The sequence below is a fragment of the Erythrolamprus reginae genome, chromosome 1 (genome assembly GCF_031021105.1).
Source record: "Erythrolamprus reginae isolate rEryReg1 chromosome 1, rEryReg1.hap1, whole genome shotgun sequence".
NCBI lineage: Eukaryota > Metazoa > Chordata > Lepidosauria > Squamata > Dipsadidae > Erythrolamprus > Erythrolamprus reginae.
In genome coordinates, this window is record NC_091950.1 from 66,330,709 (window position 1) to 66,594,570 (window position 263,862).

Consider the following 263,862-nt stretch of genomic DNA (forward strand, 5'->3'; position numbering starts at 1 on the left):
TATCTCGTTTGCAAATAAAACTCAATTAAAAATTAAAACCAAATAATTATCAGCACAATATAAACACAAATCTGGTTCAGCAAAATAAAGGTCAATATTTCAAATTGTCAAGGAGATGACCATCTGCTGTTATTCCAGTGCCGTAGTGGAGGATGTGTGTGTTTGCCATCCGACAAAACCCTGAAAATTCATTGGGTTTTTTGGGTTTTTTTTGCTACCATCAAGTAGTCAGTGGACCATAGGTCTCCTTTGGCTCTTTTCATGACCCCAATCAAATAATGGATCTTTTGCTTCCATGACAGTATATTTGGCTTCGAGGTCGCTGATATTTTAGTTTGAATATTCATCTTCAAGTTTCTGAAGTTGTCAGCAATTGGTTCATTAAGTTTCTGCTTGTCATTTCCCATTAAAGATAAATGGTCAAAGCAATGGAAACTGCAGTTTAATGTTTCCAAATGTAAAATAATGCACTTGGGGAAAAGGAATCCTCAATCTGAGTATTGTATTGGCAGTTCTGTGTTAGCAAAAACTTCAGAAGAGAAGGATTTAGGGGTAGTGATTTCTGACAGTCTCAAAATAGGTGAACAGTGCAGTCAGGCGGTAGGGAAAGCAAGTAGGATGCTTGGCTGCATAGCTAGAGGTATAACAAGCAGGAAGAGGGAGATTATGATCCCGCTATATAGAGTGCTGGTGAGACCACATTTGGAATACTGTGTTCAGTTCTGGAGACCTCACCTACAAAAAGATATGGACAAAATTGAACGGGTCCAAAGACGGGCTACAAGAATGGTGGAAGGTCTTAAGCATCAAACGTATCAGGAAAGACTTAATGAACTCAATCTGTATAGTCTGGAGGACAGAAGGAAAAGGGGGGACATGATCGAAACATTTAAATATGTTAAAGGGTTAAATAAGGTCCAGGAGGGAAGTGTTTTTAATAGGAAAGTGAACACAAGAACAAGGGGACACAATCTGAAGTTAGTTGGGGGAAAGATCAAAAGCAACATGAGAAAATATTATTTTACTGAAAGCGTAGTAGATCCTTGGAACAAACTTTCAGCAGACGTGGTAGATAAATCCACAGTAACTGAATTTACACATGCCTGGGATAAACATATATCCATCCTAAGATAAAATACAGAAAATAGTATAAGGGCAGACTAGATGGACCATGAGGTCTTTTTCTGCCATCATACTTCTATGTTTCTATGTTTCTATTATATTCCATTTCCCCCCCATTCTGCCGGATTAATTTCTGAAGTCATTACTCTTTTAATCTTCACTGAAACTTGCTTTTTTACTTTGTTTCACTTTAGGGTCTTCTGAGTTTTCTTCATCTTTCCTGTTTTTGATTTCACTGTTTTCTTCTCCAACATATAAAATAGTAATACAATAACAAGAGCATCGTATGACACAATGTGTTTAAAATACTGCAATAGATTTTGCTGTTATTTTTCTGGAACTTGATATGCAAGAAGAGAAACCTGAGAATGAGACACATAGAAGTCTAAGCTCAAGCTCAAAGCATCCAAGTTCGAAGTATATATCAAGGAGATCATTCTTGATGCACAGCTCCACTCATCCTTTTGTTGTCTTAGTGTTTAAATGGCAAGGATCACCTAGATGCTGCATTTTCTATCACTTATGCTTTCTCCTCTGTTGACAATGACCTTATGTTCGTCACATCAAAATTAGACCAGCTTGTAGACAAGAAGTCATTGTAATTTGTCTGAATGAGAAAAATAGCCTGAAGTAGGGTCTGGAAACTATTTAAATAATCTGCTTGGCTTACTATTCCGAAGGAGGTATTAATGATTTATTGCCTAAAATACAAATACTGGTTGCTAAGCAACTGATTATACAAAATACCCATGTCTGTATCCAGACATGATGGTTGTCTTACAATCCTTTTTGTGGATGTTACTCTTATTGCCTTTTAGATCATAACCATCTGCTGCTATGGCTTTTATCCTTTTTGGTAGCATTCCCTTTGGACAGGCATAGTTAGAAGGTTCTTCTGCATGGGCAAAAGATGGGTAACACTATATATTAACTAATTTTTGAGCTTTTCCAATTGCTTATGGATAAGTCTCAATCCTTTGCGAATCTCAGATTCAGGCAGTAACTCATGCCTTGTTGGGCCACATTTAAGGCTATGACCTTAAATGACTGTTTATCCCACTTTCAAAATCCAACCGGGGCAAAGCTGCAGTATTGCGATGCAGAAGGTGGCTGCTAATGCTACCTCTGTTAACCATTTAAAGTATTGCATAAGTACCGTTATGCTGATATAATATTGAAAATGACACCTCAACAATTTCTGGATGAAGCTTGAAGATGGTATAAGTGATTAAGTGAGAAAATGGCCTGAACTGTCTTAATTTACACTTTTGAGATAGATATAATTACAAATATGCAAATAATCTGCTGCAGGTTTTTTAAAAAAATAAATAGTTGAGCATTCATGAATAAGTCATGTAAAAGCAGATTCCAATGACAAATGGGATTTCTCTTTATTTTCACATATCCTGAAGATCTGCCGAGGCTTCCACAACCATATAAAATTGTGTGTGTGTGTGTACAGGAATAAGAGAAACAAATGGCAAAAGTTATGATGTGAATTTGTGTGAGGTTAGAGTAGTGTTAGAGCTGAGCTATATACCACTGCATCCAGATGCTTTCCGTCTGGAATTCTATCCTGATAGGCTCAAGGTTGACTCAGCCTTCCATCCTTCTGAGGCAGGAAAATTGAGGACCCAGATTGTTGGGGGCAATATATTGACTCTGCAAACCGCCCAGAGAGTGCTGTAAAGCACCATGGGGTGGTGTATATGTTTAAGTGTTATTGTTATATCCTTTAAAATATTAAGTTTCTTAGAAGCAAACTGAACATATTTCTTCTTTACAAATGCTGCATAAAAAGAACAAGTAGATAATCTGTGTGGTGGTTTCTTCATCCACTGCTCTTCTTCCACAACTTCTTTCCGTAACATGTAAGGCCTTTCCCCATTGCTGGGTTAGTGCCAGTGGTGGTTTGTCGGCCCGGATTGGTGAACCAGTAGCAGCAGCAGGAGGCTCCGCCCATCCATTTGCAGAAGCAAACTGGTAGTGACAGGATTTACACCCCACTAATGGTTAATGTCCTCTACCATCTCTGAGGCAGCAGAAATATAGCATAATAGGACTGATCTCCACCCTTCCTTGATTGATTGCCTCTTTTGAGTCAAAGTTATTGGTTGATTCCTTTGCTACCTCCTGCATGACTCAGCCTGCAGAAAGGCATCCCCTAATATAGAATAAGAGAGTTGGAAGTTGGAGAGTTTGAACCCCTGTTCAAACAGAAGAACCTATACCAGTGATGGCGAACCTTTTTTTCCTCAGGTGCTGAAAGAGTGTGGGCATGTGCTTTCGTGCATACACAAGTGCCCACACCCATAATTCAATGCCTGTGGAGGACAAAAAAAGCTTCCCCCGCTCCCCGGAGGCCCTCTGGAGGCCGGAAACGGCCTGTTTCCCAACTTCTGGAGGGCCCAGTAGGCTCGTGTTTTGCCCTCCCCAGGCTCCAAAGGCTTCCCTGGAGCTGTTGGAGGGTAAAAATGTTTTCCCCTATCCCCCCCGGAGGCTCTCTGGAAGCCAAAAACACCCTCACAGAGCCTCTGTCTGAGCCAAAAATCAAGTGGCCGGCACCATGTGCCAGCAGATATGACTCCGCATGCTACCTGTGGCACCCGTGCCATAGGTTTGCCATCAGTGGCCTATAACATTCTGCGCAAATGCCGGTCTTTTCTTTCAAACCTCTAGTGGTGGGCCATCCACAACTTCTGGAGGCAACTAATTATAGTACTACCGCAGGAAACATGGGCAGGGAAGAGGTGGGGCTGGCTAGAGGATTTCATCTATCAGCTGTGGACGTCTTCCCTTCCTCCTTTCACTGAGCTGAATAGAAAACATTAAAACCTAAGAATCGCAAGCAGCACTTTTCTTTAGGAATTCTTTACTTTTCAAACTTTTTTCCCCTAGGCAGCACATGCTTGTCTGCAGATTCTTCCATCCTCAACCCCTTTGGGGGTTGAGCGACCGTTTCACAGGGGTCGCCTAAGACCATGGGGAAAGACAAATTTCCCATGGTGTTAGGAACTAAATCTTTTAATCTGATGCCTTGGAACATATTTTTACAATCCGACCAATCAGGGAGAATTGGCATTAGACTTATGGTTGGGGGTCACCACAACATGAGGAACTGTATTAAGGGGGTTGCAGCATTAGAAAGGTTGAGAACCACTGCTCTACCCTAGGCAGAGCAGGGAAGAATTGATTATATGTACAATCTTATTTCAGGCTGTTCCCCAAGATATTTCACCATTGTCCTGTTTCGTGTTCATTAAGGAGTTTCCCCCCTTAATTTCTACTCACTGTTGTATCCAACTCTCTAGGGAAGTTGTAATAGAATAACAGGAGACAAGGCTGGCTAGAGAGGCAGTAGAGAGGCACGCTCCCCTCATCTCCAGCCTGGAATGGGCAATATTTGCTACTTGTTACCTGAATTCACACAATAGGTACAAAAAGTAAGATTTGACTCACTTTGCAATGGTCCCTGAATGCCTAAGAAGGGAGATGCCACTACTGCTTCGTCTAAGGACTATGTATTCATGCAACAAAAACAAGATAAAGAAATTGATAGGGTATATTGCAGTTGAAGCTCATGGTTAGGTGTTAGCCTATATTTAAACTACCGAATCCACTATGGGCTGATGGCTGTCAGGTTTCTGGAATATTAAAAGGGAATTCGATGAATCTAAAGAGTTTTAGGCTACCAGTAGAGTTTATGAGCTGTTTACTACATCCAGATGTAATACTTTAGGGTTGATCTGAACAAATGTAATTCTTCATACTTTTTTGGTGGTTCTTCCTTTCTTCTTGGTCAGAACCTTGTCCTTAGTTTTACTGTATTTTTTCCCAAGGAAGCTATGTACATCCTTTAAATTAATACACCCATTTGCTTGCTAAAACTCAGTATTCCATCCTGACATAAAGATCCATTACCAACAATGCTCATGTGTGAGTCACAGGTTGTCTGAGTGCAGGTCCAATGAGGAAATTCACAACTTGTTAACAAGGGTGGGGATCTCCGATCACAACTGACTGGAAGGAGTTGGGACTGTCTACTTCTAGTGTGTCCAATGTTGCTGGTATCAAAAGCACCTTACACTCTGGGGAAGCTTTACAATTTCATTTGGTCAAGAAAATGATAAGGGATGAAATTTATTTTTATACCAGGTAATTAAGATTCTGTGCATTTCTATTTAAGCAATTTTTAAAGTATTTGTATGTATATTGTTCCTTCATAATTTTATGGGTTATTTCAATATACTTTTTTGAATAAAGGTTTAATAGCATTTATGAGAAAATCTTTATCTGACTATAGATAAAAGCACTTTATTTCAAATTGCATGTGTTTGTGATCAACATTATTGGGTTGTTATGTTGCTCGTCATTCAGTTGGTTTTGAAAGAGACAATACATTGCCAAATGCTGCATCTTTAGGGAACTGAATCTTATTTACATGGGCATTAAGGATCCAGAATGTGCTACTGTTTGCTCTCCTGTCTGCATTTTAATTTCAATGAATCTCAAAGTAAAGGAGGCACTCCAGTGTTTGCTTTCAAAAATTAAAGCTTCTGTTTTAGCTTAGATAGGGATCAATCCTTTTTTCCTGAGCTTCTTAATACATTTTTTTCCATCTAATGGAGAAGTGAATGTTTTATATCAGGGGTCTCCAATCTTGGCAACTTTAAGCCTGGCAGATGTCAACTCCCAACTTTGCTGGCTGGGGAATTCTGGGAGTTGAAGTCTGCCAGGCTTAAAGTTGCCAAGATTGGATATAGTCTGTCAATGGCAGGATGAGAAATCAGTAGTCCTCAAGATCCTTCTGAATTACAATCATCCACAATCTCTGTTTACTGGATTAAAACCTCCATCTGAGTTGATGGGAGTCATAATCCCAAAACTATAGAATGGCATCTTGTTCTAATTCTCTACTCCAGTTCAGTAGAGTGAAAATTATGGGTCAGTCTGTTCCCAGATTTTCTCTTGTATTAGATTTATTGTTTGAAATACTTAATATCTTAAGGAATGGAGATATTCAGGACGCTAAATGGGACTTTGATCCCAGCGGATGTTACGTATGAAATGCCAAAAAGAAGCAAGATTTCAGGTTTTTCTGTTAGAAATAAACTCCATTGTTACATTCTGTATGTTTCTGCCTCATTATTCTGCACTTGAAAATTTATTTATTTATTTATTCGATTTTTATGCCGCCCTTTTCCTTAGACTCAGGGCGGCTTACAACATGTTAGCAATAGCACTTTTTAACAGAGCCAGCATATTGCCCCCACAAGAACGTTAATCAGTTTTAGACTGGAAACTGGAAATTCTCTGGCATAATTATGGACAGTCAGAAACAGCACTTTTTAAATACAGCGATCCCTCATTTTTTTATGGGGGAGGCATTGCAAGACCACCCGCGAAAAACGAATTTCCGCAAAGTAGAGGAAATATTTTCTTTAATGTATTTAACGAGTATTTGGACTTTTAAAATCCACCCTGTATTGTTAACCACCCACCGCTGCTGACTGCTGAGAGAGACCGGCTTCTCTCAGCGGTCAGCAGCGGTGCTAGCGGCTTTCCTGTAGTCGGGCGGCGGCAGACGATTTTCAGAGAGTTGAGAAACATCCACAAACTGGAGGACAAGACAAGCCGAACCTTCCCCCATGACATGCAGGCTGAAGGAAGCCACCGCTGCAGTTTCGCACACACACATATAGACACACACACAAACTGTCCCATCCCCGGTGTTCTAAGCCATAAGCCCCCTTTGAAAAAACCTGTGAAGTAGTGAATCCGTGAAAGATAAAACGCAAAGTACCGAGAGATTACTGTACTTTGGGGAGGGAAGAGATTAAAGGGTGGTGAAACTTGGACAAGCGTAAAATTCTCATTCCTTATAAGTGATGTTGGCGGGCCCAAGAATGATACATATGGTCTAGGACCCCCACCTCAGCTCTATCATTTATAGATGCGTCATGCACTGACCACGCCCAGTTTAGCGAAGGGGGGAAGTCTTGATACGTCATATGATGAATGAGTTTGACACACACACACTCCCCCTGATTATAGAGATTGTGATACTGTTATTATCAACTGCTATTCCCAGTCAGTCTACTGTTACATAGTTATGTTGGATACCAGCGACCCTCTGAATTATGTCTTTAAATATCCGTCATCAAAGATGGACACATATGGTCCCTTTTCTTAGCACATTTTATGGTTATGATATCCCAAGAAGCCAATAAAAAATATTGATGTCTCTGTGTATGTATGGAGCACTGCCAATGGCTTTTACAAGCTGGAAAGAGTTTGTAGTAGAAAAGTCTTTTATTTTGCTACAGAGATACAACTGGCCTTTTGCTAGAGGCTTGTGTGAAAGCCACACTCCACCAGTTTCTCTTTAAACAGGTTATACTCACAGCTGGACTGCAGCTGTGCACAGGGACAAGCATTTGAAGCCAAGCCAAGCTTAGTCTGTCAATGAGGGTCGGTCAGACCCACAGGGCGCCTTCAGCTAAGAATGCAAAGCACTCCCCGATTGGGACCAAGTACAGTGTGAGCCAGCATCTAAATGTAGCCAGCATCAGATTTCAAAGTTCTCTACAAGACTACAAAGCAAGATCCAGCTGCTTAGGAGATGGTGTGTATTTAAGCAACAAGGTGCTATTGAAAAGTTTGATGACAGACCCAAAAAGAAAGCCAAACCTTATCTATAAACCAGGCGTTTCTCAAGAGAGCATGGGCTAATGGCTTTCAGTTGATTTAATGCCTATTATGTAGCTCAAAGCCTTTCCAGAAAGGCTGTAACAGGACTTTTTCCTGGCTGTTAAGTTTCTTTCTAGCTGATGGTTTAAAAATCTCCAAATCTTATAGCTGTCCTCCATTCCCTACTGTTATATTTCTACAGCAGTCATTGGCACACAAAAAAAATCCAAAAGAAATGATTAGTCAACAGAACAGCCAAATCATATTGTGGTATCAATGTAAAGAAATGCAGTATTGCCATCTGTATTTCTATCTTAGGAATTTGATACGGCTCTACCATGTACACGACTGGAGATCAGAGAGACTGTGAATAAATGAAATTAAAAAGGCAGAAAAGGCAATGACAGAGTTTACACATTGCATGGGGGAACAAGCCATCATTACAGCCTTGCATAAAGACTGGTTGCTTTGAGGTGCACATTACAGATGCTGTTAACTTCGTTCTGGGTTAAGAAAACCTTGTTGATTCACCTACTCCAATTTTGCTGGCAAATTGTCTCAATGGCAGCTGCCTCCAAACATCTTTCTAGATTGAAGAGATTTGCAAGTTCTATTTTCCTTCCTCCTGCTCAGTCATCTTTAGAAAATCAGAATGAAAGACAGCACTGCTGTATTCAGAACAGGATTTATTTTCTGAGTTTGGAACTGGTTTCCTAGGAGAGACTTCAGATCGCCCCATCCCAACCTGTGAGCCACCATCTTCACCCTCATTTACTGGGAAAGCTGCCTGGAGAGAAGTCTTTCTTTGTAGTTTTTCCAATTCTGCATCTACAAACACAGCAGACAACATTTGCTTTATGATCCTACCGGGTGCCTCATTGGCTATACAGAAATAAAGTGGCTTAAAATATTCTCAAGTGACATGATGGGGTTCCTAGGATGTTCTATTTACCAAGTGCTCACAGGCTGTTAGATTTTCTATATTTTTCCAAGATCGACTTTTGTCTCCAACTTGAGCAAAACCTCTGCAGGGACAAACTTAACACGGGCTTCTCAAAACTCTGAGCAGCAGCTCCTCCCCAGTGGTTGCAAAATATTTTTCCCCCAAAAGATTTTTATTTTTCTCCACCGTTACAACCATATAACGTATCACATATACTTTCAGTATAAAATAATAAGCATATATTATCTCTTTCAAACAATAACCTAAATTGCAATTAAACTTATAATGCTCAGTTTGTCCTAGGTCAGTGATGGCGAACCTATGACACGCGTGTCAGCACTGACACACGTAGCCATTTTCGCTGACACGCGGCTGGAAAAACGGGGAGCTTTAGGGCAGCGGTCCCCAAACTACGGCCCGCTGAGGCCATTTACCCGGCCCCCGGCAACGTACGAGATTTTACCATAAGCTCCCGAATCTCCCCTCCACTCTGCTGCTGAGCGTCTGGCGGCAGCAAGGAAGAAAGCCAGGGGGCGGGGAGGAAAGCACCCTATGGCAGAGCAGCAGCAGTTCCTCTCCCTGAAGGCGAGAAAGAAATTGGCCAATTGCAGGCCCGCTTTCCTCCCCGCCCCCTGGCTTTCCTCCTCCTCCTCCTCCAGACGCTCAGCTGCAGACCGTCTTGGTCCCTCCAGTGCCGCTTTTTTGCTTCTTCGCCCCCCCGCGGGAAGCCTGGAAGCCCTGCAAGAGCGGCTGGAGGGGGCCGTAAGCAAGCCATCAGGACCCCCGCGCACTAACTTGTTGACGGCCATGCCATCCTGGATCGCGGGGAGGGGAGCTCTTCTCCCGCCAAGCGACGGCGAGGCCCTCCCAATGCTTGCCCGCCCAGGCCCCGCACTTGGAGCCGGGGCGACGGGCCTAGCCTCAGCTTACTTGGCCCCGGCGCGGCCGAAGCGTGGGGCGGAGTAGGCGGCGGCTGCTTCAGGCCCGCCCCCGAGCTGAGCTTCCTTTGGCTTCCTTCGAGGCAAAACTGCAAAGCTCACCTGCTGCCTCGAAGGAAGCCAAAGGAAACTCAGCTCAATGAGGATCGGCTGTTGGTCTCTTCAAGCTGCTGCTGCCCACTGCGGAGATCCCTTCGCCTGAACAGAGGCGGCGGCGGCGGGTTCAAGGGACCAACAGCCAGTCCTTTTCAGGGCTGCGTTGTTGCAGCATCTGAGGCCGCCGCCGCCTCCGCCTCCAGGCGAAGGGATCTCCGCAGTGGGCGACAGCAGCAGCTTTAAGGGACCAACAGCCGGTCCTTTTCGGGGCTGCGTTGTTGCAGCCTCTGAGGCCGCCCACCGAGGAGATCCCTTCGCCTGAAGGCGGAGGCAGCGGCGGCCCCAGACGCTGCAACAACGCCGCCCCGAAAAGGACCGGTTGTTGGTCCCTTGAACCCGCCGCCGCCGCCTCTGTTCGGGCGCCCCCCCCCCCGCCGAGGAAAGAGTTGCAGCAGGAAAGCAGCGCATTTGAAAAGCGCGTTGCTTTCCCGTAAGGCCGGCTTTCCTGGCTGGCACAGGGCTTTCCCGGGCAGCTGGCTTGAGCCTGGTGCCGGTTAGCAAAGCCGTCTGCCCGCCGGAGACGTGGAGAGAAAGAAGGGAAAAAGAGGGAGGGAAAGAGAGGAAAGAAGGAGGGAGGGAGGGAAGGGAGAGAAAAGTGAACGAGAGGGAGAGAGGAAGGGAGGAAGAGATAAAGGAGAAGAGGAAGAGGAAGAGGAAAAATGAGAGGAGGAGGAAGAGGAAGAAAAGGAGAGGAGGAGAAAGCGGAAGAGGAGAAGGAGAAGGAAGAGCAGGAGAAGGAGAACCAGAAGGAAATGGAGGAGATGAAGAGGAGGAGAAAAAGGAGAGGAGGAAGAGGAGGAAAAGGAGAGGAAGAGGAGGAGGAAAAGGAGAAAAGGAGGAAGAGAAGGAGGAGGAGAAAGAAAAGCAGGAGAGGAAGAGTAGGAGAAAAAGGAGAGGAGGATGAAGAGGAGGAAAAGGAGAGGAAGAGGAGGAGAAAAAGGAGAGGAGGAAGAGAAGGAGGAGTAAGAAAAGGAGAAGAGGAAGAGGAAAAACGAGAGGAGGAAGAGGAGGAAAAGGAGAGGAGGAGGAAGAGAAGGAGGAGGAGAAAGAAAAGCAGGAGAGGAAGAGTAGGAGAAAAAGGAGAGGAGGAGGAAGAGGAGAGGAAGAGGAGGAGAAAAAGGAGAGGAGGAGGAAGAGAAGGAGGAGGAGAAAGAAAAGCAGGAGAGGAAGAGTAGGAGAAGAGTAGGAGAGAGGGAGAGGGAGGGGAAGAGGGGAAGGAAGGAAAAGAGAGAAAGAGAAAAAAATGGAAGGAAGAGAGAAGGAAAGAAAGGAAGAGAGAGAGTGAGAGAGAGCAAGAAAGGAAGAGTGAGAGATGAGAGAGGAAGGAAGAGAGTGAGAGAGAGTGAGAGTGTTTTTTTCTCAAGGTGACACACCACCCGAGCTATGCTCGGTTTTTTGGCAAATTTTGACACACCAAGCTCAAAAGGTTGCCCATCACTGTCCTAGGTTTTTCTCTCCCCACTCCTGTTTCCAGGTCAGGTGGCTATTCCACCTTCATTTCCTACTTTCTTACTCCTTCCCTCTTCTCTCCTCTCCTTCCCCTTCCTTCTCCTCTTCTACCTCTCTCTTCCTTCTTTCTTCTCTAGCTCTCCTCCTCTCTCCCTTTCCTTCCTACTTCTTACACCCTCAAAATTTCTTTGTTTTTCATCTGTTCCTGTTATCGTGTCCAATTTCATTTTTCCAAATTTATTCCGTCTGCTTTAATGTCCTTTTCAAATCTTGCTTGCAGTTGCATCCTCAAATACCAATCAATTTTTATGCCTTGATTTTCTAGTTCTGTTGTGGATTTCAACTTGACTGTTTTTAGTAAAATGTCATTATATCTCGAAATATAGTTCCAATCTATTCTACTTGGGTGTGTCAAAGTCTCTATTACTGAAAGCCAATAAGGTATTTTTGAGTAGTGTTTAGCCTTCATTTTCCCCCAGCTAAGAATAAAGAGTTCCTTATAGAATGTCTCTGTAAGTAGCTTATCATCATCATCATCATCATTCTTTAATGAAGAAAAAAGAAAAAACCACCTCCCTTTTCCAACACTTCAAAACTACAGGACATGAAATTGATTTCGACAGTACCAAATTAATTTCCAAAACAGAACACTACAGCAAAAGAATAATCATGGAAGCCATCGAGATAGAAAAACACCCCCAAAATATGAACAAGCGGGATGATACCTCTCGCTTACCAGACATCTGGAAACCAGCCCTCAAACGTATCCCAGCCATAGAAACCAGACTCAGAACACACATTGTAAAACAATCAAGTAGCCTGCAAGTTCCAACTACTCAGGATATTACGCCTAATCTACAACCATTAACTAATCAGCATACCTCAGCTACATCAACAACCCCAATTGTTACCCCACTGACTCACCAGGAAGTTTCTACACAGCAGGCAATTGCTGAGCCATCAAATCACACCCAACCACCAGTATTTATAGAAGGAAGGCAGCTCAGGTCTTGCAGTGTTTGCCTGAGAACAAGGACAGAAACACCAGCCTGAAGATGACGAGTGAGACCTCGTCGAAACGTCGCCAGAAATTTCCAAATCCTACCTGTACCCGTGAAAATCTAAAACTCTCATTGTGTATTGGACAAATTCAGCCTTTTCCACTACTGTCCTCTATTTGAGTATAACACCAAACAGGTTACAATTCTCTCACCCTGCTTCGCTACCAGGGCTAATGGTGGCTGCCAGTCAGGAGACCTATTTCAGCTGCCTGCAGGGGTCTGCGGGTACGCCAGCGACATGCCCAAGCTGTCTCCTTTCTTCCCCAACTCTACAAATTGGTTTCAACCTGAAATCGGGTCCCTGGCTGCTGTGGTTGGTGCTTCCTCATGTTGCAAAACATTTTTAAACCTAATCAAGCAATGCAGGAAACAAAGCTTGAACAGAGAATTGCCTGCACTTTTACAATGCTTGGACAAGCACACAGCGGACTCATAAAGGCAAGGAGCTGCCCTAAGTGATTTTAGAGATGACTAAATCCACCTAGCATGCCTTTCCTTCCATCAAAATAATTCACCAATTCCAACACTGGGGTGGGCAGATTGTAGAGGTATATGAACTAGCATATCTAACAATACAAAATGAAAAGGATTTTGTTGGATGGGAAGAGGAAAACTGATAATGACTAACTGTACAATAACGTAGATAATAACTAAAGTATAATAAAATTTTTGTCTATTTTAATTTGTGGGTTATTTCTTGCCCAAACCTGACTACAAATTGTTTAACTGAGGTTTGTACAAACTCTTTCATCACTTTAGGAAATGATAAGGGTGATTGGAGACCCTCTTATCATCCTATATTAATACTTTAAATGTATGTACATTAATGAACAAGCCTTTCTCATTTTAAGCAAGTATTACCCTGTTTCCCCGATAGTAAGACACCCCCGATTGTAAGATGTATCGGGGGTTTCAGGGGGGTCAGCTAATATAAGCCGTACCCCGAAAGTAAGACATATGTCTTACTTTCGGGGAAACATGGGGCTATTGCCGCCTCCCTCTCATCTAGCTGCGCGCCGCCTCCTGCCCACTTCCGCGCCGCCCCCCCTCCATACGTCACCGCGTCTGCCGCCTCCGTCTGATCCAAATGATCGCCACCTCCTGCCCACGCCTGCGCCGTCCCCCTCTCCATACGTCGCCGTGTCTGCCACCTCCCTCTGATCTTAATGAGCGCCGCCTCCTGCCCACTTCCGCGCCGCCCCCCCTCCATACGTCACCGCGTCTAAATGTTAATTTTATGGTTAAAACAAAAAATTCGACAATTTTTTTCCAATATAAGACATACCCCGAAAGTAAGACATAGTGGGGCTTTTGGGAATAAAAAGAAAGTAAGACACTGTCTTACTTTCGGGGAAACACGGTAGAGATAGCATGTTTCTCCTTGGTATCCCTTACAAATTAACCCCAACTCCAAATAATTCATTCTTGTTCTGGGTGTATATTATCAAGTTAGATTATTTTTTTTCCAACCACAAAATTCTCAGCAACTACCAACCTTGTAACATAATTTTTCTGAGGTGTAAAATCCCCCATTCCAAAGCCTGGAACAGTAATTAAACCAGTATAATATAAATCTTAATACTCTGGAAAAATTATTTTCTGTATTAAACATATTTCAGAGAACTAGGTTTAGACATTGCAGTCTCAATAGTAAGACTTTAATTACAAGTGTCTTCATATGAATCCACTGCAGTAATTACGTACAGTATATCTCACAAAGCCGTCTGTCATATTATTCATATGTATTGGATTTACATCTGAGAAGTTGGTGACAACTGGCAGAAGTGCAGATGAGGTTTCTATCTAATGGCAGCAAATTAGTTTTCCAGCTAGTGATTTTGAACTTCTAAAACCCTGCGTTCTCCTTTTTTTAGACCATTGATTTGTTCTTCTAAAATATAAGAACATAATAAAAAAAAAAGTCTAGTATCCACTGTAGCTGTTTCAAGAAGCTGACAGCATTAAACACATCTTACTATAAACTCAAGCTCTGGTACATTAGGCCTTGCTGCCATCATGTGGTTGTCTGAAAACTCAAAACTGAGGCCAACTGCTGTTTTCTATCAGGACCAGTACTTTATAAAAATCAAACAATCATTTTCAAAATCAAAACAGAAAGATTAATAGAGAAATAATGAGGCACTTTGGAGTAACAAGACATGTTGCATGAAAATTCAAAAGCAACAGCTTACTTTTAAATGACACATACTTTGCTTATCAGTGTTTGGCTGTATTAATTTAAAAATCATGTATAAATTTCTTCTTAAATTTAGGATCAAATATGCCTCACAAGTAAACAAATTAGATTAAAAGAAAAGCTAAGTTTGCATTTTCTTGGGATATATCTAGCACAGAGTGAGTTAGCAATACAGTATTCCATCAATTTTCGCGGGGGATGCGTTCTGAGACCGCCCGCGAAAGTCGAATTTCCGTGAAGTAGAGATGTGGAAGTAAATACACTATTTTTGGCTATGAACAGTATCACAAGCCTTCCCTTAGCACTTTAAACCCCTAAATTGCAATTTCCCATTCCCTTAGCAACCATTTAGATTATTACTCACCCTGTTTATTTATTAAAGTTTATTAAAAAAAAATTTTTTTTAAAGGCAAACAAAAGTTTGGCAATTACATATGATGTCATCGGGCAGAAAAACATAGAATAGGGAAAAAACCCATGAAGTATTTTTTAATTAATATTTTTGAAAAACCGTGGTATAAACTTTTCGCGAAGTTTGAACTCGCGAAAATCGAGGGAACACTGTATTACCGTTTCCCTTTTTCCTTTCTAATCTCTCACCAAAAAAACATAAAGCAATCAACTTTTAAATACAAATTCTATATGTACAACTACTACTATCTCCACCTACAAGCAAGAACTCAATTTTCCTGAAGGAACTTCAGATCTATAGATGTAATTAATGTGCTATGATCTGTTTATTGGTCTCATTGTAATGTTGAAATATATATTGAACAAAGAAAGTGAAATTTGCTTCTGAAAATATCCTCTTAGAATACAATTGTACTCTCAAAGTTAATGATTTGAGGTGAATGCTGGTTTTAGACAGATGTGCTCTCTCTTCTGATTTACAGCCTTTGTTCCAAATTCCAACATACTTGAAATGCTATTATGCAGATGGTACACCTTCGTTCTACAGTACTGATTTTTGAAACTGATTTTTTTTGGGGGGGGGATCCACTCTCAGAGAATAGACCGATTGAAAGATAACATGGCTATGAGAGCAGATCAATTGCTAGGCATGAAATTTCAGCAACAGAGTTTAGAATACTTTTGCCGTTAACTGCTCTGCTAGTAGTAGAGCAGCAATTTTTGAAAAATAAAAACAGAAAGTTGTTCTTACATAAAGAAAGGACGGACATGATCAAAACATTTAAATATGTTAAAGGGTTAAATAAGGTTCAGCAGGGAAGTGTTTTTAATAGGAAAGTGAATACAAGAATAAGGGGGCACAATCTGAGGTTAGTTGGGGGAAAGATTAGAAGTAACGTGAGAAAATATTATTTTACTGAAAAAGTAATAGATGCTTGGAACAAATTTCCAGCAGACGTGGTTGGTAAATCCACAGTAATTGAATTTAAACATGTCTGGGATAAACATATATTTATTTATTTATTTATTTATTAGATTTGTATGCCGCCCCTCTCCGTAGATGTCCATCCTAAGATAACATACAGGAAATAGAATAAGGGCAGATTAGATGGACCATGAGGTCTTTTTCTGCCGCCAATCTTCTATGTTTTTAAGATGTGCCTTAAATATAACGATTATGTTCCCCTTAGTTAAATCCTCACAAGTTTCAGCTATCTTTTGAATTATGGTCTTTTCTATCCATGAAGAGTCGGAACTCTTCTGCCCTTTGCTTAAAAGCTCTTTTGATTTCTTTACTCAGATAAGAGAGCTGGTACCTCTTCTTTAAGTTATGTTTATTTAGCAATACAAGGTATATGTACATTTATGAGAATCCACCTTTGAAACCCATGAAATAGGAGACCTGCACAGGCAGGGAAGGGTCGGCATTGGTGCTGCTCAGAGGCCTTCGGGGCCATCCTGCTTGTCACAATAGTGAAACAGAGGACAAGAAAGAACAGACAAGAAGTGAATCAGTTCACAGGGCAGAATCTTTTAGGCAGACTCTGCAGTAGCCAGCATTAAAACAACCGGGATCCATAGCCGAACGTCTGTTTAATACCCTCAAAATAATAACGTTGCCAGCCCTCTTTTGTTCTCTCTTCTTCACTGGCTGGGATGCCCTTCCCTTCTAGGCAGACTTCTGTTTCATCGCCCTTGTCGACGAAGGTCAACATGATAGTTGCAGAGTGTCCTAAGGGAGTCAAATAAATCCCAGAATCAGTCATGTAGCATCATCGTGGGAAATACATGAAATTAACCACGCACTGATTTGGTGACACAGTTGTAGAAGTCTACCTCCCAAAAAATTCCTTTAAAAATGCAACTGGCCAGAGGTCTTCAAACTTGGCAACTTTAAGACTTGTGGACTTCACAAGTTGAAGTCCATAAGTCTTAAAGTTGCCAAGTTTGAAGACCTCTGGAATATGACATTTATCAAAGCCAAGCCCCATGAGGCTGGAAGGGGATTTTTTCTTTGCTATCTGCATTCAGAACAACTTTTATCTCCACTTAGACATCTTTTGCTTTGATATTTGCAGCCAAATAACTTACCCTCCGGCCAGGACTTAAATCTCCATTTCATAGCAATCTGCTTTGCAGAAACCTAAAAAAAAAGAAAAATAATTTATTTGCCAAGGAAATATTCATCTGGATATCCCAAAGGGGAGAGACTTCATTGGAAAGCCTAAATGTCACCTACATAAAAGTCAAATACAATAATACCTTGTCTTACGAACTTAATTGGTTCCGGAAGTAGGTTCGTAAGGCGAAAAGTTCGTAAGACGAAACATTGTTTCCCATAGGAAACAATGTAAATGCGATTTAAATACTCCGCCCATGGAATTCCCTATTGGGATTCCCCACCTCCTTTCCAGCCTCCAGATTGGCCAAAAACGCCGCCGCCGATCACAAAAACAGCGGTCCCCCGAGTGCCGCCGCCCGGCTGTAACCCTGGGTTCGTACCACGAGGGGTTCATATCACGAGGTACCACTGTATCTGGTCTTGCTATGAAGTGTCTCTGAAGTGTTGAATTGCTGGGCACATGCCGCACTAGAGCATTTTCCTTAGAAAAGGAAAAACATCACTCTCAGCAAAGTAAAGCCACACCTGAGTTGAAACCTCTTGCTTTGCACAGCTTAACAAAAGCCACAAGATGCTTTGTCTCTACTGAAATCAAGGACATCTCAATCTCACTGCAACCCACTGAATTTACCTGACAATGACTTCTCCCTTACTCAATCTGGAAAAACAAAATGTTCCCAAATGTTCTTGAGATTTGGAAGCCCAAGATAAAACTACCACAGTTTATTTTCCCAAAGGCACAGCCTGGTTCCAATGTAAGCATGGTTTATGTGATCAAAAGAAGCTGCTCCTTAATTGCTACCTTCTTCTATGAACTCTGTTCCTCCTTCCCTGACGCGCCAATGTCTACAGAGCCTCCCTACTCTACTCAAGAAATAAGGCCAAGCCATGGTTTGCAACAAGTCTTTCGCTTTTATAATAAACCTCATAGCAAGAGGCAGGTGGGTAAGTTTATGGGGCCAATAAAGAGCCCCAAGAGTTGGGGTGGCTCTAGAGAATCCCCATCTCAGATATAGTAGCATTAGGGAATAAAATTTTAAAGCAAGTGACAGCTACCTGAATCTAAAGGTGGGAAAAGATAGTTGGACCGCAACAAAGTCCTGAAAAAACTAAAGCAGAAAGATGTCTTTGAGCCATAAATTTTCACTGAATTGTTTCGGAGAAGCCAGAACTGGCAATTAACTTCTCTGCAACTCTTTATTCAGGCCAGAAAGAAAGCCATCTGGGCAAAACCTTTTCTCTGTTTTTTTCCTAATGTTCTCCTGTTAACCTCTACCACCTTCCCTTTCCCCATTTTATTTTTGCTTGTATTCCTTTTCTTACTCTCTTAATGGAGACTGACTTCTTCAGTTTTTCTCAGGCTTGTTCCTTTTCACTGAGCATAATGTCCCTTTCCAAACACTCCCTTTTTCACTTGGCATCCTGCATCTTCTTGTATAACTCCATATAGCAGCAACCAAAATGAAGGCCCAGCACTGCCCAGGAAGGTACTTCTCTTCACCTCAACTTGAAATCGCTTTACCCTTTTCTTTCCAAGAAAAAACACTCCTCTCTTTGCTTTCTGTCCCAAGATAAGTGTGCCCTTCAATGGATTCAAGTATTATTTCTAAAGCATTGATGAATTCTGTTTGTGAATGTACTGTTTCATCTTTTAAACCTCATTGCCATTTTTTGCTTTAACAATATTTTTTTCTTCTCTTTTGCCATGACCAGAAACTTTTATGCGACCTTCTATTTTTAATTTTTACTCCCCTCTGTAAAGTATATGCCCATTAATCTCTTCTGAAAATTACAGTGATGCCTCGTCTTACAAACGCCTTGTCATACAAACTTTTCGAGATACAAACCCGGTGTTTAAGATTTTTTTGCCTCTTCTTACAAACTATCTTACAAACCCACCGCCGCCGCTGGGATGCCCTGCCTCTGGACTTCCGTTGCCAGTAAAGCACCCATTTTTACGCTGCTGGGATTCCCGAGGCTCCCCTTGATGGGAAACCCCACCTCCGGACTTCCATGTTTTTGTGATGCTGCAGGGGAATACCAGCATGGGAATACCAGCAGCGCAAAAATGGGTGCTTCACTGGCAACAGAAGTCCGGAGGTGGGGTTTCCCTGGGAGGGGAGCCTCAGTGAAATCGCAGCATCGCAAAAACACAGAGGTCCGGAGGTGGGGTTTTGAGGACTTCTGTGTTTTTGTGATGCTGCAATTTCACTGATGCTCCCTTCGCTGGGAAACCCCACCTCCGGACTTCCATTGCCAGCGAAGCACTCATTTTTGCGATGCTGGGATTCCCCTGCAGCATCACAAAAACATGGAAGTCCGGAGGTGGGGATTCCCATGGAGGGGAGCCTCAGGGTAATCCCAGCAGCACAAAAATGGGCGCTTCGGCTGGCACAAGGGGTGAATTTTGGGCTTGCACGCATTCATCGCTTTTCTATTGATTCCTATGAGAAACATTGTTTTGTCGTACAAACTTTTCACCTTCAGAATCTCGTCCCGGAACCAATTAAGTTTGCAAGACAAGGTATCACTGTAGTTGCTTTCCTTATGTGTCTCTGAATTAACCTCTCCTTTTCTTAGTGAAGAGTGAATGGAATGTATTAAAATTCTCAGCGATTGTAAAATATTGTTGATTCTCCTTCCCACTTTCTCCACCTCGCTTCCAGTTTATTTTATTTATTTATTTATTTATTTAACAGGATTTATATGCCACCCAACTCCAGCGGACTCTGGGCAGCTAACAAAATTATTTAGCAGTCTTCTTCTTTGTAAGCTGTCAGATATAATATTTGCAATTATGATATACTAATTATTTAACAAGGGACACGGTCGCTCAGCGATTAAAAGCACCAAGCTTGTCAGCCTGGGTTCAAAATTCAAGTTCCATGCAAGTGTGACCTCCCATTACTTTGCCCAGCTCCTGCTGATCTAGCAGTTTGAAAGCAGGCAAATGCAAGTAGATTAATAGATACCACTTTGGTGGGAGACTATCAGCATTCCATGCTGGCCAAATGACCAAAGAACATATTTTTGGATAAGCTGCTCCCTCAGCCAAGAAACAGAGAATAACACCGTGCCCTAGAGTTAGACACAACTGGACAGGGAAATCTTTACCATTAAGGTGCCCTGAGTCCTATGGGGTTGGGCAGCGTAGAAATGAAATAAATTCAAATTCAATTCAAATCTAATTCATTTGACATAGGTGCATTAGCCTTTCTTCATACAATTTACACACTCGGCAGGATCATGTGGGTAGGGATATAATTGTCCAAAGGAAAGGCACTATCCAATTTCCTAATAACGTGCAAAGGACTTATTATTACTAGTGAACTTACAAGTTCAACGAACTCGCCAGTGACGTTCCCGTTTAACAGTTGGAATTTTCCTCCTTTATCAGCCTCCACAACAGCAGGTGAGTGAGTAAAAGCTTGCACCATCTACGGAAATAAAATCCAGTCTATTATTATATTTTCTAACTTCCAGGTAAGGACTCATCTACTGACTGTCACTGACTCTTTTAAACATTAGCGTAGCAGCTCCTCTCATTTCTCATGGTATTTTCAAATCAGGGAGGAGCTTGAAATCAGAACCTTTTCATTCTGAGACAATATAATGCTGACCCTTTTCTTTGGAATATTCTGGAGGCATTTCTGCTATAGCAAGTTGGTCATTTTTCTCTGACTGTAAGTAGGGGAAGGACATTGATGGCAAACCAAACTAAAAAGCCTATCTATTTGGGCAAGAAATGGCACAAAACATCTGCAGGAAATTCAGTATTAACCTACCTCCTGGGTAATGAATACTCTGTAGAGATCCTCTGGGGATGTCAGGAAAATATCCTTCAACTTTATCTTGCAGGTAGGGATCTTCACTCCAACTGATTTAGATGCAGAACCGTTGCCAGCAACTTGTTCATTTTTCTAAAATAGTATCACACATCACACAATTAAAATGCCTCTTAGTCGCTTCTGAGCTATGGCCATCCCAAAACTTTTCCAGATAAAAATAATTGCTGCGTTACTTGCAGCTAATGTTACTTCTGTCTAGAACACACCAGTTCCTGGTAGCAAGCTATATATGATAGAATACAAAACAGGCCACCTTTTGCATTGGCTACATAATTTGAATAATTCATAACACAGAATATACAGTATACAGTGGTACCTCGGTTCTCAAATGCTTTGGTTGTCGTATATTTTGGATACCGAACAAAATTTTCAGCACAAATTTCCTTCGGTATCCGAACAAAAATTCGGATACCGAACAGCCACAGAAAATTTTGTTCTTTATCCGAAATGTTACCGCCAGGGGCGGCTGCAATCCCGGCAGCTTCGGGGGGCTGAGGAGCTCTATAAGCGCTCCAAGCTGCAGGAAGGGTGGGGGCGGCTGCAATCCCGACAGCTTCGGGGGGCTGAGGAGTTCTATAAGCGCTCCAAGCTGCAGGAAGGGTGGGGACGGCTGCAATCCCGGCAGCTTCAGGAGGCTGAGGAGCTCTATAAGCGCTCCAAGCTGCAGGAAGGGTGGGGGCGGCTGCAATCCCGGCAGCTTCGGGGGACTCCTTTCCTCAGTGCTTTGACTTGTTACCTGTAGGCAGCTGCACCAACTTTCTCCTTCCCGGCGGCGGCAACGGCGGCGGCTTCCCTTCGAGCAGCAACAGCGCCGGGAACGTCACATGACGAAGGGAAGCCGCCGGAGCCATCTAAGCAGTTGCTGCCACTCCAGCAGCTTCCCTTCATTAAGTGACGTTCCTGGCGCGGTTGCTACTCGAAGGGAAGCCGCCGCTGTTGCCGCCGCTGGGAAGGAGAAAGTTGGTGCAGCTGCCTACAGGTAACAAGACAAAGCACTGAGGAAAGGACCCCCCGAAGCTGCTGGGATTGCAGCCACCCCCACCCTTCCTGCAGCTTGGAGCACTTATAGAGCTCCTCAGATTTTTTATCCCATAGGAAATAAAGAAAATAGGTTTAATTGGTTCCCAGCGAGTCAACAGGTGCTGGGAACCAATTAAATCCATTTCCATTATTTCCTATGGGATAAATTAATTCGGTACTCGACCAAATCGGTTCTCGACCACACTTCTGGAACGAATTGTGGTCAAGAACCGAGGTACCACTGTATATATATTCCAGAATGCAATCTATAAAGCTCAGGATAACTTTATACTATACTATTTAATAGGCAATGTAAAGACATCCTCTGTCTTTTGCATACCATTTAAGAAAAGGCACTAAGAAAGAATCCTTTAAAACAATTTTGCGTAGACTTTCTAAACACCTATGATTTGGGTAATCTAAAGCTTACCTTGCGCTTATCTGCTTTATGCACAGGATGTGTCTGTGACTCTAACTGTTCACCATTTACTGTAGGCAGAATCATGCCTTGGGTAAATTCTGAAAAATATTAAGAACCAGTGCTTAGAAAGCTACTGTACAAGACCTTTAAAAGAAATACACACAAACCCTATCTCCAGAAATCCAAGTCAGGAATATCTGCAGAGCCACTGGGAGTATTACATTGTGTCTAATTGGGATAGGAAACCTTTTGTATCCAGTGATCACAACTGCAATTATTTACTTTTCAGCTTCTGAAAGCTGTAAGGCAGTGATAGTGAACCTATGGCACGGGTGCCACAGGTGGCACGTAAAACCATATCTGCTGGCTCAGCTCCAATGGGCACCTGTGTGCCGGCTAGCTGATTTTTGGTTTGCCCACAGGCTCTGGGAGGGCCTTTTTGGCTTCCAGAGAGCCTCCAGGGGGTGTGTGGAAGGGCATTTTCACTCTCCCCAGGCTCTAGGGAAGCCTTTGGAGCCTGGGGAGGGTGAAACATGAGCCTACTGGGCCCACCAGAAGTTGGGAAAAAGGCTGTTTCCAGCCCCCAGAGGGCTTCCAGGAGCGTGGGAAGCTTTTTCGCCCTCCCCAGGCATTGAATAATAATAATAATAATAATAATAATAATAATAATTATTATTATTATTATTATTAATTACATTTGTATGCCGCCCCTCTCCGAAGACTCGGTATGAGCACTCGCACATGCGCAATAACGCACGCCCACGCTGTTTTGGCACTAGAGGGAAAAAAGGTTCGCCATCACTGCTGTAAGGGATGCTCTATGAACATAACCTCAAATTTTCTTATGAGTTCATATAAAAACCACTTTGTTCCTATATCCATTCTTCTTTTCTGCTTAAAAGCTAATAGATCAGCATAAAGCCCCTTTCGTCCCTTCTGAGACCATCCATACCTGTTTTAAGAGTGCTAATGTAAGTTTCCATAGCGTTGCTGATCTGCTTTGCACCTTCTAGCTTCATCAAGTATAGCAGGTTTGTATCTGGTTCATCTTTTGCAAGGCTAACACTGATCTAGTAGCAGAAAAAAAAAGATATATTGTCTCAATGGAATATGTCTGCTTTTACCATATATACTGTATCGTATTATACTGCTTCATAAAATAATTTCTTCAGAAAATATCAAAATAGTTTGTGCCTTTGTACAGTGGGGTAAAAAGGTATTTAGTCAAACACCAATTGTGCAAGTTCTCCCACTTAAAAAGATGAGAAGAGTCCTATAATTGACATCATAGGTAGATCTCAACTAAGAGAGGCAACATGAGAAAAAACATCCAGAAAATCACATTGTCTGATTTTTAATGAATTTAGTTGCAAATTATGGTGGAGAATAAGTATTTGGTCAACAACCAAAGTTCATCTCAATACTTTGTTATATATACTTCTTTGGCAATGACAGAGGTCAAATGTTTTATGTAAGTCTTCGCAAGGTTGGCACACACTGTTGCTGGTATGGTGGCCCATTCCTCCATGCAGATCTCCTCAAGAGCAGTGATCTTTTGGGGCTGTCGTTGGGCAACACGGACTTTCAACTCCCTCCAAAGGTTTTCTACAGGGTTAAGATCTGGAGACTGGCTAGGCCACTTCAGTACCTTGAAATGCTTCTTAAGAAGCCACTCCTTCGTTGCCCTGGCAGTGTGCTTGGGATCATTGTCATGCTGAAAGACCCAGCCATGTTTCATCTTCAGTGCCCTTGCTGATGGAAGGAGGTTTGCACTCAAAATCTCACGATACATGGCCCCAATCATTCTTTCAAGTACATGGATCAGTCGTCCTGGTCCTTTTAGAGAAACAGCTCCAAAGCATGATGTTGCCACCCCCATGCTTCACATAGTAGGCATGGTGTTCTTTGGATACAACTCAGTACAGTGATCCCCCGATTATCGCGAGGGTTCCGTTCCAAGACCCCTCGCGATAATCGATTTTTCGGGATGTAGTGGTGCGGAAGTAAAAACACCATCTGCGCATGCGCGCCCCTTTTTCCATGGCCGCGCATGCGCAGATGGTGTTTTTACTTCTGCACCTGGGAAGACCCAGCAGCTGAGGAGCCGCCTGCCTGCCCGCTTTTCCGCCGCTTTTCTGCTTGTCCGCCGCTTGTCCGCTTGTCCGGCCGCTGATTTTCTTGTCCGGCCGCCGCTTGTCCGGCCGCCGCTTGTCCGCCGCTCTGGGAGTTGAAGACCCAGGGAAGGTTCCTTCAGCCGCCCACCAGCTGATCTGCTCGGCAGCGCAGTAGCAGCGAGGAGCCGAAGATGGGGTTTCCCCGTTGCCCACGCAAAGGGGAAACCCCATCTTCGGCTCCTCGCTGCTACTGTGCTGCCGAGCAGATCAGCTGGTGGGCGGCCGAAGGAACCTTCCCTGGGTGCCGCCCGCTGCTCGAGAGCAAGAGGGGGAGAGATAGAGAAAGAGAGAGAAGGAAAGAAAGAGATGAGAGAGGGAGGAAGAGAGTGTGAGAGAGGAAGAAGCAAGATAGAGAAAGAGAGAGAGAAAGAAAGATGAGAAAGGGAGGGAGTGACGTCATCGGGTGGAAAAATCGCGATATAGCGTTTCGCAAAGATCGAGATCGCGAAACTCGGGGGATCACTGTATTCTTTCTCTTCTAAACACAACGAGTTGTGTTTCTACCAAACAGTTCTACTTTGGTTTCATCTGACATTCTCCCAATGTTCTTCTGGATCATCCAAATGCTCTCTAGCAAACTTCAGATTGGCCCAGATGTGTACTGGCCTAAGCAGGGGACACGTCTGGCACTGCAGGATGAGTCCCTGGCGGCGTAGAATGTTACTGATGGTAGCCTTTGTTACATTGGTCCCAGCTCTCTGCAGGTCATTCACTAGGTCCCCCATGTGGTTCTGGGATTTTTGCTCACGGTTCTTGTGATCATTTTGACCCTACAGGGTGAGATCTTGCGTGGAGCCCCAAATCAAGGGAGATTATGAATGGTCTTGTATATCTTCCATTTTCTGATTATTGCTCCTACAGTTGATTTCTTTACACCAAGCTGCTTGTCTATTGTAGAGTCATTCTTTCCAGCCTGGTGCAGGGCTACAATTTTGTTTCTGGTGTCCTTCGACAGCTCTTTGGTCTTCACCATAGTAGAGTTTGGAGTGTTACTGTTTGAGATTGTGGACAGGTGTCTTTAATACTGATAACAAGTTCAAACAGGTGCCATTACTACAGATAATGAGCGGAGGACAGAGGAGTCTCTTAAATAAGAAGTTACAAGTCTGTGAGAGCCAGAAATCTTGCTTGTTTGTAGGTGACCAAATACTTATTTTCCACCATAAATTCGTTCCAAATCAGACAATGTGATTTTCTGGATGTGTTTTCTCATGTTGTCTCTCATGGTTGAGGTCTAACTATGATGTTAATTACAAGCCTCTCTCATCTTTTTAGGTGGGAGAATTTGTACAATTGGTGTCTGATTAAATACTCCCCCCCACTGTATATCAGAAGCAATAAGAGTGTGTAAAATATTCCATACATGAACCACCTTGTGCAAATTATTGCTCCTTTAGGCAGTCTGGACCCAAACAGAGACTCTGTGTTTTCAAAGTTTCCTTCTGTGCATAGTATGAAATGTTTTTGTTCCAGGTATAGTTCTGTTTTTTGACAGAAGGCATTAAGAACAGAAAAAAAGCCAAGTATATTGATAGTGGTAGCTGAAGGAAAGAAAGAAAAGCAAAGGAAAGTTTGGGGAGGAGGGATAAACTATTCTGGGAATTGCTGAGGGGGACAAAGAAGGTGATCCATAGCTTTGCTGGCCCTGCCCTGTACAACCAGTTTGGAATCCTTCCAGGTATTGTTTTAGCTGAAACCTACAACAAAGCTAAACATTTCCAAGTTTTGTTTCTGTCAAATTGTGGGTCAATCCAAAATAGTGTGATAAAACCTCCAGAATGAAATGGGTTGTTCTGATTTTAGAACAAAATATATTTCCTATTTTAAGCCTACCTCTTTATGACAGAGAGAAAGAGAGGGAGGGACGGAGGGAGAGAGAAGGGGGGGGGGGGGAGAGAGAATATGAATATATTAGGCAGAGAAATAAAGGGGAACCATAATCCTCCAAAGACAGCAGTAATGAGATCTGCAATTCCTTTTCCAATGAAATAGCTTTGAGAACTATCAAGTTTACCTCAATGTCATCTATATCATTTTCATCTGAAAGATTGGGAATATCCACATGGCCTTTATATATTACACCTGTTTTTGAGGTACCTATAAAAACAGAAATATTTTAAATTAAAATTTGGTTCAATGTCATTTCCCCAAACATTTTGACAACTTTTGGCATTCTAGAAATGGAAATATAAATGTTTCAACCCCATTTGTATTTCTTTGAAAACACTTCAGAGGTTCTGATTTTCTATACAGAAGAAACTCGAAAAATTATAATATCGGTTTATGGGGTACAATTCACGAAAACCCAATATTATAATATACAATACAATATGGAGTTTTCATGATCTGTACTCCATAATCATTACAATTATGACAAATCATTGCTTGAACTATCTTGTCTTGCATGTTATGAGTATCTCTTATATTAAGTTTCACCTTTTAAATTGCATTACTGAAATAAATGAAAGTTTGCACGATATTCTAATTTTTTGAGTTTCACTTGTATATCAGATATCTGATATCATCTAGGATTCAACATTTGTTGTCTTGTATAAACATAAAATAGTAACTCACCTTGCCAAGACAATTTTATGTTCCATTCATAAAAGAAAATCAGTTTTCCTTTGCGATTGTTGATAGAGGCTTCCCCATCTAATTTGCTCACTTCTGTCACTTCACAAGTTCCGTCTGCATTCTCTACTCTAACAGCCAGAAAAAGTGTTTTCAATTTCTCTGATGACCAGTTAGATGCATCTCTTTCAGTCCTGAGAGGAAAAAAGAAAAAGCACATTAGCACACACTTTGCATTTATGTTCATATACAATAAAATCCTCCAAGTACAATTTGCTTAAATATGCAGTGTTGAGCATTTTGCACTGAATTGTACCAAGAGTTTGTAATTTATTCACCTCTGCAAATTTTGCTACTGATTCACTTGCATTGTCTTTCTTCCTCAATTTAATATCTGGGCAGGGAAAAATGAAAAAAAAACCAGCTAACAACTTCATTCTACACTTGTTTTCCTTGGGATTAAACTGGCAATTAGGTTCAAAAGATACAGGACTCCTTACTATTTCCTATGCTATAACTTTAACATAATTGTCTCGCTCTTTCTTCTTTAGAGATATTCCACAATATAATAACTACAATTCCATCATGATATACTAATAGAATTTATGTTTCTAGTTATCCAAAGATTGACTATAGTTTATAAGTTGCTAAGTTCGAAGACCTCTGTACTAAGTCAACAGGACTGAAGATCCTAGGGGCAAGAAGCAACCAGCATCTATAGCCATGCTTGCATGGAACCTACCATATTTTGATAACTATTGCTATCCCTAAATAGTGTAATAAGTTGTTTTACATTACAAAAGCATTTAACCCACGTGATGTAATTCTTGTTAACCCTTAAAAAACATTGCACGTTTTGTTTTTTTGCCAATAGTCAGACGATTATCTGAATCTGCCAACTTATTAAAATTCATTTTTCACTACGTTTGAAGTGCTGCAGGTCACAATAAGGGCTTTCTAAAAATTCTGCCTCTTAGTACGTTATGCTCAAACATGTGGCTCTGTTCTATTAGTAGGCACATTAAATAAACTGCAGAAACCTCTTTTAAAGTTTGTTTATTGCATGTTGGGAAACAGGAAACCAATTCCGTCTTCTCCAAACAGGAAGGGACTGAAAGCCAAGAAATATGACAGCTTTTGCCTCTTACTTGCTAAGATGGGAAAAAGCCAGAACTCTCGGTTTGCCTATTATTATAGGTAAACATTTTCAAGATTTAGCCTTTCCCACTAGTAAGAACTGAATGAACCAAATTTGCATAGTCATTATTTTGATTACAATGATGTGAGCAGCTAAGCATAAAGTCTCACTTTGGTTAAGCTTAACTTAGGGACTCCTGGACACCTCTGTTATTCTTTCCTTGGCAAAAATGAAGAGTTTGCCAATGACTTTTTCTAGGCTTTTGTCTATACATGTGAGATTTCTTTATGGTCTACGTTTCAAATATGGCCTAGCTTTTTCGAAGCTCAGACAGGTTTTGCTTGATGCTTCTAACTCTTGTAAGAAAGGATCAAAATCTGAACTTCTGACATTAAAAATCAATGTGCAAGGCCAACTGATTGTGAGTAACTGTTCTATATCTATAGAATTTTCAAGTAATTTTATTTTTGGCAATAAAAGAATATCCTTCCTAAACTAGATCAAAATTAATCCAAGATTCATGTAATTCAATATTCTGTCTCCAAAATTGGCTCTTGACAAAACTTACACAGTATGATGATAACAGTTGTTCTCTTTTGTTACTGGAACCTGGCACATAGACTATAATTGTACAAAGAGGTGCTGCGTAGTTATGGAGATTGTCCAATCAACAATGGATTAATCTGCAATAAAATTAATTTGATTTGTATAACCCAGCAATTTTTGGTCACAGAATATTGTACTAGATGAATATAATCTAGGAAGGAAATTCTTTTCTTACGGAAAAATCCATAAACGTCTTAAGGTCTTAAGATACAACGGTCTTAAGATACAAAGTGCCTATCTCCTAATGAACTGGTCGTCTGCTTTTGCCATAAGCAAAATTCTTCATTTTCTACATTTTGTAATTAATTTCGTAATAATATGTCAAATATGTTTTCCTCAAACTGCTTCCCTAGATAACATGAAACTCATAAGCTATAGAGAGCATAGTTTCTCTCCATTTAATACCATCTTTCTGGCTAGTAAGTGAACAAATCTGTCAAAATACAGGCTGTCCTTGACTTATGAACACACTTGAGGCCCAAATTCCTGTTGCTAAGCGAAACATTTTTAAAGTGAATTTTGCCCATTTTACGTTTCTTATCACACTAGTTAAGTAAATCACTGCACTTGTTAAAATAGTAACATGGTTGTTAAATGAATCTGGCTTTCCCATTGACTTTACTTGTCAGAATGTCACAAAAGTAGATCACATGATCATGCGGATGCTGTAACAGTATGAAAATTGGTCATGTCATTTTTTTCAGTGTGGTTGTAATTTTGAACGGTCGCTCAACAAATGGTTGTAAGTCAAGGACTACCTGTAATAACCCAATGTTTCAGAAAGGTCAGGCATAACAAACTACCGCATGACATGAAAACAAAACCCAAAGCATGCTGCATACATTTGCAGAACCTAAATTATTAAAATTTCTGCCACAACTTATCTTTGGCATTGCTGATATTTCATGCTGTAGGCAAGCCCCAGAGACAGGAAAAACAGCAATAGGAATTAGACTTATATACCGCTTCACAGTTTTACACCAAGACAACTAGACACAACAGTTTTCTTCCCGAACGCCATCACTCTACTAAACAAATAATTCCCTCAACACTGTCAGACTTTTTACTAAATCTGCACTTCTATTCTACTAGTTTTTCTCATCATTCCTATCATCCTTTTCCTCCCTCTTAAGACTGCATGACTGTAACTTGTTGCTTGTATCCTAAGATTTTTATTAATATTGTTTCTTCATTGCTTATTTGACCCCTATGACAATAATTAAGTGTTACACCACATGATTCTTGACAAATGTATCTTTTTCTTTTACATATGTTGAGAGCATATGTACCAAGACAAATTCCTTGTTTGTCCAATCTCACTTGGCCAATAAAATTCTATTCTATTCTATTTTACAACCCTCTCTAAGAGGTTTTATAGTCAGCATATTTGCCCCAACAATCTGAGTCCTCATTTTATCCACCTCAGAAGGAGGGAAGGCTGAGTCAACCTTGAGCCAGTGAGATCTCAACTATCCAAACTACAGCTAGCAGTCAGCTGAAGTAGCTTGCAGTACTGCACTCTAACCACTGCGCCACCTCCACTCTTAATGGACCTAATGCACACCTTCATTTGTATTATATTATATAATACACTGTATTATACCCAATACAGTGGCCGACACAAGATATATACTGTACATGCACGCTCTCCTTGATTGATATAGCAGCTTGAGATGTCTGAAAATAGCATTTCTTGTCAGAAAAAACCTACCGGCTTGTGCAGGTTAAATGCTATTAAAAGAGCTTTGGGCCTTTCTGAGAAACTAGCCTAATTTCTGTCTATGGAGATTCTCAGCCATCCAGGTTATGGTTGTTTTTTTCCCCAGGAGACCAACTGGCCTTTTCTTGTTTTATTCTCTGAAGACCTTTTGCTTCTCACCCAAGAAGCATCTCCAGCTCTCACCAGTTGGTGGGGAATGGAAGGATTTATATTCCTTGCAGCTGGCTGCTCTTTTGCATCCTTTCTTTTAGGGAAACTTTTGAGACCGCTTCACACACACACACACACACACACCCATCCAGAGCACCTTTGGAGCTAAGCTTATTTCTGGTTCCTGGAGGAGAAATACCGTAATTCAAGGCAGCAAAAAGAAACCACCATCATGTCTGCTTTCTGGCTTTCCTCGTTAACTGTCAAGCCCAGAGGTCTCCAACCTTGGCTACTTGAAGCCTGGCGGACTTCTGGGAGTTGAAAGCTGGCTGGGGAATTCTGGGAGTTGAAGTCCGCCAGGCTTCAAGTGGCCAAGGTTCAAAGCCCATGCAAATTCCGCGCGTCCTTGGGAAGAAGTCCCCGCGAATTCCGGCCGAGGTTCCTGCGGAGAAAAAAAAACCCGGGAGGATGCCGAGGAAGCCCGGGCGAAGTGGCCGGGCGAGCAGAACGGAACTCAAGGAGGCGGCGGCGGCAGCAGCCGAGACTGAAAGCAAGGCGTCCCTTTCGGGCTGCCTCGCAGCGTCCTCTCTGCCCGTTCCCCGCCACTCTCTCTCTCACCCACCAATGCCAGTTATTGACGTTCGTTGCATCGGCGCGCTGCTCCACGATCCAGCGCGGGTCCCCTTCTCCCCACTTGGCCATCGGCGCCCCGTACAAGCAGCTCCCGCCACAGCCGCGTCCCGCTCCAGTCCAAGCCGAGCGCTACCTCCGCCTCCTTCTCCGCCTCGTCCTCCTCGCCTCTCTGGAAGCTACTAGAAGCGCCGGTACCGCGCCGCCTCCCGACTTCCGTCACCGGCCGAGCTTCCTTCCGTCCCTCCTCCTCCTCTTCTCCTCTCTTCTCCGCTTCCCCCGCCTCCATATAGAAATGCCATAGAAATGGAAGGAGCGTGGAGGAGAGAACGGTCGCCGCCGTAGAATGGAACGAGACGCTGGGGGGGGGGGGTGGCAGAGGAGGGTAGTTTATTATTATTATTTATTATTTTTTGTTCTTGTTGTTATTATTATTATATTATTATTTAATTATAATTAAATTTACAATAATAATAGTTGTACTGTAATTGCATTATTATTAATAATAAATGTAATAAATAATATTGTTGCTGTTGCTGTTATACTTTATTTATTTTTATATTTATCATCATTATTATATTTATTATAATAAATATAGTCTTCGGAGACGGGCGGCATACAAATCTAATTAATAATAATAATAATAATAATATAATTATATTATATATACATATAATATTATTATAATAATAATTATATAATTGTTATTCTTATATAATAATTATTATTATTATTATATAATTATTATATTATAATATAATAATAATATAATAATATAATAATAATTATTATTATTATCATCATTATCAGTATTTTATTCACAAAATAACAATAATACACAGCAAACGAGATTTATATGGGGCGATTAGACCCTAGTCCCCTTGCCGATGAATGTTACTATGATTGTTGTTGAGTAGGTATGATTGGCTTTTTTTCTAATAATACAGTACTGGGTTTTATAGATTAGTACACTTAGTTTCAAATTAATTGGATTTAGACGATTATATTTTAGTGCTCTTCTTTTTATGTGTTGTAAGCCGCCCCGAGTCTTTGGGGAGGGGCAGCATATAAATCCAATGAAATAAGTACCGGTAAGTAAGTTGGATTTCGTATCACAATGTCACAAGTCGAACACTTCCCAAGCATTTAGGACTACTGTAATGCATTTTCCTAGGATGCAGGCAGATCCAAGTACAGTATGGTGGCCTTTTGCAACTGACAGGTTTTGTCAATGTTTATTGTTTTAAAATGTCAGCTGAGGTCTGTTGGCACAGACAGCACCCAGTGTGCCAATTACCACTGGGACCACCTGTACTGATTTTTATTATTATTTTTATAAGAATAAGAATAATATTGTATTTATTATTATATTTATTATTATTTTATTCACAAAAAACTAATACACAGCAAACAAGATTTATATGCTGGATTTTGTATCACAATATCACATTGAACACTTCCAAAATGTTTATTACAGTTTTACTATTATTATTATTATCATCATCATCATCATCATCATCATCACCATTATCATTATTTCTTGCGCGAAGTACACACGCTTCTGCTCTCTTTTGTCCTCTAAGTTCATATTTGGTTGTGGCTTTTCTGTGGTGCAAAAATTCTGCTCCATTGAAACAATAGATTGCGTGGAAACCATTTCTCACAGTTTTTTTGCGGGTTGCTCAGCTGAGCTGGGTGGCAGCATCTGCTCGACCTGAGCTGATTGTAGGGGAGGGGGACGGGGTGGGAGGAAGAAAAAGACAGCTAAGCTGAAAGTCTGATGTGTCTCTCCCATAGTCAGCTGCTGCGACCAAAATAATGGTTAATAGTTCCTCTGTTGTGGTGTCCCCCAACCATAAGTCTAGCGCCAATTCTCCCCAAAGAGCTTTAAGCTGATTGAAAGGAAGGTCTGAAGGACACCCCCACTGTAAACACCTGATTGGTCGGATTGTAAAAATATGTTCCAAGGTGCCAGAATAGAAGCTTTAGTTCCTAACACCATGGGAAATTTGTCTTTTCCCATGGTCTTAGACGACCCCTGTGAAACGGTTGTTCGACCCCCAAAGGGGTCCCGACCCCCAGGTTGAGAACCAATGTTCTAGACCACGGGTAGGCAAAGTTGGTTCTTCTATGACTTGTGGACTTCAACTCCCATAATTCCTGAGCTAGCATGATTGGGCTCAGGAATTCTAGGAGTTGAAGTCCACAAGTCATAGAAGAGCCAACTTTACCAACCCTTGTTCTAGATGATTTCACATGTATTATTCTTTGGCTAACAGGAATTTAAAGGTGATACTCATTATAGTAAACTCCTACTTTTTGGTGTATAAGGCTTTCATAAAAAGGATTCCTCTGATGGTCCATCCTAAAGTACGGTATACTGTACTTCTATGTATATTTTTGTGGCTATATTTCACCCATTTATTTATTAATTATGGGTTTTACTCAAGCAAATTAAAGTCATGCACATTCATTCATAAGCCCAAAGTTAATTTTTTTTTAAAAAAAAAATCAAAATCCTGTCCTTTGTGCACATCGGTTCATTATTTTCCATAGGTTTTTTCCATAGGTTTATTTTTCCATAGGTTGCGGTATCTCCACCCTCTCAGCTATGTATGGTTCCGCCAATCAGGAGATCGCTCGATTCTTGGCTCTTTAGTGAACTCCAAGCGCCGCTGCAGCGAAGAAATATTGACTCCTCTGTATTTCCGTAGTCATGAAAGCGAACTAAAGCAGGAAGCGGAAGAGGAAGTATGGCTTCATGGAAGTTATATTTCAACTTGTAGTTCGATTTTTAAGGCATATCATCCCGGGAATCCAAGATGTGAGGACGTGCTGGGATTTGTAGTTCCCTTAAGCAGCAATAACCTCTTGATCGAGCAAAGGCTACAGCTTGGAGAACATCACTCCCGTGATGCTTTTCGGAGGCAGCCTGCTCTCCCTGGCTACGGCGGTATCCGAGAGCCGGGGATCCAACCGAGTCGTTCCAGCCGGGGAAAGGGCGAATTCGCTATTGAACATGGACCGCCGCCCCGCATGATCGGAAACTTGGCCGGTTCGCTCGTTCTCGTTTCTCGTGGTCTCGCCTGCTTTTTCGAGGGTACCCGGGTCCGCTTATTCCTTTGGGGGCATAATTTCTTGCTAGGGTTGGAAGCGTACCGCTTCCTCCCATCAGCTGGATTCCGGGCGGGAGGTAGCAGCTCCATTGATCATCCCGTGTAATTCGCATAGGAAACACATACATCCCCATTTAAGCTTGGCACTGGCAGAGGAGAAAAAGGAGAAAAGGCCGGCAAATGCAATAATAATAATAATAATAATAATAATAATAATAATAATAATAATAATAATAATAATAATAATAATAATAATAATAGTAATAATGATAATAGTAATAATGATAATAGTAATGGTAATGATAATAATTTATTAGATTTGTATGCCGCCCTTCTCCGAGAACTTGGGGCGGCTTACAACAATAATAACAATGTACAAATCCAATATCTAAAAACACAATTTAAAAACCCTTATTAATAAAATAATCACACAACCCAATCAAACCATACATAAAACAATAGTTAGGGGAGGTGTCAGCTTCCCGATGCCTAGCGGCAAAGATGAGTTTTCAACAACTTACGAAAGGCAAGGCGGGTGGGGGTGGTTCTGATCTGGGGGGGAGTTGGTTCCAGAGGGTCGGGGCCGCCACAGAGAAGGCTCTTCCCCTAGGCCCCACCAGACGACATTGCTTAGTCGACGGGACCCAGAGAAGGCCCACTCTGTGGGACCTAATCGGTCGCTGGGATTCATGAGGCAGAAGACAGTCCTGGAGGTATTCTGGTCCGAATGTTGTCCCCCAGTGCTGTTAAAATATTATTTAAAATATAATTGCAGTTGAGGATGACTATGAAAGGAAACATGGGCCTTCCCTCCAAGATCCTAATAAGGAGAAGGGGGATGGATTAAAGGTCAGGAATAAATCCAGTGCAAATTTATTTTGCAGCTGTGTTTTGAGGATGCACCAGAATATTAGTTCTCCTTTTATTTAGAGCAGTGTCTCTCAACTTTCCTAATGCTGCAACCCTTTAATACAGTTCCCCATGTTAAGGGGACCCTCCCAACCCTAAAATAATATAATTATTGGGTTCTAACGTACCTCACTGTTCGCTTCTTCCTGTGCCGTGTGGCCACACCTCATGGGTGCGAGTGTGCTTTGCACATGCATGCGCAGCGCAGAATATTTTTTTAAATGCAAAAAACAAGATGCTGATGCATGCGCAGTGTCGGAAATTCAGCTTTGACGCATGTCACAGAATTTTTTTATTTTGCAATAGTCTATTTGCATGTGGGTGGATCTGCTTGGAGATGAATAGAGGAGCGGTGTCTCTGTTCCTAAGACCATCAGAAATAATAATAATAATAATAATAATAATAATAATTATTATTATTATTATTATTATTTAGATTTGTATGCTGCCCTTCTCCGAAGACTCATGTATGTGTGAAATATGTGTTTTCCGATGATCTTAGGCAATCCCTGTGAAAGAGTCATTTGACCCCCAAAGGGGTCATTGAGAATCGCTGATTTAGAGTGAAATATTCCTTAGAGGTGCCTTTTTTTGTCCAATTAATCACAGACCTAGACAAGTGTACCTGTGTGAAATCTATCATTGTTGAACTGCTGCAAAGGGTATAGATTTAAAGTATCTGAGAACAGTATATGTCAATTTTCCATATGAGGGCAATTGGCCCCAGATAAGTGACTAAATCTTCAATAAAACAACCCCTTTAAAATTGGACTGCTAATTTATTTTACACTTATTTATTCATTTACTTACTTAGTTAACACATGATATACAGAAAATGTATTTTTAGTAATAACTGCTATGCTAAAAATCCAGTGAATCTTTTAAAAATAATGAGGGATAGCATAATACCCTGTTTCCCTGAAAATAAGTCACCCCCAAAAGTAAGACATAGGAGAGATTTCGTAGAATTGCCTAATATAAGGCATCCCCCAAAAGTAAGACGTAGGAAATGTTTCGTTTCGCAGCATTCCCGAATGGAACATATATAACACTGCTGTCCATAAATTGCATCCCAAAACACTGCATCAATCAGATTTAAAACACATCCAACACCCATCCAACATGCGGCTGCGTGTTTGGATGCACTTTTGCTGCAGCAGGATACAGGATACAATTCATTGGGAAAAAATAAGACATCCCCTGAAAATAAGACGTAGCACATCTTTGTGAGCAAAAATTAATATAAGATGCTGTCTTATTTTCGGGGAAACACAGTAGCTACGTTCATTTCAGTTGATCTGTGATTCACTGAAAATTTATTAAGAAGGGAATATTAAAGTATTTTGAGCAATATAATTTTGATAGTTTTGACTTTGGTTTTTATCTTGGTACAGAGCTGATGTCTGGGGGGGAGATTCTATGGAGATATCTTTGGGAATTGGTATCACATTTTTGGGAATAGAAGTTCTGTAAATGTGTAGATGTGAATATGAAATAGTGTTCAGGATGTATTGATATATCAAAATAGCAATGTCAGTAGAAGGATATTCTGCTACTTTTTTTTTGATCTACCTCAAGGTGTTATTCATAGCTACTAGTGGTAGTTAGATTGATACTTTTGTTTCAGTGGCTATCCATTATAATTTTGAGAATATCCAGCATTCAAATCTTTCTCTAAAAATTTGGCTATAATAAAATAATAAATAATGCTCTTCTCTAGATATCTACATTGCAATGAAAATGATAATTTTTGTCATTTTGCAGATGAGCAAGATGAAGGTTGATGAAGAAGAGTATTGGAACAGTTCCAAATGTAAGGCCTTTACTTTTGACGATGAAGATGATGAACAGGTATAATTTTTAACATGACAAAATGGTGAAAAGAGTACATTTGCATGCCCTTGCCTGAATTTCTGCGGAAAATAGAAACTTGCATACAGAATTGTGTTTTGTATCTTATATTTGCTTTAAAGAAATTAGGGATAATATTGCAGATTTTGTTAGAAATTGGAAGCAGAGTTGTTAATCACATTGTTTGGGGGGGGGGTGTAATTTATGCCTATGGTACAGAACTGAATTTTCTTTTTTCATTAAAAATTAGTTTTTATTTCTTATGATTTCAGATGGACAGATAGGTAGGTAGGTAGGTAGGTAGATGAAAAAGAATATATGCATGAAAATGCATTTGTTTTCCCATAATTTTAAATTTCCATTCCACATAAAAGGATTTGTCTGTGAATATGTACACTACACCCACGATTTACTGGATCTCATTTGGGTGCAACAGACAAATCCATTTGCCATTTTGTACAAAGTGGACATTCAAGTCTACAGACGCATTTCTCCCCTATAATTTCATTGAACTGTTTGCAGGTGAGAATGTAAGAATGAATAAATCTTTAAAAAGATGTGATGCACACAGAATACATTCTAATTTGATGTCTCTGATGACTGATCTGTTTAACAAATCCCTGTTAACAGGAGATGTTCCTGAGGATTGGAGAATGGCCAGTGTTGTGCCTATCCACAAGAAGGGCAGTAGAGAAGAAGCTGGTAACTACAGGCCAGTTAGCTTGACATCAGTTGTAGTTAAAATGATGGAGACTCTACTCAAAAAGAGGATAAATCAGCATCTAAAAAACAATAACTTATTGGACCCAAATCAGCATGGCTTTACTGAAGGCAAATCGTGTCAGACTAATCTCATTGAGTTCTTTGACTATGTCACAAAGGTGTTGGATCAAGGTGGTGCCGTGGATATTGCCTATCTGGACTTCAGCAAAGCCTTTGATACGGTTCCACATAAAGAGCTGATAGATAAATTAGTGAAGGTTGGACTTAATCCCTGGATAGTTCAGTGGATTTCAAGCTGGCTGAAGCATAGACATCAGAGAGTTATTGTTAATGGCGAGTATTCTGAGCAGAGACAGGTTACAAGCGGTGTGCCACAAGGGTCTGTTCTGGGTCCTATTCTTTTTAATATGTTTGTGAGTGACATAGGGGAAGGTTTGGTAGGGAAGGTTTGCCTATTTGCCGATGACTCTAAAGTGTGCAATAGGGTTGATATTCCTGGAGGGGTCTGTAATATGGTAAATGATTTAGCGTTACTAGATAAATGGTCAAAGCAATGGAAACTGCAGTTTAATGTTTCCAAATGTAAAATAATGCACTTGGGGAAAAGGAATCCTAAATCTGAGTATTGCATTGGCAGTTCTGTGTTAGCAAAAACTTCAGAAGAGAAGGATTTAGGGGTAGTGATTTCTGACAGTCTCAAAATGAGTGAGCAGTGTGGTCGGGCGGTAGGAAAGGCAAGTAGGATGCTTGGCTGCATAGCTAGAGGTATAACAAGCAGGAAGAGGGAGATTGTGATCCCCTTATATAGAGCGCTGGTGAGACCACATTTGGAATACTGTGTTCAGTTCTGGAGACCTCACCTACAAAAAGATATTGACAAAATTGAACGGGTCCAAAGACGGGCTACAAGAATGGTGGAAGGTCTTAAGTATAAAACGTATCAGGAAAGACTGAATGAACTCAATCTGTATAGTCTGGAAGACAGAAGGAAAAGGGGGGACATGATCGAAACATTTAAATATGTTAAAGGGTTAAATAGGGTTCAGGAGGGAAGTGTTTTTAACAGGAAAGTGAACACAAGAACAAGGGGACACAATCTGAAGTTAGTTGGGGGAAAGATCAAAGGCAACTTGAGAAAATATTATTTTACTGAAAAAGTAGTAGATCCTTGGAACAAACGTCCAGCAGACGTGGTTGGGAAATCCACAGTAACTGAATTTAAACATGCCTGGGATAAACATATATCCATTGCAAGATAAAATACAGGAAATAGTAAAAGGGCAGACTAGATGGACCATGAGGTCTTTTTCTGCCGTCAGTCTTCTATGTTTCTATGTTTCTATGTCTCAACGGAGTGACAAAAGTTAGTGCTCCCGGGTGTGTAAAAGGCATGTTTAAAATCTGGTCTCCTACGGTAGAAACTATCTTTGCTAAGACGTTCTCCTTCAGAAAAGTGAGGAACCCTAGTTATAATGCCTAAACATACTGTTCTCACTGCCAATGATAGAGGAGGATCCTGGGTGAGAATCCTATAACAGGACGACCAGTTTAGAAATTTATCAATCCTGCAGCAAAATATACTGCTGTACCAGTTTTACCAATCCTAGCCTAACTTAGTAAGTCTTTGCAAGTTTTGAAAATGATTCAGAAGAAGTGCTTCAGAATGCATTGGCTGCACGACTACTTTAAAGCAGTCTGATGTAAGAAAAGGAAACGACTGGTTATTCTATAGAAGGAAAAAATTGTAACCTTTCTTCAATATAATCATAGGCAAATGAAAAAAATGCTCAGGTTTCTCAAGTTTAAATAAGAATTTGTAATACAGTGCACATTTCAAGAAATTTAGGAGTAGCTGATACAATCTATAGAGTTAATGGCAGAACTAATATTTGTTTTGTTGAGAAGAATGGTCGTACCCCAAGCCGATAGGGACTTTATACCTAAGAAAATCTGGGGTTTGTCTTAAGAGATGAATTACCTTACAGTGGTCCCAAACAATAAAAAATACAGCAGTCCCACTAAATGCTCCAACACTAATCAGAACAGAGGGTATAATAATCCAGATTTCATCCTGACATTGTTTTTATTCGTAGTTGAAGGAATCTAAGAGAGCAGTCAATAGCCTTCCAAATATAGGTGATGATGATGATGATGACGACGTTGAGACGTTCAGCTGGAGTGGGGAACCTGTGGGCAGTAAGTGCAATACTACTTTGTTTGATTTGAGTAAATTCCTTTAAAAGCATAAGTCTAATGTACTTTGATTAATGTCCCAGCCGTCAACCAGGATTGCCCTCTAAATGTACTTTGGAGAATATCCATGTTTAAAATTTGAATGCTGACAAAGTCGAATAGCTTCATTCGTTTATTTTCCTCTGCCCCAATTTCCTTTTTTAGTAGGAAAAAACTAATAAAGAAAAGCAATTGAAAATATGCAGTAGTCTCTGCAGTAACTTCAAAGAAAATCCCACAGAGTTGGCCTTCTCCGGGTCCCGTTGACTAAGTAATGTCGTCTGGCGGGACCCAGGGGAAGAGCCTTCTCTGTGGTGGCTCCGACCCTCTGGAACCAGTTCCCCCCAGAGATCAGGATTGCCCCCACCCTCCTTGCCTTTCGTAAACTTCTTAAAACCCATCTCTGCCGTCAGGCATGGGGGAATTGAAACATCTCGCCCATGTGTGTTGTTTTTTATATATTGGGGTTTCTTTTTGGACTTTTTAATCTAAAACTGTAATCTAGATTTTTAAATATTAGATTTGTTACTATGTACTGTTCTTCACCATTGCTGTGAGCCACCCCGAGTCTGCGGAGAGGGGCGACATATAAATCTAATATAATATAATCTTATCTATTATAAAATAAAGAAATGCAATATCTGATAATGTTAATCAATGTCTGTAAGTCTCTAAGAATGTCTTAAATTGGTAGAGACAGATTTGAAATTGATTTATCAAAAATGTATTTTGAGTTTATTATCCACAAATAATATGGTGGATATCAGCTTTTCATAGTTTGTGTGACAATATTGAGGGCTAATTGACTCATATGAGCTGATCTTAAAAATTACTGGCATCTTTTGGGAATAACATTTAAACATAAGTAGTTAATGGGAAAACCCATAAATGTCAATGATGTTAATATCATACCACATTGTAGCCCAACATTTTGCAATCTAGATTGTAAAAAGGATCATTGTAAAAATATTTATTTGTTAAATAAGTGTATATAGCCACCTAGCTGACACATAGGTGAATCTAGGTGACTTACAAAATTTAACAAATCTACCATATAATTTTTTTAAAAAAGCTATCCTCTATGGCAGCAACGACACAATCAAATCAGCCACTTGATCAGCTCTGTCTCCATCCATGGTCTCCATGCTCACTGATAAAACCATGTTTTAAAATACTAATCTACAATAAACCTAAACAAAGAGAAAAGAAGAAGAAGAAAATAGAAAAAAAGTAAAAAGTCCAAATGCCAAGTATCTAAAATTATATATTTAACATGTTGAAACCACTGGCTTATAAAAAATACCTTATAAAACTATGTTATCAAGCAGAAAATAATTAAAAACATCTAAAAATGTTATTCTACTGTTGTAAATTATCTTGATACCTATATTAAGCATTCTGTTTCACTTCCTGCTTAGTTGAAAAATTGCATTTCCAAAATAGATGCATCAATAATATTTTTCTTTACTAAAGAATGATGCCTTTTTCACAGATCTCTCTCTTTCTCCCTCCCTCTGTCCCTTTATAGGCATTGCATGGACAATCAAGGAGTCTGCCTCCAGCAGCAATACCCCTGAAGGAAAGGATCTGACTCAGCAGAAGGGCTCTTCCTACGCAGCTATACCCAAGCAATCTTCTTCTTATTCACTGAGTAGCTTTTTTAAAGGTAGAGTATTGATTACGGGGGCATTTGTTTAACAGAGCTATCCTCAGAAGTGTTCTGCCAGCGTGTTTCAATCGCCGGTAATTACAGGGTAATTAGTCCAGGAAGACACACACCACACGATAAAAGGAAAACCCAAAAGTTTTTATAAACAGAAAAACCAAAACAGCTCCCTTTTTAAATGTCAAAGGGATTTTCTGGTACACACAAGGCACAGGTTAAATGCAATCCAATTGCTCACCCAATAACTGGGAACTTGAGTCCAATTCTAAAGTCCAGAGAGTCCACACACAATCTTGAACAGCACAAAAACCACGATCTTGACAAAACAATGAATCAGATAAACTGCCATGAGGCTAAAACACCAGGCTGCACTTTTATCTATAGCACTAATTACAGCAGCCCCCACCCAACCACAGGTGGCCTCATTTTCTCTTGTAATAATCCTTCAGTTGTTGTCTCCTATGCATCACTCTACGCATGCGTGGATGTGTCATTAATTCTTGTTCAGAATCCAGGGATGATACAGATGATTGATCTCCTCCTGGGCTGTCTGCCAAACTCCCCTCTTCCCTGTCACTCACGCTTCCTTGGTCAGAGGAGGCTTCATCAGCAGATTCCATTGGGAGCAAAACAGGCCTGCAGCATGTGGATGTTTCCCCCACATCCACCTGCACATTCCTTGGGGCAGGAGCTGGGCTAGAGCTAACCACAACAAGAAGTATCAGGATTGCCTGATCAAAAGATTTCTTCATTTCTAGCTCTTCACTATCTTATGATTGGCAGAGTATTAGGGCAGTTGTTTGTCAATTTTGGTAGTGTGTGTGTGTAAGGTGGCATTTGTTATGGACTCTATATATTTATTACCTAGTATCTTCTAGTACCTGTGCAAAAGATCACTGTTTTTATGCTTTTAAAAATATTTTTTATGTTTTCTTTCTCATGAACAGGATAAATGCAGCATTCTCGTCCTTGAGAAAAATAGGGGCGGTGTTAAATCTGTCCAGGCTTCAGCAGTTGTTCAATATTGTTAAATAAGATGTTTATGGAAGTTGTGCAATTATGCATCTTAATGCAGTGTTTCCCAACCTTGGCAACTTGAAGATATTTGGACTTCAACTCCCAGAATTCCCCAGCCAGCGAATGCTGGCTGGGGAATTCTGGGAGTTGAAGTCCAGGTATCTTCAAGTTGCCAAGGTTGGGAAACACTGTCTTAATGCATGCTGTTAGGCTTTTTAAAAAAAAACAGAGATTGGCTCAATAGGTTTCTAGTTAGATCAGAGGTGGGTTCCTCCCAGTTCAGACTATAGAACTGATAGTAACTTGGCCTGGGTCACTAGAACCGGCAGTGACCCAAGCCTGCCACATCCCTGAGCTGGTTTTCCTGGCTGCACCACAGGCACTGCCATCTTGTTTTTTGCTTCTGTGCATGCGCAGAAGCGTTTGTAAAGTACTGTGTAGGTGCGCGCAATGCGCAGGTGCTCCCTTGGCGCATCCCTGAGCGAACCAGCAGCAAAAAAACCCCAGAACCCATCCCTGAGTCAGATGAAATACAATCTTCATTTCTGTCTTTCATATTTGTGCTTTCTTATAGGAAGAAATAAGCATGGGAGTTTTCCGTCACTTTCAGAAGGTAAGAAGATTGAATTTAAGTCTTAAGATTGCTGAAATTGTATTGTTTTTTATTGTTGTAAGCCGCCTTGAGTTCTATGGGATTGAGCGTCATAGAAGTCGAATACATTAAATTAAATAATTAAATTAAATTTAATTTAATTTAATTTAATTTAATAATTAAATTAAATTAAATAATTTAATTTAATTAAAAGGAAGGTTGATTCTCATATTACATTGGAGAAATTAGTTCCATCTTTTCTATGTGCCAAACCATGCAGATTGCATAGGAATATAAATACAGTAATACCTCGTCTTACGAACCTAATTGGTTCCGGTAGGAGGTTCGTAAGGCGAAATGTTCGTAACACGAAACAATGTTTCCCATAGGAAACAATGTAAAAGCGATTAATGTGTGCAAGGGGGGGGAAAATTGCAAAATGGTGCTCCGCTGGGTGCCGCCGCCCGGCTGTCACCTTTTAAAACAGCCGGGGGGGCTTCTCGGCGTTCTCCCGAACCCGAATCCGAACTTTTCAGGTTCGGGAGGCTGCTGAGAAGCGCTGCCGCCAGGCTGTCACCTTCTGAAATAGCCGGGGGGTTTCTTGGCGTTCTCCTGAATGCCGAACCCGGAAGTTCGGCAAAAGTTCGGGTTCGGATTCCGGAGACCACGGAGAAGCGCCCGGCTGTTTCAGAAGGTTACAGCCAGATGGCGCCGCCCAGCGGAGCGCCGTTTCTCCAATCGGCAGCAACGTTTTCGGCAGATCTGGAGGCTGAAACGGATGTGGGGAATCCCAATAGGCCAGGAAGGACGTCTTCGTGACATCAAAGCTCCACCCATGTAATTCCCTATTGGGATTCCCCACCTCCGTTTCAGCCTCCAGATCGGCCGAAAACGCCGCTGCTGATCGCAAAAATGGCGCTCTGCTGGGCGCCGCTGCTCAGCTGTAACCTTCTGAAACAGCCGGGCACTTCTCCGCGGCCTCTGGAACCCGAACCTGAAACTTTTGCCGAACTTCTGGGTTCGGCGTTCAGGAGAACGCTGAGAAGCCCCCCCGGCTGTTTCAGAAGGTGACAGCTGGGTGGCAACGCTTCTCGGCAGCCTCCTGAACCCGAAAAGTTCGGGTTCAGAAGAACGCCGAGAAGCCCCCCGGCTGTTTTAAAAGGTGACAGCCGGGTAGCGGCGCCCAGCAGAGCGCCTTTTTGCGATCTGCGGTGGCTTCATAAGTCAAAAAAAGTTCGTATAAAGAGGCAAAAAAATTCCAAACCCCCAGTTCGTATCTCAAAATGTTCGTATCACGGGGGATTCGTATCACAAGGTACCACTCTATATGCATAGAAATATAAATATATGAGCTTACATCTTATTTTCTAGATTTCTCTCCTCTCTAGGCCTTTCCTTGCAATCTTTCTCCTTTCACTTCATTCAGAGTTTACTCCCCAAAGAAAAGCTCTCAAGAAATTAGTGAAGGCAAGCTGCTCTCCATTGAATTCATAATTTAATAATAATAATTTATTAGATTTGTATGCTGTCCCTCTCCGAGGGCTCGGAGCAGGATGTATCCAGGCTGTAGTGTCAGGTCTCGCTCTGCCGTTAGGAAGAGAAAGAAAACCAGGATATACCAGCTAGAAGTTGCAGCCCTTGATCCCCGCTGAGACTAAAGAACAGGTGCAGGGCTGACTGTAAAGAGAGGAGTATATATCTCTTCCCATAGAGCAGGATTGCAGCTTACTCCTTGTAGTGTATCCAAATGAAACAACCAGGCGCTCCAGTGCTAACAAAAAGCAGATTCATGGGTTTCTCTGTGGAGTTTCTCAGTCATTTAGGTTCATGGTTGTCCCAAAGGTGCTGTTTTTTTTCCAAGAGGCAACTTGACTTGGTTTTTCTTCGAAGATTGTTCAGCTGAAGAAACTGAAGCGAAATGTCTTCAAAGAAAAACCGGTAAATCCAGTTGGCTCCCGGGACAGTCATGTGCTTGTTTAATGTATTAATTTATATTAATTAGTTTATATATTTTTTTTCTTGCCAGTTGCTTCTCTGGGTAGTTGACAGGTGATTAAAGACCGACAGAACAAGAAAATAATAAAAGAAAATTTAACCAAATCCATGTAACAAAAGTCATCCCCAAAAATCACATTGATGGCTCACCCAATCTGCAGACCCTATGCCTGAAGTTATTTATTTATTTACCAATAGTTATTTATTTATTTATTTAATTTATTTTTGTCCATCTCATTTGGAAGTGATTAAGGGTGGCTTATAACATAAATTCCAGGTCTTCAAAGATTTTTGAAACGTCAGTTGGGAAGAAAGACGAATTGGCATTTGAAAGTTTCAGTGAGATATTTTAAAGCATACATCCTAATAGTTAGACCAGTGTTTTTCAACCGGTGTGCCGCGAGACATCATCAGGTGTGCCGCGAAGCTCAGCTTCTGAGACCGGAAGCTGAGTTTTATTCTTCGCACCCCGCTGGAGCTTCCCAGTGGAGGCGGCAACAAGTGTCCTTTCGGGCCCGGCGGGAGGGCAATGGCAGCGGAAACAGGAGGCTGCCGGGTGCAGCGGCCCCGGGCACCGTTCCCTGTAGGCTGGGCACGCCTGCGCCAGTGCACCCCAAAATGCCCCCCTGCGCACCCTTTTCCAGGGGCACGCAGGGAGCTGCGGCCACCCGCCCGCCTGCCCGATTTCCCTCCACCCAGCTGGGGAGGTGGATTCGCTGCCCCCGCCAGCCCGATTTCCCTCCGCCCAGCTGGGGAGGTGGATTCGCTGTCCCCACCAGCCTGATTTCCCTCCAGTGGCCGGGGACGCAGATCTACCGCCCTCGCCAGCCTGATCTCCCTCCACCCGGCTGGGGAGGTGGATTCGCTGCCCCCGCCAGCCCGATTTACCTCCGCCCAGCTGGGGAGGTGGATTTGCTGTCCCCGCCAGCCCAATTTCCCTCCAGTGGCCGGGGACGCAGATCTACCGCCCTCGCCAGCCTGATCTCCCTCCGTGTGGGGGGGGGGCCATGAACCGACGACCAGGGGCTGTCCGTCCGTGTTGGGTGGTGCAGGGCAGGCAGAGGCAGGCACAGGGGAGAACAAGGGAGGGAGAGAAAGGAAAGAGAGAGAAAGGGAGGGAGAGAAAATTGAATGAAGGAGGGAGAGAAAGAAAGAGTAAGAGGTAGAAAGGATAGAGAAAAAGGAAGAGAAAGGGAGGGGGAGAAAGGAAAGAGGGAGGAAGGGGGGAGAGAAAGAAGATATGAAAGAGGGAGAAAAAGAAAGAGATAGAAAAGAAAGAGGGAGAGAAAGGAATGAGAGAGAAAGGGAGGGAGAGAAAGGGAATGAAAGAGGGAGAAGGGGTGAGAGATAGAAAGGATAGACAGAAAGGGAGAGAAAGGAAAGAGAGAAAGGGAGGGAGAGGAAGGAAAGAGAGATGAGAGAGGAAGGAGGAGACAGAAAGAGAGGAAGGAAGGAAGAGAGAAAGAAAGAGGGATGGAGAGAGAAAGGAAGGAAGAGAGAGAAAGAGGGAGGGTGAGAGAAATAGAGCGAAAGGCAGGAAGAGAGATTTTTTTTGTCCAAACTTTTTAGCCCCCCCCCCCCCCCCCCAATGTTCCCCAGGATTTTGAAAATATGAAAAATGTGCCGCGGCTCCAAAAAGGTTGGGAAACACTGAGTTAGACAACAATCAGGACAGCATTTGGACTCTTGACAGATAATAATCTTGAAATTGCCATTGTTTACTTTGCTTGGTTTTTAGAAACAGATAGACAGTTTGTGTGGTTAGACAATTCTTGTTTCTTGCTTTAACTGGCATTATTGTTACTTTGGTGCTGAATCAAAATTAGTGACTATGACTCATAGAAGGGGCAAAAAGCATAAAAAGATGAGAACTTAATTCAGAAAGTTTGCTCTTCCCTTTTCTATTCTTCTTTTTTTCAGCTCTTACAGACACAGGATTTAAAAATTATGCTCCAGAATTACGCAGACCAAAAGGAGACTATAAGGTTAGTATATTTATTGGAATCTGAAGGAAGGAGAGGGTTAAATAGTTTAGAATCAGATGACAAAACCTAATCCTAAACATAAAAGCTCACATCATCTCTTTTTGCCCAAACAACTAAATAGGCTTTTTGTGCATATGCACTGTGCATACAATTGGGCTATAAGTCTAGGCAAGTAAATCGGAAGCTTACAAAAGAGTAATGGTAGCACGGTTTACTAAAAGTCTTTTCCCAGACAAATATACAGTGATACCTCGTCTTACAAAAGCCTCGTCATACAAACTTTTCGAGATACAAACCCGGAGTTTAAGATTTTTTTGCCTCTTCTTACAAACTATTTTCACCTTACAAACCCACCACCACCGCTGGGATACCCTGCCTCTGGACTTCCGTTGCCAGCAAAGCACCCGTTTTTGCACTGCTGGGATTCCCCTGAGGCTCCCCTCCATGGGAAACCCCACCTCCGGACTTCTGTGTTTTTGTGATGTTGCAGGAGAATCCCAGAAGAGGAATCCCAGCAGCGCAAAAACGGGCGCTTCGCTGGCAACGGAAGTTTGGAGGTGGGGTTTCCCAGCGAGGGGAGCCTCAGTGAAATCGCAGCATCGCAAAAACACAGAGGTCCGGAGGTGGGGTTTCGAGGACTTCGGTGTTTTTGTGATGCTGCAATTTCACTGATACTCCCTTCGCTGGGAAACCTCACCTCCGGACTTCCGTTGCCAGCGAAGCGCTCGTTTTTGCGATGCTGGGATTCCCCTGCTGAGATTCCCCTGCAGCATCACAAAAACACAGAAGTACGGAGGTGGAGTTTCCCATGGAGGGGAGCCTCAGGGGAATCCCAGCAGCGCAAAAACGGGTGCTTCGGCTGACAAAAGGGATGAATTTTGGGCTTGTACGCATTAATTGCTTTTCCATTGATTCCTATGGGAAACATTGTTTCGTCTTAATGAATCAGCTAAAATCACTGGTTATACAATCTCTGTTTGAAGTCGTCCAAACTTCCTGAGACAACCTATTCAACTGGTTGACAGCTGCTATATAATATCCACCCTATTACCTTTCTAGAGTGGTTCTATGGTTCTAGTCCTGTCATCCAAAACGAAATGGAACAAATTCATCTCCTCCTTTATTTGCTGAAGATATTATCAAATCTCTCCTGTGGCTTCACTTTTGCAAGCAAAATATGCCCTAGCTCTTTCAGTGATTAAACTAGTGATGAATTTAAAACCCAAGATCCAACCCAAGATACCTGTTTTACCATTATGTTGTATTCTTTCACGTTTCCAAGCCCCCTGAGAGTTGCCCGGTAGGATGCCTGGAATGTTATTTGTCTCTCTCCCCCCATATATCTTAGTCACAATCATAACTGGGTCTTTCAAGGCATTATCGGTGGTTTTTATTTTCTTTTTACTCTTTCAGGATTACAATTCTGATTGGAGCCCTAACGATACAGTAAGACGGCTGCAGAGAGGCAAGGTAGGAAATGGAAACAGGATCAGCTTTCAGAAACCTCACCTTATGCTTCAGAAAATTTAGAAGCGACAGATAATTCCCAACCTACAGCCATCCATTCAGCAAACTATTCAGAATTACAATGGGACTCTTAAGTGGATGGTAGTTATGACGAGTTCCCAGACTTCTGTCTGTAATCCTGCAGTCATGTGATTATAATTTTAAAATGCTTGGCATTTGGCTTGTACATATAGCCGCTTGCAGAATGCCAACAATAACATGATAGTGATTTGCAAACTTTTTCCACTGGCATCTCCAGAAAGTCAATGGGGAAACAGGCAGGGAACATTTTTGCACCCCTCACCACCTTTGCCTGTTGTGCACCTCCTTGTATCCTCACACACCGCCCCAACCTTCACCATGCCTCCTTTTACACACCTTTCCAATCCTTGCCTCATTATGCATCCTGGTACATCTCTTATGAGCCTTGGTGCTCCTCCCTCAAGCTACTGTGTACTCTCTCTAACATTCACTATGCCTTTCCTGCACCATCATGCACTCCTGCAAAATCTTCTCAAGCCTTGCTGTGCTTTCTCTGCATCTCCACCCACCCACTCATGTCCTCCTCCACCTTGCCTGCCTACTGGCCTGCTTGAAAGCCACCTGGGACTTGCAAGTTCCTGCTTGCTTCCCCAATGACTTGGCTGTGGAAAGCCAGCAGAAGGTTGCATTATCAGCTATGGAATTAGTTGGGGGAAAGATCAAAAGCAACATGAGAAAATATTATTTTACTGAAAGAGTAGTAGATCCTTGGAACAAACTTCCAGAAGACGTGGTTGGTAAATCCACAGTAACTGAATTTAAACATGCCTGGGATAAACAGACCCATCCTAAGATAAAATACACGAAATAGTATAAGGGCAGACTAGATGGACCATGAGATCTTTTTCTGCCGTCAGTCTTCTATGTTTCTATGGAATTCAATTAACAACAGCAATCAGGACTGAAGGGATTGTTGTCGATTAGCAATGGAAGTTTTATTCCCATTTGCCGTTGTAACTCAAGAACAATCTGTATAAAAGAACATTTTTGTATTCCTATTTTGAACCTATTAATTTTTTTCTTTTTTAAAAAAAGTTTTATTGAAAAGGTATACATTTTAAAAAGATGGTACATAGTCTTTAGAATCTGTTTTATGCTTCTTTACATTAATCCCTTAATGTACATGGTCTTAAATCGGGTAAACATCTTACATAAACAGAAAATAGAGACAAAAAGAACAAATAAGAAAGAGAAGAAAAAAACAGAAATATATAACAAAACACACATACACCACTTGCTATCTATCTTGACAACTATTTCTTATATATTATTTTACGACGCTCGGTACCAGCTGTTTCATTCGGCTTTATGAAAAGCCTTTTTACTTTGTATGTATATTTTTATGTTTAGTTTCAACAATAGCCATTATGTCAATCCTTGAGACATGGCAATATGGTTATTAGTAGTTTCCTTTTTTGCTGGAAGGACATCTTACTAGAAAAAGAAAACAAAGTCCTCCGCTTGAAGACCAATGGGAAATGATGCTAGGATTAACAAGTTCTAATGCCACAATCTATTTTACATTATATAACTATATCTAATGTTCTGCCAACTTCAGAGCAAAAAAAAAAAATCTATCAACTTGATTTTAATTCTTGAGAACTCTCAATTGATGGCTAGAGGAAAACGAGCTATCTTTAGTAGGCATACAAATGATCTACAACTAGTTGCTTTAGAGCCACTAATCAGATATATCAGATGTATTTGTATAGCATTAATGCCTCTGAAGTACCTTAGAAGTTCTTAGGGAGCTGTTTAAAGTAAGATCCCCAAAGTGGAAGATGCTGCCCAGCTTTTCCTTTGCCATGGAGATTAGGAACTAAATGGAATTATTTGAGGAGGGATTAACAGGGAGACATAAGTGGGGCCTCCAATTTTTATAGATCATCAAGAGTTCTGACTGGGGTTTTGCCTATAGATTTTCTTGAAAATGCTAGAAAAAGGATTCCTACTACAATGGGTAGCACTTTATGATGTAAATCCAGAGGCATAGTACTAAATGAACAAACCCTTAGTGGCTGAGGTTTCTGGGGCTTGTAATTAGGCTCTATGAAAGCAATCACTTCCACTGGTTGTCTCTGGAATTGCTCACACAATCAGCTAGCTAGGTGTAGTTATAGATCTTTCCAATATTGTTTTTGTTTATGAATCTCACTCTTCCCTAGGTGTGTTCCTTGGAAAGGTTCCATTCCTTGCAGGACAAATTACTGCTGCTGGATGAAGCTGTTGCATTGCATGATGGGAATGTTATCACAGCTGTAAGTCCTGCTCCAAATATATAGTAGTAGGGAATGGGAAGGGCAGTTCAGTTTGACCCATTTAATTTCTATGTCTGTATATGAGATGTGGTTACTTTTATATTCCCCCCCCCCCCCCTAAATTGCTGGGATCTTCTTTGGTGGGTTTTTTTTTCTGCTATAAGGCATTGGTTCAGCTACTTTTGCCGCCAAGAAATAAAGAGTGAATTAAATCTTATAAGATCCCTTAAATATTTTTTAATTTTTAAAATGTCCAAAAATCCAAATGATCATACAGCAAATAGGAGTCCCCAATTCCCCCCCCCCCCCAAAGTAGTGAGCACTTTTGGAATTTAGGGAGGGTGTTACCCACACATTTACAAAATAGTTGCCAATGGACATATGGCCGGCTATAAACCATCAGTAAATCTATAAAGATTTGTATCAGTAGTAGAAATAAATACAAGATATCTGTCAATCAATTGTAGATGAACGGACAGTATAACGGAACCTGGTTCTGTCTGTTTTCCTGCAGATACTCATTTTCCTGAAAAGAACCTTAAGGAAAGGTATGTAATGTCTAGAGTTCCTAAATAGATTTATAAATGTATCTATATAAAGTATGTATAATCTACTTCTTCTCATTCAAGTCAAGCTGACAGATCCCCTGTGCTTTTCAAGACAGTCATTTTAGATAGTGATAAATTGATTTTATAATCTCATGAATTAAATTGAAATTTCTTGATATATAGTGGGGAAAACGTTGCTGCAGAGAGTGGTTATAACTAGATCTGCTGCGCATAGAAGCCAGTTCCCATTCATCAGCATTATAAGTCTAGGAACCTTAAGATGTGTGGACATCAAATCCCAGAATCCTCCAGCCTCCATGGTGGCTGAAGAATTCTGGGAGCTGGAGTCCAACATTTTAAATTTGTCTAGTTTGAAAAGTAAATACTATCATGCTACATATTACATTCTATAAAGAGCATTGTTTTGGTGGCAAATTCAAAGTTTTTGTAATGTAAAAGTTTGCCATTTTTGTAATCATATGTTGGTTAGCTGAAGTGTGTCAGATTTTCTTTCTTGTTAGAACTTTTGCAGTGCATAAATTACCTTTTCCATCACATATAAAATAAGGCTATCTCTCTCAGCTTTTCACCTGTTGAAATAATGCTTGATCTGTTTGGACAACACAGCTGAACAGGGAATTAATTTTGCCTTGAACTAGCAGACTGACCTAAAATTAATGTTAAATTCCAGTATTGAATCCCATGCTAACCCTCTTTTGACTCATCAACTATTACATTGCAGCCTTCCCTTTTAATGACAATAGTACTAGATAGATTTTACATATTTTAGCAGTAAGCCACAAACACAACAACAAAGCTAGAATTTCTAAATTAGAGATTCCCTTATTAGCTAACATTCTGTTATCGCCATCCCGTTAATTAGTTGACATACACTATACCACTATAACTTAGCCGATCCTTTCATTTCTTCTGGTTAGTCAACCATATAATAAGCTGACTTGTCCCAACCTTGGGCCCTCCAGATGTATAGGACTACCCTTCCCATCCTCTCTTTCCAGGATGGCCAACAGATGTGAAATACTTAAGCAAAAGAAAGAGTGAGGGGATTACTCAGGCCTGATCTTGTTAGACAAGCACTTCTTCTCTTTACAACTAGAGATCCTGTTCAGAGAGCTGGAGATGCGGCAAGTTGCTTTACGCCATTTAATACATTTTCTCAAGGAGACTGGAGACCAAAAACTTCTCCTAGACTTGTTGAGGTAAAAGCCCTGTTAGCAATACAAGTCAAAACTGATGTCCGAGCAGGAAGTTGAACAGGTCTGACACATGGTTTTTTTCCTTTCTAGATTCTTGGGCAGGACTGAGGAAGTTGCAGTGAGTATCCCATGTTGCCCAGATTTGTGGGGGGGGTTTTCTTAGTGGGGGGAAAATAATATGCTGAAAAATTGAAGATAAGCTACACAGTACTTACTCTCAGTTAAGAAAAATGGAAATTATATTCCTAATCCCTCTGGAAGGAATACATTTGAGTAGATGGGGCCAGGGTTCTCGAGCCTTGGTTGAATATTTAATCTGCTCTCCTCGTGAGCCTGTTTTGTCTTGTTTTCCACCATCTCCAGCTGACCCAATACCGTGAACATTTGACCATCTCGGATGCTGAGAAAAGAAAAGAGTTTCTGAAAAGTTGCATTGGGTAAGTTATGGAAAAGTAAAAGTTATGGAGAATAAAAGTTATGGAGAAATAAAAGGAGAAATAACCTTAGAGCAGGGATGTCAAACTCGCATTGTCATGGCGTTGTCACATGACGTATTGGGACTTTTCCCGCCTTCGCTACACGGGGCAGGGGCGGAGCCAGCACATGCTGTATCTTGGCCGTGAGTTTGACATCCCTGCCTTAGAGGTAAAGTAATTGCAGCATTAATGGAAAGGAAGCCTTATTATATCCCACAAAGTAAAACAATGGAAAGCTATAAGGAAGAAGCTTTTCTTTAGAATAGAAGAATACAATAGAATTTTATTGGCCAAGTATGATTGGACACACATATGCTCTCTTGGTGCATATGCTCTCAGCATACATAAAAGAAAAAGTTACATTTGTCAAGAATCATGTGGTACAACACTTAATGATTGTCATAGGGGTCAAATAAGCAATGAAGAAACAGCCAATATTAATAAAAATCTTAGGATACAAGCAACAAGTTAGGAAGAAGAAAGTAGAAATAAAAGAAGAAAGTCTCCAGAGAAGGAAATCAAGTCAAATCAAAACAAACAAACAAATAAATAAATAAATTAGATTTAGATTAGATTAGATAGTCATCTATATACCACTAAAATATTTTTCATGACTTTTAACTGTGTGAAATGGTGCAACACAAAGCCACAGCTTTTGAACGAAGGTACCTCAAATAGTTTAACCTACAGAATGTGTCCAAAATCTGGTATGATTGTGATGTGGTTTTGTGATCTTCATTTTTCATTTCTGTGACAATTTCCCAGCCTCTCTTGCAATCCTTCACACACACACCCTCTCCGACCTAACAGTAGCCATTAACCTGCCTGCTGAAAAAAAGAAGGGGGAGGGAAGAGAGAAAGAGAGGAGATTTCAGATGCTCCCAACCAATTTTCCACAAGGAAATTCAAGGAGAAAACTTTTCCTGTTCCCACTGATTTATTTTTTCCCCCCTTGATCATTCTGTTTCTCTGATTAGGTAGGGAAATATCTCTGAAACAAGATGGGATATGGGTTAGTCTAGTAGTTATGCATTGTGTAGAGATAGTTTGGGAAATGTTTTTTTCCCTACAGCAAGGGGCCATACCAGCAGGTTTAGGGCCAATAAAAGGACTGCTTTGGTTAGGAAACAATTCAAATTGCGGGAACAGAAATGACACTGCCTCAAATATTTTGCTAGTCAATGCATGAAAAGTTTTTAAACAAACTTAGACAAATTAATAAAGAATAATACTATCACTAGTTGCTTGTATCCTTAAGATTTGTATTAATTTTGATGGTTTCCTCATTGCTTATTTGACCCCTGGGACAATCATTAAGTATTGTACCTTGCTATTCTTGACAAATACATTTTTTCTTTTATGTACACTGAGAGCATATGCACCAAAGACAAATTCCTTGTTTGTCCAATCACACTTGGCCAATAAAGAATTCTATCTATCTACTTAAACATTACCAAGTTCAAATGCATTGTAACGTCTAATTATCAGTTGCCTGAGGGCCAGCTTGTATGAGCTTTTCATAAATGTCTAGCTCAGGGGTCCCCAAATATGGCAACTTTAAGACTTGTGGACTTCAACTCCTAGAATTCTCCAGCCAGCTATGCTGGCTAGAGAATTCTGGGAGTTGAAGTCCACAAGTCTTAAAGTTGCCAAGTTTGAAGACCCCTGGTCTAGCTGGCTATTTTGGCAAGTATAATGTGTGGCAAGTCTTTGTTTTGGATCCACATAGCTCTTTTTGCATTCAGTGAATAGCTTGTAAAGTTCATTAGGCCAGAATTATTCTTTGTTAACTGGACTTATGGGGTCCCCAGTTGGAGAAGACTGCCCCACTGAACATGCTTTTGAATAAATACGATTGAGTTTTATACAAAGGAAGAATGCAAAAGTGAACTCCCACCACTTCTCCAATATAGGTTGCCCTTTTCATCAGAGGATGCTGCTCATGTTCAGGATCATTATACACTCTTGGAAAGACAGATCATCATTGAGGTAAGGTCCCGCTCTGCCACTGGGTACATGGCAGTGACAATTATTCTAGATTTTTTGGCTTTCACTTGCTTGTTGTAACATCAAGCTTTTTAGCAGACTAAAAAGAAAAGCAGACAGGGCCAAATTATGAAATCCTTTTTTCCCGTCTCCCCTCCCTCCCCATTTCTGGATCAGAGGGTTAAGGAGAAAAACAGGTACCATAAACCTTGTAGACATGGAACACAAGACATTCATCCAGGGCTGGAAAAAGTTGCCCATGTCTTTCCTAATGAAGCCACCATGGCACATGGATGAATGTTTCAGAAGTCCTTAGAGAAGGCATATTTTTTCTTGGGCTTGCATGATAATTGTCATGCAATCTCAGAAAAATAAAGGATGTTTTTGAGATACAGCTATTACTAATGTGATTTTTATCCTATTCCTCCTTTGTGAAATTCAGTAGGGCTTTTGGAGTAAGTTAAGCAAACAGGTAATGACTAGGACAAATTCATGGAGATCACAATTCTGTGCAAACTTTCTTAGGAGAGAACACTTCTGAACATAGGGTAAATATAGAAAGGATTGCAGCCCACTTGTTGGGATTTAATCCTGATTGTCTTTGAAACTTTTAAAAAATTTAAAAAATCCTTTTGATTAAGAAACGTAAAAAACACACGCTAGATGTCTTTAACCCTATGCACCTCATTTTTTGTTCTGATTTTTTTCCAGGCAAATGATAAACATTTAGAGTCATCTGGGCAGACGGAAATCTTTCGAAAATACCCTAGAAAAGCTTCTATTCTAAACATGCCATTAGTCACGACGCTTTTCTATTCCTGCTTCTACCATTACACAGAAACTGAGGTTAGAGCTGCGGTAGCAACAGGAATCTCTATGTTAATCAGTGAAATTGGTGCCTTTTCAGAGTAAAGGGGGAGCCATATATCACCTTATACAGTGGGCATCTGAAATATTGTATATTAGACAATAGACTGTTCAAATACTTCAGAGTTTTTAAAAAATACTGAACGTAAAAATACTTTATCTTCAATTCATCTACTTTTGATAAGGCTTCATTGGATGTTAAATCTTGGAGTATTTTTAGCCTAATATGTAATGTATGTTTAAATAGTTTATATATAAAATGGTTTTATCTGAGAGGTATGTATGCATGTATGTATATTGTTGTGGGTTCGGTTTTTCCCCTATGTAATATATATAAATATACATAAATATGTATATTTATTTATTTATTTATTGCATTTATCTGCCACTCACTCCAAACAGACCCTGAGTGGCTATAGTATATATATACAGTGGTACCTCAAGATACAAACCCCTCGTCTTACGAACAACTCGAGATACGAACCCGGGGTTCAGAAAAAATTTGCCTCTTCTTACGAACTTTTTTCGTGTTACGAACGCCAAACCCGAAGTTCGGGGTTCGGGAGGCTGCTGGGAAGCCCCCCGGCTGTTTTAAAAGGTGACAGCCGGCGGCAGGGCTTCCCAGCAGCTTCAGAACGCTGAACCCAGAAGTTCGGGTTTGGCTTTCGGCTTCGGGAGGCTGCTGGGAAGCCGCCCAGCTGTTTTAAAAGGTGACAGCCGGGCTGGGGGGCTTCCCAGCAGCCTCCCGAAACCTGAACTTTTGCCGAACTTCCGGGTTCGGGGTTCGGGAGGCTGCTGGGAAGCCCCCCAGCCCGGCTGTCACCTTTTAAAACAACCGCGCAACTTCCCAGCAGCCTCCGAATGCCGAACGCGGAAGTTTGGGTTTGGCGTTCGGCTTCGGGAGGCTGCTGGGAAGCCGCGTGGCTGTTTTAAAAGGTCACAGCCGGGCTGGGGGGCTTCCCAGCAGCCTCCCAAACCCCAAACTTTTGCCGAACTTCCGGGTTTGGGAGGCTGCTGGGAAGCCCCCCAGCCCGGCTGTCACCTTTTAAAACAGCCGCGCGGCTTCCCAGCAGCCTCCGAACGCCGAAAGCGGACGTTCGGGTTTGGCGTTCGGCTTCGGGAGGCTGCTGGGAAGCCGCGCGGCTGTTTTAAAAGGTGACAGCCGGGCTGGGGGGCTTCCCAGCAGCCTCCCGAACCCGGAAGTTCGGCAAAAGTTTGGGGTTCGGGAGGCTGCTGGGAAGCCCCCCCAGCCCAGCTGTCACCTTTTAAAACAGCCGCGCGGCTTCCCAGCAGCCTCCCGAAGCCGAACGCCAAACCCGAACGTCCGCTTTCGGTGTTCTGAGGCTGCTGGGAAGCCGCACGGCTGTTTTAAAAGGTGACAGCCGGGCTGGGGGGCTCCCCAGCAGCCCCCCGAACCCGGAAGTTCGGCAAAAGTTCGGGGTTCGGGAGGATGCTGGGAAGCCCCCCAGCCTGGCTGTGACCTTTTAAAACAGCCGGGCGGCTTCCCAGCAGCCTCCCAAAGCCGAATGCCAAACCCGAACTTCCGCTTTCGGCATTCGGAGGCTGCTGGGAAGCCCCGCCGCCCGGCTGTCACCTTTTAAAACAGCCTGGGGGCTTCTCGGCGGCCTCCCGAACGCCGAACCCAGAAGTTCGGGTTTGGCGTTCGGCGTTCGGGAGGTCGCTGAGAAGCCCCCAGGCTGTTTTAAAAGGTGACAGCCAGGCGGCAGTATTTTTTTGCGGGGTTTTTTTTTAGGTTGCACGGATTAATTGACTTTACATTGTTTCCTATGGGAAACAATGTTTCGTCTTACGAACCTTTCGTCTTACGAACCTCCCCCTGGAACCAATTAGGTTCGTAAGACGAGGTATGACTGTACTGCTCAAAAAAATAAAGAGAACACTCAAATAACACATCCTAGATCTGAATGAATGAAATATTCTCATTGAATATTTTGCTCTGTACAAAGTTGAGTGTGCACAACAGCATGTGAAATTGATTGTCAATCAGTGTTGCTTCCTAAGACGACAGTTTGATTTCATAGAAGTTTGATTTACTTGGAGTTATATTGTGTTGTTTAAGTGTTCCCTATATTTTTTTGAGCACTGTGTGTGTGTGTGTGTGTGTGTGTATACATATATTTGTTTGGTGATAATGAAAATGAAGGGATACTAGTATAGATCTAGTATAGAGCTTATTATGTTGACTATTATTTTTTTATTTAAATATTTACCGTATTTACTCGAGTATAAGCCGACCCGAGTATAAGCCGAGGCACCAGTTTTTGCCACAAAACCTGGGAAAACTTATTGACCCGAGTATAAGCCGAGGTTAGAAAATGCAGTGGCTACTGGTAACTTATAAAAATGGAAACCAATAAAATTACATTAATTGAGACATCAGTAGATTAAATGTTTTAGAATATTTATTTTAAAGAAAACCAAAATTAGCCCTGTAAATTTAAAAGAGGGTAAACGAAAGCAATCTGGTAATAACAATAAATTAAAAAGTAAAAGTAGCTCAATCAGCAACCAAGCTAAAACCTATTTCTAACCCTAACCCAGGGCTCTTTAAACTTGACAGTTTTAAGACTAGTGGACTTCAACTCCCAGAATTCCTGCACCAGCCATGCTACTTCAGGAGTGGGAGTTGAAGTCCACAAGCCTTAATCTTTCCAGGTTTCAAGACTTTCATTTCTAACCCTAACCCATGGGTCTTTAAACTTGACAGTTTTAAGACTAGTGGACTTCAACTCCCAGAATTCCTGCACCAGCCATGCTACTTCAGGAGCGGGAGTTGAAGTCCACAAGCCTTAATCTTTCCAGGTTTGAAGACTTGCATTTCTAACCCTAACCTAGGGGTCTTTAAACTTGAGTTTTTAGAAGCTTGGAGAGAGTTCATGCTGTTCCCCCACCCCCCTCTTTAGCTTGCTGGCTGGCTCGTTGGCTTGATCTCCCACCCCTGATCCTCCCTCCTCCTAGTCTCCCTTTATTGCCCCATATGTTGTGCAGGGAAGCAGATTTGCTAAAGAGATCCACTTGGGACAGCAGCAGGGAAAGGAGGAGGTGGAGAGCCAGAATAGCCCACAGCCGCGGGGGAGGAGGAGGAAAGGAAAGAGCTGCCCTCCTCCTCCTCCTCCTCCTTCCCCTGCTGCCATACCAAGTGGATCTCTGTAACAAATCTGCTTCTCTCTCCGGCTGGAGGCTTCTAAAGCCTGGAGAGAGTTCATGCCGTCCCCGTCCTCCCCGTTTAGCTTACTGGCGGGGCGCCCTCTTGTGGTGATTCGGCGCCCTCTTGTGGTGACTTGAGTATAAGCCGAGGTCGGGTTTTTCAGCCCATTTTTGGGGCTGAAAAACTCGGCTTATACTCGAGTATATACGGTAATTGGATTTCTATGCCGCCCCTCTCCAAGGACTCGGGGCGGCTCACAACATATACAAAAAGACAATAGTAGGTCAATCCAATTAATATACATTAAAAAAACAATGCTTAAAATTCTAATGTTAAAAAAACCTTCCATTAACATTCAATCAACAATCATACTAAAAACATTTGTTGGTCGGGGGGGGGGGAGATCTAGTAACCCCAGACCTGGTGGCAAAGATGAGTTTTTAAACTCTTATGGAAGGCAAGGAGGGTGGGGGCAGTGCGAATCTCTGGAGGGAGCTGATTCCAGAGGCCTGGGGCCCCCACAGAGAAGGCTCTTCCCCTAGGTCCCGCCGGCCAACGTTGTTTGGTCGACGGAACCCTAAGGAGACCAACTGTGGGACCTCACTGGTCGCTGGGATTCGTGCGGCAGGAGGCTGTCTCGGAGGTAGTCTGGTCCTATGCCATGTAGGGCTTTATAGGTCATAACCAACACTTTGAATTGTGTCCGGAAACAGATTGGCAGCCCATGTAGTCCGCGGAGTGATGACGAGATATGGGCATGTCTTGGAAGGCCCAGAACCACTCGTGTGGCTGCATTTTGGATGATCTGTTGACTTAATAAATTATGACTACTTATTAGGTTGACTTATTTGTTGACTATAAAAAATTTATCTGCCTTGGACATGGCCCTGGGTGGAACTGAGAGGCAATGTGTTGTATGAGAGGTATGTGTTGTATGGTTTTAATTGTTGGAGTTTTATATAATAATATTAGATTTGTTTACTGTTATATTGTTTTTATTATTGTTGTGAGCCGCCCCGATTCTTCGGAGAGGAGCGGCATACAAATCTAATGAATTGAATTGAATTGAATTGAATTGAAAAAGGAAAGCAGTTGCTTCCTCCCATATTTGGGTATACCAGGGTGATTTGACAGAAAAACAAGCATAGGGCTCTTCCCTGATACAAGCTGATTCAAAGGTGAACCTGTGGTCTAGAGATTAATATCCTGCCTCGAAGGTAGAAGCCTACAGGTTGAGCAACTGTCTGTCTCTCTGTCAAGAGCATCAAAAATATGTCTCATATATATGTGTGCGCACACACAAACACACTTTTGATAAAGCTTGCAATGTCTCTCTTTTCCAGGGAACATTCAGTAGTCCAGCAAACTTGAAGAAAACTTTCAAGGTAAGGAAACTGATAGTTTGCAAGCATACATCTCTACTTTCTAGAAGAGACCAACAATCCTAGAAATGTATAAAAAAGGATATGTATCATTGAATGAAGACATTCAAAGGATTGTGTTGCTAAAACCATGAAGTGTGACAAGGTTTAGTTAACGTAGCTTAATTGGACAATGTTCATTGCTCTGACCTTCAGAGACTGAGTGCATAGTCATAATACTCTAATACAAGAAACAAGGTTAAATCTGTTCACTTGTTCCTCATCTTTTTTTTTGGTGCACTGCACAGGGTATCTATGAGTTTGGGATTACATTCAACTTGGTCTGAGGTTTGGTGGAATTTCCTTTTGCACTAATAGTTCAGGGATACGGATTGTACTTACAGATCCCCTTTCTGCAAGTCTTATTGAATGGCTGGTGTTGACTGGTGTGTGGTATGTTTTAATTTGGAGGGTAGGTAATTGCTTGCATCGTCTACAAATTTTTGTTAGTATAATTTTCACATGGCTTAATGTTAATAGGAAACAAATTTGAAAGCAATAAAAATAATTATGGAAAATCGTCCAGATAATGGGTTGTTGTATAAGGTATAAGAAAATCCTTGCTAGATCAGACCAAGGCCCATGCAATTGAGCTTTCTTTACAAGAATCTCAGCAACCAATGGATTTAATTGTCTTTATTTTCAATTTCAGTTTATACAGTGATCCCTCGAGTTTCGCGATCTCGATCTTCGCGAAACGCTATATCGCGATTTTTCAGAAAATATTAATTAAAAAATACTCCACTCTTCTCTCTCTCTCTTTCTTCCTCTCTCTCACTCTCTTCCTTCCTTTCTCATCTCTTTCTTTCCTTCTCTCTCTTTCTCTATCTCTCCCCCTCTTGCTTTCCCTCTTTTTCTCACTTTCCCTCTCTCGTGCACCGAGCGGCGGGCAGGCGGGCAGGCAGGCGGCGGACAAGCGGCGGGCAGGCAGGCGGCGGGCGGACAAGCAGCGGGCGCGGCAGCAGCGAGGAGCCGAAGATCGGGGTTTCCCCTTTGCGTGGGCGGCGGGGAAACCCCGATCTTCGGCTCCTCGCTGCTGCGGCGCTGCCAAGCAGATCAGCTGCTGGGCAGCGGAAGGAACCTTCCCTGGGTCTTCCCAGGTGTGGAAGTAAAAACACCATCTGCGCATGCGCGGCCATGGAAAAAAGGGCGCGCATGCGCAGATGGTGTTTTTACTTCCGCACCACTATATTGCGAAAAATCGAGTATCGCGAGGGGTCTTGGAACGTAACCCTCGCGATACTCGAGGGATCACTGTAATAGCACAGATGATATACACTTTGCTATGTATTTCTGTGCATGTGTGCCTGACCCATAGAAATAGCAAAGATTTGGAGAAATGCACATTATGGCAGTATATTAATGACAGAAAGTTTTTTTTTAATGTAATCACACTAACTCCTCCCAATTATTTAAATAGATCAACTCCAAACATGACTAAATCAGGATTTAACTCAGCTGCTCTATATTAATACTAAACAGGACACTGTTATATTTCAGACTATACTTGTACAGAACTGTTAAAATTTCTGGAAGTCTACATTATTTTCTATTATTTAAAAGAGGATACAATAGCACTGGGCCTCCACTTGTAACTACAGCAATCATTTATTTTAAAACGTTTCTTCATTTTTGTTGTCTAGAACAATAGAAACATAGAGGATTGACGGCAGAAAAAGACCTTGTGGTCCATCTAGTCTGCCCTTATACTATTTTCTGTATTTTATCTTAGGATGGATAGATGTTTATCCCAGGCATTTTAAATTCAGTGACTGTGGATTTACCAACCACGTCCACTGGAAGTTTGTTCCAAGCATCTAGTACTCTTTCAGTCAAATAATATTTTCTCACTCTTTCTAAGAGTTGCCAAGATTCAAGAAAAAACAAGCTAGAGTGTAATACAGATAGTGCCCAAAGTAGAACTACAACAGAGCCCCAAATTTCTGATGCTAAGCAAGAGCCTTGAGGGCCAGTTTTAAAATGAATTGCTGCAGTTGTTAAGTTAGTTACATAATTGTAAATTGAATCTGTGTGTGTCAAAAAAAAACCTCGCAAAAAGGAATCACATGACCACTGGGCTACTGCAACCGTCATAAAAACCAACCACTTCTTAATGATTAAAAGGAATGTAAAACCTTGACAGGCCACTTAGGCTGTGGAAATATGAGGGTCGCCCAGAAATTAATGCACTTTTTTCTTCTTCAACAATTATTTATTGAACACAATGAAACTTACACAAGAAAGAATGATGTTTCTTCTACACTCCCTATTTTTGCACGTAATCTCTATCCCGTTCTATGGCCTTCCTCCAGCGAGACACAAGGGCGTGTTATGCCCTGTTGGTGCCACTCCTTGCTCTGATCACGAAGCCATTTCTGCACTTTAATGGCCTCATCCTCTATGCCCAGCAACTAACCTTACTTCTGTCGACTGCAGATTCCCATAAGCTCTACACAAATCTTTGTGAATGTTCCCAACAGTTTCTTTCTCCGTAGTGAGAAATTCAATGACGACACACTGCTTGTAACGTACAATAAAGCAGTCTTTAAAAATAATATTTAAAAATAATTTGAGCATTCTTCAGACATTTATAGTTATTGATTTACCTTCTTGCATCAATTCAGCAGAAAATAAAAAGCTGTATGTCTCTCCCAGCAATTTGTCTCCTTGCAGCTAGTTTCACTTTGAAGCTGATAATGAGTTGCTTGGCTTAACAGGCTCTTCCCTGTTCGCTGCAAGAAGGTAAATTACTGGGAGGCAGAGGCCAAAAGGTGGATGGGTGGGGCTACATTTGGTGTATAAGACGCACCCAAGTTTTTATCTTCTTTTTTGTGGTGTGTGTAAAAAGGTGTGTCTTATACTCTGAAAATACAGTAATTCTTCCTCAGAAAAACTTTGGAAGCAGAGGTGGGTTCCTCCTGGTTTGGACCGGTTCTTTAGAACTAGAAGAGGGAATTTCCTCACACTTCCCGAACCAGGAGTGATGGCCGGTTGGCCGCGTCCAACAGGCATCTAGTTTTTCACTTTTGTGCACGTGTAGAAGCTGTTTTTTTGCTTCTGCGCATGCGCAAAAGCCGAGTTTTCAGCACTGTGCATGCAGGAGGAAGCAAACCAGCATTGAGGTTAGAACCCATCTCTTGATGGATGGTCTGACAGAGAATAATTAGTCTCAAATACTTTAGTCAGCTTCTGCAACTAAGAATGTATATGAGGCTAGATTGTCTGAAACCGAATCCATCACTTTATTAATTCACACTGGATCACAGTCTAGCTCTCCCAAGCCATTTCTAGCATTTCCATTTCTTTCCCTTACAGATTCCAGACAAGCAGTATGTGCTAACAGCTCTGGCGGCTCGTGCCAAACTCCGAGCTTGGCATGACGTGGATGTTTTGTTCACAACAAAGGTGAGACCCTGCTGATTTTCATTGATGAACCATGTGTGCCTGATTCATACTGCTTGGCAGAATGATTCTTTGTGCCAGTGATGTGCTTATCTATCTGCCCTTATACAATGCTTAATGGAAAAGACTTGTTCCAATTATTCTCTTTGAATTTTCTAATGTATCCTACAGGTAAGTTATGTCAGAAAAGGACAGCAGCTTTGTCCAATGCATGTTCCTTTAGGACATGTGCAAAAAAAATGGAGGAGATATCCAAGAATAAACCTTGCCCCTCCTAGGTGATGTTTAGCAGTGCATCCTCAGACAGTCACAAGGTCTGGTGCTATTTTCTTTTTCTCGATTTGTAATTTCAGAATTGGTTAGGCTACACCAAAAAAAGAGCTCCTATTGGTTTCCATCGAGTGGTGGAGATATTGCAGCGGAACAACGCTCCAGTGCAGGTATGTGAGCAAGCTGTCCAGTACAGTGATCCCTCGGGTTTCGCGAGGGTTCCGTTCCAAGACCCCTCGCGAAACTCGATTTGTTGCGATATAGCGGTGCGGAAGTAAAACACCATCTGTGCATGCGCGCCCTTTTTTTTCATGGCCGCACATGCGCAGGTGGTGGAGTTTGCGTGTGGGTGGCGGGGAAGACCCAGGGAAGGTTCCTTCGGCCGCCCAACAGCTGATCTGCTCCGCAGCGCGGCAGCAGCGAGGAGCCAAAGATGGGGTTTCCCCGTTGCAACGGGGAAACCCCATCTTCGGCTCCTCGCTGCTGCCGCGCTGCGGAGCAGATCAGCTGTTGCGCGGCCGAAGGAACCTTCCCTGGGTCTTCCCGCCGCCCAGGCAAAGGGGAAACCCCAAGATCGCTTGCCGCTTGCCCGTTCACCCGCCCGCCCGGCTGCTCGCTTGCCCGTTCACCCGGCCGCTCCGCTTGCCCGTTCGCCCGCCCGCCCGGCCGCTCCGCTTGCACGTCTGCCCGCCCGCCCGGCTGCTCGCTTGCCCGTTCGCCCGCCCGCCCGGCCGCTCCGCTTGCCCGTTCTCCCGCCCGCCCGGCCGCTCCGCTTGCCCGTTCGCCCGCCCGCCCGGCTGCTCCGCTTGCCCGTTCGCCCGCCCGCCCGGCTGCTCCGCTTGCCCGTTCACCTGCCCGCCCGGCCGCTCCGCTTGCCCGTTCGCCCGCCCGCCCAGCTGCTCGCTTGCCGCTCGAGAGCAAGAGGGGGAGAGATAGAGAAAGAGAGAGAAGGAAAGAAAGAGATGAGAGAGGGAGGAAGAGAGTGTGAGAGAGGAAGAAGCAAGATAGAGAAAGAGAGAGAGAAAGAAAGATGAGAAAGGGAGGGAGTGACGTCATCGGATGGAAAAATCGCGATATAGCGTTTCGCAAAGATCGAGATCGCGAAACTCGGGGGATCACTGTAGTCTGCTTCTGGTATAGTCCATAGGTCAACAGGCCGTTGCCTCCATAGTGAAAAATCTTCTTGTGCCCATTTCCCAAATAATTTTGTACACTGTTCATGAAAACTAGAAGAAATATTTCTGTAGTTTGATATGCACCGTTTGCGTTCATATACCTTGGATTATAGAGTGGTCTACCTACCTTTTGGAAAGTAGTTGGTGAAGAAATATAATTTGGGGAAAAATAAACTTACTCCAGGGTGAAACTGATGTGGAATTAAGTGAGGGGAGATAAGCAAGGGATCGTGAATATTCTGCTGATATTCCCTTGTCTTGTTCCTATAGGTCCTGCAGGAGTATGTGCGTCTAATAGAAGATGTGGAGACTAAGCTGAATCTTGCTGTAAAATACAAGTGTCATGATGTTGTTATAGATGTATGTCTTACTGCTGAAATTTATCTCTAAAAATTGTGGGAGATTGTGGAACAGGCAGAGACAGTTAATTCTTTAGTCAAAAATTCCTAAATTATTCTTGAAATACTTCAAGGAACTATCATTGGCAGTGTACTGTAGTTTGTATTTCAGAGCTGCTCAATCCCCTTGTGTTATTAAAATTGCTTCTAGGATGGATATTTTTAAAGAGATCCCAGAATAGCTGACTGCACCTCCGAGTACAGCTTTTGCATATCAATTATAATTATAATATATACAATCAGCATATTATGTTTGACCCCACTGAACAAGATGTGGCTTCTATTACAAGTTTGAGCTCACTTATCAATGAATCCATCGATCAACACTAGGTGATATGCAAAGTAGCTTTTCCCTTCATTTCTTCATACTTTCTTCCCAGTTTTTTTAATGCTGTGTTAATCAGTTTCCATAACTTAAAACACTAAAATTTCAGCACATTATAGAAGATTGCCAACATCTTGATGTATATTGTTTTCAGTAAAATGTAATAAATGTATAAAATCAACATATTCCATAGCATATGATTTAAGCAGTACTACGCATGCTAGATTGATTTCCTCTAAGTATAAAGCAGGAGATAAATCCATACAATGTTGGCAGATAATGAAAGAAGAAGGTCCTTTAAAATTCCTTCTAAGTCAAGAAAAGGGCATCTGTGGAAGATAGGAAAATTCTTTGGTGGCCTCGTTTTACTCTTCCTGCCTTTGACCGATGCTGTCCCTTTTTTAGCCATAATCACAGCCATGAAAACAAACCAGTTTGCTAGATGTGCTAGATAGGAAATCCACTGACTTTTGACAGACAGCAACAGTTGTCTAAATTTTTCCCATTTCCATTATCATTTTTGCCTAAAAAAAGAAATAAAGATTGACTTGAAAAGTATTACTAACCTTAGCCTTCTATTGTTAACCTTTCACTCCAGTTATCACACATTAACTTAAATGAATGGAAAAATGAATGTTACGTGAAAACTGAATGAACTAGGTAATAGAATGCGCTGACCATTTCTGCATCCAAAAAAAGTTGAGGAAAGTCCCAGATGTCTCTGTCTCATTTCTATGGAAGAAGCAGCAGGATTCCCAAATAGCTACTGAGAAGGAATGGGTGATCGGCTGTCTAGGTCACTCTGATTTTGAGAATGTTTTGCTTAAAAAAAGTTTAATTTTTTAAAGTTTAATTGGCCTTTCTTTTGCGTATTTGCCAGACATACAAAGACTTGAAGGACCGTCAGCAACTGATGGCATACAGAAGCAAAGTTGAACGGGGTTCTTCAGCAGAGGAGAAGATTGATATTATCCTCAGTAACCCAGTAAGAAAAAGCACATCAGGTTACATGTACTTGTTATGAACCAGTGAAAAAGAGAATAAAACCCCTCTCACTTCTAGAGGACAACGTATCCAGGATATCTATGCTTCAATGAGTTTGCTGTCTAATTAAGCAAAAATACACTTGCTTATGTGCTCCAAAGGAAGCTATATTGTGCCAGTGGTTCAAAACCCAGACAGCTCTGCTTTCAGCCAATCATGCTTAAGCACCTGCAAACATGGGGGATGGGAGAAGGGGAAGGACCTTCTTCAACATCAAAATGGATTGGTCTGTTGGAACCACGTGAGATTTTTCCATTAGAGATTTCTCATAGTGCTTTATATGGGTAGGCCAGTGGCAAAACAAGGACTATCCCAAAATTCTTGCAATTGAACTTTCATTGTTCATATGCTCAGTAGCTTTTGACTCTTCATGTCTCTGCACATAACTGTGCTAATTGTACAGGTATCTGATGTGATTCTACTTAGCTTCCTGTTACGAAGCTTATGATCCACTTACAAGTGTGTTCAGGTATCATTAGCTGGTTCAGCTTAGTTAGAAGAGTGTCTAGAATGATGGAATTGAATGCTGAACTGAAGTCTACAAAGAGGACCCTAGCATGGGTCTTTAGAGATTCAAGATGTTGTAGGATGTAGTGCAGAGTCATATTAACAGCATCATCTGTTGATCTGTTTGCTTAGTGTGCAAATTGCAGGGGGTCTAACAGTGATGTGTGATGGTTTTCAAGCGGGACAGCACTAGCCTTTCAAAGGTTTTCATAACTACAAATGTTAGAGCAACTGGTCTGTAGTCATTCAGTTCCTTTTACACTGTAGTCGTTCAGCTTCTTTGGCCCTGGAATATAAATGATCAAAGTGAGTGGGAAGATCAATTGCTATACTTTTCCAGAAGTCTTGCTATTATGCTTTGTCTTATTTTTATTTATCACAAGTAAAATAAACTTGTGGTTTATTTTAGCACAAGTAAGAAGTATCATCCACCTGCTTTGGGATTTTTGTATATAAAAAAACAACCTCAAAAGATCTATCAGCAGCTTAAATACTTATCTTGGGGAAATGGATCTAATTAAATCATTTCTAAGTCGTGTTTTAGGGAAATCATTTTACTTTGTCCAGCTGAAGAGAATGAAAAAAAGCTGGTCATTTTCTCCTTTTAAAAAGAAGGTATGTTTTTGGCTTTAAATCAATATTGCTGTGTTAATTTAGGCCATGTCAGTGGATCATTTAGTTTCGGTAACATTTTTCTTGTTTTGACCATAAATAAAATCTTATTTTATCTATTTTCTCATAAGTTGCTTATAGGTTCCTTTGCTTCTATTGGCTTTGATAACTAGAGGTTTACTAATTATTTTCTCAGCCTGGAGTTGTGGATACATTTGATATTGACCACATTTAATTCTGCTTTTCCTTCAGCAGATCCGGTGGAAGAATTGAGAGACACTCCATTCTTTTGAAAGCACTTCCTTTTGACCCAACAAAGTCAAAGAGAAAGATTGCCAAGCCAGTTCTGCACTGATTTCAATCCACTGTCAGCTTGCCTGTTGTCTCATGATGCTGCCTCTATGAAGCCTTCGCTGAAAGAGACTTCATGGGCACAGAGTTGGCCAAAAGAGACCTTTAGCCAATGAAGCACAAATCTGACAAGTTGAACTCCACAGTACAAACATATGAGGAATTATATAGAAAAGGGAAGCATATCTGAATCAAGAACTTAATGTTTCCACTTCCTGTTCACTGTCAAGTCATCTGAAATGATCAGGACAGCTTTCCATAGGATAATATGAATCCAAGGGGCAAAACTGTTGTCCTTAGTGGTACGAAAACTCTGCCCTGCACATTATTCTAGCCTCTATTACCAATTAACTAGGATAATTATTTGGGAAGTGCTACATAAGATTCTTAAGAATAAACCTACATAACATTCCCCATATTAAAAGTTTGAATGTATAACTGCATAGCCCTTCAGCCAGTGAGAATGCGAGTTCAGTTCTTCATGGGAGCTACCAATCTTCTTGTAAGATGTACTTACATTTGTAAGATGTACTTATATTTTCTCTCAAATTCCACTGGAAATAATTGGCCCTTGATAGTTATGCTTCAAAGTTTGTTAGCAAATTTACATCTTCTTTCTAGGCTTCATGTTGTCTTTCACCTTCCATGTTGTAAATAAAGCTTTACCTCCCTTATGTTTGGTTTCTCTGGTTGTTTGGCTGTAAAGATGGTGTTTTCCAAAAATGCAATATAGTGTTTCCTCGATTTCCGCAGGGGATGCGTTCTGAGACCGCCCGTGAAAGTTGAATTTCCGCGAAGTAGAGATGCGGAAGTAAATACACTATTTTTGGCTATGAACAGTATCACAAGCCTTCCCTTAACACTTTAAACCCCTAAATTACAATTTCCCATTCCCTTAGCAACCATTTAGATTATTACTCACCTTGTTTATTTATTAAAGTTTATTTTTAAAAATATTTATTAAAGGCGGACGAAAGTTTGGCGATGACATATGACATCATAGGGCGGGAAAAACCGTGGTGTAGGGAAAAAACCCGTGAAGTATTTTTTAATTAATATTTTTGAAAAACCGTGGTATAGACTTTTCGCGAAGTTCGAACCCACGAAAATCGAGGGAACACTGTATTTAGAAACCCAGACCACTCATATATTGTCTCAACCAAAGATTGGACACTCTGATATCTAAGTACATCTGACAATCTCACCATTAATAGTGAATTAAGTTATAATTAGCTGGATCCACAGAACACATTAAGCTATACATTGTGCTTATAGACAAGAAATGTTCTGAAATAATTTGGGGCAGATTTGTAGGTAGTAATGAACCTCTGGTCCTCAGCTAATATAACCAACATTGGAAAAAGTAATAAGTGGAAAGACAGTGGGTTAAACCTAGCCAACATTTGTTACCAATTTTTTAAACAATTTACAGTGCAGAGCAAATTATTTTGAAAGCGAATCCGGTGCACAAGGACTGCAATTGCATAGTAACCTCAAAAGAGAAGAAAATTTGTTTTGATTCTGTTAGGAAGCTGAAAATTATTTGCTGTCTCATTTAAAAGGCTGCAACTACAAAATCAGTAAAAAAAGTAAAACCATTCTAAAAACAGGTTCCGTAACCAAGCATTTGTCATGACGACAGCCTTATGTTTGGAGAATGACCTTAGCTGCAGGCCAAAAGAGTAATTGGGAAGAAGCAGGAAGATTAAACGAATTTGGTGCAATACAACTGGTGATTTCCGTACCTGGTAACTGGGAGATTTTTTTCCCATTTGTCTACATGCTGAGCAAAAGTCGTGTCTTATTGGTGAAAGTTTGGTCCTCCAGTTAGGAACCGGAAGCTACACCGTTTAACTGTTTTCATTTTGAACTAATTACAAACTGTCAGAGCTAGAACTCTAGTTCCATTTGATGCTTCACCCTCAGAAGCTATATATTGCAAGTATAAAGCAAAGATTACCAGAATTATTTCCTTTGTAGTCTGCACTTCATTTTAATGTACTTTCTTCTTAGGAAGAGTGGATTAGAGTACTTTGTAAGCTAAATAAATTGCCTTTGAGAGGTAGGCTGGTAACTCATGCTCCCATTTGTTTATCCTGCTGCATAGATTTTATTTGTGTTTCCAATTTTATATCTGGAGGACATCTAGATTATGCTTTCCTGGATTAGGGAAAGTGCTCCAGTGCTCTCCATTCACCGTATACTCTGTTGTGTACATAGCTGCAAATGATATGAGTACAATAGGCCAAATGGCTTATTTTGGCAGTAACCTTTTACTGCCTTGTTTGTAGGCAGAGCCTTGTGCTGCCTTCACAACTGGCTCGCCAACAACCGACGGGCACAAGCGAATCGGGACCATTTCACCCCTCCACTGTGCTCACTGTCACTCATTTCCTCATTCCCCAAAACATTATTTCTCACATATCAACAGTCAACTTTATTGCAGCCTCACTGCACGCAAATGCTTGAAGGAAGAGACAGCTCTTAAAGGTTTTCAAAGGTCAAGAGGGTAGGGAGATGGTCTTTGAGGGCAGCTCCATGTAGACTATACTGCAAGGTCTCCCAGTCCAGGAATGGATGCAGATGGAATAATAAGTAAATTTGTGCAAAGGACCCCAAGCTATGGCTGACACCTTGAACAGGAGCCACAAGTCCAGGAGAATCCCCCAAATGTATACCAGGCCCGTCCACAGGAGTGCAATCCCAGCAAGACCCAGAGATGATGTCTCATTAAATCTAGAAGAATCAAAGACCTAGAGTCACTCTATATCGGTTAGGGTTGAGTTGGAGTCAGTTTCTCACCATCCAAACTTTTATAGCTTCCAAGTATTGATCCAGCATTAAAACAATGGGTATATCAGCCAGGGATAGATGCTTACTAATGATAACATGTCCTGTGCCATCAGATGACTTCTCCCACCAATCTTATGCAGATGTGAGAGGAGAGGTGAAAGATTTGAGCCCTGAAGTATCCTGTGTTATAGGTGCCTAAAGTCTGCGAGTCTGCAGAGAGGGGCGGCATACAAATCTAATTAATAATAATAATAATAATAATAATAATAATAATAATAATAATAATGATGATGATGCAGGGGTGGGTTCTGAATCCTCTTGCTGCCAGTTTGCTCATGGTCGCATCATGCCTTTGAGTGTGCATACAGCAATTAAAAAATAGTTTCTGTGCATGCACAGAAGCAAAATCCAAGATGGCGGCCACCAGGAAGATACCAACAGAACCGTCTCTGTGACATCATCACTGTTCTGCCGGCTCTTGGCACGAGCCTCTAATTAAATGCAAAAGTAGCCAAACCAGGCCTCTGACATTGGGAGGATTCACCCACATCCACCCCCACAGTCCATCACCAAGTTACTAATAGTTTTAAAGAAGTGGTTAGAACTGGTAGGAACCCACCTCCGGCCTAGAGTTTAGCTTCTCTCCCCCCTCCAACATAAATAATGATAAATAATGAAGCCTCGAGTCAGTTATCTTTTGAGGTCTCTGTAGAGCTCTATGCCAATTCCTAGTTCTGAAGATGAGATAGCTTAGTGATGAGACTGTGTTACCCCGGGGCTGGATGGCTTCATTTATTAGCAATCTTTGTGTTGTGTGTCTTTGACCTTTTACCCCTTTCCTTGTCTCTCTCATCTTCTCTGTTCTAGAAAGAATATATGTATAGTATTTCTGTTCACCTTGTATAGTGGGCAAAATTATCCCATCAATTCCCAACCAAATATCCGCACTTATCAGACACATCCTTCTCTTTAATAATATCAAGTTTCAATTAAAAGGTATGCTAAGTCTTATATTTTTCATATTTTACATAATATCTATTTTATGAAGTATTTATTTATTTATTAAATATATTTATATGGTTGCCCAACACACTCTACTGTTATAGTACTATTAAAGCAATATTTATAAAATTATTTTCATGTAACAAATGCTTAGGGCTCAATAAATATTCTAAAAATTCATGGAAGGTTCAGGGTTGGAGACCCCTGATTTTCCAAGAGAATTGTTTATTAATAAATGTTCATTATAAAATAGATTAGAAACAAAAACTGTCATTACCCTTTCCAATTTCTAGGTGCTAGACATGTTTTACAGCATATGCCATAACCAAACTGTCTCTTGCTTTAATAACACTAATGCAATGGATGGCCACCATCAGGTTGTCAACAAGAGTTAATTTCTATTATAATTTCAGTTGCTCTCAGCAGACAGTTGAAATGGCCAATATTATGGCAAACCTAAAGACTTTCCAGCCAGAATATGGGATTGGGACGAATGAGCCACTTTTTTGTCTGAGGTCTTGTGCCAAAGGATTGATGGTGAATGCTTGTGCCCATGCACTTTTCTTCTGCAAATTACTCAATGCGACCAAGTAAGACCAAAACCAATCCCCCCTCTCTCTTTCTCTGTTTCTCTTTCCCATTGTGCCAACTCCTTCAATATGATCTGATACAATGGGCACTCTTCTGGTCCCATCTATTAAACTAATGTTTCATAAACTTAAAAAAAACTTTTTAGGACCTCTACTCGCTTTAAAAAGTTATAGAGAAAACCAAAAGGATCTTTGTTTTTATGGGGTATACCTATTAACACTTACCATATTAAAAATTTAAAATCAACAAAGACTGAAAATAATGTTGATTTTGCAGATACCTAAGAGGATCATGGGGGACCTTCCTCCAAGGGGCCTAAGACTACACCTTAAGAAACACTGTATTAAATAATGTCATCTTAGAAGGTCTCCAACTTCGGCAACTTTACGACTTGTGAACAAAGCTGGCTGAGGAATTCTGGGAGTTGAAGTCCACAAGTCTTAAAGTTTCCAAACTTGGGGAGCTCTGGTCTATGGAGATTCTTAGTCATCCAGGTCATGGTGGAAGCTGAAGAAAAACCAGAAAATACAGTTGGCCCTTAAGGCTGTCTGAGGAATTCTGGGAGTTGAAGTTAAAGTTGTCAAGGTTAGAGGATCTAAGAAGCAAGCCTTCTCTGTCACTGCTTTCTGGAACACTATTCTCTTCAGCCCCAACCGTAATGTCCTCCAAGAGAACCTTATAGACGTAGCTTATTCCATTCATTCTGCTTCAGGACATTCCATAAATCATGGAGATTGTCTGTAATGGATGTTTTCCTCTGGCTAATCTCTGCAAGACTCTCCCTTGCAATTATTTTATTTGTTTACATTATTTGCTTTTAAACTTTGGTCCCAAGCATATAAATGGTCAAATAAATTAAAATTAAAAATGGATATAAATTATATATTTAGAGTAAAAATAACATGATTGGACAGTGTCAGATATGTTAGGAATTGCTAATAGACATTTGAAGAATTTGTAGCAATATTAACAAAGATTTTGAATTTTCAACTATGAATAATAGCAATGTTTACGAATTCTCAAATTTGGGGGATCGAATAGGACGTCCTAGTTGTGAAAAACCCTCAAGGGGCATGCTTCCCAACTTCCATAAATTGGATCAAAAACAAAAGTGAAAATTACAATATTATCTAACCCATGGATATATAGTCTTTCCCCGAAAATAAGACCCTGTCTTATATTTTTTTTGAACCCTGAAATAAGCACTTAGCATTATTTCCATGCATCCAAAAGCCCATTGGGCTGATTATATCAGATGATGTCTTATTTTGGGAGAAACAGGGTAGTATTGGGAACAATAACCTCAAATCAAAAGCCTTTCTTCCACCAGAAGAAACAAGTGCACAACATTCCAACTACTGATGAAATTATCACATTTTAATAAAATGTATAAAAACCAAGAAGGAAAACATCCAGGGTATGCTACTCCATAGAGCAATGTTTCCCAACCCTGGCATCTTTTAAGACAAGTGGATTCCAACTTCCAGAATTCTCCAGCCAATTTATTGACTAGAAAATTCTGGGAGTTGAAGTCCACCCATTTTAAAGCTGCTAAGATGGAAAAAGACAGTGCCATAGAGAGTGTAGGCACTGAAAAGATTTGATTCTGTGGCTCCTGTGCCTGGCCATGAGTCCAGGAGGATACCAAGTCACTAAAAGCAACAGTCCTCCCTTTCCAAGTATAAAATTGGATAGTTCGTCTGCTCTAAACTGGGACTGCTATTTGCTGGAAAGAGCTATCTTAGGCTCATATGTAATAGACAAGCAGAGAGCCAAGTAAGACAACAGGGTACAGTGATGGCAAACCTTTTTTCCTCAGGTGCTGAAAGAGCGTTTATGTGCGCTATCACGCATGCATGAGTGCCCAACCCATAATTCAATGCCCGGAGAGGGCAAAAACAGCTTCCCCCACCCCACAGAAGCCCGGAAATAGCCTGCTACCCAACTTCTGGTGGGCCCAGTAGGCTCATGTTTCACCCTCCCCAGGTTCCAAAGGCTTTCCTGGAGCCAGGAGAGGGTAAAAACACCTTCCCCCAGAGGCTCTCCGGAAGCCAAAAACGCCCTCCCAGAGCCTCTGTGCAAGCCAAAAATCAGCTGGCTGGCACACATAGGCACATTGGAGCTGAGCTAGGGCAATGGCTCACGTGGTACCAGATATGGCTCCGTGTGCCACCTATGACACCCATGCCATAGGTTCACCATCCCTGAAATCTTATGACAATTTTTCAATCTTATCATTTCCAGGTTAAAATTGAAAAGTTACATCCATCTACACAACTTTATGTATGTGTAATAATAACCCTTTTGCGTTTCCCTCAGACAGAAAAAAGAGAATCAGAAAAGGGAAAGCATTGAGGGTGTACTTGCTGGTTCCCAGGCTCCTAAGGAAGATCAAAGACTGAAGATTGGGATTATAGGTGGAGGCCATCTTGGGAAACAACTAGCCAGAACATTGTTATATTTTGGTGCCATCTCAGGAAAGTACATCCAGATCTCCACAAGACGGCCAGAAACTCTATGTAAGAATCAGGTGCTTGAAAGAGAGAGAAGAAGCTTTATTATACATAAAACTCAAAAGTCCTTTCTATATAATAGTAGAATTCATGTTCTAATTGCATGCCCTTTGTATATCTTCCTCCACAACTACTCATCCTTAGTCTCAGTTTATATTTCATTATAACAACTTATTGATTATTTTTCTTACTTCAACTGTTGACTTTGAGCAGTTGCCAAACAATATTGTGAAAAGAATTCACAAAAAGTTGCCCATAACAGTTAAAAACAAGAGCTGGTGTGCTTTGTCAAATTAAATATTATAGCTACAGTATAATTTCTTGCTGCCAAATCATAGGAAACAAAATACAAAAAGTCTCAGAGTTTGTTTAAAAGGAATAATGTTTGGTTCCATCTTTGTCTTCGAAAAAGGGCACCTTTGTCTTTGAAAAAAGTGTTGCAGTTTATGCTAAGCAGGGAAACGACTATTTGCTAAAGATTGAACCAGTTAGCTGCCACTTTCCCATTGAAAAATCCAATTTATAAAAGCAGGGGTGCTTTCTTTCATCATCATCCTTACCATAGGAATTCTTGAGACGCAAAAGGAAAATGAAAGCTATAAAATCAAAGTAAAATATAATTTAGCAATAACTGTCACAGTATAGGCAGTCCTCAACTTATAACCTTTTGTTCAGCGACCTTTTTAAGTGACTTACAGCAAGTATTCACACTTTAAACTATTGCAGCATCCCCATGATCACGTGATCAAAGATCAGGCGTTTGCCAATTGGCATCTATTTATTTATTTAATTAATTTGACTTTTATGCTGCCCACTCCCGAAGGACTCAGGGTGGCTTACAAAAAAACAACAACAATAAAAAGAAGTCAAAAAATACAATCTAAGCTCTAAAAACCTAATTAAAACTCGTAATAGCTTGTAATAACTCAAGAGCATGCATACATACCATTTATACACTGGGCCAAGCTAGTTGTTGATTCAGGGTCCCCAGGCCTACTGGCATAGCCGGGTCTATGTGGCCTTACAGAAAGCCAGCAGGGTGGGAGCAGTACGGACATCGGGGTGGGGGGGTGTTGATTCCATAGAGTCAAGGCAACAGAGAAGGGCCCTCTCCCGCAGACCCTAACCCTAACCCAAACCCAAACCCTTGATGTGAGTGACGTCAAGTTGGCCACCTTTAAACCAGTCACATAACTTTTAAGCCGCCACGGTTACATGATCGTGAAGCTACTCCCATCTGGTCACATGACCGGCAAGCCACACCCACAAAATGACCCACGCCCACAGTATGGTAGTAAACATTTTTGCAGCCTTTCACTGAGCTGTGAGTCAAACAACCAGAGTTGGTAAGCTGTCTTATCAAGTTCAATATTGTAACAAATTAACATGCTTATCTTTCTGGAGATTTAGAAGGTAACTAAAGACTGCAGACCCTTCAGTGGTGGTATTCTACTGCAGTGTTTCCCAACCTTGGCAACCTGAAGATATCTGGACTTCAACTCCCAGAATTCCCCAGCCAGCTGGCTGGGGAATTCTGGGAGTTGAAGTCCAAATATCTTTAAGTTGCCAAGGTTGGGAAACACTGTTCTACTGGTTCACATCAGTTCAGGCAAACCGGCAACGGCGGCAGTGAGAGGCTCCATTCACCAGCCCGAAAATCATCATAGATGCTCTGCACATGCGCAGAAGGTTCTATGCATGTGCAGAAGTGCCACACACAAGCAAAGTGTGTACGGGAGCACACATGTGCTCCCATTTCTGAACTGGTAGTGAAGGTAAGTGAATACCACTACTGAGCCACTTCAGTTAAAGTTTTGTTCTATGGGAGCAGAAATTAACTATTCCTTTTCTTTATCTTTATTTTTAGTAGAATTCCAGAAGCTGGGAGTTGAGTGTTTCTATAACAACAAGCAGCTGGTAGGCTGGGCAGATGTTGCTTTTCTCTGCTGTCTTCCATGTCACATTCCACATATATGTTCCGAAATTCAAGATTGTCTCCAAAACTCTTGTACTATATACAGCCTGGTCACAGCAATTCCTTTGACCAGGTATGGTGCATTATTATATCCATGCTAATTTGAATTGGAAACCATAAACTATCGTGCTCCCTCTCACATGTTTGAATGACTCAATATATAGTGATACCTCTGTATAGAGCGCTAGTGAGACTACATTTGGAATACACTGTGTTCAGTTCTGGAGACCTCATCTACAAAAAGATATTGATAAAATTGAACGGGTCCAAAGACGGGCTACAAAAATGGTGGAAGGTTTTAAGCATAAATAAATAAATAAATAAAATGTATCAGGAAAGACTTAACGAACTCAAACTGTATAATCTGGAGGACAGAAGGAAAAGGGGGGGGGGTTTCATGATAGAAACATTTAAATATGTTAAAGGGTTAAATAAGGTTCAGGAGGGAAGTGTTTTTAATAGGAAAGCGAACACAAGAACAAGGTGGCGCAATCTGAGAAAATATTATTTTACTGAAAGAGTAGTAGATGCTTGGAACAAACTTCCAGCAGACGTGGTTGGTAAATCCACAGTAACTGAATTTAAACATGCCTGGGATAAACATATATCCATCCTAAAATAAAATACAGGAAATAGTATAAGGGCAGACTAGATGGACCATGAGGTCTTTTTCTGTTGTCAATCTTCTATGTTTCAATTTTTCACCATCCCCATGGTTCAAGGGGCTTTCCTGAAGCCTGGGGAGAGTGAAAACAGCCAAAAAAGAGGGCCAAATATCAGCTGAACAGCATGCACATATGCACTGGAACTGACATAGGGTAACACCTCGCGTGCTCTCAGATATGGCTCTATGTGCCACAGCTTCACCATCACTGTCTTAGGTCTTGCATATGAAGAATAAGAATGGCATTGTATAGTGAAAGCCAGGCTTGAGTATTAAGGCTACTTAATAGTCTTCAGAGAGGGGTGGCAAATCAATGAATGAATGAATGAATGAATGAATGAATGAATGAATGAATGAATGAATGAATGAATGAATAAATAAATAAATAAATAAATTTCTAGCTAATATCCATATATTTTGTGATTACATTTCAAAGGTATAAAAAGGGCTGTTGTGGTAACTGAGCATGTATCTTTTTTATTGTGTTCATGTACAGTAGAACAAGAAATCAATACATGCATAGCATACTCATGCATGTTATGTGCACTATGTAAGCAATAATTGGCTGAAGGAAGTAGCTGAGAAGTGGCATGATCCATAGATAAATACTATGTGGGTTAGACATAGCAACACCACCAACCAGATGGATTTGAAACTGGCTGGCCAACTACACTCAATGTGTAGTGCTCAACTGAACTGCATCTACAGCATCTACATGGAGGGAGGTATGCAGTGGGGTATCCCAAAGCTGTTTTAGGCCAAATACTCTCCAACATCTTCATCAATGACTTGGACAAGGGGATAAATGGGGAGCTCATCAAATTTGCAGATGACAGCAAACTGGCAAGAATAGCCAATTCTCCAGAAGATAGGCTCAAGATACAGAAGGATCTTGACAGACTTGAACGTTGGGTACTATCTAACAAAATGAAATTCAGTGGTGAAAAAAAGTAAGGGTCTACATTTAGGCAAGAAAAACAAAATGCACAGGTACAGCACTATAAGTGGTATCTTGCTCAACAGTAGTAACTAAGAGGGAACTTGGAGTCCTAGTGGACAAACATTTAAATATGAGCCAGCAGGGGGTTGGACTAGAAAACCTCCAAGGTCCCTTCTAACTCTGTTGTTGTTGTTGTTGCTGCTGCTGCTGCTGTTATTATTGTTGTTTGTTGTTATCATCATCATCATGGCACTTACTTTTTGATGTTTAATCCAATGGCATAATATAAGATCTTTCTTACTTTCAGACTGAAGCAACTGACTTCCTTCTGTAGAATCGTGAAGCCACAGTACAAGTGCTCTGGGAACAGCTCTTTTTGTATATGGGAGGCTAACAGGACAGTTTTGGAAGCCCTCAAAGATACAGCAGTTATCCAGGCGACATGTCCTTGTAACTCCAAGGGTAGGTGGACTTTTGCAAGCCTTGTGAAAAATAGAACTTTTCCTCTTGTCTTTTCTGGCTTATAGAACTGTTTCCTGTCCAGAAAATTAGTATCAGTGACAAGGATGCAATATGCTATGGGTACTACAGTGATGGGCTCCAACGGGAACAGTCAGGAACGCAGTCCCGGTAGCAAAATTTGGAGCTCCACCACAGAGCACCCAATTTGCACTGAAAGATGTTGAAACAAAATGCATAAGCCACGCCCACAGTATGGTAGTAAAAAAATTGGTAGCCCATCACTGGGGTACTATCAGCCTCTGGAATGTCTGACCTATTCACGCATCCAGGCAAAGATGGCTATAGAAAAAAAGGCCAATTGAGGAATGTTCAAAGCAGGAACAGTGCAAGCATGTTTCCTTTATTAGGTTTTATTTTACAGTTTAAGCTTTAAACAGTGTTCACCAACTTGGTGTTTTCAATTGGCCATTATGATTCAGACTGATGGGAGGGCAACAGGTCGAAGAAGAGGCATGGTGAACTAAACATGAAAGAAAATATTTCTTTATTTTTCAGGTGAAATAACTGTCAACATGAAGTGGCTGGTAGCTGTATTTTATTCAGCTATAAATAGCTACACCCAACAACAGTTATCCCATACTAGGGCTCTAGAATTGCTCAATCAAGTATGTTTTTGTGAAGGCAATGCCCCCACCTCATCTCCATTTCTAGTTTGTGAACATTTTGTCAACCCAGTCTTTGCTTCCACCTTGACTGCTAATGAGTAAGTAACATCCAGTAGAAAATTGTTCTGTTTAATCTTGTTTTATCCAACATTTTGATAATGCATTATTTATGGAATTTATGAGTAATATTTGGTGGCTTGGTTTTTTAAGACCAATAATATGAATAACGCTTCTAAAAAGTCACAAAGTGCAAGAGTTTCGGTCCTCAAAAGTTCATCCAAAAATCCCCCCCCCCCACCATCAAATCTCCAGTAACAAATCAGGATTTCAATGGTATAAGTGAATGGCACTATACATGCTGGGTCTTTCCTTCCTATACCTCAGCTTGAGACCTATTGGACAATGATTAATTCCCAATCTCTTGGGTATATATCAAGGTGGATTCTAACTTATCTCGCTGCCAGTTTGCTTCCTTCTGCGCTACGTGGTCACGCCTCGTGGGCGTGCAAGCACTTTGTACATGCACGCATGCACAGTGCAGAAAAATCTGGATTTTTTAAAAAAAGCCAAAGATAAAATGGCAACATATGCGCAGTGCTGGAAACAAGGTTTCCGCGCATGCGCAGAAGGAAAAAAAACCCAGGAGGGGGAAAATGGTGCCCACGGACTGGCACTGACCGAACCGTGGACACCGTGACATCACCAGCGGTTTGCTACTGGTTTGGGCAAACTGGCCTGAACCCACCTCTGGTATGTACAATTTGAGTCCTTGCATAATTCAGCCTGTATTTTTCATAATTTTCCCCATGTCCTGTTTTAGACTGGGCTGCTTCTAAAGTTAAACCATCATGTGGAGGCTACTGAAAACAGAATTTGCATTTATAGAAATATTGTCATAAATTGAAGGTGTTTCTCTAATGAGTAATTCTGAATGTAAACAAGATTTTATGTACATTTTGTGCTGTAAATATGTTCAGGCTAGCGCAGAGTTTCTATATACAGGTAGTCCTCGATTTATGACTGGTCGCATAGCAATTGTACCTACCTGGTAGAGGACAGTTACAATCCATTTTGAAGTTCTGATGATTACTCTCTATCTATGGCCACATAATCATCAAATTAAATAAATTGTTAAATATACTCCCATTTCCATTCTTTTACCTCTGCAGTGATAGAACAGTTATTGAATAATTTTAGGACACATACATAGCAGACTTTTCTCTTCTAGTTCCTTTCCCTGGTTCGATATAACAACTGTACAGCTCAAAGACTCGCCTCTTAGCCAGCTTCTTGAAACAAATACATCTCTACAGGAAATCATTTCATTCTGTTACTTTAACACGATAACAGCATTGGCCATGAAAAGTGAAGAGTTGGGGATACCTGTGACTAAAAAGGTACCTCTTTCAGCAGTGCTATTGAAACCCACTAAATCACTGATCTTTCACATGGATGAAATTTCTGCAAAGAGGATGGAAGACACATCTAGTTCTGATTCTGAAGACTTATAAATTATCCAAGCTGTTAGAAATGGAAATATATATATATTGCTTTCATTTTTAGCATTAAAAGAACTTTGGGAGCAGCATCTACAATGGCGTTACATGAATTCAAATGGTAAATATTAATGAAAGCCAATTGAAAATTAAATTTTTCAGTGAAAAATTAGGCATAAATGCAAAATAGAAGGAAAATTCTAAAAAAAAAAACCCAAATTGACATGATTTATACCATATGACCCGCTTTCTATCATACTTGCCAATGTAGCATTCCCATGAATACACTAATATGTTTCACTGTCATTTTGTGTAGAAATCCCATGCTACACCCTGTCGTTTATGGCACTTTAATTGAAGCTTGTATTTTATTGTATCTTTTAGATCTGAAATGCTTACCCCCTTTGCATTCATAAGTCTACTTTTCAGTCATAAATTATTCTAAATACTATATATATAAGTTTGGTTGTTTGATTTTTCATGTTGCTTCATTTTTATATTTATTTAAAATTTAAGAATATTAACAAAATATAACTGCCTAACTAAATATTGTTTCATTTTTTATCATTATAATGATAACTTGTCCAAGTTTAGAAGAAGAAGATTGGAGCCGTAGTGAAAGTGATACATGTTCTTTGAAAGAAATAAAAATTCTAAATCACAAGAATTAGCAAATTCCAGCAGTACATTTTTTAAAATTTTTATATGGTTCTGGAATATTTTAAGCAGTACTGCCTGATTTTAGGGTTTTTGTAAGGTTGTCAATTGATCCTAAATATTTAAAGCGATTCATTAATAGATGGCAGCTTACTTGAAGCCCTATATATTCTTATAATAGTCCTCACATAATAAATAATACGTCTTCATCATAAATATCAGTAAGAAAAACCCTCTGTTTTCACACATGACTTTATTTCGCATTACTGATGTGCAAAATTTTCTGTTTTGCATCCATCAGTAAGTACTTCCACCTTGATATCCTATGTATCAAGTTTAGGATTAGGGTATTGGTTAAACTGCATCCATATACTATTTTGTTCCTTGTAAAAACTGAAATAGAAATGCAGAAAAAGTTATAACGTAATATTTGAAATATGTGAACAATAAATACTTTCTCTTATTTTGAGAAAAATGAACTGGTTTGTTCTTCAAATGGCGAAGTTGAAGGCTGTAATTCTTCATATAGTGGAGTTGGAGGCTTTGGTTCATACTCTTGTAATTTTGCATCTTGAACAAACTGAGAATAACTAAGAACATCACTGCGCTTTCCAGTTCGAGACTTCTGTTCTAAGAACAACCCAATGTTATCTCGAGGTGGGAGAGAGATACTTCTTTCAAAACGGGGCTCCTCAATTTGCAGCAATTCTCGTATATGCTTTGAAATTTCCTGCAAAAAAAAGAGGAAAAATATCTGAAAACAATTTTCAATACTTCATTTTTTAAAACTTACACAATTGTCATTGTAGTATCCCACTAGGAGATGGCTGGCATATACCAGATAGTTCAAAATAATCCAGTGCCACATACCCTATCTTCTAAATGTACCACTGTTATGTATAGTTTTGGTTCTTAATTAAACCAAAAGGCTTAAAATGGGTTTTGCCACTGTAAAGAAACATGGTCACACAAATTCATTTCATTCTCAGTAAAGAAAGCTGGAATATATGTCTGTAACATATTTTTAGTAAAGTAAAGTTGGAAAATATGTCTGATATTTCTAAGGTTCTAATTTAAGCAACCAGTTTCTAAACAAATACTAAAATACTGTACTCTTAACATTTACCAATTAAACATCTACAGAGAAAGTCAGTACAAAAAGACAATATTAATAAAAAGTAAAATCATCAATAGTCAACAGCACCATGGTAACATCCTACCTGTGTGAACAAAAAATATAATTAATAGATTATCCTACAGAGGATTCTTTTAGTTTAAAATAACTATATGGGTTTTTTTTGTTTATTTGTTCAATCGCATGCAATTCTCAGAGACTGCCTGGGCAAATCCCAGGCAAGATTTTTCAGAAATGGTTTGCCATTGCCTCCTTCCAAGGGCTAAAAGAAAGGGAGTAGTCTGAGGTCACTCAGCTGGTGTTGTGCCTAGGTAAAGGACTAGAATGCATGGTCTCCTGGTTTTTAATCTGATGCCTTAAGCGCTGATCCACCTGTTTTCCCCTGTAACAACAACAACCCTGTGAGGAAGGCTGAGCTGAGAAAGAGTGTCTGGCCCAAAGCTTTCATGTCCAATGTGGAACTAGAACTACAAACTAGTTTGTAGGTTAATACATTAATCACTATACCATACTTATGTACCGTTATAACAAGGAGACATCTAACTTTGGCATTAAACTACATATTTTGTGTCTGATATATATATTCAGCCATCACTCATGTAAATATATATGTGCTCTCACCTTCATATGTTCAAAGTCAGTAATCCCAATCTGTGGCAGATTTGAACAGTTTACATATATGAGTTTCCGTCCTGAGATAAAATTTTCAGTAAAACACTCCTATTTAAAACAAAATAAGAAATATTATTATTAATATTAGCTTCAAATGTTCTATTCTTCCAATTAACTAGCTAGCAGCACTTACAAAAATATAAAAAACATGATGCATGAATATTATTATTATTTATTAGATTTGCATGCCGCCTCTCTCCGTAGACTCCAAAAGACAAAATATTGGGACCTCCTTTACATTTTTATAGCGTCACTGAACTTATCTTTATATTGCAGTAAATTGATAGACCTAAACAAAAGAAAAGGAACCACATTTTAGCTTACTAAGTACAGTGTTCCCTCGATTTTCGCGGGTTCGAACTTCGCGAATAGCCTATACCACGGTTTTTCAAAAAATATTAATTAAAAAATACTTCACGGTTTTTTTCCTATACCACGGTTTTTCCCACCCAATGACGTCATATGTCATTGCCAAACTAATAATTTTTGCAAATAAATAACGAAAAAAATAATTATTGTTAATAAATAATTATGTTTATAAATAGCAGGATCACTAAGTGTCTTATTCAATGGTGCATACCAGTAATAATGGTGACTAAATGGTTGTTAAGGGAATGGGAAATGGTAATTTAGGGGTTGAAAGTGTTAAAGGATGGCTTGTGATACTGTCCATAGCCAAAAATGGTGTATTTACTTCCGCATCTCTACTTCGTGGAAATTCAACTTTCGCGGGCGGTTTCGGAACGCATCCCCCGCGGAAATCGAGGGAACACTGTAGTTATACTGACTAATGACTTATTACTGAGTCTACGGAGAGGGGCGGCATACAAATCCAAATAATAATAATAATACTGATGTTTTATTTAGCAATTGATGGCACTCTTCAGTTATTTAGTAGCTCCAGATCAGCCATATTGGACTTAATTCTCACTAACAGAAATGAAATGATAGACATTGTTGAAGCTACAGGAACCCTGGGGGCAAGTGATCATGCAATATTGGAATTCAACATTATGCAAACACAAACAGTAGAACGAAGTCGAACTAGAGTCTTGGACTTTAAGAGAGCTAATTTCAATAAACTTAGAAAGAGCTTGAGAAGGATTCCATGGATGAGAATCCTCAAGGACAAAACAACTCAAGAAGCTTGGGAAATTTTGAAAAATGAGATTATAAAAGCCCAGTCTAGCACAATACCAATGAAGAAGAAAAATAATAATAGGTCTCAAAAGAAACCAGCATGGCTGCATAAAGATCTCTCTGACAAATTGAAAGACATAAAGGACAAGTATGTATATGCAAGAGAACCGAAGCTCGCACTATGCACTGCCGGTGCGCCGTCCTCTACCATACCAATAGCAACCCACTACTGGAACCTATGATCTATCATAAATTATGCATCTAATCTGGATTCACGAAACATGCTTAACTCTTCTGTTGTGTTTTCATTTACTATACATTTGTATTGTTTCGGGTGTAACGAAATATAACAATCAGCCTGTAGCAAAAAGTAAACAAAACAAAAAAAAACTCCACACTCATAGTATGAGGAAAAGTCAATTAATGACAAGTTTCAGATCCGCATGAAAAATAATCTACAGGGTCTCAAATTTCATTTCGGGTCATATAGACCCAAACATAGTAGCAGGGTTAAGTGGATTAAAAAGCTGCTTAAAATCCAGTTTGAATCCAGTCATGGCAAAGCAACATTTATGACACTGTCTCTCTCTGTGTATATCCTAAAATAAGCCAGTTGGGGATCTTCTCAGGAAACCATGGTTTGATATGACCTGTGTGTGAACTCATTCCAGAATATGCAAGGAAACCAGGTCTTAACTTGTACTGAGGAAAGCCCAAAGCTTAAGTGGTTCAAACAAGCTGCTTAAATCCGGTTTGAATCCAGTCATCATAAAGCAACATTTATGAGACTGTCTCTCTGTGTGTGTGTGTGTCCTAAAATAAGCCAGTTTGGGACCTTCTCAGGAAACCATGGCTTGATATGAGCTGTGTGTGAACTCATTCCAGAAAATGCCACCCCTTCTGCTTTGCAAGGAAACCCGGGCTTAACTTGTACTGAGGGAAGCCCAAATCGCCGATCCATTCAGCCACCTCCTCGGGGGTCCAGGATAAAAACAAAGGACCGACGACAGTGGGAACTTTGACTTCGTCTTCCACCTGCGACTCGCCTTCGGGCACAACGTCGGAGGAAGGCGAAGCCCGGCTGCCTTCTTTGAGCGAACTCTGAGACTTCAGGGGAACGGGGGTACGGCGGCGGCGGCGACGGCGACGGCGGTGCGGCGGCTCGCCCTCTTCCTCCTCCTCCTCCTCGTCTTCTTCCTCTTTGTCTTCGTCCTCCTCCTCATCTTCTTCGTCCTCCTCTTCTTCCTCTTCCACCAGCTCCTCGTCTTCCTCTTCCGCGCTCTCCACCCGCAAAGTCCACTTGCTCTCCATGACTCCGACCGCAGGGGGAGCAATGAAGGAAGAAGGGGGGGGGAACACTCTCCCGGTGCTATGGCAACGCGTCCTTCCTGGAGAGCGGTCTCCATGGCGACCGGGTCTTCCGGGAAGGGTCGCCCTCTTCCCTTCCCCTCGCTTCGTTCTCTCTTGTCATCGGGAGACGCTCCGTCGCAGCCTGACGAAGCCCGCTCTCGTTCGCGGCCGGGTTTTAGGCGGGAAGTCCGTAGGGTGGAGGAGGCCTGAGGAGGAGAAGCGGCGGCCACTGTCAAAGGGAAGCGGAGCGTTCGGCTTTTCTCGGCCGTTTCCGGATCGGTTCGCCTCTCCCCGCTTTGCGCTTCGGGGGGGCTTCTTGCGCTCTCGCTTTCCGATGTCGGGCGACGCGGCCGCTTCCGAGGAGAGCCGGTGCAAAGCCTCCGCGCTCGGAAGCCAGGAAAGCGGAGGCAGCGGGGACCGTTGCTGCCCTAGCGGGGCCGAAGAGCAAGAGAAGCGGGTGGCGTTGCCGCCGTTGCCGCCTCCTCCAGGTACTTTCGGGACGGCTGTTGCACAGAGGTGGGAGTGGGGGGGAATCGTGGTGCCTGTCAAGCCTTCAGGTCCCCCTTTGAGCCGAGGGTCTCGCAGAGGATTAAGGGGGGGGGGGGCTCGAGAAATGCGAGTTGTTTGAGGAGGGGGTTTCTTCCCCCCCCCCCAAGTTCCTTCCTTTGGACCTGTGGTTGGGGCCCTGCGAGGCAGAGAATTCAACAGGTCACTCCTTCCTCGGCAGCGAGGCCACGTGAGGTGCTGCTACCTCTACTCAGCTTCCTGCGTTTGGCGGAGCCGTTGCCTTGCCTGAGGAAAAGTAAATGAGAAGGGGCCTTGGGGACTGAGGCACGGTGTGCGTGTGAGAGAGAGGGAGGGGGGAAGGAACTGGGACAGGGAGAGGAAAAAGGAGGGAGAGGGAGGGAGGAAGTGGGAGAGGAAGAAGAAAGGAGAGGGAGAGGAAGAGGAAGAAGGAGGGAGAGGGAGGGAAGGAGGAAGTGGGAGAGGAAGAAGGAAGGAGAGGGAGAGGAAGGAGGGAGAGAGAGAGGGAGGGAGGAAGTGGGAGAGGAAGGAGGGAGAGAGAGGAAGAGGAAGGAGGGAGGGAGGAAGTGGGAGAGGAAGAAGGAAGGAGAGGAAGGAGGGAGAGGGTGGGAGAGGAAGAGGGAGAAGGAAGGAGAGGGAGGGAGGAAGTGGGAGAGGAAGGAGAGGGAGAGGAGGGAGGGAGAGGAAGAAGGAGGGAGAGGGAGGAAGTGGGAGAAGGAGAGAGGGGAAAGGAAAAGGGAGAGGGGGAGGAAGAAGAAGAGGGAGGAAGGAAATGGGAGAGGGAGAGAAAGGTAGAGAGAGACGGAGGAAGTGGGAGAGGAAGCGAGAGGGGGAGGGGGAGGAAGAGAGGGACTGAGAGGTAGAAGAAAAGGGAGGGAGGAAATGGGAGAGGGAGGTGGGAAGGAAGTGAGAAAAGGAGGAAGTAGGAGGGAGAGGGGGAGGGAGAGGAAGGGGGAGAGAAGAAGGAAGGGGGAGAGAGTGAGTGAATGAGTGAGAAGAGAATTGCCCCAGCCTTGCCCTTTTCCCTGACTATCAATTTGAACCTGTGACTTTTATGCAATGTTTAGCAAGCACATCTTAATAGGCCAGGGACTGTATCTGTAAATAACCCTTCTTATTAAAATAATGCTTTTAGCTAGGATGGAGCAGGTGTTTCCCTGGAAACTTTATCACCTGGTGGATCTTTTACTTCCAGGCCCACATAATTGTTGTTTTGCTCTGTGTTAATCTCTACAGAGAAGCCATATGCATGTGAGCCAGGTGATTTAGTAGGGATGCTTCTGGTATTTGATTTATGAAGTAGAAGAGCACCATTGAAGTGTCCTTGGACATGTTGTGTACAAATGATTGTCTATATTTTAATGAAGGGATCGGTGCTTCTTCTGTAGCCCCAGAACTCCCCCACCCTCTCTTTAGAGGTTCTTGCATTTTGGTAGCCTAATATTGAACCAAAAATAAATTTTCATTCTAATGATAAGGTCTTTGTGGGATCCTTGTAGTCAGCAAAGAGCAAAACCATACTCCACTAATAAACAAATTTGGGGGACAATACCATCATGTTGTACCATCATGTTGTATTTATGAACGGAATAATAATAAGACTGACATTTTTATTTCAGTAATGGTCTTATATTGTAACATTTATAATTTGGTTTGTGAGAGAATTCTCTCTTGTGGCATTGCATTGTTTATGTTTTCCCCTAACATACCAGCTATTTTATAATTAGACTAATGTAGCTTGGTGCAACTATTTCATCATGTAATAGTGATAAAACTATTAAAGTCATTTATTTCTTATTTTATATGCCCAGAAGCAGCGGTGGGCTATGAGCCAGAATGCTAAATTGCGCTCGCCGCGGCGGCTCATAAGTTCTTGCAGGGCCAGTGCGATTTTGCTGCTGCACCTGTGGAGGAAGCAAAATTGCGCACAGAGCCGCAGATGTGCCCATGTTTTGGCGAGGTTTATTTGCTCCCAAATAGCAAGTGTAATCAAATCCTCCACTCACTATGTTCTGGTCCAAGCGTAGGATTGCTTTTCACAGACAGTTAAAACTCCATGCAAATGGTAACATCATCCAGATTACATTTATTGTCCAGAATCCTCATAGATTTACATATTCAAGATGAGGTTCTTCAGAGTATATATTCATAATCTATCCCATTACATGTACATGAAAAGGGATTTATTTCTCCCCTTCTTCCAGCTGTTGCAAGGTCCTTTGTTAAAACATGAAATGCTCTGCATGGCACAATTACCCAGCAGAGGTATAGCTCAATGGCCAGTAAGAACACACAGATGCTGTCACATGTCATGGACTACATTACCTAAAGTGCAATCTGACTACATTCCCCATAATGTAATCTCTTAAAGAAACAGCTCTTAATCTGAGCTACATATCCCTCTGGTCTATCAGCACACTCCCCGCCTGGAATTATAAAATTCCACTATTAACTAACAAATTAACTAAAGTAAACAAAGGTATAGCATAAACAATGCCAACTTAACTATCTAATTGACTGAAATAAACAAAGCATAGCATCAAACAATGCAGACAATGAGGTAGATGCAAGGTAAGCAAAGCTTGAGGTTCAATCTTTGAGATTAGTCTTCCTTCTCAGCAGTACCAGGTCGGTGACTGGTCTGGTGTAGAGCTTCTTGGCGAAAGCCATGGCATGAATGTTGTGGCTTTGCGACTTGAATTTCAACTTGGCGAACTAGTCCATCAGAGCTAGGTAGAACTTGCTATACAAATCCCATGAGCCAAGAGTTTTGAGATGTGTACTTGTCCCTCAACAAGACAAAGTCTCCTTTTTGAGATTTGGCTCTGTAGTCTCCCATTTATGGCGAATCTTAAGGGTAGAAAGGTACTTTTGCTTCCAACCCTTTCAGAAAGTGTTGGCCAGCAACTGAACTTGTCTCCATGATTGCTTATATTTGTGCTTGGGAATGAAGTTCCCATATGGTGCTGGCCATTCACCTGTCTTCAGTGTTAACTATATGGCTAGTGTGAGGATAGCTGGATTCTCGGGATCCGAATGAAGTGGACTGGTTGAGCGTTGATGATAGCTGACATTTCTGCCATGAGTGTCAGACCGAAGCCATTGTTTTGGGTTGAATATTTTGGCCTGCCACAAATAAAATAGTACTGTGGGAATTGGGGAGGGGTGGTTGCATGAGAGGGAAAAATACTAGCCACAACAAATTCTTTTCAGAGATTCAAGATCATCTTTTGTTCGGCACTGTTCAGCCAGGCTCTATGGTATGAGCCTTCCGAAAATTCAAGGGTAAAAAATTCAGACACACACACACTTGAAAATTCAAAAACAATGTTTTTTATCACAAAATTCAAAAGAAACTTTTTGTATTACAAAGAGCACTCTTCCCAAAACAAACTTGTAGGCTGTAAAAACCCCTTAAACAGTCCTTAAGTACTTAGCTAGCAGCTGTGAAGAAAGGTCACAGCCCTCCTTCTTCTGTGAGTTTAAACATACACGCTTTGCTCTGCCTTGATTTCAAAGTCTTGAAAAATCAACAGAGTCCTGAAACAGGAAGTCATGGTCCAAACCAGTACGATCAGATAATCTCCACACTGTCAAGCCAGCATGCTGCCAATTTAACAGCAGCCCTAATTACTTAAACCCCACCCAACCATAGGTGGACTCAATTATCTCCTATAATACTTTTGAAGCTATTCACTCCTATGCATAGCTCTATGCATGCGTGGGTCTATCATTATTTCCTCATTCGAATCGAAGGAAGATAAGAATGATTGACTTCTTCCTGGGCTGTCATCCAACCCCCCCCCCCCTTCCATCTCACCGTCACTTCCTTCTGCAGAGGACAATTCACCGTCTGACTCTGTCGGCAGCAAAACATGCCTATGACATGTTGATGTTTCTCCCGCATCCACCTCCTCAGTCCTTGGGGCAGGAGCTGGGCCAGAGCTAACCACAACAGCCACCAGCCAGAAGTACATGGGAGGATCATGGACATTGAGAGAATCGTAGTAGTCCATGTGTTGAACTTGTGGGTGTGGGGACAAGGGATGAACCTTAACCTGGGTGGAGAACTGTAGGAAAAGTTAGTTTCAGCTTGCCTACGCTTTGTGGCCAACATGACTCTGTTAATAAATTGGAACTTGCAAGAAGGCCAAGGTTTGGACTCTGATTTATTTCTTGGATGTTAATTGGAATGCTGACAATGAGGATGATGAAGATCTCATACGTCAGTGTAGGTGCCTTTGTCAACCTGGAGTCAAAGATTTTGATCGGCTATGCGATCATTCTTTCCCATACTTCTCCCATATGGGATGCATGAGGAGGGCTAAATGTCCATACACAACTTTGGGCCTTCAAGTAGCTATCAATTGCCGGGTTTAAGTGAGTGCTCTCATCGACTCGTAGCTCTTTGCAGGCTCCTACAAACTTTGTTCTGCAGTGAAAGCTAAACACCTTGACTATGTCTCTGTGGGCTTGGAACCTTCTTAGAGCATTAATGAAGGAGGAGGAGGAGCTGTCCATGGATTCGATGACTTTGATGTGGACAGTTCAAATGCTAAGACACCTGAAAAGGATGGCCCGCCGTTTGCTGTGAGCTTGACCACCTCTGGTCTGATGGGCAGACACTAACCATGGGCCTTGAAGGGTAGGTGAAGGGCAGATCAGTACTGAGAGGCTCAGGTGGCAGGTCAGCCATTGTCCTACCTTGTTGTTTGCGGCAGCGAAGGCACTTGTGTAAGACCGTTGAGATGAGCTTCTTGGCTCCTATGATCCAGATTCCAACAGCTCCCTCTGTGAAGTGTTGGCCTTGATGGTGGACAGTCTCATGGTGGTGTTGGAGCCAAATATACTGTCCTAGAATAGAAACCTCTTTCACTGATGAATGTAAATATATTTGTTTGTCTCATATTTTTTTTGGAAATCGGAGGCTTTGAACCCTACCCAAAGGTAGTATATAGCATGATCCTGCTGGCTGATAAAAAAACATCAAGTGCCTATAAATGAATGGTAATTAGAAGTTCTAAAAGATGAACTATTACAATTATCTTTGCTCTCTCCTAGAAAATGAAGATTCAACTCAAAAATCAGTCCAAGAAGCTATTGCTTCAGAAAAGGATATATTACCATGCAGGTAAGATAACTATGAGTCTCTTGATATAAATTATTTGGGCTGTTATTTGTTTTCATTTTTACTTGCTAACATGCTGCTAGATAGAATCCAAAAGACTATTCCGTACTCGCAAGGCAAGTCATCTTCTTCCACTGACTATAAAGAGTAGCAATACCTTTTGAATGCTCACTTGAGAGGGTCTTCATGCATATGTCCTTGATGATCAAGGTATATGGATAAGCAATAGCAATGTTTTTACCTTTTAAATTTGTTTGGTGTTTTATTTATGATTCAAAACTTAACTGTATGCTTGCTACTAGAGTGTGAGCTATAAGGAGAAATTAAGTATATAACAATGAAGACAATCACAGCAAAAATGTTTGTAAACATTTTATTTGTTAGGTGTATTTATTGTTAGATTTATATTCCATCTTTCCTCCAGGAGTTCAAGGCAGCCATCATAGCATTCCTGCCTCCAATTTCATCCCCACCACAAGCGCCCTGTGAGGTAGGTGAGCTGAGAGAGTAATTGCCCAAATTCATCCAGGCAGCTTCTATGACAGAAGGTAGACTTGGTCATAGGTCTCCTCTGTCTTAGTTCAACATCTTAACCACTACTCATTAACTCATTACACGTGTTTAGTTCCAATAAAATCTAATCATACTAAAATAATAAATAGTATTAGCATTAATATGTTCCTAGGACTAAGAACAGTTTTATATTATTTTTGTAAAATTAATATTTGCAAAATAGTGTGATAGAGTCTAAAATAGTTCTTTAAAAATAGGGATGTCATTCTGCAGAAAATCATGGATTATAGAGGGGGATAATGGTGATGAAGCTTTAACCAGTTCCTGATTTCAGACATAATATAAAATATGCCTAAAATGGCACAGAGATAAAGGAACAAGAGGTTACCACTGAAATGCTTTGTAGGGAGTTTCTTGTGGAATACTATACAGATATGGCATAGGCAATATTCTACTTTGTTTCACTTTATATTAATAATAACAATTTATCGAGTGCATATGCACTCTAATATTAAAAAACATATAAAAACCTATCATTATTTTTTTAAAAACCAAACAGCACATTCATACCAAACATAAAACAAAGTATAAAAAAGCCTGGGGGAAAAGTTTACAAAAGACAGGGAGGGTTGGGGCAGTTCTAATGTATACACAGAGATGGGCTGCTGCCGGAATGGCTAATTCTGCGCAGCTCCGCAGCTCTGAAGTGCGAGTGCGATTTTGCTTCCCGAACCTGTGCAGGTAACAAAATCTCACACAGGGATACATGTGCGGACAAGTTTCAGGGAAGGTTTTTGCTTCCCTGCAATTGGGAGATCACTTAACCCCAATCAGAAGTGCCGGGATTGCAGTTGTTGAGTGAAGCAGTCACATGAGTGTCTTGCTTAATGACCACTGAAAGACTGAGATCCCAGGTCCAATTGTGGTTGTAAGTTGAGGACTACCTGTGTGCTTAGATAGTGTCAATAAAGGCAGAAATCACTAGTTTAGAAACAACTATAATGACAAATACGTACGGTAATATAAATACTTTCTTCTGAGGCAGTCTCTCTCTATTTTTTTCTGCAGTATTTGTGAGTGCATTATGTATCAATATGCAGATAAACTTTATAGCAATGGCACCTATACTTTTTGGGCTAGTAGAAATATTTTGAATTTTTGAATAAACTCTCTCAAATCTAATAAATAAATAAATTAAGTAAATAAAACGACATACATGCAATTTCACAAATGGGACGTCTGATGGCTATGAACCACTGATTTATAAAATAAATGCATTGCACAATGGCCAGCTACCAAAATATTAATTTACCAAGAAATAATTTGGTGGAAGAGGTCTACCTACTAGCCCGTTCTCCAGAATATTACTTCCTATGCTTGGCTTAAAGTAATCATTTTTTTCCTGGCAAGTTATTGTACTGTATCCCCCAGGGTCTACCCTACATCTACATTAGGGAATTCATGTGGAGAAGAGAACTGCTACTTATTCCTATGCTTTTATTCTTTTGTTCGTCTCTTATGTATATAAAGCACCTGCTCTCATAAACAACAATACATTTTGACTCCTCCCCTTTACAGTAACAGTCAATACATGACATGTTTTGCATGTACAGCTTCAATCTCCTGCATTTCCATTTGAAAACAACCTTCATAACAGACATGAGAAAATCCCTGCCTGCTGCTTTAAAGAGCTTCTTCTTGTTAAATCAGAATAGATGATACTTAATTAGATAGAGAGTGATATGGCAATGTATCAGACCACTTTAAATATTTGCCCTAAGCCCACATGAAATTATCATCCTGTGGAATATTTGGTAGGGATAAGAAGTTATTGCTATAGCTAACTGAACTGTTTTCTATAAAATATATTTTCGTACGCCGTACATTTTCTTTCTTTACGATGTTTTAAAACTGATTTTTATGGGTAAGTTGTTTGAACTAAACAGTCAAATTGTTGTGCTTTTGTATGGATGCGTGATCTATGATAGCTAATTGTTTCTTAGTGCTGGATGTAGTTCAAATCCAGTATTTATGAAAAGCTTCAGCAATAACTCATCCTGGAGAAAATCTACCTATGTGGTCACTTAAGAATCAACACTAACTTGATGGCACATAACATTCTTTCAGCTGCCTAAAGGAGTACAACAGAGCATTTCTCATTTGAATTTTGGCTTAGCTGAGACTCATCTGGATATAATATGTAAGCCAGAGGAATCCTATTTGACTCCAAGTCACCTTACAAGTCTCTATTTTTCAAGTTGATTGGCGTTTTACCTACCTGTTATATACAGTACCAGGTTCTTAAAACATCCTGCATTCTTGTGCTATCTTTCTCTGAGAGGCTGCAGAATGGATCACCTGTAAATTCAGATACTACAAATGATCCTGCAAGTTCTAACGGGAGTCCAGAGGAGCAAGATGTAATTGAAGAAGAGGAGATCCTTACTGATCAACTTCAGCATCAAAAGGAGGTAGGCAATTTGACTGTTGGCCTATTTCTACTTGCCAGACCATCCTTACAATCCTGTTTCCAAACATGTTTATTGGTGTTTTTTCATTATAGTGACTGTATGCTTTGAAATGTTTGTCTTGAGATAATAAGAAATTTGCATACAGTGCAGATGATAAGATTATTGAACTGTATTTTTTCTGGGATGCAATATATTTTAATTGATTAAATTTCTGTGCTGTCTAGAATTGAAGAAATGTGGAGTAGAAAAAAACTTCAGAAGATATTACATTGAAATATATTCTGAAGGTCTTTTTTCTAGTTAGGATGACATAGTTGCAAATAGGTAGTTAAAGAATTCAGATAAAAATATGTAGGAAAAAAAGCAATTTTTGTTAAAAACTAAGGCACCTTAACACCACTGTATTTTATATATATTATATACATTTGTCTGTATAGGAAGCTGTACTACAAGAGACAAAATTCTCTACACCAGAAGGACCAGGTGATGTAATCATGATACAATCTGAATATACAGGTGCAGTAGACATCCTGTCTGCAGACCTAGAAACTACAGATCTTCTAAGTGAACAGAAGAAAGGTAAGGAATATGCTTTCACTACTGTGTCTTCATATGGATCAGTGGCTAGCATTCTATTGAAGAAATCTGCAAGTTTTGAGCAGTTTTGTGGAAGAGTATACTAATACTTATAGTCAGTTTTGAAATGTTCATATTTAAGAAACCAGCAACAAAGATTTTGATTTTTTTTTACTGTTTAATTTAGCTTTTAGTTTTTCCATTTTGTGGTGTTGTATATAATTTCCACCCTTGGTTGGATTGTTTTTAAATTCTTTTTTATTTAGCTTTTAGATGATTTCAAATTTTGCTGAATATCCAGTTGTTAAAAATTCTATCAGCATCTACCCTGTTTTCCCTCAAATAAAACATCCCCTGATATTAAGGCCAATCAAGCTTTTGTGTGCATGGCAATAAGGCCAAGCACTTATTTCAGGCTTCAAAAAAATGTAAGGGTCTTATTTTTGAGGAAACAATGTATGTTATAAAAACATCCTTCTTTCTCCCAGCTCGGCCACCTCCATTGATTCCCCCCACGCTCTGGACAAATTCTAAGATAAGGGAGTTTAAAGCACAGATGGCAAAGGAGAAGAATGCCCGAATGCTAGTGAAACGGGGCGAGGTATTAACAGTCCGGGTGCCCACCCATCCTGATGGGAAGCGTGTCTGTTGGGAATTTGCTACGGAAGATTATGACATTGGGTTTGGAGTCTATTTTGATTGGACTCCTATTACAAGTACTGCCATTACAGTTCAGGTCAGTGAATCAAGTGATGAAGAAGATGAAGAAGAAGAATTTGAAGGTATGTCATGTCTTCAATAGTATGTATACATTTAATAAATAATTATGAAAAAATCTTATGCCCCAAATAGTCTCTTTAACTTGAGTTAAAGAACTCAACTTCTTAACTACTTTGAGTTCCTTTGAACTGTGCCATTAGTCTTCAAACTATTCCACAGACTGTTAAGCAGGAAAACCTAGTACATCCTGATAATAAAAGGTGGGTTTATTTATTCATAAATATGTCCACTCATTTATGGGCACAGTTGTGGCTTCAAACACTGCCAAATCTGAGCAGCCTGAATGTCAACCTCTGCAAATAAGGTTAAAGTGTACATAACAACAGAGTTTGGGCCATTCAGATTTTAAGAACCATGCTATTCTAAGAAGGGGTTAGTGACAAAAAGGCCTATGCCTGGATTTTTGGCTAAGGTGTTATGCGTGTATGTTTATAATTGTTTCCTTCTTTTACTCCTTTTGCTTCATTGTTATATAGCTTTATTATTTGGGTTTTTTTATTTTGTGAATTGCCTAGACTCACTGGGAATTGGGCAATGTCCCAAGTTTAAATATGGTAATAGTACAATTTCAGGATCTGCTGATGACATTCCTGAGTCATAGGATCTATAGGCACCTTCACAGTCCTCTGAAATTAATAAACTTTACACATCTTCCCATAAAACTAGCAAGAGTTCTTTCCCCGTAACTCAGGGAACAATTCTATAATTGTAGACTGACTGCAGAAATTGCCTTATTCTTTTCTTGCTTTTATTGCAGTATAAGATAGAAAATCCCTCACTTGCTAGAAGTTGGAATGTAAACATTGGAATAAATCAGTGCATGGAACATGGAAATCAAGTGTTCCTTATTGCTTCTTTTACACTGATGAGCATCACTGTTTTTTTATGGAACAAAATGGGCCACTTAGAAGGCCCATTGAATAAAATGACAAGGAGAGGAAAATCTTTCCCATTTTATTTTTTAATCAATCATGCAAATGTGCAAAATACATATAATTAATGATGCATATAATTAATAATACATATAAATAATGACAATATTTAGAGATTCAGTAAGTATTTTATGTTTTTTATTTATAAAACAGTTTAGGAATTTGATTGTAGTTTGTTTGTTTTTAAATGACATGATTGGAACTTTCTCAGGTTCCAGTATAAATATGAAAAGTCTTATCTCCAGATGAAACCTGTGATGATGTTCTCTGTGTGTAAGCTTCTTTAATTAGATCCACAATCCTGAATCTCTATGGCCTCCTCCTATTAGTTTTTATAGCTGATATATATGCTGTGTGTTTTCCTTCTCAGGTACTATTCCTGTTGGTGATGTGGAAAAAGGAGCCAAAGGCTATTTGCGGAACCGTTATGGGGAGATCATGCCAGTCTACCGTAGGGACAGCCACCAAGAAGTGCAAATAGGCAGCCATGATTATCCAGGGGAGGGCATCTACTTGCTGAAATTTGACAATTCTTACTCTCTCCTACGCAACAAGATTCTTTTTTTTCATGTTTATTATGCCACCTAAAAAATAGTTTTGTTGCCAAGACTAATATGTGTATCTTGTGATGGCCAAATTTTGTTATATGCCCTTCCTATTTGTCCCATTGTCCAAAATGGAGGAAATAATCATTAGCAGTTCCACTTTGTTGTATGCAGACACAGAGCTGAAATTTTAATACAGTAATAGCAAGCAAGTCACCAGACATACGATGTCTGTTTTTCTTTTGATTGCATTTACATGAACCAAAGTTAAAACATGCCTTCTCTTTGGAAATATATATATTATCTCGTCCTATTCTACTGGTTACAAATACTGACTGGAATCAGCTGCCAAAACAGCCTATAGAACTCTGCCCAGACCTACGTTGTTACTATGATATTGTACACTGCCATTTGCTTTGTAGTGAAAATGTTGTAGAATGGTATGTGTGTTGCCTACTCAGGCCACTGGCAGGCTGTCTTCTCCCATCTTCCTCCCATAAATGGTCATCTACTCAGTTGTTTGTATATGTTTTACAGCTTGGCTGGATGGAATCCAAACTGCATCATTCTCTTTCAATAAGAGAACAACATACCTTTAAGAAAAAATCATGCCTTCTCAGTTCTGCTTTTGATGAATTATCCGGGAAGCAGACATCAACAAAGGCTTCTCCAGTTCCAGAATTCATAGTTTTGGGGGCACAATATGCTGTTCTATGGGCAACATTTTGCAGCATTAAATTGTAGAAAAATTGGTAAAATTCAAAAAAAAAAAAATTTTAAATATTATGTTTGGAGCATAACTTAAAACTGAACCAAGCCAGGAGCTGTTATTTCAGAGGGTAGGAAATGTCTATTTCATTTATGTAGATGCTAAATGAAAGATATTTACCATAGTGCTTCCATATTCCTAGGAGCAAACATTTCCATGAGTAAGACTTTACATATTTTAAATATATTACACAAGCACCTAATAGTTACTGTACCAATAGGCAGACAGATACAAGATACCAATGACAAAAAGCAATTCTGAACTATATTACAATGGGCAGGCAGAAATTAGTCCTTTGGTCTATTACAAGTATTGTCTTTCAGCGATTATTTTATAATTTATATGGAAGAGTGGTCCACAAAAGCCCCCTCCCCATATAAAATATTGAGTCAGCAAGTATTTCTTTTACAACAGGGTTGTTAAACTCATGTGAGTTTGACAGCCCTTTGTTGTTTATTCAGACTTCAAAATCATTGCCAATATTTAATATAGCGTAAGCATAATATAGCAGAGCTACTTATTGCAGTTACCAGTTGGCAATCATATTATCTTCCATAGCTCAGGTTTTATAGAATGTATATGTACAGCTCATGTTGTCCCTGTAGCAGAAGACATATAATATACTTAAAATTTCAGGGGCATATTCGAGCAAGCCTTTTTAAAGCTGCTGTTTCTTGTGATGTTTGTCCAATATGCTTAACCCTTTGCATGATTATACCAAATATTTATTGTAAGTAGCAGACCTTGGGCAATGTTCCTAAGAGGTATTTTTGTTGAAGCTTGCTGATTTTCTATTTCTGCCATATTTTTAGTGAGAAACATACATAGAGGAAATGAACTTGACTCCTATCTCAAGCTTTTAAAAAAATAATTGGTAAATAAACTCAATGTTTTCAGATTTGAAATGGGAAATGGATAAATATGTACTACTAACTTTAAAGAGCAAATCAAATGTGGCTACTCCTTCCCATTTTTTAAATTCTTTAAGATGAGAGTGGAGAAATTATTACAGCATTTTAAAGTACAATAACTGCAAGGAACATCATTTTGTGGAAGAAAGAAAACTATAGTACAAATTGATTTTCTGATTCAGAGTTGCTGATTTTTTAAAACAGTCTTGAAGAACGCCCCCCCCCCCCAAGTAGGAGAAGCCACCAAATTGTTTATTGTGAAATATGAGCAACATTTAATGTTCTATCTCTTCCCCGTTTGTAAATTCATGTTATTGTTGAACTCATTTTCAATTAAGGCTTATCTCTAGATGTCCCACACTGTACAAAAAAATGTTTGTCCCTGTTTTCAATCCAAAGAGTTCGCTTTGTTTAGAGTTCAGAAAATGAAACAGATTTGTTTGCTTTGGCTAATGTTTTCTTGAAGAAATACAAAAAAAAAAGATATATATTTTAAATGTGCAAATTTGTGTTGACTTAAATTACAGAGCTCTATTTTTAACTCTTGAGTAACATGAACATCTTTCGCAGCAAAGCAGCTGCATTTGATCTTAAGTCCCAGAGTATCTTCTAAAGGTTTAATGTAGATAAGTTTTGAAATTACAGCATCTTTTCTATCTGCAAATAGAAAATAGAGGAATTAGTTTTTAGAAAAGAGAAAAAGATTGAAATGTGAAGCAAGTTAAAAGTGCAATAGATACCAGCTGAGCAAAAGCCTTTGTGCCTTCCTTTCCATTCTTTCTTTAACGACAGCACTTTCAGATTTGTTCCTACTGAACTAATCAGTTTAAAATTGACTGCCCTTCATATATACTTTGCTCATTTGATTAAGGAAATTAATTTGCTCAATAATGATGAAATGTTGTTTAAACAGAAGGATTAAGGTTCCAGATAGAGCACCTCTTAAAAGTTTATACTGTTTTGATGAATCAGGTAATATTTCTTCTCCATGTATGAGTTGTATATATACATGCATAAGCTTTACATTATCTGTACCTCTTAGCCAAAGACTAACTAATCTCAGGCCAAGTCAAAGTATTTCTGTGATTTGTTTCTCTTTCTACTGTGAAAAATTATAAAGCTATATGTGCTGCTTGGATTTCAGACCTAAAATTCTGTAATCACATGCTAACTAAATATGTGGAAAATTCTTAGAGTGAGCTGTTATCCTTGCCTGAAATAATTCTAGAAAATTTTCATGCATTGTTGTAGATGAAAATAGAAATATAATTTCACCTGAGATAAATTAGCTATTATTTTAGATTGAGAAGTTAAAGTGTAATAGAAATGTACTAAAATAAAATAATCGTATGATTGTCCAATAATGTATGAGAAATAAAAGACTTTGGCCATGTTCATATGGTAGCGTAAAGAAGTAGCACAAATGAATAATTAGTATATGCAGTATATGACAACTTAAAAGGGAGAATATGATCTAGTTAGTCCCAATATATAAATTAAGCATTTTTAATTTATTTTACTTCCACTTAAGTCACACTTTAAGCATATTAATATACTCAGCATGTATTGTTTTAAATAGGTAAAATTTGGTATATTTCCTCTAAATATGACAAGCAAGCTAAACAGACATTATTGGAACTAATCTTGGATGAGATTGGAGATAAGATATTATTGATAATTTTTCTTTGGCTCATTTTAACTACGAGATAATTGCCAAAATCCTGGTTCATAAATAATTGTGATATGAGATGATTGCTATACTCCCAAGTGCACTTAAATCCAATTAAAATTTGGGCCTGTTTCTAAGCAGACCTGCTGTACGGCATTGTCGTGTAAGTCTTCTTGCACCATGAGGACTTGTATTTTCAAGACATATTCCTCTTAATTGTCTTCATAAATCCAGTAGAATTCTATAGATAAAGAGCATGAAAGTCATATTGACGCAATTTGGGGACAGTTCAAAGTAGAGAATTCACTGACAATTTCATGGTAAATCTTACATTAAACAAAAACATTTTGTTTTATCCCTTAACCTTCATAATATAAGACCAAAATTCATGCAATCTGAACCTTAAATTGCTAATGAGAAATTAGGGAGATTATCTGATCTTAAAACATTTTATAATTGCTGTTGATTTATTCATCATAGGATTGCGATAACTTTTGTAGTAATAACTACTGCATGTGGACTATTTCTTTATAGGATACACAAAGGCTGAGTAAGCAAAATCAAGACTAAATTTTTGGACCAAAAGCATTTACAGTATAGTGACTAGTATTAATACAGTGAAATTGCTTATATTGATTTAAAAGAGTCTGTGAGATTTATTTGAATGTAGAATATAGCATTTTAAAATGGCTTAGTCTCAAAATAATAAGTCTAGAAATGCTTAAATGCAGGCCTAAATAAATTAATTTGGGAGCAGGTCTCTCAGTCTCTATAAGATTTATTTCTAAATAATTACGGTTAAAGGAGAGCTCTGTAAAGAGGTCAGACTGGTATGCTAGAAAGTAGTTACATTGTAATTTAATACCAATATATTAGTAAGCCTTTGGCTAATCCATGGATATTTGTGATAGTTTGGCATCAGAGGAAATATTTTAATATTTAGACTTCAATAACATTTTGATTAATTCAATTAATAAATGTATAACTTTTATTACTTTCCAGTACTTGCTTTCTGCTAGGCTTTATACTTAGGAGGTCTAAATTTTATCAAATATACAATATTGTCCCTAATAACAAGAATAAAGGATTATTATGTGCATTTTTATCAGTAACATTAACTCTTTGAAATAAAGCAGACTGGTTTATAGTTTTAAATTATTGGATTATAATTAAAATATACCCTTCAGATGAAATTCAATTCTATTTTGTTCCATAGTTTTTATTCTGTAGTGAACGTATTTATAATTTTCTTAACAATTTGGTTTACATTCTCTTACTCTCCCAAATATTTTTTTTAAATGGAGAAGGCATTTTACAAGTTATGGCACTGGGTTGATTATTCTAGTACAGTCTAACTAGTTGTATTGTTGTTTCTTTCAGAATTTGATTGATGTTTGTTATATTGTTTAGAACCATGGTTTTGTGACTGTATTTGACTTTTAAAAAGTTATTTCATTAAAGATTTTCATCCTTCTGCAAAGTTTTATGTTTTTCTCCTATTTAAATGATCGGCTTTGGATTACATTCACCACTAAAGTTTTTGAAACCTTATACAGTTGTTACATATCAGCTAAAAGCCTGCATCTTTTTGTATTGGAAGATACAGTGTTTAGAATATACTGTATTACAAATACACTTGAAAAATCGGCAGCAGATAGCTCTCCATTCAGCAGCGGTTAGTAGAATAACAGAAGACCCTTAAAGGTCTTCTAGTCCAAACCCTGCTAAAGCAGGAAACATTTCAGACAAGCAGTTGTCCAGTTTCTTCTTTAAAATATCCAGTGTTGGAGCATCCACAACTTCTGGAGGCAAGTTGTTCTACTGATTAATAGTTCTAACACTCAAGAAATTTTTCGTTAGTTCTTGATTGCATCTCTCCTATGGCATGACAAACAATGCCCTCTCTGAGCATACAAGCCATTACCCCAGTTCATGTATGGGTCTGCATACATGGGAATCACATGTGCATTGATTGTGAGGGTACATGCATGTGCGCATGCATTCACACATGCACTTGCGCTTTGGGCACTCGGTCCAGAAAAGGTTAGCCATCACTGACCTTTACCTGTGCACTTGGTTTTTCTTGCCTAAATGTAGAAGCTCACTTTCCTCAGCATTGGATTTCCTTTTGTTAGATAGGACCCAGTATTCAAGTCTGTTGAGATCCTTCTGTATCTTGAGCCTTTCTTCTGCAGTGTTGGCTATTCCTGCTGGTTTGATGTTGTCAAAAAAAATATTGAGGAGTTCCCTTTCCATCCCCTTGCCAAAATAATTGATGATGGAGATATTGAATTGTACTGGGGCTAAGACAGAGTCATAGAATACTTCATGTAAAATGCAGTTCCATTAAACATACTGAGTGTGGTTGGTCAGCCAATTATGAATCCATCTGGTGCTGGTGTTGCCTAACCCACATTTTTCTATCCTATCAAGTAGTAGGTTGATAAGATAAAGTAGTACTTTATCAAATGCCTTAATGAAGTCTAAGTAAATAATGTTTACAGGAATTGGCTGGTCCATCAATTTTGTCACTGTTAAAGAATGCAATAAGACATGTCTGGTTGCTACATTAGTAAACATCAAATTCATCAAATTGCTGTATGCCACACCCTCTAGGCCAGGGCTGTCAAACTTGGGGCCCAAGGCCGGATGTGTGCTCCCTACGCTTTCTTGTAGGACATTATTTATTATTTATTTCATTTATTTAGGAGATTTACGAGTATATTGCTGCCTATTTGCACATAGTGACTCAAGGCAGCTTATAAGAATATAAAATTATCATATAAGAACAATGAAATGATAATATAATAAAATAATAAACCCCAACCCCTGCTCTAGTGACAACATATCATACGAGCCATTTAACAGGTTCCATCCTGTTCCCCAGGCCTGCTGGCAAAAGCAGGTCTTCAGCACCTTCCAGAAAAGTGTCAGGGTGGAGGCCATTCTAATCTCTGAAGGGATTATGTTCCAGAGGAGCCACCACAGAGAAGGCCCTTCTGGTACCACCAAGTGTATTTCCCTAGGGCAGTGATAGCGAACCTTTTTTCCCTTAGGTGCCGAAAGCATGTGCGCACACACTATTGCAGCAGCGCGAGTGCCCACACCCATAATTCAATGCCTGGGGAGGGCAAAAATTGCTGAAGGCTCTCTGTAGGCCAGAAACAGCCCATTTCCCAACTTCTGGGGGCCCAATAGGCTCAAGTTTCACCTTCACCAGGGTCTAAAGGGTAAAAATGGCCTCCCCCATCCCCTGAAGGCCCTCCAGAAGCCAAAAATGCCCTCCCAGAACTTCCATGCAAGCTGAAAATCCGCTGGCCAGTGGGCACATGCATACTGAAGCTGAGCTAGGGCAATAACTCACGTGCCAGCAGATATGGCTTCGTGTGCCACCTGTGGCACCCATGCCATAGGTTTGCCATCACTGCCCTAGGGGATGGGACCCACAACATTACTTGCCTCCCTGCTCTAGTGGTTCGGGCAGATGTGACTGGCAAGAAACAGTCCCTCAGATAACCTGGTCCTGAGCCATGAAGTCTTTTAAGATAACAACCATTGTACCCGGAAGCAAATAGGCGGCCAATGTAGCTTCTGCAACTAAGGTCTGCACACATTATTAACCCTTCCTTATCTAGCCTTTTTGTTGCAGCTAATCATACTTCCAACCATTCATCATTTTCAATTTTTAAAGGAAGCTCATGCAGCCCCTTTAAACTGCAAAGTATTATTGGGAATAAAGATAGTACTGGAAATAGGTATTTCCAACATAGAGGTTGATTTTTAAATATATGATGGATCTTGACAGGTACAAAAGGGAGGATCGGTCTCCCCAAATGCAACTTTTCAGGAATCAATTATTATAGGCTAGACAGATCAATGGATCTATCATTTGTCATTCAAAGCAAGCACTTTTTTAAAGCAGTTAGAAAAAAACTTGAAATGACATTCTACCTTGAGTAGATTCCTTCCCAAATGTATAATAAAACTACATTTGTAAGGCTTGTATATGTACAGAAAGGATCTTTTTTCATCAATATTATTTTATGATGATGTTATAGTTTTACATCTCTAAATTCTTCAGATAGTTGGATGAAAATAGTCTTTAAATTATAAATATGGAGGTCATCAATCCAACAACCCTTCTCTGTTGCTTTGTAATAGATCAGAACATATATGATTTGATTTTATTATTATTATGTATTTAGCTAATTTATATAGCTACCCAGCTCACCAAAAGTGACTGAATATGTACAACAAAATTAAAAACAATTTGACAAATATGTAAAACTGCTATCATTATTAAAACATTAAAAATATAAAAAGCAAAACAAGAAGATAATAAACAGAAGCGTGCTTTGTCTATAACCACTTTATTTCACCCATCCTGTGTGGTTAATCATTTTTTATCTTGCAGAGGTTAGAGGGCTAAGCAGGATATCCTGTGTGGCAGTCATACTAAAGGTGAGGTAGTGAAGATGCAAAGTTTCAGTATCTTGCTAAAATTTTCCATTCTTAAAACTAGCAGAATAATTATTGAATTATGAAAAAATATTTATAGAACCGCATAGAACGGCATACAAATCTAATAAATAATAATAATAATAATAATAATAACAATCACATTACTAAACCCAACGTTATTACATAAATGATGTAAATTGTTACTGTCCTGTGTTCTCAATGCTATTCTGATGTATCAATAATCCAAATACAATTTCTCGATTTCCTTTGGTATTTCTGCTGCACATTATACTATCTCTCTAAAATCCTTGTTCCAGTAACCTTTAATTGGGCAAAATGATGCATCATAGGGCAACCATTTTTGAACCCTCATATCTCATTTAATATAAAGAATATGTCTGGAATTTGGGATCCACGACTCATGTGCAATTGAAATTTAATTTGATTAATTGAATTTATATGCCTCCCACTCCCTGAGGACTCACGGTGGCTTAAAAATAATATAAAACAGTTTATAGCACAAAATGTCATAAAACATGACATGATAGCAGTTTACAGGTATACGAGGGGTTGCCACAGAGAGGAGGGGATCACTTTATTCTCCAGGGCACTGGAGGGCCGGACGAGGAACAATGGCTGGAAGCTGACCAAGGAGAGATTCAACCTGGAAATAAGGAAGAACTTCCTGACGGTCAGAACAATCAACCAGTGGAACAACCTATCAGCGGACGTTGTGAACTCCAATACTATGGACATTTTAAAGAGGAAATTGAACTGCCATTTGGCTGGGATGCTATAGGGTTCCTGCTTAGGCAGGGGGTTGGACTTGATGACCCGCATGGTCCCTTCCAACTCTAACAATAAATAAATAAATAAATAATAATTAAATTTTCTATGCTAAAGGTTGACTGCGCTGTACATTTCAGCTTAGGTTATTTTCAAGGCACATGCATCTTTGAATTAATGGTGGAATTCAAATTTTCTTTACTACCGTTTTTGTGGCCATGGCTTGGTGGGCATGAAGTGGAGTGGCTTGGTGGGCGTGGCTTGGTGGGCATGGCAGGGGAAGATACTGCAAAATCACCATCCCCAACCCACTCCAAGGGAAGAATACTGCAAAATCCCCATTTCCTGCCAATCAGCTGGGACTCGAGAGGCAGAGAACAGGTGGGTGGTTGTTTGAGGCCAGTCAGTGGTGGTATTTATCAGTTCTCTGAACTACTCAAAATTTCTGCTACCGATTCTCCAGAACTGGCCAGAACCTGCTGAAACCCACCTCTACTTTGAATGTGTTCCAACTTTTCCAGTGAAGGCAGTACATTAGAACAATGGTCCTCAGCCTTTTGGGTACCAGGGACTGATTCCATGGAGAGAGGTTTTGCCATGGACGGGAAGGGGCATGGTTTTGCAAACTGCCTACATCCCATGGATGGGGTTTCACTTATTTCTGAGACCTGGTGGCTGGCATGCTGCCAACTAGTGCCGGTCCATGGACCAAAAATTGGGGACCTCTGTATTAGAATTTCTTTTGAGGCATTAAGGAATCTGGTAAGGAAGTATCTTTGAAAGGATGATTAAAAGCGTCATAGGTTGTCTCCTTGTTTTTTAATAATGCCAAACATTTTTATCTGCTTCTGACACAAATATCTCATAAGTGTTCAAGTAGTAGTAGCCGCCCCTAGTCTACGGAGAGGGGCAGCATACAAATCTAATTAATAATAATAATAATAATAATAATAATAATAATAATAATAATAATAATTGCTGATAGGTAATAAAATAGATTTGTTTCTTATATAAATGTGCAAATGTTTCTTATAAGACTCCTTGTCGCAAACGTGTGTGAGAATCTAGAAAATGTTGAGGAAAGAAAAAAATCCCAGACAAATATGTGTATGGCTTAATATGCATTCATAACAATATTTACAAATACAAAATGTACAATATGCAACAGAGACATCTTATTACAGCAATTGATGCACGTAAGTACCGTATTTCAAGTAACTCTACTGGATACAATACTCTGCTTTTGAGAAAACCAGTCATTGTGCATATTCTTTCCACCTATATAATGCAACAGCTCTGGATTTCAGATCAAAAACTGTGGCTACAGTAACCCTGCTGCACAGTGGACTAGGTGACCTTGAGATCATGGAGCTGTCCCTCCCAAAAGTGTTTCCAGTGGGACACTGCTGAACACTTTCAGTGCAATATTTGTTTCTTCTTTGGAGCCCTTTGAAACTTGGTTCTAGTGGTGTTCTATTTTTATTTTTGTTCAGCTAAGTAGCACTGAATATTGGGAGCAACATTTTAGACCAAAAAGTATATTTATTTATTTATTAGATTTGTATGCCGCCCCTCTCAATAGACTCGGGGCAGCTAACAACAATAATAAAAACACCATATAACAAATCTAATATTTAAAATAACTAAAAAAAACCTTATTAAAAACCAAACAAGCGCACACACAAACATACCATGTATAAATTGTATAGGCCTAGGGGGAAAGGATATCTCAGTTCCTCCATGCCTGACGACAGAGGTGGGTTTTAAGGAGCTTACGAAAGGCGAGGAGAGTGGGGGCAATTCTGATCTCTGGGGGGACCTGGTTCCAGAGGGCCGGGGGCCGCCACAGAGAAGGCTTTTCCCCTGGGTCCCGCCAATCAACATTGTTTTGTCGACGGGACCCGGAGAAGGCCAACTCTGTGGGACCTAACTGGTCGCTGGGATTCGTGCGGCAGAAGGGGGTCCCGGAGATATTCTGGTCCGATGCCATGAAGGGCTTTATAGGTCACAAACAACACTTTGAATTGTGACCGGAAAATGATCAGCAACCAATGCAGACTGCGGAGTGTTGATGTAACATGGGCATATTTAGGAATGCCCATGATTGCTCTCGCAGCTGCATTCTGCACAACCTGAAGTTTCCGAACACTTTTCAAAGGTAGCCCCATGTAGAGAGCATTACAGTAGTCGAGCCTCGAGGTGATGAGGGCATGAGTGACTGTGAGCAGTGACTCCCGGTCCAAATAGGGTCGCAATTGGTGCACCAGGCAAACGCCCCTCCCCCCGCCACAGCTGAAAGATGTGGATCATGGATCCCTTTTTCAGCTATTAAAAAAAATCCTAAATGGTTCAGTTACTCTTTTCAGCTTAACCTTTTAGAAGAACATCTTTTAACCCATTGCCCTCATTTGGCTTTTTAAATAAAAAATAAAAAAATAAACCCCAAGAAGCTCAGAAGCTGACATGATTCCACATAGCCAGCATTAGAATTGGTAGGAAGTGTGTCCATCTGGCTAGAAATGCACACATTCCAAATAGAATAGAACAGAACAGAATTCTTTATTGACCAATTATGATTTGACACACAAGGAATTTGTCTTTGGTGCATATGCTCTCAGTGTACATAAAAGAAAAGATACATTTGTCAAATCTCATGAGGTACAACACTTAATGATTGTCATAGGGGTCAAATAAGCAATCAGGAAACAATATTAATATAAATTGTAATGATACAAGCAACAGGTTACAGTCATAGAGTCATAAGTGGGAGGAGATGGGTGATAGGAATGATGAGAAGACTAATAGTAATAATAATGCAGCCTTAGTGAATAGTTTGACAGTGGTAAGAGAATTATAATAGAATTCATTCTCTAAATCAGTGTTGCTTAACCTTGGTAGCTTGAAGATGGGTGGACTGCCACAATTCTAGCATTTTTCCTTGCCATATTATTGCCACCTATTTCACTAGAAGCAATAACTGAGAATAGAACAGAACAGAATAGAATTCTTTATTGGGCAAGTGTGATTAGACAAACAAAGAACTTGTCTCAGGTGCATAATCTGTCAGTGTACTTCCAACAATAGTGATAGATCATTATCACAGTCACTGTAAAACACACCTTCATCAAAAAACATTAGATACAACATTTAGTGATAGTCATGGATACTAAATAAGCAATCAACATAAATCAAACCAGGATACTAAGTAAACAACATGTTCTTGGATCAATGTGGCACCACCTGGATTCGGCCACAAAAAGATATGAATGTTTTTTTATGGGTTTTAAACTGTCCTTTTATATTGTTTTTTTAGATTTAATTTAATTTATTCAACTCCTATGCCGCCCAATCCTGTAGGACTCAGATGTTGTGAGCTGCCCAGAGCCCGGAAGGAGTTGGGTGGCCTATAAATTAAATAAAATTAAATAATTAAATTAAACTAAATTAAAATATTAAATCAAATCAAATCAAATTACAAACAAACAGTCTGACAGTCTCAAAATGGGTGAACAGTGTGGTCAGGCAGTAGGGAAAGCAAATAGAATGCTTGGCTACATAGCTAGAGGTATAACAAGCAGGAAGAGGGAGATTGTGATCGCGCTGCATAGAGACCAGATTTGGAATACTGTGTTCAGTTCTAGAAACCTCACCTACAAAAAGCTATTGATAAAATTGAACAGGTCCAAAGAGGGGCTACAAAAATGGTGGAAGGTCTTAAGCATATCAGGAAAGACTTCATGAACTCAATCTGTATAGTCTGGGGAAAGAAGGGAAAGTGGGAACATGATCGAAACTTTTAAATATGTTAAAGGATTAAATAAGGTTCAGGAGGGGAGTGTTTTTAATAGGAAAGTGTACACAAGAACAAGGGCGCACAATCTGAGGTTAGTTGGGGGAAAGATCAGAAGCAACGTGAGAAAATATTATTTTACTGAAAGAGTAGTAGATCCTTGGAACAAACTTCCAGCAGAGGTGGTTGGTAAATCCACAGTAACTGAATTTAAACATGCCTGGGATAAAAATATCCTAAGATAAAATACAGGAAATAGTATAAGGGCAGACTAGATGGACTATGAGGTCTTTTTCTGTCGCCAATCTTCCATGTTTCTATGTTTCAAACAAACAAAGCTGAATGGTAAGATATAAGCAACAAAAGGTGAGGTTTCTCAAGCCAGGCGCTGGGCCATTTAATTATTGGGTTTTGCCTTGTTGCTACATAAGTCAACGCAGCCTCTTTAAGCAAAAGAACCAGAGCCGGCTGTGTTGACGCCTGCAGTTAATAAAGATGTCAGGACGCTGTGCGATTGTCGAGCTTATCCAGGAACGCGCGAGTTACACTCGGCAGCCCTTCTTTAACCGAATCGGCCCACTGCCGCTTCCCCGTTTCCCTGTCCAGACCTGAACCTCAGGCCATGTTTTCAGCCGCCTCCAATTTCCTGGCTTTCGATGGGTGGAAAACGCCTCTCCGTCGCTGGAGCTGGGCGGCAGGGGGCCTGTGGCATCGCGAGGCGGCCTCGGCCCCTCAGTCTCAAGGCGCCGACTTCGCCGCGGCGGCCAGCAAAGTCGATTTCTACGTTGTGTGGTCCTTGCGCGAGCCGCCCCGACAGCTGAGTAGGTGAGACCTCCGGCCTGCGAGCCTCGCCCAACCACCATCCCCACGCGCGCACCGAGAAGGTGAATTGGGAAGGTGACGTTGGGATGCTGCTATAACACCCCAAAGCAAACAAACCGAGTTTTATAGGAATCTAGACCGCAGGGCTCCCCAAACTTGGCAACTTTAAGACTCTGCTGGCTGGAGAATTCTGGGAGTTACAGTCCTCAAGTCTTATAGTTGCCATCTTTGAAGGCCTCTGTTAGTTAGAGTATCAACTTTGTCTGTCTGCCTGTCTACCTATCATTCATTCATTCATTCATTCATTCATTCATTCATTCATTCATTCATTCATTCATTCATTCATTCATTCATTCGGATATCTATGCCGCCCTTTTCCGAAGATTCAGGGCGGCTTAAAACAATATGAACAAAATACAGTACAATATAAAAGTGAAACCCAACCAACACCAAAACTAATACAGTTTTGTTCCCTTGACTTTCACGGGTCCGACATTCGCGAAAAGTCTATACCATGGTTTTTCAAAAAATATTAATTAAAAAATACTTCATGGGTTTTTTCTACACCACAGTTTTTCCCGCCCGTGATGTCATACGTTATCACCAAATTATTGTTAATAAATAACTACCTGCCTCCTTTTTGGTGCTATACAGAGGTGAAATTGAGTATCTGAATATCCGGAAGCTATTAGATATTCATAGCAGAAAAGTAGTTAAGACATTCTTCTAAAACTTGTCTTCCAACTATGGGATCAACTATGGGAAAACTTGTCTTCCAACTATGGGAACATAGTAAACTATGTTCAATTTACTCAGTTCAATTGCTTGTTTCAACTTTTTCTCAAATTTGAGAATGGGGAAAACAAGGGATCCTTACAAACAGAATCAATAGAAAAATTAGCTGTGTTACATTGGCTTTTTAAATATTATTAAATGCTTTTATTGACCTACTTAATTAAAAAAATAAGCTTCGCTTATGTCTTACCACTTCATTCTTCAGTTTGCCCAGCTCTCTGTCTCTTCCCAAGTAATTTTTATATTCTATCCCCCTAAGCAATTGTCATCGGAAATGCTACCAGACTCGCTTGCCACTTCCATTGCCAAAGCAGTTTGTGATCTTTGGATTGGGAGACTGGAGCCATTATTCTCAGAAAACCAGCATTACTGTGGATGTAGTAATAAATCCAGATATTAAGCCACAAAGAATTGGCAAGCTGGGACCTGAAACCAGGTAAATTCCAGTGAAGTACCTTCCACTTGGGTCCTAGGCCTATTGTTTTAATTTTGTGCATTGCCCAAAGTCACATGCATGAGATAATAGTTTATGGATTCAATAAATAAATCTTAGATCTATGTTTCTCCGGAACCGTCTTCTGCCGCACGAATCCCAGTGGCCGATAAGATCCCACAGAGTTGGCCTTCTCCGGATCCCGTCGACTAAACAATGTCTTCTGGCGGGCCCCAGGGGAAGAGCCTTCTTTGTGGCGGCCCCAGCCCTCTGGAATCAAATCCCCCCAAAGATCAGAACTGCCCCCACCCTCCTTGTCTTTCGCAAATTACTTAAGACCCACCTATATCGCCTGGCATGGGGGACTTGAGACATCTCCCCCAGGCTTTTATAGTTTTATGTATGGTATGCGTGTGTTGCATAGTTTTTAAATGATGGGTTTTTAGATGCTTTTTTAATATTAGATTTGTTTACATTGTCACACTGTTTTATTATTGTTGTGAGCCGCCCCAAGTCTTCGGAGAGGGGCGGCATACAAATCTAATAAATTATTATTATTATTATTATTATTATTATTATTATTATTATTATTATTAGATGTTTGGTTTGGAAAGGTGACTGGAGAGTTGATATTTTCATGGCTTCATTTAAACAGGCAGATAATGGTAATCCTATTAAACTTCTGCTGACTGTTAAGGAAGAGGTAAATAGATTTTATATTTTGATGTCTTGTTTATTTGTTGTCTAGTGACACTTGACCATTGTAAATTTATTTAAATTTTTTACCATGTTTACAAAAAAAGTACAAATGTCTTCCAGTTACATCATTTTCATCAGTGACATGATCATATTATCTGCTACCCTGAAAGCTTTATCTATTATGTGAAAGCTAGTAGATCTACTCTTTAAACCTCTTTTGATTCTGATGGGCTCATTTCTTGAATCCTAATCTATATTGGTATTGCTAAAGTGTGACTGTGCTGTAATCCAAATAGGTATTTCCTGGAATCGCCTTATGATGGCAATCATCCAGGCGTGATAGGACCAAGATAGAATGCCATTGACGGCAAGTTGAAGCACCACACTATAGTCAGTAGTATTAAAAGCCTTTAGAAAGTCCCGGCAAAGATCACAGCACAGCCAAAATTATTTTAGTGCTCAAACTCTTGTCCATGAAACCCCAAAACAGGCCTGTGTTCAGATCCATTCAAAGTTATCATTTTGAGAATTCTCAACATTAAAGTTGAGACCACTTTCATTATCTCCGAGACCGCCTTCTGCCGCACGAATCCCAGTGACCAGTGAGGTCCCACAAAGTTGGCTTACTTAGGGTCCCGTCGACTAAACAATGTCGGTTGGCGGGACCTGGGGGTAGAGCCTTCTCTGTGGGAGACCCGGCCCTCTGGAATCAACTCCCCCCAGGGATTTGCACTGCCCCCTCCCTCCTTGCCTTCCGAAAGAGCTTAAAAACTCATCTTTGCCGCCAGGCTTGGGCCTTTTAGATCTTCCCCTGACCACTGAATGCCTTAAGTATGATTGCTGAATGTTTGGTTAATAAGTTATTTTTTTGGTTAATCTTCTCTTTTATTTGTTTTTAAATTGTAGTATTAATTGGATCATATTATTGTTCTATTTTATATATGCTGTGAGCCGCCCCAGGTCCTCGGAGAGCGGCGGCATACAAATCCAAATCCAATTAAATAAATAAATAAATTTAGAAAGATAGTTTAGTCTAGTGGTTAGGGCACTGGAATAGAATAGAACAGAATAGAATTTTATTGGCCAAGTGTGACTGGAAACCAAGAGACCAGGAGTTCTAGCCTTGACTTAGCCATGAAACATGGCTGGGTGACTTTGAGCCAGAGGTGGGTTCCTCCGGGTTTGGACCGGTTCTATGGAACTGGTAGTAACTTGGCCTGGGCCGCTGGAACCGGCAGTGATCCAGGCCTACCACACCCCCAAACTAGCTCTCTAGGTGTGGCCATAGGTAGTGCCGATTAATTTTTTGTTTCTGTGCATGCGCAGAAGCTATTATTTTAGCACTGCCTACGTGCGCAATTCCCCATGCGTGGGGTGCACCACTGAGCGAACTGGTAGTGAAGGAAACCGGGACCAACCGCTGCCAGTCCAACTCACCTCATAGGGTTGTTGTGAGGAAAATACGATGAGGAAGGACTACTAAGTATGTTTACTGCCTTGAGGTATTTATAAACATAATATAGGCTGGATAAAATGATCTTTAAAAAGATAAAACATAGAGATGATTAATAATACATAACCAATTTCTACAAAGACATTTAAAACTGGTTCTGAGATGAAGAAGCTGAGAGAGAGAGGTCTTATAGGTGCCCAATGCCTGTTTTCTTAAATCCTCAGATCCATTTTAATGCTTATCTAGATAGTTTAGAGATAATATTTAGATGGAAACACCACCATGCCTCTATGTTAGTGTTTACAGAATTCACTGACCCAGCAGTGAAATCTACTTACCTTTCCTATTGGTTTGAAAGTGTGTGCATGTATATCTAACAGCTCAAAACATTCAACATGCTCCCTTCTAGAGTGGCTGGTTGTGTCTTTCTGGAATCTTCATAAATCTAAGTTTATGGAGCATTTTTTAAAAATAAGGCCATTTATAGGGCCTGGATAATTTACAATGTAATTCTACCTTGTTTTCCGAGAAGCAGGATGGAAATCAGAGTTCAGCAATGTGCCATAAAGAACCTGTGCTTGAAAAGAGCCACTCTCCACCAATGGAAAAGCTACTGATGCTTCCTGCCCCTACAGAGCGACAGGCTAAAAAGAAAACTTGTCTATCTAACCTTATTCAATTAAATAAAACCAGACGGACTCTATTTGAAGTCTCGGCAACCCAGAAACAAGATGAATCTGAAGGTAAGAGGTCTTCAGTTACCTATTTGCAAAGCTAAATAGCCTTATTACCATAACATTCAATTGTTCAATTTTGACTCACAATAATACCTTATGGAGTAAATTTGGCTGGACTACCATGATCTACCTTAGATTGCTCATTCATCTTTCATGGCTGAAATTGCATTACTATCTTCTCCAACACATTACATTGGGTATCATCATGGAAGGATTTATTTGTGCATCATTCTAGTTCATGGTACAGGTAGAGCAATGGTTCATGTGTTTAGTATAAATAATAATATTTCAGCACTCTGTAGCTTCGTTGCTTGTATCTTTACAATTTATATTGACTGATTCCTAATATGATTTGATTGCTTATTTGTACCCGGACTATAATTAAGTGTTGTATCTTATGATTCTTGACAAACGTGCATAGGCATCAAGACAAATTCCTTGTGTGTCTAATCACATTTGGCCAGTAAAAGGATTCTATTCTATTCTGTTCTGTTCTGTTCTATTCTATTCTATTCTATTCTATGTTGTCTGTGTCAAAAACTATGGATTTAATGCTATTAAATTTGTGCTAAATTATCCTGAATGTGCATTCTAAAACACAGGAATGGAATGGAATGGAATGGAATAGAACAGAATGGAATAGTAATTCTAAAGTTTCGTAATACTGGCATAAGAGACAGCTTGGTCCAGGTCATTATTTCTTGATTTTGACAACTTTAAGATGTATTGACTTCATCTCCTAAAATTCCCAGCCAGCAAGGAGAATTTTGGCGTTAAAGTCCACACATCTTAAAGTTCTCAAAGTTGAGAAACGCAAGTGTTAAAGTGCTGGGCCAGAAGCAAGGAGAACAAAATTCTAGTTTTGCCAGGACCAGTCATTCAGTCTCAGTCCAAATGAAGGAGGAAAGCAATGCAAATTATTTCTGAAAATGATGCCTAGAAAACTGCATGGATTTATCCATACAATCTCTAGGCATCAAGTCTGACTGGGGGTGCATGTGGTTGGAATCCTGCTATACAGTACTCAACTTCAGGAAAATGGAGATTTAGTATTACCATAATATTAAGATGTTTTTATAGTAAGAATTATTTCTATGTATTTTCTCTGCAGATTTGGAGGTTAAAGAGTTGCAAGGTAAAGATGCTTAAAAAATATTTTATTGAACTTTTCTTGGTGTATCTAATCAGCAATTCTTAGTTGTGTTTAATATCCATCTTGTGTGAATTATATGTGCAATTGTAATTAATATTCCATATTTCTGGATGAGAAAGTAAAGGTTTTCTGTTTGTCTATTTCATTATAATCTGTCAGGAGGAAAGAATAGTATAACAGTCGTTTAAAACATTAAACTTCTGATAGTTTACCCCTCGGGGCAATAAAGATGCAACACACAAGGACAGTCTTTTACATCAATAATTTAAAGTTGTGCTCATTTATTACAGGACCTTCAGAAAGTTTAAAAGAATTAGAAGGTGTGTTTTGCGACACCAAGGATTATCTATAGAAAGATATTAGATATACTTAGGAAATTGTTTTTCATTTTTTAGAATGTTAAATTTTAATATATAATTAAAAATATAAATAACAATATAATTAAACAGTAATAGTTACTATCACAAAATGTTAATAATGTATTCCTGGTTGGTAAATCCACAGTAACTGAATTTAAACATGCCTGGGATAAACATATATCCATTGTAAGATAAAATACAGGAAATAGTATAAGGGCAGACTAGATGGACCATGAGGTCTTTATCTGCCGTCAGTCTTCTATGTTTCTATGATAAAATCTAAAAATGAAACTTACATTGATAGCTCCAGGATGAATCCTGGAAAGCCCTCGGGAAAAGCCAGGTCTTTTCAACTTTTTGAAAGACATACATTTGGGATCACCACCGTTGTATGTGTTAAGAAATAGGGATGGAGCATCTACTCTTCCCCTGCAGTACTTCTCAAATAATGGGGTGGTCCCCCCTGGGGGGGGGATGCAGAGCGATGCCAAGGGGGGCTTGTGATCCTGGGAACATGCTTTCTTTGGCCACAGGGAATAGGGTTTTTTTGCACCGAACAATAGCACACAGCACAGAGCAGGAGATATGAAGTGCAGATAACAAACCCTTAAGAGACACCATGGAAAAATATTTAACAGGGATGAAAAGAAAGGAGGAGAGAGACAGAGATAATGAGACAAACAAATGTAAGTCTCCCGAAAGCTAAGACGAGGAAATATGACGAAGCGTATGTAGTGCTTGGCTTCAATGTGACTACGGCGAGAGATGAGGAAAAACTGGTATATTTACTATGTCTAAAAATGTTGGCAGCGGACAGCATGAAGCCAAATAAATTAAGGTGTCACTTAAACACATTGCACTCCATTCACGCTGATAAGCCTCTTGAGTTTATATAGCAAATATAGCAAACAATCATCGCGGTGGAGAGTTGGGGGGGGGCGGGTGTGAAATGTTTACTTCTTCCAGGGGGGAGGGTGGGGGCGTGTAACAGAAAATAATTGAGAAGCACTGTCACATTGCCTAATAAGTGGAGTCCCTGGTCAGGCATTTTCTGCCTGCCTGGATCAGGCCAGCACATTTGATCCAGAAAAAGTTCTCTCTTTCAAGGAAGAACAATGATTTTATACTGATATTTTAGTAAGAATGAATAAAGGATGGTCATTTCACACAGAATTAATTATGCTAGCATGCAAGTATCTTTCATGCACTAAGCTTATAGGAATAGACCAGTGATGGGCTCCTATGGATACGGTCAGGTACTCAGAACCAGTCGAAAAATTTTGGTAAGATACACAGAACTAGTAGAAATTTTTTATTTATTTAAAATAATGAAGTTCATATTCGTGATGCAAGTAAAACATAAAGACATTTGGACAGGGGATGGGAGGCACGCTGCTACACTTATGCGTGTCCCTTACTGACCTCTTAGGAATCTGGAGAGGTCCACAGTGGACAGTCTAAGGGTAACATTTTGGGGGATGACACTACAGAGTCAGGTAGTGAGTTCCATGCTTCAACCACTCTGTTACTAAAGTCGTACTTTTTGCAGTCGCGTTTGGAGTGGTTAACATTAAGTTTGAATCTGTTGTGTGTTCGTGTGTTGTTGTGGTTGAAGCTGAAGTAGTCATTGACAGGGAGGACATTGCAGCAAATGATTTTATGGACTATGCTTAGATTGTGTCTAAGGTGATATGTATGTACACATATGGCATATATACATAGAATTAAATAGTATATTTTGGATGTTTAGTAATAGTAAATAGATAGGGAAATTGTATCTCTTTGGGGTGAGGAAAGGCCAGGCACCCTAACCCTAATCCAAACCCTTGACGTGAGTGACGTCAAGTTGGCCACCTTTAAGACAGTCGTCTTTAAGCCACCCCGGTCACATGATCGTCAAGCCACTTCCACCTGGTCACATGGTTGACAAGCCACACCCACAAAACAAGCCATGCCCACAGTGTGATAGCAGCCCTTCACTGAAATAGGCTCTTTTGAATTATTCTTCCACAATGAAATGGTTTCTGTGGCCTGGTTCTGTTGACTGACTCTCCTTTTATTTGTTGTATTTAGTGTGTCCAAGTGCTCGATGCTATCATGCTATGTGCTTGTGTGACAAAGATATAGCAGTTTTGATTGGTGGTGAAGGAGCTGATCAACAATTCTGCAAAGATGTTTTCTGGAAACTGGAGATTGGTGAGATGCTTCTGTGCTTCTAATAACGATATGCCTTGTTGGCAAGTCATGAGAAGAAAATTTTCTAAATCTTCTAAATTGAAGGGACCATTAGCTGTCTTACAATTTCAGTTTAAAGTTACTGGAATCCACTTTTATTGAATAACATTGGGAGATTCCTTAAGGAAAATGTCTGAATTTCACCAATACAACACTATGCATCTTCTCTGCTTACTGTATATCTTCCATTTGACAGATAATGACTTTTGGTTCCCTATGGATTTCCCAACACAAAATTCTATACCACAGTGTTCCCAAGGTCACAGTGCTACTTATGACCCGGATACCAAGCGCATCTACATATTTGGGGGCATAAAAGAGGGGAGACGCTACAACAACATCTATGTTTTGGATACAACATCTTGGAAATGGCTTCATGTTTTTGTGAGTAGAAACCAAACATTGGGTTTCTACTGTAGAAGTGTATCTTCAACTAACCTTTTATGTGCCTATTTTTTGTTCTTGCAATCTTTTTACTCTTTGTAAGAAATAAGAGTTCAAATATAATGGCAAAAAGTGGAACAATTCATAAAAGAGACAGGAAAGTTAATAGAGGAGTTGACGTTTATTCTGATAGAGTTAGAAACTACTTCTTTCTTCTTTCCTCCTCCTCCTCCACTACTACTACTTTCTCCTCCTCCTCCTCCTCCTCCTCCCCTTCCCCTTCTTCCTCCTCCTCCTCCTCCTCCTCCTCCTCCTCCTCCTCCTCTTCTTCTTCTTCTTCTTCTTCTTCTTCTTCTTCTTCTTCTTCTTCTTCTTCTTCCTCTTCTTCCTGTTCTCCTCCTCTTCCTCCTTCTTCCATATCCATAATCGGATGTTGGCAATCCTATTTTTATCAACAGGTGCCTGAAAAAGTGCTGCTGTGTTTTGTCCAAGTCAGCCCCTTAGATTTAGAAACTAGAGGGATTCTATCCAGTAATGCCATTAATAGCAGGGGAGCGCCCACTGCTGTTGATGTTAAGTCAGATTGGTAATGACTTGGGTTGTGTGATGAGATTTTTCTTTCTTCTCAGGCTAAAGGGAAAGTGCCCACTCTGGCCTTTCACAGTGCAACTGTCTATCGCAAGGAATTATTTGTCTTTGGAGGAGCTTTCCCTAAAATGTCGTCCTTGGAGATGGGCGCCTGCAGTAATGCCCTTTTTATTTTCAACCCTGACTATGAGATTTGGTACCAACCTATTGTGGAAGGGGAGAAGCCTCTGCCAAGGCTTGGGTGAGGCATCTTGTCTTGAACTCAGAGGACTCTGAAATAGGCAAGATTTATTTCCTTGGGTTTTTTTTCTCTGCTAAAAAGTGAAGCAGGGATTTTTTTTCACGCACATTTATTTTAGCTATAAGTAAGTTCCGATTCTCCGGAGAGGGGCGGCATACAAATCTAATAAGTTATAATTATAATAATTATTAGTTTATTTTTTATACTGTTGTGTAATATTCCTTTGGTAAGTTCAAAATCACATCAAGAGTGCCTTGAATAAACGTACTATTTGAGTTTTCATATAGAACTCATTTTAAATAATCATATGAACTTATGTACTTATTATTTCCTTTTTGCAGCCAATTTTTTTTTAATTCCACTTATTATGCCAGGGTGGTGCAGTGGTTAGAGTGCAGCACTGCAGGCTACTTCAGCTAACAGCTAGCTGTAGTTCAGCAGTTCAAATCTCACCATCGTCTCAAGGTTGACTCAGCCTTCCATCCTTCCGAGGTGGATAAGATGAGGGCCCAAATTGTTGGGGGGTGATAGGCTGACTAGAGAGGGCTGTAAAAGCACTATAAAGCGATATAGGTCTAAATGCTACTGCTTAGCACTGCAAAGCAGTTATATCTCTTAGCAGTAGCAGAAGGAAGGATTTTAAGTAAGATCCATTTGTCATGAATGGCAAGACACTTTCACTCATAATGGAAAGTTTATGATTTCTCTGGTCTGCTTCTCCCCTTTTTCCATTTAGAAATTTAGAATTGTCAGAAAACCGCTGTGAACTCTTGAATATGTTAGTTATTGTCATTCCCATTATTGGATTATCCTTCTGATAGTTTGTGTCCTTGCTTTTTATTTTAAAGGAACATTCAAGAATCAACAGGAGTGGAATATAAAATGTTGACTAATTGATGCATTTCTCCTGTCGAGATGTCAAATAATAATGTATGAAAAATAATTCTACTTAAGTATGTTTGATTTTTACCTTCTCTGCCCTTATCTCAAAGTCATTCAGCTACTTTGTTGAAGAACAAATTAGTCATATTTGGAGGCCAGAAGACTTCTACATATCTCAGTGACACACACATCCTTGATCTAGGTAAGAAGCGCACAGTGCTTGCCTTCTTAAATGTCACCTGTATTTGGACAGGGTCAAGAACCCACCTTTATAGGAAGCTCAATTTGATGAAAACAAAAGATTAGCCTGAAACAGAAGCTGCCAGCACATAAAGAAAACCCACAGAACAGTAAATGGGAGTGCCAAAGGTGCTTTTTCAAGAGGCAGCTGGAGTTTCTGGTTTTTCTTTAAAGCTATTTTGCTTCTCATCTGAGACAGTGTTTCCCAACCTTGGCAACTTGAAGATATTTGGACTTCAACTCCCAGAATTCCCCAGCCAGCAGATGCTGGCTGGGGAATTCTGGGAGTTGAAGTCCAGATATCTTCAAGTTGCCAAGGTTGGGAAACACTGATCTAAGAAACTCATCCAAGAAGTGGACACACAGCTGAAGAAGCTTCTTGAATGAGAGATGAAATGTCTTCAAAAGAAAAACCAGAAAGTCCAGTTGCCTCTTGAAAAAAACAAACAAACCAGGAATCTCCACAGACAGTAAATGGGAGTTTTTCAGGGGAAAGGCAGTAATAATGATCTGGCAATAGTATTTGTAGGACTACAGGTCTTGTAAGAGGAATGAAATAAAACTGCATCCTTGCACTAGAATTCCTTTAAAGAGAAGACGCTGCTTAATTCTGCCGCACGAATCCCAGCGGCCGATAAGGTCTCAGAGTTGGCCTTCTCCGGGTCCCGTCGACTAAACAATGTCATCTGGGGGGCCCCAGGGGAAGAGCCTTCTCTGTGGCAGCCCCAACACCTCTGGAATCAATTCCCCCCAGAGATCAGAAATGGCTCCACCCTCATCTTTCACAAATTGCTTAAGACCCACCTATAGCGCCAGGCGTGAGGGAATTGAGACACCTCCCCCAGGCTTACAGAGTTTTATGTATGGTATGCTTGTGTTGTATGGTTTTTTAAATGACGGGTTTTTAGATGCTTTCTTTTAATTATTAGATTTGTTACACTGTATATTGTTTTTATTATTGTTGTGAGCCGCCCCGAGTCTACGGAGAGGAGCAGCGTACAAATCTAATAAATTATTATTATTATTATTATTATTATTATTATTATTATTATTATTATTATTATTATTAATTTTATGGAAATAAACACAACAAAAAGGTATTGCCGCTTGGGTCCTTCGGGATTGGGTGACATAGAATTTGAATAAATAAATAAATAAATAGCAATACTTGCAGTTTTTGAGGAACAGAATAATTTGGTCGTATCGAAGCATTCTGTGCTCATTTCACTTTTTTGTGATTGCTGCTACAGTAGAGTCTAATCTATGCATATATGCACTTTAGCTCGGTCTTTTTGAGGTGCTATAAGACTGTGAGACAGATTTTTTTGTGTGTGGGTCCAAAACTTCTTCTGTTTATTTTATCTTATACTTCTAGGTTTTATGGAATATAAAACAGTCCCATTGCTCTCCGGACAGCCTTCTGCTCGCAGGTCTGCTCATGATGTTACTGTATATGTGCTCACTTACTTTAACTGTGCTGTCCTAGCAAATAAATTTGAAACGGTTATATTTTTAAAATCATGGCATCTCTAGGTCTAGATAAAGGAATGAATTTTAAACTCTTACTCTTTGGAAGTTTGTCAATTTGTAAGTCCTGAAGCATTTATTATGAAACTTTGCAGGTGCTGATTTTTTTATACATGTTGGTAAAGGATGCTGCTATACTGTAAATATGGCTAGAATGGTATTTAAATAAAGTCTTAAATCTATCCCTCTATATAATTTGAGAAATTCACTAGACTCAGACCATCTCCCGTAGAGAAGCCGAAGGGCATCTCCAGTGAAGGGCTGCCAAAATGTTTATTACCACACTGTGGGGGTGGCTTATGCAGGACGTCCTGCATTTTCTTTCAACATCTTTCAGTGCAAATTGGTGCTCTGGGACGGAGCTCCATTTTTGCTACCCCATTGCGATTCCCCCCTGTCCGGGCAGCAGCCCATCCCTGGGCATCTCCTACTTTCCCCCTCCTGCTACTCTAAAGGAGATGGCCAGTTAAGAAATGCGAAATATAAATGTATAAAGTAATTTTTTTATGGGTGATCTCAACTTATGAGCACTTATTTAATAATCATTAGACTTATCACAACCAGTTATGATGTTGCAGCATTCTGCAAAGAGCCAAGGTGGCAGAGTGGTTAGAGTGCAGCACTGCAGGCTACTTCAGCTAGAGGTATAACAAGCAGGAAGAGGGAGATTGTGATCCCTCTGTATAGAACGCTGGTGAGACCACATTTGGAATACTGTGTTCAGTTCTGGAGACCTCACCTACAAAAAGATATTGACAAAATTGAATGGGTCCAAAGATGGGCTACAAGAATGGTGGAAGGTCTTAAGCATAAAACTTATCAGGAAAGACTTCATGCACTCAATCTGTATAGTCTGGAGGACAGAAGGGAAAGGGGGGACATGATCGAAAGATTTAAATATGTTAAAGGGTTAAATAAGGTTCAGGAGGGAAATGTTAATAGGAAAGTGAACACAAGAACAAGGGGGCACAAGCTGAGGTTAGTTGGGGGAAAGATCAGAAGCAACATGAGAAAATATTATTTTACTGAAAGAGTAGTAGCTGCTTGGAACAAACTTCCAGCAGACATGGTTGGTAAATAAATCCACAGTAACTGAATTTAAACATGCATGGGATAAAAATATCCTAAGATAAAATACAGGAAATAGTATAAGGGCAGACTAGATGGACTATGAGGTCTTCTTCTGTCGTCAATCTCCTCTGTTTCTATGATTCACTTAACAACCATTTTACTAATTTAACAACAGCAGTGTGATTCACTTAGCAAGAAAGTTTGCAAAATGGGGCAAAACTGACAACAAATGTCTCACTTAGCCACATAAATCCTGGGCTCAATTATGGTCGTAAGTCGAGGCCTACCTATACCTTTGTGTTCAAGGCTTATCAATGTTAATTAGAAGTGGCTAATTTTCAGATGATCTATTTGGCTTCCAGTTTCCATGCCGCTATCCAAATCTCTGATCAAAAAATGTTGATAAGTGGTGGCTGTAATGCCAAAGGAGCCTTTCAGGATGCATTTATCTTCCATTTAGGTAAGTTTATAAAATTATACCATCAAACTGCCCCTTAGGTCTGAAAACATTTGCCAGGGCTCATCCTTTCCTTTCCATTGCAGATACCTTGATTTGGAGCGCCATTAAGCATCGTGATCTTTGCGCTGTTCCCCGGGCAGGCCACACGCTGCTCAATTTAAGTTGCACTAACCTGACAAACACAGATAAGGAGAAATTGCGCAAAAAACCCCTGTGCACAGTGCTCGTTTTTGGAGGTTCAGACCATGCTGGCAAATTCTACAACAGTACCAGTAAATTCCAGCTTGATTTTTCAGAACTAAATTAGTGCCTGCTAAGAGCCCACCTGAATTGTTTTGACCCCTTGGCAAGATCAAGACCCAGAAGAAGAGAAAGAACTGGACCATCAGAGTAATAAAAATAGATTGGTAACTATGTCAAAAAGAGAAGGGTTGTTGAGGCTGAACCAGAAATTGCTTTAAGGTTTGATTTCTTAATGTTTCTCCAACTTGGCAACTTTAAGATACGTGGACTGAAAGCTGGACTTCTGGAAGCTGAAGTTCACACATATTGCGGTTACCAGGTCTTAGATCTTGCTCTAGATTTAAAGTGTGTCACAAAGATGTCGGCCTGTGCCTTTATTTTTAACGTGGATAAATGTGAGGCAGGTGGATAGCTTCTCACTTTGTGGCCATTCCCACAGCTATTTGTCTTTAATCCCTACAACTTTATTTGTGATGGCGTAATGGAAAGCTAAACAGTTAATGCCTCAGTTGAATTCAGTAGCTCAGCATCTTCATATTTAGCTTGTCAGCAATTGAGATGGCAAAGGAGAAGAAGGAGCACCACCAAAATAGGTATTTTGGAGATGGCTCAGTGCTTCCCTGGAAAGATCGATCAATTACAGTAACTTTTACTATTGCTCTGAAATATGTTGGATTTCCCAATTTGTTTTCATATTGTTTGTTCCTGTTATCTCCTTCCCCTAACCTATTTATCTTTTTTTCTTCATGCCTCAGATGAAAGTTGTTTACATTTTGCCAAATCTAATAAAGCAAGCATAAGAATTTGAACTTGAACACATTGATACGAAGACAAACATCACAGCTTCAAAACAATCATTTTGAAGCATCTATGTGCCTTTTGCATATCATAGGATTTTGTCTGAGGTGCACAGCTCTAATTAACTCTTTAAAAATTTGTGCACTTTTTTCTGGGAAATCTACAGATCCCTGTGAGGATCAGAAAGTTTCTAACTCCTGCCAATTTATTGCATGAACGTCTGTTCTTACTACCAGTTACTATACTAAAGGAAAAAAGTTAGAAGTTCCCTAACTGTCAATACTTCTGAACAGTGTTCCGTTCCCTCTAATTTTTTTTTGGGGGGGGGGGTGGAAAAGTATAGTGTCTGAGCGGCAGTACCTTTGGGTCTGGGCGGCACAGAAATAATAAATAAATAAATAAATAAATAAATAAACAAACAAACAAAAAACCCACCCTGTTTTGCCTCAGAGAATTTCAGAATAAAATACTGTACTGTGTGTCTATAACAGTGAGCTCATAATAGGGCAACTCTATCGATATCAAAATGCCACTTAAATAGTTGAGCTAGTTTCAAACTAGATTTTGATTTTATTTCTCTCTTCCTTACTCCCATTCTTTTTCTTTCTCTTTTTCTTCCTCTCTTTTTTCTATCTGTTTCTCTCTCTTCCTCTCTTCCTCTCTCTCTCCTTCCCTCTCACTCTTTCCCTCTTGGCTTCTGGACAGGTTTGGAAAACTCTGAGTTGATGATGGTTTTTAAGTGAGCGATTGCTCACTGCTCAGCTTAGAGGGAACTATGCTTCTGAAGTGCTGGTATATGGTGGCTCACGATGGACACTATAAAGCAAGACCAGGCAACTTATGGCTCTAAGAACAACTCCAACTGCCTCACCAAATTTTGCCAAAAAATACTGATAGTTTGCTGCTGCTTAGGTAACACAAAAAAGCTGTTGTGAAAGTTCTTAAATCAGTTCTCAGTAACACTAAAAAGGACATATGCATTGAGAGGGGCGGCATACAAGTCTAATAAATTATTATTACACTAAAAGCCAGCAAGTATTTGACATATGACTGCTCTTTTTCAGGCCCAATCACTATTTGCTTGCCAATATCTAGACTGCTGCCTTTTCATGTTCTTTACCTTTGAATATGGTCTTATAGATTCACACCTTTACTATTTACACAAAGCAACACTACCTTTTTTGAACTTCACAAGTTCAACCCACAAGCTCTTATCTTTTGATCTGCTTCACCACTGCATTACAATTGTCTCACATGATCAAAAGTTTATTTTACGCCAGCCATATACTCTACAATTACAGTGTCTTTTTTTCTTCTTCTTTTTTAGTCTTAGATTTAGCAGACTCTTCCAAAAGACGTCAAGTTTTCCCTCAGAAAATCTTTAAAAAGGAGATTGCCATTTAATTTTGGATCAATTTCCCCACAGTGAAACAAGCAGTTTAGGATCTTAGTTCTGGAGGTGTATCTGGCTGCCGGGAAGGATGGCTGCTTTGAAATGCTTCTAATTCCAGGAGAGCTTTGTTGATTCTGCTTATTGTGGGGTATGGAGTCAGATCCACTTTAAATCTAGTAAGAGAAATTAAGCATTAGGCACATCTCTGTTACTGTAAGACCAAGTCATTGTGTTTTAGATACGTTTAAATCAATTGGATACAAAACAAAGATCTGTTACAATCTGTTTACAATAGAACATATTTTGCATTAAAATAGTCATTAGCAAAGAATAAAAGTGAAGAGATCAATAAAGGGAGACAACATATATACAATTCTTATACATTGAATTCTCTATTATATGAACACAAGAACAGGAATGGATGTTTGCAAAATATTGCAGAAAAAGAACAGATGAGTATTCCTATCGCAATTCCTAAACTTTAACTTCCATGCAGAGTTGATTTTGTGGTCTGGTTTACCTAATGGGGCTGAGGGGAAGACATGAAACTAAACAAGGAGAAATTAGAATTTAGAATTAAGGAGAAATTTCCTGACAGAACAATTAATCCGTGGAACAGCTTGCCTCCAGAAGTTATGAATGCCCTAACACTGGAAGCTTTTAAGATATTGGATAACCATCTGTCTGAAGTAGTACAGGGTTTCCTGCCTAAGCAGGGGGTTGCACTAGAAGACCTCCAAGGTCCCTTCCAACTCTGTTGTTATTATTTCTTGGAAATTAACTGGTGGCAACAGGAATTGCTAAACTGCTATCCCAAATCAGGAATTGATATCAAGGTAGGAACGCTCAGAAGATTTCTGGGAGTGACATGTTTAGATTTCCCAATCTTCAACTCTATGGGCACTGTTATTCACCTGAATGCTAAGTACTACTGTATTCTACAGTCTCTATACAGTCAGATGCCTCATTGGATTATAGTTTAAACCTCCCGTGATACAAAAGTTATCTAATTACTGCTTAGGCAGTCATCCCCCTTAAAGCTCGTGGAACTTCATTTTCCTTACCTCTCAGCATTGTATACCTGGGGGACCAAACAAAGGTCTGCCATGGTCACCTAAAAGAGAAAAGCACAGATAAATACCAATTCAAGATCTGAAGCTAAAATCTTGTTATAAGGCATCAACCCAGGGGCAACAATGTAACTTTTATGATGTAGCAGTTTTAAAAAATGTGATTTTTTAAATAGTTTAGGATTGATGGTCTTGCTTTGGACAAGTTTTTCTACATCTTTTTTTCAATATCTTACAGTAAGTAGTGATCCTAGTTCTCAACTTACAACTGGTAGCTTAGAAAGTTACAATGGAGGTACTTCCTGGGGGGCGGATACACTTTGGGGGAGTACTTGTGACCTGGTTCTGAAGATGCCTCCCCTGTGGCCAGGTGATCATGCTTTGGGTGATTGGCAACCAGCCCACATTTACAGAAAACTGTAGCATCCTGCATTAATGTGATCTTATTTTATGACATTTTTGTTGAAAATCCGCATTTACTTTTGATTTGGGGTAAAAATGGCCCGTTGATTGTTAAATGACCATGGCATTTGTGTAGCACCCATCGTAAGATCGTGCAGAATGCAGCTGCAAGAGCAATCATGGGCTTTCCGAAATATGCCCATGTTACACCAACACTCCGCAGTCTGCATTGGTTGCCGATCAGTTTCCGATCACAATTCAAAGTGTTGGTTATGACCTATAAAGCCCTTCATGGCACCGGACCAGATTATCTCAGGGATCGCCTTCTGCTGCACGAATCCCAGCGACCAGTTAGGTCCCACAGAGTGGATCTTCTCTGGGTCCCGTCAACTAAAGAATGTCGCTTGGCGGGACCCAGGGGAAGAGCCTTCTCTGTGGCGGCCCTGGCCCTCTGGAACCAACTCCCCCCAAAGATTAGAATTGCCCCCACCCTCCTTGCCTTTCGTAAGCTGCTTAAAACCCACCTCTGCTGTCAGGCATGGGGGAATTGAGACCTTCTTCCCCCTAGGCCTTTACAATTCTATGCATGGTATGTATGTATGTATGTTTGTTTGTTTTGTTTTTTTTATATTAATGGGCTTTTAATTATTTCTAACATCAGACTACTATTGTACACTGCTTTATTGTTGCTGTTAGCCGCCCCGAGTCTCCGGAGAGGGGCGGCATACAAATCCAATAAATAAATGAATGAATGAATTAATTAATTAATTAATTAATTAATTAATTAATTAATGAATGAACGAATAACTAACTAACTAACTTGATTTGGTGACCTGTTTTATGGTTGTCACAACTTAAGACCATTATGCTCATACTAGCTGTGTATGCCATTTGCTTATGGATTTTTTTTTGTGTAGGCTGAAACTATTCATTGCTGCCAGGATACAGACAAATAATTTCTGCCTTTCTTAGACCAATGGATTTTAGAATGCTCCCCAACAGGCTGATTAATGAAACATTACTAATTATAGGTTTCTGAGGCTCCTTTATGATCGGAAGCCTTTGACCTCAGCTTGTGATACCTCATCCCCAACACAGTAGCGTCCGGCAGTTTCTTGCAGGATCTGTTCCAAAGCTGTAGAAAGAGAAAACAGAACCATTGTGGAAAATCGGGAATGTTGTTGAGCTGAAACAGACTGCCATTTACAATATTCTGAGTACAAGATAAACAGTATAAAAGAATGAAATATTTTTTTACACATTTTGTTCAATTTGTTGTAGAATGTCAAAGTAGGACTTGGGCTGAAACATTTACTTGGGTGGGAAAGACATTCTCCCAACTTATTCAAGATAAAAATGTAACAGAGTTATATTTTTGGTTAGAGTCACAACCAACAGTGTCTGCCTATCTATCTATCTATCTATCTATCTATCTATCTATCTATCTATCTATCTATCTATCTATCTATCTATCTATCTATCTATCTATCTATCTATCTATTGGATTTGTATGCTGCCCCTCTCTGCAGACTCGGGGCGGCTAACAACAATGATAAAAATAGCATGTAACAATCCAATTAATAAAACAAGTAAAAACCCTTATTATAAAACCAAACATACACACAAACATACCATGCATAACTTGTAATGGCCTAGGGGGAAGGAATATCTTAACTCCCCCATGCCTGGCGGCATAAATGAGTCTTGAGTAGCTTACGAAAGACAGGGAGGGTGGGGCAGTTCTAATCTCCGGGGGGAGTTTGTTCCAGAGGGCCGGGGCCACCACAGAGAAGGCTCTTCCTCTGGGGCCCGCCAAACGACATTGTTTAGTTGACGGGACCTGGAGAAGGCCAACTCTGTGGGACCTTATCGGTCGCTGGGATTCGTGCGGTAGCAGGCGGTTCCGGAGGTCATCTGGTTCAATGCCATGTAGGGCTTTAAAAGTCATGACCAACACTAATTCTAATTCAGCATCCTACATTTTTTCACCCCTTTTCCCAGACAGTGTTACTGAGCAGCTTCTAATATCAGAGGGGCGGCATACAAATCCAATAAATAAATAAATTAAATAAATTAAATAAATTAAATAAATTAAATAAATTAAATAAATTAAATAAATTAAATAAATTAAATAAATTAAATAAATTAAATAAATTAAATAAATTAAATAAATTAAATAAATTAAATAAATTAAATAAATTAAATAAATTAAATAAATAAATCTTGGATTCATCTTCGAGCATTTTCCACAGCAAGGCTGGATGGAGCTGTGGGAAAGGGAGTAGGGAGTAGAGACAGATGTGGGAATATGTAGCCAAAATAAAATTGTTTCTTCTCAGAACCAAGCACACTTTCACCAGCACCTGGAGGGGTGAGGATGGGAGACATCTGGGATGGGGGAGAGAGACTTGATTGGGGCATGTGATGGTTGTGTGTAATGGGGAGAGGGGAGAAGAACTTTGCATTTTGAACTAGGTGTGGAAAACCCGGGGAACTCCAGAGTCAGGTTTTCACCAGCTGTGCCAATATGACATGCCTAATAAATCTATACTTTCAGGAACCCTGCCTTGGAGTTTTGATTTCATATGGGCTGTTACTTGGAACACTGACATTTAATACTAGAGACAATCAATACACTTTACTATAAGTAAGAGCTACTGGTACCTTCCATGAATTTGTCTTGTGTTTCAAACCTACCCAAGTTAGTAGTCATCAGTACATTATGTAGTAGTAAGATAAGCATAATTTAATTATAGGCTTATAAAGAAGTATTTGCTTTTGTCAACCTTACCAATTCCACTTCACTAGACAAATGCTGATTTGAGCAGAGAGAAAACTATTCTAGGGAACTGATAACTATTTCCCCCTCATACATAAAATGACTTGGCACTGAATATTAAAACTTTTTAACATTAAGGTTTTTTTCCTCGATTGTTTTCATTCAACAAGCAATAAGACTTCCAGTATTCTCTATGAGTTTTGCAAACCATCATTTATACTTGGATTTGACAGTGCATTTTAAAGGTTGACTATAAAGATAAATGATAATACATTACTTGGAAAATTCCCTGGAGATCTATTTCCATGAGATGGGTTTTTCTAGGAAAAGGGAATATTCTATTTAAAGTTCCCAGAAACTCCCTGAAGCATTGCACTAGTTAGTTGTTCTGAAGAGTCTCTCAGTACAAGACAGGCAAAAGGAAAGGCTTTTTCGAGAAAAGGCCTTTGTCACATTTGGAAATGACGTAAACCCCGACAAACATTTCATACTGAAACTTGCCTTTGAAGCCTTGAGAAATGACGCCCTGTGCCCAATCTTGTTTTTTCTCTCCCATCTGCTGCAGGACAGCTAGATTCTGAAAAATGCAAGGAGTGTCTGAAATATACTACCTATACATAGATTTAGGATATAGTTTGCCACTGAACAATAGTCAGATCTTACTCTAGATAAATCTAACTTGCAGCATCAAGTTATAAATCTAATTTGCAGCATCGAGTCTACGGAGAGGGGCGGCATACAAATCTAATAAATAATAAAAAGGGGAGCAAATATTGTTAAGCAAACAGTAATCCATACTTCAATCTATATTACAAATGGAGAAGCTATGACCTTCTAGATGTTGTTAAAGTCCAACCCTTACCAGCATGCCTAATCACAAGGGACAATACATTAAAAGTCCCTGGTTTCTCAACTGTGCTTTATAACACAGAGAGTTACTGAGAAAGTACGGTATATGTGTTTTAATGGGGTTTTACTAATGAATGTTTTATATTGTTTTAGAAATTGTTTTCATTTGTTGGAAGCTACCTAGAGTCCTTCGGGAGTTGGGCAGCATATAAATATAACAAATGAACAAATAAATGTATGTATGTATGTATGTATGTTCGTATGTAAAAATTATTCTGCAGGTACAGATGAAACCAAGTGGAATAAGCCTGGCCAATAATCGGTTTTCAGTGACATTTCCTATTGTTCCCCTATGGCCGTCCTTTTTGAAATGGATAGTATTAAATTTGGCATTGATTATATTGGTATTGATTGGTATTGATGGTATTAATTTTGACATGGATGGTATTAAAACAGAACAAAAATAAGGGTATCAATCAATGCTGAAGGTTAGAAAGGTTACTAACCCTTCAAAAATCAAGGTGTACATTATGTAATCATTTCCTGATTACTCCGTCCAGTATGAACATAAGAGAGTCTTTATTTATTTGTATCTCACCTGTATTATTTTTACAAGTAACTCCAGGCAGCGAACATATCTGACACACATTTCTTCTATTTTTCCCACAACAACAATCTTGTGAAGTGAGTTGCCTGGCCCAAAGTTGCCCAGGAGGCTTTCATGGCTATGGCAGGACTTGCACTCACGGCTTCCTGCTTCCTAGCTGGGTGCCCTAACCATTCTATGCTACCTAGGAGTTGTTGAATTCAAGATGGGTGGCAAATAAAATTTAAAAGTAAATAAGCGCTTGTTGTATAAATTAGACCCCAGATTTGCTTTTGCAGCAATTACCACAGGGAAAGGAAGACTATTTTCTTCACTTGAGAGAAAGTGGCTAACACAAACAAGAATAACACTCTCCTAATGCCCTTCCGGTACATCAGCAGAGTCAAATTGGATTTCTTCTAGGTCCCCATCAGCATTGTAGTTCTCATCTGCAGGCTGGTGGCTGGGGTGGTGGAACAGGATACCCTGTTTCCCCGAAAATAAGTCACCCCTGAAAGTAAGATGTAGGAGAGATTTCGTAGAATTGCCTAATATAAGGCATCCCCCAAAAGTAAGACGTAGCAGATGTTTCGTTTCTCAGCATTCCCAAACAGAACAGATAGAATAGAATAGAATAGAATTTTATTGACCAAGTGTGATTGGACACACAAGGAATTTGTCTTGGTGCATGTGCTCTCAGTGTCCATAAAAGAAAAAGATACATTTGTCAAGAATAACATTGCTGTCCATAAATTGCATCCCAAAACGCTGCATCAGATTTAAAACACATCCAACACGCATCCAACACGCGGCTGCATTTTTGGATGTATTTTTTCTGCAGCAGGATACAGGATACAATTCATTGAAAAAAAATAAGATATCCCCTGAAAATAAGACATAGCACATCTTTGGGAGCAAAACTTAATATAAGAAGCTGTCTTATTTTCAGGGAAACACGGTAGATGTCTCCTGCCGCACGCTGCTGGCCAAAACTGGTTGGAGGGCTCCGTGCCCGACCCTATTTTTGCCCTGGATGGCCTCCTAGAATACTTTGCCCCTACTCCATTTTTGCAAGCAAAGTGATCTAGGAGGCCATCCAGGCCAAAACCGGGGTGCGGTGCGACCACACGTGCCCCCACCCCATGCCCTATTTTGGCTGCCAGAGGCACTGCAGGCTGCTTCTTTGCTACTTCCAGGCCGGCTCTACGGGTCAGATTTAAGCACCCCGCAGGCTGCATCCGGCCCAGGGGCCTTGAGTTTCACACCCCTGCTCTAAATCATGTCTGGTTGAACATATTAAAAATGAGTACTGGCGCCAAAGTATTCTTGGTTACATTCTTTCCATTTCACACACAAGAGGCAGATTCCTTATGCTGGTTTTGGTTATGGTCCTTCAGGAATAAATAAGACAGCAGCCCAATCATATTTTCCTTCAACAACAGAACCACCTTCTGGGTAACAAGATTCATCTTGTGGCCACAGGTTTAACAGTGCTTGCCAATGAGATTCTACTTACCAATCACGTCATAATTTAAATAATAATTTCCTGCTTGTAAACTATTTGAAAACTCAGGTGTTTGGAGCTAACGGGCATGCTTGCTTTGGAAATCAAATCCCAATTGTCCTTTCTTGTGTACAAAAATAGAACACCTAAAGAAATGTCCATCTCTTGTGTGCTCAATTAGCACTGCACACCGGGCACAACAGACCCAGCATTTCCTGAGATGACATTCTCCGTATCAATGTCAGAAATGTAGTTACAGTCCATAGTGTTAGAAAGGAAGGCAGCCAAGGCAAGAAGATGCTTACCTGCAGTGGTTGAATTCCAGAAGCAATGTGATTTGAGATCATCCGAACCACAGCTCTCATCTTTGGATCCTGCGGAAGGAGCCTTGGGAGTGGCCGGCTGTCCTCCAGATACTCTATGATGGCTATCTGAAATAGACAGAGATTGATTTTCTTTCTTCCTTCCTTCCTTTCTTCCTTCCTTCCCTTCCTTTCTTTTTTCTTCCTTTCTTTCCCTTCCTTCTTTCTTTCTTTCCCTTCCTTCCTTCCTTTCTTCTTTCTTTCTTTCTTTCCCTTCCTTCCTTCTTTCTTTCTTTCCCTTCCTTCCTTCCTTCCTTCCTTTCTCTTTCTCTCCCTCCCTCCTTCCCCAAGACTGCTCAACAGCCAATGTTTATTCACAGAGCCTATGGTCTCTTCTAAGATACCAGCCCAGAACAGCATAGAAACAATAGCAACTCAATTCATCCACAGCCCCAGACGTAGCCTGTGAGAAAAGCAGGATTTGTAAACCTCTCTAAATGACCTTGAAAGAAATGCTATTGCAAAGGGCAAATATGGGGGGGGGGGGGGGGGGATGATAGATCTGTAAAGTGACACTGTGCCAATCTGAAAAATGGCAGTCCTGCAAATATTTGGTCCCTGTGCCACAGAGGGCCTGTCCCCAGGTTCTGCATGAGTAGTGCTGCTCACATAATGGGGGAATTGCTCGGGTATATTGAAAGACCTACAACTGCTGCATTCTCAATCAGTTACAATTTTTGAGTCTTCTTTAAGAGCAGCCCCTTAAAAAAATACTTTCCATCCTTAGCCAGCAATGATCCTCAGGAGCTGATGAAAGAAAAAAGCAGGAGGAATTCCCACCGGGAATTGCAGTCTAAAATATCTTCTTAAGGCAAGTGTCTGTATATTAGGCATTCTCATAGTTAGTTATGTTGTGACCTTCTTACTAGTTTAATACTTATTAGGATACCATTGGAAATACTCAGTCAACATAGCCCTAGAAAATTTAAATGATCCTTTCCAAAAGAAGGCTTCGGGGTAAATAGGGTATGAGAACCACAAGCAAAAATTTTGGCAATGTCCATTATGTCCAGTTAAAACCAGACTCTTTCCTCTTTCCCAATAAGTGTGTGTACATAACACACTAATGAAATCCCTGTTGCAAGAAACAGTAAGCCCAGGGCTGCAAAGGGCAACCTGTCCCTCCCAGCTCTGTAGAGCCCAAGTAGGTCAATGACAAAACTAAATGTATTTATTTATTTTATTTATTTATTAGTTGGACTTGTATGCCGCCCCTCTCCGAAGACTCGGGGCGGCTCACAACAAGTAAAACAGTCACAACAATCCAATTAATTAAAATATTTAACGATTTAAGAAAACCCCACGTAATAGCAAACACACACACAAACATACCATATATAAATTTAACGTGCCCAGGGGAGATGTTTAGTTTCCCCATGCCTGACGGCAAAGGTGGGTCTTAAGGAGTTTTCGGAAGGCAGGAAGAGTAGGGGCAGTTCTAATCTCCGGGGGGAGTTGGTTCCAGAGAGCCGGTGCCGCCACAGAGAAGGCTCTTCCCCTGGGACCCGCCAACCGACATTGTTTAGTTGACGGGACCCGGAGAAGGCCCACTCTGTGGGACCTAATCGGTCGCTGGAATTCGTGCGGCAGGAGGCGGTCTCGGAGATATTCTGGTCCGATGCCATGAACGGCTTTAAAGGTCATAACCAACACTTTGAATTGTGACCGGAAATTGATCGGCAGCCAATGCAGACTGCGGAGTGATGGTGAAACATGGGCATACCTAGGTAAGCCCATGACTGCTCTCGCAGCCGCATTCTGCACGATCTGAAGTTTCTGAACACTTTTCAAAGGTAGCCCCATGTAGAGAGCATTACAGTAGTCGAACCTCGAGGTGATGAGGGCATGAGTGACTGTGAGCAATGAGTCCCGGTCCAGATAGGGCTGCAACTGGTGCACCAGGCGAACCTGGGAAAACGCCCCCCTCGCCACAGCTGAGAGATGGTTTTCTAATGTGAGCTGTGGATCGAGGAGGACGCCCAAGTTGCGGACCCTCTCTGAGGGGGTCAATAATTCCCCCCCCAGGGTGATGGACAGACAGATGGAATTGTCCTTGGGAGGCAGAACCCACAGCCACTCCGTCTTATTCCGGTTGAGTTTGAGTCTGTTGACACCCATCCAGGCCCCAACAGCCTCCAGGCACCGGCACATCACTTCCACCGCTTCGTTGACTGGGCATGGGGTGGAGATGTAAAGCTGGGTATCATCGGCATATTGATGATACCTCACCCCATGTCCTTGGATGATCTCACCCAGCGGTTTCATGTAGATGGTAAATAGCAAGGGGGAGAGGACCGACCCCTGAGGCACCCCACAAGGGAGAGACCTCGGAGCCGACCTCTGACCCCCCACTAACACCGACTGCGACCGGTCAGAGAGGTAGGAGGAGAACCACTGGAGAACAGTGCCTCCCACCCCCAACCTCTCCAACCGGTGCAGAAGGATACCATGGTCGATGGTATCGAAAGCCGCTGATAGATCGAGGAGCACCAGGACAGAGGATAAACCCCTGTCCCGGGCCCGCCAGGGGTCATCCATCAACGCGACCAAAGCGGTTTCCGTGCTGTAACCGGGCCTGAAACCTGACTGTCGGGGACCTAGATAATCGGCTTCTTCCAAGGACCGCTGGAGCTGGAGTGCCACCACCTTCTCGACAACCTTCCCCATAAAGGGAAGGTTGGAGACTGGACGATAGTTATTAAGTATGGTTGGGTTCAGGGAGGGCTTCTTGAGGAGGGGGCGCACGAGCGCTTCTTTATAGAGTGTTGGAAAGACTCCCCTCCCCAAGGAAGCGTTGGTAATCTCCTGGGCCCAGCTCCGTGTCACCTCCCTGCTGGCCGAGACCAACCAGGAGGGACACGGATCCAGTAAACAGGTGGCAGAACTCACAGCTCCGATGGCCTTGTCCACTTCATCAGGTGTCACCAGATCAAACTCTTCCCAGACAGGTGGACAAGTACGTGCCCCAGTCACCTCGACTGACTTGTTGTCAGTCGACTCTGTTTTACAATTGGAGTCGAGGTCGGCCCGGATCTGAGCGACTTTATCAGCGAAAAACGTGTTAAAATCCTCGGCACTACTCTGCAAGGGCTCCCCAACTCCCCCCTGATTAAGAAGGGAGCGGGTCACCCTAAACAGAGCAGCCGGGCGGGATTCCGCTGATGCAATCAAGGCGGCATGGTACGCGCATCTTGCCGCCTTGAGCGCCACTTTGTAAGTCTTTGTAAGTGTTCGATCAGATTCAGACCTACTCTTCCTCCATCGCTTCTCTAGACGTCTCTTTTGGCGTTTCAACTCCCGGAGCTCCTCGTTGAACCATGGGGCTCTACGGGGTCTAGCGCCGCGGAGAGGTCGCAAAGGCACAATCCGGTCAAGAGCCCCCGCCGCAGCCCTGTTCCAGGCCTCAGCGAGGGACTCCGCCGAGCTGTGGACGAGTGCCTCTGGAATAACCCCAAGCGCCGTCTGAAAGCCCTCTGGGTCCATCAGGCGTCTGGGGCGGAACATCTTCATTGGTTCCGCCTCCCTGCGGGGAAGGATTGGAGCCAGGAAGTCAAGCCGTAGCAGAAAATGGTCTGACCATGACAAAGGCAACGCTTCTAAGCCCCTTAGTCTCGGACCATTGCTCAATTGCTCGGAAAGGAATACCATGTCAGGTGCGTGCCCTCCCTCGTGAGTCGGACCCTGTACTACTTGAGTCAGGTCCATGGCTGTCATGGTGGCCATGAACTCCGGTGCCAGCCCAGAGGTTTCGCCGAGTGACGGCAGGTTGAAGTCCCCCAGGACAATGAGTCCGGGGAACTCCACCGCCAACCCGGCTACCTCCTCGAGTAGCACAGGCAGGGCTTTTGACATGCAGCTGGGAGGCAGGTACGTGAGAAATAAGCCCACCTGAACCCCTAAGTCCAACTTCAGCAAGAGAGACTCGCAACCTGCAATTTCCGGAGCAATGAGTCTACGCAGGCAAAGGCTCTCCCTGGCTATAATAGCCACTCCTCCCCCCCTTCCCTGGGGTCGAGGTTGATGCCATATCTGAAACCCGGCTGGGCAAATTTCAGAGAGAGGGACACCTCCCTCCGGGCCCAGTCAGGTTTCAGTAATACAAGCCAGGTCGGCCTCCTCATCCAGGATCAGATCCCGGATGAGGAGAGCTTTATTTACCACTGACCTGGCATTGAGCATCAGCAACCTGAGCCCAGGGCCAGAGTTACACTCATCACCAGTACCCAAGATTGGGCTCACAGAGCCGGAACAAGGGACCGTTATTAAGTAACGGTCTCTCGTTCCCCTGGAACGGCTAACTCTGTGGCCCCCACCATATCTGCCTCTCCCCAGCAACACAGGGATATTCTGGCCCTCTGTCACCCCAGAGATCGGTGCACCTTCCTCTCCTGTCTCCCGAGCGTCAGGTGGGCCAAACCTATCATTCATACTACTCACAATCATCTCATCCATACCGTACTCCCCCCCACCCCAACCATCACACTCATACCAATCATTCATTCCATGCACAAGATTAACTCTATTCCAATCATCCATTAATTAGTGAACCCTCCCAATATTAAAAAAGGATTAAATTAGTAATAGGTAAAAATGCTAATAAAATGTGGCACAATATAAATACATATAAATAGAAATAGAAAAATTCACAAAATTAATAATTAGTAGTATAAAATGGTAAAAATGGTAAAATAGTAAAAATCAGATCTTAATACTAGTTATTAGTTAATCATCGGTTAATCCGTCGGTCCAGGTGAAGTGTCTTTGTATAGCTTCAATAAGTCTTAGATCTTAAAAGGACTTTAAAAGGTCTTAAAAAGCTGTTGTTTTTCCCCAGCCGGTCCACTAGGGGGCGTGGATCTTCAATAAAGTGCATAGAGGTCAGGGGGGGAAGGAACAGACAATGATAGTCATTTGCAAGTTCATATTAGCAATGTCCCAATTCCCAAGCAACCAGTTCCATCTTTCTCATTTCTCTTTCGTGATTTTATCGTCCAGCAGGTCCAACCGTCCATGCAGTATTATTTGAAAGGCAGCAGAGTTGGAAGAAAATTGAATTGTGGGTCAAAGGAGTAACACCCACAGCATAATGCATATTTCCAACAGTGTCCCAATACAGAGTATGGAAGGAAAACAAATTATATTAATATTTGTTGATAACACACACAATGTGGATGATAAAATAACAATTACTGTACATCTTAATTTGCTTATTCTCACTAGGATACTTAAAACATTTTTCATGTACTTTTGGGTGGAGGAACATCACTGTCCACCCATGTCATCGTCCCCCAATAATACCAGTGTGGATTTTGTTGACAGTTGGACTATAGATGCATTGTCTCATAATGCACTGACCATAAGAAGCATTAGATATAAATAATTAGGAATTCCCTGTGGTATTTCTGCTTTATCTTACACGCTGCCTTCTCTCTGTTTGCCAAAGTGCTAATCTCAAGGTCTTCCTCTTTCCTTTCACTCCTCCTATGCATGCATCAAAGGGTGAGCGCTCCTCTTTAATCTCCTTCTAAGAGGATGTAGCCTGTTGAATACCAGTTTTTTCTGTCTACCTCATTTCCTGTACTGTATTTTCTGTAAATCAGGCTTTTTTTCCTGTTAAGAGTTACAAAACTTGTTTCAGTAATCCTTGCACATGTGGGGTCTTGTATTCCAGGAATACAAAAAGCTTCCTCCAACATAAACTACTTAAAATACTTAGGGTTAAACAAAACGAAAGCTCTTCAATATCAGAGTTGACTTTCTTTCTAACTTAGTTCTTTAGACTTTATTGTCTAATTAATCTAGCATGGATTCCCTTCTTACTTTACCCTAGTCTCCCTTCTGGAATTTTACTAGAATGAGCACTGGGACAATTATAAGAAAACCCAGCGTAGCATAAGATCTAGCAGAATTCCCCTGTCCTCCCACTTTAGATCCACCTTTCATTGTGGGTTCCCATTGCAGCCCTTAGATGGAACCAAGAGGAGTCATACAAGCGATGTGGATGGGGAGGTGGTGGTGGTGAGCAGGGCATGAATATGGACTATAGCAGGCTCAGTCTCCACCCCTACTACAAGCAGAGAGGACCTGCATCCACTCTGAGTCGAAGAAAGATGAAGGGTGTTCAGCTCAACACAATGGTCATTGTGACTCCCCTCAAATTTGCTCATAACCTTCCAGAATCTTATTCTACTTTAGCTTTGTATTCATACAACATGGTAAACAGACAAATAGGTTTTGTGCAACACATTAAGGACCTCTGCCCACTTTGGCATCTTCTTTATTCTGCAACTTCCCTATAACATTGCCTTCATCTTGCACTCAGCTCATGCGTGAAACAGCGTTAAATCATGGTTAGCTGTACCAGTGATACATCTGTTTTCTTTTTAGTCCAAGAACAACCAATGACAGTTTAAGGGTGAAGAGAACTTGTCATGCTTCTTTCTCCTGTGGGTAGTGGTACACTCAGGTTATCCATAAAGAACAGGACAAACCTGTCCCCCGTTGGTCTCTTTGGACGAGTGCTGGGACCTGCCTTTTTTCTAGGGTTCAAGTTACCCTCCATGGCCACATTCATTTTCCCCCTGTGAAGAGGTGAGAAGCAGGGTCCCATTTCTGGCTGCTGTGATATTAGAAGGATGAAGGCATATAATGATATAGGGGACCGGCTTGTGGATTCTGAGACAGCCGCACTCCTCCTTTATCATAGATTTCCATTGTTCTGTTGGGCAATTGATTAGCCAAGTAAAGTAATGGAAGCTTTATTGTTTGCTAGGCAGAGTGGGAGCCTCTTATCAGCCTATATGGGATAATAGCAGCGGTGCAAAGCACCTGCTGAGCGGCTCTGGTAGGTCTAATGCACCCAGGTGCACAGCTCCGGTAGATCTGGCGTTGTGCACATGCGCAACTGGTGAGATATTTGCGATTTTTGCTGGGTTTTTTTGAGAAATAGGTGAAAATCGCCCAAATCTCACGTGAGCTAGATTTGGGCGGAAATCACTGCTTTTTTTGCCCAAATCTCGCTCGCACAAAGATGCTTCTGTGAGATTTTGGTTGTTGCGCATGCCACTGGCAGCCCATCATTGGATAGTAGTAAAGCTTCTTTATAAGTCTCATCAACTCCCTATAGATCAGCTGCCTTGTGCTCAAAGCAAGCCTGCCAAACAGATGATCAGCAACAGAATTGCCCACTGAATCAATACATTATCTCCTGTTTTACCAGATTGGCAGGTGGGGCAGCATATTTTATATTGGCTTAAGTTTCTGCTGGCTGAAGGGGGAGAGCACTTTATCTGAGCCATGGAAATATTTTCCGGGCAGATTTCTACCAGTAGGTGTTCTGGTTTCTGGTAGAAGTTTAGTAATTACAAATAACTCTCATTAAATGCATCATTTCATGAATAAAGCAACACCGTTTATTTCTTTGCTCTCCTATACTTCAACACATTCCAGATATCACTCGGTCCGTTATCTCTCTCTTAGCCATATTTCTCACATTCCTTTTCCTGCTTCACTTAGACAAGATTTATTCCTAACTACATAGCTTTAAAAAAACCAGCAGCACTGACTAAATACCATACAAAATAATTTGGCTTACATTAGCGTGGTGAAAAGACATCCATATTTATTTTCAGCAACGTTGAAACTCCACCCTTCTTCTCCACTAGCCCCCTGACGTGCCAATTACCTCAATACAATCTTTAACCCATTCCTCTCCTTAATATCTTCTTCCAGACCTTTGCTCTCTACAGTTCTGAATCCTTCTGAATTTAGGGTTAAACCAGCGAGCGTCTGATTCTCCTTCACTAGATCCTGAACTAGCCCCATCCTGTGGCTGGCCTCCCACCTGTTCTACTACCTGTAACCCCGGGCCCCCACTACTTCATAAACACTATCTGAATCTGAGGCCTCAATATCTTCATCATCCTCCAACTGATCAGGAGTATGTACAACAGGAGGGAATAAATTTCTAGTTTGATTTTTGTGGCTTAACTTCCAGAGATTCAAGGACAGTAGCTCTAATGCAATGCCATCGTCAGGGCGAGTGATCAAAATGTTTGCCTTTTGTTTGGAAGCGGGGAGGTTAAATTAGGAAAATGCATTTTTTCCCTTACATGCGGGAAATAAGGTAGTAGCAGGCAAGATTGCAGCATAAAAATTAGTGCTTCTCTACTACCCTCCTCCCATTCCTATAATGGGGGAATTACTGTACAGTAATTGCTACAAAATACTCATTGGAACCACATGTCATTCAATCACGGTTTTCAGATTCATGATAACTTACAAACTGCATCATTACCAACGGTGTGTCAGGTGTACTCATTCTAAAACGCAAGTTCCATTTCTGGAAACCATCCACACAGAACCTTTTGATTTGTCTCATGCTGGAAGCCATACTAAATTGGATAAAGTTGGCAAGTGGGATTAGCATGGGCTTCATTCAATTGTCAAAAAACAGCAGTCTTGCATGGGTGCAAAGTCCTTAGTGTAGCCAACCGAAGCAAGTAAATAATTAACAGAATAGGCTTACTTACAGACTGGGAGAGAGTGATGCCATCGATTATGATGGCAGGGACTTGCTGCATTGGATTCACTGCTTGAAAACCTGAAGACATCTAGAGAAACAAGAAAATTCCTCAGGGCCTTGGATTCTTCAAATTAAGTCAAACATATTTTTTTCCAAAGATGACAGCTCAAGGGAGCACGGGGTATAGGTTTGTCAGTCCATTCACTAAACTACGTAAATGTCTCCCTTTTCAGCAGTGCTCCTCAACTTTTCTAATGCCTTAATTAAACCCCTTAATACAGTTCCTCATATTGTGGTGACCCCCAACAATATGTCTAGTGCCAATTCTCCCAAGAGAGCTTTAAGCTGATTGGCAGGAAGCTCAGAGGGACACTCCCACTGTAAATGCCTGATTGGTTGGATTGTAAAAATAAGTTCCAAGGCGCCAGAATAGAAACTTTAGTTCGTAACACTTTGACCAATTTGTCCTTTCCCATGGTCTTAGGTGACCTCTGTGAAATGGTTATTTGACCCCCAAAGGGGTCCCAACCCCTAGGTTGAGAACCACTGCTTTTCAGCATCACATTTGCACACAATATCTTCCATACACTGATTTATTCTGATAGCTATACAGTGATCCCCCGCTCGTTGCGAGGGTTCCGTTCCAGGACCCCCCGCAACAAGCGGGTTTTCGCGAAGTAGCGCTGCGGAAGTAAAAACACCATCTGCGCATGTGCAGATGGTGTTTTTACTTCTGCAGCGCTAGCGAGGAGCCGAAGATTGGGGGCGGCGCGGGTGTTTTAAAACGTCGCCGCCGACATGGGGGGCTCGCTAGCATCCCCCTAACCCGGGTTGGGGGTTCGGGGGGGTGCTAGCGAGCCCCCCATGTCGGCGGGGACGTTTTAAAACACCCGTGCGGCTTTCCAATGAGTCCCGAAGACAAACGTCAAACTTCCGTGTTTGTCTTCGGGACTCATTGGAAAGCCACGCGGGTGTTTTAAAACGTCGCCGCCGACATGGGGGGCTCGCTAGCACCCCCCCGAACCCCCAACCCGGGTTTGGGGGGGTGCTAGCGAGCCCCCCATGTCGGCGGGGACGTTTTAAAACACCCGCGCGCCTTCCCAACTGAGCCCTCAAGCCAAGCGCCAAAAGCGAACTTCTGCGCTTGGCTTGAGGGCTCAGTTGGGAAGCGGCCCGAGCGAACGGCGTGGGCGGGAGAAGGGCGCGCGAGCCGCGGGCGCGCGGGCAGGCAGGCTGCAGACAAGCCGTTCGCTCGGGCCGCTTCCCAGCTGAGTACTCAGCTGGGAAGCGGCCCGAGCGAAGCTGCAGCAGCGAGGAGTTTGCGTGGGCGGTGGGGAAACTCCTCGCTGATGCCCGCCAAGAGGGGGAAGACCTAGGGAAGCCGCCCAGCAGCTGATTGCCCGGCCCATCTACGCATGCGTGCCCAGAGAAAAAAAGGCACGCATGCGCAGATGGTGTTCTGACTTCCGGGTTCAAAAATCGCAAATTACCCTGTTCGCAATGGTCGGGGACGCAATAACCGGGGGATCACTGTATTCTGCATTCCACAAGGAAAGATAAAGACAAGCTCAATTCGTGGTGACTGGGTGGTCAGATGCCTCAGAGAAGCCCATGAATAGGATGTGAGAATAATTAAACAAACTGCTCCAAAACACACGGGGAGGGATCCCTTTAAAATAAATCCTCTTTAAAGAACTTTTGATTTTACAGGAGACAGTAAGTTCTTAAACAACAAAACTGCCATGGATCAAAATGAGCGCTGTTCACAGTGAACTGCCTGCAGAAAGAACTTGCCCAAGTGAAACAGGATATTGAAATCCAACCTCATTGTCTTTTGTACTGTAGAATGTGTAATGATATTTAAGAACCCTGGAACTCTCTTTTATAGTCAAGGTCTCAGGACATTCAGATCTATTTTATCTTCAATTGCCTAAAGAAAATCAAGAAGACCTTTTTACAGCTAAAGCATTTTATTAAATTAATGTTTTATTAAAATCTGTAGCAGTAAAGGGAACTTGTTACCGTGTTTCTGATTTTTTGTTATCACAGACAAACGTTGTTCTCCTGCTACAATGGCTGAAATTAACTGGTGTTAGCTCAAAGTGCCTTGGTTTTAAATTCTGTTACAATAGTTATATAACTAGTACAGAGCAAACTGGCAAGTAATAGAGATCTGCTAATCAATGTTATTTTCCTTTTTTGTTTTAGAACTTAACTGTTTTACAGTAATTTTATAACTTCTTAATGCATATAGGTTACAGCAGGTGCTTTTTAATATTCCATATTTTTGATTATTCTAATTATTATAGCTTTAAATTAACTTTTATATTATTACATCTGCATTGTTTTCATATTAATTGTATCTTTTTACTGTTTTTATAATATTTTGTCTAATCAGGTTTTACAGCGAAGGCTGTCCTTATCGTATTGATATTGTTTTTGCTTTGGTCAATGAACATAATAATAAATATTTCTTTACCTGCTGCCCTCCATCTTTTATAAGATTTATGGATACTTGTTCACAGGCAATTCCCTTCAGAGCCAAAGCTACCAAGAGAAAATGTAATACAATTAGTTACTGCTGTCAGCCTTGATAGCTTCAAGGCAGGATTAGACAGATTCATGGATGCCAAGTGTATTGATGGTTATTGAAATGGATGTCCATGTGCCGCCTCTATGTTGGCTGAGGTAGGCAGGATTCCCTTGAGTACCATTTGTTGGGGGTCAAGGGAAAGGGAGGGTCTTGCCTTCTCTTTCTGCTCAAGATCCCCAAGGACAATTGGTGGGCCACTGTGTGACACAGAATGCTGGACTTGATGGGCTTTGGCCTGATTCAGCATGTCTCTTCTTATGTTCTTAAGAATGGTTGCAGGAACTGGGCATGGCTAGTTTAATGAAAAGAAGGACCAGGGGAGACATGATAGCAGTGTTCCAATATCTCAGGGGCTGCCACAAAAAAGAAGGAGCCAGCCTATTCTCCGAAGCACCTGAGAGTAGAACAAGAAGCAAGGGGTGGAAACTAAACAAGGAGAGAAGCAACTTAGGAGGAGAAATTTCCTGACAATTAGAACAATTAATCAGTGGAACAGCTTACCTCCATATATTGTGAATGCTCCAACACTGAAAGTTTTAAAGAAGATGTTGGATAACGATTTGTCTAGGTTTCTTGCCTAAGCAGGGATTTGGACTAGAAGACCTCCGAGGTCCCTCCCAACTTGTTGTTATTACTATAGGATCGGACCAGAGACAGGCTGAGGCTGAGGGAAGTGAGCTGCAGCAAATTGGCCTGGAAGTTCCAGGCAAGGACTGGGAAGAGCTGCTGCCCAATAGCAATGAGGAGGACTAGAGTCCACAGCTACTCCTGATCTAAGGACGTGTAGATCAGAGAGATGACAAGCACAATGCTGGTCAGGAAGCAACCTTCCTTTTATGAAGAGTTGCTCTAGCATTGCCTACTTTACTCTATCCTGAGGACTTGAGTGTTGCTGGAGCAACATGCCCACTTCTGTGTCTTATGTGCTTGTGCCATGTATCCTGGCCTGTTTGACGTTTGGACTGCTTTCCTGGACTTTGAATGCACGCCCTGGACTCAGTTACTCAGTGACTCTTGCTGCACGGAGATTGGAATGTGGACTTGTGCAACAGGGGTGCTTTCCAAGGACCTGTTGGGGTGTTGTTGTTGAATAAACACCTTTAGAACTCTTGCCATGAGGCAGCATACTTGTCTAGGCTTGCTTTGACAATATTTTTTCCAGCTTTTTCTAAGTATGCACACTTATTTGGTATCTATTAATCTTTGCAGCAACTATTCTCTTATGTTGACTTTATTTTTATTAAATTTATGTGCTGCCCATCTCTTTCATTTCATTATTCTATCAAACATTCCCATTTGTGTAATTACATAAATCCATGACACGGGGTTAAATGTTTCCCCATCTCTTCCACTGGGCTCCAAGCATCTACATTCCCTTTTCTTACATCTGCTTTCCATTTAGTCTGCTGGAAGAATAATAAACTGTTTTTCACATAAGACTATGTGGCATGTCTGTAAATTGTTCTCTTCCCAAAATAGTTCTTTCACTATCATTTCTTCAACTTTTTTTACACCATTTGACTTTCTCTTCATTAAACTCCACTGTCAGTACTATGAAATGTTCTTACATTCAGAAGCTCTAATCATTTTTGCATCCTTTGCTAATCTTCTTTCATCATAAAGTAGCAAATCAATAGAGCATTTAGGTTTATTTCTTTGCCATGTAAGCCCAAATTACTTTTCCAAAATTAAATAAATAAAAACATATCATTGCTTTTTCCATATATCCTATAATATTAAGTAATCAGTTTTTGAAATGTTGTTCATTTTGGTCATCTATACTTCACTAGCTAGCTAAAACCATTCTTGTTTATTGTACTTCAGTTGTTACAACCTTTAAGCTTACTATTTACTAATATGCCTTTAACATGAGAATATAAGAAATGTAGCATCTTCACTGTGTTTTGTTATGCTCAAACTGTAATGCTAATTAATTTACTTTTTTTTTTAAAAAAAGGTCCATCCAAGAGAAGGATCAACTATCCACAAGCCCTGCTGAAAGATTCTACTTCAATATCATTAGATGCATGGAGATTGCGCATATATTAAAACAAAGAAGTAAATACTGTATAACAAAACAAAATCTGCTTTAGAACCTAGCACATAGTTCAACACATTTACATAGTCTGTGCATACGGAATACTACATTCTCCATTGCTTACACATGCTGAAAAATGGAATATACAACCCTTTGCATTTAGATCACATGCCATTCCTAACTGTTAACAGACTTTTCCACTTCTTTTGAAGAACAGCTTCCAAAGAGCTATTAGCCATTCAGCTCAGAACTAAAATTAGAAGTTGAAGAGTGAAACATCTAATAGATATTGAATTAGGGTCTTTACTTCTGCCCCAATGTAAAGAAGAGACTTCTTCCAATCCACTCAAAACAGTAATTTGCTTGCTGCCACCCTATAATTTACTAAAGTACTTGAGTGATTGTTAAGCAATTAGCTGCATTTTAGTAAATAAAAATATCTATTGGATTTTAACAAAATGAAAAAAATTAACATCAGGAATTAACAATATTCCTACAATAGAATTTAGCCATTATTCTTACCGATTCGCACTCTCCAGGAACAGGAGCTTCTGAAATAAGTGTAAAGAACTGGCTGAAAAATAAAAACAGTTGAAAGCTACAATTGTAAGCTGATTCATTTCAGGCTTTAAATTGCTTATAATGTAAATATCTTTTTGAAGGTTAAGCTGTAGAGAATAACAGGCCTAAGTAACAAAAATCCAAAGTAGCCCTGACTTTTAGCAAAGAGATCAGTAAACCAATGGCAAGCTCAGAACAGTAACACTATTAAAGTGGAATGACCACTTTCATGCTGACTGTCTGAAGTTGAATTAACTCACAAAAGGGAGTTGAAATGCTACATTTTTGAATAATCTTCCACCATTGTTATTTGTTTCATGAAATTTTGAAAGCAGATCACACACAGGCAAGATTGTTGAGAGAGTTGCAGCTATTGCTTTAAAGAGGAGCAGGTTTTGAAGCCAAAGGATGAAGATTAGAGCAGCTACTACTCTAAAACAGAGAAGAAGGGGCATGCATAAGTGCACCAGAGTGCCTTCTGTCCCCTGTCCTAATGTTTCTCTTTTTCTAGTATTATGTATATAAATATTATACTGTATCTTTGTATACCACCAAGTCCTACTTGACAAACAAACAAACAAACAAATAAATTAAATAAGTATGAAAACCTGTGAAGAAAAACACTCCATGAATACAATGGTATAACAGCTTGTGGACTGTATTAAAAAAGATATAAATAATAAAATAAAATAAATAAATAAATAAATAGATAGATAGATAGATAGATAGATAAATAAATAAATAAATAAAATAAAATAAAATAAAATAAAATAAAATAAAAATATCCCATTTTAGTCTCACCTTTTGGGAAGTCTCCATGCTTAGTGCAGAGTGCATATAAAGTAAAGTATTCCTCAGAATGAAAGCTAGCTCAGATAGTCTTGGCTGGGGCGGGAACAGGAGCTTCACTTGCAGCCAATCACAGCTGCCTGAATGCAGAGGAGCAAATTCCTCCACAGATTTTAATCTAACATTGGGGGGGGGGGCGGGGGGGGAGACAAAGCGACAACGCCATCTCTACTCTGGTCAAGAGAAATGCATTTTTATTTTACAGAAGTGGCTAGCAGTGCCTGCATTTCTATATTAATTTGCATTTCCCCTTCAAATTCCATAATTCAATTCTTACAGGATTCAAAGCGTTCTGTAAGGCCCGGAAAATGCAAAACAGAAGACATAAGGAAAGAATTGCTGGAGCAGAATAGCATCTCTTTGTAAACCGCCCCATGTCAGTTGAGAAGGGCAGTATAGAAGTAATAATAATATTAATAATAATAATAATAATAATAATAATAATAATAATAATAATAATAATAATAAAAATGAGCAAGCAAAACTACTGTGGGACTTCCGACTTCAGACTGACCAAATTCTGAAACATAACACACCAGACATCATGATTGTGGAGAAAAAGAAAGTATGGATCATCAACATTGCAATCCCAGGAGACAGCAGAATTAAGGAGAAGCAGCTAGAGAAATTAGTGAAATATGAAGATCTAAAAATCTAGCTGCAACGACTCTGGAATAAGCCAGTGAAAGTGGTCCCAGTGGTTCTTGGCACGCTGGGCGCAGTGCCAAAGGATCTCAGCAGACATTTGAAACCATCGGAATTGACAAAATCTCCATCTGTCAATTGCAAAAGGCCACTTTACTGGGATCGGCAAACATAATTCGCCGCTACATCACGCAGTCCTAGGTGCTTGGGAAGCGCCCGACTGGTGATGAAATACAAAATCCAGCATAGTGATCTCATTTGCTGTGTTGCATTGACATAATAATAACAACAACAACAACAACAACAGCAACAGCAACAGTAGTAATGGTCTTTGGCATGCTGGGCGCAGTGCCAAAAGATCTAATTGGACATTTGAAATCCATCGGAATTGACAAAATCTCCATCTGTCAATTGCAAAAGGCCACTTTTACTGGGGTCAGCACACATCATTTGCCGCTACATCACGCAGTTCTAGGTGCTTGGGAAGCACCCGACTGGTGATGAAACACAAAATCCAGCATACTGATCTCGTTTGTTGTGTTATACTGTTGTTGTTGTTGTTGATAATATAAATATAAATATAAATATAAATATAAATATAAATATAAATATAAATATAAATATAAATATAAATATAAATATAAATATAAATATAAATATAAATAAATATAAATATAAATATAAATATAAATATAAATATAAATATAAATATAAATATAAATACAAATACAAATACTGTACAAATACAAATAATATTAAAATCTCTTTGCTCCATCGTTTTCTTTCTGCACCGATCTTCAGAAGCAGAACTTGTGGGTTGTAACCCCTTTCTCTTAATATTTTCCAGCCCTTCTTACTGAGCTGCATCAGGACCTGCACATGATGCAGCATAAAGACATTTCTTTAAAAGGAAAATAGAAAGAAGCTCAAGTTACTGCTGAGACTGAATTTCCCATAGAGGCAATCCTTTACTTAATACCATAATTGAGCCCAAATTTTGGTGGGTAAGTGAAACATTTGTCAAGTGAATTTTGGTCCATTTTACAACCTATTGTGCCACAGTTATTAAGTGAATCGCTGCAATTGTTAAATTAGCGACACCATTGTTAAGCGAATCTGGCTTCCCCCATTGACTTTGCTTGTAACCATGATCCTGAGACTGTCATTAATATCAGTCAGTTGCCAAGCATCGGAATGTCAATCACATGACCACAGGAAAGCTGCAACAGTTGTGTGAAAAAGAATCATAAGTCATATTTTTCAGTGTTGTTGTAACTTTGAATGGTCACTAAATGAACTGTTGTAAGTCGAAGACTACCTGTATGCTGTGGACTTTATGATATTCTTACTGGAAAATATAGCCCGTGCTTATGCTTGCTTAGAAATCAAAATGATTTGCTAGCCATAATATTGACACATATATATATTGCTTGTTTATTAGACAGAAAACCATTTGGCTTGAGAAAGGCCCTTCTTTGTTGCCGCCCCGGGCTCTATGGAAAAGTCCTCCCTGATGTCCGTACTGCTTCCACTCACGAAGATTTGGCTTTGCCGGCAGGCCTGGGGGCCGTGAATTAACTATCATGGACAAATTGTATGAATGGTGTACATGATATGCATGTATGCTGCTGACTGGAGAATTTAATTTTGGGTTTTAATTAGGGTTTTATAGTTTAGATTGTACATTTGACTTCTTTTTACTGTGTTTGTATTTTATATTGTTATAAGCCTCACTGAGTTCTTCTGGATTGGGCAGCATAGAAGTCTAAATGAATGAATGAATGAATGAATGAATGAATGAATGAATGAATGAATGAATAAATAAATGATCTCTTGCCAGTGACCCCAACAGGAAACTGATAACTAACTGAGTCTACGGAGAGGGGCGGCATACAAATCTAATAAATAAATTAAAAAGAAAGAAAGAAAGAAAGAAAGAAAGAAAGAAAGAAAGATAATAGGAGCCCTAGTATGAATTACAGTTACCTTTTCTCAGCTAAAGATCCTTCAAGGCGATTTTCAGTCACATTTACATTCACTGTTTATCATTGTTATAGAAATACATCATCTATCAAGTAGTTTACAAATTACTACATCTAAATCTTGTCTTAAAACCATGGAATGTACGATGGCTCAAAATTGGGAATTTTCATTATTTGGCTTCAAAACCTGCTCTTTCAAATACACTCTTCACTAAAAATCATGCTTCACACAACATGCTGGAAACCTATTGATCCAAATATTTTACGAGTTGTTACTCTCCATTTACCATAGACTACTAGCAATTAAAATAATAAAACTCCAGAACCCCCCCCCAGAAAAACAGAATATAAATAGCAGTCTTAGGCAAAGGGGGATCAGAGTGAGGCAAGCAACATTGCAATAAAAAGTCCTACTCCTTTTCTACATGCATTGTGATACTGAACGTATGCTTCAAGGATTTTTTTGCCATTTAATGAAAGCAATGACAGCCAACAGATTTCACTCAATGTAATAACCCTTTGATTCATTATGTGACATCAAGCCGCTGTAGGCTTCTAATAATGACCACATAATTTTTTCTTCATGATAATACAATACAATAAACATGTATTTATGATGCACAAGTTAACTATTTGTAGATTTAAAAGCTATGTGCCTTGATTTTTTTTTAAAAAAAAAGTCTATACATTTCATTTAATTTAAATCTATGAGCTGCTTTTTGTTTTCATATTTATTCATTCGAGTCTTCGGAGAGGGGCGGCATATAAACTTAATCAATAATAATAACACAATGCATAACTTGATTCACATAGACCTATAGTGACAGGTCTATGTGCTAATAGCATACAAATTGCCTTTAGGAGAGGCAGTCAAGAGTCCTGAAAAGGACTGATTTAATTTGTAGATATAATAAAGGAGGACGGCAGGGAAACCACAGGGAAAAAATAAAAAATAATCTTTCTATATAGTAGGACGCTCACAAACCAGGAATATAGGAGAGGAAAATCAATAGGTAAGGTGGGTAATACATATTTGTGCCAACTCAAAGAGAGGGTAGCCTCTACAGTGGAGAAGAACTGAATTATAGGAATTATAGGAATTGCATTTTCTAGAAGTTTATGAACAGAACAGAACAGAATTCTTTATTGGCCAAGTGTGATTGGACACACAAGAAATTTGACTTTGGTGCATATGCTCCCAGTGTACATAAAAGAAAAGATACATTTGTCAAGAATGACAATACCTAATGATTGTCATAGTGGTCAAATAAGCAATCAGGAAGCAATCAATATTAATAAAAATCTTAAGGATACAAGCAACAAGTTACAGTTATACAGTCATAAGTGGGAGATGGGTGATAGGAATAATGAAAAAACTAGTAGTAATAGTAGTGTAGACTTAGTAAATAGTTTGACAGTATTGAGGGAATTATTTGTTTAGCAGAGTGATGGCATTTAGGGAAAAAACTGTTCTTGTGTCAAGTTGTCTTGGTGTGCAGTGCTCTATGGCGACCTTTTGATGGTAGGAGTGGCTCCAAATATGCTCCAATCGCTACCTCTGATTTCATTCAACTGCATGCAAAGCTCGATCACAGTCCTAAAAGACTTCAGAATCTGCATTAACCTCGTCCGAATGGTTTAACTGTTACTTTACATATTAACTATTAACTATTAAATTCTTCAACTTATAACTTAAAACTCTTTTAGTTGAATCAGGTTGTTAAAAGATGTATCCATGATGACAGAAACCAACTACATCGTGATCTTTTTATCCACATAGCTTCCGGGAGAAGGAAAGCGGTAGTAACAAATACCTTTGCTAACGCGGCACACATCTCGCACTCTTCCCATTGACGCGTATCTCGTTGGGAGGACGGAGCCAGGCTGCTTTCACAATGGGCGTGGCCTCGGCCGCCTCACATTCCGCGCTGTACTATTAATATTAGCTAGGAATGGACTCAATGAATGTTGCAATTCCGGCGAATTGTTGGAATTGTGGGAGTTGTAGTTTCATCTCTTCCCCAGCTTTTCTCCGTAATTTTGAAGACCAACGTGCATACTGTAATGTGCCAGGATCTTTTCAAAAGCTTTTGTTTATTTGTTCAATTTCTAAGGCCACTCATCTTAGTCAATGATTCATATGCTTTGGATAGAAGCATTATGCATTTTAGTATAGCACAATTTAAATTAGTGAATATGTTATTCAGAAAGTGGATGTATTACTCATTGAGAGTGAATGCAATCTTGTTCATTAGGTTCACTATAATTTTCAATGCTTTTATTTTTCTTGATTCTCTCCGGGGTTATTTTTATCACTGTCCTTTTTCACTGTTAAGAAATGCACTTGATTTCATTACATAGAATAAAGCTTGAGAGTCTTTTAGAAGAAACTGGCTGATTGCTTTGGCTCTTGGGATTGAGAGGGGGAAAGATAGATAACAATAGCTATATCCTTGTAAAATTGTAATTATGTTATTAGATTTCTTTCATATAGGGAAGCTTAATTATGTTTGGCTGGTATGTATGTTTGTTAGATTGATTTTTGCAGTTTTTATAATCGGTTCGTTAGGGTTATAATGGGCTTTTAATCTACTGCTGATGTTCAATTTCTTTTTATTATTGTACTATTGTATTATTCTGTATTGTTGTAAGCCGCCTTAAATCCTACGGGATTGGGTGGCATAGAAGTCGAATAAATTATATTAAATTAAGGACACAAAAAATTGATGGTCAAATACAAATTTAAAAGTTGCTTCTATCTTCACTTCACTTTGTATATATATATACACACACACACACACTTTATTATATTGTAACCATGTAATAGCTAGGCAAGAGACAAAAAACTGACAGGAGATTCAAACCATTAAAGGATTTGAAGGAATTTGCAAACATTTTCTCAGGCCAATAAATTTTATTTATTCAGATTGCTAGCATGTCTAAAAAGGTGCTTCCAGAATCCTGACTTTGGGCTACATTTGGGTTAATTACATAGAGTGCAGTAATATGGGCGTCCTCCTACAATGATTTATTAAAGGACAGCAATTTAAAAAATTGACTAAGAAACCAGGAATGTTCAAGTAAGTAGCCTGAAAAAATTCTAACTAAATCAGGTTGTCAGAAATGTTTATGTGTGTATTGATACTATATTATATCTATCTATAAAATATTGAAAAGCATTCCTTGTGTATTTTGAATATTGATTCTTAAATTTCAAGTTCCACTTAGGTGACAATCCAACTGAGCTCTTACTCATCTGACAGCACATAAACCTTGGCATGGCCTTTCACATTTTCCTGAATATATGAAGTGAGCGCATTACTTTTTTTATAAGAGGATTTTTTAATGCCCCCCCCCCCTACCGGGCCAAATTGATTAAAAGCAAGTTTAGGTCAATTCATTTCACTGAATACAAAGTGGAAAGCAAGATCTAAATTACAATCCCTCTTTCAATGGACATACAAAAAAGATTAATGCCTATTTTTTTGCACTTGGGAGTGCTCAGAGATGTAGCAGCCAGGAAAGAGATGTCACTGGCCCACTTCGAGCATGGATGGACAAGCAAAAGAGGGTTTTGTTGAGTCCAACAAAATTAAGGCACTAGTATAATAGTATAAGGAGCAAGTCTTCGGAGAGGGGCGGCATACAAATCTAATAATAAATAAATAAGCTCATCGATGCCGATGGGAATGAGTTTTGAGGGTTAACTTCATACGAGTACATAACCATATTCCAAGAACTACATTTCCCACAATGCTGTAAAAAAAGGGAGGGTGTGTCAGCTTTTTCCCTTCACGTGGGTGCAACTACCCGATACGTTTGCCCAACATGCTTCTCGAAGTGGACTCTGCTTCCCGTGATGCGCTGCGCCCGATTTACGGGAGCCGACAGGAGGCGTCTCCCATCAGGGCGCGAATGCCACTAGCCACGAACAAGAATTGCCCGGCCGTGCTGGGCCTACGGCAGCGAAAAACACTCAGACTGGCGAGTGTTCCTATCTTGGCTCCCTCCGCCCGCGCGAATCCAAGGCGGTTCTGGAGCCCTCTCGCCTTCATCACTTTCCTAAGCTTTGCTACGCGTTTCTACCGGCTGCGGGAGCCGCCGCACATCTGGTATTGGGTTGCGGGATGCCATGGCGACGGGGGCGGGGCTTTACTTTAGAGGCGGGGCCTCTCGGGGGAAGGGAAGTGTTTTTGTTTTTTTAAAAACCTTTTGCATTGGAGCTCACTTCAATAGGAGATTGATTGTTTCCAGGTGACTCGTGCAGTTGCTTTTTGGTTAAGCTGCCTTGGGGTCGTTTGCCCTGAAAGGCAGAATATAAGCAAAAGTAACATTTTGGGTCGGGCTCTTTCCTATGTGCATGCATCATGCTCTTTCATTTCTGTCCTCCTAACAACATTATGAGTTGAATTGGGTTAGGCTGTACTATACTTGAGTAATTAGTCCAAAGGTAGCTTTATTTGAGTGAAGGTGCCAGATTGGCCTAGATCTTAATCTGGCTTTAAGATCGAATATGTGGTGTCATGTAGAGCAGTGTTTCCCAACCGTGGCAACTTGAAGATATCTGGACTTCAACTCCCAGAATTTCTGGCTGGGGAATTCTGGGAATTGAAGTCCAAATATCTTCAAGTTGCCAAGGTTGAGAAACAGTGATGTAGAGGCTAGAGTACTGTTTTTATTATTGCTGTGAGCCGCCCCGAGTCTACGGAGAGGGGCGGCATACAAATCTAATAAATAATAATAAAAAATAATAACAGCGAACACCAAACGGATGAAATACAAGAATCTGACCTGGTTAAGCAAAATTCAAATACTATATCAGGTTCAGAACAGCGTGCATGAGTGCACCAGCGTGCTTTCCATCCCCTGTCCTAATGTTTCTCTTTTACTAGTATCATGTATATAAATATTGTTACATCTTTGTATACCACCAATACTACTTAATTTTATTTTATTTAATTTATTAGATTTGTATGCCTCCCTTCTCTGGAGACTTGGAGCGGCTCACAACAATCACAACAATATACAAATCCAATATTTAAAAAGCAACAAAAACATTTAAAAAACCCATCATTAAGAACCATTCAATACAATCATACCATTCATAAAACTATATGTGCTCAGGATAGCACAAAGGTGGGTCTTAAGTAACTTGCGAAAGGCAAGGAGGGTGGGGGCCGTTCTGATCTCGGGGGAGTTGATTCCAGAGGGGCGGGGCCGCCACAGAGCAGGCTCTTCCCCTGGGGCCCGCCAGACGACATTGCTTAGTCGACGGGACCCGGAGAAGGCCAACTCTGTGGGACCTTATCGGTCGCTGGGATTCGTGCAGCAGAAGGCGGTTCTGAAGGTACTCTGGTCCGATGCCATGTAGGGCTTTATAGGTCATTACCAACACTTTGAATTGTGACCGGAAACTGATCGGCAGCCAGTGCAGACCGCGGAGTGTTGACAAAATGTGGGAAAATCTGGGAAGTCCCATGATAGCTCTCACGGCTATAACAAAAGTTTTGTCATACTTGACAAAACAAACAAATAAATAAATACAAGAATCTGACCTGGTTAAGCAGAATTCAAATACATCTGGGTTCAGAAACAGCGTTTTTGACACAAAGAAATGACCAAGCTCTTTACACTTCTGCTGATCTGTCAGTATTGTACATTTTTAAGAGACATGGTTGCACTCTTCAAAACATCACAAAATAAAATATGAAAGTGCAGAGACATTGGACTGAATTTGTTTTCTTAATCGAACGTTGTTGGTTGCAGTGGTCCAAGCGTTCGCTTTGTAGTAAAAAAAGTATTAATATGTTAAATGTGATAAATATATGTGCAGGTCCATTCTAGGACATTTTTATTGAGGGTACTTTGTATAGAAATTTTTGAGCTATGGCATTTAAATCTATGAAGCAATAGTCCTACTTATTTCAGGAATTGAAATGAATGGATTTGATTTGATTTAAAAGCCGCCCAACTCCTTCCGGAAATGGCATGCTGATTTATTATAAGTTCTGCAATTTAGTCCACCTCTGGTTTTTAGTTAATACAAGTGGCATAGGACCTGGTAATACATAGAGTTGTCTCTTGCCCTGTAGTATCTACCTGGTTAATTCAATCCTGCAGAGTTTTTCAGAATAATTCCTTTAATTACACAGTGTCATTTCAGGATTGCAGAAGCATGCCTTCACTGTAGCAGCCCCTGCCCCCTGGAATGCGATTCTCTTTTAGATCTGGACAGCTCTTGCCCTGCAGGTATTTTGAAGGGCTTTTTAAGGCGTTTGGCAAGGGAGAATAATGTCTTTGCTTGGGTCCTGTCCAGAGGTGGTCGTTCCTACCACTTCTAACTGGTTTTTAGAACCGTTAGTAAACCAGTGATGATGTCATAGAGCCAGTTATGTTGCTGCTGGCCCATGGGCGCTGCTATCTTGGATTTTGCTTTTGCACATGCGCACAAGCTATTTTCTTTATTGCTGTAGGGGTGCGTGCGTGCACTCTATGTGGGCCTAGGCGAACCAGCATCAAAATGATCTACAAATCACCCGTTTCTGTCTACCTTGTTATTCTTGACATACAAAAATAATGCTTGCAACCTTAAATGATTAGAAACCTACAGAAACTGTAATCATCATTATAAACTAAACAAAGTAAAATAAGAGTGATCCAATATGCACAGTTATTCATACCAAAGCCTATGCCTTAACATGAACTTAAGTTTGTCTAATTATAAATAGGCTCAAACTGCTGGGATATAAATTCTTGATTTATTTCTAGCAGGATGAGTTGGAGAGTGAACTTTTCCAAAACAGACACTATACTTTTACAGCAAACTATGATTAGTTTTCATTGTTCCTGCATATCCCGGTTTTAAGATTTGTTTGCGAAAGCTATGGCCACAACTCTCAGTTTTTAATTTTTGTGGGCATGTCAGCTTCCTAGTTTGTACATTTTAAAGGTGCTTAATTGTGCATCCTATTTTGAAGGAAATGAAGATATGGGGTGAAAGTCAATGTAATAGAGTTGCATATTTGTAGAATTAAATTAAACCATGTAACTTAATATGATCTAAGAGAATTCTTTACCTAGCCTTAGTGGAAATTAAAGATCAGCTGCTTTTTTCATGAACTACATGCAGAACTATTAAGAATTCATCATTCTAATAAACTAGAAGTAAACAAGACTAAAAAGTGTAAGTAAGTATAAAGTTCAAACACTGATAATGAACTGATATTACTTTTGTCTTTTTATAGCTGGGATGAAACACATTTTGGAAAGATGGGGAGTTATTATATTAACCGGACATTTTTCTTTGATGTCCATCCACCTTTGGGGAAGGTAAAAATATACCATAATATTTCACCTTTTTCAGATTTAGTTAATACTTTGATGGAACTTTGTTAGTTTCTGTAAGCATTAAAAAAAATTCAGTGGATATTCTTTAAAATAGTAATTATTTCGGTTTTATAATTTGGATGTTGTTATCTGGTTGCTCTTTCAACCTTGGCTGGAACATGAGAAACAATCTTTTTCAAAATTGATAAATCAGTTTAAATCTGATTGGTTTTAGTGTTATATGGTAAACTATTACTTCAAAAATGCTCAACTCTAAAAACGTTAGTGCAGTTCCAATCTAATGAAAGCTTGCTTTTAAATTGCAATTTTTAATGTGACAAAAGGATGAAAGTATTCAGTAATTGATAGAGATTAATCATATAAAATTCTGAATGTTAAAAGTAAATATGAATCTAAATTTAATTTATTGATCTGCCTTCACACATTATTTTTTGCAGTTCAGTTTCCAGACCTGAAAATATATATTATTTGTTAACATTTTGCTTAATTATTAGAGTTTTTAGAGTTTTGTTATGTATAAAATTTTATAATATGAAAGTTTGGGATGTCAATATTCTTAACATTAACTATTTTCTGAGTATTTATAGTGTATTTTTTCTTGGCATGCCTACTCATTTATACATTTTGGAATCACAACCATTAAGAATAGATTTACTTTGTTCATTGTTTTCTATCCATGCTTTTATTTTTTATTTTATTTTACTTCCATTGTAATCTAGGGCTAACTTTAATTTTACTTAATTGCTAGACCTCTGTTGATGTTTTTGATCTGATGCTTGTCTATACATTGATAAGGAGATCATAATAGTGATAGCTTTCTTCCATTCTCATTACATCTGCATATTTAACCACAAGATTTATATTTGAAAGCAATGAGCTATAGGCAATACTTTTTATTTACCTTAGGTTTTGGGTAGAAAAATAGGGGGGGGGGAATCTGCCTAACATGTACAGTGATCCCTCGATTATCGCGAGGGTTATGTTCCAAGACCTCTCGCGATAATCGATTTTCCGCAGTATAGTGGTGCGGAAGTAAAAACACCATCTGCGCATGCGTGCCTTTTTTTCCATGGCCGCGCATGCGCAGATGGTGGAGGCGGGGAGCGACGAGAGTGCGGAAGCCGACAGATTGCTTTGAATGCCGGCTGCCCCCACCCCCCAGCACCCGCCTGCCCGCCGTTCACTGCTCGCCCGCCCGGCTGCTCGCTCGCCGCTCGCCCGTTCACCCGTTCACCCGCCCGGCCGCTCACTCGCCCGTTCACCCGCCCGCCCGGCCGCCATTTGCCGCTCGAGAGCAAGAGGGGGAGAGATAGAGAAAGAGAGAGAAGGAAAGAAAGAGATGAGAGAGGGAGGAAGAGAGTGTGAGAGAGGAAGAAGCAAGATAGAGAAAGAGAGAGAGAAAGAAAGATGAGAAAGGAAGGAAGACAGTGAGAGAGAGGAAGAAAGAGAGAGAGAGAAGAGTGGAAGGAAGAGAGAGAGAAATTATAGAAAAAAGGGGAGAAAAAAAGAGAAATGAGAAAATGATTGAAGCAGAGAATGACAGGAAAGAAAGAGAAAGAGACAGAGAAGTGACTCTTGGTGATGACGTATGACGTCATCGGGTGGGAAAAACTGTGGTATAGCAAAAAAACCGTGGAGTATTTTTTAATTAATATTTTTTGAAAAACCGTGGTATAGCGTTTCGCGATAATCGAGATCGCGAAAATCGAGGGATCACTGTATTCATCTAGCTAGCATCCTTAGTCTGGTCAGCTTCAGCACATTATTTTATTTAATTTATTTATTTATTTATTTATTTATTTGATTTGATTTGATTTGATTTGTATGCCCCCCTTCTCTGAAAACTCGGTTATCCCATGGTTAGGGCTTAAAAAAACCTTCTTCGGAGAGAGTAGCAATGAAAAAGCCTACAAGCCGAGAAGATCGTTAGCACCTTGTTCGGGCTGGAAAAATATTCTTCTGAACAAGTAGCAATGAAAAAAAGCCTGTAAAGACTTAGAGCTGGAAAAAACCTTCTTTGCAATGATTAGCAATAAAAAAAGCCTGCAAGCCAGTAAGAGCCAGGAAGATCATTGGTATCTCGTTAGGGCTGGGGGAAAAAAGCTTCAAAAAAGCTACATTTAGAGTATAAGACAACAAAATTTTCACTTTCTTTTAGGTAGGAAAAGGGTGCATCTTATACAGCAGTGTTTCCCAACCTTGGGAACTTGAAGATATCTGGACTTCAACTCCCAGAATCCTCCAGCCAGTATTGGCTGGCTGGGAAACTCTGGGAGTTGAAGTCCAGATATCTTCAAGTTCCCAAGGTTGGGAAACACTGTTATACAGTACTGATCAAATAATATTTGATTTGATCTGATAAGCTTTTGAATTGTCTTCTATTAATATTGGTCCTCTTCATCCCTAGATGTTAATAGGACTTGCTGGCTATCTGAGTGGCTATGATGGGACTTTTCCTTTCCAGAAGCCTGGGGACAAATATGAACAACATAACTATATAGGAATGAGAGCGGTAAGATTATAAATATATCATTGGAGAACAGTAGCGGGTTTCTCTTTTAAGTTCTAATAAATGTTAGAGCCAGAATTTATTCTGTTCCAGATTCCTTCTGTCTGTGGAAAAAGTCTTAATTCAGGGATGAAACAGCCTTTTTCTATCAGTTCGTTCTTCTTGCAAACTTGTTCTAAAGAACTAGTATAATGGTACCAGTGGTGGGTTGCTACTGGTTTGGGCCAGTTCACCCAAATCGTTAGCTCTGACTCCAAGACGAGAGTGAACCGGTTCTCTGTATCTGTGAAAGTGGTCCCGTCCGCCCCTGGGTTATAGTGACCTTTACCTCGGCTTCCAGAGCCCAGCTGATCAGGCGGATTGAATTGCCGTTCCACAGCTGTTTTCTTTGCTCCTTGCCTAACTTGCAATGCGGAAGTTCTATTTCCTCTGAACTGCAAACGCACGCATGCACAATGAACCGGTTATAAAGCCGGCAGCAACCCACCACTGGATGGGACCACCTATCATGGGGAGGGTCCTGAATTACTGATGATGAAAGGAAATGTTAGATCCACTTTAGATTTTAAGAAGAGATTTTGAAATAGCCTACTTTTTAAAAAGCCTCATTTTTAAAAGAAATATTTCTTAAATATTTCTTCTGGATGTTTAAATGAAATGTAATTTATAGCTAAAGTTTGAAAATGTATAGGAATAAATAAGGGAGGTGGGATGTTTATTTTCTGTGTTGGAGCTTTTTTGATCTCAAGTATGCCATTCTTTACTTGTGACTTTTCCTGTGCAAGTAGTAACAATATAGCTGATTGATCTGCAAGTGGTTTCACTACTTTGGGACACACATATTAATGATGTTAGAATGGAGTGAATAGAATTAAGGAATTGATTTAGTATTTTAAGAACTGGTTATGTATAAAGTAAAAGAAATGAGGAAGAGTAATTGAAAAATTGTATCTAAGGTATGCAATGCCTAGCAGAATAAATTACATCCTTTATTATTATTTAAATATATTTTTTAAAGATTTTGGATGCTTGTCAACCAGCATGTGTTTATCAAAGTTCACGTATCCCGAGGTCATGTGATTGCCATTTGGGATCTTCCCAATCAGGTTCCCACAAGAAAAGTCAGTGGGTGAAGCCAGATAATCTTAATGACCTTGTGAAGAATGTTTCTCTTCTCTTTTATTTAGTTTTGTGCATTCCTTGGCTCATGTCTGATCCCATTCTGCTACCTCACAGTGCTGGAGTTGTCCAGATCATTGCCTGCAGCAGTAATCACTGCTACCATCCTGATTTTTGGTAAGCAGCTGTTTTGCATGGCTTGGTCTTTGTTTGCTCTTTTCTATTGTGAAAGATTCCTTGAGATAATTGGCAAGTCTGCATGCATCTTGTTCATATTTAATCTTATGCCAAATTTCTTTAACCTTGCTGTTCTGTTCGGGTCGTATGTGACCCGAAGCCAAGTTTGAGTCCCTGTAAAAAAATTTCCCTGCATATCTGAAACTTGAAATTTCATGACGTTTCATCATTTCAGGGGTTCTCTCTATGAGAATTTTTTTTGGGGGGTGGGGGGCTTCTTTCTTGCTGAAAAACAAAAAGTCACACTTCTTCTGTTCCCGGGTCACCCTGACCCGGACCGAAAACTCTTCATTTGAAGTACTTATGTTTGGTCAATTTGAATACTTTTTTCACTTGGAAAGTAGTCTGAACATTTCTGCACACAATGATATGAAAATTGAAATGAAAAAAGTAATTCTTATTGGTTTATTTTGCTGATAGAATGCATGCCCCCCCGTTTTTGTGAAATATTTTTCAATTTATGGATAGTTTTGCTTGCAAAATGTGCTCAATTTTACTAAAGTTGGTGTGGGATTGGTAGTTTGAATATTTCTGAATATAAGAAAAATATAAATGAACTGAAAGAAATATTTCTTATTGGTTGTTTACAATCATAAATAAGCCCCCCCCCTTGGCTGCTTGCAAACATTTTCACTTTATATTTACGCAGGCTTCAAATCCGAAATATTTTTAATATCTTATGCATTCATTTACTCATTTTAACATGGCTGATCATCATAAAAATATTTGTGGGGGTGGGGAAAATTTTTTTTTTACTCACGTTGACTGTTTCGGGTCATATAGACCCGGACCAAAATGATTTTTTTTAGGTACTTGAATTTGGTCTTTTTGAAAGCTTTTTCCACTGGAAAACTAGTTTGAACATTTATGAACATAATGATATGAAAATTGAACTGAAAAAATTGAGGCTGGCTGTGACCTTTTAAAACAGCCGCGCGGCTTCCCAGCCGTCTCCCGAAGCCAAATGCCAAACCCAAACTTCCGCGTTTGGCGTTCGGAGGCTGCTGGGAAGCCCCCCAGCCCGGCTGTCACCTTTTAAAACAGCCGCGCAGCTTTCCAGCAGCCTCCGAATGCCAAACGCGGAAGTTTGGGTTTGGCGCTCGGCTTCGGGAGACGGCTGGGAAGCCGGGCGGCTGTTTTAAAAGGTCACAGCCGTGCAGCAGCGGGTTTTTTTGGGGGGGGGGTTGGTTGCACGGATTAATTGACTTTACATTGTTTCCTATGGGAAACAATGTTTCGTCTTACGAACCTTTCGTCTTACGAACCTCCCCCTGGAACCAATTAGGTTCGTAAGACGAGGTATGACTGTATAAGTACCTAAAATGATCAATTTGCAGTCCAGGTCAAATAGACCCGGGAACATAACATTAGGGAGTTTTTTCAAACAGAACAGCAGGGTTAAAAAAAAAAAATCTTATGGCAAACTTTTGTATCCTATTTACTGATAACAGACCATTATTATTTATTAATTGGATTTATATGTCGCCCCTCTCTGGGGACTTGGGCTGGCTTACAACATATAAAAAAACCCCAATACAATACAAATCCTAAATCCAACTAATATAAAACTCATTTATCTAATCTAAAATCCCCATTATATTAAAATCATTCCCACTCAACAACATCATTCGTCGGCCAGGGGGCTAGAGTCTAATGGCCTCAAGCCTGGCAGCACAAATGAGTCTTTAGATTCTTATGGAAGGCGAGGAGGGGGCAGTACGAATCTCTGGGGGGAGCTGATTCCAGAGGGCCGGGACCCCCACAGAGAAGGCTTTTCCTCGAGGTCCCGCCAAATGACATTGTCTAGTTCAGGGGTAGGGAACGTTGGCTCTTCTATGACTTGTGGACTTCAACTCCCAGAATTCCTGAGCCAATCATGCTAGCTCAGGAATTCTGGGAGTTGAAGTCCACAAGTCACAGAAGAGCCAACGTTCCCTACCCCTGGTCTAGTTGGTGGGACCTGGAGAAGGCTGACTCTGTGGGACCTAACCAGTCCCATTATGAGAGATTCTCAATAGTGGCACTTCAATTATGGGAAATATTGTGCAGAGATGTATTATGGATCTTGCAGAAAATCTGATAGATATTTATTCATGTGATCATGAGGTTAGTTGGGGGAAAGATCAGAAGCAACATGAGAAAATATTACTTTACTGAAAGAGTAGTAGATGCTTGGAACAAACTTCCAGCAGACGTGGTCGGGAAATCCACAGTAGCTGAATTTAAACATGCCTGGGATAAACATATACCCATGCTAAGATAAAATACAGGAAATAGTATAAGGGCAGACTAGATGGACCATGAGGTCTTTTTCTGCCCTCAATCTTCTATGTTTCTATGTTTCTAACAAACTTTAATTTGTTGTTTAAGAAATCAGTGTTATGTGTTTTATATCTATCTAATATGAAGTGAGCGAACACTTCTGAGAATCTTTATTAGGACTTATTTAGGGGTGATACGAATGGCAAAATGCTCACATTTTTCCGCACTTATTGTGTCTGCTGATTTGCGCCCAGATGCCCTTTTTAGGGTGACTCATTCCCTCCATCATGTAGAGGGAATGGAGAAGCTCTTGCAGACTAGAGCTGAGGAATTTGTGCCATTTCTGTTGGATAAAGTCGCTCAGATTTGGATAGACCTGAACTCTGATTGGGCAATTTTGACTGAGATGAGAGGGGAGGGTCTTAGCCTCTTCGTGTAGGATGAATTTGAATCCGTGACTCCTGAGGAAGAGGACAAGGCAGTATGAGTGATGAATTCCTCCACTTATCTGCCCCTCCTGGCTGGTTTCGGCCAGCGGGGTGGGGTGGGAGGGTGACACAAGGCTGGCTCCAGGCATTAATTAATACGTCCTTGAGTGAGGGATTCTTTCTGCAACCATTAAAGGAAGGGGTTGGGCGACCCATTCTCAAGAAGCCTTCCCTGAACCCAGTGGAATTAAAGAACTTTCATCTAGTCACCAACCTACCCTTTGTAGGGAAGGTTGTTGAGAAAGTGGTGGCACTCCAGCTCCTATGGTTATTGGATGAATCAGATTATCTGGACCCCTTTCAATCTGGCTTCAGTTCTGGCTACAGCAGTGTTTCCCAACCTTGGCCATTTGAAGATATCTGGACTTCAACTCCCAGAATTCCCCAGCCAGCATTCGCTGGCTGGGGAATTCTGGGAGTTCAAGTCCAAATATCTTCAAGTGGCCAAGGTTGGGAAACACTGGGCCACAGCATGGAAACTGCTTTGGTCAGGCTGATGGATGATCTCTGGCAAGCCCGAGATCATCCTGGTGCTACTTGACCTCTCAGCTGCTTTCAATACCATTGACCATGGTATTCTTTTGGGATATAAACATACAAACATAGAAGATTGATGGCAGAAAAAGACCTCATGGTCCATCTAGTCTGCCCTTATACTATTTCCTGTATTTTATCTTAGGATGGATATATGTTTATCCCAGGCATGTTTAAATTCAGTTATTGTGGATTTACCAACCACGTCTGCTGGATCACAATCTCCCTCTTCCTGCTTGTTATACCTGTAGCTATGCAGCCAAGCATCCTACTTGCTTTTCCTACCACCCGACCACACTGTTCACCCATTTTGGGACTGTCAGAAATCACTACCCCTAAATCCTTTTCTTCTGAAGTTTTTGCTAACACAGAACGGATGACTAAGAGAGTTGGGTCTAGGATGACTAAGAGAATTGGGGCTAGGAGGCACTGTATTACGGTGGTTCTCCTATCTCTCTGGTCGATCTCAGTCAGTGTTAGTAAGAGGACCGAGATCGCCCCTTGACCTCTTGTTTGTCAGGTGCCACAGGGCTCGGTACTCTCCCCCCTCCTATTTAATAGGTACAGGAAACTACTGGGTGAGGTCATCCGACAATTCAGGGTGAGGTATCAGTAATATGCGGGTGATACCAGTTGTATATCTCTATCCCACGCCAATTCAGTGAAGCAGTGGATGTGATGTGCCGGTGCCTTGAGGCTGTGAAGATCTGGATGGAAGTCAACAGGCTCAGACTTAACCCAGACAAGACCGAGTAGCTGTGGCTATTGCCTCTTAAAGACTATGTCAACTGTCCATCCTTGGCTCTTGGATGGGGGGGAGGAGAAATTGTCCTCCTCAGAACAGGTTTGAAATTTGGGGGTCCTCCTGGACTCACAGCTAAAACTAGATCATCATTTGACAACTATTGCTAGAGGGACCTTTGCACAAATTTGTCTAGTGCACCAACTGTGAGGCTAGTTATATCGAGAAGCACTCCTCACAATCAATCATGCCCTTGTCACCTCATTATTGATTATTGCAACACGCTCTACATGGGACTACCCTCGAAGAGTGCTTGGAGACTACAATTGATCCAGAATGCAGCTGCACAAGCTGTTGTGGGTGCACCTAAGTACACCCACATTACACCAATCCTCCATGAGCTTCATTGGCTCCCTATAGGTCTCCAGGCACAATTCAAGGTGTTGGTCATTATCTTTATAGCCCTACATGGCTTAGGGCCAGGTTATCTTCGAGACCGCCTTCCAGCGACCGGTGAAATCCCACACATATGGTCTCCTCCAGGTCCCATCACCTAAACAATGTTGGCTGGTGGGCCCGCAGGGAAGGGCCTTCTCTGTGGCTGCCCCAGATCTCTGGAACCATTTACTTCCGGAAATCAGGACTGCCCCCACCCTATTGGCCTTCTGAAAAGCAGTTAAGACCTGGCTTGGTGAGATCCGGCGATGGAATGATATGTATGATTTATAATTGTTTTAATGTTTAAGATGCTTTTAATATTTTATTCTGTTGTTAAGCTGCACGGAGTCCTTTGGGAGTTGAGTGACATATGAATTTAATAAGCAATAATAATAACAATCAAGTGGCTGATTTGTTAGTGTTGTAGTTGTCCTGGGAGGTGGGATGAAGGGTTTTTTTCCCCAAAGGGTGTTTATTATATGGTGGATTTTTTAAATGTTGCAAGCCTCTCATAATCACCTATGGTCAGCTTAATACATCTGTTTAATAAATAATACATATTTCTCTTCAAAGAATTATACAAAATAATTCACCTTTGAAAGAACAGGTTTATTTTAGAGTCATCTTTTGGTGATGGAGTCATCTTTTTTCTATCTTGTCTTTGTACAAGTATGCAAGCATGAGCGAGAGAGAGAGAGAATGTAAGTTGGGGATCATCTTAGATTCAGAATATCTGTCTAAGTACTGTAATGTCTCTAAATGAAAATATTGGGATATGACAATTTACTTTTAAAATTCAGTATGATTATGTTTGGCTAAGCATTGATAAAGAATTTGAATGACAAAGCTAGTATATGTTTCTCTCCTTTTTTTCAGACACTGGCTTCATTACAATCTCACAGTACATTCTTCTTGACCCCATTTTGATGTTCTTCCTTATGGGAGCGGTTCTCAGTATGGTTAAATATAATTCCTATTCAGATAGGTAAAGAGCATTCATATTTATTTACGTTGCAAATTTTAACCTGTCGATTCAAGTCAGTTCAAACCTTTATTGTCAGAGTATAACGTGTGTACAATGAAATTGGCTGAGCCTCCCTTTTATTTTATTATTATTATTTATTAGATTTGTATGCTGCCCCTCTCCGTAGACTCGGGGCGGCTCACAACTATAACAAAGACAATGTAAGAACAAATCTAATAATTTAAAAAACACTAAAAACCCCATTGTTAAAAGCAAGCATACACGCAAACATACCATGTATAAACTGTATAGGCCCGGGGGAGATGTCTCAGTTCCCCCATGCCTGTCGGCAGAGATGGGTCTTAAGAACTTTACGAAAGGCAAGGGGGGTGGGGGCAGTTCTGATCTCCGGGGGGAGCTGGTTCCAGAGGGTCGGGGACGCCACAGAGAAGGCTCTTCTCCTGGATCCCGCCAAATGACATTGTTTAGTCGATGGGACCCGGAGAAGGCCAACTCTGTGGGACCTAACCCGTCGCTGGGATTCGTGCGGCAGAAGGCGGTCCTGGAGATATTCTGGCCCGATGCCATGAAGGGCTTTATAGGTCATAACCAACACTTTGAATTGTGACCGGAAATTGATCGGCAACCAATGCAGACTGTGGAGTGTTGACGTAACATGGGCATACCTGGGGAAGCCCATGACTGTTCTCGCAGCTGCATTCTGCACGATCTGAAGTTTTCAAACACTTTTCAAAGGTAGCCCCATGTAGAGAGCATTTCAGTAGTCGAACCCTTCCTGCACCCCCCTAACCCTATGCAACTCACAGTGAAACACACAAAATCCCCGAATTCTACTAACACACCATCCACCTACCTCATGTGAGCATATTGCACATTGCGCTGGCTTCGCAAGTCAATCGCACAATGTTGTAAAGTTGTTTTCCATTCCGAAGTCTGACAGCCCAAGGATAAAAACTGTTGTTCTGCTTGTTTGTATGGCTTCCTATTGCTTATATGCTTCTATGCTTTGTCCCAAAGATGACTCACACCCCAAAGAGCCCTGTGGAATATTTACAGTATAAAATCTAAAGCAGCTATAATGCCAAAAGTTCATCAAGAAAAATTTTAAGAATTTGATAGGGGGCCACGGTCGCTCATGTGATAAGACACTGGGCCCGCGCACTGCTGAGATCAGTGGTTTGATTCCCGTGAGCGAATAAACTATGTAGGCACAAGAAAGGAGCCTCTCCCGATTGCCTACTGGCATTCAGGGGTCTTACAGGTAAAGATAACATTGTCCGAAAAAATTCCTTTCACAGAGGCAGCCAGTCCTGGATAACATGTGCCATACACTTTTAAAAAAGTTTGATAACATATATGGTTAAAATACAGTATAACCATTTCTTTGTTTCTTAACAAAGAAGGGAAACAAATGAGAAAATGGAATACACAATACACCAGTGATTGCGAACCTTTTTTTCCTTGGGTGCCAAAATAGAATGTGTGCATGCTATTGCGCATACGTGAATGCCCACACCCATAATTCAATGCCTTGGGAGGGCAAAAGTAGCATCCCCTACCTCCTGGAGGCTCTCTGGAGCTGGAAATGACCCGTTTTCCAAATTCTGGTGGGCCCAATAGGCTTGTTTTTCATCCTCCCCAGGCTCCAAAGGTTTCCAAAGGGTAAAAATGCCCTCCCCCATTCCCCTGGAGGCTCTCTGGAAGCCAAAAATGCCCTCCCAGAGCTTCAGTGCAAGCCAAAATTCAGATGGCACACAGGCATATTGGAGATGAGTTAGTGCAACAGCTTGTGTGCCAGCAGATATGGCTCCGCTTGCCACTTGTGGCACCCGTGTCATAGGATCGCCCATCACTGCAATAGATTCTGTTTAAATTGTAAGGATTTAGTGTCCATAATACAATTGCTGAAACTAGCATAAGACTGGCAAACTCATAAGACTGGCAAATAAATGTTTATTTCAAAAGGAAATATTGCTTTAATGCAAGTTATTGTTGCTGTCCTATTATTTACTGCTATTTTATTATTGTTTTATAAAAACACCTCATAAAAGTGGCCATATGATACTGATAAGGTTGTGAAAGTTGAGGACAGTCTCTGCTTCCTGTTGTGGTAGACCAGGGCTGTCAAACTCGCAGTCCATGGGCCAGATGCATCTCACACACTGGCTACACCCAGTTTAGTGAAGGGGAAAAAAGTCGTGATATGTCACTTGATGATGCCATGACGACGTGAGTTTGACACCCCTGTGGTAGGTTCTGTGGGTTCTAATCAAATTGTAGATGTTTTTAATAGGACCTTGTCTTACTTTCCCAAGTAAAGTGAAAAGGATAGCTACTAGTAGTAAGAAGAGGATGTTTGTGGCGATAGAGTGATCTGTGAAATTTATTGTATCCCTGGTTTGTCTATTTATTGGATATTAAATCCCAGCTCTTTAGCACTGTTTAAAATCATTATGTTTTATGAATTGAATTACTGTACATTTTTCATCTACTTTCATTAGTCTCTAGAAAAATTATTACCAAAGTACATCATTGTACTCTGTCTTTTATTACTTGCATTTGTCACCCAATGCTGTCAACGCAACAACACTGAGCAATGCTTATGTATTTATAGTATATAGGTAATAAAACCATCAAAGTTCGGATTGTTTATCTGACAATTTTACCTACTTGGGCAGCCTCGAGTGCGTGGGGTACATGTGGTTTTTTTTTAATATATTGCAGATGAATAAATTAATCTTAAGTCTTAAGCATGCTTGTTTGCACAAAAGACTGTAACAAAAAGACAAAGAGGTTTAAAAAATATATGGAATGAAATGTCCTGCATTAGAAGTATAACTAAATGGTGAAATGATTTTTTTTTTTGCTTAACCAATCAAACTTTTATTCCAGGAAGTGCCACAATAAAATACATAGATCTATAATGAACTTTTAAAAAATACAGTAAGGATATATACAGTGTTCCCTCAATTTTCGCGGGTTCAAACTTCTCGAATAGCCTATACCACGGTTTTTTTTAAAAATATTAATTTAAAAATACTTAGTGGTTTTTTTCTATACCACGGATTTTCCCGCATGATGACCAAAAAAAAAATATTGTTAATAAATAATTATGTTTATAAATATCAGGATCACTAAGTGTCTTATTCAATGGTGAGTACCAGTAATAATGGTGAGTAAATTATTGTTAAGAGAATGGGAAATGGTAATTTAGGGGTTTAAAGTGTTAAGGGAAGGCTTGTGATACTGTCCATAGCCAAAAATGGTGTATTTACTTCCGCATCTCTTCTTCGCGGAAATTCGACTTTTGCGGGCGGCCTCAGAACGCATCCCCTGTGAAAATCGAGGGAACACTGTACATTGTTATAGTAACTATAGTGCAAATAACAACATTTATGCTAAACTTCAACTGTAGATGGGACAGATACAACAAATGCTTGGATCTCAGAAAAAATTAACAAGTTTTTGTTTTGATAAGTTATGTGCCCGTAGATGAGGTTTTCTGCATTAATTAGGTTTGTGTTCCTCCTTTCCTTCAGGATTACAAAATGGCAATCAGTAGTTTCTCCTCATTTGTTTTTTCACAACAGCGCTGTGAGAGTGACAGTGGCTCACAGATATCATGAGTTTATGTGGTAAAGTGGGTACTTGAACCTGAGCCTCCTTCTTCCTGCATGCTGAGATATTGTTTTTAATCTATCTAGACCAGATTTTGAATGGACATTTTTATTATGATTACTTTATTATAGTCGTGGACAGAATTACAAACAAAAATACATGAAATATAAAACAAAACAAAATATTACAATTGGTGATGGATTTGTCAGTGGATAATCAAAGTTTGCCTAATTTTACAGGTAGTACCAAAAAAAAAAAAAGCTGTATTAAACGAGAGAGTCATATTGTTCTAATAACAGTATACAGTATTTGATCAGATTGCTTTATATATAATTATGGAGAAATTTTAATTTTCCCCAAGAAAAGATAACTGTTTTACCGCAAATGGTGTCCTCTCTGTTTATTGGAACTGCAATTCCTACATTTTCCAGAGGAAATTTGGAACACACCCAGTTGGAGACAGCTGTTGTAGAATAGGCTTCTTGATTATGTACTTCTATAGCAGGGGTCCCCAACCTTTTGAACCTTAGGGACCACCACTTTTAGATCCCACGGACCACCAAATTCATAATTTTAAGACCTGTAGACCACTAATATGATTTTTTGAAAACATAAATACATTTGTAAAATAATGAGAGAACTTCCATTTTATTAATATAAAATGCAACTATTTAACATAACAAAATTATCAATGCTTATTTAATCATAACAAAACATTTAAAGATTGTTTAATTGTAACATAACAAAACATCCCCCCCCCAAATAGTAATTCTGAACAGAAAACTTTAAACTCTATATTTTACAGGTCCTTTACTGCCCCCTGGTGGTTCTGGCTGTGTTTGACTGGGGTGAACCTCGCTGGTGCAATGGGGGTGAAATTTGTTGGCCTTTTTGTTGTCTTTCTGGTTGGCCTGAATACTATCTATGAACTTTGGGAGTTATTGGGAGACCTTAGTCTGTCACTGGTGAGCACGTAAAACTCATTTGTTTTTTAACATTTGTATGAAAAATATATTCTTAACAACAGACCACAAATTGCAAGGTATCAATTAGATTACTGAATTCAAGTTAAAATATCCTCGGACTCATATTTATACAGTTGGCTGAACTGTATAAGCTCTCCACTTGCATTATATATTGAAATATTGTTGTAATTCATTCAAGACAATGCTTTATTTTTCGGATTGCGTGTAAGTATGTACTCTCTCTCTCTCTTTCTCTCTCTCTCTGTGTATGTATGTACGTATGTATGTATGTATGTATGTATGTATGTATGTATGTATGTATTTATTTATTTATTTATTTATTTATTGGATTTGTATGCCGCCCCTCTCCGCAGACTTGGGGCGGCTAACAACAGCAGTAAAACAGTATATAACAAAATCCAATACTAAAAACAGTTTAAAAACCCATTATATAAAAACCAATCATACATACAAACATACCATGCATAAAATTGTAAAGGCCTAGGGGGAAAGTGTATCTCAGTTCCCCCATGCCTGGCGGCAGAGGTGGGTTTTAAGCAGTTTACGAAAGGCAAGGAGGGTGGGGGCAATTCTAATCTCTGGGGGGAGTTGATTCCAGAGGGTCGGGGCCGCCACAGAGAAGGCTCTTCCTCTGGGTCCTGCCAAGTGACATTGTTTGGTTGACGGGACCCGGAGAAGACCCACTCTGTGGGACCTAACTGGTCACTGGGATTTGTATAGAAAGAAACACACTTTCTGCAAATTCCGGAACTAGAATTATTAAAATTTTATTCTACTAAGCCTTTGTCAGTCATCTGCTGACATTGCCCGAGTATTAAACTATTATTTCATAGATCTCTGGCTTTAATGCCATTAATCAATTTGGCCAATCCATGCAGCCCTCTCTCACTTGTAATTATCTGTGTGTTTTTGTTTGTGTCATGCTAATCGATGGAGGCTTAATTCCTACTATTTCCTATCTCCTAACCTGCTTATCTGATTCTTTACAAATATATCTGGAACTCGTATTTTTAGAATAATTTGCTGTCTGTCTGTCTGTCCGTCTATCTATCTATAATTTGATATTGATTTTGAACTACTGTAAGTAGAACTTTCCTGACAGAACAATTATTCAATGGACCACTGCAGTCCAGAAATTATTGGCTGCTCCAACATTGGAGATTGGACAAACATTTGTCTGAATGTTATGGGCTTTCCTTCTTAAGCAAGGGGTTGGACTAGAAGATCTCAAGGGTCCTTTGCATTTCTGTTATTCTATATACATATACAGATTATCTCGCATTGTTGTTGAGTACCCAAATTTACAGCCATGCGTAAAGTTCTAGAAGTGATTTTGTATAACAAATTTTACTGCTGAAATGTCTTAAATTGGTTACCATAATAAGTTGTGATGTTTGTTGGGGACCTGGGGAGGAAGCCTGGAAATTGTTTGAAATTTAGTGAAGCAATAAATGTAGCCTACAAATTGGATTTTTTTTAACCCAATAAATTACTGGTTTATAGCTATGCCTGATGGACTTAATGGCCTTTACATGTTGAGTTACTTTTTTAAAGATGAAGAAAACTGCAAGTCATTCATCACTAAGAGTTTATTTTCTGGACGTAAATAGCTTGCCTTGGTAGAAAGAACTTAAATTATTTGCGGATAGTAAATTATTTCTATTCAATGCTTAAAAGAAATTAAATGGGAAGTATGCTGACATTGACAATATACAATATTAAATTGACACCTCATTAACAGCAAGAAAAGTGGCTTTCTGGCATATAAAATTTAACAAAGTCCTGTCTTCTCTGCATGACATTTTAGTTTAATGTTATTTTAACAATTGTTTCTATTTCTTTTATTATGAAAAAGTGATTTTTTTTTATTTCTGCTGTGTGATTTATTTTCTTGATTAAAATACAAGGACCTGAGTTTCCGCTTTTGAAAAAGTATTAAACAATTTCAAATGGAATAAAGCAAATCATTTTGCTTAAACTCCTTTTGCAGATGGTTGTTTGGAAATTTAAGCTGCATTGTTGTCATTACAGTTTTTGAATCTTAAACTATGCAAGATCAGTATTGACAGAATAACTGAAAAAACAACACATCGATATTATTAATTAATTCTCTTCGATAGGATATTATACAATTTATTCAGTAATTCTTTTCTGCGATTTGCATTCTTCTTAGATAACTGGAATAAATTCTTGCAATAACAATATAAGTTGAATGATGAGTGGAAAATATTAGACTTGGACAGCATTTCATGCAAGATTATTTGAAAATATCTGCTATAATACTAAATAATTTTGGATTAATCCATTTTTTAGATAGATGCCATGTGATTTTTTTTTTTTGGTACACAGTTAATATATAAGTTCCATTTTTTTTTGTTTATGTTCAATCACATTGTTTTTGAAATGACATATGACTTTTTTCTTCTGTTGCCATATTGAGGTACTCATGGCATGATTTACTATAGAAAGATAATATATCTGATGAAGTTTTTAAATAAATTGAATATGCTTCATTCCAGTCTAATTTTAAGTGCGTAAGCATGCAAATTTGCAGCTTTGTTCCTTCAGCACTGGAAATATATGCAGAAACTTGTTTTGATAAAGAAAAATCTTGTCTAAAAGTTGATGCATTTGTTTTGATTTTTTTTTTTAATTTCAGGTCACACTGGGAAAACACTTCTTGGCTCGTGCACTTTGTCTCATTATACTACCTCTTGTCCTCTATACAGCTCTTTTTGCAGTGCATTTTGCAGTGTTAAACAGAAGGTATCTCATCTCATTCTGTCAGAGAGAAAATACACAGTTGAGAAACTCTGCATTGTAATTGCTACAGTGATTATTTGGACCCTAGCCTTTTAAAAAGCCATTTAATTGAGTTCAGTGTAGTGTTTACATTGATTGCTTGCAGCACCAGGCCAAAGCTAAGCAGGATTAGAAATCTCAAGGATGCAGAGTAGCCGGAAAAGTAAAAACAATAATAACAACATACATGCAAGAAAAAGGGAATAGTGAACTACTTACTTATTGCTGCCAAGAAAACCTGAGTAACTGTTGGGCTTGATTTCAGTGAGCGTTCATTTATTTTTAAACTGGCTTAACATGATTTTTTAATGAATAGTGAAGCATAGCCAAACAGACTTTGAAATTATTGCTGATTATGGGTGGAGACAATAACTGATGTGATAATTCACAATTTTGGCTGTTGTTTTGCCTCTGGAAATTAGAGGTTGTAAAGATCTCTATAATCTAATCCATGGCTTGATCTCTATCTATCTATCTATCTATCTATCTATCTATCTATCTATCTATCTATCTATCTATCTAATTGGATTTATATTCCGCCTCTCTCCGAGGACTCGGGGCAGCTCACAACATATAAAATATAGTCCACAATATCTTAAATACAATTAATTAATTAAAAATCTAAAAACAAACCCAGAAAACCATAAAAGAACCAATCATTCCATTCACTCCACATTCTCTCAACACATTCATTGATCGGGGGCAAAGATCTAATGGTTCCAGGCCTGGCGGCATAAGTGAGTCTTCTGACTCTTACGGAAGGTGAGGAGGGTAGGGGCAGTACGAATCTCCGGGGGGAGCTGATTCCAGAGGGCCAGGGCCCCCACAGAGAAGGCTCTTCCCCAGGCCCCGGCAAACGACATTGTCTAGATGACGGAACCTGTGGGACCTGACCGGTCACTGGGATTCATGCGGCACAAGGCAGTCTCAGAGGTATACTGGTCCCATGCATGTAAGGCTTTATAGGTGATAACTAACACTTTGAATTGAGTGTATCTGATAGTATGTCTAATCTAAATGATACTTCTAGTGGTTATGGACATAGATCTTTGTAGACATTTAAAAGAAGTGAAAAGCATTTTTCTTTTGCTGCTACATTTTCTCCTTACTTAATCATACTGTGTACTTTTTTCTCAGTGGAACTGGTGATGGTTTTTTCAGCTCTGGATTTCAATCCCGGCTCATAGGAAACAATCTTCATAATGTTTCTGTTCCAGAACGTGAGTATCTGGGTTATTAAAGAGACAAATGCTCTAGCAAACACGGTAACTCTACATTGTAATAAACAATATATTTTCCTATACATGTATTTAGAAACCTTTTAGGCAGCTCTGAGCAAAGCAGATTAATACTTTTTTAAGAAAACATTTTTTAAAAGGCAATTTTTGCTTGGTATTTTTGAAATATCTTGAAGTGCTGCTTCCAAGTTATTTCTAAAAAAATAATCTTTGTTATGTTTGATTTGGGGACAGAATGTACAATTAAGCACAAATGTGTTAGAGACATATAGAATACTTTTGTTAATGTTTTGTATAAAATTGTGTACTTCATAGTGAGGCTAGGAGGGCAATATATTTATAAATTGAATTTCATACATCTGTGTTAGATTAAACATATTGAAGACCCAGGTTGTTTGGGACAATTTGCTGACTCTGTAAACAGTTTAGAGTTGTCTGTGGGGCACTGTGAAGCAGTTTATAAGTCTTAAGTGCTATTGCTATTTGTAAGTACCATCCTGACAAAGGCCATATGTTATTATACAGCAGATTAAGTTCAAAACCACTCAGTGTACAAAATGTCAATGACTCTGAGTAAATAGCAATAAACTACCGATAGTTGTCTCCCAGGTTGTACCTAATGGCAGGTTGTTCAGTGTACATATTGTACAACGGTTTGACTTAATTATGACTTGTATGACTTTTAAATTAAGCATAAAATGCTAAATTTGAAACTCTATAAACTTGAGCCAGGTAAGAATTACATTATATAAATAGCATGTTAATGAAAAAGCAGCCACTTACTGCTTATTCAACAAGACTTAGTTGTAGGTTAGCGTGATACATGAATTAGGTTGATTAGTCTTGTAAAGTTGTTGTCAAACAGTATTACATTTACATGAAAGATGCTAAAACAGGGCTGAATTATCTAAACAGATTGATCTATTTTATACCTATTTATCAGTAGCAGTTTTCTGAACAAGGAACACTGGGAAGGAAGCATTGGTAAACCACTTCTGAAAAACCATGCCAAGAAAACTGTAGGGACTTGTTCAGGCAGTCTCCAAGAGTCAGAGACAATTGAATGGAAGGGGGGAAAGGCAGTAATCTATGGTTACAAACGCAACCATTGCTTCTTTTTTAGATGTAGCATATGGCTCTGTCATAACACTGAAGAACCTTCGCATGGCGGGAGGATACCTTCACTCCCACTGGCACCTCTATCCTGAAGGAGTGGGAGCAAGGCAGCAGCAGGTCAGTCAAATGTGAAGATATCATTTTTGTTGGCTTGTCTTGGTTAGCTAGGCTATGAAACCTTCGACAACACCGAGCAGAGAATTTTAACAGAGTGTGGATGTGTGATAAAGCCAAGACACAGACTTAGTTAAATAAGTATTACTTACATATAAACAAAATATAAACAATCCAGAATAAGCACGTAGCGAATACAGAATAATAAGCACTGAGCAATCACAAGATAGAAGCACAAAGCAAAATACAATATAGATAATAAGCACGAAGCTTATACAAGAAGATAATAAGCACTGAGCTTATACAACAAGATACGCACGAAGCGTAAACACAACTCCCCCTCTCAGGCAAAGTGAAAAAGAAATGACTGAGCAGAATAATGAGCTTTTATAGCTTCAATGAGGAAGTGACGAAACAGCCTTGAATATTAACTCTTCAAGTTAACTCTTTAAGTGCACATTAACTCTTTCAGTACAAGTTTGGTACAAGTGTACAATATGCAGTTTACAATGGCAATCCCTAACAACCATGTACCCTGTACTAACAATTTTCAATCATTCTACTGATATTTCCATAAGTCATTCAGATGACTAAGACATGTGAACATTAATTATTTCTTCACTACTTGTTCAAGACTTGTTTTTCCTACTACTAGTCATGCCATTCAGGAATCAGGTATCTCAAACGTAGAGTTTGAAGAATACAGTACATACAACCTTCCAAATCATGTTCTCCACTCCTACTATATTTTGGGTGAAAATTTGGGTGTGTCTTATACACTGAATGTAACCAAAAACAAGAGGAGGTGATGATCTGTGGCAATCCCTGTAGCCTGGAACAGCTGATTGGGGGGTGTTCTGCCAATCAGCTGATTGTGCTGAATCAAGCTGTAATAATGTGCTGAAACTGACCTGGCTGTTTGCTATTTGTTGCAAGGAGTTTGTAGCAACAATCGCATCCAGAAAGCACACACAAGGAACTGATTCAGCAGGATTCAAAAACTTTTCTTTATATATAATATAACAAATGAAATAAAGATATACTACCAAAAACAGGTTTTCAAATGTAGTAGTAAAAACAAGCAAAGCACAAGAAGAGCAGAGGATTTTTAGTTTTAGTTTCAGAGATTAGTACAGCATGCAACTTTGGTACAGAACAGTTCAGCTAAGCCACGCCCAGACTCCTTGCTGTCTCCTTCCTTGTTGCTCACACAGAAAATACTGTTTCGGTTTCCAAACAGCCCTCAACTCTCTCACACATGCTAGCCAGATCTTATATTCTGAAAAATATGGTTTATTGGTACCTGTAATAGTACCTTAATACCAAACAAATTATTAAATATTATTTTGGTAATGAAACATAATATCAAAATTTAGTCAACTAAAAATATTACTGGCTAAGTAATCAGAGTGAAATGGCTCTGATTGCAGTTTTGTTTTACAGTAAAGCTTTTTAAAAATTTTAATAATATTTAATGGCATACTATTATATTTATTTTTCACTCTTTATAGACCAAATATATGTATGTAGACTATAAAAATATATGTAAAGGCTTCATTGGTTGCATCACTTAGGTTCATGAGACCATTGTGATGATTTGAGCTTAAAATCCTTGATAGTTTAAGATCCTTGTTACCATCAAAATCAACATGACTTTGAATGAAAATTATTGTGGAATAATTGTGGGATAAATCTGTTTTTTGTTTGATGTAATCCTGTATGTAAGGTATTGTATTTGTTACTAATAAGTAAGAAGTGTAGCTTCATTAACGTACTTAAGAAATTAAGTCTAATAAGTCTTATGTATCCCTAGGTCACAGCCTATTTACACAAAGACTTCAATAATTTATGGATTATAAGGAAACATAACTTGAATAGAGGTAAATTGAAAACCACACAAATGGATTATATTATTCATTTTACTTTTTTTCAATGAAAATGTCTCTTTACTCAGGATTATGTACAGTCATACTCGTAACAATGGTGTTACAATCTTGGCTTTCTTTCAAAGAAAAGCATAGTTGTAGGAATGCGCTTGTGTCACTTGAGAGGTATCTATTTTGGATATCTCATTTGGGGGACATTAATAAAAGGAAGGACAGCTGGGAAGTAAAAAGGACTTCTCAGATGAAGTTAATGTACATTTAATAAATATAAATTGAATATAGAAGAAAAATCTAAGATATATTTGGGTGATTTAGTATTTTCATTATTTGTACTTCTCAAAACAGCTGTTAAAAACATCAATTTATTTGAATAATTTTTATCTAACTTTAATAAAATATATAAACATTAAAACAATATATATATTTAGGAGTTTGGTTTAAAGCTTAGTATACTACTGCAATAGCAAGTTGTTCCTATACATATACATGAGGACTAAATTTCTAGCAGATACTGGGTACCTGCTATAATAAAAGAAAGAAATAATTAACTAATTTGGATTAGGATTTTAAAAATGTGGTTATTTCACAACTTGAAACTTAGCTTGTCTAAACAGCTTCTCTTACAGCTATTAATTGAAAAGTCAGATTAGTTACCAGACAATGAAATAAATACATATTCAGTTTTTCTACAATTGCATGAAATCATAGAGCTAGGAAGTATGCTTCCCCTCTTTATATTATTTTGGTAATATATTTAAGTATCAGTGTTCTAATGTCTGTGTCCATTCGCAAATTCATGCTGAGGCCCCTTCTATTCATCAGATTATTCAGACTCTTCCTTCCCTGTGGAGTTTGTGAAACATGGAGATGTTATCCGTCTGGAACATAAAGAGTAAGTTCCAAAGGAGTTGGATAAAGAATTTTCTAGGTTTGCCTGAACTAAGTATTCTAACTGAAGGTGAATATTGAAGTTTTGATCTACCAGCAATGTCTAAAATAAGTTTTTGAAGCCGATGTTGATTTATTATTATTTCTTTTCTTTGTGCTTTAGGTGTATTCTGGGATGTTTCCTATTTGTAAAGTTACATTCTTTAACTTTAAATGCTTAGCATCAGCTTCATTGAGGCAATAGAGATTTTTTGGGTTGATTTTATATAGGAGCAATAACAACTAGTTAACACGGTTGCACATTTGGAAATTGTTTCCATGGAAATCAATGAGCACCCTATAGAAATTGTGTTATTTGTATATTGATAGATACATAGATATTTAACAAAGCATTATTATATTGCTCTCATTTTGTTTAATGTTTTTCATCCTTCAGATTATTCTAAAAATTGGATCAATGAGTTTAACTTTATTTTAACTTTAGGACATCAAGAAATCTGCATAGTCATAAACATGAAGCCCCCTTGACAAGGAAACATCTCCAGGTCACTGGATATGGCATTGTAAGTAAATAAAGAGAATTCTACTTTCCATTTATTAATTAAATTTGTATGCCGCCCACTCCAGAACGACTCTTGTAATAAACATTTTGCTAAAGTCCAAGTCTTCGGAGAGGGGCGGCATACAAATCTAATTAATAATAATAATAATAATAATAATAATAATAATAATAATAATTATTATTATTATTATTATTATTATTATTATTATTATTATTATTATTATTATTATTATTATTATTATTATTATCATCATCATCATCATCATTATTATTAAAGCAAAGGGTTGCATTTTTCTGTTCTGGCTTTCTTGCTTTTAAATTGTTCAAAATCTGTGATATTTCATAAAATAACAAAGAGGTCACAAGGGATTTATACATTTTTATATATTCCTTTAAAAACTCTATAAAACTTCTAAAAGAAAATATGGAGGAAAGCAGATCTAATAAACTGAAGCACCGAAATGCAACCATAGAATTTACGTGTGACCTTATATACTGTTTTCTTGGATCTCAAATCATTTAGCTTTTCTAAATAATTTTATTAATTTTTTTTCTCAATTTACTATGTGATCTTGTAACTTTGTAGTGAGTGCCAGGAAATTCCACTTCAAGAGGCTCAAGCTTTAAAAGCGAATTGGAGGATGCAATCAGAACCCCCCAAAATACATAACTGCTAAAGTCAAGGAGCTAGTCAGGATGTTGATTTCCCCTTTCTTTGAGGTTAAAAAAATAAAATAAAGTAAAAAGGGAAATGCTGAATAAGCCAGGCATTTTTTCTTTTTTCTTTTCAACCTATTGTAAAAGTTTTTGTAGTGGGAATAAAAGGAATGGTGATCTATGCATGTCTGTTTAAGCTATTTAGGGAAAAATATTTTCTTAATTTCTCTTCCCTGTCCCCGTCCTGTAATATATATGTTTCCTAGAATGGCTCTGGAGACTCCAATGATTTCTGGCGAATTGAAGTTGTAGGAAGAAAGGATGGGAAACGTATTAAAGTCCTGCGAAGTCAAATACGATTGATTCATCTAGCAACGACCTGTATCTTGGGTTCGACAGGAAAGACACTACCCAAATGGTAATTCTTCAAATGTCTAAGCTAGCTTTTTCTTAAAACATTGCTTTACAATTATTTTAAGAGTCCATTACTCTTCTAATTACATTTTCTAATTTCTAATTTAAATTAAACAGCTAATTTATAGCCATATATATTTTAGAGCCATACTCTTCTTTTTAGCAGAAATAGCTAATTTAATTCTTTGTTATCCTATATTAATATACAGTGGTACCTCTACTTACGAACTTAATTTGTTCCGTGACCATGTTCTTAAGTAGAAAAGCTAGTAAGAAGAAGCATTTTTCCCATAGGAATCAATGTAAAAGCAAATAATGTGTGTGATTGGGGAAACCACAGGGAGGGTGGAGGCCCTATTTCCTCCCAGGAGATTCCTAGAGAGGCCCTACTGAGGCTTCTCCCCACCTTTTCCGGCCCTGTTTCCTCCCAGGAGTTTCCTAGAGAGTTCCACAGAGGCTTCTCTCCACCTTTTCCAGCCTTGTTTCCTTCCAGGAGATTCCTAGAGAGGCCCCAAGGAGGCTTCTCCCTGCCTTTTCCGGTTACAGTTTTGAAGGCTCGGGTTTGTAAGTGGAAGAGACAAAAAAATCTTGAACACCCGGTTCTTATCTAGAAAAGTTTGTAAGTAAAGGCATTCTTGGGTAGAGGTACCACTGTACTTGTAATATGTTGTGACTTTAAAAAGAAAAGAGATCATATCTACTGTTACATTTTAAGAAATCTCAATTGCTGAAACCTATGTAGAAATAAGACTCACTGAACATAACCGACTTTCACCTAATGCTTATATTGTGAACTACTTTTCTTCCCATTTGAATTTATTCTTTCTGATTATGAGCACTCAGAATCTATCCACAGTATTCCAGATGTAGCATTTACAGTATCTTTTACAAGAATAACATCGTGTGTGTCCTATTGTACAAGATGTCACCATGTTTGATTTGGCATGTTCAACCAATAAAATAAATACTCATTTAAATCATCATTTACGTATTTCCTAGCAAAAATAGATCTCTACAAAAAGATGTGTTGAAAAGAGTCAAGAAATACGACTGCAAATTGGGTTGAATTGATTAAAACTGTTTGTCTTTCACAGGGGCTGGGAACAAGTGGAAGTCACTTGCACTCCATATCAGAAGGAGACTCCAAATACACTTTGGAATATTGAAGATCACATTAATTCCAGATGTATGTAATTCCAGATGTAACATGGCATTAAAATATATAGATACTGTGTTTCCCTGAAAATAAGGGGGGGGGGGGTGTCTTATATAAATTTTGCTCCAAAAGACACGTTAGGGCATATGTACTAAACGTGTCTAAATGTGGATGATGATCTTAACTGGGGCTTATTTTGGGGGTAGGACCTATTTATACGATATTTTGAGCATCCTGGAAAATCATGCTAGGGCTTATTTTTCATTTAGAGTGCCTTCCGTCCCCTGTCCTATTGCTCTCCTATATCTCCTATACCTTTCTTCTATTCCTATATCTCTTCTTCTATTCTTTCATTGATATGTTCTATTACTATACCTTCTTTTCTATTATTTCTTGGATATATTTTACTATGAGTCTCTCCTCTATAACCTTCATCATGTATTTTACTATGTGTATATAGATATATACCCACTAAAACCCTCATTGTGTATTGATCAAAATAAATAAATAAATAAACTAATTAATTAATGAATTAATTAATTTTGGGGGAAACATGGTATATAGGCTGACCGGAATAATACCAGAAAAAAGCTGTCTTAAATTATTTGGCACGCGTACCCTAGCCTAGGGTACCCCTTTCCTAATTTCAGAGGCTTAGGAAAATAAAAAGTGGAACATCCTATGATTCAGTTTTAATGTTCCAGGATGTTAGTAGAATGAGGACTTGAGGGAAATTTGACCAAGATTTGGTTGCACATTTTGTTTCCTTTTCCTATTTCAGTAATGCTGGCCCACTGAATTTAACTGAGTGCTGAGAAAATAATTGTGCGGATTTAATGTATAAGATTCATCTTAAATTCTCTTCCTTTTTTGCAGTGCCCAGTATCAGTTTGGATGTTTTGAAACCTTCCTTTCCAGAAATACTGCTGGAATCTCACATCGTTATGATCCGAGTAGGTAGATTGTTTATTGTTTAACATTGTAATGTAAAAAGAAAAACCAAACAGTTTGGGCCAAAATAGCAGACAATTCAATCTAATAAGTCTGTCTTTCCAATAAGGAGTTTTCAAGGCACTTTCAGTGATCTGGGAAGGCTGAAGATTAATATATCTTAGGTTGTAGCATATAGTACTTGTAAAATATACTGTAGATCCCGTGCATTGTTAAATATGAGAGGTATAATCACAGAGAGAGAGAGAGAGAAGGTAAATGGACAGTTACAAAGGTTTTGCAATATTACTGATAACTGCCTTTTATTTCATCGGAAGGGAAATAGTGGCCTTAAACCAAAGGAAAATGAAGTCACATCAAAACCCTGGCATTGGCCAATCAATTACCAGGTATGTAATCAGCATCAATGTTGAAGAGCTCTTCATCTTGTTTTTAAAAGAATAGCATGAAAAACTGCTGTTAGTTCTTTTTGCATATTTCCAGGATGTATGTTTAAATGACATCCAAGTGTATCGGTGGTTATTGAAACGGATGTCCCTGTGCCGCCTCTATGTTGGTTGAGGCAGGCAGGATTCCCTTGAGTACCATTTGTTGGGGGTCAGGGGAAAGGGAGGGTCTTGCCTTCTCTTTCTGCTTAAGATCCCCAAGGACAATTGGTGGGACACTGTGTGACACAGAATGCTAGACTCGATGGGCTTTGGCCTGATTCAGCATGGCTCTTCTTATGTTCTTATGTTCTTATCTGTACACCCAAATCTCATTGTTTTTCTTCAGAAGTTCTTATTGTATAATAGAAATCTGTATTTAGAGGCTGTTATCTAGATAGATGCTTCTGGAATGTTGCTTGGCAAAGACCTGTGATGCTCATGCAGAACTCTTCTTGAAAAATATTTAACTGCATTTAAATCCAAATTTTAATTGAAAGTTTGAATTGTTTTATAAATATGAAATATTGGTACTGGTTATTTAACAACCATTTGAAGTTACAACAAATCTCTCCAGAGCTATTTACAACCTGTTTTTTACAACCTGTTTACAACCTATTTACAATCTATTTACAAATCCTCCCCTGAAGATCATATGGTAGTACTTTGGATGTTTGTCAACTGCCTCACTTTTATGGCAGTTTGCACCACAATTTGTGGCATTTTTTCCAGCATTTATTTTTGGTTTCTGGCAAAAGACACTCATTAGGGAAAGTGGATATTCTTAATTAACACAATACAGTGGTACCTCTACTTAAGAACTTAATTCATTCCGTGACCAGGTTCTTAAGTAGAAACGTTCTTAAGTAGAAGCAATTTTCCCCATAAGAATCAATGTAAAAGCAAATAATGCATGCAAACCCCATTAGGAAAGAAATAAAAGCTTGGAATTTGGGTGGAAGAAGGAGGAGGAAGAAGAGGAGGAGGAGAGTCGCTGGTGAAGGAAGAAGGTGAGGTGAGGGAAGTAAAAAAAAATTCAAAACTTTAAGGCTTAAAAAAAAAAGAGGGACTCTGAGGCGGCGAGGAGGAGCACGCGCCTCCAATACACCAGGTGCAAGGCTGCCTCCCCTACACTGCCTCCCATACACTGGCTGCTGCTGCTGCTACCTGCTGCATCTTCCTTCCCATGCTGAAGGGCTCCCCTCTCCTCTCACTTGCTCGCTTTGTATCCAGTACCTTTCCTTCCCTGTGGTGATTCCTGCCCAGAGCAAAGGGAGCATTTCTTTTCTCTGGGCGCTTGCAGAGGTTTATTCCCTGCCCAAGCGCCCAGAGAAAGGAAAATGCTTCGTTCATTCTGGCTGCCAAAGCCTCCTTAAGCACCACCAAAAGGCTCCTCTGGCAGCCCAGATGGCCGGGATTAAAGGGGAAATGGCAGAAACTGGCTGGGCCTTCGTGCCGCTTTCAAATTTCCTGGAAGATTTCCCCCGGCTCAGGTTCTTAAATAGAAAATGGTTTTTAAGTAGAGGCAAAAAAATCTTGAACACCCGGTTCTTATCTAGAAAAGTTCTTAAGTAGAGGTACCAACATATTTGCTTAATGATTGCAGAATTCACTTAACCACATTGCAGAAAAATGGCCATAACTTCAGATCCATTCAGGTGATGCCTCAGTTTACAATTGAAATGATTTCTGAACATAATTCTGGCCTCAGTTGTAGTTACAGTATAAGTCAAGAACTACTTTAACTATTTTCTCTTATAATGGAAGGAAAAAACCCCAATTAATTAAAAAATGAGGGCTAAAAGTTAAATACTTCGATCACTTCTGATTCAGCCATCAATTTCTCCATAGGGTCTGCGTTTTTCTGGTGTCAATGAAACAGACTATAGGGTTTATTTGCTGGGAAACCCGGTAAGTAAAATTTTGGTTCTTTATCTTGTGATTAGATGAGTCATCTTTGTCTTGCGCTCCCTGGAATGTTTATTTCACTTGAGTGGTTTTCTTTATAATCTGTATTTATTTATTTATTCATTCATTCATTCATTCAATTTTTATGCCATCTTTCTCCTTAGCCTCAGGGCGGCTTACAACATGTCAGCCTTTTCCTAATAGTAATCTTTACCTTTTGCATTATCATTTATGTTGCAAAAGCCAGTTTGGTGTAGTGGTTTAAGATATCAGCCTTAGGCACAAAGCTAGTTGCCAGTCATTTTCCGTCAGCTCTAGGAAGGAGACAAGGGCAAACAATTCTGGAAAGTCTTGCTAAGAAAATTGCAAGAACTTGAAAGGCAGCCCCCCAAAATAGGACACAATTGAACAGAAGAAAAAAATTGCACTGAATAGGCAACTTAATTACAATGTGTTTTTCTTGAAGGTGATTTGGTGGGTGAGTCTATTTGCTATTGGATTATATCTTATGATGGTAATATTTATATCCATGGCTGTGAAGCGGGGAGTTCAGCTAACAGCTGAACACAAAGGTAAGATCAGTTTTGTTCTCGTTATTATAAATTCTTGCTTTGAATTTTAAAACAACAAATGCTATGTAGTCAGTGCTATATTACATTTCCGTCAGAGGGAGATTATTGGAAAAGGGAGAAAAGGGGGAATTATCGCTGAGACCCAGAAATGCATATAGAACTAAAACTGGAAAGTTGGAGAGCCATTAAGAATTATTCACTGCTCCTTATGCACTTCATGTTCCGCAATAAAGAGTTGGATACGATGATGTCGCTAATACTGCACTGTTTATAGAAAGCATCATTTTCAGATAGGCTAGGGCCCTGGTTCCCAATGTGGGGCCCAATTTGATTTTTAATAGGGGCAATTGGAACCTTGTTTAAACCAAGTTAATGGTCTTTTTAGGCTTCTTCCACATGAATAGGAGTTCACTTTTTGAATAGTAAGACTTATATGTCGCGGGGGTGGGGAGGAGAGGCATGAGGATTTTAGAGATGCTTAGGTAGGACATGGACAAAAAAAGGTTGGGAACCACTGGGCTAGGGTGTTCCAGATTTTTAAGTATATAACAATAATCTTTATCTGTGTATTTTCCCTTAATTGAATTGAGCTTCAAAATATAAGATTCTATGAATTTTTGGCCATATTTATTTATTTTTATTTATTTATTTATTTTGTCAAACAATTATAGAGTGGTAATTTGATAAAATGATAATGATAAAAAGTAACAAAAGAACACAATAGGACAGGGATGGTAGGCACAGTGATGCACTTATGCACGCCCCTTACAGACCTCTTAGAAAGGGTAAGAGATCAATTGTAGATAGTCTAAGGTTAAAGGTTTTGGGGTTAGGAGTAGAAACCACAGAATCAGGTAGTGCATTCCAGGTGTTGATTACTCTGTTGCTGAAGTCGTATTTTTTGCAGTCAAGTTTGGAGCGGTTGACATTTAGTTTAAATCGATTTCATGCTCGTGTGTTGTTGCAGTTAAAGGTGAAGTAGTCATATGTGTGGCACAAAACTGGAGAAGACTTATCCAGATGCAGATAATCCCCAGCTTATAACAGTAATGGAGTCTGCTTTGTTTTGCTTTTTTATTTAATTTAATTTAATTTTTATTTTTTAATTTCTTATTTCACCTTATTTTGCCAAAGTTCATGTGGTTTTTGCTTGGAATCAGGTCAGCTTTCAACAAGCTCTTTCCTATGCAATTCATATATGGGTGTTAGTGTTCCAGTGGCTTTCTTTACCTAGCATGGTACTGTAATGTTTACTATAATGCATGAAGAAAATAGATCTGAGTATTAATTATGTAGTCTGTTTTGGGTTTTTTTTAAAAGCTTTTCACAAAGCAGTAATTCTGTCCCATGAATTTTTAATGTGGCAAATATGGCATTTAGTATTTACACATTCCCTAGAATTAGATCTCTTTATGATGTTTTAAAGGATCCACTGCTTGTACTGTATATAACTTTGAGATTAAATGTCAGTGAAAACATCCTTAAATATATACATATATTACAGAGCTTGCTCGAGTTTTGCGGCATGGTGGGGGAAGGATTATCCTGGGATGGTTTCTCCATTATTTTCCTTTCTTCATGATGGGCAGAGTGCTCTATTTCCATCATTACTTCCCGGCCATGCTTTTCTCCATCATGTTGACAGGTAAGGGTTATAAATCTTCATATATCAGAAATTAAATATGGTAATCAGATCATAGACAGTCTTGAAAAGCATGAGTGTAAGAGATCACACTGTTTACCTTAAGATGTTGCATGTTTTCAAAAGGTTCTCAGGAAACCATATTGAGACCACTGTAGTCTAGAATTGAATTTAGGAGATTAGAATACAAAATATCAACTGTTATTCAATAGCCCTGTACATCTATTGTCCTATTCTCATCATTTCTGTATTAATATTGTGGATGTTAGAATGATCATTAGAATGATCAGCAACTGTTTCAAATAGGAGTTTGATAAGAATCTAAAACAATTATCCCTCAAATGTGTTGCAGAAATACTTTATTTTTACAATGGTTTCAAGGAGTATTGGTTAAAAATATTCTTAAAAGCTCACCTTTAAATATTCTTATTATTAAATATTAAATAAATATTAAATAAATAATAATATTTAAAGCTGAGCTTTTAAGAATATTTTTTAATTTAATATTTAAGAATTTATTTATTTATTTATTTATTTAATTGGATTTGTATGCCGCCCCTCTCCGAGGACTCGGGGCGGCTGACAGCATATATAAAAAGGAACAGTAATATAATCCAATTAGTACTACAATATTAAAAACAATTAGAAAGAGAAGATTAACCTAAAAAATTAACTTATTAACCAAACATTCAGCAATCATACTTAAGGCATTCAGTGGTCAGGGGAAGATCTAAGAGTTCCAAGCCTGGCGGCAAAGATGAGTTTTTAAGCTCTTTTGGAAGGCAAGGAGGGAGGGGGCAGTGCGAAAATCTGGGGGGAGTTGATTCCAGAGGGCCGGGGCTCCCACAGAGAAGGCTCTTCCCCTAGGTCTTGCCAACCGACATTATTTGGTCGACGGGACCCTAAGGAGGCCAACTCTGTGGGACCTCACCAGTCGCTTGAATTCGTGCGGCAGAAGGCAGTCTCGGAGATAATCTGGCCCTGTGCCATGTATAAATATTTAAATATTTAAATATTTTTGGTCTCAGGATATAAAATACTATAGGTACTTCTTTTTAAAGTCTTTTTACATCTTGCCCATCATTTGTCCATCATTGTCCCCAAGTGCCCTGCCTGAGGCCTGCATGTCTTTTCCCCAAATTTTTCTTTCCCCATATAAATCTTCCAGAAATTTTTACAAAATTGTGATGCCTAATGAGATGGGGAAAACTGATTAAATGCATGAACGATTGTCATATAAACCCTGTTATTTTAATTGCAAATCAGATTTAATATTTTGTTTCTTCCCTCAGGGATTACGTGGCATGTATTCCTGAAATTCTGTGTTTGGTTTTTTTCAACGAGCATCCAAGCTAGGAAGATTTATAACTATGGAATAGCAGTGTTGATCATGCTCAGTGTGTACAGGTGGGAATCAGTTCTTGAGCTTCTCAAAAATATATTTAATTAATTATATTTAACTAATTGTCCAAATCTAACTGCATGTCACTTCCCGGCAAAGGTAATCAACCAGGAAGGATATTTATTTTATAAGGTTTACTGGCTGCCCATCTTACCTTAGGGTAACTGTGGACAGTTTGCAATAATAAAAGATAAAAATAGTATAAATTTAAAGCATAAATAAATTAAGACACAAGCAAACCCTATTAAAGATGGGGAGGGGGGGGAGCAGCATGGGGAGGTGGGATTTGTTGTATATTGATCAACTACCTCCATTGTGACATTTTCCCATTGGTTCTCCAAGCTAACTGGAGGAGCCAGACCCTTTGATTCGTGTGGAAGATTCAAAGGCTTGGAGCCAATTTTACTTGCGGGATGGTGGTGGTGCAGGGGAGGAGGAACATGTTCCAAAGGACAGGTGCAGTGGCAGAGGAGACCCTTCTCCTGGACCTCTTCAGGCCAATGGAGTGTGCAAACATTGATTGATTGATTGATTGATTGATTGATTGATTGATTGGATTTGTATGCCGCCCCTCTCCGTAGACTCGGGGCGGCTAACAACAGTAATAAAAACAGCATATAACAATCCAATATTAAAACAGTTAAAAACCCTTATTATAAAACCAAACATACATACAGACATACCATGCATAAAGTTGTAAAGGCCTAGCGGGAAGAGTATCTCAGTTCCCCCATGCCTGTCGGCAGAGGTGGGTTTTAAGAAGCTTACGAAAGGCAAGGAGGGTGGGGGCAATTCTAATCTCTGGGGGGAGTTGGTTCCAGAGGGCCAGGGCCGCCACAGAGAAAGCTCTTCTCCTGGGTCCCGTCAAGCGACATTGTTTAGTTGACGGGACCCAGAGAAGACCCACTCTGTGGGACCTAACTGGTCGCTGGGATTCGTGCAGCAGAAGGCGGTCCCTGGGCTGGACCAATCTCAATGGCTCTAAAACACTGATGACTGAATTCACGGCTCATTTTAAAGGACCTTGTACATTTCATTAGAGCAGTGCTTCTCAATTATTTTCTGTTACACCTCCCCCTCCAGAAGAAGTAAGCATTTTGCGCCCCCCCCCCCAACTCTCTGATCTGGGCCCCAATGGAATTTTAGTGTTAATATTTATTATTTTATTATAAGCTCCAAGCAAACCATTGGCAGGGGAAGGCTGCTCTACCCACTTACCTGGGAGCAAGTCACACTAAACTCAGTGGAGCCTATTTTTGGTTAGGCAGGCATAGGCTTCCGTGGTTAGGGCTCTCTTTTGACATGGGGCCAGGCCAGCTTAAGTTCATGGCTACTGCAGCTCCCGCCGAGAACAAGAACCCATGCAGCTCCTCGCCCCACCTGGTGCCCTTCCAGGCACAGAGCAGGGGGACGCGCCCCACTATTTGAGAAGGACCCCATTAGAGCAGTAGATTCAAACTCTTCCCAGATAACTGGGCAGGACTGTACCTCATGCAGCTCATAAGATCTGTGCAATCAGATTCCAACTCCGAGTGAATCTGAGTAACTTTGTGAGGCAGATACCTAGAACAAAATTTACAGCAGCCCGTAAACATTCTCCTGGTGGGAACCTGGGGGACTGAGACTAGGTTATTTTAAAAGGGTCTCCAGCCATCTCTCTGCAGATATAATAAGAGTGGGAAAAAGCTACTTTTGCTGCCTTTAATGTCACAAGGTAATTCTCAAGGAAAGTTCTTACTTTTGATTGGGTTTACTCTTTGTTTTCTTCCAACAGCACTTTGCGGCCTCTCTTATGCCATTTCATCATCTGAGTTCCTCTGGAAATCGGGGGATTTGCATGATTTTATTAATTTATTTATTTATTAGATTTGTATGCTGCCCTTCTCCGAAGACTCAGAGCGGCTAATAACAATAAAAAAGACAATGTAAACAAATCTAATATTAAAAATAATCTTAAAAACCCCAATTTAAAGAACCAATCATACATACAAGCATACCATGTATAAATTCTATAAGCCTAGGGGGGAGGGGAAAATTTCAATTCCCCCATGCCTGACGACAGAGGTGGGTTTTAAGGAGCTTGCGAAAGGCAAGGAGGGTGGGGGCAACTCTGATATCTGGGGGGAGTTGGTTCCAGAGAGTCGGGGCCACAACAGAGAAGGCTCTTCCCCTGGGTCCCGCCAGACGACATTGTTTAGTCGACGGGACCCGGAGAAGGCCAACTCTGTGGGACCTAACTGGTCGCTGGGATTCGTGATATACACAGATGCAATTAGATCTAAAGCAATTGCCACTCTCTTGTCCCAAATGGAGATTAAAACAGGTTCCAGAGCTCCAGGAATAATTTCAAGCTCCCACTGAAACAGAATAGTGTCCTTTAGACTGTTTAAATGGATCCTATCTTCCCGTAAAGGGTGCGACATCCCAGAACTACAAGCCAACAAAGAGTGATCAGACTATGGCAAGAGACTGGTAGTAATATTCCCCATATCCAGATCATATTACCACTATGAAATGTCAAATGCTCCCGGTTCGTTCGTGCCTGTCAGTCGTCGGAGAGCCAGTCGTGAAGGGAGCGCAAGGCTCCGCCCACCTACCCAGACACTGCCATTTGGGTTCTTTTACCTTCTGTGCAGGCACAGAGGGTAAAAGAACTCAAATCAGGTAAGTAGGTGGAGCCTCGTGCTCCCTTCATGACTGGCTCCCTGACAACTGACAGGCATGAGTGAACTGGGAGCATTTCACCCCTGGATGTTCTTTAAATATTGTAATATGAACAGCTTTTCTTTCACAATTGCCATTTTCTCTCTTTAACTTGGAATTCAGTGAACAGTACAATTGAATGAACTCTATCATATGTTATAAATGTTATGTACTACTAGCTAGGCCAGTGTAGGAGATGCTTCTGCTTTTATGTGTTTTTGGCAATTTAATTTATTATCTATATGTGTATTTTCCACAGCTTTTACCTCTTCCATCCTCTATCCTATGGGATGACAGGACCTCTGGCTTCTGATCCCAGCAGCTCCATGGCAGGCCTTAAATGGCTGGAAACATGGGAGTTTTAGATCCAACTCTTTTTTTTTTTTTTAAAGGAAAGGAATAAAATAGAAGAATAGATGTGGTCAAACATTTCTGTCCATTTGATGATTGCTATGAAGAATTTTCTCTTAAACATTTCTGAGTGGAGACAGTGAACTATTGAAGGAGGAGGCAACAGTGTGGGAGAACTTCTGACAGAAAGTCCATTGCTCCAGCCATTTGAGTCGGCTGCTGTTTTAAAGTTTGAACCGTCCAAGCAATATTTAAATACTCATGCTGTCTTATCGAGACAATCTACCACGATGTCGTAATGTGTGATTTTTGAGGATGCATGTGTTTTAAAAAAGTGTAGATTATGCAATCTATCTCTGTTCAAGTGTGACATGGCAACAGGGAATATCAACTGTGCTTTTAAAAAATGGTCTTTTGCAAATGGGATAATTCAGAACCAATAATTTATGATGTTTTTAAAGGGAAGTTGTCTGTCAGTGTGCACATCTATACCCTCAAGAGTCATCTCTTTCTTGCTTTGATCTTAAATAAGTGGAGTTAAATGTGTCACTTGGTTGAAACATTACAGGCCTCTGTGCATTATTCTAAGACAAAACGCAACAAGTTATTTCTATTTTTGTATAATACTTCTGTCTCTCAGCACTAGCTACTAGTTGCAGTTAAGAAAATCTTACAACTACCTAGCACAGTGTTTCGCAACCTTGGCAACTTGAAGATACAGTGGTACCTCGTGTTACGAACCCCTCGTGATACGAACCCGGGGTTCGGAAATTTTTTGCCTCTTCTTACGAACTTTTTTCAGCTTACGAACCCACCGCAGATCGCAAAATGGCACTCCGCTGGGCACCACCGCCTGGCTGTCACCTTTTAAAACAGCCGGGGGGCTTCTCGGCATTCTCCCGAACCCGAACCCGAAGCGCTATTTTGCTGGAAAGGAGGTGGGGAATCCCGTCTTCATGACGTCAAAGCTCCGCCCATGGAATTCCCTATTGGGATTCCCCACCTCCTTTCCAGCCTCCAGATCGGCCGAAAACGCCATCGCTGATCGCAAAAATGACGCTCCGCCGAGCGGCGGCGGCCGCTGTAACCTTCTGAAACAGCTGGGCGCTTCTCGGCGGCATTCGGGAGAATGCCGAGAAGCCCCCCGGCTGTTTCAGAAGGTGACAGCCGGGCGGCGGCACTTCTCGGCGGCCACCCGAACCCGAAAAGTTCAGGTTCGGGAGAACGCCGAGAAGCCCCCCGGTTGTTTTAAAAGATGACAGCCAGGCGGCAGCGCCCAGTGGAGCGACATTTTGCGTTTTTTTTTCCTTTTTGCACGCATTAATCACTTTTACATTGTTTCCTATGAGAAATAATGTTTCGTCTTACGAACTTTTCGCCTTACGAACCTACTTCCGGAACCAATTAAGTTCGTAAGACGAGGTATTACTGTATTTGGACTTCAACTCCCAGAATTCCCCAGCCAGCGAATGCTGGCTGGGGAATTCTGGGAGTTGAAGTCCAGATATCTTCAAGTTGCCAAGGTTGCAAAACACTGACCTAGCAGACTCAGAGAGTTATTAAATTATAAAATTCCTGTCATCACACCACTAAATTCTGAGGATTTTTTATAGGGGTGATGTTAAATTTTTGATCTCCAGCACTAAATTCCTCTGATATGCCTTTTGAGCAAGGCTGCAAAGCTGCAGAGATTACATAATAGCTTAGAGCATTTGCTAGTGCTGGCATTGATCCCATTTATCTCATCACTTGAGGGAAAGCTGACGTGAATGAATGTAGGTTGTGCAAAATAAGTGGTAATACTGGATTATTCTTTGTTATTATTTTGCTATAGTAAGCTATCTGGAGAAAGGTTTTGTAGTTTCAGGGCACCTTTATAATAGAACCAAACTCTTCAGCTGGAAAGAGAATATTTTTTGTGATTGCATGTGAAAAAAACTCTAAATATCAATCTGACTGAAAAACATTTCACTCTCTCAATTATTGTGCAATGCACAATGGATTTTTAGAATGAATTTGGCTTCAGTTCTGGTTACATTGATCACCTATGTCCAGATTACTGAGTTATTCCGGTAATTAATTTTAGCATGTGTATGAAACTTTGAAGCCTCCCAAATTCTATTCTTCATGCCATCCTTCATTTATTGGCTATCTTGGTTGGCATGGAGACTGCTAATATCCCCATGATGTGACTATGTTGAGTAAAGTTTAGATGTCCCAATCCAAAAAAACAAATACAGTGATCCCTCGATTAGCACGGTCTCGATTAGCGCGAAACGCTGCAACGCGGTTTTTCAAAAAATATTAATTAAAAAATAATTAATAATAAAATAATCAAAATAATAATCAGTCTTCTATGTTTCTATGTTTCTATAAGTCCGCGCTAGTTCTCTCTCTCTTTCTCTCCCTGTTGCCGGCGTGGTATATGAGAGAGAAAGAGAGAGGCAGAGGTCGGGCGCATTACCGGGAGGTGGAGGCGGCGTGGGGACGCTGGGTGCCGGGGACACCAAGGAGGGGGTTGACGTGGCCTCTCAGCTGCAGAGCCGAACAAGGGCGGAGGCAACGGCGGAGTCCGGCGCTGGGGCCATGCAGGGCCGCTCATCCAGGGGGGCGTGGACTGGCAAGTCGCCCTCCTTTCTCTTTCTTTCTCTCTCTTATACCACACCGGTAACAGGGAGAGAAAGAGAGAGAGCAGAGGGCACCTTGCCGGTCCACGCCCCCCTAGATGAGCGGCTCCGCATGGCCCCAGCGCCGCCCAGGCAAAGGGGAAACCCCAAGATCGCTTGCCGCTTGCCGTATTGCAGCGAAGGAGGCGAAGCAAGGCTCCAAGCTGCAATACGGCAAGCGGCAAGCGGCAAGCGATCTTGGGGTTTCCCCTTTGCCTGGGCGGCGGGAAGACCAAGGGAAGGTTCCTTCAGCCGCCCAACACCTGATCCGCTCCGCAGCGCGGCAGCAGCGAGGAGCCGAAGATGGGGTTTCCCCTTTGCCTTTACCCCATCTTCGGCTCCTCGCTGCTTCCGCGCTGCGGAGCAGATCAGCTGTTGGGCGGCTGAAGGAACCTTCCCTTGGTCTTCCCCGCCGCCCACACGCAAACTCCACCATCTGCGCATGTGCGGCCATGAAAAAAAATGGTGCGCATGCGTAGATGGTGTTTTTTACTTCCGCACCACTATAACGCGGAAATCGATTAGCGCGGGAGGTCTTGGAACGTAACCCCCGCGCTAATCGAGAGATCACTGTACAACTGTACTTCTTAGTCTGGCTCAATCTAATAATTGTCACAATGTATGTGAGTTGTGTTTGCTTTCAAATTAAATTTTATCATTTGCAGCCTTCCCAAATCGGACACCTTTCAAATATATTGGGATTACAATATAGCCAATCCCTATGATATTTGGGATCAATGGATGAACTGAAAAGAAGCGAGTTGAGAAAGACTTCTTTACATAATGATAAAAAGTCACAGGTTTCTTTTATGTGTCCTATTGAGCATTGTAGGAAATCATATCAACAGTTGGTATATTTCTTAGGGCATTAATCCATCTATTTGGTGATGAGAGGCTCAGTGATCATATACAGGAATGAAACAGAAAAATAAAAATTGCAGGTAGAGATGACTGTGCTTAGAATCTGCTGTTTCTTCTATCAAATGCAGGGAAATGGGAAGATTTCATGACATCAGTAGCAATTCAGTGGGTTATAGGTAGATAATTTGATAGCAACAATTGTTATAAATTCTTGACCATTTTTTATTATGTTTTCAAGTGTTACTTTTGATTACATTTCTAAATCAGTTCCCCATAAAATGGTTCTGAATTGTTTGTGTTAGATCATATGTGTGCTATACACTGTAACACGAAAAGAAATATATTAGACAGTACTTGGCTTTTTAAAGGAGGGCAGCCTTTTTATCAATTAAAATTATATTGTGCAAAATAGCATTATAACAATTTAATGTAGTCTTTCAACAAGGCTGCTGGGCTCTTGTGTTCTGGATTCTGCAGTACTCCAGCAGACAATTGTTCAGTGTAGCCTTGCCTGATGCTCTGATCATTCAGCACATACTTGCTGTGGCTAAAAGGCAGTATTGCATAGAATATTTTTTTTCAACATGTTTATAATAGTTCCTTTTGAATTTGATGCAATATGACTGTTATACCACGGTGCAAAGAGAGGTATCCAATCTGGCATTAACTTCTGTTCTTACAGCATAATCTCAATGACTCCAATATTGCAGGCTAGAACTAGGTGGCCTCTTGACTGTATGAAGTTAGTCCCCCTTAGCTCTTCTACCATCCCCACTGCAAATACTGTGGAAAAGAGTAATTCTAAGTGAATGTGCCTTAGCAGTATTTTGTACTTGTGATGCATTAATACATGTTTATGTCTCGTTTGTAGTGCGCCTTTCCACCCATCTGTTATTGGCTGTTTTGTACTTTGAAATCCCGCTTTATAAATTTTTGTTTCTTTTACTGCATATATAATTAACTCGCTTCATTCATTCCTTGTTTTGAAGCCTTTTTCTTTTTTATAACGTTTGAAATATTGTAGTAAAAGAAGTGAGCAGATTAAAAAATGAGTTGGCTGCAAAATCTCCTTTGAAGTAGGCCATTGTGATTTTGCAAAACATTTCTATTATTTCATAATATTCAGTTTTTCTGCTCTTCCAATGTTTGGATCATTCCCTTCCCTATCAGTTATTAAAACCACATGGCTCCTACAATTGTCTCTCTTCTTCCCCTTTGTAATCTTGATGGAACCCAGAGCGCTTTACCATGATTGAAGGCATGGCTAAGTAAAACTTTTTGTTTTGAGTCCTTGAATTGCATAATCCTTGTTTTTCTATACTAGGATGGGACTCCACAAAATGGGGTAATGAAGGAGAAGTCAGCAATGCTGTACATTCTCATTGGGGGTCACTATGGCAGTGCAGTTGCCTCATCTGATAGCAAATCTTTAAAAAGCCTATTCCTCCGGTTATTGTTGAAGAAATCCATGTCTGAAAAAAGTCACATGATTGGTAGGAGCCCTTATGCCTTTCTTTATACAATCTGTATTAAATTAATGTCAGCTCTGAGGTTACAAAGCACTGAATAAGCTTTTGATTTCTCTAGAATTTTTCATATATTTAAAAGGAAAGAAGGAAGAACTAGATGCCCCTGAAAGCATAGTCTTAACATGGAGTGTGGGAGGAGGAGGTTGTGTTGATTCAAATGAAGCTCTTCCACTTACTAAATGGTTTTAAGATTTGCAGTCAGACTATCTCTGGTTTCTATAAGAAATAAACAATTTAAGAAAAAAACACCCTATTTATTATTTCACACACTCTCTGCCCTGTAAAACTCAGTCTCCTACATTATGATTTTCCTTACTGATGCTGCTAATACTGAAGTTGTTAGTGTGCTTGGTTGTAATTTACATATGATTACTACCTGTATGTTTAAGTTAATACATGTCATTGCTCTTTAAATGTACATAGTACTAATATAAGAAAACTGCCTTTGAATTGGCACTTTTTTTAAAAAAAGAAGGTTAATTGATAAAAAGATTACCTTTTAATTTTTTTAATAAATAAGGTTTTTTGTCTCAAGCAGCTTGTTGATTTCTGAATTTTTTTCACCCGAATGAAGACGAAGGCTTAGTTGATGATGTTGAATATTAACATTGGACATTGAATCTCTATATTTTCTGGTGGATTCTTTGTTGTTTTGTTGTTGTTTGTGAATATCACCACCTTGCCACCAGTTTATTCTGATTGAAGAGAAATTATGCGTATGCATACATGTTATATAAGTTTGGCCTACTACTAGATTTGGTTTCAATGAAGTTTAACTCTGAAGGAACAGCACTTATATTTGGGGGCTCCACATGACTCCCATTTCAATATTAAGCTTCCAAGTTGGCATTGAGATGCATATCTTAAACCAATCAATTTTGTTGCTCATATTATAGAAAGCAGTTACCTGCAGGGTAGTAGCCTTTTCATGGAACAAGAAGTTCAACATAAGAATAACTGATGTAATTAAGTAATGAGAACTCATTATTTATCTAATATCCAGCTGAGGGACTCTGCTGGAAACAGTGGGTGAATATTCTATAAAGGTGAGTGATAAAAAGGTTTAATGCAATGTAGACTCAAGTTGAGAACTTATTTCTAAATTCAGAAGTTACTGATGTGGTTAATTTTTTTTATTAATTGTATGTTATCTAGTTTCACTCACCAACCCCTTATCCATTTAATCAGCGGTAGTACCATAATTCAGCAAAAATTTTGCTTTTTCTTTCATATCCTGTTGATTCAATGAAGTTAGAAGAAGAGGAAATTCATTCATTCATTCATTCATTCATTCATTCATTCATTCATTCATTTACTAGATTTGTATGCCACCCCTCTCGGGGCAGCTCACAGCAATAATAAAGACAATGTAAAAACAAATCTAATAATTTAAAAAACACTAAAAACCCCATTATTAAAAACAAACATACACACAAACATACCATGTATAAACTGTATAGGCCCGGGGGAGATGTCTCAGTTCCCCCATGTCTGATGGCAGAGGTGGGTCTTAAGAAGTTTACAAAAGGCAAAGAGAGTGGGGGCAGTTCTAATCTCTGGGGGGAGCTGGTTCCAGAGGGTCGGGGCCGCCACAGAGAAGGCTCTTCCCATGGGTACCACCAAACGACATTGTTTAGTCGACGGGACCCGGAGAAGGCCAACTCTGTGGGACCTAACCGGTCACTGGGATTCGTGCGGCAGAAGGCGGTCCTGGAGATATTCTGGTCTGATGCCATGAAGGGCTTTATAGGTCATAACCAACACTTTGAATTGTGACCAGAAACTGATCCGCAACCAATGCAGACTGCAGAGTGTTGGTGTAACATGGGCATACCTGGGGAAGCCCATGATTGTTCTCACAGCTGCATTCTACACGATCTGAAGTTTCCGAACACTTTTCAAAGGTAGCCCCATGTAGAGAGCATTACAGTAGTCAAGCCTCGAGGTGATGAGGGCATGAGTGACTGTGAACAGTGAGTCCCGGTCCAGATAGGGCCGCAACTGGTACACCAGGCGAACCTGAGCAAACGCCCCCCTTGCCACAGCTGAAAAATGGTTTTCTACTGTGGACTGTGGATCGAGGACGACGGCCAAGTTGCGGACCCTCTCTGAGGGGGTCAATAATCCCCCCCCAGGGTTATGGATGGACAGGTGGGATTGTCCTTGGGAGGCAGAACCCACAGTCACTCCGTCTTATCCGGGTTGAGTTTGAGTCTGTAATCAGCGGTAGTACCATAATTCAGCAAAAAAAAAATGCTTTTTCTTCCATATCCTGTTGATTAAATGAAGTTAGAAGAAGAGGAAATACATTTAAATGATAAATAGAAAAAAGATGAGGGAATTTAAGAAATTGTGAATTGTTAGAACATAGAATAACAGGATTGGAAGGGACATTCTAGTTTTCTAATCCAGGGGCATGGCCACTTTAAGTCTGGGAGCCTTCAACTCCCTGGGAGTTGAAATCTTCCAGGCTTAAAGCGCCCAAGTTGGAGGACCCTCCCTGTTCTAGTTATCCCTACTGCTCAAAACAGGGGACCTTATACCATTCCAGACAAATGGCTGTCCAATGTCTTCTTGAAAAGCTCTAATGATGAAGCACCCATAATTTCTGGATTCATCAGGACATTTCTCCCTAGTTCCAGGTTGGATCTGTAATGGCCTTCTACCCATTACTTTTCATAGGATGTTGTTACATTTTGCTTTACTTGTGACATGGACTTGAGAGATAATGGACACACGGTATAATTGCCTTCATGCTCTGGCCAATGGAATGAATGATGAATGAATGTTAGTCAAATGTCTTTTAATTACGCGGGGTTTAGACTTGGTTTTTATTGTTGTTGGGTTTTAGTATATTCGGTTTCTTAGATTTTCTATTATATTGGTTCTCTTATGTAAGCTGCCCTGAGTCCACAGGAGAAGGCGGCCTAGAAATTCAATTAAATAAAAAATAATAAATAAATAAATAATATAATGAAAGATCAGAATCTTCAATGATATGCAGTGGAATCGATTGTTGATTCTCTTGGCGTCATGGAAAACATCCTCCTTCCTGCCCAGTGTATATAACACCCCATATGAGGGCCCACCCAACACATTTACACAAATTAAATAATTTCTGTTTTTAATGGTGGGGGTTTCTCAAAATGTATGTCATAGAAACAGAAACACAAATATTAATCCAACCAAACATGCAGATGCAAAAGGCTCTTGCATCTTAGGGCAAAACTTGAAGGAATATAGTTTTAAGACAACTGCCTGTTCTGCCTGACTGGGCTCAGGCAATGCGTAACAGTCCAAGGAAAAGAAATCAAACACACACGTGCTCTTCTAATCAGCAAACTTGTATTAAACAAACAAAAAAGGGTTACTCAAAACAGTCCTTAGTGTCAGGAAACAATGATAGTGCAAGGCTTACTTCAGCCGCATACAAAAACACAGGAAAAAGCAAACAAAGACAATCTGGAACGAGCAAAGACGTTTCAGGAGTCCTTTTGAATCTTTGGAGCAAACAGCAAGTCCCAGAGGTTTCACCTCCCACGTGTCTGAAAAAGCTGGGTTGAAAACTCCAAAGGTACGGAACAGAAACTTCAGAGCAGGAACCACAAAATAACACAGATAAACAGCCACAGTTTGCCTTGAGCCTCTGTTCCCTTTTATACCTTTAGCCCTCATTAAGGGAACCACACCCAGCCCTCAGTATAAGAACCACACCCAACCCAGGTGCTACTCTGATGACTTGTAATAATCCTTCAATTGATCCCTCCTCTGCATCGCTCTTCTGCTACGCATGTCTATGAATTGTTCGGCAGAGGAATCCAAGGATGAAAGACTGTCTGAGGGACTGCATGCCAAATCCCCTGGGCTGTCTGCTGAGTCCTGCGAATCAGTGGCCTCATCCTCTTGGCTGTCTGCCACTTCTTCCTGGCTGTCAGCCAGGCTTTCGCACTCACTTTGTGCCGCATCTCTCCCATCTGTGGGAGCAACAGCTGGCCCAGGCCCAAACACAACACTGCCTAATTTGATCCTTCCACCCCACAAAAGAAAGCCAGACCCTTGCATTCCGCATCCATTCTTCTATTCCTCCACTTTCTAAAGAGGTTTCATAGTGCAAGATAGTGTATAAATAGGGTTGTGATGGGAGGTTCCATGAGCTTGCATGAGTGAAATTATTAACAGACTGACTATGTCAATCAGTTCCTACTAGAGCCGGAAAGGAAACCATCTGATTCCCCACCCCAATCTACACATGCACAAAAGAGATTAGCTCAGAGAAGCATCCTATATAATGAACAATGCAGCAGAAATATAAAATGCTTTTGCATGTATTCCTTTTCTAATTTTGGGGGGCACTCAGACAACTATATTTCTCTGTGCTCAAATACAGGTAGTGCTTGACTTATGACCATCAAATGACCACTCAAAGTTATGATGCTAAAAAAAATTAATTCTGACCCATCCTCATAATCAGTGTGGCCTTTCCACACCCATGTGCTTGGCAACTAGCATGTATTTAGAATGGTTGCATCTTGATGTTCATATGACAGGAGTGAAATTCATTTTTTCCCCTTACCGGTTCTGTGGGCATGGCTTGGTGGGCGTAACAGGGGAAGGATACTGCAAAATCCCCAATCCCATCCCACTCTCTGGCCAGCCAGAGGTTGTATATGCAGTTCTCCGAACTACCCAAAATTTCCACTACTGGTTGTCCAGAACCTGCTAAATTTCACCTTTGTCATATGATTGTCATATTTGTGAACTTTTCAGGGGCCTTCCAACAAGCAAAATCAATGAGGGAAACCAGAGTCACTTAACAATTACATAATTCACTTAATTAGAATAAACAAGTGACAAAAAGGATGCTCACTCTGTTTATCAATAGAAGTTCTCATCCCAACTATGATCATATGTTGACTTGCTGCAAAAATATTGCTATTTTTCCCATATATATTTGAAAAATGAAATAAAGCATGCAGGAAGCCTTTGTTCTTTCCTGAATTGTGGAGTCTCTCGCAGCTCCCACCAGCATCTGATTAACAACATAGAAGGTTGAAGGAAGTTTACTGGTTCATTGATTCTGTAGTATACAGAGTCAGTTGCCATGGCTGCTGTTGTCTAAGATTCTGGCACTACAGAACAGATTAGCACTTTTTGACATGTTTACCTGAATATGTTGACTTTAAATCCACTACAGTTAGTAATGCATTTAATGCATTTAATCAACTGGACAAGCAGGAAATATAAACATAAACTAAGAAGGGAAAATATAAAAAGCAAGGTTTAAAGATGATACCTAGAACAAGTTAACACAGAGCCTTCATGTATTATAAATGGGAAGCCATTCCATAACAGGGAGCATCATGAAAAAGATCTGCCTTTATGTTTACCCAAAGAGATAGAAACATAGAAACATAGAAGATTGACGGCAGAAAAAGACCTCATGATCCATCTAGTCTGCCTTTATACTATTTTCTGTATTTTATCTTAGGATGGATATATGTTTATCCCAGGCATGTTTAAATTCAGTTACTGGGGATTTATCAACCACATCTGCTGGAAGTTTGTTCCAAGGATCTACTACTTTTTCAGTAAAATAATATTTTCTCATGTTGCTTTTGATCTTTCCCCCAACTAACTTCAGATTGTGTCCCCCTTGTTCTTGTGTTCACTTTCCTATTAAAAACACTTCCCTCCTGGACCTTATTTAACCCTTTAACATATTTAAATGTTTCGATCATGTCCCCCCTTTTCCTTCTGTCCTCCAGACTATACAGATTGAGTTCATTAAGTCTTTCCTGATACGTTTCATGCTTAAGACCTTCCACCATTCTTGTAGCCCGTCTTTGGACCCGTTCAATTTTGTCAATATCTTTTTGTAGGTGAGGTCTCCAGAACTGAACACAGTATTCCAAATGTGGTCTCACCAGCGCTCTATATAGCGGGATCATAATCTCCCTCTTCCTGCTTGTTATACCTCTAGCTATGCAGCCAAGCATCCTACTTGCTTTCCCTACCGCCTGATTGCACTGTTCACCCATTTTGAGACTGTCAGAAATCACTACCCCTAAATCCTTCTCTTCTGAATCCATAAACTCTGGTATTCTCTTCAAGATTATTAAAGCCTGGGAATTTTATTGTAATGAAGCTCTCCTTTTTCAAGCAATGTCTTGTTTTTACGTTAATACAAAAATTAAAATGAGTGAATTAAGAGATCTGCACAAAGAGCCTCAACAAAATGAATGGAATGGAAAAACAAAATGATGAAATTATTTAGAATGAAATCACCACTGAAGGGATGTGAGAAGGAGTAGTTTTTAGATGTGAATAATAATGGTATGTCAAAGAGTGCAATTTCATCGGAGAGGGGCGGCATACAAATCTAATTATTATTATTATTATTATTATTATTATTATTAATAATAAATAATAATAATAATAATAATAATAATAATAATAATAATATGCTGTGAGAATGTTGAAAAATGGTTCAGAAAGACTATAAGTACAGATAGCGTAACTGGAGAAATGTTAAAAAATTGGTGTAGTTTCGTTATAGCAGTGTTTCCCAACCTTGGCAACTTGAAGGTATTTGGACTTCAATTCCCAGAATTCCCCAGCCAGCAAATGCTGGCTGGGAAATTCTGGGAGTTGAAGTCCAGATATCTTCAAGTTGCCAAGGTTGGGAAACACTGCCTTATAGGATAGCTGTGTGATTTAATACATTTGTGAAGATTTCATAATTGCTTCATGCTTGGAAAAATGCTCACCAAATTATCTGCTACAGTGTCCTACCTGTCAATGATTACTTCAGCTTTAACTGCAACAATACACGAGCACATAATCGATACAAACTTAATTTAAAGCGCTCCAAATGTGATTGCAAAAAATACGACTTCAGCAACAGAGTGGTCAATGCCTGGAACGCTTTACTTGACTCTGTAGTTTCTTCCCAATCCCCCCAAAACTTTAACCTTAGACTGTCTTCTGTTGACCTCACCCCATTTCTAAAAGGTCCGTAAGGGGCGTGTATAAGCACACAAGTGTGCCTACCGTCCAGGGTGGCTTCTAACTTACCTTACCACCAGTTCACTTCCTTCCATGCTGCGTGGCCTCACCACGCTGCACCACATGCACACATGTGCAGTGCCAAAAATTAAAAAAAATATTCCCCCAAAAAGGAGCCAAAACCAATATGGCACTACATACGAAGTGCCCGAAATTCAACTTCTGTGCATATGCAGAAGAAGAAAAATCAGCAAAAAAAAAAAAAAAATGCCAATTTTTTCCTTTTAAAAAAATGCCCCCAAAAGATGGTGGCGTCCATGGACCATCAGAATCAGCTATTTTACGTATTCATAATCAAGTTTTTTATTTTGTCTGTAATCATATATTCGCTTGACAAAACAAACAGACAAACAAACAATAAACAGATAAATTTCCCAACAATATTACGATATTTTATTTTATGTACGTTGAGACAAATTCAATGCACCAAGAATGCACCAAGACAAATTCCTTGTGTGTCCAATCACACTTGGCCAATAAAATTCTATTCTATTCTATTCTATATGATGGGGTACAATATGATATGATACGATACACCATGATAAGAGAAATGATCTATTGCTTCTGCTGCACATTTGAAAAAGTCAATCCATAGTTGAATCATTATCACTCTGGGTGCTTTATCTGAACTGCAAGTATTTAGATGTCCAGCAAACATTTAGATGTTTCTGAAGTTCCTGAAATGAAAATTGTTTTAAAGCTAACAGTGATTATACAATAACAATGACAATAAAAAGCTTTTTATCATTTCTCTTTAAACAGAAATTGTGAAATTGCAACAGATGCCAAATCATTTCTGAGGCTGAACACTAACAACAAATGTACTTTTAGTTCTTAAATAATCTCTAAGGCTCTTTGCAAAGCATAAGTGACATGCTCCTTCCAACGATTTAATTTTTGTAATAGCTTGCAGGCAAATATAAAAAGAGAAAAGCAATCTGAAAGGAGCAGCCTCATTTTTATGGTGGTATTCATTCCTGACCTCATCATTTGCAAGCAGACATGATAATTAGAAGAATTTAATTTTCAACAGTGAATAGGATTCTGATTTTGATCCAGATCACAAAGTAAATTGCATATTGAATCCAACTAGAAAGAGACTATTTTACCTTTCCCGATTAATTGTTCTAGTGTTGCACTGAAATGGAGAGCATTTCAACATATGAATTCCTCATAATTGCATTTAATACTTAAACATTAATAGTCTCTGAGTTAATTCCTGAAACTCTGAATCTGTTAAAATATATGTGCTAAAGCTTCATTTGAAGATTAAAATGAATACGTTTTCATTAAGATCACTAAACTTTCATCCTGATTAAAACCAATGAATAATTTTAAGCATTTATTCTGTTTTACTTTTGCTGTTACTGTAGCCTCTTTAATCATCACAAAATTTGGAGTAAAAATTGTCTAGGTAAACAATGTTGTTGCTTCAAACAATGTTTGAAGTGTTATTCTGTATCTTGTTGATTCTCAGCACTGAAAAGATTCTTAGACGTTGTCAAACTATTGGTTTGATTTCTTATGAAATCTCTAAATGTATCTTGGTATTTTCTATATGGACAGGCTTAAGGACACAAGAACTTTCTGATTTTCATCCACTGAGAAGCAAACATTTTAAAATGAAAAGATTTATACCAATTCTTATCTGAATTTATATCAGATATTTTGGAAAACCAATCCATTTGCTGGTAAATACACAAAACCTTTAAATAATATTTATAATTTATTTATTTTAAACTTTCCAGCTTGATTTTTGGCTGCTAGCTTCCTTTTGTTAAAGCTGCACCAATGGTGCCTGAAGCAACAAAACATTTTAAAGTATCAGCTTTCACTTAATGATGGAAACTGAGGACTATGAATAGATGTAATGCAGTTTAAAAGCCATCATTAAATACTTGCTTTGCCCTGTTCAATGCTTTAAATTAAAAGAGTGGCATTGTTCCCATTTATGTTTCCAGGAAGTTGGAATCTGCAGAAAGATTGCAGTAACATTTTTATTTAGCCAATTATTGATTTATTTATATTTTCCCAACTTTTTAGAGCTTTGAAATAATAAAAATGCAACACAGAATTTATATATACCAAAGCACTATATGACAGTATATCTATACTCAGACATTTAATTAAAAGCCTTAATAAAAAGAAGTAGAGGAAGGATCAGGAGAATGAAGTAATTAAGTATTTTTTCAATGGGTTGTTTACGGGAATTTTCTTCACAATCTAGATTGTGAACTCCCATTTCCATTTTCCTGTTTCTAGGCTTGCCAAACTCTTTTCAATTCGAAAAGCAGCTGCTCACTGGTATATAGCGGTGATGGTGAACCTATGGCACAGGTGCTACAGGTGGCACGCCGAGCCATATCTGCTGGCACGCAAGCCGTTGCCCTAGCTCAGCTCCAACATGCATGTGTGTGCGGGCCAGCTGATTTTTGGCTTGCACAGAGGCTCTGGGAGGGCGTTTTTGGCTTCCAGAGAGCCTCCGGGGAATGGGGGAGGGCATTTTTACCCTTCCTTGGCTCCAGGGAAGCCTTTGGAGTCTAGGGAGGGCAAAACATGAGCCTCTCAGGCCCACCAGAAGTTGGAAAACAGGCCATTTACGGCCTCCAGAGGGCCTGGGGGGGAACTGTTTTTGCCCTCCCCAGGAATTGAATGTTGGGTGTGGGCACTCACGCATGTACGCTCTTTTGGCACTCGAGGAAAAAAAGGTTCACCATCACTGGTATATAGGAAGGACTTCACAGTTCTGTCTTGAAGAATGAAGAACAGTCTGTCCCAGCCCAGATGTGTTTGGAATGCATTCCTTGAAATGCTACTTAGTGATGTACATCAGTGTTTCCCAACCTTGGCAACTTGAAGATATTTGGACTTCAACTCCCAGAATTCCCCAGCCAGCGCATGCTGGCTGGGGAATTCTGGGAGTTGAAGTCCAAATATCTTCAAGTTGCCAAGGTTGGGAAACACTGATGTACAGTACCTGATCTCTGAAACGGAAAAGGTTGTATGCTATTGCTACAATTACCTGGAAGTAAGAGAATTCAATCACCCACTTATTTTTAAATAGATGAATGCATCATTATTATAATCCAATTAATCTGAAAAAGCTTCAGAGTGTTTAAGGTTTCTCCCAGATCACAGTCTAATTTCTTAAAAAACAAAACAAAAATTTAAAGTTTCTTTTTTAATTCATGTTCAAGAAATCACATTTTCTGTGAACTCTAGAGAGGCGGAAAAGAAAGCCCCCAAATATGTCTCAACTTATAAAAGGAATCTTTTTTTTTTATCAACTTAGCATTTAAGAAAAGGTATTCAGCATTAAGGGATGTGGTGGTTCAGTGGCTAAAACACTGAGCTTGTTGATTGAAAGGTCAGCAGTTCAGTGGTTTGAATCCTTAGTGCCGCATAATCAGGTGTGCTCCAGTGGAGGACTGCCTGCCACCAATGCTACTGGTGTGCTCCCGGCGGCGGGCACATGGGTGGGTGTAATATTCATCTTCTTGTGCATGCACAGAAGCCAAATCTTGCATGAGGACTCGTGCATATGTGAGATTTCAGTCATTTTCGCTGACCGCCTGCTACCGCATGAATCCCAGCGGCCGATAAGGTCCCACAGAGTTGGCCTTCTCCGGGTCCTGGCGACTAAACAATGTCGTCTGGTGGGCCCCAGGGGAAGAGCCTTCTCTGTGGTGGCCCTGGCCCTCTGGAATCAACTCCCCCTGGAGATTAGAACTGCTCCCACCCTCCTTGTCTTCCGTATACTACTTAAGACCCACCTATACCGCCAGGCATGGGGGATTTGAGACATCTTTCCCCCAGGCTTATTATAATTTATGTTTGGTATGTATGTGCTGTTTGGTTTTTAGTTTTTTAATATTAGATTTGTGCCATTATAATATTGTTTTTATCGTTGTTGTGAACCGCCCCGAGTCTTCGAAGAGGGGCGGCATACAAATGTAATTAATAATAATAATAATAATAATAATAATAATAATAATAATAATTATTATTATTATCTCCAAAATCTCACGCGGGTGAGCTGCTGGTCCAGGGGTAGGCAAATTTGGCTGTTCTCTGATTTGTGGACTTCCACTCCCAGAATTCCTGAGCCAAACATACTAGCTCAGGAATTCTAGGAGTTGAAGTCCACGTGTCATAGAAGAGCCAACTTTGCCTATCCCTACGCTGGTCACATGCAGCTACACACACATCCTCGATTTTACTACCACTTTATAGAGTGGCCCGCACCGGCAGCAGCCACCACTGCTGAGCTCCTGTTACTTGTCCCAGCTTCTGCTAACCTAGCAATTTGAAAGCATGTAAAAAATGCAAGTAGAAAAATAGTGACTATCTTTGTTGGGAAGGTAACAGCTTTCTGTGTGCCTTTGACCTTTAGTCATACCAGCCATATGACCACGGCGATGTCTTTGGACATCACTGGTTCTTCGCTTTTGAACGGAAATGAGCGCCACCCCCCTAGACTCGGGAATGACTAGCACATATGTGTGAGAGGAACCTTTACCTTTTTATTCAGCATTAAAGGTTAACCAAGAGTCATAAGCGGAGGATCCCTGTCATATGTAATTTTGAGCCAGCAGTGTGTAATTTAGTTGATGGTGGTTGATCAAAAATATCTAAATTTTGCCACCACAATAACCATTGGTGTTTGTTGATCCCTACCACAAATCTTTCCACAGGGAATGAAGAATTCTACTATTGTGTAACTCAAACTCATATTCTCCTAGCTCTATGATCCGTAGGTGAGTACAGGTTTACTACATCAGTGTTTCCTAACCTTGGCTGGGGAATTCTGGGAGTTGAAGTCCAAATATCTTCAAGTGGCCAAGGTTGGGAAACACTGTACTGTACTAGGTAACTTATTCAACTCCTTATAATTTACAGGTTCAAACTCTGGAACGGTTTCACTGCAATAAGAATATTTAGATATAGCGTTTTTACCCACCCTGAGTAGGGGGCTAGACTAGAAGACCTCGAAGGTTTGTTCCATCTCTAGTCTGGATTCTGATTCCAACAAGAATATAGTGAAGCATTTGGGACAACACTTTTGCTGAAATCTAGATACACTGTGTCAGCATTCCTCTGATATTCTAAATTGGTAATTGCATCAAATCAATTGCCAAGGTTAAGTTGACACAATTTAATGGGCAAAACCCTATGTTGGCTCCTGGGTTCATTGTAACCTGCCTAAACATGTTCTCACAAACTTGTGCTGTAATCATACATCTTGCCCAATACAGGTATGCACCATCCCTCGTTCCCCCTTCTTTGAATATGTATAGGGGATGAGAGGACCTGATTGGAACAAAACTGTTTTTCTTCTTCTCTCGCTAATTAGATTAGATTAGATTAGATTAGATTTATTGGATTTATATGCCGCCCCTCTCCGTAGACTCGGGGCGGCTCACAACAATGGTAAACAATACATAGTAACAAATCTAATATTTAGCAATCTAAATTACAGTTTTAGGTTAAAAAATCCAAAAGAAACCCCAATATATAAAAAACAAGCACACAGTCGAATCATACACAGAAACTACATGGGCAAGGGGGAGATGTTTCAATTCCCCCATGCCTGATGGCAGAGGTGGGTTTTAAGGAGTTTCCGAAAGGCAAGGAGGGTGGGGGCAATCCTAATCTCTGGGGGGAGCTGGTTCCAGAGGGTCGGAGCCACAACAGAGAAGGCTATTCCCCTGGGTCCTGCCAGATTACATTGTCAGTACTATGTGAAATGTTAAACAAATACTGGATAGTTTCTTCCATAATTAAGATATCCGGAAGCAGGCACGCATGGCTTTTAGGGAAATATATATAAAGAACAGATTCTTAAGCAAAGGGAGAGGGTGCTGTAGCTTATTGGGCATTGTCAATGTAGACTGGATGTTTATGGCCATAATTGGAGGGGGAATAAACAGCTGAAGACCAGCAAGAGGAAGTTATCTGAGAGAAATCTATGCAGTATAAATGGCTGGTGGGAAAGTCTGTTGCATTTTGAAATATATTCACTTAAAGTAGCTAAATTATTTCTTACCCACTTCCTGAACACCCATTTAGGTTTATGGTTTAGGTTTATTGGATTTATATGCCGCCCCTCTCCGCAAACTAGAGGACAAGATTTGCTATTGTAATTGGATAGGCAACAAGAGAATTCCAAAGCTAAAGTTTCAACACATTGAAAACATTAGAAGGCGTGGACACCACTGAATTAATTTTATCTAATACTTAGAAAGCAGTCTATATACTGGGAAAACTGGTTTCCAGTTTTTGTTTTGTTGCTAAGCATCTCCTTCCAGATTGCATTTTTGTCCTGCTAGAGTGACATAGCTTAAAATGACAAAAAGTAGTCCTAACCATATACAAAAACTCATTTGAGTTGCTATTTGTTTTGTATCATGCACTTCTATTAACAAGCAATGTGCTCTTGATAATTGCAATGTGCTCTATATGGGGCTACCCTCAAAGAGCCTTCGAAGCTGGTGCAAAATACAGTGGCATGTGCAATAACAGGTGTGTCAAGATACACCCGCATTACTCCAACCTTACGCAAGGTGCATTGCTTACTAGTTGGTCTCCAGATGCAATTCAAGATGTTGGTTATTACGTTTAAAGTCCTAAGTGGCTCAGGGCCAGACTATTTATGGGACCACCATCTGCCTCATACCTCGCTGCGGCCAGTAAGGACCCACAGTGTTGGTCTTCTCTGGGTCCATAAACAATGTTGGCTGGCGGGACCTCAGGGAAGAGCCTTCTTTGTGTCAGCTCTGTCACTTTGGAATCAACTGCCCCCCAGCAATCCGTACTATCCCCACCCTACTGGTTTTCCAGAAAGCTATTAAGACCTGGCTTTTCTGGCAGGCCTGGAATTAGGAATGACTCTATGTATGCATGGGTTTTAGGATATTATATACACTGCTCAAAAAAATAAATAAAGGGAACACTTAAACAACACAATATAACTCCAAGTAAATCAAACTTCTGTGAAATCAAACTGTCCACTTAGGAAGAATCACTGACTGACAATCAATTTCACATGCTGTTGTGCACATTCAACTTTGTACAGAACAAAGTATTCAATGAGAATATTTAACATGCATAAATTGGTCCTTTTATGACACTTATCAATACGGCATTGCAATTCTTTTTACCATCTAGACTTCACATTCACTTACTGTATTTAGTATAATAGAAGAATGTTCTGCAGAGCTGTTTTAGGCAGTCTGTAGTAAATAAACTATATAAATCATAGTTGGTACAAATAGAAATATAAGAGATCAAATCAAATTATTAACAGTTATATATAATACAGCAAAGTGAGTAATATTAATTAATCTCAAATTCAAGATTTAGCACAAAATCAATCCCAGATTTGAATTCAAAAGAACCTCAATGTAACTTGCTGTGAAATTTAATTTAATTTCTTAGTAGGCAGTTCACAATCTAAAATAAACACAAGGTTGTGATCCAGATTAAAGGAATATATCTGGAACAATTATAGGGAATTAGGCTACATAAACTAATTTCCCTGCTAAAATGTTTTACGAAGTTCTGCTCTGTGTCAAATACACATTGGGAAAAATTAGCATTATTTACATACAAAATGGCTTTTATATGTAGAAAAATGAAGAGGAAATAACAAATTCAAAAAATTAAAGCATTCTAGAGAAGAAATTAATTTAGAGAATCACCCATAACATTCTGAGAGATGGCTGTTCTAAATGGGTGTAACATGTTAGTCTGGAGGACAGAAGGGAAAGGGGGACATGATCGAAACATTTAAATATGTTAAAGGGTTAAATAAGGTTCAGGAGGGAAGTGTTTTTAATAGGAAAGTGAACACAAGAACAAGGGGACACAATCTGAAGTTAGTTGGGGGAAAAATCAAAAGCAACATGAGAAAATATTATTTTACTGAAAGAGTAGTAGATGCTTGGAACAAACTTCCAGCAGACATGGTTGGTAAATCCCCAGTAACTGAATTTAAACATGCCTGGGATAAACATATATCCATACTAAGATAAAATACAGGAAATAGTATAAGGGCAGACTAGATGAACCATGAGGTCATTTTCTGCCGTCAATCTTCTCTGTTTCTCCGTACTGAAGGAGTGGGTCCAGCAGTCACATGGGTTGCTCCTGTCCAATCCGTTGGAACTGAGCCTAGTATTAAAAAAGACTGCTGGATCCGCCCCTTCCCCAGAATTCGCTCAGTTCGCATCCTCGGATGTGTGTGAATGCTCGTTCCTCTCGATAAAACACCTTCCCTTCGATCTCTCTCAGCTAAAAACAGTAAGAATTTTCCATTTTAGCTTGCCGGCAGTGGATTTTACTCAGCCCTACAGGGCTTTGAGTTGGGGGAGAAGTTAGCGGCTCAGCCTTTTGCGGTTTTTCCCTCCGTGCTGTAGCCGCGGCCGGTCTGGTTTTACGGCCTTGGAGGTCCTGCCGGGGGCAAGCTTGATTGATTTAAAAAGCAAATAATTAAGGGCTATTTACCTCCCGCGGTGTGGGACTTGTATTGTCTCCCGGGCTTAGTTTCTCCGATTGCAATTAACGGAGCGGTTTTTTGGCGCCAAGGCTCTCGCGCCCAGTAATTAGCACTTTCGGTTTTGCCCTAAGGGGTCGGCCATTAGTGCTTCCAGCCCGCCGCCTGACCCTGGAGTCGTCGCTTTGAGTCTCTCAGGCCTATTCTCCACGGAAGTGGCCTCCAACCAGTGTGCCTTGGTTTTTCTTAAAGTTAAGTTAGCGAGGCCTGCCACGCTGCACTTAGGGACAAGAACTCTTGGTACCGTCCGGATTGCCCCTTAAGGCGCAGCAGCTCCTGAGCCTAGGAGCAGGGTCACTTATCCTCTTGGGAAATCCCACAAAATATTCTTCTCCCCCCTATTTTCTTGGCTCAAGCCTCGTCTTCTGTAATTTGTTTCAGACTATGGCTTCTTTTCCCAAGAGAGGCACTACCAAAGGTCCCAAAGAGGTTAGGCCTACTGGTATTTCTACTGAGGTTCCCCAGGCCTCTTCCTCCTCTTCCTCAGGCACCCATTCCTTAGCCAAGCCCACCAGGGCTGAGAAGAGAAGGGACCTAGCCCTACAAAAAATACATGATAAATCAGCCAAACGTTTTAAGGTGCAGGCCCAAGTGCATATCAATCCAACCCCCCCGGAGGCCTCTAACCTGCCTCTTTCTGGGGTTCCTGTGCTATCCCTGGATGAGCCAAACCTAAATCCACCCCAACCTAACCTATGGGGTTTAGGTCCAGAGGAGCCAGATATTACCGAGGATTCCTCCCAGCCAGAACCTGCTCAGGCCCTCAGGGATCCTCCGGCTTTTCCGGCTGATATTTTTTCCTTGCCACCGGAGTTTCAGTCTATCTTGACTATTCTAACTAACACCATTGACGCTAAACTATCATCTTTCAATGTGCCTTCTCTGTCTCATCCCCCTCCACGCTCCTCCCGTCCCGTGAGTTCTTCTCCTTCCTACAGAGCCCCAGCCATGGAGGTCTCTGACTCCTCTCAGGAAGAGGATGAGGATGTGGATGCAGAAAAGGATGATGACCCATTTCAGCGTCTGTCGGAAGATGAGGAATCTCAGATTAAGATTCCAGCCCCAGCTGCTATCTTTCCTTCGCAGCTTTTCAAATCTCTCCTGCTTAAAGCTAGAGTATCCACGGGGCTAGCCGGGCAAGAAAAACAGGCTACTTCTTCCTCAGACCCTCCGGAGGAAAATCTTCCTTATTTCATGGAAGAACAGGAAGACAATGAGGTAATTCCTATGCCCAAGTTGTTTAAGGATGCCTTGCTTAAACAGTGGGACCACCCAACCGCTGGCTTTACTCCCACTCCCAAGGACAGGAAGCTCTACAAGCTCTCCTCCTCCTATGAGGAACTCCTAACATGTCCCAAGCCAGATGAACCAGTGAAGACACTCCACTCGACTGCCGCCATGCCGGGCGAAGCAGAGGAGGTCCTCCGGCCAGAGGACAAACGACTTGAGCAAATGCTCAAAAGGAGTCTCCTTGCAGACTCATGGGCCATTAAGAGTGCTGCAGCGGCATCCTTCTTTTCCAGAGCTATGCTCTTGTGGCTTCGTCAGCTCCATCCACACCTGCCTCCAGATGACTTACGGGGCCAACAGGATTTCAACAAAATCTTCGCAGCTGCCCAATATGTAGCAGATGCTACCCTCCAATCTTCCAGATTTGCAGCCAGGTCAGTGGCAGCCTCCACAACGGCCAGAAGACTTCTATGGCTCCGCCCTTGGCAGGCGGGAGTAAGACAGAAGTGGCAGTTAGCCATGGGTCCGCTGAAACGTAACCTCCTCTTCGGAGACCTTCTGGACCCTCTCCTTACGGAGACCACAGACAAGAAAAAGGTCTTGGGACCTACCACCAAGAAGGCCCCTAAACCGCAGCCCTTTCGGCGCACAGGGCGTCAACAGGATCAGGGCTTCGCATTTCAAAGGAGTCCAGGTCAGTATTCCCCTCGGTTTCGATCCCAATCTAGAACCACCAGGGGCAGAGGTTCCCGTTATCAGAGAGGATCCTCTTCTACCAGGGCTTCCAAAAGAGCCAGATGGTAAGTTTTCCTCCTTTCCCATAGGCGGTCGCCTAGCCTGGTTCTCTTCCGCCTGGCACCGTTCTTGTAAGGGCCCCTGGGTCATTGACACTGTGGATAGGGGCCTAAGGTTAGAGTTCATTTCACCCCCCCCTAACCGTTTTATTTCTTGTCCTTCTCCCACTTCCACTCCATCTCGTATCCGAATGGAGGAGGCTATTTCTCATTTGTTGACTATTAGAGCTATTCAACCGGTCCCCTCTCTCCAGAGAGGTTTAGGCTTCTATTCCATCCTCTTCATGGTCCCTAAGACCTCTGGAGGCTGGAGAGCCATCTTAGATCTAAAGAAATTGAACCGGTTCATAAAATATAGGAAATTCAAAATGCATTCCTTATCTCCCATTTTAGCAGCTCTACATCAGGGAGACTTTATGGTGTCTCTGGATCTCACGGAGGCCTACCTCCATATTCCCATTGCCAAGGTCCATAGGAAATTTCTGCGCTTTGCCTTTCAAGGCAGGCATTTTCAGTATAGGGCTATGCCATTTGGGCTCTCCTCAGCTCCCAGAGTCTTCTCTAAACTCTTGGGATCCTTGGCAGCTCATATCCGGGCCTCTCCCATTCATATTTTATGTTATTTAGATGACATTTTAATTCATGGAAATTCCAGAACTGGTGTGGCTGCAGACCTCTCTTTTACCATGTCGGTTCTACAGAATCATGGTTTCTCCATAAATCTTAAAAAGAGCCACCTTGATCCATCCACTTCCATTCTGCATCTGGGAACTATAATTAATTCTGAGATATCCCAGGTTTTCCTCTCCACTGAGAGAAAACGCAGCATTTTGGATCTCATTGCTCGCATCCTGCCCCAGCAATCTGCCTCCATTGCCACCCTATCTTCTCTTTTGGGGAAAAATGGTGTCATGTATTGGTATTGTCCCCTGGGCCTGTCTTCACGCCAGGGACCTACAGTGGCTTCTATTACCATTCCAGAGATCGGGCCACAGCAACTCGAATCGTCGCATCACCATCCCACCGACGGTTCGCAGATCCCTCAAGTGGTGGACTTCTCCAGCCCTAGACAAGGGATCTCCCTTCCGGTGCCCTGACCAGTTTGTAGTCACCACAGATGCCAGCCTCTCGGGCTGGGGAGCCCACGCCCAGGGTCTTTTAGCTCAGGGCACATGATCACCGGAGGAGGCTTCCAGGCCCATCAATTGGCTAGAATTAAGAGCCGTGTCTCTAGCTCTAAAACAATTCCAGTCTCACATCTCCAACCAGCATGTGCTGATTCTCACCGACAATATAGCCACCAAAAGCCATATTTGCAGACAGGGAGGCACAAGATCCAAGGCCCTCATGAGGGAGGCCCTGAAGTTAGGCCTTTGGGCAGAGAAGAATCTCCAGTCGCTTCTAGTCGACCACATCTCGGGGAGCCTCAACGTCCAAGCGGACTGGCTCTCGCGAGCGACATTAGATCCAGGCGAGTGGAATCTCCATCAGTCACTGTTCCACCAAATCTGCCTCAGGTTCGGCCATCCAGTGTTGGATCTTTTTGCGACCAAAGCCAATGCCCAGCTCCCTCGCTTCATCTCCAGGTTCCCGTCTCCGGGAGCAGAGGCAATCAATGCTCTCAGGAGCCTTTGGCCTCCAGGTCTATGGTATGCCTTCCCTCCAATTCCAATTCTGCCAGACGTGATCAACAAAATCCTCCTGGAGAAGGCCCGAGTAATTCTGATTGCCCCTCACTGGCCTCGCAGGCCCTGGTTCGCGGACCTCCAACAACTGTCCGTCCAGGACCCCTGGCGACTCCCCGTTTCGGAGGATATGTTGTGACAGGGGGCCTCCTTCCATCCGGACCCAGAGTGATTCCACCTCACCGCCTGGCTATTATCCGGAGGGACTTAGACCTGCGAGGGTATGACCCGGACACAGTGGAAATCATCCTGAAGTCTAGAAGAGGGTCTACCAACCGGATCTACGACCATACTTGGTCCAAATTCCATCAGTGGTGCTCGCAGGAGGGTTTTTCTCCCCTGTGTCTTCCCATCCACAGGATAATCACCTTCCTCATGAAGGGTTTCCACCAGGGCCTCTCTACCAGCACCATCCGCCGACTCCTGGCCGCCATTTCTTCCGTCTTGGCGGGGCCTCGCAGGCAGCCCCTCCGCTCCTTTCCAGAAATCCAAGAATTTCTAAGAGGAGTGGCCAACCTCAGGCCTTCTACAATCCACAGATATCCTACCTGGGACTTGCCACGGGTTCTCCACTCTCTTACTCAGGCACCTTACGAACCCCTGAATTCTGCGTCCCTCAGGTACCTATCCTTTAAGGTAGCATTCCTGGTGGCGATTACATCCGCCCGACGCATATCTGAGTTGGCAGCCCTTTCTATCAGACAGGATCTTTGCCAGTTTCACCAGGACAAAGTGGTTCTGCGACTGGACCCCACCTTTCTACCAAAGGTTAGTTCCATGTTTCACAGATCTCAGGATATCATATTACCTTCCTTCTGCCTCCAACGAGAGCATCCCCTGGCAACTAGATGGCACACTCTGGATCTCACTAGAGCGCTAAAGGTTTATATCCAACGCACAAGATCCATCCGGAGGTCTGAAGCACTCTTCATAGCCTACCATCCCAGATCCTTGGGATCCAGAGTGTCTTCTACAGTAATAGGTCGTTGGATCAGAGGGACCATCTCTAAGGCCTACGAGACAGCTTCCCTCTCCATTCCAAGGAATATTACAGCGCATTCCACCAGAAGTGCTGCCACATCTGCCGCTTGGGCGACTCAGGCTCCGTTGGAAGAAGTCTGCAAAGCAGCCACTTGGGCCTCACCAAATTCCTTCATAAAGCACTACAAAATCGATTCGTACGCATCAGCGGACGCTGCCTTCGGCAGAAGAGTACTCCAATCCGTTATCTCTCACGATAGCAATGTACTCCCACCCTAGGGACCTATCTCTTGGGTATGTCCCATGTGACTGCTGGACCCACTCCTTCAGTACGGAGAATAGGCGTTGATTGCTTACCTGAACGCCTCTTCTCGTACGGTGAGTGGGTACAGCAGTCACTTCCCTCCCTATGTGTGGTCTTCTTTACCTTCTCTTCTATTTTCTTATAACACATGAGAGTTGAACATTAAAGAGCTTCACTACTGAGCCTAGTCTACGGATTCGCGAATTCTGGGGAAGGGGCGGATCCAGCAGTCTTTTTTAATACTAGGCTCAGTTCCAACGGATTGGACAGGAGCAACCCATGTGACTGCTGTACCCACTCACCATACGAGAAGAGGCGTTCAGGTAAGCAATCAACGCCTATTCTATGTCAGTTGCTTGAGAGCAGCTGAAATCGAACATCTTGACTGGGTTGAATTTCTTGGGAGTTTTCTGATGCTGTGCAGAACAGGCTGCTGAATTATATTGGACCTGTCCCACCAAAGCTTTCATTCACTAACTGTATGTATTTAACCTTTGAACCTTAAAAAAATCAGAATCTGGAATGATTTTTATATCATAATTGCAAGAAAATATTGCATATTTTCAAGATTTTGAACTGGAAACCATATTTAAATAGGGTCAATGCTCAAATATTGTGATGATAGCTTTAGTTTAAGAATTCCATGTCAGATCTCTGTTATGTACTGAAATAATTATGCAATCATGTATTGAGACATATCATTTGCAACAACATTGTTACTGTTGTTATATTATACTCCATGCTTTGCAAAGATGCTTATGCAAGTGGACTGGCTCTCTTTGTCTAGGTTTAGAAGCTAAGCAGAATCACATCTACCACTTACCTATTAATATTTGCTAATACTGGACAAAAGACCTTTATGGTGTATCAGGAACATAGGCTGGATTCCTAAGTCAAAAAACATCCCAGAAGAAGACAATGTATACTTGCAGGAAGGTATCTGTGAAATTCACTGGGATTTAGGTTCATCTCAAAGGAAACTTTTTGTAACACTATCATATTATATATTATTGTGTCAATTTTAAATTAACTTAAATATTAGATTTGTTTATATTGTATTATTATTGCTGTGAGCCGCCCCGAGTCTGCGGGGAGGGGCGGCATACAAATCTGATTAATAAATAATAAAATAAATAAATAATTTTTAGTTAAAAATACATAAATATATACATAATGCTATCCATGCCCAGTTCCAGCAATATCTCTTCATAAGTTTTGGTTTTTAGTCCCCTTATCATTTTGGTTGCTCTTTTCTGCACCTTCTCCAGAGTTTCTAAGTCTCTTTTGAAGTGTGGTGACCACGGTTCCCTCTAAGGTGAGCAGCTGTGCGGCTGCTCACAGGAAATCAAACTTTAGCACAGGACTTTCAAGTGCCCCACAGTCTTGATGACTCACTTCAGCTGAGCTTTACATAGTCATTTGTAGCCAGTTGCTTCCCCCTCTCCCCACTGCACAGCAGGAGCTCTTCAATTGTGCCACCAAATACCATACAGCATTTTAATATTGCAGTATTAGGCGGTAGGAAAGGCAAGTAGGATGCTTGGCTGCATAGCTAGAGGTATAACAAGCAGGAAGAGGGAGATTGTGATCCCCTTATATAGAGCGCTGGTGAGACCACATTTGGAGTACTGTGTTCAGTTCTGGAGACCTCACCTACAAAAAGATATTGACAAAATTGAACGGGTCCAAAGACGGGCTACAAGAATGGTGGAAGGTCTTAAGCATAAAACGTATCAGGAAAGACTGAATGAACTCAATCTGTATAGTCTGGAAGACAGAAGGAAAAGGGGGGACATGATCGAAACATTTAAATATGTTAAAGGGTTAAATAGGGTTCAGGAGGGAAGTGTTTTTAACAGGAAAGTGAACACAAGAACAAGGGGACACAATCTGAAGTTAGTTGGGGGAAAGATCAAAGGCAACATGAGAAAATATTGTTTTACTGAAAGAGTAGTAGATCCTTGGAACAAACTTCCAGCAGACGTGGTTGGGAAATCCACAGTAACTGAATTTAAACATGCCTGGGATAAACATATATCCATCCTAAGATAAAATACAGGAAATAGTATAAGGGCAGACTAGATGGACCAAGAGGTCTTTTTCTGCCGTCAGTCTTCTATGTTTCTATGTTTCTATGTTTCTAGATGCAGACTTGCAGTATTATAAGTGATACTGATATATAACATTTTTAATTATGTGGGTACATTGAATAAACATAACTTTGGGTTTCAAATAGCACGGATTTTGTTGTTGTCTTGGGTGACATCTGTGAAAAAAATTCAGGTGCTCAGGCATGAAAATGTGCCGCTCAGACACTATACTTTTCTGCCCACACCCAAAAAAATATTAGAGGGAACATTGGTGGTGACCAGAACTGAATGCAGTACTCCAGATGTGGTCTGACCAGGGTATGAATGCCTCTCTGGTCTTGGAGTGAATCCCCCTGTTGATACAGCTGGTTTCTTCCTAACTCCGGACAAGCTTTGCTCAAGAAAATATTGCCTCTGTGTCTATTGATTTCTACCCTTTAATTGCCCTCTCCTCTTTTTTCTTTTGGGAGCTGCGATGAAAACACAGATGAATGAGAACAATCAAGGGCTGCTCCTTTAATTGCCCTCCCAGAGAAAGCACCAAAGGAGCAATACTTTCTCCAACAGCAAGGAGTAGCAAAGTAGAACTGGGGTCCCCCTCTGCTCTGGGGCCAAGAAAGGAAAGCAAGTGGGCCGACTGAATAAGCCCCTGCCTTTCCATAGCTGCCCACTCTTTGGCCTTGGAGTAAAGATGTGACTTCAGGATGAGGCATTTGGCAAATCCCTCCCACCCTTTCTGGTTTTTCTTTTACAATCACAGCAGGAGATAAGAGATGGCTAGTTGCAACTTCCTTCTGATTACTTCTCCTTAGCCCAATTCATCCCATTTATTTCAAAGTCATCAGAGGAGAGCTGGAAGGGACCCTGGAGGTCTTCTAGTCCAGCCCCCTGCTCAAGCAGGAGACCCTCTACCATTTCTGACAATTTCAGTCTTTTCTTCAAAACCTCCAGTGATGAAAGCACCCCACAACTTCTAAAGGCGAAGCTGTTCCACTGGTTAATTGTCCTCAGTGTTAGGAAGCTTCTCCTTAATTCCAGGTTGTTACTCTCCTGGATTAGTTTCCCTCCATTGTTTCTTGGCCTGCCCTTGGGTGCTTTGGAAAAAAATAAAAGGACCCCCCTCTTCTTTGTGGCAGCTTCTCAAATCCTGGATAAATCAAATAAAGCAAAAGTAATCAAGCCAAGTCCCCTAATCCAGGATGTGTGTAACATCAGGGGCAGAGAGAGACAGAGACAGAAAGAGAGAGAGCAAATGAGAGAGGAGAAAGAAAGTGAGAGAAAGAGAGCAAATGAGAGAGAAAGAGAATGAGAGAGAATGAGAGAGAGAAGGAAAGAGAGAATGAGAGAGAGAGAGAAAGAGAGAGAGAGAATGAGAGAGAAAGAGAGAGAGAGAATGAGAGAGAATGAGAGAGAAAGAGAGAGAGAGCAAATGAGAGAGAAAGAGACAGAAAGAAAGAGACAGAGAATGAGAGAGAAAGAAAGAAAGAAAGAAAGAAAGAGAGAGAGACAATGAGAGAGAGAGGGAGAAAGAAAGAGAATGAGAGAGAGAAAGAAAGAGAGAATGAGAGAGAAAAAGAAAGAGAGAGAGAGAAAGAGAGCAAATGAGAGAGAAAGAGACAGAGAAAGAGAAAGAGAAAGAGAAAGAAAGAATGAGAGAGAGAGAGACAATGAGAGAGAAAGAGAGAGAAAGAGAGAGGGAGAAAGAAAGAAAGAATGAAAGAAAGAGAATGAGAAAGAGAGCAAATGAGAAAGAGACAGAGAAAGAAAGAGAGAGAGAGAGAGAGAGAAAGAGAGAGAAAGAGAGAGAGACAATGAGAGAAAGAGAGAGAGAGGGAGAAAGAAAGAGAAAATGAGAGAGATAAAGAGAGAGAGAGAGACCCGCACAGAAGGACGGGCATATATTATGGGCTGTTGTTTTCGACGGGGACTGAAAAGAGGGCACTGTGCCTTTAAGAGCGCCCGTGGCCAGGTTGTTGCCACCAGAGGCCGGGAAGGTGCCGCCGTCGGGGAGAGGCGCTCGCGTCCCGGCGCCCGTTTCGGGCTTCAACGCGGGCAGGGCAGGGCCGCGCTCCCGATCGGCTATCAGGAAGAGCCGGGGCGAGGAGGCGCGGGATCTGGGAGCCCTTTTCCCCCCCTCGGGTGGCTCCGAGAAGCAACATGGCGTTTCCCCGGAGCGCTCGGGCTCCTTCTCTGGGCAGGGTTGGAGCCTCTCCTCCTCCTCTCCCTCCTCCCAACGGAGTGGCGCCCTAAAAACAAAACAAAACACAGAGTCAAGCCGTTCCCGAGATGTGAAGAAAGAGAAGCGCCGGGCTGAGAAAGAGGCTTTCAAAAGCTCCGTCGAGGCCAGCGAGTGGATTTCTTGATATCTTTTTTTAATTGGATTCGGGGGGATCCGGATCGGGCCCACCTGTTAACTCCGAGGGCGGCGCGAAGCCCCTTTTGGCGGCCAGCGGAGCTTTTGCTCCCGAAAACGGCGCGGCTCCTTTCGGCAGTTCGCTCTCTGGGGAGGAAAATGGAGCGCGACGACGGACTTTCCAGCGCGGATCGGGAGCTGATCCGGGAGAGCTGGCAGAAAGTGGGCGGCAGCCCCCTGGAGCACGGCCTCGTCCTCTTCACCAGGTAGGGCAAGTTTGGTCGCAGGTGAGAGCTCTTGAAGGAGAAGGGGGTGGTGGATTGTGGTCGCCGCGTCAGGGCATTTTTAACATTGGAAGTAGCCAATCGTCCTCAGCGAACTAACAACAACAATATAATAATAATAAAAATATTATAATAATAAGAAACAGCAACAACAATAACAAAGTTGGAAGGGACCTTGGAGGTCTTCTAGTCCAACCCTCTGCTTAGGCAGGAAACCCTACACGACTACTTTCAAAGCTCCCTCCTTAATTTAATTAATTAAATTCAATTGATTTAAATTCAAATTAATTCAAAGCTCCCTGGCCAGAGAAGTACCCTCTGACCAGCCGCTGACTTGGGGTTAATCCAGCTTGTGCCTACGTTCCCCCTTCCCATTTCCTTCCTTCCTTCCTTCCTTCCTTCCTTCCTTCCTTCCTTCCTTCCTTCCTTCCTTCCTTCTTTCCTTCCTTCCTTCCTTCCCTCCCCTTTCTTTCCTTTCCTTTCCTTTCCTTTGTGAAACATGTATAGGATAGTAGTAGCTTGTAAAAACATAACATAAATAAAAAGTAAGGATAAAAGAGGACAATAGGACATGGGTGGTAGGCACAGTGGTGGCTTATGCATGCGGCTAACTGACCTCTTAGAAACGGGGAGAGATTTATACACTTGCTGTTATACATGTACGTATATAAAACGTTAAAAATAGAAATATAAGGAAATGATGAAATGGGTAAGATCTGTAAGAAAAGAAAGATTTTGTGGTGAATACACCTTTTATTTATATTTTGTAAAAACTAATAAAGAAAACTTTAAAAAAAAAGAAATGGGAAGACATGGACTGTGGACAGTCTAAGGTTAAAGTTTTGGCCGCAGTCAAGTTTGGAGCGATTTACATTTAGTTTGAATTTATTATGTACTCATGTATTGCTGCGGTTGAAGGTAAAGTAGTCATTAACAGGAAGGACATTTTGGTATGTGATTTTATGAACTACATTTAGATCAGATCCGAGGCAACATAGTTGAACAGAGGAGTGAAAGACTCTTCTTGTAAAATATTTCTGGATTCTCTTGATTGCATTAATGTCTGATATGCAAAGCAGGGTCCAGGCAGGTGAGCTGCATTCCAGAATTGGTTTAACAAATGTTTTGTAAGCTCTGGTTAGCAGAGGAGATGCTACGTAAGGTTAGAGTAAAAACTCTTCGTACCTTTTTGACAATGTTGCTACAGTGGGCTCTAGCACTTAGGTCATTGGATATGAGTACTCCAAGGTCTTTGACAGAGTGAGGGTTGTCTACAAGTTCATTTCCTCCAAGTTTGTATTTTGTATTGTGATTCTTTTTGCCAATATGTAACACACAATATTTGTTGGTTGGGATTTGAAGTTGCCAGTTGTTTGACTATTCTGCTACACGATCAAGGAAAGGTAGCAGCATTGTCGGTGGTGTTAAATAGTTTAACATCACCAGCAAAGAGAACGCAGTTGCTCATAATATGAACACAAAGATCATTTTTGTAGAGTATGAAGAGTGTTGATCCTAGAACATCACCTAACTTCTCCCTCCTCCACCTCTTAATGCCTTTTTCAAGGCATTGTCCCATGTTCAGTGCCCTCCAATTGTGCTGGATCACGGCTCCTATTATCATCAGTTCTAATAAATTGCTGTGCTGGATGAGAATCATGAGGAAGTGCTCTGAATAAAGGGTGTTTGGGAGCACCACATGGGGTTACTGGACAAAGGTTAGAAACCAGGCTGCCCGTCTTCATCTCTTAGCTATCTAGTAGCAGGCTCCTTTTTCTGCTTTCCCCATGTCTTGATTCTTGAGTGTCTTGTGTCCTCATTCAAATTTTATTTATTTATTTATTTGTTTGTTTATTTATTTGTTTGTTTGTCAAACAAGTATAGTATTATAGTACATATTAACATAACATAACATAAGTAGAACGTAGTAATAGAAAGGATAATAAGACAGTAGGACAGGGTCATTAGGCACAAAAGTGCACTTATGCACCCCCCTTAGAAAAGGGGAGAGGTTGATTGTAGATAATGTAAGGTTGAAGATTTTAGGGTTGGGGAAGCAACAACTGAGTCAGGTAATGAGTTCCATGCGGTGACTATTCTATTGCTGAAATCGCATTTTCTGTAGTCAAGTTTGAAGCGATTTACATTCAGTTTGTATCTATTACGTGCTCTTGTGTTGTTGTTGTTAAAGGTGAAGTGGTCACTGGCGGGGAGTACGTTATGATGTATGATTTTATGAACAACAGTTAAATCAGTTTGGAGACGACGTAGTTGTAAATTTTCTAGATGTAGTCTTTGAAGTCTGGAGGAGTAGGGTAATTTGTTACGCGAGGAGGAATGAAGGACTCTTCTTGTGAAGTATTTCTGGACTCCTTCGATTGTATTAATGTCTGATATGCAGTGTGGAAGCTAGCAAAACAAAAAGTGTGGGGGGAAAACTAGAAACTATTCTTCACATCTCCCATGAATTTTGTGCGTTTGCTCCACTGGTTGGTTTTAGAGCAGGATGCACAGTGGAGAAACCCTGCCTGGCTAAAGTCATACAAATGACAGCAGCATCTTCAAGAGTAAAGGTGAGAGAAAAGGAGACGGCTGGTTTGAACCAATTTAGAGCTTCAAGATAGAAGATATTCCATTTCCATGCTGCATTCTTAAACTGAGGAGCCGCACAAGCACAAGATGTAGGGACTTGCCAATTTGGCCCAGGTTTAAAAATGCCGGTGGTAAATTTATGGAGGATGTGAGCCTCTCAGAGTATGTCAAGCGAGAGACTAAGTTTTGGATTGCGGTGTCTGGGAACTCGTGTAAGAGAGGAAAATGAGGGGGGGGATGTTGCATAAAAGACATGGATGGCTTATGAACATCGGCTGGCATCTATGATGAAAATGGAGCTCTTCACTAGATGGGCCTTTGGAGTCATCCAGCGGTGCTTTTTAAAAAATCTCGCTATGTCAGTTGAAGAGATTCTAATATTATAGTCCTTGCATCCTTCATAAAGAATAGTACTTTTGTTCTGGGACTGATCAAGTGTAGTAACTAATAGCATTTTAAGCCCTTCTTTTTCTTTGAGTAAATAGCCTTATCATAGACCTAAATGTAACTGGAGCTCAGGTAATTATTGGAAAAGGTGTTGGTCTCTAACAAAGAAGATTCAGGGATTAAATTTGTTGAATGGTATGCATGTGTGTTGATTAGTCTTAGATATTTATATTTGACTTCTTTTTATTGTATTTCTATTAATATTAATATTATATAATATTAATAATATATATATATTATTAAAATTGAACGGGTCCAAGGACGGGCTTCAAGAATGGTGGAAGGTCTTAAGCATAAAATGTATGAGGAAAGACTTAATGAACTCAATCTGTATAGTCTGGAGGACAGAAGGAAAAGGGGGACATGATTGAAACATTTAAATATGTTAAAGGGTTAAATAAGGTCCAGGAGGGAAGTGTTTTTAATAGGAAAGTGAACACAAGAACAAGGGGACACAATCTGAAGTTAGTTGGGGGAAAGATCAAAAGCAACGTGAGAAAATATTATTTTACTGAAAGAGTAGTAGATCCTTGGAACAAACTTCCAGCAGACGTGGTTGGTAAATCCACAGTAACTGAATTTAAACATGCCTGGGATAAACATGTATCCATCCTAAGATAAAATACAGGAAATAGTATAAGGGCAGACTAGATGGACCATGAGGCCTTTTTCTGTCTTCTATGTCTTCTATGTTTCTATGTTTATTGTAAGCCGCCCTGAGTCCTTCAGGATTGGTCAGCATAGAAGTCAAATAAATAAATAAATAAATAAATTTGCCCTCCACCATGGAAGCTACTTCTGTGACTTTAAGCCAGTTGCTGTCCAATTTACCTCACAGTATTGTTATTGCGGCGATGGAATAAGGGAGGTTGATAGTTGTACCGCTTTTGTTCCTAGAGGAAAGGCAGCAAATAAATTAACAAGTGAATTGTGCAAAACATCAGTTTTTGATTTTCTTTTTTGTGAATCAATATAAAGATAAGATATTTAAAAAAACATGGGTTTTGTTTATAAAAACCCACACGTACCTGTATGTATGTTTATGTATAAAAGATTGCAGAATATTTCTATTGATTGTTTAATGGATCTTTACTAGCATAGAAATCCTTGGAATGTCCCCTAAAAAGAATAGAAGCTTTAGAATACAAGATTCCCTACCACCAAAAAAATGTGAAACTCACACGCCCTACAGGGTTATCATGTTTAAAACCAGTTCCTTTAATAAGCTGGAAGAAGAGAAAGAACTGCTGAAATATGAAATCTATACTGAAGAAGTAGTTCTGTAACTGTGTGATGGTTTGTACTGGAGACTAAATTTGAGAAGTTTGATACACTCATGAGGCATTGCTCAATGTCAAATACTATGAAATGGGGAGGGGGATTAAAATATAAAAATATAACATACTAATTGTTCTGTCTGGGTCCCCCCAGACGCCAACACCAACCAAAAGGAGTAGCCAGACACACTGGTAAAAAGCAAAGGCAGTTTATATACTGGAAAGCAAACACAGGGAACAAAAACTGTTCTTACAGACAGGAACACGATGCAGTTGCACAGAGGTTTCATGAAGGCCAGGCAATAAAACAGGATTCTTGCTGGCAAAAACAACTCTGGAGATAATAAAACCCACGCCTCCCCCACGTCTTCCAGGCTTCTAGGCCACAAGCCAAGATCAGAGACGCCAAGAATTGAAGCAAGGTCACAGGACTCCCAGTTGATAACTCTCCACGAGACTGTAAGGGCAGGCCTGCCTTTTCAACCCTGCTGAGGAGAACCACACCCAAACCCAGCTGTTGCCAATTCAGGGATGGAAATATCTTTCTAATTGGCCCCTTCTTTGAGCTGCACGTCTCTGCCTCATGTCTATTATAGCCTGTGCGTCTTCATCCAATGAATCCAGGCTACTAGCTGGGGAGAGCCCCCCCCGGGGGTCTCAGGCTGCTCTCCCTCCTCCTCCTCCTGACATTCCTCTCCCCCGTCTGCCTGGTCCTCCCCCTCCTGGTCACTGTCCTCCTCCTCTGGGCATGGATCCGGCAGAGCTCCAGCCGGTCCCTGAGGAGCCTCAGGCTGAATCACAACACTAATGAACAAGTCAGGAAGTCTTTCTGTAATTCACATTTTGCAATTTTAGGAGAGACACTGTTGCCAGAACTGATAACTTATCTATAATCAAAATAATCAACTTAATCACAAGAAATAGGATTATTCTGGACTTTGGAGACCAGTTCTGAAAACAATTTTCTGGCCTTGCTTAAAGAAATGCGTTAAGATCTAAAGATTTGCAATATACTTTTTTAGATGGCAGTCACATAATTGTTGTGTACATAATTGTTATCAACTATTTAAGCCTTTCTGTGTTTTTTGAATACTGGGGTGTGGGGAGAGAAAGGGGGAATCTAATAATGATTGTATGAACAGCAGTACATCTTTTGATAGTATTACGAATCTTGGAAGTACAGTGATCCCTTGATTTTCGCGATCTCAATCTTCGTGAAACGCTATATCGCGATTTTTCCACCCGATGACGTCACTCCTTTCCTTTCTCATCTTTCTTTCTCTCTCTCTTTCTCTATCTTGCTTCTTCCTCTCTCACACTCTCTTCCTCCCTCTCTCATCTCTTTCTTTCCTTCTCTCTCTTTCTCTATCTCTCCCCCTCTTGCTCTCGAGCGGCAAGCGAGCAGCCGGGCGGGTGGGTGAACGGGCAAGCGGCAAGCGGCAAGCGAGCGGCTGGGTGGGCGGGTGACGGGCAAGCGGCAAGCGAGCAGCCAGGCGGGCGGGTGAATGGGCAAGCGGCAAGCGAGCAGCCGGGCGGGCGGGTGAATGGGCAAGCGGCAAGCGAGCGGCTGGGTGGGCGGGTGAATGGGCAAGCGGCAAGCGAGCGGCTGGGTGGGAGGGTGACGGGCAAGCGGCAAGTGGCAAGCGAACAGCCGGGCGGGCGGGTGAACGGGCAAGCGGCAAGCGAGCAGCCGGGCGGGCGGGCGGGCGAACGGGCAAGCGGCAAGCGAGCGGCTGGGTGGGCGGGGTGAACGGGCAAGCGGCAAACGGCAAGTGAGTGGCTGGGTGGGTGGGTGACGGGCAAGCGGCAAGCGGCAAGCGAGCAGCCGGGTGGGCGGGTGAACGGGCAAGCAGCAAGCGAGCGGCTGGGTGGGCGGGTGAACGGGCAAGCGGCAAGCGAGCAGCCGGGCGGGCGGGTGAACGGGCAAGCGGCAAGCGAGCGGCTGGGTGGGCGGGTGAACGGGCAAGCGGCAAGCGAGCGGCTGGGTGGGCGGGTGACGGGCAAGCGGCAAGCGAGCAGCCGGGCGGGCGGGTGAACGGGCAAGCGGCAAGCGAGCAGCCGGGCAGGCGGGTGAATGGGCAAGCGGCAAGCGGCAAGCGAGTGGCTGGGTGGGCGGGTGATGGGCAAGCAGCAAGCGGCAAGCGAGCAGCCGGGTGGGCGGGTGAACGGGCAAGCGGCAAGCGGCAAGCGAGCGGCCGGGCGGGCGGGTGACGGGCAAGCGGCAAGCGATCTTGGGGTTTCCCCTTTGCCTGGGCGGCGGGAAGACCCAGGGAAGGTTCCTTCGGCCGCCCAGCAGCTGATCTGCTCCGCAGCGCGGCAGCAGCGAGGAGCTGAAGATGGGGTTTCGCTTTTGCCTGGGCAACGGGGAAACCACATCTTCGGCTCCTCGCTGCTGCCGCGCTGCGGAGCAGATCAGCTGCTGGGCGGCCGAAGGAACCTTCCCTGGGTGCCGCCCGCCGCCCACGCAAACTCCACCATCTGCGCATGTGCGGCCATGAAAAAAAGGGCGTGCATGCGCAGATGGTGTTTTTACTTCCGCAACCCTACATCGCAAAAAATCGATTATCGCGAGGGGTCTTGGAACGGAACCCTCGCGATACTCGAGGGATCACTGTATTCCCCGAATCTCATTATCATATGAAAAATGTATGTGAAAAAAGGATTTAAAATCCTACAATTTACAGGGTTTGGTACTTCATTTTTGATAGGGAATCTGCTTTGGCTGAGTCAGTTCTACAGAGGAACTGGAGGTGTCCAGTTCACTCAATAGCATAATAAATCACTGTACTGGAGTTTTATTATCAATTTTCCATAGGACATAAAAATTGTATGATATGAAACATTAGTTCAGTTTTATTATTTTGTTATGAATTTGCTAATGTACTATAGAAAACATTGGAAAAATAAAATGAGTATTTATTTAGCTAAATGGTCTTTCAAACTTAGAGAAATAGCATAGAATAAAAACAGCAGTCTTAAAGAAACTTTTAATTATATTTTTGTTTCTATTTTTATCATATCAAGGAAATAATTTGTAATAAATTAATCTCTCAAAAATGCCTTTTTAAACAGAGATATTGGATAGAAATGTTTTCATGTTTTGCATCATTACTCAATATTATGATCTTTAAATGATAAGGGCTTTTTGTGCTTTTGTGTGACTTCTGTTTTTTATTCCTTTTGTTTCCTTCGTTTTCACAGTTGTTATTGCTGTTACGTTTGTTTTGTTTATTTAAGGAAAAATATATCAGGAACTAATCAAAAGAACTGCATCAATATTTTAAAAGAATCAATTATTCCCAAGGCATGGTAGAGGGAGTTGTTGCTTCAATATTTTGAGTGTGTGTGTGCGCATGCGCTCGTGTGTGCATGCATTAACCAAGCCAGAATTTGATTTCATGTAATGTAAAAATGGGCAAAATGTGTGCATATTTCATGTAAATTGTACGTAGATGAATTATGAAGCATCTGAAAGAATGAAATTGGCCTACTTATTAGTGATATAAAAGCTGATGGAAATTATTTTAAATTATAAATTATTTAAAAACACAATCAATTTAAACTACGCTAAGAATATATTGTAAATCTTGCAATATTGAAAATAATTACGCTACTCCAATTATTAGTGCTATGGAGAAAGCTATGAAAAAGAGACAGTATGAAAAATCTAAGTGAATTATTTCATACCTGAACATGACAAAGCTGTTAAAAAGTTTCTTTTAAAGGACAAAACTGAATTTGCATTGTTACTGGATCAAGGGAGATGAATTGGACCAACTGCTGTGGGACTTCCAGGCCGTCTTCCATGGAGGTCTAGGTAAATATATGGGCTACATAGATCCCAGAATCACCTCCATTATGCTTAAGGCATGAACAGTCCCTTTTGCACTGTATCCCAAGGTGGACGAACAATTGGACAAGCTAATTGCCCAAGGAGTTCTAGAAAGTGTTGACCATGCCATGTTGGAGACCCCCATTGTCATTCCGGTGAAGCCTATTTGTCTATTTGTATGCGTGCAGATTACAAATGCACCATTAATAAGATGTTACAACAAAACCCATAACCAGTGCCTGTTGTCCAACATCTGCTGTGTTCCTTAGGCAACGGTCAAATTTTCACTAAATTAGATTTGGCCCACCATCGCAGAAGCCCAGACACTGCAGAGGCCCAGACAATAGGAACCCATAGGGGGGCTTTTAAATGCAACCACCTGCAGTTTGGAGTAAGTGTTGCCCTAGAGCTTTTTCAAAGTATGATGGAGCATGCTTTGGCAGGGCCTTCTAGTGATGGTTCCATATTTTGATGATGTCCTCATATTGGGGGAAAATGAGGATCAACTTTTCAGAAGACTAAGGGCTACCCTACAACATTTCCAGGCACAAGAGCTCAAAGTGAAAAAGGAGAAATGCATGATTGGTGTGAAACGAGTTCTTGGGGTTTTTGTTGATGGATCTGGCATTCTGCCCATGGACAGTAAAATCAAGGCTATCAAAAATGCCCCCAACCTGACTAATAAAACTGAACTGCAAGCCTTCCTAGGACTTTTAAACTTTTATACAATTTTCCCAAGATGACACGCTGGTCAATCTCCCTATTGGGCTATAATTATAGACTGTCACATTGCTCAGGGAAGAGCATAGCCAATGTCCTTAGCTGCTGGCCTACATCAGAACTTCATCAACCTGTGGTTGAAATTCTGCTTATTGACATCAAAAAGTCCAGCCCAATCACTTCACATGGTATCAAAGACCAGACAGCCAAAGATAAGGTATTGTCAAGAGTCATCAACTGGGTGTTAAGGGGATGGCCACAGGAAGACATGGAGGAATAATTCAGACCATTTTTAAATAAACAATTGGAACTGTCAGTGCTGAAGGGTTACCTACTCTGCGAGGAAAGAGTTGTAGTACCCCACAGCTTGAAGAAAAAGGTCCTAGGCCCTCTACACTTAGACTACCTGGGGATAGTATGAATGAATGTATTGGCCAAGAGCTATCTGTGGTGGCCCAGATTAGACCAATACACCACAGAATGGGTGGCAATCTTTATGTCCTACCAAGAAACAAGACCAGCTCCTTTTGCACAAACCTACTGGAATCGGAATTACCTAAAGAACACTGGTCCAGAATCCATATAGACTTTGCAGGACTGATGGCCGGGCAAACTTTTTAAATTGTAGTGAATGCCTATTTTAAATGGCTGGACGTCATGAACATGCACACCACAACAACAGAAGTGACCATCCGAGCACTGAGAAAGATCTTCGCCACCCACAGCTTTCCAGATGTCCTCATTTTGTATAATGGGCCCCAACTGACTGCTAAGGACATGTTGTCATTCCTGGCCGAACAGGGCATAAGGCACGTCCTCGTCTCGCCATTCAATTCAGCCAGTAATGGCCAAGTTGAGAGAATGGTGAGAATGACTAAAGAGACATTTACTAGAATGAGCCCGGGAAACTGGCAAGAAAGAATCGAGCAGTTTTCCCTGGCTCAACACATCAATCCATGTGCAGCCACAAATCGAAGCCCTGCTGGAATAAACTATAGTCGCAACTAGACCGATTGAACCCAAACTATCACCCAGAGAACCCTTTGGACTCTAGATAAATATCCCAGTCATTGGAAACAGGTGACTTTGTCTTTGCACATAATTACACTGGAGTGGGTGAAGGCAAAAGTAATCAGTATCCCAAAATCATACCATGTTGAATTAGAAGACGGATGGGCATAGAGACGACATATCTGTTAGTACTCTGTACAAAGCAGTTGGGTTTGCAACAGTGAAGGGCTACCAAAATTTTTACTACCGCACTGTAAGCGTGGCTTATGCAGGATGCCCTGCATTTTCTTTCACAATCTTTCAGTGCAAATTGGGTACTCTGGGGTGGAGCTCCATTTTCGCTACCCCACTGTGTCCCCCCCCCCAGCCGGGCAGTAGCCCACCCCTGGTTTGCAATATATAAACAAGCTTGAAGTATTATAGCTTTAAGAGGTAATGTTACAAATTGCCATAAGAGGGAGCTAGAAAGCATGATTTTCTCTTTCTGCGCTCTGTCCTTTCTGCTGATTCACTGTGACTAATGTAGTAAGCTCTGTGTGTTCGATGGTAGTTTGATATATTTGTAAGCTGTAATGTATGTCTGATATGTAAGACAAAGACAGGCTTGTAATATTATTATTGTATTGAGAGATATTGACTGATTTGAATGTGTACGACCTGACTGTTTAACTTGACTGTGCTATTTCTAAAGTAAACACTATTTTATAAACTTTAATGTATCTGTTTTATATGACTGAATAATTACTCATATCTCCTGGATATCTGCTGGAATCCCAATTTCCTCAGTGCATGTCCTTGATAACTCAAGGATTCTGCACATTCCTTAACAATATCGAACAGTTTAGGAGGCTGGGCTTCGCCAATCAGACAAGTTCCCGCCTCTTGAAAACTCAGAACAGCCAGAGTCTCCGTCCTGTGGGCCCTCCAAAATAGCCGAGCATGAAACTACATAAGACAGACCTGCCCTGATTACCAGACACCAAGTATCCCTAGACTCAATTATGGAGGAGACAAATGGACACTTACCAGACTCAGGCGGAGTCCAGCAAAGTCATTCCTGACTGGAGGATAACAACCCAAGAGCGGCTGCTGCCACGCCTGATGGTGGGTTCCAGATAATTCCACAGAAGGAGCCAGGAGCAGCAGATGGCATGTCCACCACCAATGAATTTTCCGGGACTAATGAATCACCCAGGCCGAGTAGAACTATATGGCGCCCTGCCTACCTCAGTGACTACGTAACTTGTATACAGAGACAATTAGAAAATTCACAAACTAAGAGGGGAGGGGAGGGGTGTTATGTATGGTAGGAAAAGCAAGTAGGATGCTTGACTGCATAGCTAGAGGTATAACAAGCAGGAAGAGGGAGATTGTGATCCCACTATATAGAGCGCTGGTGAGACCACATTTGGAATACTGTGTTCAGTTCTGGAGACCTCACCTACAAAAAGATATAGACAAAATTGAATGGGTCCAAAGATGGGCTACAAGAATGGTGGAAGGTCTTAAGCATAAAACCTATCAGGAAAGACTTAATGAACTCAATTTGTATAGTCTGGAGGACAGAAGGAAAAGGGGGGACATGATCGAAACATTTAAATATGTCAAAGGGTTAAATAAGGTTCAGGAGGGAAGTGTTTTTAATAGGGACACAATCTGAAATTAGTTGGGGGAAAGATCAAAAGCAACATGAGAAAATATTACTTTACTGAAAGAGTAGTAGATCCTTGGAACAAACTTCCAGCAGACATGGTTGTTAAATCCACAGTAACTGAATTTAAACGTGCCTGGGATAAACATATATCCATCCTAAGATAAAAATACAGGAAATAGTATAAGGGCAGACTAGATGGACCATGAGGTCTTTTTCTGCCGTCAGTCTTCTATGTTTCTATGGCTGTACATGGAACATATTTGCATAGCTGCCCCTGATTGGCTAGCCTAGTGGCGGGAGCAATAAACTGCTGTCAGTGGCCAGCTGGCTACAAGAAAACCTTTAAAAGAAGCTTCCCTGTAGCCTGCCGGCATTGAGTATTGCTTTCAGCTGCTGATAAATAAAGGTGCTGAACTGCTTCTACGTCTCGCCTCTTCATTCCTGCGCAATCTAACAAAGTGACTAATATAATCCGGTGATTATTAAATTATACATTTGGGAGTTTGAAAACCAATATTGGCATTCCAAGGTAGTTATTTTCTAATTTAAAAAAATCCTTACAAAAAACTCAATCTGGAAAAGAAATCCAAATTAAACCAATTTCTATTATCTCATGGCACTTTGATTACTGAAGCAGTTTAGCATACTTTCTTCTCTATCATGATTTCTTATGTTTCACATGTCTACCATCTGAATGGTTAGAATTTGGTTTTGTTCATCCGCACTGAAAGGAAATTCTTTAAAGGATGAAATTTGTCTGCTTCATAGCCAATGTTTTTAACTGCCAATACATCTGGGTTAATGGAAATATATTTTTCCACTTAATGTTTCAAATGTGCATCAAATGCATATAATCAGCCTGTCACACATCCTGGAAACCATGGGCAATAACCATGAATATCAAAATATATAGCATATTTACATATGGGTTTCTTGTTGGTGGAAGCATTTTTGCAGCAGAGGCGGAGTAACAACATGGACACAAGAGCTGGATTTAAAATGGGTCATTTTTATTAATTAAATTTGCATAATTTATTCATTAAATTAGCATAAATTTAACTAAAACCCTAACAAGGACCTGCAGGGTCAAACAATTACTTCCGTGGCGGAAAATGACGTCAGAAAAATTTCTGGGGCAACTTTTGGGCGTAGCTCCATGCTGATCCAGGTGAAGGGCCCCGCCCTCACCTGGATCTCTGCCATGCACCTGCATGTGGGAGGTCTCGCCGTCTAACCCCTACAAGGGGAAAGAAATGGGCGGGACCCAAAGACGGGTTCCCCCCAAATGGTCAGATCGAGCTAAAGGCACCATGATCTTTGGAGAGAACCTGTCAATCATCCCCAAAGATGCCCAACGGAGAACACGCAGTTGCTAAACACCACCCAGTTTTCCGCCCCTAACCTGCCTACCCAAATGACCAAAGGTAAGCCAATTAGCCTAAAAGGGGGGCGAAGCACCCCCTAACCGCCTATCCGTCACCACAGTGTGGAATAGGTGAAAAAACAGTCGCAGAAAATACCGAAACCACCAAAAATTCCTATTCGGCCCCCCTAAGGGCGACCCACAGTGGCACACTGAAAGATAGGGATGGCGGGTGGGTGTTCGCTGCTTGTCGTTGTTGTTGTTTTATAGGGCTGGCAGGCTCCGCTCCCCGACCACGTCATCGGCCATAGACAATACTGCCCAAAATGGCCGGGATCTCACGAAATCTCGCGAGATCCCAGCTTCCAAGATGGCGGCTGCGCCGAAGAGCCATGTCTCCCTGGCCCTGCAGCAAATCCGGGCTGGGGAGTGAAGTCACCGGCCGGGCATTCTAGCAAGGCAATTATAATATATATAATTAAGTGACTTTTTCAGTTTCTAATCAAAGGATGGGGACTGATTTTTACTAGAAACTTCTGTGGTCTGAAATATGTGGTAAAACATATGTCTTTTTGTGCAATTTATGGAAAAAATGAAAGACAAAAACATTTTATAATAAGGGTACAAAAATCTAGGATTAATATAAATTGATCAGGTCATACAGAAAAGCCATGTTATTTCTCTCAGATGCTCCAGGCTTAAGTTAGACTTTAGGAGAGGAACTTGTTCTTAATTTCCCAGAGTATTTATGAAGCCTATAAAGTATAAATATGTTATTGATCATATTCGGAATGTCTCTTTTGTAACACTAAATATTACAACTAAAAATAGAAAGCTTAGGTGTTAAGGTATCAGGGACAGAGAAGATGGAATTTAAAACAGTATTTTATGTTTAAAGTGATGTGCTTTTGAGCAAACATCCATAAAAACAAACTTTATAGACTTCAACGTCAACAGCCAGCAAAAGAAATATGCATGGAATTATCTGTTTCTATAGCCTTTACTTTGTATTTTGGATTTTTCTTCCTACCAAATATGGCTTCTGTAATTCCAGGGAGCAGTCCCAAGCCCCTCTACATTTGCATAGCACTGCAAAGCATTTTGGAGATGTTTCTAATTGTTTGTGACATGTCAATCACTTGAACTGATGCCAGGCCTGAGCCTTGGGGGCAAGCACAATTAATTCCAGAATCAGTTCTCCAGCAGAGGAAATGGTGCATAGAAGAGAGCAGTGCCTGTCACATTTTGTAACCTGAAGGCTAAGAAGTAGAAAACAGGAAGAAGCAAGTGGGATGTGACTTCTGGAAATTTAAAACAGTTGAGGTTGATTTCAACATCCAGTGAGATGATTTTAAATGAGCTGAAGTGGTTTACTGGCTTTGATTTAATCTATCGTCCTTTAATAAATGCATTGACCCATCATTCGGTGAGGAAAAATCAAAAAGTGAATTGTGGAGTGGTCTAAGGGGATTGCACCAAAAGGGGTAAATAACTTTTGAAACATAAATCAAGTTAAGGGCAAATAAGTCTAGAGAGATATGTGTTAGCTTCTAAGATCTACATTTCATTTATATATCAAAATAACCTGAACTGATCTGAATGCGCAAAAAAGTGTCTTGGGTGTCTTCAGGCCTTCCAGATGTAGTGAAGACAACTCCACCTTCCATGATTAGTGACAATAGATACAGAAATATTGAAAGTAAGATTGCAATATGATCTAGAGTGCATGAAGAAACTTGCTTGTGGTGGAGCTTGTGGTTTAGAAACAGAGAAACATAGAAGATTGATGGCAGAAAAAGACCTCATGGCCCATCTAGTCTGCCCTAATACTATTTCCTGTATTTTATCTTAGGATGGATATATGTTTATCCCAGGCATGTTTAAATTCAGTTACTGTGGATTCACCAACCACGTCTGCTGGAAGTTTGTCCCAAGCATCTACTACTCTTTCAGTAAAATAATATTTTGTCACACTACTTCTAATCTTTCTCCCAACTAACCTCAGATTGTAATAGCATGCTGTATTCTGCAGCACTGGGCCCAAATTTTTAGTTTTGGCAGTATCAAAGATATTAAGGCCATGATGGTGAACCTATGGCACCCGTGCCACCTGTGCCATATTGGAGGGCACGCAAGATGTTACCCTAAGTCAGCTCCACCATGCATGCATGCACCGGCCAGTTGATTTTCAGTCTTAGGAAAGGCTGTTTCACCCTTTGGATGTTTCAGGGAAGCTTCCCTGAAGCTCCGGAGTGCAAAAATAAAGGTCCAACGGACAAACCGGAAGTTTGGAAAATGCATTCCGGTTTGCCCAATTTGCTGTTTTTTGCATTCCGGAGGGTTCAGGGAAGCCCCACAGTGCAAAAACAGCACAACAGGAAAACCGGAAGTCCATTTTTCCAAACTTCCGGTTTGCCCATTTGGTCATTCAGTGACGCCTGTGAGCATATGTGGGAATGGGTGTGTGGGTATGTACATGCACGGTAGCAATGCAGGGGATGGGTGCGTATGTATGTGGGGGGAAGGGAAGGGGATGCACATGCACGCGAAACAAAAAAAGGTTCACCATCACTGTATTAGGGAAGCAGCTGAATGCTTTACGCCAGTGTTTCCCAACCTTGGCAACTTGAAGATATCTGGACTTCAACTCCCAGAATTCCCCAGCCAGCCAATGCTGGCTGGGGACTTCTGGGAGTTGAAGTCCAGATATCTTCAAGTTGTCAAGGTTGGGAAACACTGCTTTAAGCCACTTAAAACCCCCAAACCAGTAAAGATCAGATCAATTTTGGGTGATAATTTAATTTTTAAGGGTTAAAGTGGGAGCTTTAAAATTTAAAACACCTTTAAATTACCAAAATCCTCTGCAAAGATGGCTCCCAGCTACTTTGTAAGTCTGTTGGGGGATACAGAAGAAGACTGTGAATTATAAATTGGCCACCTTTTTTACCTGAATAACAGCGTTGAAATGGATTTTGGAGGTTTTCTGGTCCAAGTCCCTCTTCAAAGGAGGAAACTCAATACCAGTGATGGCGAAACTTTTAGACACCGAGCGCCCAAACTGGGCGTGTGCATGCCCAAACTGAAAGGTGCATGTGTGTGAATGAGCCAAAATGTCTGAATGCTTGCATCTGCAACTGTGTGCGCAGATGTGTTTGATGGTGCACATGCACAGATATGCACACATTCATGTGCAGACATGTGTGCCAGAAGACCACTGGCGTCCAACACCCCAGGACTTCCAGGGTGGAGTCACGGTGAGCGGGTGAAAGAGAACAGCGCTCTGCTCTCTAAACCTGAATTCCCGGTGATCGGAGGCCCACTCCAGGGCACATCAACCACGGAGAGGTAGATGGAAAAGTAAAGCACCCAGCAAGCATCCCGTCAAAAAGCAATCACCAGACGTGTAGCGGGTTGGGTGGGTGGGTGAAGCTTTGCAACTCCAAAAAGGGAAGAGCAATCATCGCCATGTTGATTGCTTAAGTGCTATGACAGTCCCAGCAACAACAGAAGATAAGATACATTTCTGATAAATTGTTAAAAAGACAAGGCGTACAGTAGACGGACTATAACCGAATTCGATTATCTGAAACTTTACAAGGTACATGAACTGAAAAATTGAAAAAGAGAGGGAAACCCCATATTGATTATAGTCAACTTGTGTGAGAGATAGAGATAAAGATGACACCATGGGAGGAAGCATGAAAATACAGCTGGAGGGAGAGACTATCTACTAAAAACATATATTCTTGTGCGAAAAAGAAATTAACAAGAAATAAAGATTTAGGAAGATCTTTTTCTTTGATTTGCATTCCTAATCTGCATTTTATGCTATTTTGATAAGTTCGACTGTTTTTTTTCTTTTTGTATAAAAGATACCAAAAAAAAGAGTTAATCGGTTCTACTTTCATCTTGCTACTCATCACCTTCTTGTCATTTTTGTTCATTAATGATTTCCAGTTTAACACATTAGTATCTTGAAGAGAGAATGACATATAGTGGTTGAGGCACCAGGCTAAAACTGGGAGACTGTAAATTCTAATCTTGCCTTAGGCACAAAGCCAACTGGGTGACCTTAGTCTACCCCGTGTCAGCCTAGAAAGGAGACAATGACACTTCTGAAATCTTTCTAAGACAACTGCAGGGACTGTTCCAGGCAGTAGCCAAGGGTCAACATTGACCCTCTCCCCCAATTAAGATGAATAGAATAAAACTGCCAGAAAAATTATTGGGATTGGGTTGAGATAATTGAATGAAGACAGTTCCATAGGTAATACCTCGTAGGGCTTTAAAGGCCATAACCAACACCTTGAATTGGACCCAAAGGTAAACTGGTATCTCACATAGCTTCCTCATCAAAGGTGTTAATTACTTTATTTGACTTTGTGCCAATCTATTTGACTATGTGCATATAATAACTGTATGCTGATCTTGTAGTTTCATATGCACCCTCAATAGGAGGGATGCCTGCTATGTAAACAGGAAGAATGTTCTTGGGAGATTAGTTAATTTATCTATTTAGAGGCTGAATAACTAGAGTGGGAGATAGGATTAGAAGGCCACTGTGGATGACATGCATGTGTAAAATCCAACCTGACAGTAAAAAGCTAATGAGAATCTGAGGCTATTTCATAGAATGAAAAAGGAAACATCCTCTACACATTTTGAAGATGATCCTTAAAGTACTCTTTGGATACTATTGCAGATATTGGGCATTTTAGGATCATTTTAGAAGTAGGGATACAGTAAGGGTTTCCAGTGTCATTAATAGGGTTCTGCTTGCATTTGGGGACTTTTTCATGTTTATCTCTCCAGTACAGGAACTCCTTGCATCATCTCCAGGGCCTATTCCAGGATATCTTTTAACATCCACATTGATAAATGAACAAATACTAATGGAGAAAGGAAAAAAAAGACTAGACAAGACTGGTACAGTTGCATGAAAAGGGACAAATTGAGGAATAAAAAGGTCAAATATAAAAAACGGAAATAGGGACACATAAGTAACACAGAATAGCAAGAAGCAGACCAAATCTGCAAGAAGGGAATCAGGAAAACCGAGGCCCAGAATGAACTAAAACCAGCAACCAATGGCAAAAATAATAAGAAAAGTTTCCTTCAGTATAAAAGGGAAAGTCAAATAAAACAGTGTGTCTCAACCTTGGCAACTTGAAGATATCTGGACTTCAACTCCCAGAATTCCCCAGCCAGCATTCGCTGGCTGGGGAATTCTGGGAGTTGAAGTCCAAATATCTTCAAGTTGCCAAGGTTGGGAAACACTGAAATAAAAAATAGGCCTGCTAATGGGAATAGCTGGCAAGAAGGTGACAGGCAAAAGGGAGAAAGCAGATCCCATATCAATATGAGACAGACAATACCACCACTAGATGGATTCACAAACTCTCTAACTGAACTTATTTGTGAGATGGGCGACTATATAAATATTGCTAAATAAATAAATAGACAGGAAGTAGGACAAGAATAGGGAAGAATGCAAGGGGTGCACTGTCTTCTTCAAGTATAGGTTGACTTGTGGGAGGTGAAAGAAATGCACCTAAAGTCATTCTGCCTTAGCATAAAGAAAATGCATTACCCCCAAATCCAGCACAGCTTGACATGCCGGTACTTTCAGGGAACGAAGACCATTATGATGTCATAGATTAAAGTTATACTTAAACTTTACCTTCTTTTGAGTTGGTTTGCTTCCCTAAACAAACTAAGGGTTAGGGTTATTAGGGAAGGGGAGGGTTAGGGTAAGGGTTATTAGGGAACGGGAGGGGAGGGGCCCGGCATCTGGAGTTGGCCCACCCACCCTAGGGAAGGGGAGGTTAGGGTTATTAGGGAACGGGAGGGGCCCGGCATCTGGACTTTGCCCACCCACCCTAGGGAAGGGGAGGGTTAGGGTTCATAGGGAAGGGGAGGGACCCGGCATCTGGAGTTGGCCCACCCACCCTAGGGAAGGGGAGGGTTAGGGTTAGGGTTATTAGGGAACGGGAGGGGAGGGGCCCGGCATCTGGAGTTGGCCCACCCACCCTAGGGAAGGGGAGGGTTAGGGTTAGGGTTATTAGGGAATGGGAGGGGAGGGGCTCGGCATGTGGACTTGGCCCACCCACCCTAGGGAAGGGGAGGGTTAGGGTTATTAGGGAACAGGAGGGGAGGGGCCCGGCATCTGGAGTTGGCCCACCCACCCTAGGGAAGGGGAGGGTTAGGGTTAGGGTTATTAGGGAACGGGAGGGGAGGGGCTCGGCATGTGGACTTGGCCCACCCACCCTAGGGAAGGGGAGGGTTAGGGTTATTAGGGAAGGGGAGGGTTAGGGAAGGGAAGTGTTAGGGTTATTAGGGAAGTGGGGGTCCTCTGTTCTTATTTCTTTTTGAGGTTGACTTACTGGCTGTCTGGTCTTTCGTGAATGAGTTTTTCCCCCCAGAAGAAGTCCATGGATAGCCCATGAGATGGAAGAGAGCAATTGTTGGGCTGAATTCAAACAGTGAGACTGAACTCTTTCTATCTTATTTGCATGGAAAACAAATGATTAACAGGTGGGTGTCCTTCCTTGTATTTTAGGCTTTTTGATTTGGATCCAGACCTCTTGTCCCTTTTCAAGTACAATTGCAAGAAGTTCTCTACTCCTCAAGAGTGCCTCTCATCACCTGAGTTCCTGGAACACATTAGAAAGGTGAGGGTTTATTAAATAAATTATCCCAACTGGTAAAGTTTATGTTAGCAGGCATACGGCTAGTTTAAAGGAGGATTAGATAAATGTAATAGTTATTTATAGTGGATCAGAATAAATTTGTAACTCCAAATTGTACTCAGGAACATAAAATCTGTGTAATGTTGTGATCCATTTAGCTTCTCATTTTCTAAAAAAAATGATGGGGATTTTAAACACTCACAGCTTCCCAGGCTCAATTTTTCCTTGCTCCAACTGGAATTGGCCTCAAAGAAAAGAGGAGAATCACTGTTACACAGTATCTCCTACTTCCATTTCCTAGAGCCAGAAGGATATACCTGTAATGATAAAAGATCAGCCTCCATGTGCTTGTCTCTTTCTCAAAGTGGTAGGCACCTGAAATCTTTCCTCTTGGCCTGACTGCATAAGTGAACAGACTCTAGCTAGAGAAGATGGTCCCATAGGGCAGTGATTTTCAACCTTTTTTGAGCCGCGGCACATTTTTTACATTTACGAAACCCTGGGGCACATTAAGCGGGGGAGGAGGGAGCTAAAAAAAGTATGGACAAAAAAATTCTCTCTCTCGCTCTCTCTTCCTCCCCTTCACTCTATTTTTTTTCTCCCTCCCTTTCTCTCCCTTCCTTCCTTTCTTTCTCTTCCTTCCTTCCTCTTTTTTGCTCTCTTTCTCTCTCCCTCCCTCCCTCCCTCTATGTCTTTCTCTCTTTCCTTCCCTCCCTCTCTTTCTCTCTCTCTCTCTCTTTTGCTTTCTTTTTCTCTCTCTTGTTCTTTCTCTCTCTTTTTCTCGCTTTCTTTCTCTCTTGCTTTCTTTCTCTCTTGCTTTCTCTCTCTCTGAGCTTCGCGGCACACCTGACCATGTCTCGCGGCACACTAGTGTGCCACGGCACACTGGTTGAAAAACACTGCCATAGGGAACTGATATCACTGCAGCCATTTTGGCCTTTTCCTTTTGAAACTGTCTACAAAGTGCTTAAGGTATTAAGGTGATTAAGGTATTTCCTCATGAATACATAGCAAAAACCCTTCTCTTTTTTGTTTGTTTTTGTTTTGAGAAATTGAAACTATTCAAGAAGAATGGGAAGTGATAGTGTCTCTGTGAGATAACGTATGGCTATCCATGCCAAGTGAGTCAGAATTGCTTGTGTAATCATTGGAATATGCGTGGATATCTTAAACATGAGCCAGCAGTGTTTAGTTTAGTTTTATTAGATTTGTATGCCGCCCCTCTCCGAAGACTCGGTGCGGCTCACAACAATATACAAAGTACAAATCCAATATAAGTTAAAAACAATTTAAAATCCATAAATATTAAAAAGCAATCATTACTGCACAATCATACCATTCTCATATATTACACTCAGAAAAAAGGTGGTGCTGGAGGGACAAGATAGTTATTCCCCCCCATGCCTTGCGACATAGATAGGTCTTCAACATCTTGTGGAAGGCGGGAAGAGTAGGGGCAATTTGAATCTCCGGAGGGAGTTGATTCCAGAGAGCCGGGGCCACCACAGAGAAGGCTCTTCTCCTGGGTCCCGCCAAACGGCATTGTTTAGTCGACAGGACGCAGAGAAGGCCAACTCTGTGGGACCTAATTGGCTGCTGGGATTCGTGCGGCAGAAGGCTGTCCCGGAGGTATTCTGGTCCGATGCCATGTAGGGCTTTATAGGTCATTACCAGCACTTTGAATTGTGACTGGAAACTGATCGGCAACCAGTGCAGGCCGTGGAGTGTTGGTAAAACGTGGGCAGATCTTGGAAGCCCCACGATAGCTCTCGCGGTCACGTTCTGCACGATCTGAAGTTTCCGAACACTTTTCAAAGGAAGCCCCATGTAGAGAGCATTGCAGTAGTGTGTGCTGTAACTGCCAAAAAAGCCAATGCAATCCTAGGTTGTATTTACAGAGGGATAGAATCATAGAAACATAGAAACATAGAAGACTGACGGCAGAAAAAGACCCCATGGTCCATCTAGTCTGCCCTTTTACTATTTCCTGTATTTTATCTTACAATGGATATATGTTTATCCCAGGCATGTTTAAATTCGGTTACTGTGGATTTACCAACCACGTCTGCTGGAAGTTTGTTCCAAGGATCTACTACTCTTTCAGTAAAATAATACTTTCTCATGTTGCCTTTGATCTTTCCCCCAACTAACTTCAGATTGTGTCCCAAGATTATGTGAAGTGTTTATAAAGCCTTTGTAAGACCACACTTGGAATATTGCATCCAGTTTGGCGGCTGTGATATAAGAAAGATGTTGAGACTCCAGAAAGAGTGTAAGAGAAGAGCAACAATGATGATTAGGGGACTGGAGGTTAAAACATATGAGGAATGGGTGCAGAATTGGGTATGTCTAGTTTAATAAAAGAAAAGACATGATAGCAATGTATCCATTTCTAAGGGGCTGACAAAAAGAAGAGAGGAGTGTCTGTTTATTCTCCAAAGCATCTGAAGGTAGGGCAAGAAGCAATGGATGGAAACTAATTAAGGAAAGGACACATTCATCCAAAATAGAATTCAAGATTTCTGTTTTTTTTTTAATTGTAGTATCTTTTCTCCTTGGTAGGTAATGCTGGTAATTGATGCAGCTGTAACTCATTTGGAGAATTTGCACTGCCTGGAGGATTACCTCGCTACTCTTGGCAGGAAACACCAAGCAGTTGGGGTGAAGGTTGAGTCCTTTGAGGTAAGCACTTACAGCAGGTATGCTGTGCGTTGCAGGTATGCTGTGCGTTGCAGGTATGCTGTGCGTTGCAGGTATGCTGTGCGTTGCAGGTATGCTGTGCGTTGCAGGTATGCTGTGCGTTGCAGGTATGCTGTGCGTTGCAGGTATGCTGTGCGTTGCAGGTATGCTGTGCGTTGCAGGTATGCTGTGCGTTGCAGGTATGCTGTGCGTTGCAGGTATGCTGTGCGTTGCAGGTATGCTGTGCGTTGCAGGTATGCTGTGCGTTGCAGGTATGCTGTGCGTTGCAGGTATGCTGTGCGTTGCAGGTATGCTGTGCGTTGCAGGTATGCTGTGCGTTGCAGGTATGCTGTGCGTTGCAGGTATGCTGTGCGTTGCAGGTATGCTGTGCGTTGCAGGTATGCTGTGCGTTGCAGGTATGCTGTGCGTTGCAGGTATGCTGTGCGTTGCAGGTATGCTGTGCGTTGCAGGTATGCTGTGCGTTGCAGCAAACCTGCTGCAACAATTCTATGCAGGATAACTCAATGCGATAAATGTTATTCACCAATTGTCAAGGTACCAGATAACATCTGAATTAAATCAAAACCCTAATGTTGAAGAAACAGTGGAAGGTAACATTTATTCTGTTGAGTTATCCTGCATGAAATTTTCCGTGGCGAGTTGGCCCATGGGAAGTTGACCCTGCGAGATGGTCTTGCTCATGGTCCCATTCCACATTACAGACAGTCCTCACTCAGTTAACATTCACTGAGCAAGTGTTTGAAGTTACGGAAGCACTAGACAAGTAGTAGTTACAAACAATCCTCAGGGTTATGACCCGTTGCAACCTCTATGGAGTTATGTCATCAATGTTCAGATTCTTGGCAGCCCATCTGCATTTATGGCTGCAATATGCACTTCAATTCCTTCTCCACCCCTATTTCTCACCCACTACCCCCATCACTGTCCTTTTGGCTATCCTGCACGTTGCCCTCTACCCTGTTGTCCCACCTCACCCTCAGCTGATCTTTGCCACCACTTTCTCCTGCTCCTAATGAGGTGGGGCTGGTTGAGGCTCTCAAGGACAAGGTGGGAGGAAGAAGACCATGCAGATCAGCTGGGAAGAGTGAAGGCTGCCAGGGGTAGATGGAGTGTTGGGTGGCCAAATGGGCAGAGTCGGGGAGGAGATAGGTAGGTGGGGGGAGTTGATGTTTAGACAAGTGTGCAGATAGAAACATAGAAGTCTGACGGCAGAAAAAGACCTCATGGTCCATCTAGTTTGCCCTTATACTATTTTCTGTATTTTATCTTAGGATGGATATATGTTTATCCCAGGCATGTTTAAATTCAGTTACTATGGATTTATCAACCACGTCTGCTGGAAGTTTGTTCTAAGGATCTACTGCTCTTTCAGTGAAATAATATTTTCTCACATTGCTTTTGATCTTTCCCCCAACTAACTTCAGATTGTGTCCCCTTGTTCTTGTGTTCACTTTCCTATTAAAAGCACTTCCCTCCTGGACCTTATTTAACCCTTTAACATATTTAAATGTTTCGATCATGTCCCCCCTTTTCCTTCTGTCCTCCAGACTATACAGATTGAGTTCATGAAGTCTTTCCTGATACGTTTTATGCTTAAGACCTTCCACCATTCTTGTAGCCCAGGAGAAGCATGAGATTCTTCCCTAAGGACAGTGCAGTTCTTGCCTAATGATCGTAACTGGGATTATCAGAACTGCTGTTGCTAAGAATGATGATATTTTGCATACAGTTCTATTCTGTTCCACTCCATTCCATATAAAATTCATGTATGAATCATCTCATTGTTGAGCGGCTTCGTGGCTTACAACTTCATAAAACAGGAATATAAAACAATTAGAACATTAAAACATTTAAAATACTGTAATAATAAAAAACTAGCTAAGGAAGGAACCAATACATAGCGATGGAAATAGCACTTAGACTTACATACCTCTTCACAGTGTTTTTATGGCCCTCTATAAACAATTTACAGAGTCAACATATTGCCCCCAATAATCTTTGTCCTCATTTTACCCACCTTGGAAGGATGGAAGGCTGAGTCGACCTTGAGCCTGGTGAGATTGGATCTGCCAAACTGCTGGCAGCTGGTGATCAGCAAAAGTAGCCTGCAGTTCTGAACTCTAATCATGGTGCCATCAGGTGTAGGTGGAATCTTCTATCCATAAATTACAGCTAACAGATAAAATCTGAGAATGTCTCTTTTATTTCATATTGGGAGATAAAGAGTGAATTTGCTTTTTGATGATTCTTAACATTTGCAGTTGTAATTTATCTCTGTTTAGAGGCCAAAAGTTTTCACGTTGCGCAGGGCAATGGGGTAACTACCCTAATGCAGTTCCCACTGTTCAAAATGCTGTACAATCAGCATAGCATTTAGACTTATATACCGCTTCACAGTGCTTTACAGCCCTCTCTAAGCGGTTTACAGAGAGTCAGCATATTCTCCCCAACAATCTGGGTCCTCATTTTACCCACCTCGGAAGGATGGAAGGCTGAGTCAACCTTGAGCGTACTGAGATTCAATCTGCCAAACTGCTGGCAGCCTGTGATCAGCAGTAGTTTGCAGTACTGCACTCTAACCACTGTACTACTGAGGCTCATCACTGATGCAATCGGCAACAAAACAGTTTATTTGTATAAGTTTATTTTGTTTGTTTGTTTGTGTTCTGTCTGGGTTCCCCCAGACCTCAACACCAACTGGAAAAAACAGCCAGACACTCTGGTAAAAGCCAAAAGTATTTTATAACTGGAAAAAATAAGCACAGAGGAAAACCTGTTCTTCCCAACAGACAGGATATAATATGGTACAGCAGGGTCCTGATGTCCAGTCAATACAGCAAGCTTCTTGCTGGCACCCCCCCCAAGGTTTCAATAGTCAAAGGCACAAACCAGGATTCCAAGACGCCAAAGTTCACAGTCAGGTCCCACGACTCTCAAAGATAAAACTCCACAAGCCAGGAAGGGTGGGTCTGCCTTTTAGCCTTTCCCAAGAGCACCACACCCAAACCCAGCTGTTGCCACTTTAATGCTGAAAGTATTTAGCCAATTGATTCCGTCTCTGAGTAGCTCTTCGTTGTCGCAGATCAATTATGGCTTGTGCACTTTCCTCTAAGGAATCCAGGCTGCTTGCTGGGGAGAGCTCCCCCTGGTGGGACTCTGGCTGTCCTCCCTCTTCTTCAGCCTGGGATTCCTCCTCCTCGTCTGTTTGCACCTCCTGTTCCTCAGCCTCTCCCTCTGAGCTGGAAACCGACAGAAGGTCAGCCGTTCCCGGAGGGGCCTCAGACGGAACCACAACAGTTTGTTTGTTTGTTTGTTTGTTTGTTTGTTTGTTTGTTTATTTATTTATTTATTTATTTATTTATTTATTTATTTATTTATTTGATTTGTATGCCGCCCCTCTCTGAGGACTCAGAGCGGCTTCCAACAAACAATACAGTCTACAAATCCAATATTAAAACAACACATTAAGAAATCCTTATTAAAAACTGTTCTGCCTGACTGGGCTCAGGCGATTAGTAACAGTCCAAGGAAAAGAAATCAAACACACTCGTGCTTTTCTAATCAGCAAACTTGTATTAAACAAACAAAAAAGAGTTAACCAAAACAGTCCTTGTTGTCAGGAATAAACTATTGTGCAAGGCTTAACTCAGCCAAATACAAAGCACAGGAAAAAGCAAACAAAGACAACCTGCACATAGCAGAAATTTTTCAGGAGTCCTTTGGATCTTGGAGTCTCGAGAGCAAACAGCTAGGCTCAGAGGTTTCACCTCCCACATGCCTGAAAAGGCTGGGTTGAAATCCAAAGGCACGGAACAGAAGCTTCAGAGCAGGAACCACCAAGTCACACAGATAAACAGCCACAGTTTGCCTTTTGCCTCTGTTCCCTTTTATACCTTTAGCCCTCATTAAGGGAACCACACCCAGCCCTCAGTATAAGAACTACACCCAGCCCAGGTGCTACTCTGATCACCAGTAATAATCCTTTAATTGAGCCCTCCTTTGCATGGCTCTCCATCTATGCATGTCTATGAGCTGGTCTGCAGGGGAATCCAAGGAAGATAGACTGTCTGAGTGACTGCCTGCCAAATCCCCTGGGCTGTCTGCTGGGTCCTGTGTGCTGTTTGCCAACTCCTCTGAACCAGTGGCCTCATCCTCCTGGCTGTCTGCCACATCTTCCTGGCTGTCAGCCAGGCTTTCGCACTCACTTTGTGCCGCATCTCTCCCATCTGTGGGAGCAACGGCTGGCCCAAGCCCAAACACAACAAAAACAATCACACAACTCAGCAAACCATGCATAAAACGGGACAGCCAGGGGAATCCATTTCCCCATGCCTGGTGACATAGGTGGGTTTTTAAGAGTTTAGTTAGCAAAGTTGTCTTTTAGATTTATAGATTGGGCTTCACTTTTCAGTGATGGATTGCAGCAAGAAAAGTCAAATTAGGTGGAAGGAAGGTGACATTCCTTTATAAGTACAATGTTTCTGTGGTAGACCGTCATCTCTTTCCAATATTAATAAATTATATTTGTCTGGAGATGTCTCCTGTTCAGATACTAACTCTGTAATCTTCTTTATCATTTGCAGACTGTAGGGGACTCTTTGCTCTACATGCTGGAGAAATGCCATGGTCCTGCCTTCAAAATGAATGTGCGTGAAGCCTGGATAAAGCTCTATAGCACTGTGGTCAAAGCCATGAGCTGCGGTTGGAATGTTCCCAGAAAGGTGGAATAATCTCTGATCAAGATGGTCGGAGTGCTTTGCTGTTCTGTGTCAGAAACAGCTACGATGAAAGAGCATGCTCACTTTTGCAGCTTGATGTATTTCAGAGTCATCTCGACAGCTTTCTGTCTGTTGCTTACTTTTGCATTCCCTGTCTTTGTGTGTGACAGTGTGCTCTAGAACGCAGCATAGCAGGTTCATGTGTAAAAGTGTGTAAAACATTTCAGTCCAAACTGTTTAAAGCAGAGGTCCCCAACCTTTTTTGCACCAGGGACCGGCATTAAGCTAGACCAGTTTTCCATGGCCCGGTGGGGGGGGGGGGGGGGGGCGCGCGCTTTGGTCATATGGGGGTGGGGTTCATTTCCTTCATTTCCTCTTTCTCTCATTCCCTCTTTCTATCCTTTCTATCTCTCACTCTTTCCTTCTCTCCCTCCCTTTCTCTCTCTTTCCTTTCTCTCATTCCCTCTTTCTATCCTTTCTATCTCTCACTCTTTCCTTCTCTCCCTCCCTTTCTCTCTCTTTCCTTTCTCTCATTCCCTCTTTCTATCCTTTCTATCTCTCACTCTTTCCTTCTCTCTCTCCCTTTCTCTCTCTTTCCTTTCTCTCATTCCCTCTTTCTATCCTTTCTATCTCTCACTCTTTCCTTCTCTCCCTCCCTTTCTCTCTTTCCTTTCTCTCATTCCCTCTTTCTATCCTTTCTATCTCTCACTCTTTCCTTCTCTCCCTCCCTTTCTCTCTCTTTCCTTTCTCTCATTCCCTCTTTCTATCCTTTCTATCTCTCACTCTTTCCTTCTCTCTCTCCCTTTCTCTCTCTTTCCTTTCTCTCATTCCCTCTTACTCTCTATCCTTTCTATCTCTCACTCCTTTCTCTCCCTCCCTTTCTCTCTCTTTCCTTTCTCTCATTCACTCTTTGTCTCCTGGGGCTGCCTGCGCCTGCCCTGCACCCCCCACCGCGGAGGGAAAGCATTTGGTATCGGCACCGCCAACCCCCCCTCCACGAGCAGCAAAAGCCTCAGCGATGGAGCAGAAAGGCAAACGACGCGATCAGTCGCTGAGGCTTTTGCTGCTTCTGGAGGAGAGAGCGCCAATGCCGAAATGCAAAGGGCGCACCCCGCCGCTTAGGCTTTTGCTGCTCCTGGAGGGGGGGAGGATTTAATCCTCCCCGCCCCCCCGGCAGCCAAACCTCGCTGAGGCTTTGGAGTTCGGGCGATCCGACGGAGTTCCCGCTCCCACCAACGCTCTGCAGCCGCGCCAGAGCCACCGCCACGAGAAAGCTTTCCAAGACCCATCAACGTCCCGCTGGAAGCTGCCCTCCCGCCAGCCGCGCCGCCCCGGAGCCCCGAAGGCTCGCAGCAGAGGGAGGCAAAGCGGCGCGCGGCAGCCACAACAAGCCCGCACTTGTTGCGCGATGGGAGCGCGAGGACGACCGCAGGCGCGACCCGGGCAGCCTTTCGACCGACTCGCTTTCGCCGCGCCCGGATAGCGGCGGCGTCTCCTGGGGCTGCCTGCGCCTGCCCTGCACCCCCCACCGCGGAGGGAAAGCATTGCCGAAATGCACCCCACCGCTTAGGCTTTTGCTGCTCCTGGAGGGGGGGAGGATTTAATCCTCCCCGCCCCCCCCCCCCCCCGGCAGCCAAAGCTAGCTGTCAGCGGCGCCGCGGACCGGCTGAAAAACCCCAACGGCCCGGTCCCGGTCCGCGGACCGGCGGTTGGGGACCTCTGGTTTAAAGTACCAAATTCTCCTCACCATAGGTGTGAAATAAGCTGTTTTGAGTAGTTTGGAACTGATTTGAGCTCTAAACAGTTCTTTTGACTTTAAAATATTTTCAGAATTCTCAAAACAACCAGATTTGTATTTTTGTTTTTAAAGAACAGATTAACATTCAAATTGGGAAGTTTTGTGATAATGAAATGATTCTAAATGAAATTTTACATAACTGTAGTTTTTTTGCAGGTAGCAAAAGTAAAGAAACCTGGAGTGGCAATTATATGTTGACTTCCTTGAAGCTCTTTTTTTAATTAATCATTTTTTAAAAAAGAAAATGGATAAGTAGAAAAAAAAGTATGCAATGTCATAGTAATAATAAATGTACATTGTACAGTAGAGTATTGATAAACGGTTAGCCATCAAAACCAAAATACATTGTCATTTTTAATAAAAAAGAAAAGGACTTTAAAGATCTCTTAAAACCTCTGAGCTGAATGCATGATTTTCAAAAGCTCTTTATTTTCCGTGTTTATAAAAAACAACCACAAAGATTTTCTTTTTTAGCATACAAAGGCATTTGAGCTAGCCAGGTTTTTTTTAAAAGGAAAATTTGGTGTTCTTTCTGTAAATTCTGGGGATTTCTTTGGGATTATATAAGCAGTACAGTTTCCCCCACCCCCAAAAAGTGGGTTAATTCGCTATACAATGGGGTTGGGAAATTGTTGGGCTTTTCAAATGCCGAGTCTCAAGTTACAATTTAAAAACCAATAAGTATGCAGTAGCTTACTTTTGTTCTTTCTGCAGAAAAATAAAATAAAAATGGAATTATAACTGAGACAGGGAAAATTTTAGGAGAATGTTTAGACTTTTTCCTGATTTTAACTGAAGAGATCCATCCCAGAACAGCATCTTTTGTCAATTGCTATTTTGTCAATTCTCTTCTTCCCAAGTCACTCTCTGGGCACCCATAGAAAGGAAGGAGAAGACAAGAATGATCAACAGGTGGGTGGGTGGATTCAGTTATAGTAGCAATGGAAGACCTGAAGGATCATAATAGGGACAGATCATCATGGAGAAAATCAATCTATGCGGTGTTAAGAGTTGGCAGTGTCTTGATGGCACACAATCAAGCATGGGTACTTGATAAAACAACTTACTTTTCTGAGTTTTAATTAAAACTATCTTTCTAGTCCTTGATCTAGTACCTGCTTTGAAAGTAAGTAACAATTGCTTCCTTTTTGGAGGACAGAGGAAACATTTAAAATAGTGCAGTATTCTTTTTCTCCCCTGTTTTTTTCTCCAGAGATAAATTGTCTCATAGGAAAAAAAAATCCATGGAGGTCAATTCTGGGCTTACTGTATAAAAAGGCAATATGCCTTTCTTCACAGTAGGACAGTGGTTCTCAACCTGGGGATCGGGACCCCTTTGGGGGTCAAAGGACCCTTTCACAGGGGTCACCTAAAACCATGGGAAAAGACAAATTTCCCATGGAGTTTGGAACTAAAGCTTCTATTCTGGCACCTGGGAACATATTTTTACAATCTGACCAATCAGGCGTTTACAGTGGGGGTGTCCCTCTGATCTTCCTGCCAATCAGCTTAAGGCTCTGTTGAGAGAATTGGTGCTAGACTTATGGTTGGGAGTCACCACAACATGAGGAACTGTATTAAGGAGTCGCGGCATTAGAAAAGTTGAGAACCACTGCAGCAGGGGAAGAACATTACATGACAATTGGATGACATTGACTTGACATCCTTTTACCAAAGTATTGAGCTAAGCATATAAACTTGGAAATATAATTCTATACTGAATTATTCCACAAACACCAATGGGATCATTCCAGGATTAAGAAAGACCTGCTTCTGTTTTGCAGATCATGAAAAGATAACTCTTATAAAACTTTCTTTCCAATAAATTAGTTAGGATTTGAGGTGCCCAAGGTCTTTTGTTTCCTTTTGCTGGAAAACACTGATGCAACCATTCTTTTGGAAAGTATTAATAGATATATTTTCAGTTAATGTAGAATTATATCTTGAGATATTACTTAATATTTGAAACTACAGTATATAGTTTTGATGATAACACATGGCTAATTTTCTCAATAAAATGGAAACAGTTGTTTGCCTATTTTCATGCTTCGTGCTTGAAATTTTGCCTATAAAAATCAGTTTACAGTCCCACCTTGGCATTGCAGTATCATTGTAAAAGATATTTATTCTTTTGTGTAACACAGATGCACACACATACATTTTCCTCTAAACAGGTCAATTGCAATTACTTTCAAGGATGTCAGAAATTATCAGATGATGCCATGTATTCTAGAATGTAATGATGGTGTCAGAATCTTCAGTGGAGTTTATTTCATCTGTCAAGCAGTGGTGATATTTCTTTTGAAGACAAAGAATGTAGCATAACATTCATAATATTTGTGAGAACATAGATGCATAATTCTGGAATGACAGGAAATGATATGCTTTTCATTGGTTTATCCTCCTTCTTATTATTTTGTCAGATTTTGATTCTGAAGTCCACAGATGCTCAGGAGTTGACATGCGTGGAGTACACTTCCATAAAATGACAAACATTAATTGTATTTGAAAGCCCATTTGCTGCTTTAACTGGTGTGTGTATTTGATTTCTGTGATAGAAGTGCTATTCATTTCCTGACAGGCCACCCTATTTCTCCTCGACTTTAAGCCTTCTTTTCTAATTATTTCCCTACAACTGCCTATTCTTCTCATCGTTTTGAATATCTCTGAGCAATCCCAGGGAAAAAGTTTCCTTTTATCTCCCTTATTTCAAAACATTCCAATGTGAGATTCCTGGAATATTGAATCAAATTTTATTTGACAATGTTGGGAAACTGCAGGCACCAGCAAGGATCAGATAAAATATCTCTGGGGAGGAAAAATAGAATAATGAAGGAAAGTCACATAAAAGAGGAACGTGCATCATTTGTCGTCTGACTGATCTGATTTTATATTGATGTAATAAAATATCTTCTTCAAATGGCTTCTCTCTTAATGCAGATGTTGATGTTATTTTTGGATTGAAGGTCAAATAGCAGATTTCTGTTGGCTATTTGTCAGTAGGTCCCTCTAAGGCAGGGGTGTCAAACTCAATTTCATTGAGGGCCGCATCAGGGTTGTGTTGGACCTGGAGGTGGGCCTGGTCCTGGCCAGGGCGGTTGTGGCCAGCTTCATGTCACTCGTGTCAGGGATGGCTATGGCCCGAGCACTCTGCCAGTGAAAAACAGGCTCCTGAGCTCCATTTTCAGCTGGGACGTCCTCCTACAGCCTTTTGCCAGCAAAAACAGCTCAGGTTGGTGGGGTGGGCTGTGGGTGGCCCTCATAAGCTCAGCTTTTTGCTGGGATGGCCTCCTGCGGCCTTCTGCCAGCAAAAATGTGGCCCCCTCAAGCTCAATTTTTTATTTTTTTGCAGAGGGCTGCAGGAGACAATCTTGCCAAAAATGGAGTTCTCCTGAGCTCTGTTTTCTTTTCTTTTTTTAAATTTAAAATAATTTTTTATTTAAAATGAAACAGACATAAAAACACTATATAGAGCGCTGGTGAGACCACATTTGGAATACTACTGTGTTCAGTTCTGGAGACCTCACCTACAAAAAGATATTGACAAAATTGAATGGGTCCAAAGACGGGCTACAAGAATGGTGGAAGGTTTTAAGCATAAAATGTATCAGGAAAGACTTAACGAACTCAATCTGTATAGTCTGGAGGATAGAAGGAAAAGGGGGGACATGATCGAAACATTTAAATATGTCAAAGGGTTAAATAAGGTTCAGGAGGGAAGTGTTTTTAATATGAAAGTGAACACAAGAACAAGGGGACACAATCTGAAGTTAGTTGGGGGAAAGATCAAAAGCAACATGAGAAAATATTATTTTACTGAAAGAGTAGTAGATCCTTGGGACAAACTTCCAGCAGACATGGTTGGTAAATCCACAGTAACTGAATTTAAACATGCCTGGGATAAACATAGATCCATTCTAAGATAAAATACAAAAAATAGTATAAGGGCAGACTAGATGGATCATGAGGTCTTTTTCTGCCGTCAGTCTTCTATATTTCTATGTTTCTAAAACATACTGTGGGCTGGACTTTCGCTGTTTCCAGGACGGCCAGGTGAGCCAAAGCTAAGTACATCATGACGCAAATCTGCCCCCCGAGCCTTGAATTTGATATCCCTGTTCTAAAGATAATAGGGTTTTAGATTTTCAGCATTGGGCTCATTTAACATATTTAGCACATCCAGCCATCCACAGATCCAGCCTGATGGGATACAAAAGCTCAAAAACAGTCCCTTGGCCTGCATGATAATGACTCTTTCCCCCCCCTTCTCTAATAGTTTCCTTGTGCTCTGCTCTTTTTTTCCTTCCCCTCAATCCATAATCATAATCTAGTAAACAGAGATATATCTGACTATAACTACAGATAGCTGTGGAATATGTCTGGCTAGCAATAGTACAAAATAGGATCAGATTCTCTGTTGGCCATCAAAGAGTCTTATATTTTCCTTTTCCCAGCTATGCATAAATATAGAATTCCCCACTGAATCTTCTCACAGTTCTTCAGGGCTTGATTTTTTTTCCCTTATGCCTATTCAATTAGCATCCAATCATATTGGGTAATTGCAAACAAGTGGCTCATAATTATGATTGAATTTTATTTCCTTGAAAAAACAGGAAAAGAGGGAGACACATCTGGATCTGGAATGCATGGCTTCCAATTGCAGTGACAGTTCAAATTATGGACTGCAAATATCACCAGAAATGCCAGAGCTATTTTATGCCTCTCCTAGTTCTTGGCTTCTTTTTGTTTGTTTGTCTGCATGCAAAAAGGCACACATGTACACCATATTTTTAAAAATTCTGTAAAGAGATAAAAACCAGCATTTGGGGAATGTCAGTCCTCCACTGACTATTGTAGCTGTACATTTAATCCAGTGATTTTCAACCTTTTTTGAGCTGCGGCACATTTTTTACATTTACAAAATCCTGGGGCACACCACCAACCAAAATGACACAAAATGACATTCTAACGCAGTGCATACTATACATATAGTTAATAATATAGTTTATAAATGTATTTATACTCACTTAGTGTAAAACCTGGGCCTGTTTCAATGAACACAAAAGGGATATCCTGGCAGGAATGGTAGTTTGGGGACCCATGTTTAATTTCCCCACGGCACACCTGACTATGTCTCATGGCACACTGGTTGAAAAACACTTATTTAATCCATTAGGACAGCCCACCCACCCCCACCCTCCAGTCCATGGACCTGAACCAGGCCACGGCATGTAAGAAACCGGGCTGCGAAAACAAGCGACACCCCATCCGTGGGAGGCAAGCAGCATGCAAAACCATGCCCCCTCCAATTTGTGCAAAAACATTTTCCACAGAACTGATTCCTGAAGGCCAAAAAGGTTGGGAATGACTGCACTAGGAATTTAGCATTGTGTCACCAGCACTTTACAAAAATGTTGTTTACTGTATTTTTTGGAGTATAAGACGCACCTTAATTTTGGGGGAGGAAAATAGGGAAAATAATCTGCTAGTGTCCTTAGTCTGGTCAGCTTCGGCACATTATTTTAATCCCCTGGTTAGAACTTAAAAAAAAAACCTTATTCAGAGAGAGTAACAATAAAAGAGCTTGCAATACAGTGAGAGCTGGGAACATCATTTAGCACCTGGAAAGAAACATTTGGAGCAAGTAGAGCAATTAAAAAATAACCTGCAAAGACTTAGGGCTTGGAAAACTGTTGTGCTTCAGTCTGAGGCTCCTCAGGGAACGGCTGGAACTCTGCCGGCTCCATGCTCAGAGGGGGAGGACGAGGAACAGGAGGAGGAGGAGGACCAGGCAGACGGGGAAGAGGAATGTCAGGACGAGGAGGAAGGGGAACAGCCTGAGACCCCCGGGGGGGAGCTCTCCCCAGAGAGTAGCCTGGAGTCATTAGATGAGAACGCACAAGCCATCATAGATATGAGGCAGAGAAGGGCAGCACAAAGAAGGGGACAATTAGCCAGGTATTTCCATCCCTAATAGGCAACAGCTGGGTTTGGGTGTGGTTCTCCTCAGAAAGGTTGAAAAGGCAGACCCGCCCTTCCTGTATTGTGGAGAGTTATCTTTTGGGAGTCCTGTGACCTTGCTTTGATCCTTGGCGTCTCTGATTCTGGCTTGTGGCCTCGAAGGCTGAAAACTTGGGGGAGGCGTGGGTTTTATTATCTACAGTGGTGTGTGTGCCAGCAAGAAGCCTGTTGTATTGTCTGGCCGTCGTGACTCTTCTGTGAAGCTTCATAGCATTCCAGTTTGTAAGAACAATTTTTGTTATCTGTGTTTGTTTTCAAAGATATAAAATGACTTTGCTTTTTACCAGCGTGTCTGGCTACTCTTTTTAGTTGGTGTTGACGTCTGGGGGAACCCAGACAGAACAGAAAACATTCTTCGCAGAGAGTAACAATGAAAGAGCTTGCAAGCCAGTAAGAGCTGGGAACATCATTAGCACCTGGTTAGGACTGGAAAGAAACATTTGGACCAAGTTAGACCAATGGGGGGAAAATGTGCAAAGACTTAGGGCTCGGAAAACAATCTTTGCAGAGAGGAACAATGAAAGGGCTTGCAAGCCGGTAAGAGCTGGGGATATCATTAGTATCAGGTTAGGGCTGGAAAGAAACTTATTTAGAGCAAATTAGTGCAATGAAAAACCCCCTGCAAAGACTTAGGGATTGGAAAACATTCTTTACAGAGAGAAATAATGAAAAAGCCTGCAATGTAAGAGCTGGGAAGATCATTAGCAGCTAGTTGGGGCTGGGGGAAAAAAAGCTACATTCAGAGTATAAGATGCACCCAAATTATCAGCCTCTTTTAGGGAGGAAAAAAGTGTGTGTTATACTCCGAAAAATATGGCACTTTGTCCCTTGAATATGCCCATTTTTTCCAGTAGAATTAGGTCCATGTATATCTTCTCTCAGCCCATACAGAATGCTGTCACTCTTTCTCTTGCTATATCAGAAGAGAAGGATTATTCTGTCTTCTGTTTTGTGATTATAAGACACCAAGGTGTATCTGGCTAGTAGTATCTATTTGTACTGCTATAATTTTTTGCAGGAAAAGGCCATTTGTGCCCTTGAATTTAATAACTTGCTTAGTGAAGGAATTCAAATTCAAGCATCACTGGTTATTCATCGACTGATTGACTATATTCCATAAAGACTTTTGGGAGATAATAGGTTGTGTTACTCAATTGCTCTTACTGTTCGCAAGGTATTTCTCCTTAGCTTCAGGAGACTTCTTTGCTTTCCTTAAACATTGTTCTGTATCTTGCATTCTAGAACAATAGAAAATATATCTTCAACATTGTTGCATGGCAACCTTTCAGATATGTAAAGAGTACACCATACTCTTCCTCCTTAGTCTCTAGTCTGGGTATTTATCCCTTCAATCTTTCTTTGTAGAGCTTGATTTTTAGTCCCCAATCTTTCTTGCTACACTTCTGTGAGCCTTACAATTTGTCTGAATCCTTCCTAGAGTGTGGTGCTTAGAAAATAACAAAATATTTAAACTGGATTCTGATCAATTGAAAAAAGTTACATTTGTCTGTATTAAAAATTGCACATCATTATTTATAGCTGATTTCTCATACTCAAGTATCAAGATTGTTTTGAGTTTTGTCTCCCAGAATATTAACCATTCCATCCAATTTTACCTAATTTGAAATTATATAATTATAATTTGAAAAACATTCCTTCAGTTTTTCAGGTACTCATTCAAGATGCAATCCCTAGAATCGCCATTCTATGTACAAAATGTACTGCATTTTTCAGAGTATAAAACGCACCAGAGTATAATACACACCTAGATTTTAGAAGAGGAAAAAAAAAGTATTCTGAACCAAATGGTGTAGTAATATATTTAATAAAATACCAGTGTAGCAGAATACTTTTTACAACTATGTACACTTTTTACAGACTTCAAACTTGACAGCTTTAAGACTTGTGGACTTCAACTCCCAGAATTCCTCCTTCAGTCAAGCTAGCTCAGGAATGGGAGTTGAAGTCTTAAACTTGCCAAATTTGAAGATCCTTGCACCTCTAACCTCTTACCCAGGAGTCTTCAAACATGACAGTTTTAAGAGTAGTGGACTCCAACTCCCCCAATTCCTCCTCTAGTCATGCTAGATGGGGTAATTAGAAGGCAGAACCACCCCCATTTTTGCAAAAAACGGGCCATTGTTCATCCATTTTTTCACATAAATGAGGTAAGCAAAGGGTCTGGGAAGCCTGCAGAGTTCCTGGGTGCTGGGGAATGTTGTGGTTGGCTCTGGCCCAGCTCCTGCCCCAAGGATGTGGAGGTGGATGCAGGGAAAACATCAACATGTCATAGGCCTGTTTTATTGCCGACAGAGGCAGGTAGTGAAGTTTCCTCGGAAGAAGAAGGTGGCTTGGAAGAGGGGAGTGACTTGGAAGAGGGGAGTGACTTGGAAGAGGGGAGTGACTTGGAAGAGGGGAGTTTGGCAGACAGCCCAGGAAGAGATCAATCATCCTTATCATCCCTGGATTCTGAACAAGAATGTATGACACATCCACACATGCGTAGAGTGATGCATAGGAGACAACAACTGAAGGATTATTACAGGAGATAAATGAGGCCACCTGTGGTTGGGTGGGGCTGCTGTAATTAGTGCTACAGATAAAAGAGCAGCCTGCTGTTTTAGTTTCATGGCAGTTTATCTAATTCATAGTTTCGTCAAGATCGTGTTTTTTGCTGTTCAAGATTGTGTGTGGACTTTCTGGACTTTAGAATTGGACTCAATTTCCCAGTTATTGGGTGAGAATTTGGATTGCATTTCACCTGTGCCTTGTGTGTACCAGAAAATCCCTTTGACATTTAAAAAGGGAGCCGTTTCTGTTTTTCTGTTGATAAAGATTTTTGGGTTTTCCTTCTATCGTGTGGTGTGTGTCTTTCTGGACTAACTACCCTGTAATTACGGGCAGCTGAGACACGCCGTCAGAACAGGGAATGGCAAAAATGCCCGTTTTTGCAAAAAACTGATAATTTTTTTGCTCATTTTTTCACAAAATGGGGTCATTTTTGCCTTCTCCCAGTCCAAGGAGCTCTCTGCAGGCTTCCCAGACCCTCTGCCCACCTCATTTTTGCGAAAAATGTGCCAATTTTTCACAAAAATGGAATGTGGGGATGAGACTTCGGGAGGCAAAAAATAGCTGTATTGAGTGTATAAGATGCACTAACATTTCAAACCTCTTTAAGGAGGGGAAAAGGTGTGTCTTATACTCTGCGTCTTATACTCACTGAATTATTATCTTTCTCCCAAAGTGTGACAGGTTTTGCTGTTCAAGTCAAGATGGAAGAATTGCAATAGTGGTTGAAGAAAAAATAGCTTCTATTTTTCTACAGTTCTAGGATCTTCCTACCTCCAGAAGTTGAATAAAACATTTCATATATTGCCAGTATGCAGGTTAGTGCTTAACACTAAGGAAAGTAGCTTTTGGATTTCCTCTGTGTTCAACTTTGATCTCAAAAGAGGTAGTGATTTCTGACAGCCTCAAAATGGGTGAGCAGTGTGGTCGGGCAGTAGGAAAAGCAAGTAGGATGCTTGGCTGCATAGCTAGAGGTATAACAAGCAGGAAGAGGGAGATTTTGATCCCCTTATATAGAGCGCTGGTGAGACCACATTTGGAATACTGTGTTCAGTTCTGGAGACCTCACCTACAAAAAGATATTGACAAAATTGAACGGGTCCAAAGATGGGCTACAAGAATGGTGGGAGGTCTTAAGCATAAAATGTATCAGGAAAGACTTAATGAACTCAATCTGTATAGTCTGGAGGGCAGAAGGAAAAGGGGGGACATGATCGAAACATTTAAATATGTTAAAGGGTTAAATAAGGTTCAGGAGGGAAGTGTTTTTAATAGGAAAGTGAACACAAGAACAAGGGGACACAATCTGAAGTTAGTGGGGGGAAAGATCAAAAGCAACGTGAGAAAATATTATTTCCCTGAAAGAGTAGTAGATCCTTGGAACAAACTTCCAGCAGACGTGGTTGGTAAATCCACAGTAACTGAATTTAAACATGCCTGGGATAAACATATATCCATCCTAAGATAAAACACAGGAAATAGTATAAGGGCAGACTAGATGGACCATGAGGTCTTTTTCTGCTGTCAGTCTTCTATGTTTCTGTTTCTAAAAGTACATGCTACTATTGTTTGACTTCACTTCTTCTGGGATGTACCATGTGTAGACATAGATGGACCTGGATTTGCTGAGGATTCAAAAGCTCTTTTGAAACCCACATTTTAGGCTAACGCTTCCCTAAGTAAAAGCAAAAGGAGCCACTAGTATCCGTCCACAGTGTTTGTCCGATCTAGATCTTTTCTGCAGTCTTATATTATAGCAACAATTTTGGCAAGAGCCAAGCTGGCTTTCTGGGAACTGTGATTTCCATAGAAACAGGAGGAGGAATTTG

At 40.7% G+C, this 263,862-nt stretch overlaps 9 protein-coding genes across 23 annotated transcripts; 6 read left to right on the plus strand and 3 right to left on the minus strand.

Moving 5' to 3' along the window:
* Positions 1 to 16,286: 16,286 nt before the first annotated feature.
* On the minus strand, positions 16,287 to 31,639 carry AHSA1 (activator of HSP90 ATPase activity 1). 5 transcript variants are annotated; one of them, XM_070754048.1, is made up of 10 exons: positions 31,360 to 31,633; positions 28,830 to 28,944; positions 27,127 to 27,317; positions 26,567 to 26,649; positions 23,331 to 23,448; positions 22,388 to 22,476; positions 20,875 to 21,009; positions 20,425 to 20,526; positions 17,059 to 17,110; positions 16,287 to 16,699 (listed from the first exon to the last, which is right to left on the minus strand). In XM_070754048.1, the coding sequence occupies exons 2-10, from the start codon at positions 28,877 to 28,879 to the stop codon at positions 16,527 to 16,529; spliced, it is 993 nt and encodes a 330-aa protein (XP_070610149.1). In that variant the 5' UTR covers positions 28,880 to 28,944; positions 31,360 to 31,633; the 3' UTR covers positions 16,287 to 16,526. The 5 variants fall into 5 exon arrangements, with proteins under 5 accessions (XP_070610149.1, XP_070610166.1, XP_070610159.1 ...); XM_070754065.1 differs by lacking the exon at positions 31,360 to 31,633 and adding an exon at positions 30,895 to 31,008; XM_070754058.1 differs by lacking the exon at positions 31,360 to 31,633 and adding an exon at positions 30,937 to 30,992.
* A 2,457-nt stretch (positions 31,640 to 34,096) lies between these two features.
* Positions 34,097 to 69,701, plus strand: VIPAS39 (VPS33B interacting protein, apical-basolateral polarity regulator, spe-39 homolog). Of its 4 annotated transcripts, none has more exons than XM_070754081.1 (20): positions 34,097 to 34,467; positions 37,157 to 37,243; positions 40,060 to 40,162; positions 41,727 to 41,864; positions 43,456 to 43,494; positions 47,389 to 47,453; positions 48,867 to 48,923; positions 51,167 to 51,259; positions 51,774 to 51,807; positions 52,925 to 53,027; positions 53,115 to 53,142; positions 53,388 to 53,461; positions 55,414 to 55,489; positions 56,198 to 56,332; positions 60,866 to 60,907; positions 64,259 to 64,348; positions 64,699 to 64,785; positions 66,061 to 66,150; positions 67,394 to 67,498; positions 68,929 to 69,701. In XM_070754081.1, exons 2-20 carry the CDS (start codon positions 37,157 to 37,159, stop codon positions 68,947 to 68,949), a joined length of 1,467 nt encoding a protein of 488 aa, XP_070610182.1. In that variant the 5' UTR covers positions 34,097 to 34,467; the 3' UTR covers positions 68,950 to 69,701. The 4 variants fall into 4 exon arrangements, with proteins under 4 accessions (XP_070610182.1, XP_070610190.1, XP_070610199.1 ...); XM_070754089.1 differs by having other exon boundaries at positions 68,932 to 69,701; XM_070754098.1 differs by having other exon boundaries at positions 34,123 to 34,422.
* Positions 69,702 to 73,257: 3,556 nt separating this feature from the next.
* NOXRED1 (NADP dependent oxidoreductase domain containing 1) lies at positions 73,258 to 82,315 on the plus strand. Its single transcript, XM_070754138.1, has 6 exons — positions 73,258 to 73,412; positions 75,733 to 75,932; positions 77,794 to 77,974; positions 79,813 to 79,967; positions 80,523 to 80,730; positions 81,861 to 82,315. Exons 1-6 carry the CDS (start codon positions 73,258 to 73,260, stop codon positions 82,141 to 82,143), a joined length of 1,182 nt encoding a protein of 393 aa, XP_070610239.1. The 3' UTR covers positions 82,144 to 82,315.
* SAMD15 (sterile alpha motif domain containing 15) lies at positions 80,495 to 87,959 on the minus strand. The gene is made up of 3 exons (XM_070754148.1): positions 86,660 to 87,959; positions 84,542 to 84,640; positions 80,495 to 83,515 (listed from the first exon to the last, which is right to left on the minus strand). The coding sequence occupies exons 1-3, from the start codon at positions 87,041 to 87,043 to the stop codon at positions 83,246 to 83,248; spliced, it is 753 nt and encodes a 250-aa protein (XP_070610249.1). The 5' UTR covers positions 87,044 to 87,959; the 3' UTR covers positions 80,495 to 83,245.
* On the plus strand, positions 87,138 to 103,381 carry TMED8 (transmembrane p24 trafficking protein family member 8). 2 transcript variants are annotated; one of them, XM_070754128.1, is made up of 7 exons: positions 87,138 to 87,570; positions 92,669 to 92,738; positions 93,160 to 93,225; positions 95,588 to 95,719; positions 96,157 to 96,298; positions 96,784 to 97,077; positions 98,378 to 103,381. In XM_070754128.1, exons 2-7 carry the CDS (start codon positions 92,733 to 92,735, stop codon positions 98,593 to 98,595), a joined length of 858 nt encoding a protein of 285 aa, XP_070610229.1. In that variant the 5' UTR covers positions 87,138 to 87,570; positions 92,669 to 92,732; the 3' UTR covers positions 98,596 to 103,381. The 2 variants fall into 2 exon arrangements, with proteins under 2 accessions (XP_070610229.1, XP_070610221.1); XM_070754120.1 differs by lacking the exon at positions 93,160 to 93,225 and having other exon boundaries at positions 95,590 to 95,719.
* Positions 103,382 to 111,463: 8,082 nt separating this feature from the next.
* Positions 111,464 to 126,069, plus strand: LOC139168539 (rab9 effector protein with kelch motifs-like). 3 transcript variants are annotated; one of them, XM_070754161.1, is made up of 12 exons: positions 111,464 to 111,763; positions 112,815 to 112,991; positions 113,586 to 113,691; positions 115,673 to 115,883; positions 116,989 to 117,012; positions 119,463 to 119,585; positions 119,821 to 120,008; positions 120,638 to 120,837; positions 121,830 to 121,921; positions 123,335 to 123,389; positions 124,920 to 125,017; positions 125,101 to 126,069. In XM_070754161.1, the coding sequence occupies exons 1-12, from the start codon at positions 111,561 to 111,563 to the stop codon at positions 125,322 to 125,324; spliced, it is 1,701 nt and encodes a 566-aa protein (XP_070610262.1). In that variant the 5' UTR covers positions 111,464 to 111,560; the 3' UTR covers positions 125,325 to 126,069. The 3 variants fall into 3 exon arrangements, with proteins under 3 accessions (XP_070610262.1, XP_070610270.1, XP_070610276.1); XM_070754169.1 differs by having other exon boundaries at positions 111,472 to 111,763; positions 115,676 to 115,883; XM_070754175.1 differs by having other exon boundaries at positions 111,595 to 111,763; positions 113,644 to 113,691.
* A 1,234-nt stretch (positions 126,070 to 127,303) lies between these two features.
* On the minus strand, positions 127,304 to 154,107 carry GSTZ1 (glutathione S-transferase zeta 1). 3 transcript variants are annotated; one of them, XM_070754194.1, is made up of 9 exons: positions 154,010 to 154,107; positions 148,681 to 148,732; positions 146,007 to 146,074; positions 143,535 to 143,615; positions 134,947 to 135,072; positions 132,204 to 132,279; positions 130,006 to 130,058; positions 128,516 to 128,565; positions 127,304 to 127,624 (listed from the first exon to the last, which is right to left on the minus strand). In XM_070754194.1, exons 1-9 carry the CDS (start codon positions 154,028 to 154,030, stop codon positions 127,498 to 127,500), a joined length of 654 nt encoding a protein of 217 aa, XP_070610295.1. In that variant the 5' UTR covers positions 154,031 to 154,107; the 3' UTR covers positions 127,304 to 127,497. The 3 variants fall into 3 exon arrangements, with proteins under 3 accessions (XP_070610295.1, XP_070610288.1, XP_070610297.1); XM_070754187.1 differs by lacking the exon at positions 154,010 to 154,107 and adding an exon at positions 149,521 to 149,616; XM_070754196.1 differs by lacking the exon at positions 154,010 to 154,107 and adding an exon at positions 148,980 to 149,003.
* Positions 154,108 to 156,073: 1,966 nt separating this feature from the next.
* On the plus strand, positions 156,074 to 220,792 carry POMT2 (protein O-mannosyltransferase 2). 3 transcript variants are annotated; one of them, XR_011557457.1, is made up of 22 exons: positions 156,087 to 156,307; positions 159,440 to 159,524; positions 161,950 to 162,054; positions 163,239 to 163,347; positions 168,748 to 168,856; positions 173,280 to 173,439; positions 176,120 to 176,226; positions 177,400 to 177,482; positions 178,624 to 178,733; positions 180,544 to 180,610; positions 181,439 to 181,508; positions 181,989 to 182,067; positions 182,990 to 183,141; positions 184,232 to 184,323; positions 185,170 to 185,246; positions 185,562 to 185,633; positions 187,521 to 187,580; positions 188,044 to 188,149; positions 189,654 to 189,794; positions 191,084 to 191,198; positions 211,063 to 211,125; positions 220,704 to 220,792. XR_011557457.1 is itself a non-coding variant. In XM_070733858.1 (22 exons), the coding sequence occupies exons 2-22, from the start codon at positions 158,404 to 158,406 to the stop codon at positions 194,259 to 194,261; spliced, it is 2,046 nt and encodes a 681-aa protein (XP_070589959.1). In that variant the 5' UTR covers positions 156,284 to 156,307; positions 158,348 to 158,403; the 3' UTR covers positions 194,262 to 194,278. The 3 variants fall into 3 exon arrangements, 2 of the variants coding, with proteins under 2 accessions (XP_070589947.1, XP_070589959.1); XM_070733858.1 differs by lacking the exons at positions 211,063 to 211,125; positions 220,704 to 220,792 and adding exons at positions 158,348 to 158,444; positions 194,156 to 194,278 and having other exon boundaries at positions 156,284 to 156,307; XM_070733846.1 differs by lacking the exons at positions 211,063 to 211,125; positions 220,704 to 220,792 and adding an exon at positions 194,156 to 194,278 and having other exon boundaries at positions 156,074 to 156,307.
* Positions 220,793 to 224,291: 3,499 nt separating this feature from the next.
* NGB (neuroglobin) lies at positions 224,292 to 251,894 on the plus strand. The gene is made up of 4 exons (XM_070754200.1): positions 224,292 to 224,625; positions 244,099 to 244,210; positions 246,791 to 246,910; positions 251,512 to 251,894. The coding sequence occupies exons 1-4, from the start codon at positions 224,519 to 224,521 to the stop codon at positions 251,656 to 251,658; spliced, it is 486 nt and encodes a 161-aa protein (XP_070610301.1). The 5' UTR covers positions 224,292 to 224,518; the 3' UTR covers positions 251,659 to 251,894.
* Positions 251,895 to 263,862: the final 11,968 nt, after the last annotated feature.

What these genes read in the sequence shown, in the direction of transcription:
- POMT2 (XM_070733846.1), top strand. Translation starts at nt 156,111, where the DNA reads ATGCCACTAGCCACGAACAAGAATTGCCCGGCCGTGCTGGGCCTACGG. An exon ending in TGCTACCATCCTGATTTTTG is followed by an intron (nt 163,348 to 168,747) that starts GTAAGCAGCTGT and finishes CCTTTTTTTCAG; the next exon opens with ACACTGGCTTCATTACAATC. An exon ending in GAAACATAACTTGAATAGAG is followed by an intron (nt 180,611 to 181,438) that starts GTAAATTGAAAA and finishes TCTATTCATCAG; the next exon opens with ATTATTCAGACTCTTCCTTC.
- NOXRED1 (XM_070754138.1), top strand. Translation starts at nt 73,258, where the DNA reads ATGGCCAATATTATGGCAAACCTAAAGACTTTCCAGCCAGAATATGGG. An exon ending in ACAGCAATTCCTTTGACCAG is followed by an intron (nt 77,975 to 79,812) that starts GTATGGTGCATT and finishes TCTTACTTTCAG; the next exon opens with ACTGAAGCAACTGACTTCCT. An exon ending in ATGTCCTTGTAACTCCAAGG is followed by an intron (nt 79,968 to 80,522) that starts GTAGGTGGACTT and finishes TTTATTTTTCAG; the next exon opens with GTGAAATAACTGTCAACATG.
- GSTZ1 (XM_070754187.1), bottom strand. Translation starts at nt 149,556, where the DNA reads ATGCACTCTGCACTAAGCATGGAGACTTCCCAAAAG. An exon ending in CTGGAATTCAACCACTGCAG is followed by an intron (nt 132,280 to 134,946) that starts GTAAGCATCTTC and finishes TGCATTTTTCAG; the next exon opens with AATCTAGCTGTCCTGCAGCA. An exon ending in GCTACTGTGTTGGGGATGAG is followed by an intron (nt 128,566 to 130,005) that starts GTATCACAAGCT and finishes TTTCTCTTTTAG; the next exon opens with GTGACCATGGCAGACCTTTG.
- SAMD15 (XM_070754148.1), bottom strand. Translation starts at nt 87,043, where the DNA reads ATGGAGAGCAAGTGGACTTTGCGGGTGGAGAGCGCGGAAGAGGAAGAC. An exon ending in TGGGCTTCCCTCAGTACAAG is followed by an intron (nt 84,641 to 86,659) that starts TTAAGCCCGGGT and finishes TGTTTTAAATAG; the next exon opens with GAGTGTTTTACTGAAAATTT. An exon ending in CTGACTTTGAACATATGAAG is followed by an intron (nt 83,516 to 84,541) that starts GTGAGAGCACAT and finishes TTTTTTTTGCAG; the next exon opens with GAAATTTCAAAGCATATACG.
- TMED8 (XM_070754120.1), top strand. Translation starts at nt 87,417, where the DNA reads ATGTCGGGCGACGCGGCCGCTTCCGAGGAGAGCCGGTGCAAAGCCTCC. An exon ending in TCTAAGTGAACAGAAGAAAG is followed by an intron (nt 96,299 to 96,783) that starts GTAAGGAATATG and finishes TCTTTCTCCCAG; the next exon opens with CTCGGCCACCTCCATTGATT. An exon ending in TGAAGAAGAAGAATTTGAAG is followed by an intron (nt 97,078 to 98,377) that starts GTATGTCATGTC and finishes TTTCCTTCTCAG; the next exon opens with GTACTATTCCTGTTGGTGAT.
- AHSA1 (XM_070754040.1), bottom strand. Translation starts at nt 31,439, where the DNA reads ATGGCCAAGTGGGGAGAAGGGGACCCGCGCTGGATCGTGGAGCAGCGC. An exon ending in ATAAAGCAGATAAGCGCAAG is followed by an intron (nt 21,010 to 22,387) that starts GTAAGCTTTAGA and finishes ATACTATTTTAG; the next exon opens with AAAAATGAACAAGTTGCTGG. An exon ending in GAGTATTCATTACCCAGGAG is followed by an intron (nt 20,527 to 20,874) that starts GTAGGTTAATAC and finishes TTATTTCCGTAG; the next exon opens with ATGGTGCAAGCTTTTACTCA.
- VIPAS39 (XM_070754081.1), top strand. Translation starts at nt 37,157, where the DNA reads ATGAGCAAGATGAAGGTTGATGAAGAAGAGTATTGGAACAGTTCCAAA. An exon ending in ACGATGAAGATGATGAACAG is followed by an intron (nt 37,244 to 40,059) that starts GTATAATTTTTA and finishes TTTTATTCGTAG; the next exon opens with TTGAAGGAATCTAAGAGAGC. An exon ending in GACCAAAAGGAGACTATAAG is followed by an intron (nt 47,454 to 48,866) that starts GTTAGTATATTT and finishes TTACTCTTTCAG; the next exon opens with GATTACAATTCTGATTGGAG.
- LOC139168539 (XM_070754161.1), top strand. Translation starts at nt 111,561, where the DNA reads ATGTTTTCAGCCGCCTCCAATTTCCTGGCTTTCGATGGGTGGAAAACG. An exon ending in CCGCCCCGACAGCTGAGTAG is followed by an intron (nt 111,764 to 112,814) that starts GTGAGACCTCCG and finishes TATCCCCCTAAG; the next exon opens with CAATTGTCATCGGAAATGCT. An exon ending in TTTCTGGAAACTGGAGATTG is followed by an intron (nt 119,586 to 119,820) that starts GTGAGATGCTTC and finishes TCCATTTGACAG; the next exon opens with ATAATGACTTTTGGTTCCCT.
- NGB (XM_070754200.1), top strand. Translation starts at nt 224,519, where the DNA reads ATGGAGCGCGACGACGGACTTTCCAGCGCGGATCGGGAGCTGATCCGG. An exon ending in GGCCTCGTCCTCTTCACCAG is followed by an intron (nt 224,626 to 244,098) that starts GTAGGGCAAGTT and finishes CTTGTATTTTAG; the next exon opens with GCTTTTTGATTTGGATCCAG. An exon ending in TCCTGGAACACATTAGAAAG is followed by an intron (nt 244,211 to 246,790) that starts GTGAGGGTTTAT and finishes TCTCCTTGGTAG; the next exon opens with GTAATGCTGGTAATTGATGC.